Consider the following 283,636-nt stretch of genomic DNA (forward strand, 5'->3'; position numbering starts at 1 on the left):
AGGATGGAGCAATGCAAGTGGAGAGAGAGATGGAGGGGGAAGCTGTAGTATCAAGTATATAAAGTTACACACTTTATTTCCTCCACACCCATGATGGGAGGAAGTTAGAAGGAACATCCTTGTTTCAGAAAGAGTTCCTCTGAGAACAGATAATCAGAGAAAGCTGTCATTTATCAAGTCACTCTGGCTGTCACTGTACTGCTATTAACTCTGACTCAGTTCCAGCATTTCTGCATCAAATGATATTAACATCAGCCCTGTGGAAATTATCATTTCTCTGTTATATCAAAAAATTATCAAATACATGTTATTCCTTTTTTCTAAATAGTTTCTGCTGTTTGGTTTAGAAGCAAGCAGAAGATAAAGGAAGCAGGAGAAAGACAGTTCTGAGAGCACTGAACTGCAAACACAAATGTTTGGTTTATGTAGGGTCGGCACGTATGAAGAAAAAGTGACATTTATGAAAAAGTACTGATGGTCAACTTGAAGATGCCCATTGCAGAGGGGTTGGACTAGATGATCTTTAAAGGTTCCTTCCAACCCAAGCCATGCAAGTATTCTGTGATCAGTCAGATGGTTCTGAGATAGCCCTGAGGTGGCTTATTTTGCAATGCCCATTTTACTTTTAAGGCAAAATGAAGGAATGGTGTCCAATTACCCCTTTCTACAAACTGTACACTAAGGAGTAGGGAAATATTCTCAATAGCAACATAATCTCCAACATTTTGGGGCTCAGTAAAGTGAAATGCATTTTTCACTATGTAACAGTATGATTCCCATTTCTTCTCAGCATGCCTGTGTGAGCTGAAGCATAAAACAGATTCCGCCTAGATTCCTAATCTGGAATGTATATTAAAACTATTTAGATGTCATCAGTAACTAATATAAATTATAAGTCAATGATTGGCATAGAGAGCTTTAAAATCTTAATTCATAAAACAGATTATTGCAGCAATTAGCCTACAAACAAATTTTGTAGTGAAGAATCAGCCAGGTATTCTTCCAACTACTGATAAGGTTAAGGTCCAAAGAACATGATGAAGGGCTTCCTGGTGAGGCAAAGTTCAGCTTGTTGAATGACAGCTGTGCAAGCTGTTTTTTTACGCTAGCTCTGTAGAGGAAAGTACTAGACAAGTGCAATGCCAAAATTTGGAAAGTATGTATCAGCCAATCTCCCACCTTTGTAGATTGCTGCTCCAAACATCTCACCAAGGTTACTGTTCTTCTTCGCTTATTTCCTGTTCTTATTGATGAGCCCTAGTGCCTCTACTTCAACGCTGTCTATGAGCTACAAGAACCAGAGGTTTTCAAATTCCAAGGTGCATCAGGAAGCTGCAATTGTGCAGCGATGCCTAGGACTTCTGCCAGTGCAGAAGAAATCTTTTTGAACGGCTGCTGAAGGAGAAATACAGCCCTTTGTCGCATAGAAATGCACTAAGCTCTCTCCTGGCTGCCCACTGCTTTACATTGCGTGTTGCATCATTAGTCTTCTCAAAACACTCAGAAAGCAGCAAGAGTGAATTCCACAGTATCCAAAGGAATTTTACAGACAAACAATTGACCTGTTATTAGTGTAGATGGCATTGAACTTCATATCTCACCAGACACCTGGTTGTCTGTAGGTCTTAGCAGGAGAGCAGCTGCAGTCTCCTTCTTTGGAGCTGGCACACCATGCCCTCTCCGGGAGCCCAAAGTGCTCCTTTGCCCCTGAAAGAAATCATTTCACTTCTGTCAGATAGCTAGGATGAGAAAATAATTAGGAATATTGTGGGTATTCCACCACATATTTGGTTTGTGTGAGATATTTCCGTATTGAGGGAAAAAACACGGCTTAATATAGAATTTGTAAAGGAAGGTTATATAACCTTCCCACGGATATAACAGTTCATTTTATCTATTTTCAGGCTCAAGAGAAATACTTTTGTTCCTTATCATTCATGTTTCTCTATAAATTTGTCAGTGGGAATGTGACAGTGTCACTCACTCAAAGGCAGCACTATCCCAAGGAATATTTTGCAAATGTTACATCACAGGAAAAATAAGTACCTGACAAATCCCATCTTTAGAGAGGTCACTTGCTGTGTAGAAGCAGAGACAGCTTCCAATGCAATCAGCTGTCTAAGGATTTTTCCAGAAATAAGTCTCACAAAACCCTGACAATGTTTGGTGCTGTACAGCTGAGACCTAAGGTGCGGTCTGTGTCTAAAAATATTAAAGAACTTTGAGATAAAAGTTGTGTTCAATACTTAATGCTTCATAGTTCTGGACAATCTTGAGCTTTATGGTATATTTTCCTATTTAATTTTGAATGCATTTAATTTATTTAAATAAAAATGATTCTACTTAGTAAATGTGTGTATACACATACTGATATATATGCATATATATGAGTACATATATATAGGGGGTGTTGGTACTGACTACTTACTTGCTGAGAATCCTTCCTCAGCATGTTATGATTTTAGCAAAGCCTGTGAAAGAAAGACAAAAAGATAGACAGAGTGACAAAAACTCATGTCAAAGAATTTTCTTTCGTAGGATGAAAGGACGGGGAGTAGATTATTATGAAGACTGGAAACAGAATTTAAAATAAAATAGAAAGAAAGAGATGGGAAAATAAGATTTTTGAGCTAAATATACTGTCTCCTTTTCCTTAAAGGCTACCAGAAAAGTTCACGAGATGGATGTTTTATATTTCAGACAGTAATACTTTTTACAGTTTCTCCAAAACACATTTCTACCCCGAAGTGTACCTTTTCTCCCTCTATTAACCTAATATGAAACAAAATTGATTCTGACTGCATGACTAGAAGATGACTGTAGTGAATAACTCCAGTGACAGTAAAACAGCAACTTTAAGTGCCTCAACATATTAGTGAACTCAACACTTTCATTTTCTCACAGATACGAATTGGTCTCTTTGCTATTACTTGTGTTAAAAGAGCTTAATGGTCATTTTTCAAGACAAAAAATGGGTCCTAAGCACTGTTAGTCCATAACACAAACATCAAAACAATAAAAGAGATTTCTGAAACAGCCAAGTGTCTGCTCAAGGAACTAGGAGATGAAGACCATAATCCAGGATGCAGATGGTTCTTAATTCTGATAAAGCTGTAATTTCCATGTTCCTTTCTCCTCTGGTGATCTTAGAGCATTTTTGAGGGGGGAGTGCCATCCCCTTCTCCACCTTTTACACATCTGGCTACAGTTCAAGACAGTTTTGTAGAAAGCCCATCTGCCTGTTTCTAAGTAAAAACATATTTCCATGTCCCTTCATGATAATTTAGGGGTGGTGAGCAACACTCCCTATATCCTATCCCTGCCTACATTTCCAGTTATAACACAAGTATCCAGAAAGAGACAGCTATCAGCATAGTTAAACTGCATGCAGCAGTAGACTGGAACTAGCTCTACTAGAAAGATATTTGAGGAAAATTCCTTATTCCTGCCCTGAATTGCTCCTTTGTCCAGAATTAATTTATAAACTAATTTCCCAGATTATTTTCCAATTTTATTAATTTCCAGTTAATAAAATTGGAAAATAATCTGGGGAGAGACTTCATCAACACTTTGGTTAAAAACCTTTATCTTCACTGATGGCATATTCAAACTTTCAGTAGTGTTTGGCTTACACTTTTGATAAGAACTTTAATGGAAAGACCTTTCACATAATATGTTTGAATAACAAAGAGAGAAATGAAGCATTTACAATGCAAACAATAATACATATTTTTCACTGTACTTACTGTATATTTAACATTTTCTGTCATTGTTTGTAAAACTCACAGTACCAGGGCTGTTTCAACAGTTAAACTTTACTCAATGACTTTGTCAACTTCGTTGTCTTTCAGCATTAGTCAAATATTCTCAATTAATTTTAGAGTAATGGGAATTTTGGAAAGCAAAGATTGTGGTGAATATTTGATGAAGTAATGGTATGTCAACAGTCTAAGCATGGCTTGATTATGGAAATGAAATTTAGGCAGGGAATTAAACTATTAAAGCAGAAAATATCTAATTAAATGGAAACCATGCATTAACTTCACTTATTCTTTACACAAGAATTATTTTTCAAGTTCTATTTAAGTAGTATTATACAGCAACATATAATTAAAAATCTAATACAACCTTCAAATTACAAAAGGCATCCCACTTTTAACAGGAAATAGCAGCCCACTTTTAACAGGAAAAAACAACTTATGTGAGTGATTTGTATTAACTGAAACAAATATTTTCACTTTCAAAATGTATTTGATGTTTTATGTTCAGCATACAGAGCACAGAACAGATTTCAAGGAAAAAGTAAAAGCAATAAGAAAATGCATTCACAAGTGTATGAAGTATTTACATATCTTCTAGGTAGTAGAGGAAATGCCTTCAGCTCCTGAATGTTTCATAAACATTAGCATGCATATTCTGTGAAGTTTATACCCAAAAGCTCATCATCTGCATCATCATTGAGTCATTTACTGAATGTCACTCTCCCAGTTAACACACTTCAATAATTCAGTCCCAAATCAGGAACAATTGGACGAGATTTGCATTTACAAAAGATCATGAATAGAGGAAAGTCAGTCTGCAGATAGCACAGGCACTGATGGCAATGCTTGCCAGCCCTTAATGCCAGGGACAGGCATGACAGGTTGGTCACCTTATTTTCCAGGAGAAGATCATAGAATCACCAAACTTTAGAATCACAGAAGCCTAGAATGGTTTGGGTTGGAAGGGACCTTAAAGATGATCTCATTCCAACACCCCTGCCTAGGGTGGGGATTCCCTTCACCAGAGCAGGTTGCTCAAAGCCCCATCCAGCCTGCCCAGCCAGGGATGGGGCATCCACAGCTTCTCTGGGCAACCTGGGCCAGAGCCTCACCACCCTCTGATGGATTCCTCATTATATACATTGCACCCTCATATATTTAGGATCCTTTATCCTGATGCCCAGCTTTGTCCTGAAATGAGACAAACAATTCAAATATTCTATCAGCAGTCCTTGTGTCATTGTAATGTCTCAGAGGCCAAATGACAGTATAGGATGGTGGTGAGGCTGATTAAACAAAGAACAGAGACAGGTTCCCTGTCTCATCCTCATAACTGAATGTATGATCACTGAAAGAACACAGGGATAGTTTATTTCTTTAGGAATAATTTTTCCAAGGAGAACGAACTTTTATTCTCAATTGATTTCAGGTGTAAAAAGATCCATGAAAAAAATGAAAATTAATTGTTTCTTCATTTTTAGATGAAGAATTGTGATGTTTTCAATTTAAAACCCTTTTTTAAAACTCTATTTTTGTTTTTATATGTAATTTTATTCCCAAGTAGAAAAATTGATTCCTTAAATATCAAAGCAAAAATTCTGTTAGAATTACATCTTTTTAGTCTACTTACAATCTAACAACCACACAGGCCATTTAGACTAGCTAAAGATGGGAGACATAGGTAGTCAGCAATTGCAGCTTCATAGCAGTTTAAATTTTCCCAAGCTATTTCCAAGCATGCACATAAGTGATTGAAAAGATCTTAAGAGTGAGACCTCTGACCACATCATGAAGATGTCCCACCCAAACCTGACATGTCTGAGGGACACCTCAGAAGAATTTGCTTGAAAATTTAATGTTTGCTGCAAAAAACTTTTATATTTTTAAGTTCAATTAATTTCTCACGGGTTGTTTGGTAATTTTATGCATCATCCTAAATAGCCTGACAATACTATATTCTTGTTAAAACTACCTGGAATTCATCCCACAGCGCACACAGAAACAAAAACTGATGGCAAATTCTTCTCAGAGCACCTGTAAAATCAGGAACATGAATAACTAAACATCAGAATAGCACAATTATTTTAAAAATTGTTCTAGCTGGCTAGTATAATTACCCATGTCACCGCAAACCAATTTTTCCAGTGGAGTTTGCATCTCCAGATCAGCACTAAAGTGCTGAGTATAGCTCACACATTTGGGGCATCAGGGAATTTAAAGACTGAGAAAAGCTGTTGAGGAGAGAAAGTAATGGTGTTTAATACTACATGAGATCAAAAGAAAACCATCAGTATGAAATGGGCTGTGTAGAATATCTCCCAGTATGGCAATTGCATTAATGAGCATGCAGTTTCATGAAGCCAAGTTGTTACAGACACTGGACTGTGATACTAATTACACCCTGTGAAATATAAACAACTCAGAAATGTAGAAAAGCTGCTCTAAGTCCTGCAGCCAACTAACACGTAGATGCAGATTCACTAGGAAGATAATGGTGTGGATTTCCTTGCTCCCCAGGTTCTGACACAGTAGGGTTAACATGCATGGATCAACAAGAAAAGGGGTCAGTGAAGTACCTTTGCTAATGTGGGGAAGAGTTCTTCAGCTCTGGAGCAGAAAGCCAGGTCAATCATGCACAATTCAGGACATCTTATGATGGTAAAAAGACCTGAACACAGGAAATTCAGACCTAGGATTCAGCAAGATACAGGTAGGAACTGCATTTAACTCTCTCCAAGCTGTAAGAGACCTTGTGACTCTAACACCTCTGTACATGGCCCGGCCAACATCTGCAAAACAAACAAAATCTATCCAAAAACAACTCCTCTGAGCATAACACACTTCCAGCAGCACATGAGTGGAAGCTCTTACAGCTGCATGGTCCCAGCATAGCCAGACTCAGAGCTCTTCTTAGAGCACTGAGGAAAGATTGTTACTCCCTTAGACCCTTCTTTAGTGATGCTTTGAAGTCCCAATAGACCTTTGCTCTTGCCCCTTAGAGACTCGCATGTGGTTTCTGACGCCTATAGGATAGAGTAATTGTTTTAAACTAAAAGAGGGTCAATTTAGATTAGATATAAGGAAGAGGTCTTTTAGAATGAGGCCAGCACACATTATCCAGAGAATGCTGGATATCCCATCCCTGAAAACATTTAAGGTCAAGTTGGACTGGGTCCTGAGTAACCTGTTCTAGTTGAAGGTGCCTCTGCTCCTGGCAGGGAAGTTGAACTCCATGGTCTTTAAAGGTCCCATCCAACCCAAGTTATTGTATGATTCTACAGTTCTACATTCCTGCAGATCTGTTTTCAGCTGTTTGAGCTCAACAAGTACACAACAACATCACCAGCAGAACTAAAATATATTCAGGACAAGGAGTCAAGACAGAGGAGATCAGGCAGAAAGAAAGACAAGGATTTCTCTAGAATTACTCTGTCACAGCTCGTTCTGACCTAAGGCCACAATTTTCTCCCTTTCTTGTCATTATATTGGCTTTGCTGGTTATTTTTGTAGAGCAAATTTCTTCCTTGCCCGTTGAAATAATTGACAAAGTATATGTAGTCTATAGGTAGACTCCATCTCCATTCACTTCCCCTTTTTGGAAAGGAACACATCACCTGCTTTATCTTTGCATTGCAACAAAAATGCTGTAGGAAAATGCAAAGGGAAGGGAAGAATCTTCTCTGGATAAATGTCCATATTGCATCCTTAATATGACATATTAGATGCCATGTATATAATTGATGGTTCTAAAAGCTACCCCTACATTTCAGTATTGTCTTGCTGTTGCCAAGGAGTTTTTTTGTAAATACTTGCTTTTGGAAAAATGTAGTGACAAAACACTTTCCAGGTTTCCGTGACTGCTGCAGTGTTTAATTTATTTTTATTAACTCCATGTTTACATCTGCTTTTAGTCTTTGTGTCCCCTCCTTTGAGAATCCACCTAGCCTATGCAGATCTCCAAAAAACTGATTGGGAATTTCATGTTACAGTCTTTGTCTAAATAAAATAAAAAAAAAAAAAAGGGGGGGGAGCACTTGATTTTGTCATTCTTCCCCCTGAAAGATTTGTGAAGTACAGGATATAACTATAGCAGATGTGAATAAGAAACAGAGCTCCCAAGTCATCTATGTTGCACAGTTATTTCACTGGAATAAGAGGAGCTTTTCCTTTCATTGCCTCATCGTAGTTTGTTCCAGCTCTTGGCTAGTTCATAGCCCATATGAACCACGGAATAAAAGACACACAGTTTTAACCTCCATTCAGCAATACACAGAGTGCCCTTACTGCTAACAAAATTAAAACACGATTCAATTCCTTTAAACAACTTTCTCAAAGTTATTTTCTCACTTCATGTCTTCCCTTTCATATTTGACATTTGACATCCTTTTAGTTGTAGATCTAATTTCAGCTACATGGCTAAAACACTGGGTGTGTCTTTTTAATCATCCTTAGTCATGAACCAGCTGGAAAGATTCCTGCCATGGGTGAACCACACAAAACTACACCTGCAAAAATTAATATTTATTGCAGATTTCCTCATGAACTGGTCAAGTGTGTGAATACAAATCCATGTTAGCAGATGTTGTCCCTGACAGCCACGTAGTTTGAAAGCTGCTTGAGATTTCCTAAGAGCATTTTCTTCAAGGGAAAATATAAAAAAGTAGAAGCAAAGAGAAGTCTGTTGTCTTCCTCTTCAGTCTGTTTTCAAAGGCAATGATACTCAACTATTCCTGCACTGAAGCATAGCAATGAGGAGACTTCTCCCATCTGGCCTTAGCTGATTCAGACATATGTTTGTCTTCTGGCTTTTCACCTCAGTTCATTTCATGAGGAGAAGAAGTTGTGCATGTTACTAACTTTCAGGCTGATTTTTGTGTGAATTTTGGATAAGGATCTGCCTAGGCTTTAAAATTGGCTGGAAAAGTCCATTCTCCTGTGAAGAGAAGCAGCCTTTGCCCCTTCTATGCATTTTTACAATGACTTTTGGGGACATACAATTCAGAAGGAATCAATTCACTGATTTTTTACAAAATTTAACACATTCCAAAATTTTTTGCTGTTTTAAATAAAAGCTCATTTGAAAGGCAAAATATGCATAGTTGCAGCGATTTCTGGTTTTCCTCTTTACTACTTCTGGGTTTCCTCCTTTACTGCTGTGTCTCCTCCATTTCCTATGTCCCTCTGTTTAAGTACGAAGTTAAATAGTTTCCAGATGCAATTTTACTGCTCTCTTACCCACATAATGAAAACTAAAAGACACTGTAGAATCCCTGTTGAGGCACCACTATCAATAAGTTTGGCAAATAACTGCCATAAAGCTTTTTTATTGCTCTGCTGATTTAAAAAGTAAGTCATGGAGAACCGAATGACGTGCAATAATGGTTTAATAGTAACAGATTCACTTTGGAGGTGTCATGATATGTCTTGAGAACTTTTGTTTAAAATATTCATAAAACACATAGGATACAGTTTGGCAAGTGAAACCATTCATAGGCTATAAAGTCTGTGGCTTAATCCAATTATATTTGTGTGATAAACAAGGCTGCTGATTAAAATCACACCATGTTTATTCCCAAAGCCAAATACTTATACAAATTTACTTCGATTTTCTTTAACCTTTCAATAAAGTCAGTTTGCACCTTTTTGGTTTGTAAAAACAGGATTAAAAAAAAAACCTTCCCAGTTTTGCATTTCATGTTGAAGCTAATTTGCTGCTTCTGTCAGAGATTATTTACACCTAGAACTCAGAGTAAAATGACAGACTCTGGAAGGCTAAATGAAGGAGTTTATCTTTCTAATTCTAAATTTTAAATGCAAGAAAAGTTTAAGATTCAAAGTCACCTATGTGAATCTGTCTAACAAATTGTTAGTCTCTCAGTTTTTTTCCATGAGGATTTTATTCATCCCTTTAGACAAAATGGAAAATAATTTGGTTTTTACGGTCCAGACATACTATATTTTTACTGGATATCACATATTCTTGAAGCTTACCTTGTACCAGGTAATGCTTTTGGAAACAGAGTATGATAATACCAAATAATACCAAAATGGAGGGAAAATGTTAATTTCTGTATGCAAAATTTTTCATGTAAACCCCATATTTCTGCATGTATTCTTAGAATGGTAACAAGTACACCTGATCAGTGTAAATGAGGTCAGAACTCAGGTCAGGGAGTAAACTAGTTCCCTTCAAAACCATGCAGTATATCAGGATTTACATAGATGAAGAAGACTATATTGGGCAAGTAATTTTCAAAGTCGGGGAGAGTAAGAATGACCTAAACATGAGACTTTAAAAGGGAAAAAAAAAAATCAGTAGAAATTAGCAAACTAAAACCATTTGGTAACAACTTCAGCCCTCCTAAAATCCCCATCTGTGTGCACAAGGAAGGGCAGAGGAAGCCAGTTACCTGCCCACAGCTCCTCCTCAGGAAGGCTGCTCTCTAGACCTGCACTCCAGACTTCTTGCCTTGCAAAGTTTTGCCCCAGCCAGGACATGGCAGCCCCTTGGCCTCCAGCTTCACTCATACAAGAGCATATAACCCGAAAAGTCCAGATTTCTGCCTTTCCCTTTTATTGGTTCTTCAATTTACTTTCATCCACACTCAGCCCACTCTCAGGTCACTGCAGCTGTTGAGCTATTCCTTATTCTCCAGATGAACACCAGCTCTTGCTGTATGACACCAGCTGGATTCTACCTTAACAAGACCATGTGACAGCATCCACTTATTTTGTGGCGCAAGTTCAGTCAGCACCAGCTTGACACAAGGTGAAACTTGTAGCAAAAGCCTGTAGCTGCTGTCAGAGGAGAAGTATTTCTGTTATGTCAATGATGCTTTTGCTACTTGCTTTCAGGAAGGATCAAAAAACCCCTTCTCTTCAGTCTGAAACCCTTCACTTCAGCAGCTTTTGCCTTCCCTTTTGCTATTGCACTCTAAAATGCTCGTTTTTTTAAAGAAAGGACTCCTTTTCCCTGGAAACACATTCCTAGCCTCCCCAAACACTCCTGATTTTCTCATTTGCAGTCATTTGAATGAAATTAGCCACTGCTACAGGAATCTTTCAACATCTGGCATTTAAGAAAAATAGCATAGCAGGAGACAGAAAACACTTTTTAAATTTCTTTTAGAATAGAAAACTCTGGTCTTTGAAAGAAGTGCTTACCATGTTGAAGATCAGATGAGGTCTCAGCTTCCAGTACAAGCCTATATCTTTTTCACTGGGATTACAGAGACCTGTCTTAAAATCTAAATGCTGCCATGGAAACTGTCTATGTTCTTTTACTCTCTTTTACTCAGTGGGAAAAGTATTCTGCAAAAATTTCTGTTCCAAACATATTTTTATTCCATCTCAACCCACTGAGGCTGTAAAATGGAATGGGCACAGCTCCTTCAGGAGGTCATGAGGAGTTGCAGTAGCAGGATGCAACCTGCTTAGGCCACCTCCCATACTGAGATGTGGAGATACATGCATTTGATGACATCATTTTGCATATAGATGTCTACATGAATAAGTCACTAACAAATAATGTAATGAGAGAAGCAGGATCGCAAAATTACATGGTTTGTAATAAATTACAAAATTTTTATGTAGGGCCATACCAGGTGGAGATTTCCCAATTAGACCATTAAACATGTATGTCCTGATAGTGCCAAGTCAGACCACAGCAGAACATAGGTAAATTAATCAGAGAAGAACACCTTCTCATTTCTCATCCATCAAGACCCATGAAATTAGAAGAAATAACATAGTGCAATAGATAAAGAAGCTATTAAAAGTCCACAAGAGAGAAACTCACATTGCTGAATGGACAGTTTGGCATAAGTATTCTTTTCCATCTCTAATTCCTGGGAGCCTGTGGAAAAAGTTATTGACTAGATAGAGATGAAGTATGAGTAATTTCATTATGTCACAATTTTATGCTTAGCATCTGGAGATTATTCTGTCTCCAAAGTAAGAAACTCATATATGACAACAATGAACAATGAATCTGATTCTCATCTTCATTAAATTATGTCTTCATTGCTATAATTTCAGATTATTTTTTCTCCTAATATTCAGTCATACTAATATCAGCTGATTCAGGACGTGAATAGCTAATTAGATTTGCATGATTTCATGCATCTTAAAGAGGGAACTGAAATTTTCCTGAATTTCTCTTAAAAAAAAATGCTAAAAGAGTCGAGATGTACTGCTCTGTAAATAAAACTTGTTTTCATATTCTAATCAAGTGGAATAGACAGTTTTGTGCCTCCTGAGTAACTGTATGATTTAGGCTACTGACTGGTTTCATTAAAGGTCAAGAGACAACTTTCTTTTGTGGCACTGAAATATTAGAGAAGTTAAATTGTGAATCACACCATCTTTGGTGTGATAGCCTCCATCACCAGACATGTGGAGCAGCTAGAGGTGTTATCTTGTACAGATACTTGTCCAGCTGTCCCACCACCCCATTGTATAAAATCTCTTGGCTGCCTCACTGATCAGGGTCTATTAAAAATACTAAGTGACAGCAATTTGAATCAGAATTAAGCATTTGGAGTGACAAGGCAAAGTTGGTTTGGACCTCAAGGTATATTGTGAATGTTGAATATCACTGCCAGGACAGACAAACAGGTGCTTTAATCTACTAACTCAAGACATGTCAGTGAACAGGTCAGGTCATACACAGAGTTTCATTCTGTTTCTGTCTCCTTCTCTGAAGTTTCACAAGTACTTGTTTCCTTCCCCAGCCAACTCACCTCAAAGCTCATAGGCAAAGCAAGTACAGAGCAGGAGCTCTGTACTTCAAACAGAAGTTTGCACTAATTTGCCTTGAAGGGTTGTTTAAATTTATTTGAAATCTTTTTGGAAAATACCTTTTTGGAAACATTTCTCATAGAATCATAGATCTGTTAAATTTGGGAAAGACCTGCAAGATCATCAAATCCAGCTTCTGTTTTCTGAAACACTGTCTTTCCTTGAGATGGGATAAGGATTTGCCATTAGTTCTCTTCACCACAGACCTTAAGATATGTATCATTGCTAATTGTGTGGACATAAGACTTTCTGCAATTTTATCAGCATCCTATTTTATCTGCTTTGTTCTCACACAGACAAGAATCTAATTTTAAGAACAGGTGTTCCAATTACAATATAATTTATGTGATGATACTTCAATATTATTTTGGATTATAGCAATTAAATTACAATTCTAGTCCTTCCAGCTGTCACAGTGGTAATACCACTGACATCAACAGAAGCCAGATGAGATCCAAAGGGAATGGCAAAGCCATTGTTTGCTTGGGCATCACTTCTACCAAGAGAAGTTTTCATACTCATGCTTCATTCATTTCCTGTAAACAGTCAAACACAAAGTACATAGGCAAAATGGAAAAGCTCCTGATTCCATTTACTGGTATGGTTTGAAGGTGAATAGACTGCATTTAAACTGGTGTAAGATACATCCAGGGCCCATTTCTTCATTGCCTGGACTGTTCCCTCTCCACAAGCCTAGCACCCTCTACACTACACAGTTCCTTTATTTGAGACGCAGTGACAAGGGACACGTTGTGTCAGCTCAGCCATCCTGCTGCCCAGGAGCATAGGCTGAGCTCTGCTGCCTCAGCCTTCCCATTTCTGATTTAAAGTGCATTCCCTAGGTCTGCAACCTGACAGTCATAAATAATAAGTCAAAAATAAATAAGCCAATATCGGTCAACACATATTTCAGTTTCTAATCACATATATCTTTCCCTCAGCCATCTTCTTCCCCACATTTCCCCTACTGATTTTTCCTGAATGGAGACTACACACAGCTGTAATGCTAATGTCACTTCAGACTGACCTCAGCCCATTCCCCAAAGATCTTGCTTGCTCCTTCCCTGTCAAGGTTGACGTTACACAAAAATGGTAGGCCTGAATTAGACTGAAGGTTCATTTCTCTGACCCTCTTACAGGCACATGGCCTCCAACAAATTCTGAGATTTTTTTGAGAAACACTGGGATGGCATTCAGGTTCCTAAATATGAGTGCCTGCTGCTACTTCAGATCCCTATGTGTGTTCTTGGCAACCAGTTGTTTCTTCAGGAGGTCACCACTCTTCCACAGATCCTGTGGCATATCTTTCAACTCCAGGCAGATGTGTCATGTATTGTAAGGCACCTATTTCTCACAATAAATCCCAAAAGTCATGTCTCTATGTTAATACTCTTTGATAAATTTCTGGTCTGTATATTAGTCTACTCTTTTTAATTACACAGTTTTAGCTCTAATCTCATCCCAAGGTGATTCACAAGTTTTAAGAAAAATTTCATGCATTTGTTGGTTATGAATTTGCTATTGCAGTTAACCTGAGCTGAAGCACAGGTCTCTTGCAGCCATAGGACAGATGCACACAGATATAATTAATGCTTGCTTGCCTTAAACCCATACCTAAGGACACTAAAATACCATCACCATCCTCAACAAAGCATACTGTCACATTGCAGTGTATAATAAGGCAAGCTAAAATTTAAATAATAGCCATAACTGCAAAAAAACAATGGTGACTTGAGATATGGCCTCAACAATGGGATGCACAAAAAACATGTGCAAGTACTAAAATCTGCAAGAGGAGAACTAAGGATGTACAGTGGGCAGGAAGGGTATCTGATAGAACTGGAATTCCTGTACAATAAGAAAAACCCCTACAAGACCTGATCCCAAAACCAAATATCAAGATGAGAATATCTCCCTTTTCGTTTTGGGCATGGGGCAGAAAAACCTAAAACGTCAAGGATGGATGAGAAAAAACAGGAAACACAGGCCATTTCAGTTCTGGCTTCCCACATCAGAGAGCTTTGATGACCATCAGAAACTGTAGCCACCAATCTGGAGTGAAACAGCATCAGTTCTGCATGTATGCTCACAGCTACAGCTCAGGATAAGCTTATAAAAGACAATTTTGTTCTAGATGTGGTGATAATGAAATTCTTTTCAAAGTCATCAATGATTTTACAGCCCTCCATCAATTCCCACTCTTATCTATGTGTTTAAAGAGCTCCTGCCTATTTATCTGTTCGAAATATGGAAGAAAATTTTTAACTTTAAACATCTGTAAACTTTTCCTAAGCATTTTTCAGTTCTGCTACAGCCTTTTAAGGTGGAGGAAATAGAATTGCTAAAATTTCAATTCACCATGGCCCAAGCAGAGACATAACAACATCCATAGCTACCCATTCTGTTCTTTCCTCCCTAATTCCTAACAGCTGACTCCCCATTTTGGCTGCTTACAGTGTTTCTTGTGGCTGTGGCAGGGCAGGCCTTTCTGTGTGCCATTGTGAGGTGCTGGTTAATTGCTGCTGTTTCATAGGGTTTGTATGTCATATTGCATGGGCTCCTCCAATGTACAGATGAGGTTAAGATCATATTTATTTTTTTTAGTGTAGGATTAACACCTCCAGTTGCGAGTAACTTAAAACAGGATTTTTGCCTAATTAAATCACTAGCTCAGTTATTCTCTCTGAACCTTGACTATAATGGAAGGAGAAAGAAGAGAGATATCCAGAAAGGAGCATTTTGAAAGTGTTCATATAACACTACAGAGAAAAAGGGGCTTGGGCTTTTTTAATATCATTCTGGCTGTACATTGGAATACCAACAGTACCATAGCCTCTTACAACGAAAAAGTAATTCATGTAAGTGAGACCAAGAGGTGTATTTATGTTCCTTTTCACTACTGGTCTTAATACACAATTCCTTTTGGGGTTTGGTTGGTTTCTTTGAGTCTCAGTCCTACACAAACTTCCCAGGACTCAGCACTCTGTTATAGCTTATTTTATTCTTCCCACTGCTCTGCTGGCTGCAGGAGTTCAAGACTGTTAAGTTCCAAATTATTGTTCATTATGGAAAATGAGCGAAGAAATAAAAAAAAAAAAGAACTGGTCACAACAGAGATTGTAGAATACTGTATGCATAATCCATCAATTCCATAAATAGCATATTCTTGCCCTTGATAGCCACCATGATATCAAGTTACTCTGGATTTCCTTCTGCTCCTGTGTCTTTGCAGTATGACAGATTTAGATATCAGATATTCAGATATCTGGAATTGGGATATTTTTTCCTATCTTTATGCTTCTGCAGGACTAAGAAGTCTTGGTATCTTGTGCTTAATTTTAGATATTCTGAAGGTTTATTTGGCAACAGCAATATAAAGGTATACATAGATATGTCAAGATTGTAATCAAACATTAGGAATATTCATGAGTGTAGAGATTTTATGGATAAACTGATATAAATATATATAATGATGGGATACTGTGGAAATTGAGTTCAAACAGCCTGTTTCTCCTAGAGCATAAATTGCTCCTATTCAAGCTGAATAAAAAAAGAAGATATCTATCCCTAATGAAAAAATTCATCCATTTTCAGGATTTTATTAGCATAATTTAGGTTTCAATTCTATGAGACTTCAGGAAGATTTAGATAAAATATCACACAGTAAGTTCCCTGAAATTTAAATATTTCTATAGTATTTGTTTTGCTTCTCTTTACCAGAGATAAAAATCAGTTTATCTGCAATGTTTGAGTGGAGTAGTTTGTCACCTTGCTCCCTGAGCCCGACAGTCACTGATATTCTCATTTTCATTTTCCCCATAGCTGACAATAATTTACCACATTTGTCACCCTCATTGATTTTACTAGTTGTGGATCCAATATTTCCACCTTGATACAAGCAGAACTCCTCCAGGTCACCCAAGCAATGGCTGATAAACAGAGTCCTATATAACTTGAGGCATAAACAGGTTTTTTTCTATAAATAGTCATATATAAACATACCAAACATTATATATATATATATATATATACAAGTCCCAGTATTTTACTGAAAATAGGCATTTTTCTCTTATGTATCTATTTCACTACCAATCAGCCTCCTAGCTACAACAAACAAATTCCCTTTGTCTTCTAGCATTTGTTTTCAGGGGCACAGAACAACTCTGTGCTGCTGAGAGTACGCTGATGTGTTGGCAATGCGCATATTTAGCTCAGTTCAGGACAGTCATTGTTGCCCAGCTGGGTGTCCTGTGCCTTGAGCAGCCCTGAGAACACAGCAAGAACTTCAGCCATTATCTCAGAGTTTGATTATTTTATTGACTTTTTTTTTGGTGCCTACAAGAAGGCTTTTTGATGTGGGGATCAGGGGAATGCGTGGATTGCTGCCAAGGGTGGGCCATGAGCCGGTTTTTATTCTGTCAGAACGGGCAAGCCCTGGTGAAAGCTGCCCAGAGAGTCTCCATCCTTGGAGATACTCAGAACCTGTCAAGACACAGCTCTATACGACCCCACTTTGAGCAGAGGGTTTGGACTAGACAATCTGAAGAAGTAATGCATCAACAATTCTGTGATTCTATTAAATGCTCTACAACAGCCATCCCCAAAAGAGCTACTGCACCATGGAGCGCACTCTGGAGTAGGGGTTTACACCTATCCTTACTCACATGAAGGGAAAACATCTGATGGAGCTGGTACAACATCTGATGGAGCTAGGAAGACATCTGATGGAAGAAGTACCACAACACTACACCAGGCACTGTTGAAGACTGCTCAATGTCATTACTCAGACTACAGTAATTTTTTGCAGGGAAATGAGATTTTTCAAACAATTCAGGATTTGACTCTGACTGAAAGCAACAGGAAGAAAGTTCTTTCCTCCTCTTTGGTAATTAATTCTCACCATATGATAGAGTGAGTGGAAACACTTCAGATCAGGTTGTAAACACCTAACATGTCTTAGTCTCACCTCTGTGCTTTCCCTGTGTCTTTATCCTTACATCTGTGCAACAGTTCTAAGATACAAGGAGCTCTGAATAATGTAGTCTTTGCCAGATGACAGAAGAACAGTGGGTTTTTCTGCCTTCAAGTGCTGCAGTCCCCTTCTGCAGCCTCACACAATATTCATCTCATGTCTGAACAGCACCTCACCCAATCCAAAATTGTCAGGTTAAAACCCCTGATTTTTGAACAATCAACATCTACCCAATGTCTCTTCACAACCTCTTCTCCAAACTGGACTTTTTCATGTTAACACAGGAGCAGAAGACTTAGAACTATCTACCAGCATGGGCTGCTCTTACCCTAGAGATGGTGTCCTATGATAGCAACATAAATGTGCCACAACACTGATGGGACTGCTGCCCTTCAGTCACGTCTTTATAGATATGCAGCAGCCACTGATCCAACTTCCACAGCTTTGGCTTTGTCTTGGGCACTCTGTCTATACACAGGAAGGTAATTTCATTAATCACGATGAAATGTTTTCAGTAAGCTGGGAGAATTTGGAGAACCCTGTGCTCTGTTTTGCTTCTGCATTTGGGTTTGGTTGGTGCAGGTAAAGCGAGACAAACTCCTTCATTATTTCATTATTTCATCATTCCTTCATTTCCTTCATCATTCCTTCATTATTTTCCCTTCATGCTACTAGGAACTGAGATAGTGAGTGAAGGAAAACTTGTCTCTCTTGTTCACAGATGAACAACACATTCATGTCCTGTGTTTAAGTATTTTCAAGCTCTTCATAAAAATAAGTGATAAAACAAAACATCTTGCTTGCTTGCCTTAAGATTAAACACAGGCACAGCCAGAATTTCACAAAAAATTATTCATACCATCAGTTTTTAACTGAGATTAATTGACCTTTCAGTACTGTGAACTAATAAGTCTTTCAAGGAACAGTACAGTATTAATTAGAAAGGGGAGCTCTCAATGGTTGCTAAGAAACAAGTATGTATTTGTAATCACTTTTTTACCCTTGGCAGCAATGGCTTCTCATAGACTCAAGAATGTTTCTCTCAGAACAAATCCTTGTCGTTTTCAATTAGCAGGCTAAGAATTTAAAATCTAGCTGCTGATTAGTATAACAAGACAGGAGGAGGTATGTCTGCTGAAGCAAAGATAGAGAATTAAAATTATATCTATGTTAAAGGCCTAAACATGACATGCAGGTCCGGGCATGCTGAATTAGCAGGTCCACAGCATGGTTTTCATCTAGGTCAACTAACAATCTCACAGGGAAAAGCAAGGCATGGATATGGGGGTACCATGACCAGACAGCTCTTCCAGCATGTAGCTCAGATTCAATCACCCTCCCTTAAGACATCCAAGACAGCTTTGTCCTGCTGACTGGCTTCAGGGCTAGCAATGGTCACCAGCCTGCTTTAGCTGCAGCTACAGTATATAGTCATAGAAATCTGAAAAAGTCAAAGAATAGATAAAAATCAAAAACCAAATAGACTACTGAAAGATGGGACACTTTAACACCGTTGCAATTTTCCCTCAAAAATGGCTCTTTAATTTTTTTCAAATGACGTCTCAGATATGAATGTCTTTGTGATGCGTAATTGCACTTCTTTATTTTAAATATTCCCTAGTCCATTGCAATGTGCCTTGGAAAACAACCCCTTAAAATCCTGCACAGCATTCTGTTTATGTGGATTGTTGCCTTTACTGCCATGTAGCCACTTCCCATGGGTGAAGTTAGGAATGTGCTGAAGCATTTACAGAACTTAATGGATTACATAGGAATATGGGAAATCAACTGTATCCAGAGCACTTCCAAAACATGACGACTAATAAAACCCTAGAGATCTCTTTTTTATTTTCATTGGAAAGGATTACTAGTAACAAAAGAGCCAGATTTTTAAACAAAAACATGACATTCATAGTAACGTTCCTTTTAAAACAGTGTCTGCATGTAAAGAATGACCTTCAGCTTTTATGAAAGATATTTTTTCAGGGCCCTTCACAGATTGGTTTTTGATACAGAACCAAAAAATCCAAAGCTTGAAGCTAAACTGAAAATAAGCAAGCTATAAATCACACAGGAAGGTGGTGAGAGGGAAGTACCTGGATCATTTGGGAAGCTGGTCTTCAAGAATCACAGGAGTTTGAGAACAATCTTAAAGACAGTGATTCAGGACCTCACCCTGGTTAACTTACTGATAAAAATACCAAAGAGATTCCTTAATCAGAGGCTGGGAAAGTTTGTATTTTTTAATTACTGGAATTTCTAAAGGGGATGGAGAAAGTTTTGTTATTGTCTACTGATTGCATCTGGGTTTGCCATATTTACATAATGGATTTATTTTTGTCTCAATGCACAGATTATTTTCAGGAATGGAAGTGAGGTGTTGCCTTCCTCTGAGGCAACAGAAGAAGTAGCATAATTAGTTATGCTGAGATGGATCACAGCTAGGAACAAGGGATTGTGTCTCAGCAGATCTCATCCCAAGGTTAAACACTCTATCAGATCTGTCAGGATTGAAATTTTACTTGAATGAGTCTGGCAGTTTGCTTTTCTAGGATTTCTTCTAAAGCACAGGATCTAGCTCATCTTGAAGACTCTATTTGTTTTACATAAATACCATTGAGGGAGGATTAATGGTCTTCGTCTTTCTTGCCATTTTCTTCTTCAATTTACAGTAACAGATGCTCTATGTGCTCTGTGGGATGTCCATCTATGATACAGCTCCCAAAGATCATGAAGATCTGAATTTGCTAGTCCAGAAACAATTTCCCATCCCATACTTTCTTTTTCTTAAGTACTTGGGACCAAGACATTGACTCTTCAATATAACAGCAAAATTATGCTTCAAAGGGTAAAATGGAAAGCAAACTATTTCAGATTAGAATTAAGATTTTTTTTTTCCTAATATAAGAACTCTTAACTTATTGGAATAGCTTTCCCTGAGCTGCTATAGATACCCTTTTATAGTCACCTTTTTGCATATATTCTTTTAAAATTTCAAAAGGAGGGAACTTAGGGTGGCTGGATTGGCAAGCAAAACTGGCAACAGCCACATATTCTCACTTTATAACATCTTGCATTTTTATCTTGTGAAATTACAGACATAACAAACCCAGCCTAGGGGGAGGTGTAAAAGAAACACCTTTTTTTTTTTTGCATTCTCTTATGTCTTTTGATATATTCTTATAAAACCAGGTAATGTCAAGGCATAACGATAGCTTTTCTGGGCTAGTCGGATTTTCAAAGATCGAAAAATATCCTTGCTATCTACATGGAGATTTATCATGGCTTGGAAGAGCAGTCTGGCACCTGGTTTGCAGAGCAGCATCTTCCTGCAGCAGCAGTCACTTCCCAACTCCAGTACAACCCCAATGTCATACACTTTGTACTTCTGCATTAAAGTCTAGATATTTTTTCTGTTACCCTATGCAACTTGTTTCTTTGAAGATAAATATTAGCAATTATTTCTATAACAAAATGTCTGAAGAAGTATTTTTTGTGGTTAATTATTGGCCGAGACAAATATTAACCACCATCTATTATTATCTCAGACTATGACTCCTCTTTCAATATTAAGAACTTGGAAACAGGTCTGTATTCCTTAACTAGTCCTCCTTTATTATCCTACCAGCATACAGACATTATATTAATCTGAGCAGTGGCAACGACTATTATTTACAACCTCAATTGATTAATCTTTGCTTGTGAAAGAGAAGCTTAAAGGAAACATCTTACTAATTTTGGAGAAAAACTGACTAGATAATGCATTTTGTCCTTTGAAAGGGAAACTTCTATTAAACACAGTAATTCCTCATCTACCTCATTATTTTACACTCTTTGTGAAGAACATCTTGACCAGATAAAGAAAATATGAGCCTCTTAAAGTCAGTATGCTTATTGATGGGATACCTAACTTACCTGTGTAGTTAAGACCAGACATTTATTTTTTAGCTTCTAATATAATCCAGAAAAGCATCCTCAAAACTCTTCAAAAAAAAAAAAAAAAAGAGCAGATGGCAACTTTGTCCTTTATGTAAGCCTTTCATTTTCCATTTAAGCTCTGAACCTTCTCCAAGCATTTCTTCTGGCTCCTTCCCATTCCCATCTCAGTGAAAATCCTCAAAAAAAAAATCTTTTAACTACTGGTATACTAGACATTTTTTATTTTAACTAAGTTCTCTTTCGTGGTTGCCATTTCTCCTCACTACTCTCCTCAGCCACTTTCTTGAGTCACAGGGTAGCTGCCATTCAAGGATGCAGAGAGGCCAGGGATATACAGGGAGTACAGCATCTGCTCAGATGCAGCAAATCACCCCTAAGCATGCACATCAGAGGGACACCTGAGAGCAGCAGTGAGAAGCCAGCAGCAAGGTTATACTCAATTTGAATTGAATGGTGATAATTGCTAGTCTCTCAATACCCAAAGCAGAAGTTGATCAAATAAATACAGCCTCGGTCTGGACAGTGAGGCATGTCCCATTCACAGTCTGTGGGATGCTGCTGGCACACTGGGCAGTCCCTGGAGCAGACCCTGCAGCTGCTCCTGCCTGTCCAGAGCAGGAGTTGTGAGTCTATCCTTTGGGCCTGTTGTGAGTACATGCTTGTCCAAGTTGTGAGTACATCCTTTTCCCCTCTGCTGAGCATTCATGAGTCTCACAATCTCATGCAGGAAAGCAAACAGTGTGTGGGCAACTCTTTCATGCCACAGGTTCTGCTGCACTCCAGAACAGTTGTCTGGCACCTGGATGCTTCTGGTCATCTTTTTTTTCGTCTATTTTGCCAAAGACCTAACATCCCAAATCAGACCCTACTACACACTGAGAGCCAGGTGGGTCTGTGTTGTTCAGAGGAACTTTCTGGCCCTAATCATGGGGACCATAACCTTCTCTCAGAAAGTCCCTAGACACATGCAAGATACACTCAATTATGCACATGAGGTTTTTTCTCCAGAATGCCCCTGTTCTGATGACACTCAGTGAACAGTTATTGGCAAGAAAAGCCTGTAGTGAGAGGTCTGCCATGCCATGACAGCCACATTTACACCACTGCTTTATGGGAGCAGCCATCATCATCCTGTAGAGTATAAAAGACCAAGACAGTTGTGATGTCCTTATGACATCACAAGTAAGGTGGTCCATGAAATTCTGTCTTGGCTTTCTTACCCTCTCTTCCAGAGAGTGTGTTCAAAAGCAGTTCTTGAAACACTTGTTTTTTGCAAGAATTAAAGGATAGCCTTTCCCAAAGACATAGTATATAGCTTTTATATGGATGTCAGAGTGGCTCAGGTCACCCTAAAAAAGGTTACAGCAAACCATGCTCTGATGTTGGTATTCAACCTACTACATACCACAGATGTCATATTAAAAATTTAGAAACTCTGCTAGATTAATATTGCAGTTATCTTAAAGCAGAAGCATATTGGAACTAATACTAAAACGCAGAGACATTTTTTAAAAGCATCCTATTTCTTATTGCATTTTATTACACCCTTTTCAGCTCTGTGGAATTTACTGTCAATACTAATGCAGAGTATTGTCTTGTTTCCAAAGCTCTGTCATGGTTCAGGAATAGCACTCCCCAATTCAGCGCCCCTGCCAAGACTCTCACCAACCAGATGTCACTTGCTCACTCCCTTCTCCTTTCCCACTCCAGGGATGGGATTGAGATTTGGTGGCACAAGGGTGAAAATTACAGTTGAGATAAGAACAATTTGCTGGAAACAGCAACAAGATAAGAAAAGGAACAGTAACTGCTGCAATACTAATAACAAAATATATAAGACAAAGAAACTATTTACATGGATATAAAACAATCTCCTTCACCCCCCAGCCTCCCATGATTTCTCCAGAGAAGACACCTTTACTCACAACCCTGGCAAGTGATGAGATGGTATCAAATAACAGCAGGGTATGGCCATGTCCCCTTCCCAGTTACTGTAAAAATCTAACTCTGTTCTGGCCAAAACCAGGACACTCTCACTAAATATGCTGACAAAATTGTTATTAACCAGCACAACAGGAGATAAAACAGGTACAACAAGCAATACTTTGAAAAACGGCTGTCATCGTCTCTCTTCTAACCAATCTTTCCTATGCCCTTACCAACCCAGCAGCAAATTCAGCAGAGAGAGCAAAGTAGATAGGGATAGGCAGGTATTAAGATCTGTGCAAACCATCTACAAAACTGCTGTAAAATACTGTGACTACAGCTATTATTTTGTTGTTTTGCAGTAACAAAAAAGTGGAAAAGTCATTTCCTAGCAATCAATGAACATAACTTTGCCAGAACAATCAATCACTGTCCCAGAATCCATTATTTAGAAGGGGAAGTGTTTACAAGAAAAATCCTGTAAGTGGTTTGGAAGCTAAACTGAGAGAAGAAGTTGCCAAGGGCCATCTTCTCAATGGATATGTATCATCCACTTAAGCAGCCTGTGGCTCAGCATCACCTTATACCTTATAGCTGAGATTAGGGATGCATAGGCTGAAAACCTCTCCCTGCCACAGGCACAATGGTCCATCACAGGCATTTAACCTAACAAGCCATAACTTCTCCATAAAATGTGGATATCACTTGGGGTAATTCACCAAGTTTCTAACATTTTCACATTACCTCACATATAAATCTGCTTTGCTGTCAAAGTGAATTGTACTTCAAAGGCCAGAATTAGATTTCTTGTTATTGAAACACAAACCTTCCTATCCAAGTAGGTTTCTTATTCTCACAGGGCAGCATTTTGATCCCCAAAAAAGCACAGTGAATGGACTTCTAAAAAAATAAAAGTAGATTTGAAATAAGGACCCACGGGTGATGGGAGATTCCACAATGCCGTATTTAGAAGTCAAGTATTGAACTCAGAAGTCAGGTGTTCAGTTTTAGAGTTAGCCAGGTTAGGCACCCTGAACACTGCGTCGGAAGGAAAGGCTCTGACTTCCTCCCCCAGCAGCACTGGGATGCCCTCATGCCTGAGAGAAAACATCACAGAAACACAAACCATCAGTTGGACACACATCTTCAAAACTGAGCCTAGGCATCTCTGCAAAATAGGGATTTAGAGCCTCAAAGTATGTTTACCTTCTTATCAGTGCCTTAGTGGTACAATATCTTGCCAGGAAACAAGAGTTTAAAGTAGGATTCAGAGTGCCAAATTGCTGCATTAACATATTCAACCGTCTTCAGCAGAGAAGGGCAGCAGAGTGGAGTCTCTTGTAATAGTGTGCACAATACAGCTTTATAAATATTCAGTGAAATACTAAAGTGGCTTTCCTGGATCATCTATCGCTGGCATATCACAGGCAGCCACAAAGTATCATCTTTCACATAGAGTCATAGAACTTGCATGAATTAAACAAAGTCTGTCCTGGACAGAGTATTTATTCTCCTTACTACAAGAAAGTTGTAAAACCTTAAACCTTGTTCTAACTAAACCAAATACCAAATTCATGGAAAATTAGGTTATACCCATTTGTTCTTGTGCCAAGATTGGCCTTTAACTGAAACATCTAAATTCACTGAGATATGCTTTTATTCCTGCAGTACTTGTTGAGAGAAATATATCTTCTCTTAGTCCTGGTTATGCTCAAGTGATTAAGTTAAAATCTGTTGTGTGAGGAGACATGAATGCCTCCTTCCTTTCTGTGGAACTTAGAGTTGCTCTCTTTGTAAGACTTTTGGCTCCAAACTCTTTCTTCTTGATGGTAACTATTTTAACTGCATCCCTCATGCAAGCTGCTCAGGACCTTATGCACTTTCTACCTGAAATCCCTCTGTTCACATGCCCCAAATTCACATTTACCTTTTTCACAATTTATTTTTATTCATGCCACAGCCATTCTGTTACAGGGAGATTTATAATTTTTTTTTCCTTTCCACTATTTCTTCCAGCTCCTAGGTTCCCATTTTTGGTTTGTAATGATTTCATTACCTCAGGAGCCCAGGTCTCCTATTCTTACCCTGCTCACCATACACCTTTTCTTGTGTGACAGTCCAGATTCCACGTACTTCCAACAGCTCTATGACAGATTCACTACTGAATTTTAGCAAGATTTGAGGCATTGCATTTTCACTGACTTCATGCTCCAGCTGTACCTGTGTAGAAGGGTACAAAATCATGACACATTTGATGATGATAGAGGGGGCACATACTGCTTATTATTAGTGTTAAGCTTCTTTTTTTCCTTTCTTTGTTTTCTGTAGTTCCTATAGCAATTTGTTAGTTTTATGATAGTTCAGTTTCTGTCTCTTTGCCTGTCTGTGGGATTATTGAGCCCACTTCAGCCATTCACAGTTGTGGGGCAAACTGGGGTCACTCACAGAACAGCTACACCAAGGGCAAAAAACATACAAGAAAAAATAGAGAAGTCAATAAAAGGAAAATACAACTAAAACCTTGGTTATTGGTGCATCATGACACAGAAAATGGAAAAGTATTAATGAGATATTTTCTTAATTTCTTTTTGCACATGCCTGTCTCACGCAAGAATTTCAAATAAGGCCTATCACTGCCTGAGCTGAATGGAAAGAGAATGGCTAAGCACTCAAAGGCTCTTCATAATTTAGGACTAAGAGCAAAGGCCTCACCTTGATACACATAGAAAAATTCCTATACTCCAAAATATGCTGGCTATGTCCATGCTTCTTTCTGCAAGACAGTCACAGACCCAGATGATCCCTCACTTTCTCATGGGTTAGAGCCACACCAAAACCCATGCTAGTGACTAAACCACTGCCTGCCAGTCTTTTATCTGCATTTTTAACTGACCCAATCTAAGGAGTCAGCTCTGTTCCGTATTCCTGCAAATTCAGAGGCAAATTACTCCAGAGCTGACTCTGCCTCATTAAAATGCCTATGATTTTAATGGAGATAAGCTCTCTACATCTCAGTTCTCTAGCTGTAAAATGGTAAGTGTTGGCAGGAATGGATTAGAAGTGGAAGACTGGCAAGGAGGCCTATAAATCACTTGAGTGACTCTTGATAAGGCTGTGTGAACAGCAGGCCAGTCATGGGCCAGGTTTAGTGGTGCCTGTGTCTCCACTTGAGTACTCCTGACCATGCGTTGCCTTGGGGGTCCCCTGCTTCACATGGCATTGGAAATAAATTTACTCCATGTTCTAGACACAAGTTTGTGGTTGTTCCAGGTGTCTGCCTGTATTGACTCACACAGCACCTCCTACTCTAGTGTTTGAGATGTAAAGATAGAAAACCCTTAAAACATAAGATGTCCCTTTTTCTAGAGGATGGGGTGGGGGGGTGGGGAAGGCGAATTTTTTTTGCACTTCAAATTCTGTTTCTAAACAAGTCATGAACATACCCGAGTTAAAGATTCCCTTCTGGTACACCTATGAGCATAAGAATAATTTAGGTATAAGCCAGTGAATAAATCTGTATCACATTTGTTTATTTTTGCTCTTTGTCCTACTTCTTTCAATTCCTATTTATGAGGATCTTATTTTTCACCTGAGACTTGAAAAAGCCATTTCCACCATGAAATGCAGATAGGAGGTGACACTCATACTTGTGTTAGCTCTAGTTTTCATTTGCAGGTACTGACCATCTGTCCAAACAGGCTGGAGTTAGAATAGAGAATGAAAACTTGCAAATTAAAGTCATCCCGATGTCAAAATATAATCAAATTTTGAAGAGTCAGGAATATTGTAAAGCACTAACAATTTTTTTAGAGATATTGTACTCAGCAGACTAATATTTTATGAAGCAGTGTGGTGCCTGGATGAACACATCTCTGATATTCACTCCCTCCCCCACTGGTTTCCACACTTTGCAAGCAATAAGCCTTGTCAGATGGAACTTTGAGTAACTGAAGCTTTTTCTCATAGCATGTAATTCCACAATGCCCAAAGGTTTTCTATTAAAAAAAAAAAAAAAGTAATAAAACTGAGAAAAATAGTTTTTCAAACTTAGGAAAAAAATACATTGTAGTACATGAGGAAAAGAAGTCAAAGACTTTATACCACTTTTTTCCCCCACTGTCTGTACCCTACAGGTGGGTGGTCTCCTCCTACACTTGGTTGCAGTCAGTTAAGCGCATCTGGTAGCAAACTCTAATCAGTCCCCACTGGTACTAAGAAATTCTCCAATCACGCTTGTATCCTGGTTTCTTACTCTCCATTTTTGGCTGGGTTTTGGTTGTGTCTACATCAGCTGCCCCCTGTCACCTCTTCCCCGCTCATTTCACATCCTCTGAAATGTGTTCAGCCTCAGCAGCTCCCTCAAGCATGACACAATCACCCCTCCAAAAGTTCTCCTTTTGGCCCAGACACCTAAGGGAAGATGTACATTTTTGGGAGGAAAGGAGTAAGGTTAATCTGTTGTGGACACATGGCTATGTTTTACCTTCCCTGGACAGTGAGAAACTGTGCCTGTGCTGTTTCATCTGCAGCCACACTGGTGCTACAAATAAATATCACAGAATGTCACAGAACACTCTGAGTTGGAAGGGACCCACAGGGATCTTCGAGTCCAACTCTTAAGTGAATGGCCCATATGGGGATTGGACCCACAACCTTGGTGATATTAGCACCAAGCTCTAACCAGCTGAGCTATAAAATTTCACTAACCAGCCCAGAAACTGGCTGATGGAATGGTTTGCATGGGAATTTCTGCAGAGAGCATGTTTTCTCAAAGTCCAGAACATTTCTTTGGTGTGCTGAAATTCTGAGCTGCTCATCTGCCTAATTCCCTGAGAAAAGAAGGGGAGCTCGTCAGCCCTGATACATCCCCAAAGCTGCCCCTTGATACTACCCCAGCCCTTGCCAAAGGTTTGTTCCCAGCCTGCCTCCAAGCTGCCCACAAAACTATCTGCTGTAGTGGCTGGCAGCCACAGGACCCCACTAAACAGCAGAAGGGAAGAAATTCCTCCAGAGGACAATTTGCAGAAGGAACATGCCTTGCATGCACAAATTGCCTGTTGGAGGATATTTTCTCTCTCTGCTGACTGTGTGAGGAGCCTGGGGAGATCACCTCTCTGACTCAAATACTGCATTTAGGTGCTTGAAGTTCAGTAGCAATTCACAGGATTGCTAAGCACATATAACTTTCTAGGTTTACAACAGATAAGAGATGTAACTACATTTTGAAGCCTGTGATAAAATGGTGAATGTAGAGGGAGGCCCTAATCAGTCATCAAGTACGTTCATCACCAAAACTGGATTTTCATTTAATTGGCAAATTTTATTACATTTTACAGTTTGATTTTTGCAACCCATATAAGCCCTTCTACTGACAAAGGAACTAAAGCAGACAGTGGTTTTTTGTCTGCTACAGACCAGCAGGACAATTTCTGGAGTTGTGTATAGAATCACAAGAAATTATTTGCATATGTCTGTTCAAGAAGCCAGATTGTCCCAAACACCTTAGGGAAAGCCTTTGCAGAGACTGAAGGGACAGACAGCTACCAAATGTTCCCAATCCAGTGCTTGATTAGTGCAGTCATACAGCACTGAACACAGAGCTGAGCATTAAAATCTCCTCAGGAACAGACAGAAATGGAGTCCCCCTATACCCAAATGAAAATTCTCACCTATCAGTCACATCAAACACCTTTCTCCTTTCTCAGCTCTGGAAAGGCTTCAGCTGCCTGTGAAAACCTGCTGCTGCTTTGCTTTGTCAAGTCACTGCCCGGTGCAGCAGTGCCCAAAGCACTGTGTCCCAGAGCGGTGGCACTCTGGAGCAAAAGAGCCAGGTCAGCTCTTCAAACTTATTCCCACTTGACAGGAGTGGAAGGCAGAAAGAAAAGGCTCTGACAGCTCCCAGTCAAGTACAAACCATAAAAGAATTTCCCTGCATACTCAGTTCTTCATAGGTTAGCTAATGAAGATGGTGAGCACTATGTTGTCAGTAAAAGCAATAATTTTCAGCAATCCAAAGCAGAAAAAATGCACGTGTTTCTGCTCAGTCACAGAAATCTTTAACATGATGATGGCTTGTTTTCACCTTTTTTTTTCACACCTCAATGCTATAATTCCTCAAGGACCTTCTGACAATCGAGGTGTGTTTTGCAATGACTAGAGTCATTGCATAATTGTGAACAAAAAGACACATATTTCTTTTATCTCATTATCTTAATCTGAGTAGACCAAGTGAGTCACAGAGACAAGAATACATGCTAACATCTGAGAAAAAAAAAGATAATTTTAGATATGATAAAAAAGAAATGGATGACTCTAACTGTTATATAATATGGACCTTTATATCCTCCTGTGTCCCAGATACAGGTACAGACCTGAAATACCACAAATTCCCCAACAACAGACCAGGTTAAAGAACCTGCCCCCTCTGTCCCAGACATGCAGCCCCACAAAAAAAAAAGGAAAAAGATATCAGGGAAGCTTAGTATACATGCTGGCTCTCAGTGAAATTAACAACTGGCAGGAGGGAGCAAACAGCAAACTCACTGAATACTTCATTACCCATTTCAATTCTTTTGTTCCCTAAGGGAGTTAGTAGAGCAAAAGCACTCTTACACTCTCTAATCCAGTCCTCAAACTTATAATCACTTTGAGCTAGGAAAGGCAATTTGCAGGGAGTTCATGGTAACTGACTTGCATTTCCCAGTGATTTTATGCACTTGGCCACTGTACTTCTGCTGAAGGCAGGAAACCTATGTGGGTTGATGTGGCACAAGGATCTGCCTCCATTAGCAACCTGTCTCCAAGGATGGTATCAGTCACCAGGAACCACACACTTGAGAAGGCCTCATTAGACAGTTGAAATCAAATAAGTAGCGCTACACAGAAAGAAAAAAGGGCCAGATTCTTCTCCTTGCATAAGTGGAGGAGTGAAAGGTAGCTTCCCTAAGACCTGAATCTCAGCCCCAAGCAAAGGGCTTTGGTTCCCTTCAGTCTATCCTCTGTGGTTCCCTTGAGTCTATCCTCTGTGCCAGCCCATGGCTTCTCTTGCCCTGGAAAGCTGCTCTCAGCATTTTGACACCTCAACTAACAGGCACAACCTGCCTGCAGAATAACTCCGATGCTCTGCTACTATATTCAGTGAAGCTACTCAAGATGGAAATAATCCAACTCAAGAGAAAAATCATCTGTTCTCCAGTCATCAGGCACCCAGGGGATAGGAGCGTGCAGAGGATGGTCCTGTCCCTCCCCTTCTCATCCCTGAGGGAACCACTGGAGAGATTAAAACCACAGATGTATCCTGTCCCAGAGGAAAACAAGTGTTCACCACTCTTCTCCAAGCAGTCCTTCTTCAGTCTGGGGGATATTCAGCCGGCAGGAGATGGTATTCATGATTCTCTACAACAAATAAACAGGAATCCTCAGATGCATCTGCTTCCAACAGTGTGTCTGCTCCTACAAGAGGGAATCCAATTCTCAAAAGGCTGTGCCAGAAGTAGGGATGCTGCCTGGGTGGAAATGGGCCTCATGGGCAGAAGGCAAGCAGGGACCAAAGATACATGGGAGTGGATTCATGGGCTTCTCCCAAGAAGATCTTGTGAGAAAAGGAAAAATAATAATAATGATAAGGAAGAGAAACAACAAAAACCAACAGAAAGGAATGTGGTAAATGTGAGAAAGATGCTGTACAAACATTCAAGCTGTGGGTGGGGTGTCATGAGTCCAGAGAAAAATACACAAGAGGTTTAGTGGCAGGGTGGAGCCTCAGTGTCTCCGAGGACATCTGCAAGCCAAGCTTGGCAGCTGGGAATGCTCGCTAGGACTGAGAGAGAAACAGCAATGCTATGTCTCTCCTGATCATGAAGTAAGGGGGGAAAGGACCCAAACTACAGCATTTTGAAGATCAAAATGAAGGTGTGTGGGCTGAGTGTACAGCAGAGAAGTAAATCTCTGTGATACAGCAAATGTTTGAGGACAGGATTATTCCATTTAAAACAGAGCTCTACTCCCTGACTTTGGGTTTCATCAAGATAAGCCCTCACATGATGTATAGATGCTCCTCTTTCTTGGTTTTATTGCCAACTTTTTTGCCTTACTTTAAATAAAAAGGGAATGTAACCATTGGGATTTTATGGACCCTCCAGGGGATGCCCTTGTCAGAACAGAATTTACTGCAAGCATCCTTAGCTTCCACAAGACAGAAATACTTATTAGATCAGTATGGATGAGAGAATTTTCAAATCTAACAACAGGGTGTAACAATTTTGTGCATAAAAAAGGCAAATTAGGTTTTTGCTCTGGAGAGAAACATTCATAAATCAATCAGTGGATTGTATAATGCAGGAGGTAATGTGAAGCAAGAGGCTCAAGAAAGAAGAGAAATCATGACAATCATTTCAGAAAATTGAAATAGAAGTAGCAATTTTGATTATTAAGTTTAAAATCCAATAACTCATTTAGCATAAAAAGTGGGAGTGTTGTAGGGAGGGGAGAATTTTTAAGACTCAGAGAGGCCACTGGTTTTCAGCAGAAGCAACAGCTGTTTTGAATACCCAGAAGAAAGCAAGTGGGAGAATAGAAAGTTCAGCTTCACTCCTGGAAATCTGCTTGTTTGATGTTAATATGAAATATAAAGAAATGTCATAGAGGCTGGTTTTCTGCAAAATTCTATTATTCCATATAATTTAAAAACAAACAAAATGGTCTTTAAGATGTTTGTTTGGAGTTGACATTTAAAAGTAGGATTTATTATTTATATGGCTCTTCAGACAGTTTGTCCTTTAGCTATGCTTGAGGGATATGGCTTCAAAACATAAGCCATGGTTAAATAAGATTGCTGTGGAAAAGAAAGAGATAAGACAGGAGATCACTCAGGCATGTCTCTCCAAGACCATTTCTTGATCATGGTACAAGATTGAAAACAATGTGACTTTAAAATATCAACAAGCAGGAGCTCCATGCCTTTTGGTACTAACCATCTTTTACATCCATACCATTGCCTTTACCTGGCACTGAGGATATTTATCAATTTTCAAGACAGGTCCTGTAAAACTAGCCACTTGTAATGTCATATGAAAAAATCAAGCCATAATTTAATATTTACTGTAAGCCAGGAAAATCCTGTGAATTTCTTCCAAGGTAGATTTCATCTTTCTATTCAAATTTTGTAAAACAATTGCCATGTTTCCTCAGAAAAACAAGCATAATGGATTTTCCCCAATTTGCTTTTAGATGGCCAAGTTGCTGGATTTAATTTCCAGTCAGTCTCTCCTAAGATGTTACATTGAAGGCAGGTTATATCAAAAACAGTGGAAATGCTGTTTGAACAAGCATAAGAGAAATAAAGATTAAGGGATTCTTCTTCCAAGGAGACAAATTGATAGACTCCATGAATATCAGTGTTAGTTTTTCAAACCGTTCTTAAAATTAGCGAATTGGTTCAGGCCAATTAAACAATGTGCATAGCTGGCATATGTGATTGTAAGCAATATTGTACCCACCCTGCCAGATCATGGTACCATAAAGGAAAGGAGTTGGAAATTTATGTCACTTAGGTCTTAAAAAGAAAAGTCTCCCTATCTCCTCATAGTACAAATCATTATTCTGGCTAATTAGCCACCAAGTTTTTCCCAATCTGCTGCAATGCCATTGCTCCAGACCATATTTTCCATTCTTGAAGTCACCCCATTGCTGATAGGAATTGAGCACAGCATAAGAAAAAAAATATTAATTCCACAACATTTGTCTTTTGCCAACTTGTTCATAAAATATTAATCTTCATTTGGAGCAGTGAGATCAATGTTGAAATGACCATGTGCTCTAAGAATGAATTCATTACAAGACTTCATAATCTGCTCTAGTATATTCCCAAAAGAAAAAAAATGCCTGAAACATACTATTCTTTCTGTTTTTCCAAGGATTTAGAACAAATTCTTTACAAGTATCAAACCATTCAGCACTGTCATACCAGTCTTGTCCTACAAAGTGTTCGTGGCTGGTCTAATTCCACCATGAAGGTCACACATTACTTTGTTCTGAGATCCACAGGGATCACTTCAAATGATGGAATAAAAGAACATACATTCGTAATGAATGCTGTTACAGGGGTGAGTACTTCCTCTGAACACTGATGTTGGGGTCCTGAGTCCTCATTTCAGAGCAGCCACCCAATACCCATGGTTTACACTTCAAGACTGAGCACCTGGCTTTAGCCTGGACCCATGGTTCCCTCCTGTTTCCCATGTTGTTCTGACTGCCTAGACTTTGATCACTCATCTTTCTCACAGCTACCAATTTAAAATAGCATTGATTTTTCTGACATCAAGCCCTGGCTTGTATTCTTACAATGCCTGACCGCCATCCTCATCCTGGAGTCCAGCCTGGTAGTAGTCACAGCTGTACGGGATTTCCCATGTCTGTGGTGTGTCCCTAGTGGCTGCAGCTACAGAACATCCTAAACTTCCCTGACCGTTAAAGATTTTGTTTACTTAAAGCTTGAAAAGGTACAGTGCAAGCAAACGCTCAGGTATTTAATATTAAGAGCAAGATCGCAGGCATGAGTATTCTGACAGTTTTTATGACTCACGACAGCATTATTCTTTTGCTCAGTGATTCTGCTCTTTCTACCACTAGTACCTTTCCTTTTGATTGGCTTGAAAGAATATTCAGTCTGAGGAAAAGCAGATGCCAATGGCTCCCTGAGTGTTCCCCAGTGTGTCCCTGTGGGCCAACATTATCAACATTTTAACCAACCCATGAAAGCGGCCCTCAGTCCTCCTCCTTTTCATTATTTATTAATAGACAAGTCTTTCCTTCAAACTAGTCTTTCCTCTATTATTAAAGTGGTTTTTCATTGTGAGCATATCTGGAAGTAAAGAAGTTGAGACTCCCCTGACTTGGTTGTGTCTGCGAAGTAGAAGTGTGTACCTGAGATCGTCATATACTCCTACTCTGTATTCTGATAAACAAGTTCTTCCAAACCTGGATATCTACCTAAGGATTAAAACTCTGGAACTTAAACTGTACGCATGTCTACTCTATAGCATCTAACATTAAGAGAGATGAAGATTTCCTGAAGCTTGTCCGAAAAAATTAACAAAGTAATGTCAGGTTCCTCACAAGCAGTAAGCCTCACTTTTGACAATACATAAACTCACACACTGTTGTGAGTTAATGATCACTGCCTAAAGGCCTTCATGTTCTTTGTTGCCAGAAGCATCTGGGGATGTTAATATGGTTCACATAGATTGTGCACTTAACTAATGGCAATATATGTTATGGCTGATTGAGACCACAGGTATAAGGGATTGTCCTATAAACTCCATGGCAAAGGTCAGAGGGCAACATCAGGACGCAGTCTGAACTGAGTCTACCATTAGCCTGTGCAGACAGGCTTATGGAACAAGACTTCTTGTCCAAGATGGAAAGAACAGCAACTGCCAGCTGTGGTTAATTGTTTTAGAGACCTAGCTGACACCTGAAGATTTGCCAACAGAATTTAGCCTTCTGTGAACAACTCTTCCATGACTGCGGGGAATCTGCCTTCTTCCTGTGCTAAAGTGAGTGAAAGTACTTCTTTTGGACCATATTCACAATGCAATCAAAGATGCTGGAAAAACTGAGGAATTATAGGAAACAAAACAATGCAAAACACCTTCGAGGTATGGGGTTTGCCATCCTAATATCTGTGAAAGCTGTTAGCTGTGCAAAATTAGTGTAAAAGGCAACAGACGTAGGTTTTGAACAAAGTATGAGTGCATATCAACCAGAAAGGGGAAAGAAAGATGAGATGGGGGAAAATATCTTTCACAAAGTCTGTTTACATGCTTAAATCTCCTGTTGAAAGCCATTCTAAAGTCTCTTACATCACTTTCTTCCTCTGGACTGAAGAGAATATGCATTCACTACAGATGCTCTACTTCACCATTTAAAAGTATTTCTTATCTTTAACTTTAGAAGGTTGATTCTATTAATCAGAACAGAGGAGAGTGTGACAGCTAGAAGGGGAACTGGTGGAAAGCTGAGAATATTTATTGCAGCCTTTTGGGGCTCAGGGTATCTGAGTCTTATTTAATATTTTGACACATTGAACACTAAGTAATTTTTTTATCATCACCACTCAGCTCTGATACATAAATACAGGCATCTATTAATTATACTGGCAGATAATATATATGAAAATGCCTACTTAGCTTCCACTTATGAGAAAATGCATTACACTCATCAGGGCTGCCCCAAGGGCATGAGTGACTTGTCCTTGTGAAGACATGCTTGGCCCCCCAATTACAATCCTGAGCAGAAAGCACCTACCTTTCTCATGAGACAGCTACTTCTGACAGGCATCAAAAAGTACCTTTCCTTAGCCTCAGGGTATAGGGGTCAGAACAAGCCAATAATTAAAACATTGTAATGAGAGAGGATTTTTCGCTGCTTATGAAGATATTTCCTGCATAGTAAATACAGCTGTTACTTGATATGCAGCAGCCAGAGCTCAAATTGTGTCTTAAGATGGAATTTAAAATGTCAGAACAGTAGGAAACACCCTCCTTTTCAGGCCCAGGGACCCAGTACATCAGGAGCAAACAGGGACATACCTGAATCACAACTTGATGCCTAGCTACAAAATACTGTCCTGGAACTGAGCAGGGCAGGGATCCATAGAATTCCCTAAGATGTACTGAGGAACCAAAACCAACTTCATGTGTAGGAAGTTGTCTTTGCTTATTTTTTTTCCTGGCCATCTGCTAGCTACAGGTTTCCCAAAGTGAGAAATCTGACCCCAAGTAAGACTCATCTCACAGTCCGAAACTGAAGTCCCTGACTTCAATTTAGAGTCCCTGACAGTTAAGAGTTAGACTGCTGCAACGAGCTGACCCACAGCAGCTCAATGCTTCCTATATCCTGGCTACTGCCACGGACTCTACTCTGCCCAAATCTGGACTGCAGGGAGCTATCAGGCACTGACATGGAAGGTGAGAAATAGTAACCCCTCACCTAACGGGGGGCTGAAGCAAGTCAGATCCCCCAGTGGTTTAAATCAGCATGTGTTGACTGGCTTCACACGAGGTTAGCTACATCCTGGTTGTACCCTTTTCTTTCTATGGAGACTCCTCTAAGACTTCCCAGAGGCAGTTCCAGCTTTAAGTAGATAATGATTTCATTTTGGAAAAAACCTTCCAAGTCCCACCCCTCCCCCAAAAAAAATAAACAAAAAAACCAGCAGTGAAATGAAACTCATTCATGCCTAGCTGTTCTTGTAGTTATTAATCTCGTAGTCCCATTATTAATTTTAATGCAATTTCTCAATAATCAAAATTGGAATTCAGGTTCTGGATCTCAGAGTAACATTTTCTGGTAGCCATCTGTTACCCACTTTTTTTCCCTGAGCAACTTCTTCTCAGAGTATTGTATTCACAATTTGTTCATATTCTGTTCTTAACGTGATTTGCAAATGGATATAATATGAAATGTGTAAGCATAAAGTGTGTTTTTCAAGTGTTCACAAAATAATTTTGGGAGTGAATTCTTTCTGCAAGAGTCTACAATACTCTGGGTATCAGAAGACAAAAAAAAAAAATCAACAGGTAAGTCCAGTTCATCTATTCTGCTGCGTACTAAGTTTGTTTTTTATGGGAAATAGAACTTTTGAATTGGTGGTACAACTTTGAATAGACTTTCCAAAGTCAAATACTACCTGGCTTTACAGTCTTAATATCAGAAGAGATGATAAGCAGGAATGATATTAATAATAAATATTCTCAAAATTGAGATGCAGAACCTGAGTGCAGAATGAGATATAGCTTGCCTCAATACACATATCTGTAGAAATCTAATCAAGGCTGATCTTATATTCAGAGCCCAAGTGCCTCAGGTGGACTGGAGGCAGGAAAATGGCAACAAGCTGTTACTTCTTGTAATCCTGGGCAAGGATAAGAGAATTAATAATTAAAGTCCCCTTGCTCAACAAGGAACCAAAGAAAATGTCAAAAAATCTATGCAGAAGACCTCTTTGAGAAGAAAACAAATTCCAACTGTTTCTAAAGTCACCATTCTTTTATGTTCAACATGAAATATTTAGATGCTGGAGAATTGAAAACTGAATTCTGATGGAGCTCATTGTTGACTCACTTGCCCTAAGAACTTCATCTTCATATTTTCCCCAAGCACCTGCCTACAACCAGGACAACGCTTGCTGTAGACATCGTCTCTTTCTACCCATCTTTTATAGAGCCAGGAAACAGGAGCTGTGTCTGTGCCTCCCTGACTCTGCATCACAGGATAGAGAAAACCATGCGAATCCCTACATGGGACTTTTGGAAGTTCACTGATGTTTTAAGAAAAGAGAAATAAAGAGAGAGAGAAATGATGTTTTTACAATCCTGAAGATTCCCGGAAGTTAGAACAGTATGTTTTACTCTGTACACCTCCGATTATGCTCCCCCATTTTGATCATCATCAGAGAATAACAACTGAATATACGAGATTTTATAACCCATAGTGATTTAATGACTTTTCTTCAGATTTTGCCTTCTCCAGAAATGATTATTGCTCTGTTTTGCTATGAACTCAGTTTGGCACCCAAGCAATCACTCACATTTCCTTGGTTCAGGCAGAATGGCCACAAGTAAAGCAGCAAATCCCTGTCCAACAACAGCCAGTGGGGCACTCAGCCAAATTTACCACCTCTCCTTTCTGCATCCTTCATGCTCTAATACATTATGTTGTATATATTTGTCACATGTCACAAACAATTTCTGCATGGGTGTGTGTCTCTACATACACACTTTTCCCCACCTGATCCTTTTCATCCTGTACAACAGTTGCCATCCATTCCAGGGGCCTGACAAGTACATTCTTGGTGTTGGTGACTAATTAGCGTATCTGTCATTATGACCAAGTCCAGCTCAGTTTGGAGGAATTAGAGGCTTCTGTCAACTGCTACCAGCCTTCAGTATTTGATGGGGCCAGCAGTATTTATTAGTCCCCAGGTTTCCTATAATAGCTGACAGCTTCTTTCACTAGCTGTCACTCAAAAATTTGCTGAACCTGCCCCAGGCCTGCCCCATTACCTGTATTTTCAAAGACCAACTTCTCATAGAAAATGCAAGCAAAGCCATCTCACTGTGCAGAAGGTATCAGCTTTCAGCAGCCATTTGTTATGCACACAGTCAAATGCCTTTCCATGGTCTCCCACATCACCTTTCAGTGACATGAGCTTCTCATAGCCCGCCCAAACCTGCTCAGGCTGAATTCCTCCAAAATCCACTGCGCTTAGACATTCTGGGACTCTGTTGTGTGAGTGACAAGTGCCATCATTTCACTGCTGCTTTGCTCTCCTCACAGCTTCCTGCCTCTAGGCTTACACTGAGCTTTCTGTAGTGGTCACACTACCAGCTGGATCTCACATTTGAAAATGCAAGAAGGGGCACTCTCAAGGTCTATTTGGGATTTTCTTTCTATTGAATTTGACATCTTTGACCAATAATAATAAATATCTCCAAGTGGATTGTAAGTAAAGAAATTATACACACCAACAACAATTTTGTTAAAATGTGGAACTTTGCCAGACTCAGGAAGATCTGCAGCACTTGGCAGTAGACTGAAATATATAAGTGCAACCAGGGAAATATTGTGAGTTTACTATCCTCAAAAAGTTTACTGTCCCAGAAAATTGTTATTGTACAGAACACATGCCAAGTTAATATTGTAATGGATTTTATGGCTTGGAACAGCAGTTAGCTAGTGCTTGTAGCCAGAGGGCTATATCCTCAGATGGTGTAAAATAAGTGAATGTGGAAGCAATCACAGATTTATCAGGAACAGACTTTTATATGTGGTACAGCTGGCCTGAGAATAAACCTGTGGTTGCAAACCTTCTCTTACAGAAATTGATTCTGTGATTTTGTGTGATTGCGAACATAAGAAATGTATAACTTCTAATAAATTCAGAGGAAGAGAGATGTGCAAAGTCTTGAAGACAGATGGATTAAATCTAATAAAGCAGTCTAAGAATTTCTGTCTAATAATAGAAAACAATTATTCCTTGCTGATGCACATGGGACTATTGTGCCTATGGTTATGATCACCTGAACCCACAGAAAAACCTTGTTGTTCCTACCTGCTTCTTGCAGAGGTGCTGCAGGATGTGAGAACATAGCTGAAGTGGAGAGAGAAGAGCAGACACCAAGCTGTTGCAGAATGTCTTCACCTTGTATTGCTCAGGTCCTGTTTTTTGCAGTACTGTAGCCTGTCTTCCTCTGCTTGCAGGTCTGTAAACTTTCACCAAAGCTGCTTCATTATTTTTAACCTTTCTCCTGCTGTTGCTTTCATGCTGTTATTCATATGGTGTTGTACCTGCAAACCTTGACATTATTCTTATCTCTGATTTCTCATGGGAAGAAACTGTTAGAGAGTAAGAATGACTCCTTCCTTCCCCTTGCTCTTCCCCACCCTTTCTTTTATAGATTGACGTTTACATTAAAGGAAAAGCATAAATTAGTCAACATAGCTAACACGGCTAACAGAGACTTGACCCTCCATTTGGACTTATATACCGAAGCTCACTGTGAAACACTTGGGCTCACTCAGAGCAAACTGTTTTAAGCAGGAATATCCAGAAGGAAATTTGAATAGGTCACAATGAAAGGCATATGGTCACTATGGAAAAACATGGAGGAAAATCAGCATCATTAGCATCACCTGGAGAGGATCACCAGAAGACACTTTCATTGGGGATTCTGCTGCACCTCTTTTTGGCCATCCATGAGTGAAAGATTCTGTTTTGCCTGTTCTCTTTCTTTCTCTCCTTTGTAGTTTTCCCAACAGTAACTTTAGAGTGGGTGTGTGCCATCAGCTACAGACTCCATTAATAAAACTTTAAATATTTAAGTCTGTCTCAGCATCCTTTGTGTGATCCTTTGTATCTATCTCAACATCATATGACCAACCTTATCTTGCCTAGGGCTGAAAAAACTTCCTTTTGTGCCAGGCTTGACACTGACTTAGAATGTAACTTTTTGCAAGTTATTCCATCCTAGCTGCTGTCTCCCACAGCAGTGATGCGCCTGTAGCAACTAAGCCAGGAGTTCTGTCCCATCTCATCAATGGAAAAACTCATGGTGCAACCCAGCCACAGCCTGAGTAGACTTCAGTCTCCCTCTACAAACTTGTCTATCTTGGTATGTATAAACTCTCCCCTGGACTCCTCTATAGCTTTATCTAATACAGAGGCAATCTGAAAATTGCCTTCTCAGTTAAAGCTTAAAATAGCTGTGTGTAGAAGTCCATGCTTTATTTCTCCCATATCTCACTTCCTCAGCTGTAAAGAACCTGTGGTGTGGACTCCACATTCCACAACACAAAAATCTTTTTCAGAGGCTTGTGTGCAATTATGGCACAAATTGCACCAATGAAGTCACTGATGGCATGTCTGGGCACTACAGCTTTGTCTGTATTTGTAAGTTAAAGAGTTGCATGGAAGGCTCAGCAGTGGAAATTAATTGTCTGCACTGTTAATTTGCACTATTAAATTATTCCAGTGCAGTTTGGGCCGTGTCAGATGGCTTTGGCCCTCTCCAAAAGACTCTCTGGCTTGAGAGCTAGAGTGGGTCAGGGACAGTCACAGGTAGTTCATATGAATCCTCTATTTTGGAGGGTCAGAGAGTATAATAATGCATTTTGGGGCAGTTTGTAATAGCTGGTCCTACTGCTCCTGGGTGAAAAAACCCTGGAGAACTAAGTGACAGTATGTAGTCCAATTAATCATGCTTATGCAACACTTTAATCCCCAAAGATGCCATTCCCCATTCCGAAGGGTAAAACCACTTTCAGAAAGATCATTAATGCATAAAAAACTCTGTCCAGTATTATTACTTTGAAATGTCAAAGCCTTCCTGCTTACAGTTTCAAAATCAATATTTAGTCTCTTTAGCAGGTGCGGTTTTAGCTCTCATTGTTGTTAAGCACCTGTCGCCCTTCAACACTGGACTCTGAAAGAGCTCAACACTTCTGAAAAAGAGGACATTTTAGTCAGCTCCTGGATAATGGAGCTGAAGCAGAAGAGACCAACTCCCTTCAATTTTCTAAGCATGGTAATGAAGGAAGCTCTTCTTCTAAGCAATGACCTAATTTGAAGGCAAACTTAGCTCCGGTGCATTCAGAGCAGATGTTCATTCACGAAGGTTGCTTAGATTTTTGCATGGAAATACAAAAATGGAACATTGCATTCTCATTATTGAAGGAAGAATGAAGTCACGAAAAGAAGCAAAAATGTTACAAAATCAATTCTTCCTGCCAGGTTTGGAATAATCTGAAATATCTAGAGGTGATATGCTTGTGTGATTTTCAGTTTCATGCAAGGCTGATTAAATGAGTTCTTCAAATAGAAAGATAGTATCATAAAATGGTTTAGGTTGGAAAAGATCTCTAAGATCATCAAGTCCTACCTTTAATCCAGCACAGTCAGATCCAGCACTAAACCATGTCTATAAGCACCTACCTGCACATCCTTTAAAAACCTTCAGGGGTGGTAACTCCACCACTTTCCTTGGAGAGCCTATTCCAGTGCTTGACAGTCCTTGCTGGGAAGAAATTTTTCTGAGTGTCCAATCTAAATCTCCTCTGGCACAATTTGAAACCATTTTTCTTGTCTATTTTTTGTTACTTGGGATAAGAGACCTCCCCCCACCTCAATACCCCTTCCTTTCAAGTATTTGTAGAGAGCAAGAGCAAATCATCACAGACCCAAGAGAAATTTTCCTATATAAGCTTGAAAACTTCAAAATTAATATAACCGCAAAGAAATTAAAGGAATCAAACAGAAAGTTTAGCCTTCAGAGAAACCAGGACTTTCATGATGCCAGAAAAGGTTCACACAACAAATACCGAATGGAAAATCAGTGCAGAAAATATCCAAAGACTGTTCAGCAGTGTGCATTCTGGGGCAGCTGAAAACATGCAAAACCACAAGTAATCACGTGGGTGAGCCATGTGCTATGGACTTGCATGTGAATTGAGCTTCCTATTTGTTCTATATTTACTTGCTCAGACTCTGTATAGCACCATAACCATTTATAGTTTCCAACAACAATTACCTTTAGTTGTGTTTAGAATAAAGGAGAATATGGATGTCATATTCAGCAGCTAAGCACCAGGATTCATGCAATCTCTGAAAGGACCAGCAAAGGAAATACACAGATATATACCTATATAATAGAAGAAACACAATTTTTCTACTGTCTCTGCTTTAATGTCCTCCCTCTTGTATTCCTATTCACACATAGTAGTACCTTTCTCTTCAAGCAGCCTCATTGATTTTAAGTTGCTGTGAGGGAGAGTCAAACTCTATTCAGCATATGTAAGAGACCCTCATGGGCACTGTGAAAGAACAGGGTTTGCACAAGATATATGAAGGAGGAAGATGTTTAATGCAAAACACTTGGTCAGTTCTCATCTGAAACCTGAAGAGCATTTTAATAAATATTTAGCAATAGCCTTTGTCCTTCTCTTGTGTCTATTAAAATGAGAACCCAGGCTCAACAAATATGTGCCAAGGAATATTGGAAGATAAAGAACACTGGTTTTTTGGGTTTAAGGTTTTTTGGGGGGTAAGGGAGTTTTTTGGGGGTCACTGTAGGGGTTTGTAGGGGTTTTCACAGTTAATCTCAGTAATGATTTTTAACAGAATATATAAAATTATTCTTAACGTGGACTAAATATTTAATTCTGCACAAGTTTATATTACAGTTGCCATTTTAAAAATCTCAGGATTAGATACAATTTTACTACATTTCTTGCCTTCCCACTTTAGAACAAAATTTGATACTAAACTGAATTTCATCTGTGATAATATCAGAATCATAATTTCTATCAGGGACATTAAACAGTAGTAGATTTGTAAGTAAGCCATATTTTGCTAGTTAATGTTCAACCTAAATCCTAATGACATCCTAAAATTTATATTAATTCTCTGGTTTATATTGGGCATCCTTGGTTTATGGGCTTGATCTTCTCCATTTTGCAGTACCCTGTAAGACTGACTCCATTTAGCTAAATGTTATTATACTGTGTTATGAGGCCCTGTGTGAATCCATGACTTTTTGAAACATCTTGCAATGACAATTGGCTTCCTTTATTGTTCCCCGATATATTAGAGTTATGAAGCTCCATAGTGGCACATTTAACCATTGGGTTTCCTTCCATTTTACTTCACAGAGTTGAGCATTATCAGAGAAGGATTGAGGGCAAAGAATTGAATGAAAAGTCATCCATCAGTACAAGGTCTTTTTTCTTTTAATTTAATTTGATGAAACATGCACTGCTGTCAATTCTTCAGCCTTTCTGTGAGCAGGACTCTCCTGATCAACAGATGTGAATATTGAATGATGGCAAGATTATACCAGCCAAATGAAAAATGCACTTAGTCCCTGAACAGTGTATTTATTCTACAATGGAAAAGTTATTCTTTCTCTGCAGCTAACAGCCATTCACCAGGCCCAGTTTCCCTTTAATTATACATTTCTACAGTTTTCCAGGACCTTGGAGCTTTTTGTTTGTTTGTTTGTTTTCTCTTTTAAAAGATCTTTACTATTCCTCCCAGTGCTCATAACTCGATAGCATTCATCTGAGCCAGAGCAAAAGTTTGCTAAGCATCTGTTTGAATCATGGCTGGGCAGGGCACATCACTGAACGTCATGAGAGCAGCAGGAGCAAGTTACTCCACCCTTTGTAACAAGTCAGACCCTCTGCTTGAACTTTCCTGAACTTGCACTCTGAGATCTGCTTGTAGAGGTCCTGAGCCTTAGTTGAAGTCATCTTTACTTACTCTCATGAATTTACATAAAAATTCTGCAAAAAGGAAATCCCTAAGGGTTCAAAAGTTATTTTAGCAAAAGCATGTCTGTTAGATGGTTTAGCCCCAGAAAAAATTTCACCTAGGGAAGTTTCATGTAGTAGAGCTGGGTAAGGTAAGTGCCATTATTTTTCAGGCTATAAAATTTCACTCTAAAAACTTCAGTTATACTGAAAAGGCACAGAATTAATTGCCTTCTCTAATACAATACCTGAATTTAATGAAATTGAGAAGTTAGGACATTTTTGTGTTCAGCCCAGTTTTCATTTTCTAGATTGTCACTTCCACAGCTGTGGAATAGCCTTAAAGAGATATAGAGACAAAGACAGAGGAACTAGAGGCAGCTTCTCCACACTAACCATCCAAAAGACTGAATTGGTAGAGATGGGGAAAGCATGAAGAGAAAGGGAAGGGCTCCTGCTGTTTTAGGACTAGTTGAGCAAACAGGGACTCTTGGCTACTACAGCTGGCTATGAGGAGTGATTGCTGAGCCAGGTGATAATTTCTAGGGAAGAGCACTGGCTTCATTCAGTGACCCTCTGAAACAGCTAACATCTGGCAGACACTTGTACCCTGACAGCAGGGGGGGCTTCCCTCCCTCTCTTCATTGCTCTCACAGTCAGTCAGTGTTGGCTGAAGTGTGCTCTGGAGCATGTCTCCACCCCTGGGGTGCTGTGCTCAATGCAGCAGGATGAGTTGAAGGAATTCAGGAACTGGCTCATTTGTGTATGGGAGGGAAAGTTTCACCACCACCCCTGGGTTTGGGAAACAACGAGGACTTCTGGAGTGGTGATGATGGTTTCACTCTGTCCCATGGGATGCAAGAACAATGGCTTCAATACTTCTTTTGTATGAGCCTACTCCTACCTCAGAGAGAAAACAGTGTGGTAGGAATTTTCTTATTTCCCTTTCCTGTGTCAGTGCTCAAATGAAAGGTCAAGGAGCCCTACTTAAAAAAAAAAAAAATCATGCTTATATTTTATTCTTATTGTGCCACGAGAGAGGACATAGTCTGTCTGTAAGGGAGTCTGACTTATTCTGTCCCCAAACCTCTGTTTGCACAAGGAACCAATGCTGCTCAGTCCCACTGATCTTCATTGCTTCCACCATGGTCTCAGTAGATCTCAAGATTTCAGATAATAGCTTCAGTCTTACAATAAGTAGTGCTCACGTGAAGCCAAGCAACACCACATTAATATTTATGTTGACAGATATATTCCATCCATAAAGTCTTTTTTTTTTTTCTGAGAAAATGTATTATACCCACTTGGGAGTGGTGCACAGCCTCATGGGAATCTTTTCCAGGTATGGGACAGATTTTTGATTATACAAGGGAAGACCCTATCAGTTGCAAAACACTGGTGCTATTCTCAGCACTGGGAATACTGTCCTTTGCATCACAGGGTTATGCTCCAGTACCCACCCCTAAGCAGAAGCTGAAACACTCTTATTTTCATTACTTCAAATGTACCTCAGTTTTCTTGTAAATCAGACCACAATGAAAAGAGATATGTCAACAGCCAGTTTGGCAACCATTAAGAACACTCAGGAGGAACAAAATTTGTTGTTGAAGCTTTAATAGACCCCACAAATCTGCAACAGCCTGAACTAAACCTTTTTCCTGTATTTCATTTTATTCTCTTCAGCTATCAAACTCAGATCCTTCAATAATTACTGTTACATCATCCAAGCAAGCCTCCTGTGAGCCCTGCTCTACTAAGTTTACCTGGTTATATCTGCTCTTGGAATGAATACCTTGTATTTAACAAAAATGTTGTTCATGTTGGGCTAAACCAGGCTTCCTGGGAGGACAGTGAAAAACATATCAGGTGCTGGTTAATCTGCCATCACTGAAACACTGATTTTATGTTTTGGCACTTGAATTATCTTGCTTTCCATTTCTGATGCTTATATTCTTTTCCTCCTGAGGAGCTCTTTTGGTGCCTGTTGTCTCTTTCCACGGAGGCACTTGACCACTGTGACAAAGCCACCCTTCAGCCTTTCTTTTCAAACAGATTGAACTGAGTGCAATCCATTCACCCTGGAGTATTTTCCTCAGCTTTCATGTAATTTCACAAATTCACAGGCTAGCTGAGGTGGGAAGGCATCTCTGGAGACCATCTGCTCAAAACAGGGTCACCCAGAGAAGGCTGCTCAGGACTCTGTCTAAACAGGTTTGGAATAAATATCAAATAAAAATATAAATAAATAACTATTCAAGTTGCATGGATCTATGTTCAGCATTCCACTCAGAGGTGGAATGGTAAAACAGAGTTGGCTGAAAGGGATCTGCACTGATCTGCTCTATTCCCTCACACTCAATGCAAATGCAGCACACAAGTGGGATCATATTGCTCCAATCAGGTTTGGAAATTTTCTAAAAACATCCCCATAAGTTCACTGGGGTGCTGCTGCAAAGCTTCAGTGCCCTTATGGTGAAGACTTCTTGTGTCCAGGTGTAATTTACTTGGCCTCATGTCTCCCTGGTGCTTGCTGTCTATGCATTGGGCACTGCTGTGTTCAAATACCCATCACACCTGGAATTTTTAAGTTAATTATAGTCCTATACATTCTTGCTTTTTAAAGAAAATAAAAATATTTTAAAAGTAGTATGATTTATGTGTTCATCCAAGCTAGCCGTAATCACCTAGGAGACAAATAAAGTTTCCACACTTGGATGCTCTAAACTAAAAACCACAGACCTCACACCAAAATATTAGACAAGAGCTTCATAAATAACAGGAAAATGTGACTTTTTAAAAAATTATGTTCTAATCAGCTTTTAACCAAGACCAAATCTTTTCAACACAATATGCAGGCCATGTGGAATAAAACTTCAGATCAACAATTCATTTTGGTACAGAACTGGAATTCTGTATAGGAATAGTCTAAGAACAACTAGAATATAGAATTTGAGATCAAAATTAATTAAGTGCTTTGGTTTCACCCTATTTTGCTGTTCTTGACTCCAGTATGTGTTTGGGGCATTGCAGTGAGAGCCTGTCCTGACAGGGTTGTTACCTACAGCTGCAGAGTGGTGGTGAAGAACCTGTAGGCCCGTGCTACATATTTTCTTCTTTTAGATCCTCCCCTCCACCTGAACATCTCTACCCAGGTCCCATCCATGTGCTCAGGTAATGTCCTGTGGCTACAGCCCCACAGAATGTCCTTCCCAAAAGCAATTCAGGTGCAGCAGCTGAGCCAGCACACACCCAGAGGCAGGGAGCTGACAAGTCCTCAAAATTTCCACATATGGAAGGCCATGAGGCAGAAGAAGATCTGAGGGTGTATAAGATGTCCATAAGATTTATAGGTGTACCTTCATATAATTTGCTACATTTAAGGTCCCTATAATGGATTTCAGAGGGATATTTACGAAAGTATTTTCCCTACCATCATCATTTAGGGAGCAAAGCATTAAACACTTTCCTACAGCATACAAATCACTGTGCATGGGGAATTTCAGTATCTGGCATCTGTTGGGAGCATGTAACATACATTGAGTAAGGAACCTGATCCCTGGATAGCTCATTTACTTAGTAAGTGCAGGCAAAGTCTTTACTCATTTCCTCCTGCTATGGCACTGGGATGGCAGCCTCACTACTCAGCAACCCAAACAAAGCGTTTAACCCTTAGCCCCAAGGCCAGCATGTAGGCATTGAATTTGCTGCTCAGCTGGCCCTGTAATAGTCCAGCCTCATTGTGGAGTGTACTGTGCCTGTGTTGTGCCAGGTTATCTCTGAGCACTGTGCCTGTGTACAGAGAACAGACTCATTAATAAGGTCATATTATTCAGAAGTCATACCCATGCATCATGTTATTCACTGTGTGTTTTGGCAACAGAAAAATAGCCTGTCTGAAGATGCATTCATTCTTGAAACAGAGAAGAATAATGTATAATTCTGGTACTCCTCATTCCAGACATGCAGAAGTAACCACTGAAGCTTGATTATTTAAACAGAAATGTATGGAATTGAAGAAACACAGTATCATAGAATGGTTCACTTGGAAGAAGTCTTAAAAATCATGCAGTCCCAACCCCCCTGCCATGGGCAGGGACACCTTCCACTAAAACAGGGCCCTCAAAGCCCTGTTCAAGCCCAGCCTTGAACATTTCCAGGGATGGGGCATCCACAGCTTCTCTGGGCAACCAGTTCCAGTGCCTCATCACTCTCACAGTAAATAATTTCTTTCTAGTGTCCCATCTAAACCTATCCTCTTTCAGTTTATATGTGTGTGTGCATGTATATATATGCACACCATATGTAAACAGTCCTGCTTTGGAAGCAATCCCATTCATCTGAATTGCTGCACTTACTCATTAGCCACTCCAGCCCACAGCTGAACAATATGCCCTGGAAATGTAATTATTCAGTCCTTACAGGTTGTGTGCACCCCTTTTAAAAGGAATAGGTTTTAGAATTATCTGGGCAAAATGTTCCCCAGAACAGACTTGGATCCAGCAACACACTTATATCCACATTCAGCTTCAAAATTGCACACTGTAGTACAGCCACTTATTAACTGTACCTCTGCAGAGCTACCAGCAAGCCACCAATGTATTTCTCTCTGGATAATTTAGCTATGTAAGACACATCCATACTCTATTAAACAAATCAAGTATATTGAGAAATCTCATATGGATAAACAGGTGCCAGAGCCTGAACTGCAGCAACTTTACTGCAGAACGACTTGGAGGCGTTCTCTGTTAGGCAGTCACTTCTATCTCGTGAGCATGTTGGAAATATAAAACAAAATGAACTAATTTGTTTCAGGGAAGTAAAGTAACTCTGTTTCTCAGCAGTAAGCCACGGAGCCACACTTACTCATTTTCTTGCAGACATACGTACATGCTATTAAACTGCAAATCTTTGGGAGTTAGAAGAACATAAAACTATCTCCACGAAATAAAAGGAATAAAATATATGTTGAAAAGGAAATTTCTAAGATGTGCCATCAGTAATCAACAATAAATAAAACAGCATTTTGGAATTAACATGAAATAATAATAATATAAACTAGAACAACACCACTATAAATAAAACAAAGGCAAAATTTTGACCAAGAAAATAATCACCAGGTTCTAGGTAAGAAGGAAATTATTATGTTTCTGTAGAAATTATTGCTGTAGATGGAAAAGCTTCATATTACTGAAGACCTAGCTTTAGGAGAAAAAAGTGTTGTCTGGCTTTTCTCATTCCAAGACTGACACTCCCGTGGCAAACACTCTGATGAGATTTCCTGTGGAGGTGGGTGGAGAGGGAGTAAGGTAAACAATCAAAGGATGAAGTGTTATCCCACAGCACGCAGCTGGACATTGCAAGCTAAGGAAAGCTGACAAGGATTGGATCATAAAAATTCTATCCCAGAGATCTGCAGGAAGCCACAAGGGACAACAGAAAGCCTTAGAAGGAGCCTTTTTTTTACATAATGCTTTGCATGGAGGAGGAAGAATTAAGTAATGGAGCCAAGTATAATTAATTGGGATCATGGTAAAAGTTCTAGTAGAAGGTTGAGAAAGCAGTTGCTCATGGAGAGGGAGGAACAAGGGCCATGGTTAAGAGGTTACCTCAAAGTTACCCGTGCCCTTAGAGGGAGGCATTCATGCCTTGAGTTTCTTGAGCAACAATGGCCTGAAGTAGAGACCATGAATTTATAAATAAAAAGCTGCCATTACCCAAATGACTGCCTCTCCTGGAGTTGTGCTTTTCAGTTCTCTGGTCAGCAACACACAGATGGGCACTGAGCAGGCAGGGGCACAGAAGCAGCACCCCCATGATGGTGGCAGTGACAACCAGTTGCAACATCAAACTTCAGAGGCTGCTCTGTCTGGAAAGGTCATAATCTAGAATAAGGTTTGCAAGAGAGCCTGAGGTAGACTACCATGGTGTGGGGGACTAGGCTGGAGGAAGAGACAGACTCCCGTCTTTTGGCAAGCCCATGCATTGTGTCAAGATGTCAGATATCAGCCTGGAGAAGAGAAGGCTCCAGGAAAACCCTCTAGTAGCCTTCCAGAACCTAAAGAGGTCTACAAATAAGTTAGAGATGCACTTTTTGCAAGGACATGAAGTGAGAGGACAAAGGATAATGGTTTCACACAGAAAGAGGGTAGCTTTATATTGGATTAGGAATAAATTCTTGACTGTGAAGATGCTAAGGCTCTGGAGCAGGTTGCCTAGAGAAGTTGTGGATGCCCCGTCTCTGGAAGTGCTCAAGGCCAGTCTGGATGGGGCTGGGAGCAACATGGTCTAGTGGAAGGTGTCTCTGCCCATGGACAGGGATTGGAACTAAATGATCTATAAGGTCCCTTCCAAAACAACCCATTATATGATTCTGTATTTTGGGTTCAAAGACGCATGGGGTGAAGAACAGGGTTTTGACAGAAGAGAACAGTTTTTGGCAAGCTGGAAAAGAGGATAGGATTAAGAATGTCCTTAAGGACACCATCAGGGTCCGCAATGATGTTGAGAGGCAGCCAAGCCCTCACTGAGATGAGGCATAGATGCCTGGGGAATCATGCACTGTTGATAACATCAATATTCCTAGAGTCCCATACAGGAACTGTCTTTTGTGATTTACATGGGAAAAGTGTGCTCAATATTTGGCAGACATTGAGCCCTCGAGGAATTATTGCTCTGGTCTCCACATGTCCTCTGGCTGCCCCCAGTATGACACACAGCAAATCTGACAGAGCAACGGAGACAAATGTTGATGATTGTGAGGATAAATACCCTGTGCCATGTGTGGACACTGCAAGATTTCCCAGACAATGCAACCCAGCCCAGACCCAGCTAATTTAAGAATTTATTCATCATTCATTGCTCTGCCTGAAATAATTTTGTGAGCTAAAAAAGACATCATTTCAAAACACAGCAATTACATTTGTTTGGGACAGGTTTTTTACGTTTTCATTTCTTCCTTATTTTTAGCTAAATGTGCATCTAGTTTTGTCTGAGCATTGTCCAAATCTCTTGTAATGAAACTCGCTTAGTGCAGGTCACAAGCCAGATTTCAGCAATGTCTGTAATCAGAATTCAAGCTAAGTGCATGCTGAAGGGCAGCCAGTATAAAAACGGTCTTAATATTTTCATTTTAAATTGAATTAAGAGTGCACAGGCCTTACTTTATCAGAACAGCTACTATTTTCTCCTGAGAAAACCTATGTACATTATTTTTGTAAGGTTAGAGATATTTTTTGCTCAGGTCCAGGAAGGTAAGTGAAAACAGTTGGACTGAAACAAAAGAAAACATCTACAGGATCTTGGAAAACTCTGGTGTTTATGCCTCTGGGCTCCCATCTTCTAACACATACATGTGCCTTGTCAATCATAGTGGATTCAATGCCAAATTTTACAGGGCAAGGTCAGTTTTACACAAGAAATTTTTAGGTTTAAATATCTAAAATTTTCAAAAAGGTCAGGACAAGCAATAAGCAATCCTAAATGATCTGCTAAACTGATACTCTGCCTGCTGCTCTTAAAATCCAGCTGGTTTATTCTAATTGTCCTGAGAATACCAAAAAGCACTCAGGAGCCATCTATTCTGCTCAGGCCAGCAGCAGTGAAATCCCAGCTCCCTTTGAATATCATTTTTCATCTTGTTTATAAAGTCTGCCAAGTTCCTGAAGAATTAAGGTCTTACTCAGCCTTGCCCTGATTGTAAACAGATAGGGAAGAACATGGGCAGCAAGAAGTCCACATCTGTTTGCATCAAAAGTTTTCATGTGGGCACAGAATATCAAGAGGCTCCTTCACTCATCCATCCAATCACTTGGGTCTGAAAGATTAATTCTGTCCATGCTGCAAGGGCAGAGGAGAATTTTTTAGCAGTGACCATCTCTACTGACTTGCTTCCACTAGTGTGACACTGGAATAAATTTCTTTAGTGAATTAATTCAATGAATCTAAGTAACTAGCAGGGATGCTAAAAATGCTTTGGGATATACATTTCATACACACACACATATATAGACACATATATAGATATATGTAAATGTATATGTGTCCATATATGTGTGTATATATATATATATATAAATCAGAATGTCATTTGGATCTTGAATTTTTGAGGGAAAAATTTTAAGCAACCATCAACTGCCTGAAGCCACAGAAGAGTGAGTTACAGTAATGATCAATTGTTCTCCATTATTAGCTAAAACTCATCTTAAACTGTATCTTGCCAGACACCACGGCAGATCATTAAGGGACTTATCTGTAAAATCTCCCTTCACACACAGCAGCCTGACAGAAACAGAATAATAACTGTGTTCGTTCTTCCAACTCCTTCTGTCATTTTAGACTGTATTTATCAAAAGGGAACAGTGTTTCTGCCAAAGGTAATATTAACATAACTTAACATGAATTCCTGCAATTAAATCTCCCTGAGAAACAGGTTTTTCTTCAGTGGTTTAAATCCAAAACACACGCATCTGAAAGCAAATCTGACTGCAAAGAAAGGTGTCCAAACCACTTGGTTTCCGTTCTCTGAAGAGAAACAGCATTAAACAATTATGAAATTGGTCCAGTCCAAGAGAATGGAAAAAGAAAAAAAATCTTATATACTTACTCAGTGATACACTGAAGGGAGAGAGGGAGGGGTTTCTACCTGGAGAGGGCAAGGGCAGGTTCCTTATGGATCTGCAGGTGAGGCTAAGGCTCACCAACAGAGGGCCAACCTACACCAGCTTCCTAGAACACATATTTTTTATTTGGGAAGAAGACAATTGAGATCCCATCTCCCAGCCAAGACAGTTGTTTTCTCTTGTATTAAAATCAAATGATAAAATAAAGCCCCATCCAAAACCACAAAACTCTCCTGGTTTTGTGTTACAACTGGACGAAGCCTCCACTCAGCTTTACATGGTTTCCACACAAAAATATAAATTATACACAGGTTTGGCAATAGGAAGAATCATTCCCCATTCAGGGTTAAAGTGAAATGAAATAAAATTAAATGAATGAAAGCTGCATGTTTATGGGCTTCTTCTTAAAGCTTTTTCACAGCTGTATCTGTTTTAGAAATAGAACTAGTCAAATTAGTTGTACACTAATATCCATTACAAAAGTGGTTCTACCGTATTTTCCACCAATTCATCTCTTTTTTTTCTTTTTTTTTTTTTCCTTTTTTTAAGTGAAGATTGACTCTTTGTTTGGAAGTTTTTTGTCAATATCTTGTTTGAGTACTTGTACAGTAAAATCCCAGATTCTTTCCAAATGGCCAGTGTGATTATTCATTGTTTTTTGCATGTCAGTAACTACAAAATCATAGAGTATTGTCTCCACTCATTTGGCAGAGTGGCAATAGAAGTACTAGAAGCTAAAGGAGACTAGGCTATGAACACTTCTGGGGGGTTACTTTCTGGATTAATTATTCATGCAAAAATCCACAAAACTGTCAGGATTTTTAAATGTTTTCCACTACACTAAGCAGTTCTTCCAGTATTCACAAATACAAATGATTTTTTAAAGCCAATCTTGGTACACTTATTTGGAAGACACTAAGATATTTTATCTACTATCAAATTAATCCTACACACAATTGTGTTTATTCCCTAAGCCTTAAAAAATATTGCATAGTATCCTCTGACAGTTACAGTATTATAAAAGCTATTTTAAAGTTTTTATTATATTCCTTCAAACTGTAATTGCAAATAGAGAAAATGAGGGAACAGGGGGATAGCGCTTTTTAGCCAAAAATAGCAGGAATGGGGGAATAGTAAGAGATTCAGCAAGCTGACCTGGAAATCAAGAAACTACACTGCATTCAAGTTGAATAATGTAACTACACAGAGGTTTGAGGTGAGGATCTCAGCATTGCATTAGCCTTGAGCTCACCCATTTCTCTCTCTGAGTGACAAGCAAGGTGAAGAAAACGGCTCCTACACAAAGGGCACTAGCTAAAGGCCACATGGATGCCTCCAGATCTCACAATGCTGCCAGAGCAAGGATCTGCTTGGTTCAGATGAGATACCAGACCTTGAGATCCCTTGATTGCAGGCCATCTGATACATGTACCAGTGTCAAGAAGAGAAACCAGCATTTACTGAGAATATGTAGAGACCCGAGTGGGAGGGCACCATCTCAGAGCTGGCATAACCCAGCCCTACAGCCAGCATTTTTCTTTCTTTTCAAGGAAGAGGTGTTAGTTAGTCTCCAGGTGCAAAGATCAAAGGAGTTGCCCAAAAGAAGCCACAGAGGAAGGACACTCCAACTGACCCAAAATGCCTCACTCACTCACAAGCAATGAGACAGGGAAGGGATTAAACCTGAAAAAAAAGGAAAAGGCAGAAGAAATAGGTCCTTTAATAGGTCCTTTCTGTTTACTGTAATAACAATGTTTGCTGAGCCATGATTTGATTTGCTCTCCATGCAGCCACAGCTATTTAGGAGCCCAGGCTGCTGCACTGCAAATTCCACAGTTGCAGAGTACTGGAGTGTTCATAGGCCTCTATGCACAGGGCTGATTAAATGCTTAAGAAATTAATAATGACTGAGAGAACTACCATAATCTTCCAGGGCAGCAACAGCTGTGGAAATGACATTTATCTTACATGCTGCCCACACAACTATTTGATGGGAAAGTTAAAACATTCCCATATGTATTTTTTCCCCAAAAAAGGCTTCTCTGAGGTCCTACACAAGAGTTTGATAACCTCAAAGGTCAGCACAACAGGTCTGTAAATAAAGAAACTTCTCTCTGGGTCATATTCTATACATAGTGTTGTCTCTGGAGTCTGCTACAAGATAAAAACTCTGCCAGAGAGAGATCAGTGCTCAGGAACACCCAGGAAAGGTGGCTCCTGGCAGGAACAGCTCCCTTCAGTAAAGCATTGTGAATGCCCCCGTGGTGAGATGAAGGATCACCAAGCCAGCAGAGCAGCAATGGCCATAAATGAGGCAAGAACCAAGGCAGAGAAAAGGGTTTGGTGAGACACCACCAGCTCAAGCCAGAGGTGGGTGAAAAAGGACACACACCAGTGGGTAGCACTCACACAGGTGTTGTGGAGTGCACATAGAGGGCACAGCAGAGCAGTTGCTCATAATGGGCTATGACTAACTATTTTCATTCACCAGCACATTTGGAACCATATTTCTCAAACAGTAACTTCATGAATGGTAACGAGACCCCAGCGTATTTACCACACCACTTATCTGTTATTAGAGCACACCACTAATGTGTCTGTGGGAAGCTGAACATTAGCTGAGGGGCTGGAATAAAAGGGCATTCAAATGCCAAGAAAAATTAATTATATAAAAGCACAAAACAGTGATGAATCAATCAAACACCAGCACACTAATAGAGAAAGGATAGGCAGGTCAGCTGCAGCAGGCGTCCACCCTTTCCACCCTTCAAACATTGTCTGGATCTAGGGATCAGAATTAAACTCCTGTTCCCTAGGGTCCTCTCTGTCTGAGTCCTCCCACTCACACAATGCAATGGCATGGCCAGACATGCTGTGCTGCCGTGGCTTAAGAGATTACAGTCCCAGCATGTCCCTGGCCTCTTGCTCCCACCTTTGCCTCCCACTACATTTGATGCCAGTTATTATCCTTCTATAACCCATAGCAAAAACTGTGCTCGTATCCAGGTTTGTATCTAAGACATTTTAGTGCGTTTTGCTTGTTCAGATCTTTCAAGAGGACATTTTGGCAGCCTGAATCTTGGAAAAACTACATCAGCAGAACTTAGGGGGAGGTGAGGAGGACTGGTCATCAGGGTGGTGGGCTGGGCACTTCTACACCAGCTGAGCTATGGCCAAATCAGCCTGATGGGCTGCAGAAGAAAACATGGAAACTCTACTTACAGCACTGGCCAAGGGAGGTGACATTGCACTTTTTTTGAAGATTTGGGCCAAATTCTGCCCAACCAGGGACGTAGATAATTTTGCTGTTACTGTATTGACTAACTCAGAATGTCAACACTCTTCTTCTTCCATTCCTCCCAACAAAAGGAAGGCATGGAATTTGGGGGATTTTTAGCAGACCTACAGTGAAATATCTTGCACAGAAATGCAGGAGAAGAGGCAGTTTTAAGATGTGGTATACACAGGTGGCACTTGTGACATGGAGACTGTGCAGTACAGAAGAGGATCTCCTCTATAGCCACAAATGTCCTTCACTGATCAAATCACCCAGAGAAGATCCCACATAGGAAGCACATGTCACAGTCAGGACAGTGTGACAGTGCTGTCAAAGCTGCTGCTACGCAAGGCTTGACAGCCCTTGAGCTACAGCTAATGCTTTGAGACACTCTCTTGTATTCCACTCCACTCCAGCACTTGAAAAATAAATCCAGAAGCAGAACTAGCTATGAGCAGAGGGCTTACAACATCAGAAATTATTTTTTGGGATCTACCATGCAGATCTGGGGGAGAGGAAACTGTGTCAGTGCTAGCCTGCTGGGAGGACTAATACCACCCAGAAATCAGGACAAATGTGCTGGCAGAACCCAAGCAGAGCCTGAACCTGCTGCAATGCACCACATGGCCAGGACTGCTGCAGGGACCTCAGCACTGCACACAGATTTCTGTGGGAACTTGCATACCATACAACCCACAGGGGGCCTTAGAAGGCTCCATTTTGCTTTGTAAAAGTATCAAACATGTTTTCACTGCATGTTAAAGAGGACTTGATAGTTGATTTGAAGAATGGTATCTTCAGTGACTAAAATGTTACTACTCTTTATCCAATCACACACATACTCACAAATGCTGGCACTACTGACAACTGGTGATTTGATTCAAAACTCAAAATGTCAAAATGAAAATATCCCCCAGATCATCAGCAACTTTGGTTTTACTTGATGAACTTTATGGGAAGTATCTTTTCTTTCATGTTAAAGCTAGGAGGAACCATATGACTGAGAGATCTGGGGCCATGAGGACTGCTCAAAAGGCCCAGACCCCCTCTTTAGATATTATGTGAAACATTCCATTATCAATCCTGAAAACAAGGCTGGTAAATGTATCTTCTCTGTGCCAAAGGAAATTAATTTCAAATGAACAGCTTAAAAATGTAGTCAAGCACCCTCACTTTTCTTGCCAGAGTTTCTACCCCTTGCAGCAGTTACAGCTCCAGTATATGACTCTGCTCAGGAGGTAAAATATTTCCTGCGGAGCAGAGATAGAATAAATGACTAACGTTAGGAAGAAGGAGGAAAAAGATTGGTAGGTCTGCAGTTTGTGCAATGGTCCTGTTCCTCAAGTCACAACTGTGATTTGAGAGGTTTCTGCCTTGCACCTTTCCTTCTCTGGTCTTCAGTCATACCAAGGGTCAGAAAAGCTGTTTCTGTGCCCTTGCAGCAATGTGAGAATTGCAAGAGAAAAAGCAACCTCTTAAAGCATTACTGACAAGCTATTTCAGCTATGAATTCTGGATTTTTTTTAAAAAGTACTAAACTGGTTACCATGTAACATCCCTATTTCAAAGTAAATGAAGGAAAGGGAAATACATTCATCAATATCCATGAATTATTATTTTGCTTGATGAGCAGGCAATATGTAGATGTTTGCTCAAAACAGCCCCAGGAGGTTCTGTATCCTTTTCTAAGAACGAAATCAGTTATTGCAGTTAAAGACAACAGCTTAAGACCCTCAAAAAAGACAGAAAGTATACCCCACAGGCAGAAAGGAATCCAAATTTGCCATATTAATGAGTTATTGTGAATTTTTTGCTCAGCTCTGCAAGGCAGATTAGCATTCGACTGAGCAGTCACGTTCCATACGTCTGAAACCGTGTGACGTCGGTCCTTGTCAGTGCAGTGCAGCAACCACTGACTGCAGGTTGCACAAATACTCTCCACAGTTGCAAGGAACAGATGTTGCACCATTCACTCTGGCTATGAAAGATTGAAATAATTGGCCTTTGTGCTAATATACTTTTATGACTTCTACTGCCCCATGATCTCAACACTCTCTCATATCCCTACTGTCTCCTATGAAATGGGAACAGTAACCCATTAACACAACCAAACAGGCTATATTGGTCAAAAATGCATCAGGAGAGGACAGGCAAACATAAGAAACTTTTCCTTGGCCAGTTCAATTGCTAATGTCTGTTCGTTCTTGCAGCATTCAATTTTCCTCCAGAGAGCATGACTGAATTAGGCTTTTAAAGTAAAACAGTAAAAAGTAATTAGACTGTTCTACAGGGTTCAGCTTAACTAGATTTTTTTTTTATTTTGGTTTCTTTATTTTCATCTTGTGAAAAACATACTGTAAATCACTGCCTATCAGAGCCACTTTTCTAAAACCATTGAATTCCTTTAAAGAGCTTGCTTTGTTTAAAACTTAACTAAAATAATCTCACACAACTGTGAGTTACAAGACTGATACAGATCACCACTTCTTTTTTTAATTTTTTTTTTATTTTGGAACATGTATTTGAAAGGTAACAAAATTGATTATGAAAAAATAACCCTTATTCAACCAGTCCTACTCCCTAAAAATTTCTAGATCACTTTTGGTTTTGCATTGTGAGCCTCCTCCTATCTGAACAGGACCATCAAGAAAGCTTGGTCTGCTTCTGTAGGTCCCTCAGAGTAAGCAAGGATGGTTTTCTGCTAGCACATTGCAAATTTCTAGCCACAATCCCCACACTTGTTTGTTTAGGTTGCATGGATCTACAGTGGGGTGAGTCCCAGGAAGCCTGCTGCTTTAAGCGTGCAAAGACAAATCAATTTCCCATGCTTAGCAGCAGTACTACTAACATGGCATGGCAGTTCAGCTATCAGTCATATCATTTTGTTAGCCACAAAACCTTAAAATATTTCTTGTGTGAAATCACCACAGTACCAGAAATTTCAGCCTGAGTATCAGAAGTGTATTAAATGCATAAAGCCATTTTTTGACTCTTACACACTCCAGCATTTCCAAGTACTTATATGCCAGCCTATAGCTATAAACACAACTCTGACCATAACCAAAACGAGACTTCTCCTTTTCCTCAGGTTGCACACATCTGCCACTTGTCTCCCTGAGTAACAGGACAACAGTTTGGAGGCAGTCCTGTAGAGCATGGAGCACTCGGTCCTGTCCAAAACCTTTCCAGATACTTATGAAATTGGAGGCTTGAGCTACAGGCTCAACCTTAAGTGAGGCCAGCAGAGAAGGTGCTGTTCACAAAATCACAGAATATTTGAGATAGGAAGGGATGTCTTGGAGATTGTTCAGTCCAAGCCCCTGCACAAAGCAAGGGTCATCAGGAGCAGGTTGCTAGGGGCCAAGTGCAGCTGCATTTTTAATATCTCCATGGTTCTCATGCTAGTGCCACAATGCTTTTCCCCTGCAGTTCAGTCAGTTTTCAGTCCACCTCCCTATTTATCTGCCCTATATTTCATCAGTTTGCCAATAAGGATGCCACAAAAGAGTGTCAAAAGCCATATGGTCTCTCCTCATCCACTGAACTCATCATTTCTTTCTGCAATGCTCTTGGTTTGGCCTGGCAAAGCTCCTCTTTCTTTAGTCTGTGCCGATTGCTCCCAATCACCTTCTTGAACTTAATGTGTTTGGAAATGATTTTCAGGAGTATTGCCTTCTCAAGGTGAGGCTGAGCAACCTGCAGTTCTCAAATCCATCTTCTTGCTCATCTGAAGTGACACTCATCTGGGTGACAGGAGTGACGCTGGGTGAAAGAAATGCAAAAACTTAACTGAGAGAGCATGACCACCCAAGGCAACCATCCAGTTTTGCTCATCACCAAGGTTTGCTGCTGACCTTTCTTATTACTGTAAAAATAAGAGCTGTCCCAGATAAGCAAGGTGAAATATATTTCTGCTTTTTCTTTTTTTTTTTTCCCTGTCCTGGATACTGTTGGGCACTGGTGTCTACCTGGGACACTTACAACTCATTTATCTGCTCATTGTCCCTCCGGGAGACATCAAGGTACCTAAAGTTCCCAATGAAGATCAGGACCTGTGAATGTGGGACTTCTTCCAGCTGTCTGAGGAAGATCTCAACTAGTTTTACTTCATCAGGTGGTCTGTAGCAGAAATCTGCAACAACAACACCAGCTTCCAATCCTGACCCACAAGATCTCAGTTTATGGCTTATCCCTCACATCAAGGCAGAGCTTGACATGTTTCCAATGCTCTCTCATACAGGGCAACACCCTCTCCTCACCTCCTTCTTTTGGAGCCTCTAGCCAACCTTTAGAGCACTCCAGTCGTGTGAAATATCTCACCATGATCCTAAAGAGGTTGTGATCCCACTATTGCACAGAGACCTCTAATTCCTTCTGTTTGTTGTACTGCACTGTTGGAGTGCCAGCACTTCAGGGAGGTGTCCTGTCATAATGATTTCCCAGAAGAGACATGAGAACTTTCCTATTTTTTGACCAGGTTGTTGAGGACTGCTAAATATCAGAATACAATGATCAGAGAACAGAAATTAGTGAACAAATCCCACACATCTCAGTGAGTTTCATACCTTATAGCTCCTTTGAAACAGAAAAAGTGCAAGATTTTATATGTATTTATACAATGCCACCTAGTGTTGCATTCGCCAACACTTTTTAAACCAGAAATCTCCCAGTATTTTTTAAAAATCAGTGTTTGCTAGCACATTGTCACCAAAATACTTTTCAAATACTGAAAACCAGCAGTCAGATTACATGGCCAGACCTCATTTTTTATCTCCTTTTTTCCTGTGTTGTTCTTAACAGTGCATGCAGGAATGTGACTTAATTCTTACTATTCCTAATTTGCATCTATTTTATAAGCCTTGATGTCACACGCCACCAAAAAAAAAAGAAAGAAAAAATAATTTTGTTTATAACAAATACTCCTGTATCTAGACCAGCTTTGTAGCCACTGGAGAAAACCAGGCACTTTAAGGGACTATGTCATTTAACCCTAAAACCAATATATAAGATAGGCCAGATGAATTACAGCCCCAAAGTCTGTCTTTCTCTCTGCTATCTCTACTATTCTGCAGTAGAGAAGCAGGCAGTGTCTACCTCCCACTAGTAAAGTAAACAAAATTCTGGAGAAGGGGAAACGTGGAAGCCAGTGAATTCTGGCATCAGGGTGAAGGCTTCTGCCTCACCTAAGGGCTTGGCACTGCAAAATAAATTCACTACCATCAAAGATGAAGGGGGAACAGATGTGACTACAAGTAAAAGGCCTGGTCCTGCACACAATATTCCAGGTGAGATAATCCCCTCCCTTGCCCAGCTGGCCGTGCTGTGCCAGATGCCCCCTAGGACAAGTTTGGCTCTCCTGGCTGCCAGGGTAGTGCTGACTCTTGTTCACCTTGCCCAGGACCCCCAGGTCCCTTTTTTGGCACTGCTTGCAACCTCTCATTTCCCTGCACACACACCAAGGGTTGTCCCATCCCAAGTGTAGGATCCAGCTCTTTCCCTGTGTGAGTGACAGGGGTTTGGGTTCTATGGCCATGGGGCACTGTCTGCAGAGTAGCATCTGCTTGGAAGATGCTTGCTAAGCAGAGAGAAGTCATTTTCATCATGATAGCTGATCTCATAAGGAGGGCTTTAAATTCAGGAAAATGAAGGGTAGAGTAGCTAGCAGTCTTGTGAAGGAGAGATGGACAGAATCACCGAGCAAAGGGCATGAGGAGTGACATCATGGAAGGGACCACAAAGTCAGCAAAATGAGGCTTAAGCAGGATCTCCAGCATGTGGGCAAGGAAATGCCTGCAGGGCTCAATTATGGAGAAATCTTCCAAACCATCTCCAGAAACTCAGGGTTCTGGGGAAGCTCTTCTGAAGCGCCTGTACAGTCCTGCTGTAGTATAGGGCACACACAAAACCACAAGAAATACTGCCTGAACATCAGGAGACACTTCGTTCATGTGAGGGAGCACCAGCACAGGTTGCCTAGAGTGCTTGCGGCCTCGATCCTCTGGGATATTCCAAAGCCATCTGGACAACTGGCTCAAGGTAGCCCTGTGTGAGCAGAGGGGCTGGATGAGAGAACCTCCAGACATCCCTTCCAACCCTAACCATTCTGTGATTCTCTAAAGAGAGCCAGAGTCCCTTGATCAGATTTCCACACTGCACAATTCCAAGGTTCTGTACAGGAAAGAAGAATATTGACCCCAAAACCATTATATTTTTAAAGAGGGGATAAAAGGTCTTGATGCCAACCAGCTCGCTGTTTGGGCCTATGTACTTAATATTTTGGAACAGACTTGGAAGGAAAGGATAATTAAAGTCAAGAGCTAAAACTGTCTTATCTAAGGTACATAGCATTCAGGGAATTGGACTTCTCTCAGGAGATAATGGGCTTCTTACATAAGTATAAAGTAGAGCATCTATGCTGTCTCTTTTCAAGCAAATAGTGGATATAGTGCTTCATGTTCTAAAATAGGGTCTCCTGAAAGAGGAATCACCAGGCTAACAAAAGGTTGTTATTGCTGTTTCTTGATATTCAATTGGGGCACCAAGCCAGTTTAATGCTTTTATTTCACTGTTGCCCTGTATCCCATTAAATTCAGGATTGCCATTACTATAAAAGACCACAGGCTTCATTCTTTCTCTGCAAGGCCTCGGGACTTGCCAGGCTTTGTTCAAACGTGTCTTGGCTTGCCTAAAGTTTTGCTTTAACTTGCTCAGCTCTAACAGCAGTTTTTCTAGAGACCACGGCCATTATTGCCTCGTTTGTTTTCTTTGTTATAATAATGCGGTAAAACCGTGGTTTTTTTATATAGACAATACTTATTCTGCACTAAATGAAACATGACCCCGGGATAATGATACATTGTATGGGGAAAGCAAGGCTGATATGATAGCAGAGGCCTTGAGAGTGGGGACATAGGATGCAGTGCAAGCAGGCAGAGGGTGATAGAGACATTCATTAGCACTGGAGACTCCCCCAGGGCTATAAACAACCCACCAAAACGTGCTTTTAAAGGAGTGCACACCTGTAGCTGAGCAAAACGGCTTCAGGGGCAACAAGAAGGCCAAAGAAGTTGTCTTTGCACTGGAGTCTCACTGACAGCTGGAATTCTCACCAGCTGTCCTGGGCGTTGATCTAGTAAAGCTGTTAAGCCTGTGCTTAACTTGAAAGAGCACTAATGGAACTCAAAGCTTGAAGCAAACAGGACTTAGGCTGAAGTTAAAGTAGCTGTCTGGACTGAATGGCTTGTTTATATTAGAGTATTACATCTCTGTGAAGCTGAGCAAAGTTTTCCAGTTTCCTCATGATGAAGTAATATTACAAATACAAGAAGAAATCCATTCTCAAAATGTATGTATATTTGTGAGCACAAATTTATAAATACTTTGTTATCTACACAGAGAATGATCTGTCTTCAATGTTATACTGTTTGCTATATACCTACTCAAAATTTTATGGTCTTAGTCTAAATGTTTATGATTTTAAAAAATCACATGGTTTAAACATTAGTGACAAGGGCAAGCTAGTATCTTAGAGAAACTCGGTCTCTAAAACCAGGGATTTTTTTTCCCTGAGGATTAATTGATTTCTACAGTTTGGGGTTTTCTTCTTTGGAGAAGGGGCTGTTCTCTCCCCCACCCTTATCAGTACAGCTGTGAAACTTCACTAATCTAAATCATGCTCTTGCACCAGGCACTGCTCCACTGAAATGCTGCTAAAGTCAATATTTATGGGTGTGAATTGCATAGAAATGAGGTGAGAATCTGACTGATTTGAGTAGTTCTGATCTACTGAAAACTGGAGGGAAATCCAGGGCTGCAGTTTTCTAAGCCTTCATGTCAAGATAGCCATCATCAAGTTGTTTCCTGTGCTCAGACAGAGAGTATTCAACTCAAAAATTTATGATTTTTACCTGCTGAGAGTTGGGTCCAGAAGCACCAATGTCCTGTGATGACAAAAGAGACCATAGATCCATTAGACTGGGCCACTGTTGGTTGTCTTAGCTATTAATTCATAGAATCATAGAACAGGTTGGATGAGAAGGGACCTTTTAAAGTCATCTAGTCCAGTTCTCTCTGCTGTGAGCAGGCACATCTTCAAAAACACTAGGTTGCTCAAAACTCAATCTAACCTGACCTTGAACACCTGCAGGAACAGGGTGTCCCCAACTTCTCTGGTCAACATGTTCCAGTGTTTCATGCCTCTCATTAAAAAAAAAAAAGTTAGTTCTTAGAAGTGTTCTAAATCATCTCTCCTTCAGTTTAAAGCCATTACCCTTTCTCCTACCACAACAGGCCCTGCTAGAAAGTTACTCCTCATCTATCTTATAGGTCCTCTTCAAGTACTGAAAGTCCACAAGTTCAGCTGTTATAGGATTGGAATGGTGGTGGGTGGGGAGGGAATTGGGCAGCCTTTGGGGCTTTTTCCCCTGTGGGTGTTAAATATGCAGTACTTACCTTTGAGCTCTTTCTGGGAATCCTCTACCAATAGGAGAAGACATCTTCCTCTTCTGCATCTCTGGGCGATGTAATTTCAGTGCACCAATCAGCAGTGGGCTGGCAATGATCAGAAAACCTGAGAACTCATCTCTCACAGGCCAAGGATGAATTCTGTAGCTGATCAAGCAGAGAAAAGTAGATTAATTCTGTCTAGGCCATATTAAGAACAGGTCATCCCTCATTAACTATGTTTGGCTTTGACCACACTGTTACTTGCACTACCATTCTTCTCCCAGTCTCAAAAATATCTATTTCAACCTGTATAAAGTAAAGGAGACTAAAGCATGGAAAAGACTAACCAGAAACAGAGCAGAGCATTTATTGCCACTGGCAAAATCTCGTGGTCATCCAATTACCAGGTCTGGGCAGGGAGTGGGGCCAGACAACCTCCCACAGTCCCTCCAGAAAGTACATCAGTCGGTGATGCCCTGACAGGAGAACCTTCTTCTGTTGTATAACTGCAGATTGAAAGATCATCTTGATCCAAAATCCACATATTTACAGTTAAAGTGTTCTTTTTTTTCCATTCAAAACAGTCCCAGACAGGACATGATGGACACGGAGTGAAAGAGGAAACAACAGACAGACATTGAACAGCTTTGCCCAACGTAGAATAGACTGAAAGCAGAAATGGAAATAAAACACCGTGTACAAGTCCAAATAAAGAAGGAAATGGGAGTTTTGAATCACTAAATCAAGGAAGATCGAGGAACATGACTGCTGAGGAGGGAAGGTTTCCAGAAATAGCATGCTGCATGCAACAATTATTCCCTAATGCTGCCTTCCAGATATGCGTACAAAATCCCCTCAAAATCCCCATCTCCCCTGAGACAAGGACTGTGCCCTCATGACTAATGGTGGCTTAAGACCTCAGCACATGTTGCAGAACTCACAGACAGCCCTGGCTGAGGGGAAAACCCACCTGACTGCTCACCAGGCCGAAAGCAGAGAAAGGGGCCCACATGTTACTAATTTGAACGAATTTGTTTGCTGTCTTGCTGTCTGCTTAAGCCAGGATACTCTGGCGAGTTGATCTGGGGACCACAGCACCTCAGTAAACAGAGGAGGAGCTATGCCTGCTCCCTGTGGCTCCTCTTCCAGCAGCTGCATTTCCATACTAGCCAGGAGCCCCAGCAGCCTGCTCAAAGGTGCTCATGCCCACCACAGCACCAGCCAGCAGCACAGGGCAGGCTGGAGTCTAAGCCAACATGCACTATGAGTGTTTCAAATCTACTGTGGCAGGCCTGCATTGCTGCCTTCCCACATCTCCATGGAGAGGTGTGAAGATGTTCCCGTGGGAAGGCGTTTAGTGTTGCTGCTTGCCCAGGTGCCTGTAATAAATATCCCATTTAAACTGATTTTTTTTTAAAGGTAATTACCCAAAAACTTTTCCATTTCCAAACTTTGCCACTTCTGTGACAAAAGAGAAAAAAGGTGCAAAATCATGTCTTTTAAGAAAAAATGTTTTCAGTAAAAATAATGAAAGGAGAGCTGGAGCTCTTCCTAAGAAGAAGAGGAGACAGGAACTGTCAGGAAGCCTTGTGCAGCTTCACATGGTCCTGTGACTCAGAGGGCTGCTGTCCCAGTGATCTGAGAGGATGTTCTCAGCTGTCATCCATGACCCTCTCACCTGCTACAGTGCAAGAACATTATTCCATAAACCTTTACAGAGAGAAATGTGTCAAACACTTCCAAACAAAATCAGTGCATCAAACAGCAATGCCCACGAAGGAAAACATGGCTACATCAGTTCTGCAAGTGGAAGGTGTTCTGCTTTCTGACAGCATTTCTCAGATGCTGCAGGGTATAACTTAGCTTTCCCCTGGTTCACTCAAATCCTGAGGAGGAGGGCAAGGATGCCTGGAACAGGCTAAAATAGACAAGTCAGCTCAGCTGCTCTTCCAGCCCACATTCTCCTGGCCTGGGCTGTAACCTGGCACTCAGGGTCTTCTCAGAATAGATGCTACTGACAGCAACTGGCACAGAGTATCCCAGCTAACATTCCTATGGGAACCAAGAAATAATATCTTTCCAATTTTTTCCAGGCTATATTGACTTTTTATTCAGTGATTTTAAAAAATGTTGCTCTGCAGGGTTTGGTTTGTCACAGGGTTAGAGCTGCTGAACATCTCTTTGTACCATCTCTGTCAGCAACAGGCTTGCTCACATCTGGCTTGTCTGGTCTTGCTCTCCAAAGACAGAGAGCAAAATGCTCTATTTCTATTTTATTTCTGACAGTTATTTCTTTCTTTTTTCCTTCCTCCTTTACTACAATCACATGAACATGATCCAGCAGTGCCCAGGTGGCCAAGAAGGCCAGTGGCATCCTGGCCTGTATCAGCAGTGGTGTGGCCAGCAGGAGCAGGGCAGGGATTGTCCCCTGTACTTGACACAAGTGAGGCCACAGCTCAAATCCTGTGCTCACTTCTGGGCCCCTCACTGCAAGAAGGACATTGAGGAGCTGGAGTGTGTCCAGAGAAGGGCAATGGAGCTGGAGCACAAGTCTGATGAGGAGTGGCTGGGGATGTTTTTCCTGGACAAAAAGAGGCTCAGGGAGACCTTCTTTCTTCAGCTACCTGAAAGAAGGATGTAGCCAGGCAGGGTTGGTTTCTTCTCCCAAGTGACAAAATTATGGGATAAGAAGAAAAGGCCTCAAGCTAAGGGAAGCTATTGGATATCAGAAAAAATATGTCCGCTGAAAGTGTGGTCATGCATTGTAAAGGCTGACCAGAAAAGTGGTGGAGTTACCACCCCTGGAAGTGTTCAAAATTATGAGAATATGGCACTTGTGGATATGGTTTGGTGGTGAACTTGATGGTGCTGGATTGATGGTTGGATTTGATGATCTTAGAAGTCTTTTTGAACCTAAACAATTCAAGGATTCAGTGATATCCTAAAGAATCTTGCAAGCATTTCCAGCTGTGCATAATGGTTCATGGTATTTCATTGATTGGTTCTTGACTTGAGATCTTCTTGGGGAGCCTGATCTTTATGCTGGGAGGAATCAGCACTGCTTGCTCCATCAGCATGATAAAAGGTTGCCCTTGGATTTGTAGGAATCCATAAATAAACCTTCCAGAGGTTTGGGGTGGGACATCTTGTATCTTGCATGTTGTTTTTTTCCTTAATAAAAGTTCAGCTCTGTGAATACCTTTTGTTCATCAGCTGCCTAACTTTGAAGGAGCTGTAGGCAGCACAAATTGCAAAAGACTCTTTCCATTGACTTCTCCCACCTCAGCTCCAGGTATGTTCTTGGAGGATGCAGACAGTTCTTCAGGATGGGTGCAACAACTGATGTTCCTGGAAAAAGCTGCAGAAGATCCTCTGCCCTCTGGGTCATTATCACTGCTGGGTCCCCATCAGGCTCTGTGCACTGCTCAGCAAGCTGAGGCACTTTGGGCCAGCTGCATCCCTGCAGGGATGGACCAGACCCCAGCTGTGTCCCTCAGAGGACCCAGCTTATTCAGAATGCAGGAGAGGCAGCTCTGGCAGCTAGGGCTCAGCATGGGGGTGAGAGCCCATGGTTACACCCTGTGTGGAGCAGTCCCCGTGTCAGGGCTTGGGTTTGCCTTAGCACTCTGTTATGGTGAAGTAAGAGAAGCTCATCTTGTAAAAAAACCTCACAAATGAAGTGCAGCATAGCAGACACAGGCCTCAGAAACATTTCTTGGGAACTTTTGTTCTCATATGAACTCCAGCTCAGGGGTGCATCCTGCAAAAACAAGAAACTCCTCTCCCTCCTCCAGGGATGACACTACACTTTTGGATCAGTGCATCCCTGCCATGGGCAACCCAGGGCTTATCAACCCAGGTCATGGTGATTCACTTCCATCTGGGGGTTCAGGGAGCCAAAATGTGGCACTCACTGCACTGAGAAATGCCCCAAGATCAAATCCACCAGCACCCACCTGCACCTCAGTAGCTTCTGGTGGGAAACCATCTGGTGAGAGCCTCTGTCCTGTCCCTGACAGCACTCACTGAAAAACTGCATCCAGGCGTCACATGAAATTGAGCACAGGCATCCAATGAGAGCTCTGTTTTCTGGAGTGCTATCAATAGCTGCAGATCATGAGTTTTTTATGGTCCTCACAGAGTGAGAGTGAAGATTTCTGAAGTGACTTGTAGGCTCCAGGTGCAGCTCATGCAGTTGATAGACTCCAGCTCCCACTTGAGTGAAGATTTCTGCAGCTGCATCCAGAGCAAACCCTATGTTTCTATGTTCATCTAGAGACAACCCAAAAATCAGAAGGTAAAAGTTTGGCCCCAGGAAATTCAAATACTTCAGTAGCACCAGATTTCATGCAAAAAATCTGTTTACAGAGAAGGGACAAGTAACCAACCAGGTATTGATGGAAGAAATTAGTTTGACCACCATATATTTGTTAGATATAATTAAGCTCAATAGTTTTCTTTTCTATGGTTCATTTGTAATAAAAGTACCATTACCAGGAAAAGATTGGCATTAACCCTCAGCAACAGAGATTTTATAAAGCAGTTATATGAGAGAAATACATACACACTTCATCTCTATTAAAACGTTTCCTTTGAATTCTCCTTTTGATTAAAAAAGAAAATCAAATGTCTATTCTCACTGTAGCATCAAATTAAACTACATGAAACAAAACTAAGCAAAGTGCCAAACGTTTTGTACCCTGTGCTGTGTTCATCTGCACGTGTGTGCTCCTGTGGGTCTATTTTTATATCAGCCTAAGCCATCTCATGGCATCAGGGCACTTAGGGATGTGAGGGATTCCTGGGTGTTGAGGTTTGGAAACATGTTTATTGATAGGGAGGTATTTCTCGCCTTGGCATCTGAGCACAGTGAGGACTCCTCATCTTCCATGGGGGAAGCTCAAGAAGGAACCAGGGCTGGATCTGAGTGTTCATGACAGTCACGTAGGCAAGGGCTGTGTGGCTGGAGAGTACAAGCAACTGTGTCTGTAAGAAGCAACAGTACTTTCTTCAGCTCTTTAAAACCTCTAAAAGGAGATGAGAGCAGAGGACAAACCCCATGGCATGGTACAGGCATGTTGCAGATTTGATGGGCAAACTTCTCCCATAGGCTCCAGATGAGAGACAAGTGATTTCCTCTAAAAAGGGGCAATTTCTCAGGCACAGGAATGGCAGGAGAGTAGGAACCTGCCTACCAGTCTGCTGAGGTCCCCTGGTCTGCTCAAGAGGTGCCATATTCATGTGCAGATGTCCCCATCTCTCCTACAGGAGCTGAGCTGCTTTGTTCCACACTCGCTGCCTACCCCATAAAACCAATCCACTTTTTCATTCACAGCGTCACAGCTTATTAGACAGACTAAAATTAAACCTGAGGAGCAGCATTTCATCTGCTTCATGTGCCCCTGCACAAGGAGGAACTTAGAAATCCCAAATGCCTACAAACGACATGCAGTTGGACTCCTTTCTCCTCTCCTCTCCTCTCCTCTCCTCTCCTCTCCTCTCCTCTCCTCTCCTCTCCTCTCCTCTCCTCTCCTCTCCTCTCCTCTCCTCTCCCTCCTCTCCTCTCCTCTCCTCTCCTCAATTTTTATGGCCTCATGGTTTTGTTGGCACAAAGTGTATTGTCTTCCCTGTGGAGTTTGGCACAGATTCACATAGCTTTTCAGAAATTTTGTATATCTCATGAAGGGCTGCTTTTCCTCACATGGTAGTTACTTGTTTTCCTCCTTCATCTCTTGACTTCAAAGGCAAAAAAAGGTATTTTGTTTAAAGAAGCAGTAAAAGGATGTTGATGAGAGCAGAGTGCATCCTCTCAGCAAGGTTTTCCCCCTGGAACACGAAAATGCTCTTTCTGTGCTCTAGGATATCTCCCCTAGGAAGGTTTCTCTGGCCAAGGAGGGAGGATGGAGATGCCCCTCCTGATCCCAGGCACCCGCCACAGCAGCCCCTGGGGATGGCGCTGCCTGGGACGTGCTGGCTGCTCTGCCCTGGAGCCTGGCTGCAGCGGGGACTACAGACAGCATGGGCCTGTTGGCAACACACGTGAAAGTCTGTGCACTTCCTAGTGAATTCACAGTGATTTCCAGGGAAGGACAAAGTGGGGAGCAAGAGGAAACAGGCACATCCATCTCTGGTTTCCTCTCCTGCTTTGTCCGTGCAGTAAATTTTGGAGGTTTAAGCTGTAAAATGCACATCACCCTGTCTGACCCCAGCTCTTGGCAAAGCAGCACCACTCCCTCTCACAATGACTGCCCACAGGAGAAATGTGTTTATGTGCATTACTGGCTCAGGCAATTAATTTGCAGCCACGATAATGAATCTGAGACCTTTTTGCCTGATTTCTCCCTCGCTGCCAGGCTGTCTGGGCCGTCCCTAGTAAGTCATTTCCCTGCATATCTCCTCAGGCCAATAGGAAACTCCATGAGTCACTTTCCTCTCTTTTAACAGCAGTAAGCAACAACTGGGAATCAGAAACTTCCTGTGAAAACAAAGGCACAGAGCCTTGCCTTGACAAGTCTAAATCACAACTAAATCTTTGTTAATCCTCCAGCTAAGGCTGCATGCCTCTCCTCCCACTGCTCTGCTCTGTGCAGCGGCAGCCCCTTGGCAGTGTTGGAGGTGTGGGAAGCCCAGTCCCTCCTCAAAGAATCACGTAATGATTAAGGTTGGAAAAGACCACCAGGATCACTGAGTCCAACAGTTAACCCAGCACTGCCAGGTCCACCACTAAACCATGTCCCTAAGCAGCACACCAACATGCTTTCTGAACACTTCCAGGGACAGTGATTCATTCCACCACTTTCTTCCACAGCCTGTTCCAATGCTTGGTCACCCTTTCTGCAAAGAAATTTTTCCTCATATCCAATCCTAACCTCCCCTTATACAGCTTGAGGCCTTTTCTTCTTGTTCTAATTGCTTTTTACCTGTGAGAAGAGACTGACTCCCCCTGGCTACAGCCTCCTTTCAGGCAATTATGGAATGTGAGAAGGTCCCCCTGAGCCTCCCTTCCTCCAGGAAAACACTCCCACCTTTCTCAGCCACTCCTCTTCAGTTCTGTGCTCCAGACCCTTCCCCAGCTCCACTGCCCTTCTCTGGACATACTCCAGCCCCTCAATGTCCTTCTTGCAGTGAGGGGCCCAGAACTGAACACAGGATTTGAGCTGTGGCCTCAGCAGCACCCTGTACAGGGGACAATCACTGCCCTGCTCCTGCTGGCCACACCATTGCTGATCCAGGCCAGGATGCCATTGGCCTTCTGGGCCACCTGGGCACATGCTGGCTCATGTTCAGCTGCTGTTGACCAGCACCCCAGGGCCTTTTCCAATGGGCAGCTTTCCAGCCATGCATCAATGCCACATCAATACCTCTAGACTGAAGGGTGCCAGGGGATGTTGCTATGACAAAAAAAGGTGAGCTCTCAGAGCTAATTTGTTTGTAAGCTCAACAAATTGACATTTGTTGGCCAGGACCAACCAGTACTTAGCCAGAAGGTCTTGGGACATATCCAGGAGTTTACATGGGCCAGACCTCATTCCCTCTGGTCAGTGGTTGCCCTAGGGGACTGGCCTTGGCAAAGGGACCCTTGCACCCCTGTGGTCCTGTGGGAGGCAGAAGGCTTCCCAGCATTATCACAGCTCACAAAATCCATGCAGAAGTGGCAGCTCAGAATGTCCTTGGAGGTTTTCACAACTGAAAGGAGCACACTACTGTCAAATTAAACTGAACCTCAGGTGGATTTTGAGAATCATGATTTGAAGCTGAACCTCCAAAAATGGAGACTGATACTCCTAAGTCACTTAGGAATCTAGTCTGTGCTCTCAGCTACTGCAGGAGGGAGCCTACAGGAGGGAAGGAAGATCTTGCTCATACATGACAGCATAAAGTGCTTTTATTGTCAAGTCTTGGGCAACATTGCCCAACACAGCAAGCAAAAGGTCGATCTTCCCTTATCAAACAGAAAACTCTTAAGAATGAGAGCTCAAAGAAAGATTTGTTCCAAGGTTCTGAGCTAACGTCTGAAAACATGGCCTCAGCCCCCCCAGATTCCCAGGAAAAACACTTTGCATTGCTACACACACTGTTTTATTTGGACTCAGTCTCATCTTTGTGAGAATATTCTCCTCCCACTCCAACTTATTATACGAAAATAATTTAAAACTACCTCATGGAATCAAAAATTAATCCCATGCTGAGTGGTATTATGATTGCTGGAGCAAGCAATAATTCCTGCCCAGCATCCTTGTCTGTGTACAGATCAAAGCCAGCATTAAAGCAAAACATATCCTCAGCTAAGAAGGGCAGCCCCACTACTGCTGTTCCCAGCTGAGCAAAAAGGCTGAGCTCTCCCTGTTGGATCATCTTTGGAGTTTACAAGCCCTGGAGCTTGGATGCAGATAATCTTCAACAGCTGTAGGTTACCGTGGGGTTGAATGGGGACCATGCAGCTGAAGGGGGACACACAGGTGAGCAGAAACTCCAGCTGAGGTGAGCAAGACTTCAGCATTCAGCTTCCCACAGGAGCACTGTGAAAGCTTCTATCCAGGCTCCCTCTTTCCCAGAGACACATGAAGCCCGAAGTCATGCTCACAAACAGCTGACTGTCAGAGACGGCACGGAGCTGAGTTCCCAGGCAGGCCAGCATGTGAAAGGCACCATCAAAGGGGAGGTTTCCATCAGAGCAGCTTTGTTCTGCGTGTTGCACATGGTGGGGAGCCGCTGGGCACAGCTCTGATGGCAGCAGCCAGTCTGGCTCAGTCCCCTTTGCTGGGACTGCTCCAATCTGCCCCGTCCCTGGCTGACTCCAGCAGGGACTTGAGAAACAGGCTCCAAGGCATGAGGAAGCCTGTAGTGGTGAGTGGCCTTGGGCAAACATCCCCAGTTTGTTCTTGTGGCCACTGGTTTCCTGCCTGGCTTCCAGCAGGCTGTGCCTGGGCGGATGAAGCTGGTTCCGTACAGAAAAACCCATATGACAGGAGATGTCTTTTGATCCTTGTAAGCCTGCAAGCATGAAGTAGAGGTATCAGGGCACATACCAGCTTTTTCATTTCCTGACATCCCCTGCATGAGCAACACCATTTTGTTTTTGGATCCACAGCAGTTTGTGCTCCACTGACAGTTGTGGGACAGAGCACCTGACTGACACCTGTTAATTTCAGGACACCTGTTGATTTCCAGGACACCTCCTTGATGTCCCTGTGACCTTGCAGAGGATCAAGCTGTACTGTTATGGAAACCAACTGGTACGTGAGCTGGGAAATCAAGGCCATGTGGCTTCCAAGATGACTTTTGTCCAAGTGACTGTTCCTCGTTGCACACTACCCAGAGCTCCTCTAGGTGAACAAAATGCACAGATAATACTGTCTCAAACCCATGTGGCAGTGATGGTAATGGGTTAAGGACTGCACCACAGGAGTCAATGTCTTTTTTAAGCCTTTGGGTATAGTTAGAGCTGACCTTTTGGTCACTTTTTCAACTAATGTAAATGGTGAAGGGAAAGGAGTTTCCCAGTTACGTGTCATGGTGAGGGGGAAAATTCCTTTTATTTTTCATTTGTTTTACAGCCAATAGACGAAGAACAAACCAACATTTCTGGGTTCTTTAGAACTAGGTTTTTAATGTTTGTATCAATGCAGTGCAATCAGCAGCACTTTAAGGTGGGACTCTAACATCAGATCTGTTCATCCCAGCCAAATTTGCCCTTTCTTGCAAGTTTTTACTGTCTGTTATGGGAAAGCAGGCTTTCACTCTAAAATACTAGGAAAATACAGAAAAAAAGCCTTGCCTTTGTTCTTGACCCTGTGTGATCAGGTCTTCTGTAAGCTTCAAGCAGGTCTGGGAACAGTCTCATCAGCTCCTGCTCCAACAGCCAGCCGCATCTTTTATCTCTCCATTGTGGCAGCTGAAGGGAAAAAAACATTCATTGGATTCCACCAGCATGAGATTAATAATTTGCCTGGATTTCCAACCAGAATCCTGTACCCCGCGTAAAATTTTGGCATTAATGTTTAAAATTCTTCTGACTGTTCTCCATTTTAATTAGTGAGTGGAAATCTCCCTGGCCTGTGCCAGGGAAAAAAAATAGTCCTTGAGATTAAAGTGGGCCCTAGTTCCCATTTCTGCTTGCCATATTCAAAGTAGCATGTTGGTAAAGCAAGTGTCCTGTTTGATGGAGATGGAAGGACATAATCCATCCACTGCAAAAGGTTAGTGCTGTGTCCTGAGTGAAGGGATCCCGTTTCAGTGTGCCTAAAGGCAAGGAAGAGCACTGGGTGATTTTGCCAGTATATCCACAATGGCAATTTTAGGCTTCTTATGGGGGAAAAATTAATGCCTTAAATCTTAATGTATGAACAGGATAAATAAAACATCCAGGATCTGCTACTAAATAGTAAGAAAACCCATGTAACTGTGTAGCTCAAAGAAAAGTGTCATATTTTTCTGTTGCATTCTTAAAGGTATGAGAGAAAATGTATTGGTTTTGTCAAAGGAGGTGACTTGTGAGGCAGCCTTCCCCTGCAAATTGAGAGAAAAATCAGTCTGGAAATGGAAAGCTCTGGACCAATATTTAGGCACAAAGCTACAGCCACCAAAATGACTTCACTGACCCGAACTGCGTTTTGCTACATCCCCCTAGTCCTGTGCTTTTGCACCACAGCAAGGACTCATAACACTAGTGTAGAATCACATAAGTTGATAAAGACCTCTAAAACATTGAGTCCAGGCACAGAAAGCCTGGGGCCTGCCTCCTCCCTCATGTTAAATGTAGCTGTGTTAAAAAAAAATCCTCAAAATAGTAAAACCTCAGTATAATCCTCACTGATTTTCTTGCTACCTTTTTGTGCCTTGTCAGTGCACGCACACTCAAGGACCACTTGTCCAGAAACATTTTCCTCTGACAGAGTTGGAAACTGAAGCTGCACAGAAGCTGTTCTGAATCTGAGCATAAGACTGGTTCAGATCACAGCAGACTCTTCTACCTGGGATGTCATCAGGAATCTGTAAAAAAACTTTCCCATGTCCTCAAACATAGGCAAAGGCACAGTGGCTTGGAAAAAAGGAAGGGAAACTCACAAAGGGGAATGACCCAACACTGGGATAAGCAGAGGTGAGGGAGGGATGAAGAACTAAGCCATAGGCCATGCTTGTTTCTGGGAGCCAGGGGTGAAGAAGAAGCAGCAGCCTCCTGAGATGCCTGCAGGGAGCCAAGCACTGTTGCCCTGAGCAGACTCCCTAAGGACACCCAAACCTCTACTGCAAAATAAACTTTTGCAGGAAGTTTGGCATCATCAAAGAGCCACCATCCTGTGATGATGAACATCAGGAGGCAGAAAGGGCTGGCCTTTCAGTCACATGTGGCCCAACCATCCAGCCATTTGGCAGGCAGAGCACAGGCTGTGCAGCTCTTCCCTGCCCACACATCAGGACAGGTGGTTTGCTCTGTTTGAAAAAGAAACAGTAACATCAACTCACCTCATCTCATTACCCACCGAAGTGCAGAGTTGAAGTTGCCAGCTGCACAGCTCTGGTGCTACCTCTTCACTGGCATTGCATTAAGACTTTATTTTGCAACAAATTTAAATGCATGGTCACATTCCCGGCATTCCTTCACTACCAGGAATCACTTCCAGGGCTCATGCCTGCAAACTGAAGGACAGTCCACTGGATTAGATATAGAAAGAAGCTTTTTACAATGCGGGTGGTGAGGCACTGGCACAGGTTGCCCAGAGAGATGGTGGATGCCCCATGCCTGGAAACATGCAAGGCCAGGTTGGATGGGCTCTGAGCAACCTGGTCTAGTGGAAGGTGTCCCTGCCCATGGCAGGGAGCTTTGGAACTAGATAGCCTTTCCTTCCAACCCAAACCATTGTATGATCCTATGACTTCATTTCACTTACAACTCCAAAGAGCTTATTAACAACATGACCAAAAAAGTCACTTTTTAAAGCAGCAACTGTTTATTATCAGGAAGAACATTAGGACTTTATTTTTTTTCTCTTACATATATTCAATCTGAATAAAAATAATTTAAAAATTTTTAATTTCTCTTTATATTACATGAAAATAACTTGAAACAACTGTGAATTTTGGAAGCAAGAAACATAGACAAAACTGTTATTTAGCTGCTGAGATGTAGTTCCTGGATTTTTTTCCCAAAAAAACCCCTCAAATAGAGAAACAATCACAATAGTCATTCCAGTGGAGAAAATTAATCCATCTATAAAATATCTTTAAGTTTGAGAATGGTATATTGTTACACTAGAAAGTACTCATAATATATTGTGTGAATTCTAATATACCACCTAAAATATATAACTTCTCAGACTTTACAAGGTCAAATACTTTAGACCATATTCCAGTGGAAAAACACTACAAATCTCTTACAATCCTTTTAAAGTTCTTGTTCAACTTTTTGTTAACTTTTATTTCCTTTTGAGGAATTCTAATATAATTCCAAGCAACAAAATACTGGATACAAACTAGCTTGCAGAACTTTAGTCACACTAAATTGGACAACCACTGTTTAAAAGGATGAAGCACCTTTAGTAACAGTGACGAAACATCACTGTTAGTGTAGCTGATGAAGAAGCAGATCTCGTGCACAAATTTGTAAAATTATCATGACAATAAATTTGATAAAAATGACTGTATATTTGATAGTAAGAAATTCAGCTAATTGGAATTAAAATATGTTATGGCTGGGGTAAGATTACAGTGTTACAAGACAAAGAGTCTACTAATTAGTCCGGTCCATATTATCTGATAAAGACTTCCAATAAAACACTGATTTCTTCTTCTTTTTTTTTTTTTTTTTTGTTTTTAAAATACATGCAAACCTATTGCAATTTCCCTGGCTCATCTCACTTCTTTTCAGCTTTTTCAGTTGAATGTGAATATAGTTCATCCTCTCATTAACTTCCAGGGTAATGAACACCATTCAGCACCACCTGAATGGGTTATAATTAAAAAAGCTCAAAAAAGCAAAGGAAAAAAAAAGCAATTAGCATGTCAAGGTTTCACTTTGGAACACAAATCTGCAGAAATATGTACACTAAAAATGAGATGGACTTTGTGTAGGTAGTTATTTGCATTGAGTACCATATAAAATTTAAAGTAACTGTGCCAGTTGTGAGTCCAATAGCCTGGTGGAAAACCACTCTTCACCAATAACAAGGAAAGAAGACTATTAATCTGATTGTCAAAACTGTTCTCTGCAACAGCCTAACCTCAGGGGTCAGTTCTCTTCCAAAGAAATGCTTGAAATGCAGGCTGGTGCTGCAGCCCAACAAACAACCCAATGCCATCTAAGGTGACAATGTCAAACTCTTTCAAAAATAAACATTTTGCTTCAGTATATTTTATCTGAGGAGGGGGGAGGTGGGTGTGCATTTTACTGTGTTTTTTTTTGTTCTTGGCTTTTTTATTTTTGTAACTGTCTGCTGTTTCCAGCACCATCTCAGAGGCTGGAATGTTTCATTCCTTCCTCTGCCAGCTGTGTCCTTTTCCACTTGGCAGATGCTGACCACCACACCCGCTGCTCCTCGGCACACAGCAGCCACCGGAACGGCCTTCTTGTTTTCCTTGCCTGTTATCTGTGTCATCAGAGGAATTTACAGTCCTGGAATGTGATTTCTGAATCAATATGCGTTTTCTTTTCCTAAGGAATGCCTTATTTTGCAACCATAGCTGTGAAAAAATACCCTAATTTTAACTAATGAGGGGGTGGTGGCTCTTTGGAGACAAATCAGTGATGCAATTTGAAAAACAAGGGAGGCATTTTTACCAGACTGCAATCTTTTTAAGATCAGGTAAAATTTTGGACCTAAACTATGCCAATTGTCTTCATTTCTAAATTAAGAATTACTTTTATAGTTTTACCAAGAGATATTCTACTGGTATGAACTATGGAATTTTTGAAATTATAAAACATATTTATATTTTACTTCTCTTCTCTAAATATATTACTCATTTGTTTAAATCATTCAGGATTCTACCATACTGTCAACCAACTATAGAAATCCAGAAATGTTTTCTGCTTATGGAAGGGGCTTAATCACTAAGCCACACCTCCCTGCAAAGCTTCAGTATTTCTGATTGGTAAAAAGCTTTTCTCATTGAAGTAATACTGAAGTGGAGTCCTAGTCCTCCTCCATATATACGACTGTCAAGATGATTAACTTTTCAGGACAAATTGCTGATCACATTCAATGACAAGCCACACTGTCGTGTTCAAGACAGCTCCAGTGGCAGCTCTGGTGGCACAACTGTGTATCTTGGGTCAAGTTTAGGTGTGAAATCCTTGAAGTTCTTAGATGCTTCAGTACCAAACACATCTAAAACTTTCCTATTCATGAGAGCAAACCTGAAAAAGAAAAGACAAGAAAGTATGAATGCATGACTCACTTACTTATGAAAAAATAAAATTATTTCATGTCATGAAAGTTTACCAAAATCTCAGACATATAGGCTTCAACCTGCACTGTTCAGATATTGAAAGTGTTTCACCTCAGGCAATAATGATTTTTTTTAAAATTGTATTTGAAAAATGCGGCTAATAGTGTTTGTGTTAGTGTACTTCAAAAATGCAACTTATGAAAAAGGGGAAGGGTCCCCTTCTACTTTCAATTCCGCACAACAAAAAAGTCAAACCAAAATATACTACTGTTCTCACTCCAGAGCAAACTGTGGCCCTGCCTGCCTATGTCTGGATGCCAATTTTCTGGGTGTTACAACCTATTTCCATTTTGTTGTTCTTCACACCTATAGAATGAAAAGTGTATGAAATATCAAAAGAAATTGCCTTTATGGAGATAGTGTCAAAATTACTATTAGAGTGATTTGCTTCAGATAAAATAAATGAGCAGAATAGAATTTGTATTCCTTCCTCTCCTTCAATTAAGGCAAGCTTAGGGTTAGTACAAAATGAAAAAATGCAGCCAAAATTGGAGACATCTGTACTGACATCATTCCCTGTATCATATTTGTATGGCCTCAGAGGTTGCCTGAGGACTGCCTCCAGGCATCCCAAGGAAAGCTTCCCACTAAATCTTGCAACGTATTCAATCACCCCGTGTGTACTGTGCCACAGGGAATGTAGGTTCAATATGCTCCAAGGACTAGCCTCTGATTTCACTTCTATTTTTACAGCCTGGAGAGCTTGTTGTCACAAGAAACATTACCTTTTATAACCCCATTAATAAACTGATCAAGATTTAGATGCCTTGTTCCTGCCACACACTGCACCAGTATAACACTGTACACTTCACTAAACTGTATTTTTGCGAGTTACAGCAAGACCTATTTTTAAAAAAAAAGTTTTTTAGATTCCTGCAGCACATAGGAAAAACATCCAGTATGATATTAGTGTATATTTATGATTATGATCAGTGAAAACTTTTCATTAGCTTTCCAAGAAAAAAAACCCTTTCCCGACAGAAACAGTTATAAAAAAAGAACTGAAACTTTCAAGTATTCTTAGGAGATATTCTGACATTTCCAGTAATGCTTTTAAACCCATAGTAACACCATGTTATCAATCACTGTACATACTGATTTCTTCAACAGTCATTTACTGGATTCTTGATGTTCCAATGGAATTTGAAAGCATCCCACCCTCCAAGTGAACTAAAAAGGCTTCAAGTAAAACACTCATCTGCTAAATAGTCTTCACTAGAGCAGTCGGCTCCTGTCATTACACTAAACCCAGCAATGTCACTTCAGCAGCAAAGAACTTCAAGGGGACTGGAAACCATTTGAAAAGCAAAGTAAATCCACAGGAAATTAGCCCTCATGTACTTGTAGCGCTCTGCTGCTGGCAGTGAATGACACAGAAAGCTGAGTGTGATCAATGACAGGTTTAGACAAGCCAGAACACACCCCTGAGTACATACCTGCCCCTTGTTAGTCGTAAAAGAAATTTCCAGTATGAAGGTCTCAGGTTCTGAACTTCCATGACAGCCTGCAAGGAGAGGATTCTGTCAGAGCCAGCTGACAGTGTCAGGCAAAAGCTTCATCTGCTACATTAGGTTGCCAAAATCAGCAAAAGGATTGTTATGGAACTCATTTTTACTGCTCTCTACTGAATTCAATGCTTGTATGACCACCACCAGCACAGACAAATATTCCCAGAATACAGTATTTTACCATTGGTGACAATTAACTTACATTTCATTGCAGAGAAGGCGACAACAATCATTACTCCTATGTACATGACTCTGGACTGGTGGATGCCAAATTTACCTCCTACTTAATCCCCTATCCATTCTCTGTGACAGTGTTCACAGGGGTTTTCAGGTGAGGGAAGAGACGAGAATGTTGATTCCATGTTCAGAAGGCTTGATTTATTATTTTATGATATATATTACATTAAAACTATACTAAAAAGAATAGAAGGAAAGGTTTCATCTCAGAAGGCTAGCTAAGCTAAGAATAGAATGGAAAAGAATGAAAACAAAGGTCTGTGGCTCAGACAGAGAGAGAGCCAGCTCTGCCGTGACTGGTCACTAATTCCAAACATCCACATGAGACCAATCACGGATCCACCTGTTGCATTCCACAGCAGCAGATAACCATTGTTTACATTTTGTTTCTGAGGCCTCTCAGCTTCTCAGAAGGAAAAATCCCAAGAAAAGGATTTTCATAAAAAGATGTCTGCGACACATTCTGCATTTTGTGATCCACCATTTCTTGTAGTCATATTTATATTTCATGCTACATTATCTTAAATAATGTAATACATTCAAAATCCATGTCTTTTCTCTATTCCATTACTTTTCTGGGTCACTTAGAAATATAGAGAATAACAAACATCTCAGAGTACATCCTTTTTCTAATTTCTCCTTCCTTCTTCCTGCTAAACCTAGCAATTTGTTTCTAGTCTTCCAGCTAAACCTAGCAATTTGTTTCTAGTCTTAAGATTAGTTTTCCAATTAGTTATTAAGTAACCAAAAAACCCTTCTTTTCTCATATGAACTTTTTGTCTGTTAGTCTCACACAATTGTCCCTGTCAGGAGTATTTTGGAGACCTTCAGGCACATCCCAAGCACCAAAATATCAATTCACTTTGATACTAGACTTAGAGCTATTCCCAAGTACATGGGAAGAATGAGGAGGAGGAGTGTCTCTTAAACATCCTGCTAAGCACAAGACTTAGAAGACACAGAAGATTGCTTTAGGGTCATTTTATATTCTCTTTATTGGGGGGCACAAAAAATATAAATAGTTATGGAGGCCCAGAGAATATGCAGTTTATGCAGGGATGTTTCAGCAGAAGGTCTAGAAATGGTGAGATGTAGTAGAATAGTAGAGTTATTTGGGTAGCACTGAAAAGTTGATTTTCTCGCTGATGCAGACAATAAAAGGACTGAGGTTAAAGGCATGTTGCTAACTTGAGAAGTACAAAAAATGGTACTACTGCTTGTGTCAAATGGAACACTTCACGGTTTTTACTATTTTTTGCATATTTTTTTAATTAGGCAATATTAATTTAAATCAATGGAAACTTTCAGTTGATTTAAAAAAACATAACATTTGTATTATACTGTTTGCCTACTTGAAAAACTGTCCTTTCACATGCTAATGGAAGTTCATGCATTAATGTTCATCTTCTGGGTGAGTGCATTTTAAGGTTCTTTCCAAAGAATTCAATGATTTGTACAATGTATTCAAGCTGTAAGCACAGGAGAAACTGAGTCCTAGAAATGACCTCCCCACAGTGACACTCAAAACCAGGATGCAGGAGCACCAGGATGCAGGAGCACCAGGATGCAGGAGCACTATGCTGTGAATCACTACATCTCACCATCTTTTCTATAGAACTGTCTCCCTGTGCTCCTCTGTTCATTCAACATTTGATGTCAAGAACTTCATGCTGTGTCAGAGAACATACTTACTGCCTGAAAGCATATCGATGTAGAAATGGCATAGATGATGCTGTCTGCATGAGGAAAATAGGGAACCTTCCCTGCTTCAATGCCTTTGAAGTATATAGTCTATAAAAATAAACAAAAAATGTTGAATGCAACAAAATTACTTTTTTATTTTACCTTTTAAAAAAACCATGCCGACTTTATATTTTTTTATATGCCCACAAACGTGATGTTGATTAAAACAGATTACAGATGCTGCACAAGATCAATCTAATAAGAGGCTATTACTGCACAGAACAGGACTAGCAACAGCTTGGGTGTTACAGAACCTAAAGATAAAAAGGGGAAAGTTTGCTCTGTTAAATTCTTCATTTTAAAAAAGCAAAAGAACAATGCAATAACTATTCCAACAAAGTGAATATTCACTCTTCTTAAACAGCTTGAAATCACATACTTTACTTTCTGAGAAAACATGTACAGTTTATTTTCCTGAGCACAGCCTGACCTTGCAAAGCAGCACACGCCTCTTTGGTCAGTTACCCTTGGCTTGCGTAAGATGATAAAAGTAGAAAAAAAAAAAAAAACACACAGCGCTTTTCTAATTTCACTGTAGCCAAGATGTCGCAAAGTCCAGAGAAAACCATCAGCAATACAAGATAATACTGGTTTTTTACAACTGGAATTCTAAAAGTCATTATGGATAACTCAGATTTGCCTTTATATAACCAACTGCCTTCAGAGCTTGGTCTGGGATAACCAGGAGGAGGAACAGAGAGTATCTTCCCTTTTTATGTTTCATTTTATGTGTAACAAAAAAAAAGTTTCTTCTTTTTATGTTCTTTAAAATTAATTTTGCTCTGGTAATGGAGGTGGATAATTATCACTAGAGAACAAGGCCTTCAAGTTCTGCAGGAGAAATATGTGATTCAGGTATGATGCACAGTGAAAGAACCTTATCAACTCATTCTAGCGGTGGTGTTGGGGAATTAACCATGACTAAGTCTCAATTTTCTGGAAAAATCACAGTAAGAAATCAAATGCTGGTTAGAAAAGTATAATCAACATACCCAAACTCTGTAACTATTTTTTGCCTGGGCTCCTAATTTTAACAAGTTCAGGGAAATAATTCAAGCCCGAAGAATAGTAATTAGAACAAAGTTCATTCCAAAGCTGGGAATTCAATCAGCTGTAGTACAGTGACAAACAACTTCAGCTATAGAGCAAAACCTAAGCTATTTTGAATTATCTTAGACCGTTGAATGCCAAAGTAAGGGAACAAAGACAGGAAGTTAAGCTGCAGCTTTTGGCAATAAATCTGCAATTAAAGACTAGGTCTGATTTATATTTCTGGCAGAATAGATATTCTTGGAACTTTCTGATTTAAAAAATCTGCAAAAACTACAAAGCAAAGGGTTGTCAGGAGATTAAAAAATCATGGAGAATATACATGAAGACCAGTGGATAAAGGACATTTAAAATTAGTCAAAGAAAAGAAAGTAAGAAAGACATGAGACCACATGGCAGCACTGCCTCTTGGCACACGTGTAGTGAAACACCATCACCATACAACTTTGCATTTTACTGGAATTGCCTGATAAAACCCCTGATGTTCCTTTTCTTTTCTTCTGCCTTGAAAAAATAGATGAAATGAAGACCTCCTTTAGGAAGGTAATAACTTACCTCTACTAATTTAGACACCAGATACATAGAGATAGTTGTACTTTTGTAAAACATCATAGAAATTCCTGCTAGACACCCTGTAACAATCAGAAAAGCATTGTTAAGGTTGTGGTTTGTGTTGTTAAGGTCACTGTTGTGTGTCAGCCCAACAAACACTGCACAGGACTATTTATTTCTGCTGCTATGGACAGCACAGTTCAGTGATGTTCTTTTGCTGCCCATATAAACATGGTTTGTAGCACTAAAAAGAGAAAGTCTCAGAAAGCTGAAACAAATCTGTACTTCAGTGCTCAGGAGCACACTGTCAAATTTCTCTGGTTTTTGTGGGATGAGAGATCTCTGTGGTTCCAACATGTGACACATGTACGTGAGGGAAGGGCCTCACCACCACACAAATTTCATGGTAAAAGCATCTTTCTTTGGACCCAGTGGAGCTCAATGTGTATTCTGTGGAATATGGAAGAGTGAGTGCTTTCATCTCACATGTCTACAGCAGCAAATTAAAGGACAAGTTCATATTTATGCACACCGTAATATACTGTCCTTGGAGCTGACCATAAACTCCACATTTGAATTTGCCTTACAATTTTAATTGCAACTCTTTCCTTGACACTACTTGAAACATCACTGTCACTTTGACACAACCTTGATGCACACAGGAATAGGAACAAAGTCCTATTTTCATGACAGAAGTCTGAAAATGGAATGGGAGGACAGCCAAGAGGAATACTTGCAGAGTCCCAACACATACAACACAAACTTTCCATGGACTCACCAGCTACAAGTGCATGAAGCTCATCATCAAGGTTTCGGACCCAGCGCAGGAAGCAACTTGTACCCTGCAAGTGAACAGAATGCAGGCTTAGCTCTACTTATTTCTTATAACACACAGACTGCGGGTATTCCTTATAAGCTAGTCATACAGCACACAGTATGAATTAAGAATGTAGTGTGATAATACCCATAATCACAGAATCATAAAATGGTTTGGGTTGGAAGGGACCTCAAAGATCATCTCATTCCATCTCCCCTGCCATGGGCTGGGACACCTTCCACTACACCAGGTTGCTCAGAGCCCCATCCAGCCTGGCCTTGAACATTTCCAGGGATAATGTATTCTTCTTCTTCTTGGTAAGGTTGTTACAATAAAAGACAGTCTAATTGATAAGTGAGCAGGCAAACTTTCCCATTTTTTGAGTCTTGTGAGGGAAATGGAAAATCACATTGTAATTTCTTAAGAGCTGTAGAAACTTTCCTTATTGAGACACATTATGTCTGATTAGGTGATCTTTACTACATCAAGAAACACTAAATTCCATCAACAAAAATACAAGAAACCAACAAAACTAAAGAACAAGCTTTTTAAAAACACTGGAGATACTAAAATCTAGAGAGTTGGACATAGTACCCATAACATTTCAGCGTCTAAAATTTTCAATTTACTGCTGCCATTTCTTTCAAAATCAGAGAGCAGATTAGTTTGAATTTCAATCTAATACCAAAGCTAATCTTGAATTAAGGTCATCCTCGTTTGCTGTACCTGCTAGACTCTTTTCCATTATAAAGGTTTTTTCAACTACATACCAAACCTCCAGAGATTTTTTCATGCATCCAATAAATTCCAGAACTAGGAAAACACATTAATCTAAAAAAGTAGAACTGCATATCCCTTGGATCCATAATGCACCAAGCATTTGATTTTTTTTTTGCCATGGTCCAATTTTTTTAAGTGACTAGAACTTTTGCTACCCTTCTTGCCTATTTAGACTGAAAGAAAAATAAAATGCAACCCAAATTTGTTTAAGTTATGAAATGCAAACAATAACATATAGTAGAGCATAGAATTGGAGGATCATTTAGCCTGGAAAGGGCATTTAAGATCAATTCCAACTGTTAACCTAGTGTCCACCAAGTCCACCACTAAACCATATCCGCAAGTGTCAAATCCACACGCCTTTTGAACACTTCCAGAGATGTCAATTTCACCACCGCCCTGGACATCCTGTTGCAGTGCCTGACAGCCCTTTAAGTGACGGAAGATTTCCTACTATCCAATCTAAACCTCCCCATGACAACTTGAGGCCAATTCTTCTTGTCCTGTCCCTTGCTACTTGGGAGAAGAGACTGACCCACACCGGGCTGCAGCTTCCTTCCAGGCAGTTGTAGAGAGTGATAAGGTCCCCCCTGAGCCTCCTTTTCTCCACACTGACCCCCAGCTCCCTCAGCTGTTCCTCATCAGTTTTGTGCTCCAGACCCTTCCCCAGCTCCATTGCCCTTCTCTGGACACGCTCCAGCCCCTCAATGTCTTTGTGGTAGTGAGGGGCCCAGAACTGAGCACAGGACTCAAGGTGTGGTCTCACCAGTGCTGAGTACATACTTAAAAAATAGTAAATAAAGGTCAGAATATGTCACCCTCATTTTATGAGTATCCACTGGGCTGAATTGCACCTCTCAATTGAAGCTTTTAAACACATCAAAATCATTTTAGCTTTTTGAATTTAAATGCTTTTCTTCTCTAAAGGCTTTTTTCTTAAAGTTTAAGAAAAAATTTAATTTTCAAGTAAACTCTGAACAGCTCATTTGCACTTTGCTATCAAAAAATTTAGACTCTGTAACCTACAAATTATTGTCTCAATTTAATTACCAATCAAGTGAAGTGCTGTTTTACTTACGTTTAAGACCTCCTTTTTTATTTTTCAGTAAATAACACTTACCCCAGAATAATACAGCATGATCTTGAATTTGCAAAGCAAATAAAGTGGCAGTTGAAAAATGCCATGTGATTAAGAATACAAAAGTGCAAAAGACACTTCAGCACTGCACTGTGCTGAAGTGCTATTATGCATTAGGGCAGGTGCTTTGCCACATTCTCTTCTGGCATAAATAAACATAATTTGATTAATTCCAACAGTGCTGTATGAATGCATATCAGTTCACAATCTGTCATCTTATAATGGGGTAGAAAGGATACATTTCCAAGCAGTAAGTCCAGTGTCTCCTCAGCTACATGCTGTATGTTCTGCAGTCTCCTGATATTCAGTGTCAAGTAAGAATTCCAGATATGTGAACCAACAAAATCTGCACATGGCTTCTCTCTGGCAACACAGACACTACTGTAGTCACTACTAGTGCCTGCATGAAAATGCTTTTGTGTAGCAGCAAATCCCTCTGAAATCTGAATTCCCCTTCTCTGAAGTACTCTCTATCTCCTGATCTTGAAAACGAGCTGCAAAATCCATTAGGTTTATTTAGAAATTACAGAAAAAACACACAGAATGGAAGAACAGCTTTCTATTTACAATTTGATTACTGCAATAGTATAAAATTTGTCAGTAACATGCTGTAGGAAACAGCACCAACACCATTAATCAGCTTGACTTTTTAGCTCTTTGTGATATTCTTGAAAGTGAAATAAAAACCAGAGCATTTGTCATTTCTGTATGCTATAAACTTACTTTGTATATACTGACAAAAGATCCCAGAAAAGCTCCAAGCTGGAAATTTTCCTTGTTGTAGAAGAGGGAAAGTAGCCGTGATGGCTGTGTAAGCAGATGCCGGAAGGTGGAAGGAATCCGAAGGCAACACTGGATCAGGTAACCAATGCTAAACATTCTAATGAAGCCCTAGAGAAAAGAAATACAGATCATGTGGTAAGAAACCACAAATTCTGGAAAAGGAAAAGCCAAAGCTTATACAGAAGGTTTTATTTTTGATATCAAATAGTTTAAAACCCGCTCTGAAGGTAATATGTAAAACACATAAATGTATCATACCCCCACCTTCTAACTCAAGTTTTCTTTTTCCCAGTTACCCTGTAAAATAGCAAATGTAGTAAAATCACAGACAATTGACTCTTCTTTAATTTCTATGAATTTCTGAAAGGTCTCAAGAAAAAGCCTTCTATTCTACTCCAAAATTCTGTCCTTTGAAATAATCCTGATGACTTCATTTCTAGGTTACTGACCAGGTTTTAACCACAAATGGGTTTATAGAGGTTTATAGAGGAAAGCAATGCAGTGGAAAAAAATGAACACTTCTGTACTCAACTGTCTCAAGAAAACAGTAAGGAGGAAAAAGTCCACCAAAAATAAATTTCAGAAAGTGTGAGAATTAGAAGTTAACCCTGGTGGCTTGGCACATGATCACGGATTTTTCCTCAGCCAAACATGAGGCTGTGGGATGCCTGTAGTAAGGAAAGGGAGAAACTGGAAGGGACTTCATGTGCAGAGCTACTGAGAAGGGATAAAATGGGTTCCAAAGAATTTACTTACTATTTCACCTTGGCTAGGGATCTGTTTTTTTTTTAACATGACACAAAACCACACTCAATTTTTTTTCCAAATTATTCTCCCCAGTTTCTTCTAACTTGCTCCAATGCTTCCTACCATTATTCTTACCCTCAGGTGAACCTTTTAAAATAATTCTGAATAAATTTTACCCATTTTTTGTCTGGAAGATTCTTTATGTGAAAACTATTTCTGCACTCACCTGCAAATAAGGCAGGCACCTTATTCAAATACAGGGATACAATTCCAGTGACAAGGAAATCTGGCAGAGGGTTTGACTGAGCAACCTTTCAGACTCAGAAACTCAAACCATTTTTGCCTCCTAAAGAACTTCATAATGCATCATAAAGATAATAAAATTTTATTGTGGTTAAACATCCAGTAATAAACTCTTCCTGAAGCAATTACTCTTCCTGCTACACAAGAAGTGGTTTATGAGAATCAAGTGGAAGAAAATAAGTAATCCAACAATACAACAGCATTTTTTTGATTGAAAAAATTCCATTTCTTCATGTCGTTATAAAAAAAAAAAAAGAAAATGTCCTAAACCCAGCAGTGATGAACAAAGCCCAAAACAAGAAACAACAGAATGGTGTGTTTGATGTTTTTACTGAGCAAAGGTGACTTCAATGGGGTGAAGAAACATTTAAATTACAATTGGTTAAACACTCAAACACATCCCTGATTTTATTCCTATTAGTAGCCAAATTAGAAGCGCTGAACCACAGGGCTGACGTTTAGTGTGGATGTGCATGAAATACCAATTATTGTGCAAAATCTCTCGATTTAGCTCATCACTTCAACCAGGTGAAATCATATCACACCTACAGGTGTTTTTTCACAGTCACAAGAAGCATTATATCTTATATTGTAATAAAGTATTGTAACCTTTATTTTCCAAGATAAAAAGACATCCAATAAGAATGGATGCAGTACACAGCAGAGCACATGCAAGGCACTGTAATAAACACAAGTGAGCAAAGAAAACCCTGCTAAGAGCCATTTCTCCACAGAGATTTTGAGTTGGAGCTCAGATCAGCCAGAAGTAGTAGCACAGTATAATAACATATCTCCAGAATTTGTTGAATAAATCTTTCTTTCTGCTTTTGAGAAAAAATTTCTTAATACATTCAAGATACTTGCTATAACTCAAATTCAGAAAAGCACATGTGCATATAAAAAGAGTTCAGAAACATACCATAAACTCAGTCAACCTGATGCAATATATTAAGAATTAGTTAAGAGGGTTAAAATCAATAAATTAAGATATTTAATATTTATTCTGGGTATATAGTAGCCCACATTCCTTCAAGAGACAGAATTTTAAGACTACAATAATGGAAAATAATCTCAGAGAAGTCATGGATACCCCATTCCTGGAACTGCTCAAGGTCAGGTTGGATGGGGCTTTGAGTAACCTGGTGTAGCGGAAGGTGTCCCTGCCCATGGTAGGGGGGCTGGAACGAGATAGTCTTTAAGGTCCCTTCCAACTCAAGCCATTGTATGATCCTATGACCTTCTTTGAGGTCACCCTAACCACCAGTAAATTTGGAGAGTTATCTGGTCCTGTCTGCAGCACCAGCAGAAGAAACAGACAACTGGACTTCTACTGCTGGCTAATGGCTCCTCACTGTAAACAAGGGGAATCCTAAAGAGGAAAAATATTGTTCCACTGCTTCCAGCACAGCTCTTTTCAGACATTTACAAGAACAAAGCACTTCAAGTATTTAAAGTTTGAAGGGAAGTCAACGAACTCTGGTGGTATGGCACTACAGAATGTTACATCAGGTAAAAGCCACGATGCTGTCAATGAGCTAATGTGCATTTAAATGTGAAGCGGAAGAAGAGCATGCAAATGGCAGTTAAAGCACAGATGTATTAATGAGAAGAAAACTTGTTCAAGGGTAAGGGAAAACAGCACTGGGGGGAAGTTTTGGCAATAAGCAGTTCATCACATCGTTATCAGATTTGAAAGCTCCGTTACAGAAAAGGAATTGTAAAAACATGCTCAAATCATGTCAGCTGACAGTTGTTACTGATCAACTCCAGGAACAGTCATAGAACTGAACTTTGGGAATTTTGGATCTTTAAAAATATAAATACATAATTTATTTTTTTTTCACTCATGTTTTAATTTAAATAAAAAAGTCACAGAACAGTCAGGAAATTAGAGGATCTGACTGCCCAGGAATATCTTCCTCACTAGGTTATTGTAGTCAAGAGTAATTTACACCAAAATACTACAGAGGACAGGTCTGAAGTATAATGAAATATATTTCAAATGCACAACTGTTTTCTCTAAAGACAGAACAGCCTTATAAAAATTTCTTTTTAAAATTTACTTTTTGTCAGGTCAAATCTTTACTCAGCTTTATTATCAGTGAGGTTTTTTCCTTCCCTCATTCTATTTAAGGATATATAAAACAAAACAAAATTATGCTGAATCAATAAGTGAAAAGGATGTGTATTCCTGAATATCCAGCTTCCTCCCCATCCTCGGGTTCCTTTAACATTTTAAAAAGTTATTTTTGAAAGTAAAATACATTAAAAGTATCTGAAGATACTCAAATACATTTTTGCTGCTCCATATATAAAACCAGGTCAACTGTTAAGGGATTGGGATCTTCTGGAGCCTTACCAGCTCCCAAAACAGGCACAGCAGGTGGTACCACCTGTGCCAACCCAATGCCAGCTAATAAAAATTTCTCCACAGTAATTATCTGAAAAAAATGCACTGATCACATTAATAATGGAGGATGAATTATACCACTAGAGATAAACAGCTCTTCCTGGGCGTAGCAACTGTGACCAATCTCTCATTACCCCGAGCCCTTAAAATAAACGACTGGAGGAGTGCACCCAGTGCCCAGCAGCGACGTTCCAGAGCCGTGCAGCTGCACGGGGACCAGGGCTGCCTGCCACAGCAGCACATTCCAGGTGCTTTATTTAGGGGGAGTCACAAGTGGGCTCAGCCGTGAAGTGCATCACATAGTTAAACAAGTTCCTTGCTTGCTAGGCTGTTTTTTCCCACACATTTTATGTTACTCATTCACTACAGCTAATCTGAAAGACCATAGAACTTTAACCCCACCACCACCCCATCCTAAATTGAGAAAATCTGTTTTCTGGCTTGTCACATTTTCAATAGAAAAGAATGAGTAACAGGCTCATTTCTCACTTCCTAAGCATATGCTTTTCCTGACTTTTACCCCTTCTTTGCCAGAGTTTGTCAATCCAACTTTTTCTGCACTTACTTTAATACAGTATGAGATGCAATTATCTCCATAGTGTTTACAGCATCTATGCCTTGGGCCATGTTTGCACCTGCAAAAAGCATAATGAAACACGTATTAACTCGTAGCTGTTTTCAGCAACAGGAGACTTCATAAATTTTTCTTGCCTAAAAATACATAACGTGCTATTTGCCCAGCACTCATTCTCCCCATTACCCACTGAAGGGCACTGTGAACTTTTATGATGCCATAAAAGGACAATAAAAACTAACAATACTTTAGTTGTACACCAAGAAAAAAGTGTCTGCACACTTATTCGGATCCAACCTCTTGCCATGCTACACATAAAATACTAAATTAAAGAACAAATTTTCTGCTCTGGTCAACAAGGAGAAGTAATGTGACCTCTCCTGGTTTGTCTCTGCTCCATGGTTCTGGAAGGATATCTGAGCAAGCATCTGTTGCTTGTGCCCTTTCATCTTTCACACCACTGTAAGGGTCACTGAAAGGCAATACAGATCATACTAATGCACACCCTGTGAGACTTCTCTCAATTACAAGCCTCTCAGTTTTGGGCTATTTCTTCTGCAGTGTAGATTTTTATGTAGCTCTTCATTTGGACTGAGAATTTGACCTTGAGTGTTTAAAACAGACTGGCTTGGGCTGGTGGGATGTGTGGATTGTACAGTTTCTAGACCTGCATTAGGTAGAATTAAAATAAGTAATTCATACTGGGTCTGAACATTATATTTTGCTATATCCAAGTATTTAAGATTTAATGTAAAATGAATTACACAATTTATATACTATGTCAAATATCTTGGAAGTTTTGAATCGTGTACTATAAAGTCTAATGGCCATAAATCATCTGTGAGGTCAGTTTATGTAGCAAAATTGTAATGAGAATGTGCTCAGGTTACAGGCATTTAGACTCAATTATATTGAAAAGAACCATATGGAAGAGAAACCAGTGGGAGCATAAAAACTCCATATTGAAAGTTTGCTGAATGCCTGAGTTGGGAGTTTCAAAACCTTAAAAAAAATTGTTCTTCTCCATCTTCAATCCTTGTATTTAACCAACAACAGAAGAGCAATGAACTATCTCTAGCAAACTGAGTCACGGGTATTTAAGACAAAACAGGCATAAGCAATTCAGGTAAAAGCATTTGATTATAGCTGGAGGTGTCTTTTCCTTGTAGGTCTTTTGCTGTCTAATAGAGTAATGCCTGAAAAACCACTGATTACTTTCCTCATCTTTTTCAACTAAAACCCACAGCAAATCATAGGAAGTCACCATGTGATGGGGATCAATTCATGTTTGTTCATCATCTGAGCAAGTAAAACAAGCCACTACTTTGAGTACACAATGCACTTGGAAGACGCCCTCCTACATGAGAGCAGGTAGGGATTTGGTCATAAAACTGCTCTAGAAGAGGTCAGCAGAAGTGAAGATTCATAGGTGTCACGTGGCTATATACCCCCAACCCATTTTTTATTCCATCTTCCCTGTAAATTAATGACTCCTCGTGATATCCAGTGTGCCTGAAGCAGAGGAATCAGTCATAGCAGAAGTCATATGTTCAGTCTGAACATATCAGACTGAAAAGCTCACTGCTCTCCCTTCTTTAAGCTCATAAAAGAGAGTGAATTGCATCCTGTAGAGAGGGGGACACCACCTTGCCTAACTTCAGATGTCTAGATCTGACCTCGTGTAAAAGAGTTTTAGACTCACTCTTTGCTTTGCAATTTCCCATCTCCAGACAGAAGAGGCAGCCCAGGTGCCATCAATTCTCTTTTTAGGTAGTTCTCCTTTATGCAATACAGGGGTGCAGGTCCCCTAAAAGACTATGTTACAGTCACTTATGGTGACATAAGTAAGATCTGCTGCTGTGCAATTTTTCTCCTTCATAGCACCACTAGTTCCAACAGAACTATGCCATGAACTGATTTTGCTGAAAACTGCAGAAAAAGCAACACCATCCTGCACTCATCATGGGCTGAATTTGCTCTCCCTTGTTAGACAACTGCATGTTGCAAGGTCATACAGGTCTTCAAGTTTTGCTTTCACCAGAGTTCATCATTTGCCACTATTAACTACCTAGTAAAAATGAAATAGAAAAACACCGAAATGCAAAGCAGAAGCATTACAAAACATTGTCAAATACAACATAACAGACATTAAAGTGCTCTATATAACAATGATTCAATTTTTTTTTGTTTGTTTTTCTTTTTGTTTTTTTTACTCACACTTTGTCCATGAGCTTTTTTGTTAGTGCCAGTATGTTCATTGGCTGTGATACTTTTTCACTATGCTTGATTTTTCTATCTGTTTTTGAAAATGCTGCTTCAGGTGAAAAAGAATGGGTGGGGATTTCTTCTTTCCCTACAATGAACCTGAAAGAAAAAAGCAAAACAGAACAAAGCAATTACAAAACTCAAAGAAATACATGTAGTCCTGTATAAGCCTCTAAGTCTTAGACCAGATTGAAGTTACTCCCAGGTCTGTAAAAACCCATCTTATACAGCTGCCAAACCTCATACTTCTTTAGAGAAGATCAATCCATTGACATATATTTAAATATATACTTCAGCTAGAGGATACAATTGATGCTGGGAATTTTTTAAAATTAAAACCAAAAACATTAATAGGGAAGTCCACCTCTCAGACAAAGGAAGAGCACTAAGTAGGAATATAAAAAAGCACTTGAAATATTTCAGTTCTCTCCAGCAAAATGGGGTTACATACAGGTTGATAATTACGACAATATTTTTATAAAATATCAATTTTGCAGAATCTCCAAAATGTTTTTGCTCCCACTGAAAGCACCAACTTTGTTTTGCTTGGCCTCATCTTCAGCCTTCTTTCTTCACCCAGAAGTTGATATTGTCAATATATTGGCTCATCTTAGATGTAGAATTACTGTGTATCAATGGCAAGGGAGGATACAATGGCAAAATGTTTCCTAAAACCATGCACTACAATCCAAGTTACACTGTACCTCGGTAGTCTTGGTAGTCTAACCAAGGGTAAAGAAGATATAAAAATTTTGTCATTATGTAATGCAGCAAATAAGATCCAGGTAAAAACACAGCAGCCATTTGCTTCCAGGAAAATAGGTGTTATCATGAATCCCAGTTTTAGAAAAACAGAAGATAAGTGCTCCTTCCAAAACATGCAATCATATGTCTGAGTTCCCTTTAATAACAGTCCCAAATATGAAGGGACTTCTCTCTTGCTAGCACACAGAGATGAAACTGCCTCAAGCTACACCAGAGGAGGTTTACACTGGATATTAGAAAAATTTCTTCACTGAAACGATTGTCCAGCATTGGAACAGGCTGCCAAGGAAGTGGTGGAGCCACTGTCCCTGGAAGTATTTAAAAGACATGCAGATGTAGCATTTGGAGACATAGTTTAGTGGTGAACCTGGCAGTGTTGGGTTAAAGGTTGGATTGGATGATCTTAGAAGTCTTTTCTAACCCAAATGATTCAATGATTATGCCTTCTTCAAAATATGTTGTATACCCAAAAGTTGGACAAATTTTAGAGCAGCATGATTTTTCTTAGGAATAATCTTTTCTTACAGTGCAGCTGCCACTGTGCATGATTCCTCAAAATCTTGTCTTACATAGTGACAGAAACTTTACTTACTTTAGTGCAGAGTATGTAAATCCTTTCAAGCCATCTTTGCACCTGAAAGACAAAACCAAAAGATTTCTCTATAATGGGCTGCTGGGAGTATAAAGTATTACAGATTACATATGGCATAGAAGGGCTGTGGAGGAACACCAGCTTTTCATTAACAAAAAACAGCACATTTGCAACAACTCTGTGGTTATCCTTGATTCCCAGTTGTCACCACAGCCTTGGGACATCTCTGAAACAAAGGACACAGCATCAAATGCCAGTGCTTCTCTTTTTTATCCAAACCAAGAGTGAAGAAATTTTTAAAGGATGGTAACAGAACCACTAGGGCAACAATGCAAGATGACAAAGAACTGTTGCTTTATGGAAAAGTAGTCATGATGAGTTTAACAAAACAGAAGTTTTACTGCAAGGAGAGAAAGGAGGGTTGGATCTCAACAAAACACCCACCCTTCTTGTGAAAAGCTGCAGGGAATAGTTTCTCTGAGATAAACCGTTGTACTTCGCAAAGTGCTGATCTCTGCAGCTTCTTACTTTAAGAAGACTCTTAATCTGAAAGTCCCAGTTTTTTAATTATACAGTCAGTGGTTGCTCTGATTCTGAGCTTGATAGTATGTATATATATAATATATATCTGTTCTTACCAACTATAGGGTTCCTTTTTTGAAGAATGACCACAGCAAGGAGCCCATATTTGGCTGTGGAAAATTTGGGTTATTGACTTTTTTTTCTGTCCAGGATACAATGAAAGGAGCTGACGCTTGCAGCTGCTACTGATTCCTCCTGAAAAAACATGTTGATAGCATAGGAGAAAGGAGATATTTGTGTTTTCTCTCCTTTTCTTTTTGTAGAATTGTATGGAGAATACATGATGGTAGAAATGCATTCCTGACATAGTCCACAAAGCACAAACTAGTAACTTATCAACACCACCATTTCAAGAGCATACCTTCTCTAAGGGAAGGCAGGACAGCAGTCACAAAAGCTTTATAAACAGAAGCAGCTGATGGCAACCTTTTGCCGTCCACCTGCAGAGACCACATTGTCCGTGGAAGTGCCCACACACCGTTCAAGAGCAGGTGACACCATCTCCCAAAAGGTTCCATGCATGGGTAAACATGTACTACCAAAGGCTGGATACATGCAAACAGCAGGAAAAACCTCAAATCAAAGATGTTCACAAATTAAGAAAGTCTTGCTTTGTCCCGGCAGGGGAGTGCCTGGTGCAGAGCTGGTAAGACATCACAGCACTAAACACTCCTGGGAAATTCCTTCCAAGGTTATGACCTTCAATACATATGTTTCCAAGGACTTGGTTTTGTCAGCATGTGCACAGTTACACACAGCACCAAAAAAAATCATTGCAAAGAGTTTGTCTTTTAAAATGACTGCAGTTAAAATATTGGTCACATATTTATGATGTATAGGGGTTCAAGGTAAATACGTAAAAATAAAATTGCTCATTGTATCTTTAACTAACATAGAACTTTGAAACCAAAAACATGTAGTAACTTTAATTGTGGTTCTTTAAACATACATACAATGCAGAAGCTGAAACACTATCACAGCACTTTTACAGAACGATGGACTCAAAGATGGGTTGAAAACTAAATTATGGACTGAAAAAATCAGATTAGCCGAGAGATCACAGTGAATAGCTGGCAGAAGTCCAGAGTCCAAATGCAGAGGTTTAACATATACCCCACTTCATCCACAGTACCACAGTCCAGTTTCCTAAGTTTGATTTTAAACCTGCAGCTGACTGTAAGTTAAATGCCCTTTGAGTGAAGGGTGTCCAACACATTATGCCTGCAAGCTGCCAGCTCATGAATAAGGCTTTAGTTTCTACTTTTCCAGTAAATTAAAACCATACACAGACTGCAATCTAAACATGCACATAAGTGTTTCTAGAATAATATCAGAACAGAAAAGTAATCACAGTATGGTCATAATTATGTTTTCTCCTTAATTATTCCAATGTAACTGCACTTCCAGTTGCAAGTGTTCAATGATTCCTTTACTGCACCACCAGATGTCCCTGCCCAGCTGTGCTTGAAGCACTCTCATGGATGCTATCCTAGAACTCATTTCCTTTAAACTGACCTCAAAGAAAATGACAAATCCTTTCTTCATTAATATTGAAAATCAGAAGACATCTGAATCACCGAAAGAGAAAACAGCATTCCAGTCCCCTAATTTTTTCCTCCAAGAAACAAAAAATATTTCTAATGCCTATTCTAATTACACAAAAAAGTCAATTCTATTCAGAAAGTATTTGGTGTATTGGAATTTATTAGCTATGCTTACTTTTCTTATATTTTTAGTTGTTCTGTGTATTTGGAGCTGCAGCTATGAATTTCCCTGAAAAATACATCAAAGTTAAATATGTAGTTCAGTAAGGAAGTGACACTAAAGACACAATTAGAATTTTTTCTTCCTTAACTTCCTATTTAATTTTAAAAAAGTAAAAAGTGCAATTAAGCTTTTAAATAAAATATAATCAGTGTTGCTTGCAGTCTAAACTAACCATTCTGCAAAACTAATGGGTGTGTGGGAAAATTGTTTATTAAGAGTTTTATAAACAGGAGTCCTAGAGAAACAATACTTGCAGTCAAGAGTAATTTGTACTGTAACTGCCCTTCTCTGGCATGGCCATTTTGCTCTTACGAATGAAGAGGCAACCAACAACAAAGCTGTAATTCTAATTTCTTGTTTTACATCATGGATAATGAATTCACTATATTTAAGTTTTCGGAATGCTGGTCTAGAGATTGAAATGACCGGTTTTATTCACTCACTAGGTGCACAACACTGGCAGCAACCAAAAAAGCCCTACACACTGACTTCAAGCACACATTTTTTTTGTGGGGGGAGTGTTGGGGGGAGATTGTGACAACCCCCTTGCAGAGACATCACAAATTCAGTGACTGGCCTCCACAGTGACTGTTGGGGTACAATACTGGCTGCACATGGCACGTTTCACAAACACCTGGCTGCTAATAACTGAACTAAGAGTAATGATTTGCTTCATGCAGCCACTAATTGGTAATAATAATGCCACCACTAATTGGTTATAATAACTTTTACTCAATGCTTCATTGCTCAAGGGGTGAAAAAGCCTGCACTCTGCTGCTGACCCCCACGAACTACTCAAGCTTCAAATGAGCCTAGCACAATACATTACATGTGCCCAGCCCTGCAGACACCCCTGAGAGAGGAAATATCTAAATAGTGAATTGTAAGGGGTTTTTTTAGGGTACTATTCAACTTGCAGAGTTGTATGGCATCAGAGGGACTCGGTGTAGCTCATGTACCCTTCTGCAAGGGCATGTAGAGAGGACAAGGAGGACAGGCTTTAAACTGAGGGGGCAGGTTTAGATTAGATATTAGGAAGAAACTCTTCATTCTGAGGGTGATGAGGCACAGGTTGCCCAGAAAAACTGTGGATTCCCCATCCCTGGCAGCGTTCAAGGGCAGCTTGGACAGGTCTTCGAACAACCTCATCTAGTGGAAGGTGTCCTGGCCCATGACAATCATCAAGGTTCCTTCCAAACCAAAACATTCTGCTGCTCTATGTTTCCCATCACCCTGAATGTCCCAGGGACCAAATCCTATTCTGCAGGAGGGTAACACTGTTTCCTGCCCAGCAAGCAGTAATTTAAATGGTGCATAATTTGGCTACATTCTCCCATCAGATGGGGACCATCCCTGGTACAAAGCCAAGAGTGGCAGTGACTTTGCCAGCTGTCCCTGCTGGCACCATGTACCTGATCACACAGCAGAAATGCTCCACTCCATTCCAGCTTTTGTTTGGCCAGAGCTTGTGCTTGGTTGGAGCCAAAGGAGCAGAAGAATCAAGGAGCCAAAGCAATAAATCTGGATTCTCAAAATTCCCCTGCTGGGACTATTCTGGCACATGAGCAAATAGGGTTGATTTTAATCGTGCATATTTATAAGACAAATTTAACTTACGGCCACACACATTTATTTTTTCATAAAGAAAACAGCAAAAGTGGAATAGAGCCAAGGCTTGATACAAACTATACTTCCAACAAGACATGAACTAACTGTAATAATGTTTGTATATGTAAAGAGGTGCTCTACATGAGTTAACTGTACTCTCCCTCCATCCTGCGGGAAAAATTTCCCACACTGAACTGCAAGCCTGGATGCCAGCAATTATATTTTGGGGGTTTTTATTAGTATGTCTGTTTTGGGGTTTTTTATTAGCATGTCTTGTCATAGCTCTTCTCAAGATTTCCTCTATGACCAATAAATATACACTGCACAAGAAACCTTCTGAGGAAACGTCACTTTTCACCCGTGGAACTGGTAAGCAGAAAGCAGCTCACAGTAGTAACAACATGCCATGTTTAACAACATCCCCACAGTGCTTATGGTATCCTTCAGGGTAAGAGTAAATTAGAAACTCCTACATGCAGAGCTCTCATTATGGCCACGTGGGAAGGAAGCACTTCAAGCACAGGACATGTGTTAGCATTTTACTGCAGTACCTCTGCCTGTGAAGACTGGTCGGGGGGACCATGTTTCCACGTTAAGGTGTCTTCTTTATGGAGAAGGGAAGATCATACTGATGAAATGTGACTGTGTCTGAACATGCCAGCTACACCTCTTGCTATTAAATCACTTGCTTTTAGGAATTAAAGGCTATCTATGGTATTGATGCTGATCTCTAGAGGATAATCCATTTTCTGTTTTAAGTTGCTTAGAGAGGTTACTATATCTCCGTCCTGTTTTTCAGCCGGACTCCAAGATCTTAAATGTTTCATTCCTCATCCTCTCCCCAGTGTTAAAAGTCAACAGCAACAGGTGCCATTTTTCTGAGATGCCTTCTGTATCTATTTCTCTTCTTCCTTTTCTATCGTCTCTTTTGCCCTTTCTTCCTACATGTTGAGCTGCTCTTCCACATTTTCCCCCAATTGTCCTTTAAATGTTATTTTTGAAAGCTCATTTCTCTTTCTTAAGAAAAATTGCACTGAGGAAATCCAGACATAAATTTATGAGAAAAAAATTATTCATACCCAGATTCGTCTGTGAATTTCCACTTTTATAGATTAAACATATATTTTCTTTCTATTTTTACACATAAGTCTTACCTATTCAAGCCAGAACTGTGAAAAAAAATATAAGGCGCAATTATAAGCCACAAATCTAATCTCCTACCCCGTGGAAAACAAGCAGCTTTTGGAAAACATGTCAGAAATCCCATGAAAAACAACTAAAATCAGAGGGGTTGTAGTTTATAAAAATTATACTTCAAACTTTTAAATGTGCAAATGTAACCAGGATCAAAATTCAGTCAGAAGTCTCATAACTTGTGCTTCCAAATCAGATAGCTAACTTCTGCATGTTTAACTAAAACACTAAAAAATGTATCCATGGCATTTCTTTTAGTTGTGCCTGAAGTATAAAATGATCTTTTGAAAAGGCTATGGTTTTCCAAAAATTCATGCAGTGAATATAAAATCATATTTTATAAAAAAGTAAATTAACAAAGAAACAGTAAATAGGGACAACATTCAAGGAGAAGGATGAGATAAGCACCATGGAGGACGTACATTATTTTTTCTTGATCCAAGTTCAATGCATAATTTCCAATAATTGTAAAGAAAAGGTGCATGGAAATGACAAATCATGTAGTCAACAGTGACCTATGGTTCCATTAGACTCTCATGTAAATCCAGGGAATTACATTTTAAAACAAAAATATTGCAATTCTGTGAAGAATGTGACACTGCAATTAAAAAGAAAGCTGTTTATATTATGATACTGGATTCAGAGTTGTAAATCAAAGCTGCTATCAATCAACTTCACATTTGATTGTTAATCAAGTTTTCTGTGTTATTGTCAAATTGAAATCAGATTTCTAGTGATGCTAATTATCCTACTACTTACAACACTCTCATTTCTTCCGAGGTTAGCACTTTCTGAAATGTGCAAGTAACTGCAATTTCAGTAGGTCAAATTTCTCTTAAAGGACCTTGCAAATGACAAAAAATTTTTGTTATTTTAGCTGGATGTAGATGTTCCATATCTTTTTGTACCAACAATGCTGCACTGTGAGCTCAGGAGCAACAACTAAATCATTCAGATGGCCACGTTTCCATCTCAAAATCCTTCATCAAAGCCCCTGCCCCACACAGCTAAGAGAAGAAGTCAACACAGAACCACAGAACTGTATGGGGTGAAGGTACCTTTAAAGATCCTCTAGTCCAACACCCCTGCCAAGGGTAAGGACACCCTCCACTGGATCAAGTTCCTCAGAGCCCCATTCAGGCTGGCTTTGAATGTTCTCAGCAATGGGACATCTACCACCCCCCTAGGAAACTTCTGCCAGTGTCTCACACCTTTATAATAAAACATTTCTTTCTTATATCCAGTCTAAATCTACCCTTTTAGTTTAAAACCATCTTGCCCTGTCACTACAGGTTCAATTAAAAAGTCTGCCCCCACCTTTCTTATAAATCCCCTTTAGATACTGGAAGGTACTCAAAGGTCTCCCAGGAGCCCTCTCTTCTCCAGGCTGAACAACCCCAACTCAGCTTGTCACAGGAAAGGTGTCCCAGCCCTCTGATCATCTTTGTGGCCTCCTCTGAACCTGCTCCAACAGGTACATGTCTTTCCTGTGCTGAGGACTTCAGAGCTGAATATAGCTCTCTAAGCAATTAAAAAAGCTGAGGAAGGTGAGGATTTATCTGCTTAGTTCAACTGATTAGTTGAATTTTGTGAAGTGATGCAATTTTTCCACTATTCAATTTTGACCTTTTTCTTACAAGTGTTTTTAACAAAATACAGCCACCTTCTGTTAAAGCAAAACCCAAACACTCTCTCCAAATCAGGCACAGAACAAAAATAGGAAATGGAAAAAACCCTGGAGACATGAAGATGGGAAGTCAAATTGTCTCTAGAGGCACGAGGACACAGAGAAATGTACCTCAACGCGTGTTCAAAGCCACGTCCACCTCTGCAGCCAGGGCTGCACTGATGCCATCTCATTGTTGTTAGAACAATGAGTCAGTCACTAAAGGGACACGCTGTTACAGGATTACAAAACAAATAATCCTTAAACCCACAACGTTTTTTGCTCATTATTAAATAATAGTGGCACCTGCAGTGATTCTATCTTAGAAGGATACTTGTGCTAAATTTATCTACTGCCAAATTTTCCTCTGGCTTTTTCTTATGGCTCTTTGCAAATGGAAAAAAAGAAAAAGAGAGAAAAGAAAAAATAAGAGGCTAAATTTGCTGGAACTGTTTTTTGTAAACATACTTAATGCTCTTTGCAAATGATTCAAAATTTCAGCAAGCTAAACCTCTCTCACTGATTGATTAATTCACGCATTCAAGAGAAATGGATACAACACCTGATTTTCCCAAATGATCTCATAATTGGATTTGAGGGAAAGGTTTGGCTGTTTGCTTTGTTTCAGTTTGGGGAAAATGTGATTAAAAGAAGAAAATCCATTCATATTTTTACATTTATTAATCCTATCTCTGACATTTAATAACATAACATGATAAATTTATAATGAAATGAAAAGCTATAAAAATATTTTAAAGAAATTAGCAGTCATTCTGAATGTGCTCAGGCCATTGCTAAGCTGGAATAAAGAGTGAAGATCAGTTATTTTCAGTACATTAACTTGAATTGAGATCTTCACTCTATTATTCAGAAATATTTTTAATTCCATATAATGCAGAATGCTGCCAAAATCATCGAGATTATTACAAGTATTTAGCCATAAGCATTAAGACAACATCAGCTGGTTGTTACACACAAAGTAAATGACTATGTTGCAAAGTTTGTTGAAATTCAACTTTTATTTCTTTGTGATGATGACTGCCCCTTGCAGATTTACCCGCTGACCCACAGTTTACACCCGCATCTCCAAGATGAATGCTGTGGTATTTGCCTCTGATGCTTGTAAGTACCATTGGAAGTCTTGAAATGAAATTAAAATGTAAAATCTGTTCTGGAAGAACCACATAGTGAATAAAGTGTTTGTGCACAGCCTCAAGAAAACTCTATTTTGAAAACCAAATTCCAGGGCAACCACAGAAACCCACTCCTAAGTAACTCCCTTGCTAGCTTACACTTCAGCAAGAGACCACATTTTACTCTAACATAACAGTTTTATTTTAAATTACTACAGTGCTGGTCAATTAGATCATATTTTTAGTGCTGCACATCCAGGTGTAGTATTTGGAATAGAAAGTTGCATCACCAAAAAAAACCCAAAAAACCAACTCGAGAGACTGGTCACGAGTGAGCTGACACAAAGCTCAAATCTACAGGTCACAGTCAGAGGGAGGATGTGTCACTTCTGTAATGGACAATGCTTGTTCTTTCTTCTTCTAATAATCACATAAATGTGGCTTCTGAACACCTGTAATTGCTTCCAATTTTGATTTTTTGAAAAAATATTTTTTAAGAAAAAATTAACTCCATACCAAGAATGTATATAATCATCCAGATAAAAGATAAGATTTCCTTGAAAATACGAAGAAAAATAAAATTAATTATTTTACACTGAATACTTGCCGCAGTTAACTAATTTAAGCAAGAACATGGTATTTATGAAAATAATCTACCAAAAATATCTGCTGGGAAGTTAAATGCTGTTGGTATCAGTAGAATCTCCCACAATTATTTCACTTAATCTGCATTTTCCTGGCATTTCTAGAGAAGGCCAGGTACAGACTGATTGTGAGCCACCAAAGCGACCTCAATAGTGAGAAAGCTACACAACTGTGGGATGTTTAGTTATATTGAGAAAAGACAGTGCTAAACACTAACTATGGTACTGTCTGGGAAAGGAGGAATTAGACAAAACTGCAATTCAACTGGCTTCCTAAGGAGGAAGGCTGTACATAAACAGACCCTGTAGGCACCTGGAAGACAATCATGAGGACATGACTAACAATGAATACATGCTTATAAAAAAAAAATCCTTGTAACACGGGGTCTCATTTTATGACTAGGAATGCAAAGCGATATGTGTCATATGCTACTGACTTAATTCAGGCTTTGGACTTAAAGCTTGTGACATTTTCTTACAATAACAACCACAGAAACAATCTAATGGAAGATAGCAAGAATGAATACAAAAGTGATTAGACAAGAGTGGTGAGAGAACAGTTGTCAATCGCTTGCTGAAAAACTGGAAGGACAGACCAAATGGTATTCCACAAGGACCAATTCTGGATGTCTGCTACTCAGCAATTTCAGTAGTGAGACAGGTGACAGAGAAAAAAGCGCATGCCTATTATATCTGCAGACAGTACTGAGCAGAAAAGGGCTATAAGGGCTGCTAAAACAGGCTGAGAGAGTTGGGGTTGTTCAGCCTGGAGAAGGCTTTGGGGAGATCTTATATCACCTTCTAATATCTAAAGGGGTTACAAGAGAACCAGAGTGGGACTTCTTAGAAAAACATTTAGTCTTAGGACATGAGGTAGTAAATTTAAACTGAGAGCAGGTTTAGATTAAATATTAGGAAAAAAATTTCCTGTGCGCATGGTGAGACACTGTTACAGGTTGCCCAGAGAAGCTGTTGATGCCTCAGCCTGGAAGTGTTCAAAGTCAGGTTGGATGGGGCTCTGAGCAACCTGGTTTAGTGGTAAGTGTCCCTGCCTATGGGGACACTGCCTATGGCAGTGAGGCCTGAACTAGATTATCTTTAAGACTATTTTCAACCCAAACCATTCTGTGATTCTATGATTTTATGAAGTGGAAGACATTGGCTCGGAAATAAAAAAAACCAGGATGCTATTCATCATCTGCATGCGCATTATATGTATGGAGACACAATCAACTACACAAATACAGGATAAGAATTGTGAACCATTAAAAAGCAAAAGCTGATTTGGGATGTAAAAGAAAGGCTACAACTTGCAAAACACTGAATTGTCTTGCTCTATTTTATTTATCAAGCTTTATCAGCTGAAATAAATTATCTTGTGCATCACAAAAGAGAATAGGGTAAAGGGAGACAAGGGGGAGAAAAATGATAAATCTTTGCTACTACAGTTTGCTACAAAGTAAAGTAAATAATCTGTTTCGCTCATGTTGGTGGATGAGAGAAGAAGGAATAGACCAAAATTGTATCAAGATATATTCAATTAGACTCTGCAAAACTCTTATCCAAAAAAATGGCTAAGAATAGATAGCTTAAGGATGCCATGGACTCTCCATTACCGAAGACTTTAAAGAAAAATAGAAGTCAGATATTTGACATGAATGTGGAGAAAATAAGACAATCTCTCATGAATTCAAGTATTTTTATTCTACATTAAAAGACTGAAAAATAGAGCCAACACTTAACATAAACGTCCTCACATACCCAAATTTTAAATCAATGACATAACCTTGTTAAGGAGGGAAGGGAAAGTGGAGATTCTCTAAAGTTGTTCTGAAGGTTTCTTTGTCCTTGATAACAAAGTATCACTGCAGTGAATGAAAAACCTGAAGGGATCAGCCCATGATCAACCCTTGGTTCCTTCAGCTGAAAAAACCCTCAAAAACAGTAAACAAGAGCTAGAAAATCTGATTTTAACTTTGAACTCACCTGTTTCATATGGGAATTTTCATTCACTTTTGATGCTCAAGTCACAAATGTAACCATTTGTCCTCCTAGAATAAAACTAATCTTGCCCTTATTTTACATTTAGCCAGCAAGCTCAATGCACTTTGTTGTTGTTGAAAATATAAAGCCATATAAAAGTATGAAAATATAAAGCCATATAAAAATGGTTTTGCAAACAAACCTTCACGTGGCTGCTGTCCCAGCAGGCCTGCGAATGGAAGGTGTTGCATTATGTTTGCTATCCAAAAGTAAAGGTCAATTTTGGAGCCTTACTTCATGAGGAAAAGCTTTGCTAGTCAGTTATCAGCCCAAAGAAGAGGCACAGCCAGGTAAATAAATCTGTATGGACAAAATCCACATCTGGAGAAGTGACACAACTGGCTTGGCTGTGGAACACAACTGTGAGACAGCTGCAGGAAGGTCAGAAAGCACATCTGCCACTACTTCTGTGTTTGATACAAATGTGCAGCCAACTGGAATTAACTGTTCTACTGGTCTGCGCCAGGCACTTTTTTCAAAGTCAGTATTTTGTAAGAAACAATGTTAAGTGTGACTGGTAGACCAAGGACTCAGTATGAAACTGTGGGCTGTGCCCGTACTCATCCAGTTAAGCTGGCCATCCTTCTCTCCTTTTCCTGTGAGTTTTCTTGTACAGAGTGCTTCAGGAGAGATCTTATGTTTCCGTCTTGCTTCTATGTTCTCTTCATAAAGGTTTAGTAAGAATAAATAAACAGGGATTGCCAATGACACGTCTCCTTAATTCCAAGAGAAGCACCAAACTAAATATGGTAAAGTAAAGAAAGAGTGTAATACGCAAAGGAAATTTTTGGCCCGCTTGACCTGCTAATACTCCACATTTTAACAGGAAAGGAAGAAAATCAGCAGACAAAAGATTTGCACCATGTTCCTTCAGCTCTGACAGCTTTCCAGTGAAAAAGTTTAGAGTAATAGCCAGGACATTTGGACTGTTTTCTTCAGGGGATTACATTCCTCCATCTATCTCTTCCCAAGCCAGAATGTGTCTTTTTTCTAACTGCACCTGATGCTGACTCATGGACTGCTCTGGACACTGCATACCCATGAAAGCAGATTAGACAAGGCTGCTTAATTTTTAATTTGCAGTCATTAGGTGGAGAGGAGGAATCCAAGTTCTAGTGGCATATTCTTGGTGGTTCTTTACTACTTTAATATATTCATCAACCTTATGTGAACAGTGTTCCTAACTTCATATGGCAGATGTTAATTCTTGGACCTATATAATTTTAATTGTTTATAATAAAGTTATAAAAACTAGCCAGCTGTGGAAAAGATCATTATGGTTTCAGAATTTTACTTGCAATCCAGCAAGAAAGTACAGCAAAAGTTTTACTTTCATATTTACTGGCAACCACAGTTCAACAAAACAATATTGAAGTCGAGTTATTAGCAAGCGTGTAAACCAGGCAGTACATAGCAGTTGCATGGTCTTCCATTCTACCCATTACTTGCTAAAGTCTAATTAAATTCATTATTTTTCACTGGCTACTAGAAATACAACATTTTTTAAAAACAGAATTATTTTATATGTTTCACCCAAAACACACTGATAGTTGAAGGTAAAAAATACAAGCACCAGTTAAATTGGAAGAAATTGAAGATTTATGAAATCGGGTAGTTGCATGAATGTGCAGATTCATGGTTCAAATTTTACTATATGCACAGAAAACGAGTTTTGAAATAACTGAAAATGAACTACTCTTCAACAGGATCTAGGAAACCCCCAGCACTTGTGAAAAGAGATGATTAGCACTGTATTCAACCAAGAGCTGACGTTTTAAAAAAAAATGTGAAGAAGCCATGTTTTGAATTGATGTGTTTCAGTCTACGATGCTGAGAATAAGGAAAGGATTCATAGCAAGGATTAGGATGCTACAAATCATATGGAACATATGAATAGGAGTCTGTTTCCATGTATCAATAGGGGTTTAATTTCTGAATGAGAAGCTTAAGTAAGGGCACATTCTTTTGTAAAATATCCCACGGGTTTCCTAGAATACACAGATGTAGTGACATCCTCACTTCTAACTTTCCTCAATAGGTTCTTATAAATCCTTGATGAATGTTTAATTCCTAAAAAAGTAACATATTGGAAATTGTTTTTTGAGAAGGATAATAAAAATAGAAATAAAGTCCATGACAGAGATAAAACTAAATTCCCTCAACCTAAGAAGATATATTTATTAAGGAGAATTGCTTATAACTTCTCCAAGTTTGCTACTCTGACTGCTATCTGAAACCATGATTTCCCAGTGGGGAAAAAAAAACTCAAACCAAACCAAAACAGCTGGAACACATCCTAGAGATAAAAAATAAATCACTTGCAAGTGAATTCCACACTCAGAAGCCCCAGTCAGTACTCTATACAAACAACAAAACAAACAAAGCCCAGAAGGAGCATTAACATCCCTGGTAACTGGTGTCTACTAATTGCAGAGCATCAGGACAGCTTCAGTGGAAAAGCAGAGCCTGAATAGGATTGTCTGATAAATCTACTACCCTCAAACACTCCACATAGTATTCTTGACCCTGTAGGTCACAACCTTTTGCTCCCAAGTCACTCATGCCAAAGGGAATAAAGAGGCTTATCCCATTCTGTTGAGTCCCTGTACTTATTTGTTACAGTTTAAAGTCATCTAGCATTATGTACATAGCAGTTTGGTGAATCACACGTGCTCTTTTCAAACAAAAATTCAGCAGACAAAATGGATGTAATTTAAAAACCAATAAGGTAGCCCAAAACTTTACAAGTTTAATTATTTTTATATTTAGCTTGTAAGAATACTATAGTAGTAAACAATTTGTAGCAGACAAATTAGATGTAATAGCCTCCAATTATGTCTAAACCAAACAAATGTGAATTAATTCACAATAAAAGAAGGTTAGAAATTAATCTAAAGCCTAAATTCACAAAGATGGGAAAAACACATACTGACCACAATTGGGTAAGAAAAACAGGGTACCATCAGAGAGCAGCATAGTCATAAGTAAGTCTTCAGAGAGTTTTCATTCTCAAATTTCAGATTGCTAACAGTTTGCTGTCAAATATAATATTTCTTTTATGGTGTAATTTGGCTGGAGTCTGCCAAATGCACTGTATAAAAATGATTACTTCACCTTATGAATCACTTTTCATCAGCATACTTTTAAATACAGCTGTGAACTTTTGTTCTAGAGAAAAACAACAATTTTACACTGTTGATTTATCTGTGATGGAACAGAGGGTAGAGCCTGGGGATTTAGGATGTTTTTAGGTTTTTTATATTCACTTATTTGTTCTGTATTTTAAGTATAACTACTTTTATAAATACATAAAGATATGTGCATTGTTAGCTTGCAAAACAACATTATATGGCATTCAGAGATGAATGTGTTTCATAACATGCTTGCGAAAAATTGACTGGGGGAATGCAGCCAAGAGAGTTTTGGGGGTCACACTGCAGTCTGGAATATCACTTTGGACTCCATTAGGAAGAACATTTTAGCCATATTGCTAATCCTACTAGTAATGGTAAGGTCTAAATGCCCTAGAGCCATATCCTCTTTAAGAGCCACATCTTGCAAAACATGCAGATGTATCTAAAACTGGCAGTTTGAAAGGACAAAGTAATCAATGCCTGTCTTACTCATGTCAAATCCCAGTAAGAGTACTTCATTAATTCTTTTCTTGTTTTTGGATTCATGACCCATCCCTATGGGCCAGAAGAAAACACATGCATGAAAGTTTAATATATATACAAGGAGCAAAGGAAAGTTGATTACAAGCAATCTGCACCAGGAATAGCATTAGTGTTTTCAACGGTGTTTCAGAAAAAGCTTCCACAGAGGTTTTTTTGGTGTTTGTTTATAATGTGCACAGAATCATATTAAATTAATCTCTGGAAGGTTATCCTCCAAAATGTTGTGTATTCCTATTATCAGCGCACATATTCCATACTTCTTGATAGAGGCAAGCCACACTGATGTCCAGACAACTAATGAACCCTGTAGCTACAATCTTGACAAAGCAGCATGTGCCTTGACGCTTCAGAATATTTAAGTGGTCAAGTCACAGAGGCTCCACAGAGCCCTTGGTGACATACATTTTAGCTCTCACTTGATAAACGGATACAGTTTGATCTAGTCTCGGTTCCAGACCCTCTTATGCCTTGCAAATGGGTAACAGAACACCCTTCCTCACATGGAAGGCTCATGAAGATGCAAGAGGCTGTGTAGTGGTGGTGTCAAATAAAAAGACAGAGTAATGCTGCACCTCTTCATTAAACCTACTGGTTTGCCAGGAGAAACTTCCACAGAGGAGGGGCATAGGTACAAATCTGCTGGTGTTTTGTATATTGAAGCCAGAGAGAGAGGCCATGGAGAAAAGACATCTTTTATCTTAGATTTATCTTGCCCTCCTGGAGGATTCAGACTCTCCTACCAGACATGCATATTACCCAGTCTGTTTTTTGAGGTTTGTATATGGTTTTTTCCTTGTTGTTCCATCAATACAGAACTTGCATGGTTACAAACAGTAACAACTTTAAAAGTTATATGGAAATTGTGTCCCAAATTAATTTAAACTAAAAATTAACAATCATAGAATTAATTATTTGTATCCGAAGGTACCTTATATCTTATCTAGCTCATACTCCTCTATTATAGGCAGGGACACCTTCTACTAAATCAGGTTGCTCACAGCCCCATTCAACCTGGCCTTGAACATTTCCAGGGGTGGGGCATCCACAGCTTCTCTGGGAAACCTGTGCCAGTGCCTCACCACTCTCATAATAAATAATTTCTTCCTTATATCTAACTAAACCAATTCTCTTTCAGTGTAAAGCCATTCCCCCTTGTCCTATCATTACACGCCCTTTTAAGAAGTCCCTGGGAGGTGCTATAAGCTCTCCCTTGGAGCCTTCTCTTCTCCAAGCTGAACAACCCCACCTCTCTCAGCCTGTCTTCACATGAGAGGTGCTCCAGCTCTCTGCTCATCTCTATGACTCCTCTCTGGATTCTCTCCAACAGGTTCACATCTTTCCTGTGCTGGGACCCCAGAGCTGGACACAGCACTGCAGGTGGGGCCTCACCAGAGCACAGCTGAGGGGCAGAATCCCCTGCCTTGCCCTGCTGCCCACACTGCTTTGGATGGTTGGCTTTCTGGGCTGTAAGGGCACATTGCCAGGACATGTTGAGCTTCTTGGCAAACAATATTCATCAACTTTTTGTTCTGATACATCAAAGCCATGTCTTACACAACTCAGATTTTGAGTATCTGCACACAGTAAGCATTTTTATTGCTACTTTATCTAACTTGCCAGCACATCAAACCATAACTTGATGAACTTCTCTGCCTTCCAGAGTTTTTTTTTCCCAAAAATGTAGTTTTCCTTGTTTTGCTATTAAAGGTTTAAAAAAAAAATCTATACTAAGAAGAGTGCACATAAACAGTTACCCTTTTAGGGACAAGAAAAATAGCAGACTTTTAAATACCCTTTATTATTGATTAGACAGGGGGTTTTTTTTGATCATCCCCATTCAACTTCCAACAGGACAGTGGCAAAGTTGTTTAAAACCTGTTAGGCTAAATCAGTTTTGTTTTTTTCATGAACAGTTAAAGCAACAATTTCTTCCAGGAGCAAACGAATTCACAGAGCCTGATTTCCAGGAAATGTGCAGAGCAAGCATGTTCCATGAGTGCAACACCCTCACTCACTTCTCTGCAGTCTACAAAGGACCAGGTTCATCCAGGAGCACGTGATCACCAGCACAGTTGTCTTGTCTGCACAACTGCTTATTGTCATGAAAAAAGCAGGATTTTCTGCTTGTATCTTTGAGACCTTTATGATTTTACAAATACGAGCAAAACTGCCTCTAGGGTTCAAAGCTTCCTTAGGAAAGAGACTGGCAGAAATACACGGGAGTGCTGTGGGTAACATCCTCCTTCAAAAACCAGGTGAAACACAGGATTTCATTACTAATACATGAGGTCTTACAGTTATCTCCCCTGACAGAAATGATGTCTGTTAAAAGGCTAACCTGAAAAAGATACACTCAAGAAAAACAAACTTTCCCCGACTCATCTTTTTCACATCTCATCATCTGTTTTTGTGGGAAGTTTCTATTAACATATGCTCACAATATGAATTTCAAAAGTCACATATTAAATTCAATCCATTATATTTTGAAATGGAGATTCTCATATATCACTTTTTTACCTTTTTTTGCCATCAGATTGCCTCATTCTGCCAGCATAAAGCAGCTCAAATTTAAATCCACAACGAATTTTGAAAATCACATCATTTGTTGCTTAAAATCTCCTTAAACGAGCAGTTTTAAAATTTACCCGAGTCATTTTTCTAAACAGATATACCACAGCTACAGTTCTTTTGCAAAACATTCAAGGAAACACCACACAATTATATGAACCACAAGAAAGTGCCATAGTTTGTTTGCCACAGATTGCCCTAATCAATGCTTTAATGAATTATGATTATTTGAGCTGTAAGTGCTTTATGAAGAAAACCCACACTCCATAATACATTCATGCAAAAATCTAACTGTGGATGTTTATATAAATTAAATATAATGTACATTATAAATTACTCCTCAGATCCCAGTGTTAGTTGAAAAACTGAAATATTGCACCAGCTTGCACATCAATGTCTATAAGAATAAATTCATACATGTATGTCAAAAGAATTATTCACTTTACTGGCAAAACCTGACTTATTTCTCCAAGATGGGTCTCAATAAAATTTCAGAAAATGTAACAATGGAAAATTTGCTGTTGGATGTTGGTTCTTTGGTATCATTTGGATAAAGGATTTTTCTCAAGGTTAGCCGAGAAAGAGCCTGTCAGTGACTGCAGCCATCACAACATAAAAGCAAACATTATTTGCAGATAAGAGCAGAATGAAACAGTAAAGATACAATCTGGGACATTCACATTTTCTTCATTCCTAAATGAGGTTCCCAATATCAGAGAAACCTACCTTTTTTTCCCTGTTGATATTTTTTAAAATTGTGCTTTTTAAACTGGAGAACATCTGGTGGGCCACCCTACCATTCAACAGGGCATGCCAGAAAGGCATGGTATTTAATTGAATTTTATCAAATTCTTTTATAAAACAAAGTCACCAATGATAACATATATAATATATACACACTTTTTTTTTTTTTGGTTGTGTCCTCTAGAAGAGGTACCTGTATCCAGGGATACAATTCGTTAGATGCTGTGCCCATACTGTGGCAACACAGAGACATGGCTGGAAGGCGACTGCGCTGCAGGGTCACGCCCATTACCTAGAGTAAGCAAACTTAACTCTCAGCAAGGAACCACACTTCTGGTAAACCAATCTTCTTATTCCTTATTCCAAAACCTCACCAGACTTATTTGCTGTGAAGCCTTTCACTAAGGAAGATACGAAAAGAAAGGGAAATTAAAAGGTGGATTTTCCTTTCCTAAGTGTTTTGCTGGCCTCAGCAGGCAGCTCAATGCTCAGTTGAATCTATTTAGATTTAAGAGACATAAAACATGGCTTCAGATCTGGGTGGTCTGTGCAATGTCCAAGAATATATGATTTGGCTCACCTTCAAAATAATATTTTGCTGCTTTCTTTTCCTCAAACAATAAATTATATCCACTTTTGCAATAAAATCACGGGGTCGTGTCTAACAATACTGTTCCTCCACATCTACTGCTGGGTGTGTACCACTGACATCCACCTGCCTCTTCCATTTCAAATAGCAGATCACTTCAATAAAACTATTATTACAACTGGATGAGCAGATATAAAGTCAGAGGCACTGGTTTTATACAGTTTCATAAACAGATCAAAACTCTTTTTTTCCATCATGCCCTAAGGGGGAAAAAAGGCAGCTTTCTCTCTGTAAAATTAGCTATGTGCAAGGTGTAGCCAGAACTCTGCTGAAGCCAGGAAAAACCTGACAAGGAAGAAAAGAGCCATGAAACTGAGTTGTGCCATATATTGTTGAAGAAGTCAACATATTAAGCTACTACCTTCTGTAAGACATTTTCTGTTATAAAATCATATTTTTAATAATATGAACATCTGTGTAGTGCTTCAGTCATCTTCACAGCACCTCAGGCTTATTTAACACTACATGAGTTCCTAAGTGTAATCCAAAATTAACATTCCATCCAATCCAATCTTGTAAAGTCATACCACACCTCTAATTACATGCTTTATAAATACACTGGTTTTAATTTTTATTTTATATTTCATAGTTCCCACTTATAACTAATTTTTACACAGGAAACAATTTTGAAGTTCTAGTAAGCTTTAAGAGAATATTTTATCCTTCTGTATTACTGGTATTTCAAAAGTAAATCTGCTAAATAGAGTATTTAATTTTCTGAGACCAAAACCCACATTATGTCACCCTTAACTGTGTGGTAAGTATACATATTAAACCATTAAAATCCCATGCTGCCTGACAACCACCAGTCAAACATTTTATTTAAAAAAAACACTGTCATAGACATTCAGTTTAAAAAACAGTGTTTGGTTTAAGGATGGGGAATTTACCTAAAATCCGGTATTTTCTACAAGCATGTCAACAACACTTAAATTTACTGGCACTGGCATCCACTAACAGGGTAATTTCACCCAATGCTTTTCAAACAGCTTTGAAACCCAAAGAACTTAAATTGAAATGCACCAGAACACTGCCTGCTCTGAGATCCCAACCACACACATGCAGCAATAGCACTGCTGGGTATTGACCACACATGCCATGGCCAGAGACCACTGCAGGACATGTGCTGCTCCTGAGAGACTCCAGTTGAGCCTAACAGAGGGCTCTGTGGATGCCATGACCTCCACCCAGATCATCACCAACACTCACTTCTTCAATACTGAGGAATTTCCCAGCCCTGAAAGGGGTAGGGTAGCCCTGCAGGAAGGCTTTTGCATGGCTTCCTCTCTATTTCCTCAACCTACAGCAGTCAGGCTTTAAATAAGTTAATCATGTTTTCTCCTGATTGCTTCCAAGATGGAAAGGGAAATTCCTTCTCTTCCATTCCCCAAAGAAGGATTCAGAACCTTCACACCATGGACTACTCAAGAACCAGCTCTGTCACATCTGAACAGATGCTACATCAAACTGTAGATCCTACATGTACATCCTAGGTTCATGACCAACCATACACCCAAACCATTATCAGACTGGTTTACACATCACACGGCCTCATACAAAGGCTGCTCCTGTTTCTTGTGGCTACAGCAGATCCGTGGGGGGTGATTTGCACCTTCACAAGACACGCTTCACCCTGTAAGTGCCATACTCTGCCATTTAGAAGGTACCACTTGATCATCTTCCTCTAAGGAACGGGGCAAAGGCTTTTTTATTAGCAGAACTGAAACACACAATGATCTTCACAAAACGGTAGTTCAATGTACGTTGTCCCCCTGCCACTAACTACACAAGCTATCATTTTTCCATCTTACAAGACTCTGAAGAGATAGGTGAACAAGGAGTTCTGTCCTTGGCTCTGGGGAAGGAAGGCAGGTCAATACAGAAGGCCTGTGGTGCAGACCTGGCTCTAACAGGCACCCCAGCCACACAGTCCCACCTTGCAAGTACAGAGCAAGGGCTCACAATCAGTGGCCTCCCAGAAGACCATGAGGGATTTTTCTGTAAGTACCTTCTAGCACTGAGACTCTAACTCAATGAAGGAATGAGACCTCCTGTGGGGCAGGAAGATGGGGGTGTGGGGAGATCATTCACCCATGATTTGCACTCTGCTGCCAGGTCTCCAGCTGGGTTAAGCATTGTGTGACAGACCTGAAATCCTGATCAAGTCCTTGATTTATGTTTTGGCATGCTTCACCAGGGCTTCTCAGCAGGACTAGATGAATCATTGATCTGTTCCAGTACAATGATTTCTATGTATGCTCATAACTTTGGAGGAATCTGGGTAACATTTGAACATGCTTTTAGCTTGCTCAGTGCTCAGTTTTAAATACTGAATTGTATTCAAGTTGCACACTTATATTGTTGCTGCCTATGTCTGCACATTAAAAAAACTAATTTTAGAAAAAAATACTAATTTTTTAGAAAAAAATATAATCATCTCTTAGATCTTTAGGTCTGAATTTAAACATTTTGTCAGATAAATGGTTCATAAATTAACTGTATCAGACTATGTTACTCATATAAAATCCTTGACCCCAGAAAAGCTTGATTTAATTACTGGATAAAATAAAGATAGCAAGAGAGACAGCTAGTCCTTGAGCATTCTTCCTGAATTCTGTCTCAACCATGCTCATGCAGGTCAGACACAGACAGACAGTCATACACAAATGAAAGTAACTAAAACTGCCAGTGTTCAGAGAGCTCAAATAACTCTCTACCCTTGCACAGCCAGGAGCCCACTGACATCATCCTTTAAAACAAATGCAAAAAAAGGAAAAAATTATAACGATCTAAAGAAATTTCCTGTTATTCTGCTCTAGAGAAAACCCCCATCCCATGTCCTTCACATATGGTGGAGACCATCAGCATTTTCCAGGCTCAGGACTCGGGACATATTTTCTTAATGAACATTACAGACAGATTTCCAAAGCTGTAACTTGTGAGGCCTCTGGAGCACCAGGAGCTCCAGACTCCTTGGGGGTCCCTGACCTCCTCTTCACAGGTGGGTGCCACAAGGCTGAGGACCAGACCAGAGCAGCTCTGCTTCCCACCTGCCACCTCACTGACTCTGGAAACACTGAGTTTGCAGCCCCACCTCCCCTTTGGTTTTCTCAAATTAGGCTCAATTTGATCCTTACAGCTCCATTTCATGTCTAATGTTCCACCTTGAGCAACCTGGCAGTTAGTATAAAGGAGAGACAATTTCCTAGTTACAGAAATACTATAAACAATGCAAACAATTCTTTCCTCTATATATCCAAGAATGCCTGATGTTTCATGGGGTGTTACTTAGGAAATATTCCTTACACAATTATGCATAGAAAGCAATGAATATTTTGTTTTACTGAGTCTTGCTCAAGCTGAGGAGCACCAATGTATTCACCATCACCTACCAACTTACTCAATTGTGAAAATTAAGCAACTTCTTCCTCTTTGTTAAATATCCCCATCAGAAACCACCCAAGATTATATTAGATTAAATATCCAACTCCCAAGTGTTACTTTTAAAACACCAGGCAAAATCATTCAGGCAATATTCCACTTTAATAATTTTTTAAATCAATAAATCTAAAAAAGTGCTTATCTATTATTCCAACAAATAACAGCAAAGAATACTTTAACGAAAAAGAAAATTAAAATAATTATTTCTCTTCCCCCAACTTTTTTTTTAGTTGCCAGCATACTCAATATCAAAAAAGTTCTTAAAAAACAGGAAATGTCATTGTAGAACTACAACATCTGGTATTTAAAAAGAAAAAGGAATTTACTTTTAATTCTTTAAAAACCCTAAATGAACCTTAAGTGGCAATGTCTTCTGAAGCACTTTCATGCAATGGCACTAAACTACAGATGTAGTTTATTAAACTTTCTTTTTCTTTCACCTGCCTTTATCTTTTAAGCCACAATTCTCACACAGCATGAAATAAATGACACCAAAATTGCAACTTGAAAAGGACATTTGAGTACACATTTTAAAGTAATGGTACTTCAAAACTCTTAGGTACAGAGGAGATTTCTGGAAAACTTTTGTCAATATAAAAATGCAGATGAGGTTATCTACCTTCTACCTACCTAGATATCTAAAACAAGATACCTGCACCAAATTAGACCTGACATAAGATGAAAAGAGCAAAGCACAGGACAAGAGATGTTAAGCAGAACAGGGAAGGTGTTGGGTTCTTGAGATGAATGACAAGTATGCCAGGTAATCATTTCCAGCTAAGTGAAAGAAGAAAAAAAAAAGGCTGTTACTGAGCAGATGGCTAACTGAAAGAGAAATTCTCCAAAAGCTCACTCTACCCAGTGGCAGAGTAAGAACTATGTGTAAATAGCACCCTGAGGTTTACCAGCAGACTGGTGGCACACAGTATGCTAAGGAGCACTTGTGGAAGTGAGAAATTACCTACATTGCACACACCATAAAGCCCTTCAGACTTGAATTATTTTATCTCTGCATTATCAAACACCTTCTGAAATGCTAAAGGGTGTGTGGGTTTTTTCTTCATTCCCTGCTTTTGCAAATAAAATTAAATGACAGAAAAATCACAAGGCTAGCAGATCATCTCATTTGGGGAAAGGAAACCTCCCGGACTGATCTAATGGGCATAGGTTAGGATATCCTATACAAAATTAAGGGCTAAACATTTTCAGTTTCCTGAAAAGAAAAACTCCTCTAAAGAGATGACTTCTTTATGTGTAATCTATAGAACAGAGAGGAAAAGACTGGAATAAACAAGACCTCGAACTTAAGTATTTGCAAATCTCATCTTGGTGCTCTGACAATTTAAAACACCCAATCTTCCCCTAACATGAAATCTAAAGTTATTTCAATAATAGAGGGCTTCTGAATATATATACACATATACACAATACATAGTATTTATATACAAACTAGTTTTGCTCAAAGTCCAAAAAATAGTTTCAGCTGAAGATGTACTTTACAAGGAAGAATACAGAGGTACCAACTAGAGGGCAAATAACAGAAATGCACATTTTAAATTTAATTTAGCAGAAGACAGTCAACCAAACAGTTCCTAGATCATAAAACATACCATCACAGCTTTGGTTGTTTTCCAAAGTATTGTTTATTTTATATTAAATTAATATAATAACATAAATTAAAGTCTTAAAAGTCATTTGCAGGTCAAATGCCAGAGGACTTCTTTAAAATTAGAACTGACATGGAAATGAAAGTGCAGGCATTTCCACCTTTGAGTACATTATTTAATGAGGCTAAGAATATTCAAAATTGACTTTATATTCATTTTCTCTCTCCTGGGAAATGCTGCATTTTTCTTTAATGCCTGTCATTGAAACCTAGATAACTGCTTGTCAACGAATCCATGTGAGCACAAATGTGCATATCAGTCACAGTGTTATCTATAATCCTGAGTACCAGGTGGCATGTTCAACATTCTATTAATTGCTGCTATGCTACTTGATTGCAAGAGCACTTTAAAGAGGGATATGCACAAAACTATTATGCATAAAATTAGTCTTTTATATTTTTAAAATTAATAGTAGCTGTCTGTGAATTGAATGTGTCTGAAATAAGGACACACTGAGAGGCTGAGAGTGCAACAAAGAACCACCAGACTGCTTTGATAAATCACAAGAATAACTCCTGGGTAAATCACTCTATGCTTCCCAAAGACAACTGACAGATTAACAGTGAACCTACTGTAAATTATCACATCTTTAGCTTATCAAACATAAAATGCAAGCAAACATTCCTTTTACTGCCAAAAAGAAAAACATGGATATCAGTTAAGAAACTCAAATAATTTATTACTGCACTTTCCCTTTATATTCATCACTTCTTAAAATACACTCAAGCACTTTATAACACTTGATAAACCATTTGGATAGCAGTCTAGAGCAGTCAATGGTTTTACATTTTAATCAATATGATTTACATTGTATTTTAATGTGACCCTTTAGACTAGAACTGCTTGGGTGGATAGTGCTGATATAACTCGAACTGACACTGCTCTGTCATCTACTCACAGCACACTCAGTACAGTGAAAACAGTCACACTCTTATCAAAAGCCACAAATAAGGCTCAAAACCTCTTAAATGATTTGAAAGCTTTGCTTTCAGCACAAGGCTTACCCTTTGTTTGTCCCTGTGAGAAGAGGTGCATCAGCAAGAAATTATCAGTAACCTGTCAGTCTTTATTACAGAGTGACAACAGAGGATAAGTTAAATTCCAATTTCATTAAGTCACTTTTGGAAGGTGACACATGCTGAAAACCTAATAGTGGTACCTTTTAGCTGCGTCTAACATTTAACTTTTCTAAAGGACAGGGACAAATCAAATCACTTTCTTATTTTATCAACTGATCTTTATAAAATCAGAAGAATGAAACTTGAAGCAGAATTCCAGAATGAGGCTTTTCTACTTATTTATACATTCTGGTTTCAAGCATTTTATGACTTCAGTTTTTCCTCAAGTGCTATAGGCAGTGATCTCTTTAGTTAATTCTTCATAAAGCAACAGAGAGAGAAAACTAAACCAGGAAATTAATAATTGGAAAAACCTGAAGTTCCTTGGAATTTCCATCACACAATTGATGAGATTTTGAGATTTCAAAAGCCTTCTACAGCAGCTGCTAAATAAAGACCTGAGTTACAATCATGTATTTTTTCTTTCTTTCTTCAGGAGATCTTGCTCCTGGAAGAAATGCATACAAGCATGTATAGAGACCCAGCCTATGACAGCTACCACAGGTTTACATTGCATGAAGTCACAAAGGTGCTCCAGCACATCAAAGGTGTCCTCAACACATCATCTTCCTCTCTACAGCTGATCTTTGTTGCTTCAGTGACATACTTATTTTGCCAGCAGTCCTTCTCAGAAATTCTACCACGAAATACAATCTACTGTTCTTTGGCACCTAGGTGATACAAAACATAGTATTTCCAATAGATTCTCTTTTAGGAGTGATGGCTCATCCCTTATGCAGGAACAGTTCCTGCAGGGAACAGAAATCACTATTTTTTAAAAATCCAATAAAAGTATCAAAATTTTCATGTTAGTTCAATACCAGCCATTTAGCCTCCATGTATGAATGCTGGCCCACTTGAGTTCTCCTGCGCTTAGAATCAACATGCACTCTCAGAGCCAGGGTCATAATCACACTTGAACTTAGACCACAGGTCATATAGAATAATGACATAAAATTACAGAAGAAATTTCAAATAGTCGCTTCTCCATCAAAACAAGGACTGCAGCTCCATCTTTCATGTCAACCCTGGTCATCAAATCATCCCTCACTATTTGGTGAGTATTAATATTAGAAAGTTTCTCAAATATAATTATTTCTAACCCACATCTAGACCCTGCAATTTTAGACTATTGTATTTTTTTGCTTTTTACCCAAAAGAGAGTCCTTCATTCTTGTCCTCATTACAAAAGTACTACACACATGAGAGACTATTATCAGCTTAACATCTTTCTAGAGTAAACAAAACATTTCAAGTAATTTCAAGTTTCTCACACAATATGGTCTATAAATGTCTGATCATTTCCATTCTGCACTGGCTCTGCACAATGTGTCCATGTATAGATGAATTTTGTTACTGCAGCTGACATTACTGACACTAAGGAGAGATCAGTGGTAACTTCACATGATTTGCATGCTGTACTCTTATTTATGTCATTATAGAATCAGAGAATGTTTTGGCCTGGAAGGGACTTTAAAGATTGTCTAGTTCCAACCTCACTGCCATGGGAGGGGACATCTTCAATTAGACTAGGTTGCTCAAAGTCCCACCCAGTCTGGCCTGGAACACTTCCAAGGATGGAAGTGCACTCAGTCTCACTGTCTATACCATTGATGAAGACCACTAACAGAGCTATGTTCCAAGACAGAGCTGTGAGGGACACCACTCACCACCAGCCTCCACCTGGACACAGAGCCATTGATGACAGCTCTCTGGCTGTGTCCATCCAGCCACATACACCCAATTACAATTGCTGTTTTCCACATCTCGGTACTTTGACTCATGTCCAGGTTGCCATCTAATTCCTACACACTGCTATGAAGAGCTGAGACCTGCAAAGAGGTTCCAAATTCTCCATCTGTATAGTTGATTCTTTTTTCTAAAGTGCAGAACCTTCCATCAATTTGCACTGTATATTTTGGAAGTATTTTCCAATTTGCCAAATTGCTCTGAATGACATATTCATTAAATCTGTGGAAAAAGCCAGACATCTTGGAAGACAGGTTTGATCTCATTGTTCAACAATTTTAATAATGATCAGGATGATTACTTAGAGCTTGATATTAAATCTGTGGATGGAACCAATTATCCCTTCCACTCTGATGGTAAATTCAGTACTTGGGTTTTTCAGCCAGTTTTAAGCAGGAGGGGTTTTTTTTACAGTCTACTTTCTGGCCTTTCCTATAAGAATGTCACATGAGAGTCTGTCTAAAGATTTACTGAAGATACATGATATCCTCTATTACTTCTGAATCAACGAAGCCTCTAATCTTCACAGAGGGAAGCCAGATTGACTTGACACAACTCATTCTTCATCAATAACTGTGCACACTGTTATTCACCTCCTTGTTCCTACTGGGTGTCTTCAAAGAGTTTATTTGAGGAATCATGCCTGAATTTTTGACATTTGCATTATCCTGGGCTAAACACTACTATAATGTCTCATTGAAAGAAATTAAATATGTTTTCATTCAAATTTATAGACAAAAAACCTCTGGCATGTCAGAAAATTACTATTTAAAACACCTAAGGTATCCCACCTACTTTACAAAACAGACTTAAATCTAAAATGCACTAATCTTATTCCTTTCAACAAATACTCAAATATGACTGTTCTAACTTAAATTTTTTTCAGTGTTTTCCTCACTTACTATCTCCTTATATTATCTTATTAATATAAGATTAACTTACTTCTTAATTATCTTATTTACCCCATGAGTGAAATCCAAGTTTTTTTACAAGTTAATTAAAATGAACTATAGCTTCACTTGATGATGAGAACCATGGTTTGGTATTAATGTAAGAGTAGAATCAGAATCTGAATTAAATTTTATTATTATATTAATCAGATCTGGTTTGTTCATGGTAAGATTTATTTAGGAAAAAAATTTAAGACAAGAAACCCTTCCTCAGTATGGTTTCTAGTCAATGTATCGAACATATGAAAGAAAATAAGAAATGTCTCATTCTTTAGAGTATTTCAAATGGCCCATAAAGTCTCAGTTTCACAGAAGAAACTGGTTTTTCTTGCAGCAGTTTCTTTTTCTGTGAAATTGAGACTTTATGAACTGAAGCATGTCTGTGAAAATCATCTATGACATAATTTATACTCTTCCAACCAAATAAGCAGATGGTAGAATGAAGAACTATGTAAATCAATGTTTATAAAGTAGCAGACATTTGACAGGCTTCAAATTATGTCCAGGGTACACCGATAGATGCCATTATCCATTACTGTGCTTTCTCTGACATTTTATCTAAGGGCCAAAAGCCAAAAGAAAGACCACAAGCATCTGACCACAAAGTAGCCCTTATTTTCCAATTCTAGTCAGCAATTAGCTCACAGGAACAGAATTTCAAGTATTTCCAATGCCTGTAGTTAAAAATATGCCTTTTTCTAAAATGAAATACAAATGTCATATGCTAAAAGCCGTATTTGGGGCTGCAGTCTTTGGACTACAAATTTATATTCAATTTGGACAGTAGTTACATATGAAATATTTGATCACATGCAACCCTTACACAAACAGAAAGACTACTTATTTTAAAAATACATACCAAAACATGTAGACTCTAATGTAATGTAATTGCCTTCTGCTTTTCATGAAACGGAGATTTTCTGCCCTGTCTGCTATCAAATCAGAAACATGTGATGAGTGTGAGTTACCAGTTCAGGACTTCTATTTCATGACCACATTGGTGTCTGCAAACACTCAGTCTCGCCACAAAGGATTGTAGCAATCAAATAGACACAGGTAACATTCAAAAGACAAGCAGGGATTTCTGAACTCAAAATCCATCTTCTAAAAATTATAGTTCATTTCTTGGTATGACTCTTCCTTCATAGGTAGGTGGATTTTGTTAATACATAGATGGTTCTTAAATTTTTCCTAACTGCTGCTAAAAGGGCTCTCTCTTTCTTTAATGTCAGAAGCCAATTTTCTTTTCTAATTTAAACAAGGAACTACGCAGACCCGCAGCTCAGCAAAACTAGGTAACTATTTTTATGACAGCAGCAGCAGCAAAACCACGAAGAACTGACAGGCAAAAAATGGGTAAAAGACATTAAGCTGAGCTGGGATAGCAAAGAAAACAAGAGGAGTAAAGAGTACAGACTGTGTTGATGATAACTTCCTTCTCCAAGTGATAGAAGAGCCAACAAGGACAGGAGCTATGCTGCACTGCTCCCACCAAGACAGGGCTGGTGGGGCATGTGAAGCTCAAGGGCAGCCTGGGCTGCTGTGACCACGAAGTAGTGGGGCTCAAGATCCTTATGGCTGCAAGGAGGATACACAGCAAGCTCAATACTCTTCAGGAGAGCAGACTTTGGCCTCTTCAGGGAGCTGTTAGATAAGCATGGGATAAGGCCATGGATGCCTCAAGAAATCTGGTTGATACTCAAGGATCATAACCTTCAAGTTCAGGAGTGATGCATGCCAAAGAGGAAGTTCAGCAAAAATGCCTGGAGGCCTGCATGGATGAACAAGGTGCTCCTAGGCAAACTCAAACAAACAAACAAAAAAAAAAGCCTATAGAGGATAGCAGCAAGGACAGGTAGCCTGAAAGAAATACAGAGAAATTGCCTGAGCAGCCAGGGCTGAGGTTAGGAAAGAAAAACCCTGAGAGAATTAAATCTGGCCAGAGACACCAGGAGCAACAAGAAAAGGTTCTGCAGGTACTGGTGATAAAAAAGAAAACAAGGCGAAATGCAGGCCCTCTCTAGAAGGAAATGAGAGACACGGTTCCACGGGATTTGGAGAAAAATGAGGTACTCGGCAACCTTTTTGCCTTAGTCTTCATCATCAAGTGCTCCAGCAACACCACCTGAGTTGCACAAAGAAAGGCCAGGGACTGGGAGATGGAAGAGCCATCTGGTACAGGAAAAGATCAAGCTCGAGACCATCTTTGGAACCTGAAGGTGCACAAATCCATAGAACCTGAGGAGATGCATCCAGATCCCAAGGAAACTGACAGATGAAGTAGCTAAGCCATTTTCCAACCTCTCTGAGCACTTCTGGCAGGCCAGTGAAGTTCCCAGTGACTGGAAAAGGGGAAAAACACGGCTTCACTAATCATGCCTGACAAATATGGGGGCCTTTCACAATGGAGTTACAGTGGTGGTAGATAAAGTAAGAGTGAGTGACGTCACCTGCCTGGACTTGTGCAAAGCATTCAGCACTATCCTGCATAATATCCTTGTCTCTTGCCTCTTTCTATGGTTCTGTATAGTTGCTTATATACTACTTTCTACCTAATTCTCTGGCAGCAATTCTGTACCATGCCCCACTTTTCAAAGTAAAATTATGTCCTGTAACAAGAATGCAGGAGAGATAGTCTTGTGATTTAAGAACTGGACTAGAACTCTGTGGCCTGAAGGCACACAAATTTTGTCTCCAACCTTCAGCAGGGTACTTAAATCTTCTCCTTTAGTACTCCGTATGTAAAATGTAAAGGGCCTCAAATGTATGTGAAAGGGTAAGTCAATTAGCTGCCAAATCTTTACTACACAGTACAGACATAAGAAAAGGCATACAGAAAAATAATTTTAAATAAGGAAGAAAAAAACCCTAGTTGCTTGTAGTGCTGGCAAAAAACATAAATAAAATACATAAATAAAATTTAACAGTTTTGAAATCCTGCAAAAATACCAGACAATCCCTACATCCTGTGAATGGATCTTTTTAGCAGTGGGATTAAAGCGACCAGAAATCTTGTCTGCACTGTACTTCCACTCACAGAGCTTGGTACTTTAATGCCAGGATCAAAGACAGAAATCGAATCTGTGAACCTCAATTGCTTTTTCATCATCTGACTTGTAATATCAGCCTTGTTCTGGACAGTGCCTGGGAGCTACAGGGGTGATGTGAGATAGTGCCAGTGATCACATCCCCACAGAAGGCATTTCAGGGTAGCTGGGATGCCGAGGTCCCCAGCAGCCACAAGCAGTTTATTCTCAAAGCCTGAGAACCAGAAACTATTTCCTTTCTTTTATTTTGCATTTAAGGATGACAGGAAGATGATAAACAGCCAGAGCCCAGACACATCAATATGCTAGCAGTACAAAAGCCCTTTGTGATTGACTGACAAAACCTAAAGAAGAGGAGACCCTCTTTTTCTTCCACTGGGGATGGCTCTGGACGGAGACGCCTGAAATTTTAGCCCTCAAAAGCTTCTCCTGTTACCACCAGATCACCTTGCAGGTAAACACTTTCCTGGTTCATTGAGTCACTGTTACGTATTTGAAAAAGAATCTCCACTGCAAAGTGATAATGGTGGAAAAATACTCCCTATTGTACAGCCGTAATTCTTGTGCTGCTTGTCTGCAGGCAATGCATTTCCTCTCTTGAGGAGGCTGTGCAACTGGATCCAGCTACATGTAAAGCAATCTGTTAAAACGAGGACAAGATTTACTGTTGGAAAGAAAAAGTTTAAATACATTCCAGGAACCTATGTACCAAATGGCTAAAAGCGACTAAACATGGTAAATTAAATTTAATCTTTTCACATTACATTCAAAAGTTTGTATTTTTCTATACAAGAGTAAACTTACTGGTTTAGCAAATGCAATGGACTATTTGGAATGACTGGTATTGCATTTTAACTCCTAAAGAAATAAATTATTTTTGTAGGCTAATTAGGTAAATTTTTAATAGTGTATGCACAGTATTAAAATCCCTATTTCACTTACTTTCTAGCAAATTGGCATGTGTACCTTGCAATGTGGCAATAGAAACCATGATGCTTTTATCAAAATTTTTTCCTTTCTTCCTCTATAGCTGTAAAATCATTGGTACTACTTAATCCACAGGAAGCAATTAAGCAAGACTTCTGAATTTATGGTAAAAGGGGTTTTGTTTCTTTTAAAAGCAGTGAAGCCCAACAAAAGAGAAGTCACATGCTTTAAAGATTCTTTAGAAAATCTTTTTGACTTTTGACATGTGTTACCATTGAACAGATGTACAAGCATATCTCAATATGAAAAACTACAACCACAAAAAAGATAGGAAAGACAGGAACTAAACAGAACATAATTTTCCTCCCTCACTGGCAGCTGAAAAAGCCTACTCTGCAGCCTTTTTTGCAGACTGCAGGAATCAGAAGCAGCATGATTTAACATAGGGAAAATGAAAACTAACCCAAGTTCAGCCCACACATTTGATACTTCTCATTTGGACCTGACCTAACCACAGCTCATGCCTTCAAGAACAGAGCTAGTTTGAAGACAAGGGTATAATACAACCATCAAATACTTGCCTACTCATTTCAATCCACTGTTAGCTTTTAAACTTGAAAGACAAAGTGAAAAATAGTATGTACTGGGACTGGCAAACTCCCTATAACAAGAAAGGTGGTTCAAGGGATTGGAGGCAGTATCTGTCTGTTGTAAAAAGCTGAAAGGACAATGATCACCTTTATTCTGGGCTATCATTTGATACAGATAACATTTAGGTACTGCTTAGGCATACAAAAACAGAGTTGTAGAAAGCATGCTGCAGAAGTATGCAATGTTTCTGTGTTAGATCAAGAGGCAGAAACAAAAAAAAGGAAAAAAATGACCTGATGACTTGCAAATTAGTTACTTTTATGACCCACTATGCTTTTAAACAAGTACTTTATCTGAAGAGCTTTGGTAAAGCCAAAGACAAAGAGCTGCACTACACCCCTAATAATGCAACCACCCAAGTTTTCCTACTCCTTTAATTACAGCTGGATCATGGCTGGTCAAAGCTCTGTCCTGCTTGGATTCTTACTCCTTCTCTGTGGATACTGTTCCATCTCTCCTCCTCACATTTCTCTTTTCTTCTCTGGTCAAGCAGTGCATCTGATAACAGGAGTAGGTCAAGAGGAAACAGCCAGTTTTGAAATTCAGTATAATCCATCAGTCACCCTCAAGAGGATCCAAAGAAAAAAGTATTTTGAAAGGCACTCAAGAGAAGCGTTTATTTTCCCACTGCACAGAGACCCATACGGAGCCTCCTCCCAGTCCCTTCCCTCCCCTTGGCTCCCATCACCACTGCTCCCAGTTGATCACAACTCTGGGAAAGCAATGCTAATCATCTGTCTCTGCTGATAGTGACACTGTCACTGTGACTCTATCTCACCTTTCCTACACTCTCACCTGCTTTTCAGGAGACTCCGGAGCTGCCGGCTCGGACGGGGCAGGCAGAGATGCCTCAGCACCAGGTAACAGCTGCTTTGATCTTACTACCAGATGGAGTGTTTGAAATACTGTAAATATATTTATGCTTATCCCTCTGAACACCTAAATCTTGCAGTATGGACTCAGGTTTGGTTTAGTTTCCTGTGGTGCATATGGACACGCACTCTGCACTTCTTCTGGGGGTAGGCACAGACACAGTGACATCGCTTGGCTTGGCATAACAGCCACACCACAGCGGAATAAAATAACCAGCACAAGGATTAAAGGCTGATGTGGTGTGCATTTCCTTGGGAGAAACTGTAAACACAATGGGCATCATGCAATCAACGACCATTATCAAAATGTCAGAAGTTTTCTCTTAGGGTATTTTCAGGAAATTAGTTCAATAACTCCTGGTATCTTAAGACTAAGTCTGTTCAAGCAACATTTCAGTATCACAAACATATATTTGGAAGGCAAACATAAATATTAAATGCTGCATTCTAATCACTAAACTAAATATAGTGTTAACACATTCTTTCTCAAGAAAAGGCACTAGGAAAAACTTCATAAAATTAATATTACATGACAAGTCTCTAGTTTAAAGCAGTACTTTAAATACTGTTACCAAATTGGAATGTACATTTTGAAAGTCAGAAATAAATAACAGCAAATTTAAACCTTTCCAGTTCCAAAGATGCATCTCTAGGACACAAAAAAGGTATAAATACTTTCACTTTTTCCTCTTGACAAGATCTAAAGAGATCACAGAGTTTACTGATGTTTTGAACTTTATATTACTGTAAAAATTACAATAATTCTAATAAGTTTAGAACTTAAAAGGATATTTTTAAGTGTTTGACATATTTTTTCCAAGGAGGAGAGCAGTTTGTTCTATGCTGTGCTTTTCCTGTAATTTCCATCCAAAAATTTGGCAATAACCCATAAAAATCAATACTTAAATAAATACTTCTAATAAACATGTCATTTTCATGGTTTTTTGCATTTATTAGCAGAACAAAAGGTGAATTTTTTTCATCTCAAAGTCAAGAAATGGAAAAATGATATGGGCTATGTATGCAGAATAGGCTAGAAAAAACTTAAAATCATAGTATCTCAGCATTTCATTAATTCCAAATACTTACCATCCCTCAGAATAATTTTAACAGGATCTCTAGGTAACTTTAAAGAAAAATGTTAGCTAAGATGTACTCCACCTGGAGCTATGCAAGTAATTTTAGTGCACAATCCCCTGTATAATCAGTTAGAGAGAGGAAGCTCCTCAACATGAGTTGAACCTACCCAAGATGAGAACTACCTTTGATTTGCCCATTTTTCCCTCCTATTTCCTACCTTAAATCAGATAGGTGCCTAAAGCTGAAGATGACTCCTGGAAAGAGGCCCTACAGACATGTTAAGGATCTAATTGCTGTAAGGTTCTCTTTAATGCTATATTGGGGATCAAAATGGATTTCTTCTAATTGTATGAATACCACTCTTGTCTTGTTCCTCCAGTACCTCCCAAACGAATAGATGAAAAATAATGATTCTCAGTTGAAAATACAAGAACACAAAAATTGCAAAAGTGGGATTTGCTCATGGATGTTGTATAGCAGCCACTGCAAACAATGAAGGTGCAAGAGTGTCAGGAGAGGCTCAAAAACCAACTAGAGATGCCCCCCCTTAATCCTGCTGGACACTGAAATTTTCCACCCTAACTATATTTTTTTTTGTAAAATCTCTAGGTCCAGATATTCTTCTTACTTGTATGAAAATTTAAAAATCTCAAATTCTTGCAGTAATAAAAATATGCTTAAGATGCATCTTTATCATTTCTGAACTACACGTGTCTGTCCAGCATTAGCCTGAAGAGATCAATCTCCCTGTCCTGTGAATGCAGCAGTTTGGATCAGAGCTCCACAAAATTCAGCAATCCACAAAATTCCCCTGCAAACCAAATCCAAAAGTACTATATGGTATATCAAGATTTAAGAGACAAAAAAAAGAAACAGAAAAGAAAAACTAAAATGCAGTGGAAGTCTGCTAAAAGACTACGAGAGAACAAAAAATATGTTTCATGAAAAGAAAAATAGTAAAAATCCTTCTTCACTTTTTATTCTATTGGTAGATAAACAGAATATGGATTATCTCACCTTTTACCCATATTTATATTTGAACCCGGTCTGTGCAAGTCCAGCAACAGGTCTCTGGGGGGCATTTTTAGTTGGTCTGTGAGCCTCTCCAGAAGTGCCTGTGTTAACCCAGAAGGTTATCTTCTCATCCCCAACCCCCTCCTGCAATCCATGTTCTACTTTTGCTCACACTAAATAAAGCAAACTGGTATTTATAGCATTTCTTAGGAGGCTGAATGTTTTCATCTACTCACCAGGTCATCCAAAATACCTCAGAAATCAAGTTTCATGACATTTACCAAAACAATGCTTTGAATCACTAACTTTGAGATGTTTATATAAGGATAGTAAAAAACACATAAACATGGAAAAAAATCCTCATCTCGTTTTTTCTTCTGATTTATTACATAATAATTCAACGGCAGAGGGCTTTTAATGCACTCCTGTAACTCTACAGCAAATGGAAAAGGCTCCAACATAATCTTTACAAGAAAGGGGAAGATGATTTCATATTAAATCCATGTAACAGCCACTCCGACTGTTAAGCTTACTGATTCTACTGCAGCAGGAAAGTAGAATTATAAGGCACAAATATCTTTCAAGCAGTTGCTTCAGCACAGAAAGCAGTTTAGGTGATTAAACAAGAGACTAATACGGCACTGGTACCACACATTTTTAAAAGAAAATAAAGGCACTTTGAAATATCATGTCGAAAATACTGAATAAATTACAGGATATGTGTTTCACAGAGAAAGAAGAGCAAATAGCTGTAATTTGGGAGGCTAGAATTTCCTTAATGAGATAGCATAAAGGGCTCTGCAAACAAAAGGACCTTTCTCAAAGGTTTTCAGTGTCTTTACACAAGTTTCAGTATTCTAGTAGCAGTATATGACACTGCATCTGCATTTCTTAGGTTTTTTTTTTCCACTAACCATTTTTAATCAGCACATAATATATAAATGGCATTAAGAGATCAAGAGCTTTCTCTTGTGAGCTATGCAAATTCTGAGTTATGAAAAACATGTTGTCCTGCTTTGTGAAATCACAGCAGTAACTTCAGATTGTCTGAAATTACTGTTTCAGAACATAACACTTTAGCATTTATCTCTAGAGAAGGCAGCCTTCATCCTCAACTCATGATCAATCAATCATCAGAAACATTCAGCCTTCCTTAATAGCTGGTTTTAGCTCATAGGTGGGGCTTTGCTTTCTAAAGTTCAGAGCAGATGAATTAACATGTGCATATTATAAGATGGTGGTATATGGTCTAAGGATTAACTACTATAGCAACCAGTACTGTAGTCTGCCAACACATATTCACCCAAATTGCTGGATTTTCTAAGTTTATGTGGATAGGATTTCTATGTAGGTGTTCATTTATTGTACAGAGATTGCAAGTTTTATATTAAGTGGATTTCTTCAAGCATGAAAATGCACAGCCATGCATCACCCTTTCAAAAAAATCTCTTGTGCATTATTCAAAATGAAACTGCTACTAAAAAAACAATTGCACTGTGTTTTACAAATATTTATTTTACACATTGTAGGATCCCTCCTGCTTCTTCATTTCATTCTATCCAATTACTCTAGAAGAGTATTCTGGACAGTACCATGAATTATTCAAACTGAAATAAGCTGGCACGAAACCATGGTATAATCAAAACCTTTCTACCCACAAACTTAATTCCACGCAAACTGCAATTTAAAAAAATATTAGAAGAATTAAAGAAAAGTGTACTTTTATTATAAGACATTTTAAGAATGGTCTCTGGAGACTGATCAAGTGACCTCTCTGCCATCTCTCCTTGAAGGGAACTAGAGTTGGCTAGACTGTGCATATCCAGAGGTATTTTCACCCAGACCCCTCTATACCTGGTTTCTTTAGGAAAGTAGCACACTGTGAAGAAATCCTACTCACAACACATCAGATGACACCACTAAGTACTGGGCTTTTTAAGTAATTGGTGAACATTCAGACCCAGTGGACTTCAGTATCACCTAAAAATTAATTCCTACAGATAATATCCTATGGATATAAGAACATTCCTTTCCCCAGACACACTTCTGCATCTAAGATTCTTAGGTAAATATGGGGGGAAGGGGGATAATCCTGTTTCAACTGTGGTTGCCTATATGTGTGAATTAAATATACATGTATCAGATTCTGCTACGCTGTGTATACTACAGCTATCTACAAATGAGTAATGCATCTTAATTTCATCACTTCCAGTGGAGTGGAGCAGAAGAATTTTGAGAAAAAAACAGAGGTCCAAATTAGAAGAAAAGTACCGCAAGATGAGGATGGAAGAGAAGAAATAAAAAAGTACTGCACTAAAATATGCTTCCTCTGAGTGTAAATATAACTCTGTTACTTGTAAACCTATCATCTGCATTTCAGCTGCTTTTTTCCTAGTATATTCTTCTATTTTTTCCTGTCTCCTTACATGACCTTTTTTCTTCCCTCTTTGGTCAGTCTCTCCTACCTTCTTCCTACTATCTTCCTTTTTATGTTGCTCTTCTGAATTTACCTTTCACTCTGACTCTCCTCTCACTTTATCTATTCTGGAGTAATTATTCCTGGTTTTTCCTTCTACCATTTCAGTTCTGTAACCTCACTTCTTTACTCCTGAGATTTAGCACCTTCTTTTTCTTGTCCTGTAGCAGATGCAATAATGTTTGAACAGTCCAACAGAATTTGGGGAAAACTCCAGTAATAAATATCAAAGCTGCTTGGTGATGTTTTCAACTAGTATGAAACACCTGCCTCATTAACAGACCATCATCACAGGATTTGTTTAGAAAACAATATAAGATAGAGATTATAGCGAGATACTGAAGACAATCAATATACTAGAAAAGGAAATACTCAAATAAATCAAGAACAACGTCTATACTTCCACAGACCAAGACTCATGCATCTCTTACAGCAGTATTTCCTGCTAAAGTAGGGAGTAGGTAGGAAGACATCCACCTCAAGGGAGAGATATGATCATGCGGCAATTAAGTGCAATTTTTTTCTCTTGTAATGGATGACTATCAACCAGAACACTGGCCTTCCAGAAGCAAGGCTAAGCAAATTCAACTTTACAGGCTGCAGTTAACCTGGCAACCTGAAAGCTACCCTGGAAGCTGTGTGATGTATAGAACATACCTCAATTCTTCCCCGTAGAAAACAGTTTTGAACTTTCCAACTCAAATAACTTTTAATTGCCTAGATTCGGCAAAGATCACCTAAAGTCATGCTGGTATGCAGTTACTTTAAAATTAGCAAAATCCATGTGAATGCTGTGGAGCATCTGTGCTCTCCATGCTTTCCCAATCAGCACCATTGGTTCAATCCAATGCAGCTACAGTGCATCACAGTACAAGCTGTGCTAGGAAAATGATTCAGCTCAAAACTACCCAGAGCAGAAAGAGCAGCCAAATTTAGTTAGATCTGGAGCTGTTAGGAATGCAGCTCCAACCAGGGCTACCTATTAGGGACAGTAATAATCTTTAAGATTAGAGAACCCGATAACTTCAGATAAGGCAGTTTATAAGAACTCAGAAAATAAAAGACTACTTTGCTTTTATTCTGAGCAACATTTGACTCCCAAGCATCAGTCAGACTTTCATAGCATAGAGGTAGACTTACATTAAATCTCTTTTTAGTAAAGTTTTAAGCTCCAAATTACACCATATAGAAATTAGGATTTTATTTTTAATGATGAAAGACATTTCATATGATCTTGGTGACCATGACTGCTACTGCTCTCAGTACCTTTGTTGACATTTTAGTTGGATGGAGCGGACAAAAAGCCACTCTGGAACAAGTTAAGTAAAATGCAAAGGAGAATTTTCTGGTTTTCAGGTCAGTAAATGCTTGCTAGGAGTAAAGAGTGTTTTATAGTCAACAGGAATATATTCTACAAGCCAAACAGATCTGACTTTGAATAAGGTGTTTATTCCAAAAGTATGAACATGATTTTGTCAGTTTGATCCACTTATGATTAAGAAAAAGGGTGAAGCAATTTTGAGCTATTAAATAGGAAATGTAATTTAATGACTCTCCCAATTACTTTCTGCTTTAGACGACAACAGAAACAGGAAGTCCTTCTCTAGGACTCCACACAGGATTTTTCCAAGGTCTGACCAAAATCTTACTGAAGGGCATCAACAGCTAATTCACTTATCAATTCAGACAGCAACCAGTTCACAATCACAGCCAGTTCCAACAAATGGGCAACTCCGAGGCCTGATTAAGTGACCTCTCTGCTGTCTCTCCTTGAAGGGAACTAGAGTTGGCTAGACTGTGCATATCCAGAGGTATTTTCACCCAGACCCCTTTATACCTGGTTTCTTTAGGAAAGTATGTGAAGAAGTCTTCACACAAAAGAAGACTCACAAAACTGATTATACTGAGAAAGAAAGAAAAAAACCACCTCAAAAACTAGTTTGTGCTAATTATTTTTGACAAATTTGTCTTAGTACATTCACTGGTGTTTACAAATAGATTTTTCTCCCCAATAATTAAACTAAACTTGAGCCTCTATCTTAATTCCCCTGTTAAAACACAAAGACGAAAGGAATTAAATGTTGTTGATGATTGCTCAACAGGATATTCCATCAGCCTTGGCATGGAGTCACTGTTTTAGAAGAGAAAGTGGTTTGGAGACCATTCAATTGCCAGTGTTTCTGTGTCAGGTCAAGGAAAAATTCACCAAATACATCTGGGCTCTGTGTCAGTTCCCACCTCTAGAGAGGCCACAGGCAAGCTGGAGAGGGACTTTTTACAAGGGCATGCAGTGACAGGACGAGGTATTGGCCTCAAACTGAAAGAGGGTAGCTTAGATTTGATATTAAGAAGAAATTCTTTACTGTGACATAGCATGTGGTGGTGAGTCACCGGAATGGTTTCCCTGACAAGCTGTGGATGTCTTGTCTCTGAAAGCATTCAAGGCCAGGCTGGATGGGGCTTTGAGCACTGGTGCAGTGGAACATGTCCCTGCTCATAGCACGGGGGTTGGAACTAGATGACCTTGAAGCTCCTTTTCAGACCAAACTATTCTAGGATTCTGTGATTTAGTTTGCAGGCTCTCTCTAAAACACCACTTCATTACCAAGACATAGGTAGGAGACAATTAGCTTCCTCCAAGATCATACAACTTTATAGTTTTGACCAGAATTTTAGTGCTCTGAGTTCGTCTGACCAGCATGCATGCAGACAGGTGTCCAACCTCAACATTACAAGTCAAATTCTCTGAGGTTGTTATGGCTTAACTCAGAGACGTAGAAGAAAATAAAGCAAGAAGACCGCTAATGCAAGGTTCTTAATAGGTTATAGATGAAAGGAGGAATGCTTCTTTGAATCCCCTAAATTAACAGCCCTCTTCTATCCACAGACTGTTCTTGGCCAATATCCGTAAGTAATGGAATTATGAAAAACAAGCTGCAGCTTCCAGAGTTTTGCAATTACCAGGGGATCATACAGCTTGAAGAACCATAGATGGCTGTACGCCGCAGAAAATTCTAAGCCAAAGGGTTGTAGTCAAAGGTTACATTAAAAAGCAACTTTCCAATTTGAGATATAATGAAGAAAATTGGAGAGGTCTGGTATTTAAAGGGAAATAAGATAAATTACATACATCTATATTGCAAACTGAGAGATAAGCCATTAAAATTAGTCTCATCCACCTCCCACCACTGTAAGTTTTAAAACATGGATATAATTCATAACTTGTGAAAACACATGACACAAGTTTATTCTAAAATTGAAAGAAAGTAGTTTACACCCGCACACAAGTCAAATATTTGGCATTATTTAAGACCGCAAAATTTGATTTTCCTGTTCTCCTCTATTTTTGCCAGAGGAGAAAATGCGATCTTCCTGCCCTGAGCTCTTAAAAAGAGCCATGAAAAGCAGATTTCAGTTGTTTTCACACTATGTTACATCTCCAGGGTCTTACTTACGAGATGAAACTCCTTAAGTAATCAGTGTATTTTCCAGAAGACTCAACATTTCCCTTTTTAGCCCAATTATGATCGCAGCACTGGGTGGTGCCACTGAAGCACTCCAGTCAATTCATCTTGAGTGAAGAATATACAGAGGAGTACCAAAAAGCAGTAAGCTCTAAGAAACACTGTTCAAAACAATTTTTACAACATAAATAGATACACTGGCAACATACCTGAAGAAGAACATGAACAGAGCAGCTGTGATGCAGAACAAAAGGACCTACAAGAAGGAGAAAGAGTGTTATTACATAACACACTACTACTGCTTGCATGTTCTGGATCATGAGGATTCTATAACTTTTACTATGAAAGCTACACTTTATTTATATACTGGAGGGGACAGAATGAAAGCTTGTCTAAGTCCACCAAAAAGGACTGCCTAGTTTCTAGTGGACTTTGTAGAAACTTAAAAAATTGAAGCCCAAACCAGGGTAGTGGGACAACAGACACAGCAAATGGCACCACTTAAAAAGCATTTGTAATAAAAGTCCAAGTAATAAAATATTTATAAAACAACAGAATTTAAACAATAAAATATTAGAACTGAAATTTAAACATCATATTTTACCAGTCCTTGCTTTTGTGATTTATTGAAATATCATATTGCTAGTTCCAGTTTAAAAGGCACACTGTTTAAAACATCTGTATTGACAGCTGCTTGTCCTGAACTGCTTTCCAGCAAGTTTGAGAATAGATAATTCTATTCCAAATTAACAGTACCCTTTCTAGTAGTTTAGCTTAGTGCTAAACTCACTTGGAACAATCCTACCTTGCTCTGTATCATCAATGTGCTCATATAAGAGCTGTTGAGCAAACTTAGCAGCTCTCCAGCACTGAGGGTGGAATCTCCTACTTCCTCCTGCCGTCCTTTCTGCTGGGGCTTAGAGCTGTTACCTCCTCCTTACCACCTGCACAGGGACTCACAAGTGCTGAAGAACACCTGCCTTAATCCAATCCATCTTTGCCAGGTACACCTCACAAGTGAGAAAATTTTGTTTTGTTCTAGATATACTGTCCCATATTCATACCCTCATTTAGGAGGCAAAATCCTTACAGAAATATTGAAAGACTTTCAGAAAATACTTGCACCTATTTTCAAGGGTTGAAGGAGTTTTCATCATGAGAGGATAAAGACATCTTATGTGAGAAGAAATGGAAGAGGTGGCAGAGGTGTAAATTAGAAGGTTATGAGCACATAGAACAGGAGGCTGCTGCGTGTTAAAACAGATCAGAAAGTGTGAGAAAAATTTGCATAGGAAATCTTTACAGTGACTTTCAGAGAAAAAAAACCTTACAAATGACACCATTTCCCTTTTTTAAGTCCTCTGTGTGTGACTTAAAACTAGGTTACACGAGACATTATAACATCTGCTGTGTAAACTACCCATTTTTTCATTTTCCTTCATCAGTACTATCATACTTTATTAATCTGCATCAAAAATGTGAACATCTAAAATCATTTCACACAAAATCATTGGGGCAAAAGTATATTTCATGAGGGTAATTGAATATTTCATTTCAAACTAGCAGCAAAAATAGACAAGCAGACTTGTTTTTAAACTCAAATTCTACTCAAAAAGATCTGCCCTGTTCCTATAAAGCTCAAAATGTATTTGGATCAGGAAACCAACCATCAGTTCTCTGGAGGTTATTCTGGAGACACAGGGAGAAGGCGGCTTGACAGCCTGAGCAACAGTATTGGGAAATAAGTGAGATATGGCAAAGAACCAGTTTTCTGGATGATGTGGGGGTATGACAAAACAAAAAAAAGAAAAAAAAAAAAAAACCAAAAAAACAAACAATCCCCCCACCCAAAAACACTAAAAAACCAACACAACAAAAAAGTATGCCTTTGCATACTAAAAAGACTTCAATAAACAGTCTTTTTCTTGCCCTTTTTTATTTTATTCCTTTTTTACCTTTTTTTTTTTTCCCAGTAAGTTTGATAATAATCAAACAGGTACTCTATATAGTATATCTAACAATCTATATGTATAATCAAGATTCCCTCCGAGTTGTTTCTACTCCAGGCTAAAGCAGCACAGCTTTCTCAGCTTGGGAAACCCAGCACTGGACACAACTCTACAGATGTGTCTCAGCAGCACTGAGCAGGGGGGAAAGATCACGTTGTTCAGCCTGCTGGCAGTGGCCTCCTATGCTAGAAGGGGTCTTTGCTGGCTCATGTCCAGCTTGGTGCCCACCAGGACCTCCAATTCTTTTTTGAAAAGCTGCTTTCCAAAGCCTCCAGGATATACTGGTACCATTCCTCACCAAAGCCACAACTCATCCCTTTGTTGAAACTCCTGAGCATCACTATTAAAGAAAAGCATAGACAAAAAAAGGCAGTCCAGAAGATCATGATGGGAAGAAAAGGCCTGTAGGGTACAACTGTTGGAAAACTGCTGAAACTATAAAACTAGTAGTTAGTGATGAACATGGTAACTATCTTCGTATAATTATCATATACTGCTAAATCTGTCTCATCAAGCACAGAAGGAAGAAGGCAGAGTTAAATCTACAGCAAATAAAGCATTGGTTAGCTAATAGAAAGAGCTCTCCAGGGTAGTGATACACCAGAACAACTTGTCTGTGAGATTGTGGAATCTCCTTTATCAGAGATGCTTAAGATCAGTAGAGGCAAACATATCCAAGAAATGCCTTGGGCATGTTTCACAGGGTGTCTCCAATATTTACTCAACTGAAGGACAGCAAAACATGTGGCTAAACCAGACCCACGCTCTTCTACATAAAATTCACAGCCCCACATGGAAAGTCCAGAGACTGCCTTATCACAGCAGAAATAAGGCAGAAGAAAAATTGTCACTGTGCTCCAAATCTAAGCTACTTTCAAAATAAGCCTTTTTTTAACTTTTTCTCCATTCTAGAATTTTTGTAATATCTTCAGTACAATATGCAGTACCTATGTTAGTTTTTAAAATAACAATATATTTTTTAAAAAGGAAAAATACTAAGGCCTAGAGAAATAGAATTCTAAATATTAAGTGAATAAGACTTCTATTCCAGTGAGCAGGAAGTCTCACTTGGGATTTTTCTTGCAGAGTCCATTACTTTTTGATTTACAACAGAAGACCAACACAATGTACTTGGCAAAATACAGACCTTGAATCTTTCCAGCTGAAGAAACAGATACAAGCAGAAAACCTGCATGTTGCTAATGAGAATGATATGCCCTAAAGATCCTAAGATCTATGAAGAGATGCCTGTAGGTTACAAGGAAAAATCCTTATGCTCCAGGATAGGTTAGCATATTTGGTATGTGAGTGCTTTAATTTAATTGATTACATTATACTTCACTGTACTATGCTAAACCTTAATAAAAAATAATAAATAAAAGGAAATTTGTGGACAAAACTGAAAAGGTACTTTTTTCCAGATCTCTGTTGGCTGACAAAGCCAGTATTTCTTTTTTTTACCAAGAAAGTTCAGCCATCATACAGTCAGCAACAGGAAGTGATATCTGGCAGTACCCAGCACTGAGCACAAAACAAAAAGCTCTGGGTGAAAGTGGTTACCACTTGCCCTGATCACAGCAGTAGACCCAGTAACACCAGCAGAAGTAACTCACAAATGACCTTCCCTTCCCTCACAGCCAGATAAAAATCTTGGCCCAAAGAAAGGAAAAAATAACACTGCTAAAACTATCAAAACTACTTGAGTCTTGTGTATTCAGGCTTTTCCCGCACCTTACTCAATCCTGAGGTTATGTGCATTTTCTTTAATCATTTCCATTATAGTCAGATTTCCTGGGGTACAAAAGGTCTCTGATTGGAGGCTGCTCTGCTACAGCCAGAATAAAGAGTAGGACTGAAGTCTGTGATAAAGGAACACAGACCTAGTAATTAAAAAGAAAAGCACTGAAGGTACTCATAATCTATTTAATGAAGACAGAAGGAGGTAAATGGGCAGATCAGTCATATTAGCAGGTAGAAGCATCCAGAGTGTTGGAGCTACAGTTCTGGTGCTACTACCAGCTCACAGAAGACCTAAGGCAGCTTCAAAAACTGGCACGTAACACTTGACTTCCAGCAAAATGAGTTATTCCATTCTCAGAGTTGCCACTGCTTATTAAAGAGGTCACACAGTTCCTGTACAGAAATGTCATTAATGAAGTTTTTAAAACAAAGATATTTTACAATGAAAATGGTTTATTTGGTTTTGTATGAAAGCATAAGGACTTAGGGAAAATGGTGGTTGTCCTTCACCAAGCTCAAACATAAGGACTTAGGGAAAATGGTGGTTGTCCTTCACCAAGCTCAAACTTCTAGTAATCCCAAAAGACATAAGCCAATTGGAAATCCTGAAATTGAGCCACATCACCCTGGTAATTTCAAAGGATGCAATGTTTTACCTTCTTTCAGTAGCTGATCCTGTCAAATGGAAATCTTTGTAAGACCTTATCTCAGTCTCTAATTGAAATGCAGCATAGCTGGGGAGAACTGCACGAGCTATCAAAAGTAACGGCGAAAACTCTTGTCATACCCATGGTCATCTGCATAACAATTATCTTCCTAGCTGAAATTAAATAACTTTTGAAGCAAAATTGCTGCTGCTTTAAAATTGATAGGCTTTATGAAAAAGAGAAAACAATTTGTCAGATACTTATTGGGCACAGGGCCAGTTCAGCTACACCTACAACACTCAGCTGTCAGAGGCTCCTGATTTTTTTTCTGCCAGCAAGTCTGAAGCAATCTTTGGGCTGATAAGATCAAAAGAAACACGAGTATGTGTTATTAAACAAGAGATTATATAGGTTCTTGTTAAAGCACTGTTGTTGGATCAAGATTAAAAGATTACAATTGGCAAATGCAGACAGTAACTGAGCCAAGACCAGGAGCACCTGCCAGTCCCAGAAGAACAGTAATGAATTAAAAAAAAAGCTAAACCTCTGATTTTCTAGTTCACAAATTCTGTGTGTGTGTTTATATTTATATATATATATATATACACACATGCATACCTATAACTGAGCATTTCAGCCTTCTTCATTTGTTTTCTCAAAAAAACACTTGTCAAGTTTCTTCCCCCATTTTTCATATTCTACTAGCCATAGCAAACTGAGCTACAACATACATTGACAGAGTCACCGAATATCCTTTCTGGAAGCTTCTGGAAAGTCCACTGCCTTCAAGAATGCACAAGGCTTGAGAGACTGAAGCACCAAAAAAGTAGTTGCCAAATGACACCCTAGTTTTATCACCAACAAAAACAAAAGTTCTGTGTTATACCACTGGAGTGTACTGAGTTCAATTTAAAAATCTACACTTCAAATCCACATTTAAAAATCCAGGACTGGGTCACTATGATCCTTCTACAACCTGACGTGTTCCTCATGATGGCTATACATGTTGCTGTGCAGGTTTGCCCATTGCTGGGCCATGCACACAGCTTGAGTTGAAACTACAAAGTACTTTCAGGCAAATGAACTTATGTAGTCATCACTCCTCCTCCAGCACCTTTTTTTTGATGATTATTCCATGTGTCTTCTGCTGCCACAGAGATGCACAGAAGAATAAATCTTAGATGTGACTCACCTAAAAGCAACTATTTTCTGCTCTCAAGGACTGAATAGGGGCAGGGCCATACAGCTTAAGTCACACCCAGATCAAATCATAGCCTGATACTAACAACATAGTCAATTCAACCAGCACAATTTGAAACTCCCTCCATTATAATTTTGACAAATAAATGTTAATTAGTTGTGAATTGTTCAAATTATATTGAAAAGGCAGAATCAGTGATATACTTGAAATACAACACCACAAATGAAAACTACAAAAACACTAACATCTCTAAGTATTAAATCCATATGTAAGCTGAAATTTAAATCTAGTTACTTATCCTACAAGAGCTTTACAAATGTAGTAAATACTAAAAACCCAATAAATTTTCTTAGTAGTCTGTGCAGATGTCTTGTATTAGGCTTCTGAACATAACTGCTTAGCTCATGTTACAATCATCCAAGATTTCAACCTCCACCATGAGAATTTCTGCTTATTTGTCTCTTCTTCTTCCAGAGCTCACAATCACTGAAGAATTACAAGGTTTGATATTACCTTAGTATCCAAAAAAGAACTGCAAGTTATTAATCTTTAAAAGCTTACAGGTATTGGAATAATTCTGTTGCTGTGAAGCACGTGTATTAATAGTAAAAGAACAGCACTTTGCAAGGCAGCATCATGAAAGCCACTGTACCCAGTAATGATTCATACTAATGAAATTTCTGAAAAGTAGAATGTGTATGTGAATCAGTAGAATGTGATGAATTTCTGATATGCATTAAAAGCTAGTAAAGGGACAGGGTGAAAGAGGTAGAAATAAATTACCTATTTTGGTAATTCGGACATAAAAAACAGGGTTTTCCCACTACTGCAACCATTTAACTATTAGCTATGTATTTGATAACTAAAGTCAGTTAGGTGGACAAATTTTAAAATTACTAAAAATTTGGTATGCTCAGATTCATTGTAAGTTGACAAAAGACGAATAGTTATCTTTTGGGCTCAAGAGCTTCCTGCCCCGCATGTCCACGCCCATAGCTGCCCCCTCTGTTCTGCTGGCTGAGACTGTGGGCTGTGCAAAGAAGAGGGTGAGAAAACCAATAGAGCAGCCAGAAGAAATAAACATTAAAGAATGTGCTCAGAAACTGTGCATTTCTTTTCTTAAAAATGCAGTACAACTAGCAAACACAAATGCTATTTCTATATATACGTATACAGCAGTATTCTGATTTTTACTAACTGAGGAAAAATATTTAAAATTTATGATAATTATTTATGTTTGTGCATAAATCCTGATACCTTGTATAAGATGTCATTTAACATTTCTGTATCTCTCCTCAATTTTGGCAGAGTTTTCATTAGCATTCTGAACTGCATGCATTGCTTTGCAAGTAAGAGCCCCCTTGAGAATGTGAGGAGGGGGAATAGCTAAATTGATAAGCTAAAATGCCTCTCACATTTCCCCAGATAGGAGCCTCCACAATGTACAGCTGACACTGGCTGTCATCATGAGACACAGTCAGCTCCTCAGGGGAACAAGGGCTCTTGAAAAGTAACATTTATGTGAACATGTAAGGAAAGAGAATCGGACCTGACTGGAAGGGGGTGAAAGCACCGATTGTGTTATCTGTTGAATGGAGGAGCTCATGCTGCTCATGGAATTACTTTCCAGTGAATTTTCCTGAGAAAGTACAGATACTTTTGAGGCATGCGAAAGGAAGGACTTGAGTTCTCGTCACAGATGTCTACTCCATCCCACTGCTGGAGGTTCCTTCTCCCTCAGTATCGACATCACTGCAGTAAGCCACAAAAGGGGTTCATGCTGCTGGTGATGGCTGTGTTTCAGAGACAACTCGTTTTGAAGAGCCCCTCTGGTGGTCCTTTCAACCACCTCCGACATGGAGACCAAGTGGAAAGAGGAGATGCTAAGCAGAAGCTCATGAAGCACTATTATAAACTGCTCTAGCTTGATTCACAGTGCCTTTCCCTATCTTTTTATTAAGCTATAATATTCTTAGACCTAAGATACAGAAGCTGAAAACTAATACAGAAAGCAGTGGAAAAACAATGGTGTTTTACTGAAGTACTTAATTTTTAAAGATTACACAGCAAAGGCCCACATACCAATAGAAAACACCCATTCTTCCTCCATTACAGAACTTTATTACACCTTGATTAAGATCAACAGTATAGATTATATTATGCTTCTCTTTCTCCCAACAGTTTAAATTTTGTCTTGTTTGTTTTACCACCCATCAATTTAGTGTTAGAAGATCTGTCAGCCACTTCTCCACACAACACCTACAGGTTCAGGAAAAAGTCTTGGCACCAGCAGAGAATGCTACTGAGAAGGCAGATTAATTTTTATTCCTTCTGCTATTGTTACTACCACCACAACACAGAAAAAAATAAGATCAAAACAACATAAGCAAATTGAAACAAGGTTAACATAAGATTATGCCCTTTGGTCATTGTTTAAATATTCTCTTAGATATTTAAAAGTTGGTGTGAACGTTTATTCATGCCTAGAGGTATTACTCTGTTTCTGATCCAAAACCAGAATACAACGTTTTATAACTGGTACATAACAAAACAACTAAAATGGTCACAATTTTATTTATATTACACCCCTGCCATATTCTGCTCTACACCCACACCTCTCTCACCCTTTCCTGTCCTTTGGGAAGGGAGGATGGCTGCCGGCACACAGCTTCTCCTGATAGGAGCTGGAGAAGGAGGACTACCACAAAGACTGTCCCAGACCCACAAAATACACATTTCACGGCATCCACCATGATGGATAAAATTCCCAATGGCAAACTGCATCCACACAGTGGTATCAGACCAGTAGGAAAAGGGGATAGGAAAGAAAAGCAAAAGTGACAGATAATGTGGGTTACCTGGTATACCAGATCTCTCAGTCTGTTCTTGGAGAACTTCAAAAGTACTGTGGTACTTGGTAATAATGTGATTTTTATTTTTTTGTAACTTTTATAAAATATAAATGGGGACTCATTCAAATAGTGTCACAACTGGGCACAAAACACCTCAAAGAAAGAAGTCACCTTGATAAAGGGAGTTAAAAAACCCTTGAAAAGCATGTAATTAGCAAAGAGCTGGTTATCAAGAACTAAACCAATTAATCTGCAAAGATTATTTTCTTTTAGTATTACTGTGAAAATTAATGAAAATCCAGTTCTAGAAAACAGGTGTGCAATCCACTCAGGTAAGTGCAGACAGCACCCATGTCCAAGACTATGGTGTTGTGCCCTGAAAATTACTGGGAATCCAAAAAGGTCACAATAGGGAGATTAGCTGCATTTGTAACTGATCACACAGCTAAATTTATTGGACTCTTGACACTCCTGCAGTGTCTCCACACCCATTGTTTCAAATTACTGGGCACATTTTAGGAAGCTACTCAAAAATTTCAAGTTGTTCATTATTTTAGGCAAATAATGTCAAATACTACATGACTGGGAACACATATTGTCTCCTGTTTGCCAAGGGACTATGGATTTACTTGAGCCCTCCTTCATCTAAACTCTCCCTACTCAGCAAGCACTCCTGAGTGTAAGTAACAAGCTCAAATGAGAAAACCTTTCAGCAGCTAAACCTGAGAGAGAAGTCTGATCTTTCTTGCAACACCTTCTCTCACTCATATATTTTCCAGTCTTTACCTCAAGCACTGTATCACCGCTTTTTCAAATACAGAATACATTAACTAATGGCTAAAAACAGTGTTAAAGAGACTATACCACAAACAAGATGTTTAAACCAAAGTTTGAACTGCTGCTAACTGTGGCTTTTTTTACCTGTTTCACACTTGATTTTGCTGCAGAAACACAACTAACCAGGTCTATGCAAAGCACACAGTACAATACAGCATGTGTGAGTTCAACTCTTTTCTAATATGCATGGTCCAAATTTCAGTGCAGCACAAAACAACTATCCCATGAGAAAAACTTATATCTGAAAAATGTCTTACTCCACTAATAACTTCAAAAAATTTTTTAATGAATCTTTGTTTATGGAAAAATAAGGTAACTTATTTAAATTATTTTTAAAAATGTAAAGGCTTATTATATGTATGACTTTTACCTACAGGAGAAAACAGAATATTATTTAAACAATTTTATTAATGAAGCATCTGCTTTTAATGCAGTTGATTACTCCTCCAAAAGACATCATCAATTATATTTTTTCCTGTAAAATTAGTGCTTTAGATTTGAATCTTCAGAAACATCATATTTTCAAAGTGTTATGAGATTATTTTCACTCCCCAAATATTACATTCAAATATTTCTTAGCCCCAGATTAGTCCTAGATGTCACCAGAGTCTAGCTCTCCTTGGCTTGACCGGGGAGCCACAACACAAGTACATTTGAAAGACCTGTCTTATTTGCTTGACAGCAAAGGATGAAGAACAAGTGCAAGAACTCTAGAAAGATTTCTTGTGATAAAAGAAAAAGTGAAGGAAAGCACATCATGAGTTCACTCAGTTCACTGAACTGTGTGAAAGATTCAACAGGAATATCTTCAAATACAAGAGCAAAGAGCTCAAGTGATTCCCTCCTGCTCTCCAGAACACACCTGTTGCCCTTTCGAACTGTCTCATTAACTATTGCTCTGAAGCACACGGGCGAGCTTCAGCTAGTGAAGATTACAGGGCTCCACACATCACTCTTTCAGGAAACAATTTAATTCTCTGTCTTCTGGTCCTGTAGATGCACCACAAATGGTGCAGAAGACCAGATGATTTGGTAAAGATCCCAAAATTAAAGGCTTTTTGATAATAGAACAGGCACTCTGAAAGCAATACAGCAAAAGGTGAAACGTACCCATAGGTGGTCATGAAATATTTGCTCCATTAAACTGATTCAAGTTTTCCAAGTCATCACTGAGAAACACAGTATTCCAAAGTGTGAGTAAATGAACTCCCAGCTGATGAAATAAAATGGCATTCAAAACAGAATTATACAAAAAAAAAATACTATTTCAACTTTGAAGACAATGGATGGTTATAATGTAAATCAAACAACCCAAACACCCTTGGGTTCAGGGATGACCAGTTGAAAACATCTTTTCATCTCTCAGCCACCCCCAGACAAGTTCTTTCAGAAAAACAGGACTAGGAACAAATTGTGGGGCCAGTTCCCTATTGCACCAAAAAATGCTATCTTAGTTGTACTCACATGCATAACTGAACTATGAGAACATCCAAATGCAATGCAACAACACTAGAATCTTCTCTTTCCAACAACAACTTTGGCATTTTTATGTCTTTAATGCTGAAAAGACAAGCTAAACAAAGTACCACAACCATGGTTAACACAAGGGGTTAACAAATTCAAACCCAGAAAAATGTAAACTCAAAGTAAAATTTCCTTCCTGCAAATTGCAGCAATGGAATTGAAATTAAACTGTATTTAGTTTAAATCCTATTATCACTGGAAATTCTTTTTTAAAAGTCAGCAGCTTTGGCATAATTATGTTTCTGGCCTGTTTCCTCAACAGTCTCAAAAGACTTTCCTGTAAAACAGCTTAAGTGCACATCCTACTCTGTAAAATGACAGAGTGCATAATATCAGGGTATCCATCACATCTAGATGTGCCTTTTTTCCCAATAGAGCACATAAGAACAAATCAATCAACCAAGAGAAGACTTCAGCATATCTTAGTGAAAGTATCCTGAAACAAAGGCTTCTTTCTGCTAACTTAATGACAGAGACAACTGAGGTAAAAGAAGATGACATATAAGGTTATCTCATCAAATTTCATTATTCCATATTTAAGGGAATGTTATATCACAGTTTCCAGAGATTTCAGAGATTTTAGTAGTTTCTCTGAATCCAAGGCAGAAACAAAAGGATTTAATTTTTATTTTGTTTCCTTAATAGCAGCCTCAACAGCCCAGTAGTATCCAGCACCACAGCCCCCTGCACTCACCTCTGCATGGAAAAAGGGCTCTCTGGGGAAGGCCAAGAGCTCCTTATATTCCACCAGCCAACAACAGCTGTTGATTCAGAGTATAAGCAGAAGCCTATAATCTTACAATTTAGAATAGGCTTATTAAAAAGCTGAAAAAAAGGGAGTTTTGTTGTTGCTGCTGCTGTTTTTTTAATAACTTGCCTGCCTTGTTACCTCTTCTGGCACTGTTACTAGTAATATTAAATTACTTTTTAGCATCAGCTGGTAGAGAGAGAAATTTTTTGAGCTTTCAAATCACTCACATGTACACATCACTTCCTACTTTGTAAAAGGTATTTTTAGCCTAGAGCTATCTCTTCTTTTTGGAACCTGTAAGAAAATATTTTGTGTTCCCTCCATGCACTCTCACTGTCATCAGGGACTAAAATTATTCCTTAGTGGGGCCAGTTTCCTTTTCATGCTACCCTGGTTCAGGTGGTGGTTAAATAGAAACAGCTTTACAAAAAACCTAAAAGTAAAGAAATACAATACATACAAAACATGAAAAAAGACAAACTCAAGAGACAGAAGATCCCCAACCATGGTCCATTTACAGGATTTTTTTAAAAAGCAAAATGCAAAAGAGGGGTGGGAACAGGAACATACTCAGAGATTCAAATCTGAATCTAAAGATAAACCAAACTTCATGCAACATCCTTGCAAGCTGCTCACAAATCCCTAACCTCTAAATTAAATGGTTGACCTCACATGAACCTTAACGTTCATGGACTGCAGGGAATCATTAAAGAAGTGAAAACTAGGGAGACAAAAGCAAAGTGGAGTTAAGCAGGCAGCACATGCCCCAGAATAGCCAAAATTCAGACAAATAGATCAGGTTACACAAACTCAAGCAAGTACATACCAGCGTAAAACAGGAACCAATAGTTTCAGCTATCAAATTACAGAAAAAAAACCCTTGTAGAAATGCAATACCAATATAGATAAAATGTTAATCTGGACAATATTTAATAGATTAATACTTTAGAGATTACTTATGTTATAGATATTTTGTTGAAAGTCAGAAAATAAATATAATAGTTCTGGTAAACAAAAATGAACTATTGTGCTCACATTAGTATTTTTAAAGAAACATCTTGCAAATAATAATTTTCAGGTATTCATTCATGCAATCAAAATGATACTATCACATAATAACAGAGGGTATTATTGTTTTTGACATTTTACATGACCTCCTTAGTATCAATTTCAGCCCCCACTGAGAACAAAAGAAATATTGAAAAAAAAAAACCCTCAATATATTTAAAATTGAAGTAGGTAAGACCTGGGTATATTATCTTTGTTGAAATGGTACTGTCCATAGAAACAATAAGGTATTCACACAGAGAACAAGCATTAAGTAAAAGCATCAGCCTTTCCAGGTTTAAAACTTTCTGGATTAAAAAATAACTTCCTTCCCAGCTGGGTTGGACTCTTCTCCCCCAGAACAAGCAATAGAACAAGAGGAGAAAGCCTGAAGCTGTAGCCAAGGGAGGTTTGTTTTAGTTATTACAAAAAAAAGATATTCACGTAAAGGGTTGCCAAGCATTGGAAGAGGCTGCTCAGGGAAATGGCGGAGTCATCATCCCTGGAAGGATTTAAAAGATGAGTCAAAGTGGCACTTGGGGACATAAGTTTAGTGGTGGACCTGGCACTGCCAGGTAATAGTTAATCTTAGAGGTCTTTACCAACCTTAATTATTCTGTGATTCTACTCCACTTTTCTGATGACTCTGCATCCAATTACTGCAGTGACCAGGGCCTGAATAACATCTAGTCTTTACCATTAAAAATATATTTGAGATGTCAGCCAAGGGGAATATAACACGCTTATTTCAGTTCATGAGTTTGTGTCTTCAAGGTATTTTCTCCCATCATTCTTGGTGTGCACCCATATGCTCTATCAGATTTCTGGGGTTTTTTTTTTCTGACTATCAGAGCATCACTTTGAGCAAAGTACTATTTTCAGGACAAACACTAATTTTCCATTTCAGCTGTAGTAATAGCAAAGCTTTCAAGTGGGAGACTGTTTCAAGTGGGAGTCTGGAGCACCAGGTGAGTTCAGAACACACCCAAGGCTGTCCTCTTGCACACTTACTGCATTTGCTGCACTCACTGATGCTGTTCTGGTCTTGTGTAATTCAGTTGCTTCTGCTACAAGGATCACAGAGCTTGGACAAAAGTCTGTTGATCATGAGACCAGTTCATGAAGACTCAGTAAAATATATCAACTATTCTGAGTCACATAGTAATCTGTTTTGTTCTCCCATTATGTAAGTATTCTTCCTCTACCTACTCACACAGAAGTAGATTTGCTGCATTTTTTTTAGCTAGGACTATGCCCTCCTCACTTTTCTACCCTACCTCCTTATCACTTGCCATAATTCAAATGCTTTTGCAGAATTATGCTACTCATCCACTGGAAAAAGTGAAACTGATAATCTGCATCTTTCCTCATTCCTTGAGAAATAACCAAGCCAAGCAGTGTACAACCAGAAGTTAGCTATCAGATGAGATGAATCACTCAGTAATGGGATAACAACAGTATAGCTCTTATAATATACAAACCACTAACATAACACTACAATAAAAAAGGTTGACAGGTAGGCAGAAAAGGAGAAAAATTTCCAATTTTTGTGGAAATTATAAGAGGGTCATTTTGGTAGGTGGTTTGGTCTTTGTATAAATCAGCTACTCCCTTGCCAGTGAGTGACATGAAAAATGTGTTTCCTGAAGCAAAGGGGAAAAAGGAAATAACAGTGGAGACATTGATGGAGACAATATGGAAAAGTTCAGCATGTTGAGTTATTCTAAGTTTAGAAAAAATGCCAGGAACCCAGGAAAGAAAAAATATTACACGAGGGAGGGAATTTTACTTCAATTATTAAAAATGTGTTGGAAAGAAAGTTCTAATCTAACTTTATGAGAAACTATTGCAGCCAGTAAAGCTGATTTAAACCCTTTAAATTGCAGCCAGGATGATGATCGGGGAATTAAAAAGCACTCATAAGAAGTAAAGGAAATGTCTTATTGGCTTATCTGCAATTAAGTAAAACACAGGTTACCTGAGGAAGAATAATTCACTAGTACAACTCACAAAAAAAATGAAACAAAATGGAAGGAAAAATTTTATCACTGCCCAATCATCAATGGAACTGGTCAATTTTGGGCTAGTCACCAGTCTATTCACTGATACTTAGAAATAATTAAACCTGTCAGGACAAGGAAGAGTAATAAATTAGTACACCATTAAGAGTCCTTTTCAACCCTAATTACAAGCTGCCTTTTGTCAAAAAAAAAAAAAAAAAAAACCAAACACACAAAGCACCAAAACTATCAACAAAAAATATATTAGGGGGTTTCTGTTGCTGCCTTTGTGTTCAAGAGCCTTACTTCAAACGGCAAAACCAAGAAACTAAACGGAGCCTTGCACGGGGTCCTAAGCTTGGTACTCCTGTACAAATATCACAACATCAAAGCAATTCTCAGATTGCATCCAGAACTTCTGGCAGTGTTTCATACTATTCCTAGAACACCTACTTCACTACTGAGGCAATGAAATGCTTCTTCAAACACTGACCAATACTGTGCTCATTACACACATAAAAATATTGTTTGGGAGGAAAATCACAGACCCTTATTACCATTCAGCTTCGTAAAAGAAAATTTAAATTCTCAACACATACACATCACATTAAAATTGAATGAGGCCTTAATACTAGCAGATTTAATGTAAGAAGCCTTTATAAATCTGACCTGAGGTCTCTATGCTTTTGAGGAGAAAGCAGAAAATTAAACAACAGAAAAATTCAACAACTCAAAAATAAAAAAGAAATATTTGAGAATTAAATTCTGTTAACTTCTGGTTCTCTTGAAAATGTGTTTTCCATTGGAAAGCTTTGATATTTAAATTAGGAGCTTTCTCAGGTCTTACCTATAATAAGTACTGAATCTTTAGCAAAGAGTTTTTGCTTCCAATTAAAGAACAAATGTTCACCCCTGAAAGGTTTTGATTAATTATAAGACAGCCTTACACAATTGGATAAACATGCTTGTATATTCTGAAAGGGTATAACTCTGCTAAATATATAGACATTAAAGAAAAAATGGTTAAATTAAAAAAATCTTTTAAAGTATTTTCTCTCCTCCAAGTACAGCACCATTTTTATCTGCTTGCTAGGTCACCTGAGCAGAAACTACTTTAGAATCATGTAACACATGACAAATCAGGCCTTATCTTCAAAGGTGGTGGTGGGAAAACCCAAAGGAATTTCAAACTCCTGAGATACCAACAAAGAATTTAATTATTAAGTGATTTACTACAGTATTTTGACACTATTATCTGTCTACAATACAGGAATGGGTCAAAGAAAAATTGAAACAACTCTGGTTCATTACTATATCCTCAAATGTTTAATGTGTATATTTTCAAATGTTTAATATAATGCCAGATAAGAACAGAAACACTATTCTTTCTTTTTTAGAGATCTTGCATAAAATTCTTTAAGATACCCTGAGGGAATTAATGGAGACAAATCTGAACTCTCATCTATACTAGGAAAATGACTGAATGAGGTATTTCAGCAATAAAAGCAGCTTTGTCTAAGTTTAGCTCTCCTAAAATCCCTTCTTAGGGAACCTTTCACATTCAGAGCTGTGGGACTGAAGACATCTTAATAGCAGGCAGCACAGAAATTATGTTGTAACTCACAGACAACCTTTCCCACAGTCTTCTGATCAGATGGTGACACCAGTCCAAAGAGTCCCCCTTCAACAGGCTGGCCCATTCTCCCAGTGCCGCTCCAGCAACACTGATATCCTCTAACCACATTTTTCTGCCACAGCTCTCACTCTGGGGATGAAGCTGAAAATCTGCTCTAGAAAGGCTCTTTCTACTTACTATTAGAAAAGACTTTGTCCTGATAGCACCTTCAAAAAACCAACTGTTAAATACCGGAGAAAACAAAAATGGGGAAGGGTGAAGATGCAAAGAGATAACTTCCAAATCAACAAACTATTCTGTCTGCTTCAGATATAACTACAGCATTTGAAATGCTAAACAGGTGTCACTTTTCACTCCAGAATTAGTAATGTAACCTCAAATTGTAATTTTCTTGGCATAGAAATGCATTGAGATAATGGGCCAAGGCAGCAACCTTTTCATAGCCAGCTATTTATCACCACGTCCATTGTTGAGCAGCACTTTAATAGCTTTAAAATCATGCACTGATATTTTAATATACATCAAATATTTATTGGTCAACAGAATCAAATATCTTTATTTCTGTCCTTTGTACACAAAGTTCCACTATCTAGAACAGTATTTCCCATATTACTGATACATTAAAATAATAAAATTTGGCCTCTCGATGCCAAATGCTGTTTGTAGAAACTACATACACTGGAACTGAAATAATTTATATTGGGAGTGCAAAAGAATATTCATTTAAGCCAGTTTCACAAGTACAGTTCACTGGTGGAAGAACATGCTTTGGAAAATAGGACATCTCACACAGGAATTATTTCTTGATACCCACCGCCTCTACCAGACCACACTGATCACCAGCTGTTATTTTTAAATGGCTCTCTGTTATTCAAGATGAAACAAGAGAATGAACTTAAGGATCTTGGGTAGCTACCAAGAACATAGAAAGAGATATTAATCAATCTTTCCTTTAAACATCACCACCAGCATTCAAATCAAGTGAAGGGCACTTTCTTTAAGTCTGATAAACAGCTCCAGAGTCAGATCTGATTACATAAAAGTTCTGAGTTCCAGCAACTTAAAAGCTTTTTAAAAAAAAAAAAAAAAAAACCAAACAAACAAAAACCCAAAGAACTACCTCACATTTTATCAAACATATGTGAACACTTCCAAATGTCAGGAATTCCAAGCACTTTCCTTATGACTGGAAAATTGTACCCATTCATGGTCTCTTCACACAGTCATCCCAAAGTGAAACTGAGTTCAAGGACATGCAGATGACACAGAGAAATTTATTTGTCTACATTTTTGTCCTAAATTTACATGAAGTCCGATGAGCTGTACTGAACGCCACAGAGAGGAGTACATTGTGTACAAAATAATCTTACTGAAAAGAAATATTTCCACATCTGCCTCTGTTCAGTTCCATCCTGCACAGACCACAAAATGACAGCTCAGAGCAAATTCAGAGAAGTAAACTATACATAAGTGCTCAACTCTTCTTACAAACAAGTAACAGAGATTTAAAATCCAACATGAAAGGGAGTCAAAGCACCTTCCAGAAAGGAGCTCTGTAAAGAATACAATGCATCTCTCCCTTTGCTATAAACACTTCAGCAATGAACAAAAGGAGGCAGCAAGGCTGTTACTGTTAACCCAATAAAAGATTTTCTTCTAATTAGGAGTGAAACTTAGCTTACAAACTTTAGTAAAATTCAAGAGGTAGACAAAGAGTATGATTTATCCTATATCCCAACAATATTATTAGTCCTAAATTTTTAGCATGAAGCATCCAGGGCAGCCTGAGAACCACCTTATATCACTGGATGGTTGAAAAGAACAGACCCATCTCCACCAGAACCTAAAACTGCAGGAGACCACATGGGTTATTAAAACCATCTTTCACTGCAGGTAACTGATTAATTAGTTTATGATAGGAATTAAGTACATCTACTGCATGACCTATTGCAAAATAAGGAGTGGCATTTTGGCTATATAATGAAGAGAGCAAAGGCTTACTTTTCACATGTACTTGTCGGACTCCCAGTCAGTCACCTATCCCAAGCCTCTCAAGGAGATGTTAATACTCAATTTTTTTCCCAGCCTCTTCCCAAGTTTATTCAGGTAGTTAACTGTCCAAGGCAAGTGTCCCTTACAGAGTTCATGTAGTTCCTGATAGACATTGCTGGTGCAACTGTAATTCAGGTCTCTGGTCCATCTCTCATTACTTTGTCACATGATGGATTTTGTGAAAGACCTCATTCCCCCTTCATGAAAGGAGGAAAACTGGCATTGCATAGTGCAGATGGGAAGCACCATCCTCATTACCCCAGAAAATGTTAGCCTGAGAAGCTCAAATTTTAAAAAATTGGTATATATATAACACAATATAATAAATATAAGCCAAGGTTGGTAACCATTCCAGAGATTCTAAATATAAGGCTAAAACGGTGATGATTCCAATGACTCTTTCAATGCTCTGACTTAAGATAAAAAAGTAAAATTAAAAAAAAAGAACCCTTCAAGTACATGCTTAAATTATTATTTCCTGCCTAGCAAAAAGCTTAAGTCACTTGTTTGGTTAAATACTGTTAAAATCAAGGGGACCTATACACACTCTTAAATTCACTTCCCACTGAGTAAAGCACTAGAGCATGTGCTAAACATGCCCTTGGGAATTAGTGTCTCATGCTGCACACTCTTGCAAAGATTTCAGCATGTTTTTTTTTGTTACCATGAATATTTCCATTGATAAATATGTCCATAGCTGTTAACAGGGAAAAGACCTGGAGCATTACTACGGAGGAAATTTATCAAACAAATTACAACTGCAATATTGCATATTTTTGTAAATTACAATCTTAGAGGTGAATGAGAAATTTCTCTACATGAAGAGATAAGAGTAAGGGAGTCAAAGCTGTTAAGGTGAAAAATATACTACAGAAATAAAGCAAGTTATTGCCACAGCTGACTAACAGAAAAATAAAATTTCTTTGCTTAACTTCCACATCTTTTCCATAGTCAGAGCTCTTCAATAGGGCACATAAATCCAAAACATAGTATTTGCATTTTTAATCCCACATAATTAATGAGCACTTTTCCCTCTTACTTCAATCCGAACCCCCATATAGGAAAATAGAAGCCAATTGATGCCATATGTCCCTCTGAATTGTTATTCCAGATGTATTCCTTGTATTCCTTGGAGAATAAACAGAATTAAAGTTCCTGTTTCCTTGAAAAATAACACATTCCTAAAAACTCAAATTAAGCAATTTTGAGTATAAAGTAGTTTATTAATATGATTCATTTTTTGGTAATGTTCATTTCCTTCAGCATTTTTTCCTGTAACCTAAGTACAAAATAAAGGAATAATTTACCTATAACATATTGAATTGTCAAGAAGCACAAATGCATTTACCTTTATCTTTTAGCTTAAGATTTCTCTGGCCAGAAGGGTTAACTAACACTTAAGCATTTGAGAACTAATGTTTAAGTTTTCATTTCTATTAGCAGAGAATAACTTCATCCATAGTCTGAAGCAGTGGGATTTGATCAGAATGCTTGCTTTTAAAATACTGCAATGCTTCATTGTCTTTTTCGTTAGCCTTGTAACAAAGAAAGAAATAAAAATGCACCGGTTTTGTGGGAATATTTGCTTAAGTGAAGGTTAACTGTGCTTTAAGTACTGCAAACAGAAAATCAGAAGTGGGGAAGGGAGTTGCAGCAATAGTTTTCCCACACTGCCCTGCCAACAACCTCAACCTTGTTGAGCCATTTTCTCTAAGGGCTAGAAGTAATTAAGTTTCATTGCTAAATCAGTCTTGAGGCTGTCTTGAGCAGAAAAATCACTTATGCTTAATTGCATGCAGTGATGTGGTGAGCAGTCCATTAGGCAGACTGCAGATACCAGTTTAGTTTTTGCAGCTCTGCAGGATACTTATAAATGAAAGGTCATTATTTTATCCAAGCAGTCACTTGTATAATACATATTTCCTACAGAAAACAGTGGTACTTCAAAAAAGGTTCATATTTGAGTTTTTGCTACATAGTTCTACTAAATATTATTTTGAGGGTTGTTGGGTTTAAAAGCTTCAGTTTCTGAAACTTAAGAACAATAAAAATAAATATTCACTCTACCATAGCAAACATATATTTAATAATTATAATTTTATCAATTATAATACAAATATTTAAAAAACGGTAGATTTAAAAAACAAAACTGCCCATAATTTTTAATATAGGAAGATAAATATGTAACATAAATAATATGTGTAGTCATACACATCTGAACACATGCATATGGCCAGAGGAATGTTTTCCATGACCAAGAAACTCTACAGACTCTTTGCTAATCAGAACCATATATTTTTCACCTGATTCCATCAACAAAGAATTAGTTTCCATAAAATTGTAGCTGCCAGGAACAGATTGGTTTCATGGTTCAGAGTGAGAGAATTGTTCCAGCAGTTCATGCACCCTACCATTCCTGCTGCTGGCAGACCAGATTTTCACCCATCACAATCACCTTGCACTGAGATATCAGTCAAGAAAGACAATATAATCCTTCCTAAGTGATTAAATATTGCAAAAATATTACAACACGTTATTACAATGAAACAGTGCAGACTATTACTACAGAACTTTAGCAATGTTAATTTCCATTAACATCCACTATTCCTGATTCTTGAGTACACACTCCTGAGCAGTGAGCAACAGCATTTGATCTTGCCCATAACAGTAACTTCCTTAACAATCATGAAGGTATCTAAATATCTCAGGCTAGACTGTTCTCCTGTTCTCAAGCTGTTATTTAGGAACAGGGATGGTCTCACAGAGCAAATGCATAGAAGTTTTTTAAAAGAAGGAAGAACACCTAAGATTTTTAAGTTTAAAATAATTTCAGATCACTAGAGTATAGTACCAGCATTACAGTGTCCAAAAAAGCCAGCTGTGCTCACCCAGTAAGGATCACAACCTGTCATGTGATGGAAATGCTCCAGAGTCTCTTCCCCCTGCCACCAAATAATGTCACATCAGAAAAACTACACCCTGGTTTTGGTATCAGTTCCCAATCCTAGCAGTCAACCTCCCTATCAACAGTATTTTCCCACATCTTCACATTTTGGAAAGAACAATAAAACCCTTAGCCTTTATAAGCAGGAACTGTTTACCCTAGATATTGTAATTTGATTTTTCTACAGTTTTAAGAAAAATGTATATAAATTTTAACTTTTATATAATATTAATCAAGTATATGCCCAATAAAAGTAGGATTATTCTAGTTTTACACCTACAGAAAAATGTTTGAAAATTTAGGTCTTTAAACACAGAGTAGCACACAGAATCACAACACTATTGTTTAGGTGGGATGGAATGGAAAAAGCTTTCTCACTGATTACAGGCACATTCATCTTTTTTTCAGAAACCCAAAAAAAGACATTTCTAACTGCATTTTGATTAATGCAATCTGTTAACATACACGACAATTAAAAATTACCAAATATGACTATTAGTTCTTGTTTCAACAATACTTTAGTAAGTCTAACACATGGACAAGAAGCATAAAATAACCTCAATTCAATAAGAACACTTTACAAAAGGAATGTTGCATTTAATTAGCTGAAAATCATTGAATGTAAGTAACATTTACACTAAAATTAAGGCACTGATCCTTCAAAGTGACTGTTCATCCTGGAGAAACAAAGGTCGCATGGAGACCTCATAGCAGCCATCCTGCATCTGAAGGGGGCCTATAGCGAAGCCAAGAGGGGCTTCTTCACCAGGCACTGTAGTGATAGGATAAGGGGGAGTGGCTTCAAACTGAGAGAACATTTGGATAAGATGTTAGAAAGTAATTCTTTACTGTGAGGGTGGAGAGGGACCAGCACAGGCTGCCCAGAGAAGCTGTGGATGCCCCATCTCTGGAACTGTTCAAGGCCAGGCTCGATGTGGCTTTGAGCAACCTGGTCAGTGGAAGGTGTCCCTGCCCATGATGGGGGGGAGATGGAATTAGATGTTCCTCAAGGTCCGTTCCAACCCAAACCATTCTATATTCTGTGACTATACATACAGTAGTAATTTAGTTGATATGCATATATTTACACTGCAAAGTGTTATTGAAAATGGTGCACATTCAGACACTGGCTAATCCTTCCAACAACTTGCACAAAAACTAAGGATTAGTTACATGTATGCTTTAGTAACACTCAGTATTGAGTGTTACTAAAGGAATGTGAACAAATTCTTAGTTTTATCAGGTTAAGTATCTTCTTACAGTTGCCTATTTATTCAACTCCATGAATGAATTAACATACAACAGTATGGACACCACCAAAGTGAGAAAGAAGCATTATTCAAGCACCAAGCTCCAGCAGCACCTACTCTGCCTTTCCTCATGTACAGGAGTAAAAATCTCCCTTCACATGCTCTTTTCTCTTGTAGAACAATGGAGTTGCAGGGGGCAATTTTGGGGACAGGTTTTAAGTATAAAGCAAAATGACAGCTTCATTCCAAGGCCATGACATAGAAGACCAAAAAAAAAACTAGACTGGGAGCTAAATACATTTCCTTACATTTGGCTCTGTTGCCCTAATTTTTATTGTCTACTTTTATCATGCACTAGCTGCTTTGCAGATGCAAAAAAGTAAGAAATCTGAAATACACAGGCTAAGTACTAAAGAAGGAAAAAAAAAAATAGAAGTCTTTAAAATAGGTAATTCCCTCCTTACTTTACTCCCTGCCAATACTTTCTTGGTGAAACATACCTGGCAAATACCTCTGGGCATAATTTAATTTACTTTTCAGCCTTGTGTTTCACTTCATTAAGGGAATTTAGGACTCTTCTAAGACAAATACATACCATGAGTTTGAACTAAAGAAAATTACAATAATAATAAAGCCCAGCATGATATGCTAAATGCTTGAAGTACTAAATTCTATTGTTCCACTCCATGAAAAATAAGGCAGACTATATTTTCCATACACTTAAAAGAAAACTACAAAGCATGAGTTACCTAGATAATATTTCACTTCTGTTTTGAAATTCAAGTTCTCTGAGTTTCCAAACTTGTGTGTTACCCTTTCTTCAGCGGTACCTCTCCATATTCTGAAATATAACCACTGAAACCACTCTCTTATTTACAGATATTTCTACCTTAAATTTACACCAGCCATGATTCCTACAGTGCATTAATTTTTCACATTCCCTAACAAACTAACTCCATCATGACACTTGAAAATTATTTAGAACAGATCAAGACTCTGTCTAGGCTTGAGATGATTTTTAGTAAGTAACAGACTATCTCTAGGCAAATGGCATTTTAAAAGAGCAGAAAAGTTCTTCATATTCAACTATGGTTTTAAAACAAATTTTCCTTCCTCTTCATGACTAAAAAATTAATTAAAACCCATAGACCACTTAAAATGGATAACCCAGGGCAAGCTAGACAAATAAAACCTTCATACAACACGTGGCAGAAACAGCACTGGAACACTGTACACTGGGACACCTCAAAGGCAATCTGTTGGTTTCTCTCCCCAGGGTTCAACTGCATTCCCAACCTCTCTCTCTCTCTCTCCAATCAAGCTTTAGTTTTCACTGCATTTAATCAGAAGAATTATTTACTTTTGACTTACTTCCAGATAACATAGATAAGGTATGCCAGTCTTTGGCAATTAAATTACCTTTGAACTGTTACCCATTGTGACCTGCCAGAAGAATTTTCCAGATCCCAGTACTATTTTAAAATACTTCTGACACATATGCCCCAAACCAAAACCTTAAACCAAAGGACTATAAAACAGTTCTATTCTTGTGGATACATTTTATCCATTGCTTCTTATTTACAAGAAGTTACAAAAGACAAGCTCTATACTCCTTCCGAAATAGATTTCACTAATGAGAAAGCTATAAGTATGTATGCCAATAATTTGAGCTGTTAATTGATGGTACAGAACACTCTTATAGGATAAGTTTTTAATTTTGAATTTTTTTTAACACATTTCTTTTGAAAAAGCTAAAAATTAGAGATTATTTTCTCAGGACAGAGAGAAGGGGCCTCATTTTAGATGAACAGGCACTCAGACCTGCCTGTAACCAAACCCTTTCTTTTAGTCTTGCTAATACCTTTCAAATATAAGGGGGTAATTTTATATGAGAAATTAATACTGAAACCTACTGGCACTTTGGATCTTACACAACATTCAGAAATATGATTTGGTTAAATTAAATTTACACCGTTTTGCAACATATTCAATTTATAAAACACACATGTTTTCTGTGTGCCAGCAACCCTTAACCAGCTCAGGAAAAACCCAGAGGATAAGATTCAAGAGACTAACAATCCTTTGTGGTGGAGATTATCATTTAATGCAAACTTAGTTCCATGTCATCTTCACATTACACAACTAATATGATGAGAGGTGTCATAATACCTCTTTTGAATCCCTCCATTGGCAAAATTAAGAAGTTCCTCCTCATGAAAAAAGTAATCACAGTTTCTGTTAATAATACAAAAGGTTCATGTCTCTATGGCTATAAGTCCACAGGCGAGTTTCCAGGAGTCTACACTGCACTCTGCTATGGCACGGTGGACTGTGAAGAAAGAGAGCAAGGAAAACCAGAGCTGGCAGTAATGTCACTTCAACTATGTACCCTCCTGTCCAAAGTTCTTTCAGTACACCTGTGGAACAAAAAGCAGTGCTGCACAAAGGAGTGTTTCATATTGCTGTTCTCACTGTTATGGATTCACTTGTACAAATATTAAAGAAATCACATTTTAAAGATCCTTACCGATCCCCTTGTTCAACGTTTAGCTAAGTGTGGTATTGCAAACACATCACTGGTATTAACTATGAACACAAATCCACAGAAATTACGTTTTACAGATATCTGGGCTAAATTCATAAAACTTTGCAATTCGCATTACTGAATTTACAGAAAACACACAGAATGGTGAAATCTCTGAAAAATTGCTTTAAACAAAAGCAAAAACTTGTCTTCTTCCAACAAAGTCCACTTTCAAGCATGGGTATCTACTGCCATCGCAATGCAAACAGTTGCACATATTACACTGCAAGGCAGTAAGCCATTTTAGGCTAGAAAAGCTTACATTTTTATGCTAACAGCCACAGAGGTCATGCATGGCTGGTATCAGTTGTGGCTCTCTGGGAATCATAACTCTACCATTAGATCTGTTGGCTACATCAGCCTACCTATTTCATGCATTTTTTCCATTTAAGGGTTCCACCCTCTCAGTTTATCCCCCTGCTCCTTCTCTGTGTGGATCCATTTCCCTCATCTACAGGGCCTGAGACCATCAATGTCCTGCGAGCTCATTGTCCTAACCAGATCTCTCCTTCCTGTTCAGCATCTCCACAGGATATCCACATCCTACGTGACACACTGGTTCTGGTGTATCATTGGCACAACGTGAATAAAATTGGTCATGTCCAGTAAAATTCTGGAAGTTCTCTCTGTGTATAGCCACCAAACTGATCTTCGCTTGTGCCAAATGTATTCCATCCTGCTGCCATGCACTCAGCAACTCCTCACAGCCCACTGCTGCCAACCCTTACTCCTCCTTACAGCTCTCCCTTGGGGACTCAGCACACAGCAGTAGAGGCTTCAGGAATGCAGAGCTGGAAAGCACAAAAAGTCACCTCTGAAGCAGCAGCCTCCTTGTATTCCTCTTGTCACTCATTTTAGCAGGCAGGCTGTTGCTGCTTTTGTTTCCTCAACCCCATCACTGCTGCCCTATCAGCTAGCGCCACAGAGACAGCAGGTCTGTCTGGCAGAGACTGGACACTGAGAGTGACTGATGGCAGCAGACCTGAGCCTCTTGCATGAAGACCAGAAGCAGAAGAAACAGCTGGAGAGGCTCTCTAGGTGGTGCCAGGTCTGGGCTCCCCAAATGCACGGCTCTCAGCCTTGCGTCATTAATGAAATGCATATTAAGATTCCCGAAGAGAAGCACAGCCATGGGATTTGATGTGATCACATCTGCGCCCACAATTTTTGGATCATTTAGGCATCAGCTAGAAGTGGTAACAGAAATGAATAGGGCTCTGCCTCATGCACCACCCCCACAATAAAATAACTGATAGGAATAACTAATTAACACAGACAACAACATATTGAATCCTGAGAATTAATTACTTCTGGGTTTGATTCCGTCCCACAGATGCTACTACGCTTAAACTCACCCAGGAGCAAAAGAACTGCTGAGAAGATTCTTCATGAACCTCTATGATTAATATTCCACAGTTAAATAATCTTTGGCACTATGCACCCAATTTTGATAATTAGTTTTGGCAGCATAATTATACAAACTCTTAACAGTGATTTCATATACCACATGCAAAAGTAGGAAGACCAAACCTATACATCCTCATTTTTTAATTTCTTCAAGGAAAATAAATGAAAAACATAAAAATTCTATATTCACAAAGACCTGATAAGGCCAAATGAATGAAGAAATATTGAAAGGAGAAATAAAAGGGACTGCCAGTGGGCATTCAATATTATAACTTATAAATCCACCTGGTGATGACAACTGGATCATAATGTACAGCTTTTCACGCATCCTGTGTCGCCTGTAGAAAAAATGTTTGCACAATAATCTGTTCAGTGGTACAGAAAGAATAAGGCCTTTTTTAAATTAATTTAAAACAAACAGGTATGACTTTTGCCTTCTAGCAGTGAACAGTTTTACCCTCTCTCAAATTTTAAATGGTGTTACATTTTTAAGTGCTGATGTGAAAGTTGAACAGCACTTTTGCACATTTGGATCGCTGCCTCCGTATTTTGAAATTTCCAGTTAAAAAGTTTCTCTGTTTTGATTTTCATTGCCAAATTCACACTTCTCAAACAGAATACAGTCAACTTTAGTTCATATTCCACTTTTTTTCTGGCCCCCTTTCTACTTATGTGTGCAAACATCCAGCAACTTCTTGGAAGAGCAAAAAAAATTTTAGTATGACTTGATAATTATATGCTTCTTCTGGAAAAATTAGCTCCATTTGAATAATGTAATTTCTCATTTTCAGACTAAGTAAATTATAATTACAATGGAATTCAATGAGAGAAAACATTTCTGCTGCATAAAGTCCAATAAAAATACAAGAGAGAAAAAAGGTATTTTCTTGTTTCTCCCACTGCCTTCTTACACAAAAAGCCAATTCTGGATCATTATTACATGTTTTATCTCTAAGTTATCTAGCTTAGTCTTAATTGCATTTCCACTGAGGCCCCAGGAATACCTTAGAAAAAGTATCACAGGACACCATACACCAACATGAAGCTGACTTTCTCACACTTCCTCTCTTGCTAACCATGGTTACATCTTCTCACCACTTATGTTACTGCTTCTCCTCTGCTTCTCTCTAGCCTTTGAGGTGGTTTAATAGATAAAAAATCAGAAGGAATATCTGAAGAAAAGATTTAAATTTTTTCTACCTTATCAGTGAGCTAAACTGGCTCAATAGAAGATGTATCAGATTCAGAAATTACTAATATTATTAACAAGAGACATCATTACATCTGTAGTTGTCCCAGTATTTTGGATTGCAAACAGTACAATTAGCTACTCTTTAAGAAAACCAATAATTTTCTTTTTCCATAATTCACATCACTGACTGGGTAACTACATAAACCTTTTGGGCAACCTGGTCATTAAAACATAGAAAATTAAGTATGCCTCACTACCTAATCAGGGAATTTGGAAAGGATGCACATATTAGGTAACTAACACTTCTGGAAATGGCATTACATTCGTCTGTAGAAAATAGCAGTACACAAAATTCAGAGAGGACCCATATATTCAGAAAAGCTAAAACTCCAGACAATGGCAGGACATGATATCTGAGGTACATCTTCAGACACTAATGCAGAGATACATTATTTTGTCACAAAAAAGAGATTAAGGCAACTTCATCAGCATAAGGAACATTTTACAGCACAGCTGGGACTCTGGGGTCAGTGTAAGTCAAGATTCCAGACTGAACACTGTGTCTCTGATAAGAACTTTTCGCAAACTTATTAGGAATTTGGTCAAAATAATATTACCATGAAAAAACACTGATGTTTCTAACACTGAAAAACCCCACACACTGTAGCATCCAGCTGTGGCAATGCCCAGATCATCCTTCACTTCCAGTGTCATGCATGACTGTAGTATTTTATTTTTTAAATTAAATTCAACCTAAGTATAAATGGCACCAACTCATATTGGAGATATTCAATCATCAACGTTCAAAACCATGTTTACCAGATATAAAACCGTACAAAGAAGGAAAAAAAATGTTCACCACAAACAGAAGTGTGTATGAGCAACATAATATTCAAATACATTTATCCTCTCTGGAATAATTGATATGCTAATACTTTGTGTATTACATGAAGTTACTATTTCTGAAAAGGTACAAAGGATGAAATAACCCCTCCACAGCTATCCAGGAATAAGTATTGATCTCCCGTGAATTTCTCTAGATTTGACCATCTTTAATAGAGAAAATTCAGTGAAAAACTGGAACCCAGCACTTGGCAAAGCAGCTGAAAGGCTCTCTTGAACCACTCTATCATATGGCTAAATAATGACTGAAGCAAAGAGAAGCATAAGCATTCTTTGAAAAATACTTCATTTCCAACTGGGCAGTATTTACATTTCTGTTCTCCTTTAAAACAATACTGGAATGTAGGTCTGCAAGTTATATGTAGTCCAGCTCTCTTCACTTACCTGAAGACAGTATGACTTCCAGGAATTTATAAAACACTATATTAATAAAGCATTATATCACACATAAATAAGAAACTAAAAAATATATATATTTAGCCTTACTTCTCCATGTCTTAAAGGTGTGATAGCTCCTCTTGCTACTGCCATCCGGAACAATGTTTCTGTGGCCTGCATCAACAAATACACAGACAAATTAGTCATTAAAAAACAGCTTATGACAGTTAGTTTCAACTTGTTATAATATTTTTTATATTTTCTGCTACCTATTTCTGCTAGCACCTATTTTAAAATTGAATTGCTCCAGTAATTCCTTTAGAACTACCTGCACAGTTTAGGCAAGGTGAGACATATTGAGGATTTTGGTCTCAGCCTAAGTAACAGTACATGATCCCTCAGGCAACATCACAGCTGTTCCAGAAGACTCTTTGAGCAGGTCAGAGATGCTCAGCCCCAGATAATTGTCCTCCAGAAGCTGTAAAGTAAAAGTGGGGTACTGTGGAAAAAATAACCATATAGTATTTCATGACTCATGAAACTTGATTTCAAAATTGCTGTTTAATAATATACATCTAAACTGACCAATGAGTATGAAAAAACAGTATGATGCAGTGCTATTCCTAAAAGCCCCTCTTAACTCTCAGTAATGGTGGGATTATAAAGCACGGCATTGTCATGTGCAAATGGCAGGGAATACAAATTTGGGGAAATCTCCTATCTTTAATTAGGTTGAATACCTTTCTGTGTTAGAAAATGTGCCCCCATCCTTTCCTTAATCCAGTGAGACAATTGGCACATATCTCTGATCAGATATAGGTTACTGGTTTAATGCAGACTATAATAGGTCCTGTACCACCTATCTTTCTACAAGCTGGTTGGAAAAAGGCATGAAAAAAGTCAGCAAGTTACATAAATTCATGGATTGGCACAACAGCATACACATGAACAGATTTGTTTTAAAAATTTGTTTCCATAGCAAACAGTGAAGATGGTTTCAATTTCAACTGCAAAAAACCACGGTTTTAATATCTGGTTCTAATTTAAAAAATACCCTGACATTGAAGGATCTGTGTTAAGGAGTAGTTAGCAGGCTGTTCAGGAAAAAAACAACAACAACAACAACCACATTTAGAAAGTTTATAAATAAAAGCAGTTTGCAGTAGTTGATCATCTTTCCAAACAGTGATTTGGAAAAAAAGCATCACAGTGTTTCCATGCTCACACGACTTGCTGGATTCTTGCTAACACTACCTTAAGACAGCTGTATCTCAATAAATATGGTATCAAAGACCTCTCTTGAGATTAATTCGTCAGTCTTCCAAGAGACAGATTAAGTGAGGTTTACTCCTTCCTACACAATTTTCCGCAGAAAATAACTTAATAAAAGATATTTTAATTACCTTACGTACTCCCCACACACCTGTAAATGAATGTGTACACTCCAGAACATTGGGCTGCAAAATCTATTACTTCATTTACACCCACAAGGATGCAGGGCAGTGCTCCACTGTGATTCTGCTTCTCAAACCTTTCTTCTCTGAGAGATGAAGTGAACTGCACACAGCCTTTTGTATTTCACGAAATTGGCTTCTTTCACCAATATTTTTAGGGATGTTTCAACCAAATTGAGCATTCTGTCAATACAGCTAAGCTGCTTTTGTTTCTTTTGAAAACCACTGGTGTGTGTGACTTTCTTTTCACATCTACTAGTAAGAGATCTCTCTTAGTACACTTGTACTCACCTTGTTAATGCCAGCTGTCAAACCCATTCAGAAACAAGGAAAAACCACAGCAATAGCAAATGCAACATCACAGATGCCTTCCAGTAGGCCACCCTCCACTAAGAAGATTAGCCCTACAAACACAGCTTCCCAGACCAACTGCATGGTGGGGATGAGGCCACCTGTAGCCTTTGACTGGCAATGACAAGGCTGCAGAAAGAGCTGTTGGGGGTTTCAGTGTGCAACATCCAAGAAGAGGCTTAAAGAAGTTCATCTTTCAAAACAGTAATCAGCCCAAGCCTACTGCTGGTATAAGCTTTAAGGTGAAAAAGGTGGACACTGGCAGTAAATAGTTCAGGTCTGCATTCTTTTGACAAAGCAAACTAGCTTGGAACATGTGGAGATTCAGTAAGGCAATGTCCTACAAGGCAGAAGAGCATGATGCAACCATTAAGAATATTTTAACATCTTCACAGTGCTATTACATCACAAAGACTAATGATAAAAGTAATCAGCTAGCAAAATTTTGCCAGTCTTAAAATGTAAGTTTATCTGTAACAGTTCTGTTTTTTTAAAGCTTCCACACTGTCTTCAATTTCTATCTTTTTCCCTTCTGCCTTTCCTTTCTGCAAATGCAGAAACAAACAGAATCATACTGGACCATGTCCAAGGAAGTGTAGCAGCCCTGGGAAAAGGTCTGGAACACAGGTCTTATGAGAAGCAGCTGAAGGAGCTGGGGGTGTTTAGTCTGGGGAAAAGAAGCTCAGAAGGGACCTTATCCCTCTCTGCAACTGCCTGAAAGGAGGCTGTAACCAGGTGAGGGTCAGTCTCTTCTCCCAGGTAACAAGTGACAGGACAAGAGGAAATGGCCTCAAGTTACACTGGGGAGAGGTTTAGATGGGATATTAGGAAAAGTTTCTTCCTGGAAAGGGCTGTAAAGCACTTGAACACAGGCTGCCATGGGAAGTGTTTGAGTCACCATCCCTGGACGTATTTAAAAGCATTTGGGAACATGGTTTAGTGGTGGACTTGGCAGTGCTGGGTTAATGGATGGACTCTATGACCTTAAAGGCTTTTTTCAACCTTAACAACTCCATGATTCTCTCTGATCCTCCTCAAGTTCCCTTGAACCAGCTTGTCTAGGCCCATTTTCAGCATCTCAAAGATTGGAGGTCTCACGACCTCTCTGATCAACATGTTTCAGCATTTCAAAACAACATTTTAAGTGACAAGCCCACAAAAAAAATGCAATTTACAGATGACCTGTAAATTCCTTCTGCTCTCCAAAGAAACACAGCCCAATTCCTCAAATTCTCTCTAAGTGGTGGAAATGCTTAGTGCCAGCCAAGTGGAAGGCCATCCTGCAGTTTCTAGCTGTGACAAGCCAAGACACAAGGAAATCCAAAAACATAGAACATCCTGCTGGCATTTGAGCTGCACATGTTGGATATGAAATAATAAGCATAAGGGTGGAGAAAGTCAAAATATACATGGACTGTATTTTTTTTTAATGTTAGAGACAAACTTCATCATACTTAATACTCCATATAAAGGATAGAGGAAAAAAAGAAGTTGTATGAAGAACCACAACGGCAATATAAAAACAACAATATTTTTGCACACCTCAAATATTTTCTAAAATTATATTTATGATAATATCTTGCTGAGAGTAAAAGGATCCCTATAGGACACCAAATCTACTTTGACTAAAAATCCTGTTTATTGAACACATCTTGCCTGACATATCCTTGGTATGCAATTTCAAATCTACCAAAGTTACCAGTATAATAATAGTCAATATTCATGCTGCAAAATATTTGCCTACAACTTTTTTCAACACTGACTAAATCTATTAAAGACATTTGAGTTCAAAGGATTTACTTTTAAGTAATGTGTTAAAAGATACCAAGTACATTGAAACAGCAAGTTTATTTCATTGTATTAAATCTGCTAAAAATATACAGACCTATTGCTCTGTCACAAATCAAACTAGGCATAACTTTCCATTTAAGAAATACTAATACTATTGTCAAAGAAACTGCTGACTAGGAATTTAACTAATTTTTAACTGTTTTTCACTGACTATTACAATATAATCGGATATTTTAGAAAGCCGTAAAAACTTGAGATTTATTTGCATTCAATTCACTGTGAATAAGCCTTCTACTCAGCCTTGGGAGTTAGAGGTTCCTAAGAAAGCAAACTGTCAACACATGGTTTTAGTGATCTCAGTGTGAAATAAATGTGTTGCCAGGATGATTGTTACTGAATCCTAAAATTGTTGCTTGTTACAAAGAACGTGTAGTGTGTTACATTATACTGAGGTGAAATGGCAGCCTGAGGTAGGCTACCACTCTGCAACGCCGTGCAAGCTCTAATGTCATCTCCAGACAAAGATGACCAACTGTTCCCACTCCAACAAAGCAGTTGCTTCTGATCAAATTCTTTGCAAGTGGGTAAAAAAAAACATCACTTGTATGAACCAGAACTAAAGTGGAAGATAATTGTGCATTATTGATGGAAATGGTAGCAAAAACAGAAATACTGCATTAGATTCCAGATGTCTTGAATTTTCTAGGTATGCACAAAAATAAAATGGTCTCACATAATACTTCATCAGAATAATTACTATTTTACCAAAGTTAAAACGGGAAATACAAGCAATGAAGAGACTGATCACACAAGTTAATGAATTTAGAAATGCACGCTTTTTAATCACCTGACAAATTTTGGCATTTCTTCTACATGTGCATTAAAAAACCCAAAACAAAACAGAAAAAAACCCTATTTGAATTTAAATTATGCAAATTATTTATAAGAATAAAAAAGGATGAAATACCACAAAAGACATTTTTTCTCTCCTAGAAGGTTTGCTGATCTTGGATACAACAGCTAGCTGACAGCTCTGGCCTGTAAAATTTGTGCTTCTTTGTGAAAAGCAAATTACATGAAAAAAGGGTTTTGACAGTCTATCCAAAATCATTAATAACAATCTTTCAACTTGATTATATATGAACTATCATTATAGCCCTTATTAGCTAACTATCACACAACTTTTGAAAACAAGGAGTGCTAGATAAAAAAGATCTGGTGAGATTCAGAAGCAATAATGACTAGGAAAACACAGAAGTTTTTGAATTTTTTTTTCCTCAATTCTGTCCACAAAAAGTCAAATGTAAAGCAACTGTCTGCATTTAAACCTTACTCAAGATGACAGATTTAACTGAGGAGCTTAATTACTGTTACAACTTTTGATGAAATTACCACAGTACCAAACTAAAATTCATTGCATTCTACATACTTTAGAGATCTAAAATATTTTATAAATATGTTAAAATACAATACTGAAGCTGAACTGAAGCTTTTAAAAAGACAGATATGTAGATTCCTACTCTCTGAAAAACCATTAGAAGTTCAATTAATTCCATTGTACAGATGTGAATTCCATATACCTCCATCTTTTACTTTGTTGAATGACTGAATGTCTCTGCCCTCGTTACTGAACTATTGGAACCTTATTTGTACAATGCATAGATCAGCCTATATCTGGCATCCGCGAGACACAAGCTCTTTCCAGCCACCCATTCACAGATCAAATAATATCCTACCCTTACTTTCAATAAAAGTAACTTAACTGTGAACTCTCTAAAGACTAAACAATTTAAACCCCATGATAAAGCATGTTTTACAGAGTTTATGAAAGCCTTATATCCATTTTCCAAAACATCTCTATTTTTTTTCCCAAATTCAGCTTTCAGAATGTGTTGCACCAAACAACCACCTTTGCATCCCATAATACTTAATATCCCTCTCCTCTGGTTACTTACCCAACATTTGTGCAAACAAAGCACACATCTGGCCGTGTATCTTATAAGTACTATTGAAAATGTCCTTCTTTCTTAAATAATAAACATGTGTTGCTTCTCAAACTAGAGATTTGGAGAGGTGCAAAACACATCACTAATACAGCATAAAAAAATCAGTATTAAAACTAACAAGACTAACAGCATAGTAACTTTTTTTGTCTTGCTTGTTCCTGAAAGCATTTGCAGATTTGTCATGTAAACATAGGTTCAAATTCGCACACAGTTCAGTGTAACTTCTAGTCCATTTAAAAATTCTGTTTGCTCACTGACCTGAATGTGCACTTTCAGGGTTAATAAACTACCTTATGAACTAATTTATCTCTACCTTCTACCTAACTAACTAAACTATCCTGATCTTCCTCCCTGCTGCAGTCTGCTCAGGAACCTCAGCCTCTCCTTAAAGAGCTTTATAATTTAAAATTGCAGAACACACACTCAACAAATGAACAAAGCATGGAAATAATCACATGATATATGCTGCTAAGAGGATGAAATAAAAAACATTTGTATGTATTTATCTTAATCTGAAGCTAGTAGTTTGCAATTGTGGTATTTGTAACATTTGCCAAGATCATGATAATTGCTTTTCTTCTCCTGACTTCTACCTGTTTCTCTCTCTTTCCTTCCTCCCAGCCCCCTCACAAAAAATGCTTGGTATTTACATTGGGATTCCTGGTCCCAGCCTGTAACTGACTTTCACCTTTTTCTAGTTTTCTCTGCACAAAGGATTGAAGGGCTCAACATTGCAATTAACGAAGTATCAGGATGCCAGAAAAAAAAAAAAATCCAGCAGTATAATGCTCATGAACTGAATTACCCACAAACCAGGCCAGCAGCCAGCATGGGAAACTGGAGAAATAGGCCATTTAATCTCTCCTGCCTTGACAGAAATGCCAGAGAAAGGAGGTCCAAGCAGCCTGCTCCACCATCATCATAGAGCAGAGGTTTCTCTGCCTGAGAAATGATCCAGTGAAGCCAACTAAAACCTTCCTTTTTTCCAATCACACAGCAGAGGGACAGCAAACAGCTGCAAGCCAGGCTGCAGAAAGCACATGACAACTGTCAAACCTGGTTTTGATTAGTAATGCTGCCAGAGCAGAAAAGACAGTGGCCAATACACCAGTCTGGCCGGACCAGCAATATACAAGCACATTTGCTTGTACAGTCAGTGATCACTCCAGGATTTAGGGGCAGCACAATCTTCAGATTTTCAGCTCCAAAATGGTGAGAAGGAGCACTCATCATGCACCATCTCCTTCTATCCCCTTTGAAACTGATCCATGGAGAGCTTTACTGCTGCCTGGCCAAAGGTTGCTGAAGGAACAACATGCAGAAACAGCAGGTCTGACAAGGCTTGATGCAGTCACCAAGTTTTCAGGATAAAACGGCGACACTGCCCTGAGTCCAGAGCTGCAATGAACTCCAACACCATGCAGAACTATTGAATGGTTTGGGTTGGACGGGGCCTCTAAAGACCATCTAGTCCAACACCCTTGCCATGGGCAAGGATCCCCTCCACTGGACCAGGTTGCTCAAAGCCCCATTCAATCTGGTCTTAAACATTTCCATGGAATGGGGCAGCCACATCTTGGGACAAACTGTTCCAGTGCCCTCTCATCATCTTTGTAGACATGCTCCAACAGGTCCAAGTCCTTTTTATGTTGGGGACCCCACAGCTGGACACAGCACTCCAGGAAGGGTCTCATGAGAGCCGAGCAGAGGGACAGAATCCCCTCCCTCACCCTGCTGCCCACACTGCTTTGGATGCAGCCCAGGATGAGGCCAGCTTTCTCGGCTGTGAGTTCACATTCCCAGGTCATGTTGAGCTTCTCATTCACCAACAGCCCCAAGTTCTTCTCTCCAGGGCTGCTCTCAATCCATTCTCTGCTCAATCTGTATTTGTGCTTGGGCTTGCCCCAACCCAAGTACAGCATCTTACACTTGGCCTTGTTGATCATCCTACACTTATTACTACATCTTTGCCTGTCCATCCATCCATTTTAATTCTTTGCTGTGAGATAGTAGCACCACACCCTCCTCATCTTAAAAGCACCAGTGAAAGAAACACAACAGAAGACAGGGTGTGTGACATCGCAACAGGCACCAGGATGTTCCTGCAGAATTCATTCCCAAGCTATTTTAAGTAAGTGAAGCCAAATTCTTCTGCCACACAAGTTAAATAAGACTGAGGTGAACTTCCATGGTTCACCTGTAGTTCCTTAGTGTGTTATTGGGACAACAGAGAGCAAAATCAAAAGATCCTTGATCTCTATTCTTCACTCTAACCCCTGAAAAATGGCAGATGTTTAAATACCAGTAAGCTATTCCAGCCTTGGATCTTGTAACAGACATTTACTATGACCAGGAAATTAATGAGAGCTGCATATTTAGACAGCTTTATTTCATATTATCCAAGCATATGTTCTGGAATTCCAGACTAATTTAAACAGTCATTTACAATTCCTTTATCTGCCTTCATTGACCAGAATTTCTTGTCAGCATGAACTCTGAGTGGGTTCAATTCAGTCCTTCAGTACATTCCCTACAACTTTTACAAGATTTACATTTAATGTGTTTCACAACCAGCGCCCTTTTTCTTTAGGGGATTACCTCACCTTTTACATTTCCCACTGGTAGCAATTTTAAGTAGTAGTTCTCTGTATTTGCAAATGGAATAGAAATTTCTTTGTCTCAATTGGTTTGTTTCCATGTATTGTGATTTACTTACAGTATTGTGTGCGAAACCAATATGAATACAAGCCAAATAACATTTTTAAATTAGTGATTTATCACGATCAGGGTGTAAAGAGTACAATAGATTACATCGACTTCGCATGAGACACAACTCACTTCCCAAACTCATTGTTTAAACACATATATGTCACACAATCTTTCAGAACTAATTAGAAACAGAGCACACAGGTTAACACTACTTCATTTTTGGGGCAGCTTATAAAAACGTTTTAGCGATGGTAGACAAAAGCTAAATTGCTTTTGAGGAAGAATATGGCTGTTCTGGTGACGACCTAATAAAAGACTGTGATTTATCATATGGTCTTATCTATAAAACACTTAACTAAATCAGATATTGATTGTGATTGAAACCACTTAATATAAAAAATCAGCAAGAAAATTCAGAAAGCCATATACTACATAGGAAATGGTAATTTACTACGAATGTAACGTAGTGCTCTGAATCATTTTTTAATCAACTTTTTTTCATTTTAGGAGGGCTAATTGCTTAGAACAGTATTTTGAGAACTGGCGGAAACACTGGTCAAATGGCTTCTGTTCCCAAGAAAGCTGTTCTCATTTTGGCCATGAGTAACTAATAGAAGCCCTCACTTACGGGCTGCACAAACACTCAAGAGTTTGCAAGGGAAGCCATTTCAGACAAACTAAATGAGCAAGAATTCTTATTCCCAAGCACTTTTCCTCAAAATTGACAGGAAAAGAGTCCCTCCAGCATCTAAGAATCACCCCTCTCTGCCAAGCAGTGCAAAGCCCATAGGAAAGCATGCATGCATGCTGTTTTCTCTTTTTAAGAAAAGCAGGAAACTTTTATCACAAGACTAGTCTCAGGAGGAAGTCACTCTTCTCCTTCACATACACCATCAGAAGAGCCATGTCTACTTTCAGCCTTAAGGCTGTTGACAGAAGCCATGGTGCAGCTGTACTCCACAAGCCCTACTGCATTACGCACATGTACAACAGCAAAAAGTAGTAAAATCTGTCAAATCTGCTCAAACAAAAGGCATGAGAACTCACCACCTCTAATTTTGTAGCTAAAGAATTCTAAATGTATAAATCTGTAGGATTTACCCATAGGTCTAAAACACTTCCCTTCTGTTTCTCTGTCATGCCAGATGGATACTCCTCCTTCTTGCTCTTGACTGTTTTCCATGAAGGGAAAGTAGCTGCCCTGACCCCGCAATGGATGAACTACTGCATCCAGCCCAGCCGCATGACCAGAGCACAAACAGCAAATGTCAAAGCAGAAGAAAGCACCTCTAGCAAGCTGAACTAGTAAAATGCCCTTAAAAATCAAGGCATGAGCCAGACTCGGACTCAAGCCACCTGAAATGAAGTTGGCTACGACCTCCATATCCTGACACTCATTAGATCCAGAGAGACTTTCAGTCAGAACTACTCAAAGACCACTGCAGGCACCAAAATTACTGTAGTGAACTGACTTCAATACTATGGAATATTCTTGCCTGGTATATAATAATTTGGTAATTGCTGCCAACTAATTTTGTCAACCTAACAATAATGGTTTTGTATAGGGAAAAAAGTGTAGCCTACTCTAACTCAAGAAATAGGGGACTTGATTTCTATTTTCAGGTTGTCTCAGTGGATATATGACTTTCACCAAAATTCAGATGGTTGCTATAGACAGTAGTAAAAGAAGGAAATGAAGCTACATGGCAATCAGTGCCAGTTCTGTAAAACCCCTCTCCTCTTTCTCTAAAACTTGGGAGGCAAATCACAAGAAAACACAATGAGATTACTGGTAAAACAAGCAGAGTGCAGAAAGAAGGGCCAGATTCTAGCTTCTGTTTTACTTATCTGACATCAGGCAGGACAATTGAAACACAGAGGATTCTTCTGTAAACAAGTAGTGTGGTCTTCTTTCCCAAGGGTGGGAGACCCTCAATCAAGAGATCCTAAAAATCTGTTCCTGATGGTACTACCAATTCCTCATCCAAAAGAGGAGTAATGCTTTTCATTTACCTCCCAAAAGTCATAAAGAATATTGACTTAGTTATTTCCCTACACTGCCTTGAGAACATACAGAACAATTACAATTCCAGTGTGGTAAAAAATGTAACCAAAGAAATTTGGAAGTAGTCAAGGACAAATGCCTCTGCTTTCTAATACTGAATCACACCAAGTTACTGAATACTTTTTGAACACAATCCAAATAAATAATTCCATGATTCTACTTCTCATGCAAAAAATGGTTACTATATTTATCACTCAGAGTTCACTCATGAGAATAAATTTTAAGAGATTGTGACGTATTTACAGACTGCAGGTAAGGAGAGTAAGAGAAAAGTCACTGGAGGAACCTGTATCTTATGAAGTTTTGAACACACCAATTGTTAGAGTTATGAAACTGAGCAGCTGCTAATCTGCAAGACATCTATAATCCTTTATTGGGAATGAGCAATGTTCCCAAGGAAAAGACAGTGACTGCACAGTTAAAGGCCACTGATTCAGATCACAGGAGGCACTATTAGTACATCTACTGCTAGATTTACTAAATCAGAAATTGCAGCAGGGCCCTAAGCTAGTCCAAGTGATGTAAGGCTGTGTCACAACGTTGGGAAGGTAATGAGGAGATGGCCTAAAGTTCAGTTCAAATATAGCTCAAAGTCTTGCTTCCAGCCTCAGGGACAGACAAACAGAATCTCTTCACCAGACCAGTTTATTCACACTACATTTACCTATTCTCTTTATTTGAAACATGCAATGAACTCAACAAAACTATAGAGAGTTTAAGATTTACAGCACTTTAACCAAGTTCAAAACAACAAGAAAGAAGATCTTTGACAGGGAACAAAATGTACAGTTATTCCTGGCAAGGTTTAATGGTACCAAACACATGTAGTGGGTCTGTTCCATAAACTGCACTGGATTGCACAGACAGGTTTATTTAACCACTCTGTACATTAGCACAGCCAAATAATAGCTCATACTTCTTCAGCAAAAAGTACATAAATTACAACAAGTAGACCGTTACAGAACAAGGAATTGTCTAAGGAATATAGCAACACTGAAAACAATTTAGAAACCACAGCAGACAATCAAGTGAGCCTAAAATACACAGTGCTCCCCATCAAATGAGCAAATTAATCCTGATAAGTGCAAAAATGTCAAACAAGAACATAAATCAGAAGCTTTCAGTTGGACTCACTCTTCAGAAAGCTTTCAAAATATGGCTGAAAAAAAGATGCCTCTGTTTTGCAACCAGAGTAGCTAGCACCATGATAGGTTTAAGTACCATATGTCAGGTCAGGTCTTCACTACAGGTTTTTCCCTCTCATCTATCAGATGTTTAAGATCTCACCTCTTCACTGACAGAATATACAGGGAAAAAAAAAAAAACTGGTGCTAAAATGGAGGGGCTTCATTGGCCCTTAAAGAACTTGCATAATCAAAACACCAGAAAAACTGTCATTATGAACAGTCAACAGTAAGATGCTCCTCCAAGACAGCTCTGTTCCACACTTTATGCTCACACAAGTATCTATACAGAAACACTTTCTGATTGCAGCCAACTCCTTCACTCAGTAGAAGGAGAGAAGGATGAATTACCACTTCACAAAAGCCTACAAATAAAACAGCTTCAACTAAAGCAGTGAGGTGTGGATTTGTTTTTTCAAATACATGCCTTACCAAAGCAATTAGCCAACACTCATCTTTCTTAAGTCTGGATTTAAATGTCCAGTAGCTGTTCAAAAATAAGTTACCAAACAGAAGTGTCCAAAAAAGGCTAATGTGAAAGGTTTGTCATCAAGTTGGAAGAGGGCTGTCATCAAACTAGCCAGCAAATCATAAGGACTAGCACAGGCTACAAGTAAATCCTATTCCAAAAATTGACAGCCTTCATAACTAATAAAGACCCTCTGTGGAAGGAGTCCGAATAATTTAAAATAAAATATAAAAAGGCAAATCCTTTTTTAGGAGGGAAGTATGTGTGCATGTGTATGTAGAAATGGCTAAAGGGCCATTCTCAATCCTTTCCTATAAACCAAGGTCTCATTTCCAGAATATACTACAGATACAGTTGCAGAGCAACACATGGTCATTAACAGCCAGACCCCATTACAACTTCCAAAATGCAAGTGCCACAGAAACATGGAGAAGTGACTCGGGATTACGCGTCAGAAATTGCTGGAGTCTCTGTGGCTGGCACCCACAGAGCCAGAAAGGCAGAATGAATGGATCCCTCAGTGGTTTATACTAATTAGGCACATTTCTGAAACTGGTGCTGTGATTGCCTCGTCCACACTAATTGAGCACAATGCAAAGCAGTGCTCTGAAATGCCAAATGGCACATTTAACAACCTTATAAAGGAGCCAGGAGTACAGATTCCTTCTTTTTTCCCTTAATAAAAAAAAAAAAAGCACTGGCCTAACTTGTTGCTGCACAATACAGAGAGCTGGAAAGTGCCCAAAATTGCTCTGTAAGTGTTGTTTTATTAGCTTGAGACTGTTAATAAATATATTGTAAATGAACTTATACTTGCTTGGGTGAACATAAAGAAAGAATTGTATCGCTGTTCTTACAATGTTTGCAATTTACTCTAGTTCTTCACTTTTTTTTATCCTAGTTACACTGTTTCTATACTAGTTTACCTTAGCAACTGACATTTATTTGGGCCATAAATTACCCTAATGCAGTTTAGTGCTCTTTCATAAATTTTACTAACACAACACTTACAGAACATAGACTTGTATTAATTAAATCCATGCCTGCACAAATCAAACACTTCCTTTTAATGTTTTTACTTACTGCTAATTCTGGAAAACATACAAAAGGACAAAGGCTTTCTCTTCTCTTTCACCAGGTGTGAATACACATATACATAAATATACATATAAAATGTGGGAGTTTGAATGTGTATCTTATTACCAGTGTGTCACAGCTGATAACTGACAATCTCTGAGAAGAAAAATACTATCTTCCAAAAACTTGGCATACTGAGCTACAAATTTGATCCTTTCATTAAGAGAAACTTAATTAACTTAGCAATTTCCACTTTTGACTTTACTACTGCAAGACTCCCATTACTTGTCAGAAACAGCTTCAGCAATTTCAAACCCTAAATGTTAAAAGTCTTTTAAGATTAACACTTCAGTCCAGTAATAGAAGTTTAAGAAATTTGAAAAAAGGCTTGTTTCCTATAGGAACAAAAAAAGGTTTGAGGTTCATATTGATAAGACAGGAACTGTAAATACTAAGGTAATTTTGGTCTTGTAATGCTTTTCATGCCCAAGTTTAGTTTTAAAATGCAAAAAATAAAGCTTCTGTTATGCAATATCTGCATATGAATATTCAATAAATATTCTGAATAACTATAGCAGTAGAACACACTACAGTAAGACACGACAGATATATGACAATGCATGTAATATGCACTTAAGATGTTACCTAGCCACATTTGTCTTCTATTTGCCAATATTTGAAAATGCGATGTATTTTGTACAGAAAATACATCGTACTAAATCAAAAGCAGAACAACCTGAGGTGCTGCACACCCTATCCTGGGCTCCTGACACATGGAACTTGAGGTGAGCAGCAAAACAATCCCACCACTGACATACCCAAGACCTCACAGAACATCTACAACCACAAAGCACTCAGACAGACTGCCCTGTGTAAGGGAGCATCTGCTCTACTGGAAGCAGAGCATGAAGCCCCAGGTTTTGTGTTTAGCCTGCTCTGGTCACTCACTCACTACAAGAGTAAGGGCAGGTCTGTGTGCCCCCAGCTGCACACACACACACCCCCCAATCCCACCCCAGACAGCAGGAAGCATTGCTCCCAGGCACACATAAACTCTACACAGGCACTTAATCTGACATGACATATTTGTGAACAATTTCAGCTAACACAGCAGCACTTACGCCACAGTAAAACCTTAGAAATACGATAAACAATTTACAAGAGCAGTACAGTCACCACCAGTGTTTGTTTTCTCAGTGGTCTTTATTAAACCAAATCACCGGGATTAAAGCTACTACAGCAAAAACTGGAGTCAGACATGAGTGGGTTGACAACTCTTCTGTTTGTTCAAGCCTCCTTACTGAGAAGACTCGAGTTAAATATGACCAGAAATAAATTTGTCACAATACAATTTTAATTCTCAAATATCTGGAACCAATTAACTTTGGGAAAGTTTCAAAAGGGCCACCCAGTGATATACACAAAATCATTTGTGTCTGCTGTCTTGTTTGTGATAATTTTTTTTATTGCTACCTCAGTTTCAGATGTCAGAGTAATGACTTCCACATTCCGATAAAAATGTGAATTGAATCCATATGGAAAAGATGCTCAAGCCCATCAAAATCAAAAGCGCTCCCTTATTTCTACGTTTTTATACAAAGAATTTTATAAAGCCTAACATTTTGACTATTCTTAATTAAAACCAGGAAATTTTTAATATTCTCAAAGAATCAGATACGTCTTTCCGTGACGTAACTGTTACTTAAGGGAAAGGTTAACGTAATCTATTTTACTTAAAAGTTTCCAGCTAAAATTAGCATGTAACCCTTCAAAAGACATAGCAGCCCTAATTGCCAAATGATTCCATTTCCTGTTAAAATTATTTAGGAAATACACATTATTATGATTATTTAACGTTCCACACATTCAGATATTTACATCAAAGATTCCATATACAGCATATTTATCTTCCCACTGAAAAATAACCTGAGGAAATTGCCAAGACTCAAAAGAAGACTAAAAGAAGCTATCTCCTTCTTCAGTCACAAAGTCAACATCTTTTCCATCCTTCCAGCTTGAAAAAAGAAATACCTCACCACTCCTCTAGGAGTTTGTTTCTCCTAGCTAACAGAGAATGAACAGAGTTACAGGCAGAACCCATATACACAGCTCTCTAAAACCATCCAGTATCTCTTTGTATTTCTTTTTGAAAAATATCACTTCTGCCCACATTTTCTATGACAATTAAAGCATGCAAGTGCTTTTAAAGTAACGAGGAGGGAAGGGGAAGAGATCTGCATTATCTGACAAGGTCAAGTAAAACTATGGAATCAGTGTTACAGAAGTCTTCCTAATCACACAGCTAAAAGCTCCCCCCTGTCCATCCATTGGAATAGAGACTCCCACATTTGTCAGGGACACAAGCTCAGCTGAAAAGAGCTCCCTCCCCATCTTGTATACACTAAACAGAGCATTTAGTAAGATACATCCACCCAAGCACACACCATGTCTGAGTAACCAGGTGCTAACAACACACACTGTTTGTCCAGGGATTCCACCACAAACACTCTGAAGTGCCAAATGCCATGGGCCCTCCCTGCATTTTCTTTAGCACCTGTTTCACCTGGGTTTTTTTACATAAGGTAAGAAGAATTAAGAATTAGGCCCAGAAAATCCTGCTTATGTATGCTCAATTAATTATGCCATGGACAGCTAGGAGAATGAAAAATAAATACACAGTTAAGAGCCTAAACACCATGAGGCAGTGGGAAGGGGTGGGATGTGCTTCAGCAAGCTCTGCACAGGACTCCTGGCAGTCCAATAGGTCACCCCATAATGCCTTCCTGCTGTTGGAACTGAACTGGCCTGAGGTGCAAGACCTGCCGCTCCAGGTGTAGGTGTACAAAGCCTTTGAATTCCCACTCCACAGGCCAAAGAAGAAATATCTGCATTAGATCCCAGAGCACAGGCCCACAAAGAGATCCACAGCACAGCTAGCACAATTCCTGGTTTCGAAAAACCACCAGCAACAAGTGCCTGAAAAATACCGTCCCTGCCGTACAGTGAAGGAAATTCCAGGGCACAGCTGCCAAAACAACATATAGGATTGCCACATGTGATTGCCCTAATGAATTATTTTTCCCACAATTTCTCCTGCAGCCCACAAGAAAGCTTTTGGGATCCTAATTGCCCCGCGTCGCTTTGCATCTCCGTGCATCAGTTTGTTTTGAACTGCTAACAGTTTTCTTTGGCATCCCTTCATTCCTGTATTACAAGTAAATAATTCATCACCATTCCCCCTCTCCATACGAACACGATTTTACATTTCTTGTCTCCTACTCATTCTCCCCCAGGCTAAGTTTACTGAACTTAGCTCCTCCACTTACACATGTTCTTCAACACCTTTGCATCTTTATTTTTCCATGAGGTACTTTCTCTACTTCTATTACACTTTAAAGAGGACCAGAACTGCAGACAGCAGTAAACCTGTCAGCACACCCATGATTTACATAGTGGCATGATAATGACTTTTCAGTTTTATCCTCTACTCCTTTCCCAATCATCCAAAATATTAAATGGAAGGGAGTAGGGAAAATGGGGGTGTTTAATAGCTACAAAATGTGGGATTGACATTTTCCTCATATTTTTGACTTCCTGTCTGAGTGAAGAATCATATTCCATATGTGGAATATACATATATATATAAAAGAGGAGTTTTCTCCCCACATGCGCTGCATTACTGCCAATTCATCAGTGGCACAGTGTTACAAGGCTTTACAACCAGCTCTCATTTTTACAATCTTGGACAAACTATAAATAGCAAAAATTTGTCTTCTCAGTTTCCTCTTTCCCAGAGCACTTATGACAATGACAATAGGTGCTCTTCCCTATTACCTAGCGTTTGGCCCTGTTTGCATGATCCTCACTTTTGCAGTGCCAATCTGAAATTCTGTGGCTGAATTTAAAGAACAAAAAATGGAGAACATGGATGCCTGAAAATTATCAATATAAAGAAATTTAAAAAATACAAAATTCTGTGCTTCTAAGTTCATCATAAAGATATATACAATTTCTCTGTATATGTTTTCTACCTGCACAACAGGAATATTTTATCAGTTCTTTAACCAAGTAATCTTGGTATTCTCTTACCAAGGGCTTAATTACTCTCCTTTTTCTGACCAATCTATTTTTCCAGTTTTCTTCTGATGACACATCTTACAAGTCTTTAAACTTTCTAGATTGCGTTATGAAAAGAAAATCTATCCATACTAAAAATTCCTAAATTCTGTTATTTTAAATAAAAGCCCCATATTTTTGAGATAAGCAAACAAAGTGTACTTTCTCCTTATCTTAGCCTCCATTTTCTTCTTTAACCATTACATAATACATTGGAAAGTTCATAGGAATCTGGTTCTGCTTGTTTTTACTTTTCTATCACCTATGCCACTGTTTGCCAATCCAGCATCAAAAGGAGTCAACTACCAACTTTGCTCAGTGACAGCTTGCACAAAACAACAGCTCATCTTCACTCCTTGTAGCCTCACCACTCACTGCATTGTCTGTAATCTCAGAATATATTTACACCAGGTTGCATCTGGTTGTAAGCAATTAAGTTGCTATTTAAGACTTGAACATTGATCTCAAGGATGATCATGTGTCATGACCTCAACATTCACCAATCTAATTTCAATAGCCAGGCTAAAAATGCTTCATGAGAAAAGAAAATGGCACAGAAGCTGTCAGAGTTAATGTGTTTTAGTGAGATGAACTTCCTCTCATTATTTTATTAATCTAATACATATTGGGTGATTATTTAAAAATACTCCAGGAGCTCCCGATCATGATTTTTTGGGCCCTCAAAATTCAGTATTAACACTATTACTAAACCTGACAAGTATTTTTTTCCAAGTCACCTGTTCAAGTGACCTGTAAACTCCTGGTTAACCCATAAAAGTTTAATGACTGTTATAGGTAATGCAAATATACTCTGCAAACTTGCTTTCATTAACAAAAAAAGACCTCTAATTAAGGAGACGTCATGTTTTATCTGACTTTTCTTATTCGAGCAACATGTAAGCAATCAGTGAAGTAACAGATTAATTAATTCTCTGCATTTGAAATTACAAGTCCAAATTCAAAGTAATTATTTGAACACTGCTATAATATAAATAGTAAGCAACAGAGTACAAGACAAAAGTAACCACAGACCAGTGGAGAATTATTACATTTGCAAATACTTCAGTACAGTGCATTGAAGTCCATGCAGAAGATTTGGGAGGTTGAAAAAGTGAAAATAATCACATCTGTACTACAGCCAAAAAACAAACGTACTTGGTCTTATGACTTAATTTGGAAATGCCCATAGTGTGAGACCCAGATGTACAATGAGCTCAGCTGGTCAGAACACAGTTCTAATTTAGTAACATCAAGGCTGTGGGTTCAATCCCTGTATGGGCCATTCATTGAAGGGCTGGACTCTGATCCTTGCAGGTCTGCTCCAACTGAGAGTATTCTGTTGATTAATCTGTTGATTTTGCACACAAGATGACCCATGAACTGAAAAAATATGTTAAAAATACAAATATGAACATCAACTACAGGTTTTGTTTCTTAGGATATTGCAAAATACCAACTAATTTTCTTCATTTTAGTGCCTAACAATTTGTTTGATCTTATGCTTTCAATAAATCTCAAGTAATCCATCACCTACTTTTGCTGAAGGTCATAATGCTCATGGACAGACCACTATGCTGGCCTTCCCTCTTAACCCAGTGGTAAAATTCCTGTAGCTGAGTCTTCTACTATGGCTCACACCAGCTTTTTATTTTCAATTCACTGCAGAGGTTTAAGGTTTTCCATACCCCTGACCTGTGACTGCAGCTTCCTTCCACCCCCACTCACATGAGTGAATACTATTTTACACAAATCGATTTGACTTCAGTTTGAACTACTGCTCAAAGTACAGATTGCAGTAACTCCATTCAGTAAAGTTCCAAATATAATCCTTCCAGCTTGACACACATTCTGTAAGTCTCTACATGCACAATACACAGGCTACTTTGCAGAGAAGCCAGAATTCTGAGAGAAAAATTACATATTTGTGTTCATTAGTAAAGCTTTCCTAACAAATCAGTGAGAGGCCTTACTCAAAAATTTGTCAAAGTAAAAACGTCTTCAACTTCTGGTTCACTCAGATTCATAAATGCCATACAAGCAACAAATCAGGAAATCCAGTAGAAAACCTACACAGACTTTCTTTTGGGGAGAGGGGGGAGGGATCCAAGAGCTTCATTATTTATGACCATGGCAAAGACCAGCAAGGTTATTTATATCAGTGAATTCCCATTACATCTTGCTTTGCCTAAGGCCACTGACTTACTGTGATTTGCAAGCATTAGCAAACAACGCCCATATTCAAGTTTAGTGTATCCATCTCGACACAAAATGGTTGACACTGTGTGCTAGAGTCCTGGCTCAGGACTCAAGGGGCCAGTTTAAACAGCTTAACATGCTCAGGAACATGGTTCAACTCCCAGCAGTCTTAATTAGGCCAGGAATAAGTAAGGGACATGATGAACACCACGGTTTAAATGTAAAGTAAAACGGTTATTCAAAAAAATAATTTCTCGCACAGCAGAGAATTGCAGTGTGTTAAAAGAACTGTTGTGACCAAAACCAACCTTATATTTTTACATAGGACAATGACCATAATTTGTAAAGCTCCTCCTGGTTAATAAAAACCAAAAGAAAGAGAAAAATGGAGACAAAGACAGTACCTGCATGAATGCATGCATCCATGTGTGTGTGTCACAAAGCAGAGAAGGTTTTTATACTTCTTGAACAAAAAAATTCTTATACAAGCATCTGAAGAATTTAAAATTTTCAAATATTCAAAACAAATCCAATTGTTTATGAAGTACTTATAAGCAGCTAGTGTAAGCATGAGATTACACATACAAAAAGTGTGTATTTCCAATCCAACTGTACAATCCACTCTTTGAAAATTTTTGTAATATGACTGATCTTTAAAGATCTTTTGTGGATCACTATATTGGATAAAGCACATCAAATTATTAAAGTTAAATGTTTCAAAAATAATTTTTTCTCAGAAACTGTACCAGCACATTTGTGTAAGAGTGAAGCCAACAGTTACTTTATTCAAGGTTACTGACACAGATTACATAAACAAAAACAACTTTTCAAGATTAAGAAATTTACAATTGGAAAATAGTACAATCATTTACACTTCAAAATATTGAAATGTGACAATTATTAAGTTTGATTTTGGAGGAGTGTTAAAGCAAATCAGGACACTTTTAAGAAGTTATTTACTTTCTATGAATTTTAAATCTAACACATCTTACTGAAAACTATGTCTATGTTTTTTAACCCAAACTATGGTAGGTATACTTTACAAAATTCAGAAACATGTGAAACACTGGCATATGCGCCAGTTTATGTTCTGTCAACATAAGCCAGGTATTAAAGTTGAGAAACTTATGTTCTTAAATATATGGCATTGAGCCCCTCTTTCTGATTCCCACTTCAGATCATTCTTCTCCCTAGAAACACTGAACAAGGAATTCCCATTTCCAGACTTATTCCGATCGAGTCTGCAAAAATCTCCTGCAGTTCTCGAGATCTGAGGAGAGCAGCAACTATTGAGGCACCCCATTGCATCTGAGCAGAGAGAGAAGAGTTACTGAACCAGAAAGAAACTCCTTAAAGAATCACACAGCTCACATTACAAAAACATTGATAGTTCACATGGAAGTGACCACATGAGCTCAATCTCAAATGATGCAGTTCCTCAGAAATAACCACATTCAGCAGAATACTGTTGTAAGATACAGTAACTGATACACTATTGTAACTTCCATAGTCACTAATGGTCTGATTTACTGATCTGTTGTGTGGAAAGGATAGAAAAGAGAGAGGAACAGATTCAGAAAAGATTCTAATGTTACTCTCATCACTGGATTTTCCTTCAAAAATACTATGAAAGTCAGTTTGTCTTCCAAAGACAAAACAGTCTTAAAGACATGACACTAGCTGCCAAGTTCCGCACAGGAACAGGACTCAAACCAAGACAAAATCTGCCTTAGGAAAACCAGTCAGATTTAGATGTAGATAAAATAAATATTCTTTCTTTCCTCACATTTAACAGATGTAGATTGGTACTTTAGAATTACTTCCTTCTGGTATACCGAGAAATTCTACATTTTCTTTACAATGTTTCCTCGTTAGAGCTCAGTTTCAAGGAAGGATTTTTTTCCTTTCATTTTCCAACACCAATATAGTTTTCAAGCTGACCTATCTTCCATCCAGACTGACATTTACAAGCTGTGCTAGAAGCTGTCCTCCTCCGCTTTTCTAACCTTATTAGAGGCATAAGGAGCATATCACAGAGACAAGATTTCAAATGAACCACCTCCCCCTGAATGCCAAACCACTGACTGTTTAGACAATTAAAAAACTTAGTCTCAGCACTGTTTAAAAATCTACGTATCCTGTACCAGCATCACGTAAAGAACTTCAGCAGCCACGTGTTAACATTTGCCATACACCAGCACATCCATTCTATCTACTATAAACATAAGCAAAAACATTTACTCTTTCACAAAAAGACTTTTAAAACCATTTTATACATAGCATAAGAAATATTTTTCAATACAGAAAATATTTCAGCATGTTGAAGGGAAAAAGAGAACATTATTTTAGACTGTATGTGCAAAGGTATAGTTTTTGTTGTTCATCACAGAAACCATTAAAATGGAGAAACTAACTGCAATATTTTTGAAAACAACTCGTTTTTGTAAGGGAAAAAAGTTATAATTTTTGGTTAAAATTATTATAATTTTTAGATCAAACTGCTTTTGCTCCAAAACTTTCTGTTGAACTCTATTTAAGGAATGCAAATGCACAACTGACTTCTATTTTGACAGCTTAGCGTTTCAAAAGGAGCAGAATGATTTCTGAGCTGAAACTGCTGCTCTGTTTAATTATCATCCTATAAATGATGTCAGGAACAGTATCAGACTAGAACTGGCACTAATATACTATAAATGGATATAGGCAATTAAAACATGAAGGATTTAATTTCAACTGAAACATACAGAGCACAGAAAATAATAATTAAATGTAATATGCAGTTAATCAGAAAGAATGTCTGCTCATTCCACTGGCCAGCTCTATGGCAAGATTAACACTGTGTTTAAAAAAAAAAGCAAATCAAAAACCAGCAGAATAAACTTAAACTTTGCAAACTTTTGTCCTCTTAGAAACACCTTCATTCTGCGTATTTTGAAAACAGAATTGAAGATTTCTTCTTCTACAAAATGAATCTGTACTCCATGACTAGTTTTCTTAATACCTGAACCATCTGAGAAGCCATAAAGAAGCAGCTTGTCAACAATTACCATTAACACAATAAGTCAACGATTTTAAGTAGGACTGCCAAAACCCCCAATAAAAAAGATTCCACAATTCTATACATTACAATTTTTTTTTGTAATGTGGATGTTTACAGATTCATCCAATGCACTCAGTTAGCAGTTATGCTGATCCACTGACTTCTGTATCTTTGACTACACAAAACCACCTTTACCCCATTTCCTTTGTGCTCCAACAAGAGGGAGCCAAAGTTTAGAGTGCTCTTGGTAAATCTGGTATCTGACACAGGGTTCTTACAACTGCTCCCCAGAACTGTTCCCCATCAGCAGCTTGCAGAGAACCCAGCTCAAGAACTTTTCCTCTATTCTTCATGCCTGAGCTCACCACTCGACAAAGTAGAGACATTAGTAACCTTCTGCCTCAAGCACACTCTTGTCATGCCTCACTCCAATGGACTATGTTTATTTTCAAGCTTTAGCAGAGGACTCCAGAGTTTGGGGTAGCACAGGAGTGACAAACCTGCAGCAGCATTTCACCTACTTCACTGAATACTCAGAGCATGCCCTCCTGCAGCTGCACCTGGACCCTGAGCATTGTCCTGAAGCAGATGGAGATGCAAAGGGGAAACACCGCTGGAAATGGAAAAAATCCCTCCCTTCCAAAGAAGTTTCTGTATCTACACTTCACTACATACAGAATAAAAAAGCATTCCTTTTGCTTAAGGTCCCAACTTTTTCAGTCCCCAGATTGCATCTTCACCTCACTTCCCCCAGAGCAGGGCCATTTGCCCTTCTTCCCAAACCTCACAAACTTAGAAGCACGACAGGGCAGCAGAAACTGCCAGGTAACAGGGACTGAAGCTGGAAAAAGGAGAATAATCCCTGTGTTTTTCAAAGGCTTGAGGAAGATAAGAGGGCTGCCTGACAACGTGAAGATCTGAGAGAAGGGGAGAAGACTGCTAAGATTGTCATGAAATAGAAAAAACAGGAGATTCTTGCTCTCACAAGCTTTTACCAGAAGACCTCTGAAAACTCATCCCACCAGGAAAATCCATCTTGAAACTTGGATTTGCCCTGCTGGGAAGTCTTAAATTCTCTCTCGGCCCATTTTTCTCCCCCATCAAATCACTGCCCCCAGCAATTCTTATAATCAGAAATGCTACATGCACTACCGATGGGTGTCTGGAGCTCTTCAGAATCTGAAGCTACCCATTATTTTCAATTCCACTACTGACTAGCAAGGAGTTAACCATAAAAGTCAACTACTTTTCTTTAGCTAGTTTACTTCTTATAGGAAATTCTGCATAAGCTATCAGTTGTGGCTGAGAGGTAAGTCTCAAAACTGAATTGTAATATTGACACTTTTGCCAATTCTAGAAAGTCAAATGGATAGCTATTCCTTATAGAAGACCATGTTAAAGGAGCATAATGATAAATATTACATTGAGTTTCTAATGAGACACACAGGAAAGCTCGAAATGCAAAGCAGCTTTGCACAGAAAGCAAGAGACAAAGTATTAAATGTTTTCTCTGACTCGCGCCAAAAGTCCTGCTCTGAATTGATGGATGAGGTTTCCTGAGGCTAAGATGCCAAAGCCAATTAGCCCTGTCAATCCACAAGAATGCCAGCTGCCAGGATCTAACTTTATTACAGTATAACTTAAAAGTGAAGACATCAGCAATGTTTAAGTTCACATGACTCCTAATTTTAAAACCTGCCTTTTTTAGATTTAGGGTGGGGGCAGTGACAATGACCTTAAGTTTCAACCTATTGAAATCCTCACTGAGTGCCATGATTACCCATAATTTAATTATGTAAAGCATTCTGTTAATCAAATTAGACTATATTATGCACTATTCAAAAGAAAGTAAGACTTCAGCTTATTTCCCTACTCATATGAATTCTATGTAATGTTTATATTTAAAAGTAGCAATTTATTTCAATAGTGCCTGTTTCAGTTGCCAAGCTGCATATCCCACAGAACATGATATGTGTAAAGTATATAGCTTACCCATTTATGGCATCTAATTCTGAATTCCAAAAGAAAATTTTTGGAAAGTGTCTTGAGTATTTGTCGACTAGAATAAAGCATGTCCAAGTCTTTGATTATTTGAAAACATCTGCATTTAATTTCTAAGCAAGGAGTTTGTTGGTCTTACAATACACTTCCCTGCACACTCACCACAATAAACTCAATCATTCCATGAAAGGGTAAAATTTTTCTTCTGTTTAGGTGCCTATGAAATAAATCTGAACATTAATGTCAAGCAACAAAAAGCACCCATTTCTTGGGAATAATGTCCATATTCCTCCAAACTTCTCAGAAAACTCTGTATACTTCAAGTAGTCTATATTAACTTTATTGACATCTTAATTTAAAGTTTGGCTTTTTGCTTCTACTACATTTATACTGCCTTTACCACCCCCGTATACAACTGGCAGTTCTTCTTGAACTATTCTGTACCTCAAGGAAGCTGAGAGAATGAGACAAAAGCAGAGAAGTATAACAAAGTTAAAGAACAGTTGCAAGTCTTCTGAAAGAAAAATCAAGCTTTCTTTTCTAGATTCTTATCCAAAACTGGGCATAGTTTTAATCATCTCTTGCTGGATAGCTTTTGCTTCTGCAGACACATGCCTATACACAACTAGATATACAGCAAATAAGAACCATTACCAAATAAGTAAAAACTTAAAATTAATAAAAGTTTGTTCTCAACTCTCAATTTAACCTGTCAAAGGAAAAAGAGACTGAAATGAGTGACCAGTATATTCTAGTTATGCAGATCTTTGACTCTGTAAATCCTGTTTCATTAGGCTTTATTTTCTTCCTTTGAGGGGTTTCTGAAAGATAACTTCGTAATGTAAGTGCCATCAAGTGTCCAAGAAGGCTGTATTTTGTTACCATTCATAGAGGATTAAGGTTTGCCTACTGAAATGACATGAAATAAACAAATCCTATTTCTCACTCCAGCACACTGTCTTCAAGTGTAAACTAACATGATTGGCTTTCTTTGATGAGATTTGCCCTTTAAAATTGAAAGGATAAAAATCCATAGATCTTGGTTCTTGTTCCTGAGTTTCATAAGCCAGATTACTGTCACTGTCACCAAGTGCATCCATGATGCCTGACTGTCCATGCTGTGACACCAGCCATAGCCCAAGTGTCACTCTGAGAACACAGGGCTGACTCCACCTGACTTTAAACTATGAGGCAGCGCAAAGGTGAAGGCCATGTTTAAAGAACAAACATTGCATGAGCTCCATCTGAGCATGCCTTCCATGAAATGGGAAAGATGTGATCTCTTTGTTTTCCACTTTATTTTCCCACTAAGATCCAGGCAGTAATGAAGCAGAAGCCATGGAAGATCCTCTCCTCCTAAACCCAGATGACAAAATAGGAGAAAAAAGCCATCTCACGGCAGGAGACAGGACTTCCCAAGGAACATCACATGACCTAGCAGAAGAAGAAGCAACCAAGTCTTGACAAAATCTCATGCTACAACATGGACCAAAACAGTTGTAAAAATGCTGCTATTAGAAGCAGGGATCCAGAACTCTCTGTTCAGCTTCAAACTTGAAATGTGTTATATTAGAACTATAGCCCCAAGGAAAACACTACTGAGTTGATTTCAATGTCTAAATTGATACCTGCCAAGACTTGGTTTCTCGTTGGCACTAAAATTAAAGGCTTAACTTGTGACAGAACTACAAAAATTACCAACTACAGCAAATAGCAAGACATCACCTGAGAGAGTTTGTCCATGCAAAAGCAGAAATTCTGCCACAAGTGAGTACTTCACACTTCTTTCCAGCCAGGACTAAATTATGTCCTTTTTGTTCTTCCCTCACGCAGGCAGCAATGACTCAGTGCTGGATGCTTCCCTATGAGAATCAGGACTTGCTTGAAAACATTGTCCCAAAACGGGGCTTTGCCCTCCACAAGGCTTTACAATCCTGAGCTTCAGTTTAACACAGTTTCCAAGAAGGAAAACCTTTCCCTCTGAGCTTTCCAATTTTCACAGAATCACAGAATTGTTTAGGCTGAAAAAGAGCCTTAAGATTATCAGCTCTGACCACTAACCCAGCATTGCCAAGTCCCCCACTACAGCCTGTCCCCAGGTGCCATGTACACACCTTTTAAATTCCTCCAGGCTTGGTGACTCCACCACGTTCCTGCACAGCCTGTTCCAGTGCTTGACAACCCTTTTGGCGAAAAAATTTTCCTAGTATCCAATCTAAACCAAATATCAAAATACTTCTGCTATTCCAACAGTAACTTATAACACCACTTACTATTCTAACAAAACAAAAGTAGCTCAGTACTTAAGGCTTTTTTGTATGAAAGAAGGAACTAAACAATGGTTTTACCTTAACTAGCACACTATCAGCTTAAAAGGTGACAATACAAGGAATGAACAGGGAATCTGGACATCATCAGACAAATACATGTTTCCTGACAGCTGCTGCTGTAATCAAAGCCACTGTCACCCCAGAAGAGTGGTACAGAAAACAGTGACAAAGCAATCCTGGAAGACAAGTGTCTCAAGCATTTACCTGATGCACTTTCAGTTATGGAGATTACTTCTGAAATGTTAGAAAAAAATTTAAAAAACATTAACTTCTATCGGGGTAATATGCTAAAAGAATAGCTAAAATCTTACATCCTGACAGACCTTGTACAATGTTAGTACTAAGGATTACATGAAAGCACACAACAAAATTTTAGTTGTCTAAAATGACAAGGCAGGACTGGTCAAATTCATTTTACTACAACTAAGAGGTTCAAAACATTTAAAACGTGCATTTGGAAAATTTAAATCCACTTGTCCTTTGTCATTTTGGATTCCCTCCATGTTTTGACTAAGATGAAACTTACCAATGGAGAAGAAAAGGTGGCAGCTAGTCCTGTTTATGAAATGTCAGTTCAGGAAGTTCAAACAGAAAACATTTTCCTGTGCTATGATGAATAAACTGTGTAGCCAAATACAATGCTTTGCTGAAACAAATAAGATGTGTTAAATACCTGTTACTTCACAGAGTTACAAACAAAGAACTGACAATGTTCTTTTTTTCATTTTAAAGGATATTTTTGAATTGGTAAACAATGTTTTATAGCATGTATCAGCACTAGGTGATAATTTCTTTGAGTTGCAAGTTATATCAATGGCAAATGATTGCACAATACTGTAAAAACTCCACAAAACAAAAACACCCTTCAACCTACATTATTCACAGTATCCTCCCTCATTTAATTTTAACTGGCACAAGGTATTTCTTGAGACATCTGTAACAATTCAGATACATCTGCAATTTTGTACAGAAAGCATTTGATAAACTGGTAAGAAAAATCACTTCGGAATGCTCAGTGTTAGAGCATTTCTTGCATGCAAGTACCTTCCTTTACAATACTACCAGTTCGCCTTTAGCAAAAAGTTAAAACTACAGGATCAGTAAAATCACAGATTAAAAGTGGCTGTTGTTGTTTATTCTCTTGCCACAGCAAGGCTCACTCCTCTTTCTTTCATCCATCCATCCATCTATCACCCTCAAAAGGCATGAAACAATTACAAATTTATTGTATATGGAAAGTTACATTGGAGGGCTCTTGGCCTCAAACCTTTGAACCATGTCCTACATTGTGCCATATCTCTGTCAAGCTTGGGATCTACTTGGCTCTCTGTGTGTGCCAGATAGCTAAAGTTAGGCTAATAGCTTTGAGGTTTTCTAAAATATTACACAGCATGAAAATTTCGTGATATTTTGAACCACTATGACTTTCACCCTGTAAAAAAACCATACAAATATCTGGAATTAAAGTTTACTGAAGAGCAATGGATACTCATTTCTCCATTAGATCCTGAGGGATTTATTTTTGAGTCAGTGTTTCAGCATTTTTGCACGCTCCTAGACCAAATAGTTCAAGCTTTAAGAGAGCAACTTACATACAACCTTCACACTTGACTAGTTGGAATAAACAACGACACAGCCAAAATGAACCCAGATTTAGCCATTTTATGCAATTGAAAAACAAGTCAACTGTGAAACTGCTTGGACTACTTTAAAACAGAAAAAAACTCTGCTCAGCTGTGTTACTTTATCATATACAGAAGCAGAGCATCACCCACTGGAATGCTACTGATCAACTCGTTCCATACTTGTCTAAATAGTATCTCTTCCTCTGTGTATGAGGATCTGAGCACAGTATTTCATAAACAGCAGATGCACTGATGACCCAACATTAGCACAGGAATAAATGAGATTCAGGATCCTCAGATTTCTCTGTAAACTCTGTCTAGATGCAATTGCTGACAATTTCCCCCTTCCATTTCCAGGACACCAACAATATCATCTCTCTATGTCTCTCTTTCTGGTCTCTTCCTAAAATTTTCTTAATATTAGTTAATTAATTAATTAATCCAATCCTTTCATGGCAAACTCATCATTTTTTTTATCATCTCCTCTCTGCTTTAACTAGAACAAACTCTACATTTTCTCATCTTTTTCCACTTGTTTTACCTCTAACACTCCCATATACCAACTCCCATTATGTCAGTCCAGCTCCATGTCTCTTGCCTCAATAAATTTTTGGGTTTTACCTGTAGATTGTGCTTCTCCACTTCCTTTCTTCATATCTTTCTTATCTTACTTTTCAACTTTATAACTTTCTACTCAGTAATGTTTTTTCTATGGCTGGGACATGCCCCTACACTTCTTCCTCCCATCACTCTCAAGAAACAGCCCTCAACAGTACCACTCTGCCTTTTGCATCCTGCTGCTTCACCATTTAATCCATGACCCTCAAGAGCCTCTTATTAACATTTCCAATTCTGTAAGCAGCCCACCATAGACCAGAAGTCCTAGTAGAGAATGAATAAAGACTTTGATGTAGTGATGCACAGTTTGAACTTCAAACATAGCAGGCAGCTCAGCACATGCTAGGATAACTGCCTCCTCTTTGGTGTAGTATGTCAATGACAACAGCAATTTTTCTCAAGTTTTGTTTCTCAAAGAAGCTTGATATCAAGTCAGTCCTAGTTCAGATTAGTCTCTTCCTATCCTGCATTTTGAAGGCAGCCTTTGTTTGTTTTATTTTCAACAGTAGAAAAGCCAAACCCTAACCCAAAGACACAATTTCTTCAATGTAAAAGCAATAACTCAACTGTTGAGCTGTTCACAACAAAGTGTGCCTCAAGTGTCTGGAAACATAAGAGCTATAGGTCGTCTTCATGGACAGTCATTAATATCATCTACTGTTCCAGATAAAAATAACTGAAAGATTACATTTCACTTTCCACCTTTTGCTGGAATCTTGAGGTTCCTTTTGATCTTAAATTATCCATGAAGGATCATCTTATATGTTGACTATCAATGCATCTCTTATGATCCTAGAAATTTTGTGACTTTAATACATGCAATCCAAAATAGAACTTGGAAGTTCCATGGCTCTGTGTGTCCACAGCACTGATTACCACTACTCTGTTCTGCACTATTACAGAAACCTTAGGTCTCAAACTCACATGTTAAGGAAGGTTAGGACTTAGGCATACTAATTTAGTTCTAAAAACTTCAAATTACTTCAAGTGAGAAGCTAAGAAGTTGATTTTAGACTCTGAACATTGAAATTAAAGCTACAAATCCTTCAGTCCCATGCTTATTTCTAATTCCTACCTCAAAATAAAAATCCAAATCCTAAAGTACATTCTTATATAGCTTCAATTTAGCAGCAAGCTAGTCTGAAAAAAAAACTTTTATTCTATTTTTCCATAGAGTATATATAGCTGAAACATCTTATTTTTAATCTGTCATGTTAACATGTAAGCAGCAAGGAAATGCAGCTAGGGAGTTCAGGTTCACATAAATCTATAATCACTGACTTATTTAAAATGAACCAGGACACTTATTCACATGTTTCCATTCACAAGTTTCTAGTAGCTCCAGGTTAAAAAAACAATAAAAATGTCACATTGAGAACAAGAGTCCTAAGACCCCACTGCCTTTCATGTTCTACTGAATTTAACTCACTGAAATGAAAAACAGCAACCGTGCATAAAGATTTAACACACCTTTCCACTACATAAATTCATCTCTGAGAACAAATTGTCACATAGAGCCAACTGGATAACAGGACCTTAATTTTGTGATTTAAAAGCCCTAATCTGGCTATAAAAATTCAGGGCAGCAACAGTCATGATAATCACTTATAATAACCAACAGTAATTACAGTTACCTCCTGCCTACCTGGGCAAAGGCACACATGAAGAATCACAAAAAAACCTTTAACTATTATTGCTCAGGCTGCCAAAGCCAGTGTAGCAAAACATGAAACAAAACAAAGGAATACATTTAGTTTCCTCAACATCTTAACAAGTCCTGACACGAGTTTTACAGAATGCAAGAAATGCAGGCTAATTTCACAATCTATCTGCCATCACTAATGATTAAAATGTGACAGCTTTCAAAATGGGACATGCTGCAATCTAAAGCTAACAGACATAAATCTTTTAAATGCTTAGTGATTTTATAAGTGAATCTTATAAAAGCATATAAAGTTCTAAGGCAAAGATAATCAACACAAATAGGGAAACATTTACTGTGATTACAGGGCTTGCTAACAAGGCGTCACACAATCACGAGTTTACAGAGCAAACCCTGGCAGCTCTGGCTCCACCAAAGATTTGTGACTAAAATAACCTGCTGTGCTGAAGAGAATATCCATGCCAAACGGTATCCATAAAATGTAACTGCATAGCTTGACTTTTCCCTTACAGCTCTGTCCAACACCAGGTGACCTGTGTGGTACTTCATCCTTAGAGCCATAAAGACAATGACAGCTTCCTCAGAATCTTGATATTCAGAGGTGCTGCTATTTAAGCACACCTATTGCCCCCTTCTCTCGGAAAGTGTATTCCAAAGGAGTGATAGTATGTTCAACTAAATACCACTGTCCTTATAACCTCTGTTCCCTGAATGAGGAGTTTCTACACAGTGTCCTTCTGAACAAAGGAAAACTTCCAAGGTGAAGATTTCATTGCAGGAGTCAAACCTTGTTCCCATGCATTACTGGGACTCTGAACAGCTAAGTAACTGAATTTCAAAAGGAGAATTTGCCACCTTTTTAAATTAGGTTATAAAACTTCATAAAGAAAAGGAATCCTAAAGGACAGAGTATGAGTCATACAAATCAGGAAGCTATAAAAGCTACAATGGTACTTCAACAATAACAAAGAGAAAAGCAAAAATTAATTTCTTCTCTTCTGAAGTCTTTAAGTTCCCCTCATGAGTCTGTCTGCAAAGACAGTCTATGAATACAGAACAACCCAAAAAACAATTTCTGCCTAAAAAAAATTGTTAAACACCAGAGTATGAGAGAGAACTATATAATGGGTTTGGTAAATGCATAAAGGGACTTTCCAGGATATTTACCTGCTAACACATGTCATGATATCAGCTCCTTCCAAAAGTTCTGCCCCCACAAAATACTCAGAATTACAAGTCATCAACAATGATTGTACAAGGACAGAAGAGAACCTATTAATTTTATCACCCTAATCTGTACTATGATACATTGCCTTCGTCTCACCCATTTTAGTCATTAATCTTATCATCACCATCAGAGTTCAACTCATGCACAGCTCTACTGAGGCCCCAGCAAACTCTCTCAGTAGTCTGAACACAATTCTCATTTTCTTTTTTTGTAGTTTCTGTGACTATTTAGGCAACTCAAACTGTACAAAAACTTGACGTAATTCCTTTGGCAAAGTAATCCTTCCTAAAGGAGTATGATCAAGTAACAGAAGTATTTTCTATTTGGAAAAAGTTAATGCACAAAGCATCATTTACATAAATGTTATTTATTTGGAGAGTAAAACAAATACGACTCAAGATTTAAATTGATACAATCACGTGTTAAAAAGGTTTGCAAGCACAACTGACACAAGTTATGAAATTATTGCAAAACTGAAGTATATGGTGTTGGATTTCTCATCTGCAAAATAATGATCATTTAAGTACCAGATGCCATCCTATCATGGAAGAGAAATACAAAATTACCATCTTCTTGGGGCTACAATACACAAAACTTTGAGCATAGTACAATGAACCACATTTCAGCCTCTGCTTTACACGTATTTCTGGAAGACCTCTGATCACAATTTGCTCCTAAGGGAGTTTATTTAATTATGCATAATTCTTAAAGAAAAATCCTGCAACAATGTAAAAAATGCAATGAATCCCAGCATCTATCAACCTTAAACAAGACATTTCCCATGGATCTCACATGTTTTTATTCTTTATTGAAATAAAGGACTACTTACTTGATTAGCCATGTATATTGTGAGAAGACCTCTCCTATAAACAGAAAAGATAAAATAAGTGGATGAACAAATATTTTTTTCAGACTGAAGAAAAACAATTTAATCATTAAGAATATTTTATTAAAAAAGAGGATTTTAAAAACAGATTATTGATGGAGGATGAATCATTACCACCTTATAGAAAAATGAGTGCAAACACAAAAATAGCATCTTGATAGCACAGTATCCACAGCAGTTAGGAATTACAGGAACCAAGTTATATATAGCAACTGGCTACTCCACATGAGTCCTGAAGCTGTCAGAAGGAGCAAGGAACCCTGAATTACACACAGCACTTATCACAACTTAAGCCTACACATGAGCCAGTAACATAAGCATGCAAACAATGACCTAAGCCTAAGTTAAATTGTGAATTTGCAGCAAAATGCTTGTGTGTTAACTTCTGTTTTGTAATTGGTGCTATGCAACTCCAGGCACCTTAGCCCTTCTGCCTACAATATCAGGAAATGTTTTCTACTGAGACTGATGCACAAATCTTGGCTCAAGCCAGTTGAAAGTCACAGTGCCAACAGACCCCTGGAACAGTGACCACCATCTTCTCTTCTAACCTTTATCTACTTTTTCCACTCCTATTTTTTAATCTGTCTGTGTCAGCCTACAGCTCACACTGTTCTTTAGGAAAAGTGCAAACTTGAGCTCAAGCTCACATTTTTGTTGATTCTATTGCAGCACAAGATGAAAACTGAACTTGACTACACAGATGTGAGCTACTCCAGTAACCGACTGCATGGTAGGGTCCAGATGAAATTAAAATTATTTCCTATACATCAGTCACAAGCCACCATCACCCTTGAGAAAGTGGAAGACATTACCATTGGAGGTATGCTTTGCCTTGAATTATTCCTGCTCTTCTGCAAAGATTTCATTAGAAACTGTGGGCAAAGGCTGGAACACACAGTTTCAGTATTCCTACTGGACCGGTGTTCTTATCTTCTCGAGTTTCCCACCAGCCTTGCAGTATTTGGGATTTTTCTCATTGACCCCACTGGTCTTACACAAAAAACTTGAATATTTTTGTGAAGGCACTACACGTTCAACTATTAAAGTTTCTCAATATGGAATTTTGTTTATAACCTGACTCCTTATTTGTCTTCATTTCATTTGGGATTTTTTTTATGATATTGCTACTACAGAAGGTAATATATAGCTGAAGGTTTAACCTACACTTGCATGTTCCATTGTCATGACATTTTAAATTTCTAAGCATTCATAGAGTAATTAAGAGAGCCATGTGTCAACATAACATATCCTGCTATCAGTTCAGTTGAAGAAGTGAACAAAACAAAAGCACAGATAGCAGGAAATAAATCTGTATTGCACAGTTCCCAAGCTTGATTCATCCAAAAAGTTTATTCAGTATTTACTAACCCCCATGTTTACATGTCCGTAACTTTGTCAAACTACGCATCCAGATCAAGGTTTTTCACAGCAGCCATCTAAGCTACAGGGAAGCTACATTCCACTTAAAAGTTTTACTGCTTCCACATCACACTGAAGTTGCGGAAAGCAATAACACAGCATACTGACTTCCACAAGTTGCTCTCTACTCACAGAGAAGATGAAAATTTGGACTAAGTTCAAAACTTTAACTAGCAGAATCAGTTTGTTTCATGGTAGTTTTTTTTTAAAAAAAGCAGAATTACAAATCTGCTCTCTGTATACCTTCTCTACCCAGTACCACCCTGTGCCAGATACTAGAAACAAGATTCTAGCATGAAAGCCTAAGGAAAAAAAGCCTGAATATAAAGATTTGATGGGGATGAGGCATACAAGAAAAGAAAGAAGACAAAAGGTAGGGAATATGGTCAATGAGTATTTAAGCAAAATAGCCTCTTATAACTTGCAATAAAGCATCAAATACTGTATAACATTTCTGAACAGGAAGGAGTAAAAATTCACCTGATGTAATAGATAAATTCAACTCTCAGGCTGGTCTGCAAACATTCACCAAGTCTTTCAGTTCACTAGCTCAAGTGATAAAACAATATTGGTGCCCCAACCCTCCTGAGCAGCAAACTGCCAGATAATACACGGTTCTATGTACTGTAAATCTTATTTTAATTTGTTTTCAAGAAAATATACTGGATATTTCCCGTTTCCTATATTTTCTCTTTACCCCTGTAATAGCATTAAAAATTTATGATAAACATCCAAACACTCAGCCGTTTGGAAACACAGAGATAAACCTACCCATAAGAGCTAACCTGGTAACCCAATCCACTTTGAGTATTCTGGAAAATGTCAGAACATCGAAAACATCCTGTAGTAACACACCTGTAAGGAGACTCAACTAGCAACTGAGCAACAGATGCAGCTTTCAGAGTACACTCTGTGTTTACAGTTGTAGATTCTACAGTGGGCACGAAGCAGGATGATTATTGTTATGTGCACATAACTTACTTAGTGGATTCTCCCCTGCAATCTCTCTGTCATGCAGGCAGGGCTTTTTAGCCTCCCACTGAAATTTATTTAGTCTTTTTTAAAACACTAACAAACTAAGAACTAAATGAGTTTTAGTTTCTATTGTAATCCCTTTGGGGGTAAAATGCAACGCACCAACCACAAAGACAAAGAAAGGAAAAGGGGCTAGAGAAGAGGAAGGAAAGAACTCAGAAGCTGCAGTGCAGCTGCAGCAAGGCCAATGTGAGAAGTAGGTGGCTGGGAGGAGACGAAATGCGCAGACAATAAATTTGTGCAAGGAAGTAACTTCCGGAACTGAAAACACAGCAAGTTGTTACATAACGTCATCTCCAATTGCCTGCAACAAGCCTGGCTGTGAGGCCCAGGCCAACTCCAAGCAGAAAGAGTTTCCTTTCTCCAAATTAATTCTGTGACTGTTTTAAAAATAAATAGCCCCGTGTTTCCATGGAAAAGGGAAATAAAGGGGAGGGGGAAAGGGCATTCTTCCTGGCCCTGCGCAAATGTGATCCAACAAGCCTAACCCAAACCTGAACTCTGCTGTTAAAAAGCAGTTGGAAGTTCAGAAAATGTTGCACTATTTTGTAGCAATGACAGCTGATAGAAAACAGGACAGAAAGATGGAGGTAGGCCAAGTAAAAGGGTCACTGGTACAATCCAAGGACTGTACTAAAATTGCAGCTGGTAAATAGGGGGAGAATATAATTGGGAAATGGTATTAGGAGAGCAGGAAATTATTAAACAATAAAAATAATTAGTCAGCCATGTCTAACCACATGCTTTGGGGAGGTTTAAAGATCCTAATAAACAGCTTACATTTCACTGCTAAAGTCCATGAACCAGCGCTGAATGCTAATCTTGGCAACACCAACTCCAGCAGGTGGCTACAGCAGTGACAGTCTGGCAAGGTCACTACGGGAAAGCCTGACCAGACACACACAAATCCCTGCTGCCTGCTCTTCCTCCATGGTTTCTGTCTTAGGCCATTTTCTCCAAAGCCTGTTTCGTAAATACCTTCACTGTGGCTTCCCACTGATTCCCAGCCACCTCTTCAACTGACATTCTCTCCTATACCCAGCTCTGTTTCTAATGACATTTGTGTTCTTTAACTCAGGAAGGAAAAACATGAGCTAGGGGTAACCTTAAAGCCATGAGCAGTAGACCAAGGTCCATCCCACCAGTTTCTTGTACTAAATTAAAGAACCAAAAAAATGCTTTGCTGAAAAAGTGTTAACAATACCGGTCTCCTTCACCTGAAAACGGAGGCTTGTATGAAAGTAATCATGTTTTAGTTGCTCTTAAATTCAAGTCTCAAAGAGAAGTAGTGTTTAGTATACTTTTCACTTTGGTGAAAAGTACTTTGTTTTTCCTCCTTTTTCTTCCCAATTCACACTTTTAAATGAATTTTCTAACATGCTTGATAGAGAACTGAGTAGGCAAAATTTCAGAGTTTAGTTATCCAACACAGGTCACATTATCTACAGTTGAATAATTCCAATCTTGCAGATTCCACTTTTAATGGTTAAATTACAAAAGACCATAGGCTTCTAGAAGATAATTCTCTTGTTCATTTATACCTTCCTCAAAGAAAAGTTTAACTCAATAAAATTTGCTTTTTGGACAACTTGGGAACATTCAGACCAAATTATAACAGCAATAGCTCCTAAACTATGGTCTATAAACCTCAACAGAGAACCACATATTTTTGTTATTGCACTGCCCAGAGGAAAGAGTCTAAAATAACTGCTAAAAACCCCAAAAAGCTACAGGATAAAAACAACAAGGAAACCTAGCAGTGTACTGGGCTGTATTACCAGAAGTTTAGGTAATACAGTCCAGAACAGGGGCTGTAGGAGGTCAAGGGAAAGGATTAATCCTATTTACTTGGCACTCACTACACCACAGAGCCCCGTGCCTGGTTGTGGTCCCCAATACAAGCAGGCACTGATCAGCTGGCATGGAGGACCAGCAGTAGGGCTGGGCAGACTCCCACCTGACCCAAGGAAGACAGGAGAGCACTGGAACAGGGACTCAGAGGTTTGCAAGGCTGACCAGACAAATCCCAGGCAAGCTGGATTGAATTCAGCACCAGCCCTGCTCCAAGCAGGAAGCTGCACTAGCTGAATTCCCAAGTCTTACCTGAACAATTCTATTTTTCTACATAAAAAGGTGAAAAGCAACTTCAAAATATTGTCAATAATTATTTTCACAGATTATAAAATCAGAAGAGATTACAGTGATAAACAATCTGTTTTCCTAATGAATATAAAACACGAACTCTTCTTTGGTGAATTAGCCATATACTTAAAAAGATCAAATTTGTCTTTTAAGTATTTCCAATCACTGATACATTATTTTATGGGTACTCATCTTTACAGTTTGCACCCTAGGACAAGAATTAGTCTGGTCTCTGAAAACAGTTACATCTTTGCCTTCCCTGTAACACTACCCCCTCCAGCCAAGTCCCCCTCAATACCATTTCTTAAACAAAAACTGAACTCCTTCAGCTTTTCCACGGTGTTCCCTAAGTTTTTAATCATACTTATAGCTCTTTGCTAAAACGGTGCCAGTTTTTCAAAATTCATCTTTAGGACTTCAAATGAAAATATAGGAAATACAAACAGATTAAAGTTCTCCTATCTTTTGTTTAACCAAAAGTATTTTAAAGTCAAAGAAATCATTGGGTGCTGCTCTCAGACTTTGTATTTGCCTGTGAGCAAGGTATTTATATCTTCTTGTAAGTGCTGTAAACTCTGGAAAACTTGTTTGATTGAGGCCAAAGTCCAATTTCCCTTACACGTGAGCAAAAAATTCTATTTGTGCCAATAGAAGCAGCAACTGTCCAAATCTGCCTGCCAACATATTGTTTGTGGAACACTTTGCTGAAGAATGTTTTCTTGCTCAGCTTGATGGGCTATAAAATTCAAAAAATAACTCTATTTTCACAAGCAGCATAAGCTTTTGCTTCATATAATAGTAAATCATACAAAATACCAATCTTTAAATACAACCAAGATTGTTTTTTCCTACAAAACTCATTGCCAGTTCTCTCTCATTTATGGTTTTCCTTCAATGTATTTATGGTTTCCCTTAAATACAGAGATGTTCCTAAGCTAAAAAAAAAAACAAAACACAACAGCACCATCCGCACACACACAAAAAAAAACAACCAATCAACCTTGCCTGAAGGTGGGATGAATCCTTAGAAAGTACTTACACTCATGGAAATTTTACCATAAATTAATTATTGCAACAGAAGCCCTGAAAGAAAATTTCGAACAGAAAGCAAACACCTTCTCTTTCTCTAAAAAGCCACAGAAGAGAGGAAGGACCTGCCATTTTTAAGCTGTATCTTTCTCAATATTTATTCTTCCTTCTGAATATTTCTCTCTTTCATACATTTTGCCTTGCCCAGCCCATCTTTTGTGTCTAATAGCAGCACTCCAGTTCCTAGAATTTCCTCATGAAAAACTGGTTTTGGTGATAGGAAGTTTAAAGAATTGTTTTCCCTATTGCCTTTTTTCAGTTTAACCACAAACCTTTCTGAGCGGACATCCTGAAATCTAACATTCACTGCAATTAATTAAATTTATTTGAACTACTATAACTGCTCTTTTTTACCAGTATTGTTGTTCTTGTAATTGCTTTTTTTTTGTCTTGCTCAAAACTAAAGGGGAAATAAGTTAGCAAGTCAGAAATAACAGGAAATAACTACAGCAAGATGAATACCACTGTGTACAGAATGAACACAAATTGACTGAACAGGCACCTCCTTCAGTGAGAACAGCCCTAGGTGTGAGCTATAAGAGGAAGCCCCCAAATTCACCCCCAGAGCAAGGGACACACCAGGGCAGGTACACCCAGGCCCCATCCCTGCTACAGCCCCCACAACCCAACACACAGCAGCAGCAGCCAGCAGCACAGGGGGATAGAAGGAGCCTGAGGATGGATATAGCAATATGTTAAAAATCTTCATGTATGCAATTAAGAGAACAGGTTCTCTGATTAAACATCTAATTGATGGATGATGTTTCTCCACATATGCAATAAATTTAAACAGCTGGTGGGGCAAACACCCAGAAAATAAAAATATCCAACTCACTGCTAAGACAAGAGCAGTTTTAGCTTTGCTATAAAGCTTTCTAACTTCATCCCCAGTCCAAAAGTTTAAACTCCTGATATCTGCTTTTCCAAAACCTCTTCATGTTGACAAACCAAGAAGACTTGACCCAAAAAGCAGGTACTAGAATCAAACTCACCTTTCCTTGTTACCTATACAACAAAATCTGAACTATACATGACTTCTGTAACCATTTTTTTCCATAAATTCATTATATTAGTTCCTACAAAATCAAGTCTGAATTTTATATGAATGTCACTCTTCACTGAATCTGCTGCATATTCTGACACTTATCAATGTTTTTTAACTATTTTTTATTATTATTCTCTACAAGTCTAAGAAATCACAAATAAAACTACTTTTATAAGAATCTCTGGATTCAAAGGCAAATATGGGGTGGAATGTTAAACAAAGGTAAAGAGCATAAAACCTTTGCTGTACTCACTTGTTACAGCAAACCAGTAATTTTTAGTGATAAATATTTTCATCTATATGCATATATCATATAAAAATACATATATTATAATTACATATATATATATATTAGTAAATGGCAAAACTTGAGAACATTTGTCTTCTTTCAATTTAAAAGAAAAAAAGTAAGAAAAAGAAACATTCAAAAAGAGTTAACTCTGGCTTTAATTTCTGAACATAAACTAAGAAGCTAACATAATAGTTTGTAATGGCTCCCCAGACAGGACTCACGGTCTGCAAAAACAGGAAGAATTCCTCCCATCAGCTTCAATCCCTTCCCTCCCACTGTAAAACACCACTTTATAACCTGCAGAATTAAGTCAAATACACAAATCACAGGGTTCCCTGAAATGAAAGAAGTTAAAACGAAGAGGTAAGAGGCAGGGTTTTCTCTGCTTTACAGCAGCTTAACACCACAAGCGAACCCAGCATAGATGTGGAGTTCTGATTGCATCCCTGTAATAACACAAGCACTACAGATTATGTTTAGGGTATCGTTAATCTCTCACACCCACCAATTTCCTACTGACAGCTGGAGGTCAGCAGCAAAGTCCTGGTGCAAAAGTTCACTTAAAATCAGCAGGAACAGACAAGCTTTCAAAATAATGCTGAAAATTATGAAAACAGACCTAAGCAGTGAGTTTTCAAAAAAGAACATGGTAACTTTTCAACCTAGTAAAGACCAGCAGGTAAGTCTTTAGCACAAAAATAATGTTCAGAACCTCATCTCAAAAAAGTACAGTTTAAGGACTCATGACCTACTTTTTTTAAAAGGAATATTCCTTTAAAAGGAATATTTTGGGTTGTTTAAAGTAGGAAATGGACACTTTGCAACCTGGAGAAATTGAAATTGCTCAAAACTGTAAATCAGTAATTCTTGCTCGGAGCACATTACATGTTAAACAAAATGGTTTTATGCAAATACTCAGAATTTGTTGCTCTTAAAAGGAAATAAAATAAACTCAACATGTTCTATGATTTGAACACATGCCAAAGAAAGGGTATGAGAAAACTGGAATGGGAGAGAAGCCAAAACTAAAATATATCTACAGTAATACATTCCAGTTAAATTAGTACCGATAATTCTTACAGGGTTTCCAGAAAGTGCAACACAAGATAACATCTATAGTTCAATTTTTTTAAATTCCTTTATGCTGTATTTTATACAGATTTTCTTTCACTATTCCCTCCCTCTTCCTTTTCTCTGAGTTTCTCTATGGTATCTACAGGGCAAAAACAAACACTGACCTACAGAGGGGAAAAAACCTCTTAATTTAAGTGTGATTTAACCTCACAAGATTCCATGAAGAGATAAAAAGATTCCAAAAAGCTTATTAGTATTATAGAATGACTGACTGGGAGATAACAGAAGAAAAACAAATTAATCAAACCTCAAGAAAAGAAATGAAGGATTTTGGGATTTTTTAAATTATTCACATTCTTGGTACAGAAGGTCTATCTAGTGTTAAGTAAGGCCCCAAATAACAATTTCTTTGCACTGTTGATAGTAACACTGAACTGTTTTTAATCAGCTCAGTCAATCACAAAGAAAACACTCAGTTCTTTCTGGGCATGGGCTGTTTGGCCACTCTGTCTGGAAGGTATGAGCATAGGGCACAAAAGCAAATACTTTTGAACAAAACTGCTTTGGAGGCTCTCAGCAGCAGCAGGTCATTGTTTAATGTATTCTGTTGGCAATCACTACCACTCCAAAGTAAAATAGGACACTATGGACAGAACAGTTAATAAAAATTAGGAAGAGCAGGACAGGGCATGGAAAAAATTCAGAGTTGAAAATATGTCCAGTATTCATTGGCCTTGGACATATACTCAGTGTATTTTGAGAGTGAGAAGGCTAGAAGGAGGAAAAATTTGTCATATAAGGTCACTCCTTCAGTTGACAGCTTGGGGCTGTCCCAATACCAGCTGAAATTTATCCAGTATTTGACCTATTCTTCTCAACCTCTACCCTCTAGCCCTTCTCAAGTTAAGAGCCCTTCAACCACACCCTACCTGCATATCCCAAAACAAGCTCACAGCAGCTCAGCAAGAAGCAGCTCCAGAGGCTTCCCAAGAAGCCCCTTGGAATGGCTGGCTTTCCCTTTCCAATTCACATTCTGTGCACAGTTTGGGACAGTCCAGTCCACAACACAAGTTTTTTGATAAGCTACTCAAATCATCAGTTATTTCTTCTATTTCAAAAGCCTTAAGCAGCCTGATACTGTTTTTCAATTCTGTTACACTAATAGCTACTGTAGTGTTTGCATGTTTAGAACGAATTTTCTCTTTAGAGTCATAATGTTTTAATGTTACATTTCTGATAGGATTATACAGTTTACAAAGCACCTGAAACAATTTGTAAAAAAAAAAAAAAAACCTATTTGATTTGACAAATCAATCTAACCCCAACAAGTAACTATTGAAGCTTTTCACATGGTGTGACTAACTTGTAAATGCCCTTGTATTCAGCAACAGCAGACTAGCACTTCCAAGGGGAGTAGTGTATGGATTTAGACTTGTCAATATACAGTGACATTTGCTTTCTTCCCTCCCTTTAGACCCTCTAATGACAGCCTATTAAGTAATTTTAAAAACAGGCTTTAAATCCAGTTAGGAACTATTAATTTAATCACTCAGAAGACAGATGAAGAATGTGCCTATTAAGAATGTGCCTACATCCATAATTGGGGTCCCACAAGGGGTCCCAAGGAACAGCAACATCAGAAATCAATGTGAACCTTCTCTAGAAAGGCAAGCAAACCACACCAAGTTTGACTGAGTGTCATTTCAACACATCCCTATTGACTGAGAAGCCAGTGTCTGGCAGGACATCAATACTGGATGATGTACTGTGCCAGATACTACAGACAGATGTTAACGAGACATTTCACCTACCAAAGAGAGAAATAAACCATTGCCAAGTCCAGTTTGAACCTACTATTTTCTGGCATTAAGCTCAAACATCCAAATTGCCAACAGTTGATATTGGAACATTTTTGCTAGCTCCTCAGTCCGTTGCTCAGAAGGAATGAATAACAGACACCAAAGAGCTTAAAAGGAAAAACATATCACTGAAGCAGCAAGATGGAGCCCATATAAATTCCTTCACATAGACCAAATTATGCTGTACTACCTGACAGTACATATTGTTTCAGTCTTTCACCAAAGCTGGAGCAGTCTGGATTGCAATAACAGGTACTGGCCCAAATTCATGAAACCTGCCTAATACCAGGCTCACCCTTTAATACCATACTGCTTCTTAGACAGACTGTCTAAGTGGTCCTGCTTCTTAGACAGACTGTCTTTAGGAGAAGGTTTTAATGGCATACACTCACTTTATCAAAAAAGATTCAATCTGGAATAGAGGTCATTAGATTACAAGAAACACTACAACACATGGCATTTTATTTCCTTACCAAAGGAAATAAAAACATGTCATTTTCTGTCCTGGGATGTGGAGGGGAGAGGCCAGGAAGGGGAAGTAAGATGTTTGGCCTAAGAATAGTGCTGTAATCTTTGCCACAGAAAAGCTTTGTGTGATTACTATTAGCAAACCATTACCATTCTAAGTCTTTACCTTCACACTTTTCCTGCTGCAGGAGCTAACAACAACCTTAGTTCCTTTGGAACAATGAGGGTCCAGAAAAGTCAGTTCTTTTACAGAGGGTTTATAGGTGTGGCTTGCATAGAAACAAATACTTAAGCTGCTCTCATCTATAGTACCTAAAAACAATATCCTACAAGCAGATCTGAGGAACACCGCACAGAAAATTTCCCTCCAAGACTTCCAGCCACTGCACTGGAGGCATGCTAGGCATGGATATTATCTTGCCAGGTAAATGTCAGCACTCAAGCCAGCTCACCTAAGCAGCATCTGAAGTCTATTCTATACTAGCAGAGTATTTATTATTCCCCCTCTGGGAGCTACATGTTACACACAAGCATTCAGACACAGAAGATGTATTAAGTGTTTGCTTAAGCCAAGGAAGTCCAAATGAGTGTGTCCTGGATGCTAGTGCTGACCCGACAGGACAGAGTAATTAATCCACTCTTTGTGTCATTTGAATTTAAGTCAGACTCACAGAGTAGTCCAACGTGCAGCAGCAGTCTGAATTTTAACATTTTATCTGTCAGCATTTCAACAGGACTGTAAGTTTTACAAATTTTGGTTTGGGTTATTTATGGCTAGTGATGAAAAACAAAGAATACAAAATTATACTGCTATGCAGATGACTAAATCATTTTTACTTAAGTTTTCAGCCTACAAAGTGAACATATCAGAAACAGATTTGCCAAAAGTGGTTCTTGAAATCATTTTTAAAAATCAAACTTTAACTACAATCAAGTCTAAGTTACTCATGGAGCCATGCAGAAAGACAGGAAGGCATCTGCACAGCCACCTGGGATCTATCAGAGCTTGCTGCTTGACCTGAGCACCGCCCTTTGTTCACCCAGGCTGGCCCCATGTGCACTGATAGAGTAGGCCAGAGTTTAATGGGTGCTGCCCAAGATGTCTTTACATTCATGAAGCAGCCACATGGCTGGTGCTGAGCCTATGCTGGTAAATCCTTCTGAAACTCAAGAGATGTGGAGGCCACTGAGCAATTGCAACCAAATAGTCCGGCATGATCCATCTCAGCCCTGACTAACAAACCAGAGAGAAAATAAACTCAGTCTCTACAGACTCATCCAGATGCTGCAATGCATTCTGCAGTGTCTCCAGAATCACAGGTATATATTTCACATGGGATCTTCCACTATTCTTCCCTGTTTGCCTCTGTTATCCTTGAAAATGAATTGTCAACTATAAAGCTGTAGCTGCTCTGCTGCTCTTCAACTTGTGCAAGACTTCAGCTACCACACAAGAAAGCTGAACCAAATTTTTACAGCGTTCAAATGCTGCAGCCTAAATGTTAAACTTGGTTGCTGAATACTTAAGCAGAAACAGTAAAGTCCTGGATCGTTTATAACCTGGACTGACTGACTACACATGTATGGAACTGTAGTCACTGATTCCCAATAAATCTTCTTGCTCTGTTCACAAGTAAAGAATTTACCTTGCCAAACTTTTGCTATCTCAAGTGGATGAAATCTAGTTTAAGACAGTTACCTAGACAGTAATGAGACACAGAATGGTGAATCATGCAACTGGTGGGAAAGAAATGACCAGTATGAAATAGAAACACACATTTCAGATAGTTAGGAAAGTCCAAGTGATGAGTGCAAACACTTCTTTTATCCAGAAGTATGAGGATTATACCCATATCTTATGTGTACACACAGAATCACAAGGAGTAAAGGGCAAGAATGAAGGATAGACTTACTGTAGGAATAATTATGAACACCATACAGGAGAGAAGATCTTTCTCACACAGTAAACCAAGTGGTTTCCACAGTTCATATAAATGAAGCAAATTTTACTCTGCAGCTACTTTTACAAATGGAGCAGACAGTTTATACCATGCCAGTAACACAGCATTTTTCTATGACCCACAGAGAACAGCCTCCTCCTTCACACAGGACAGCCTCACAATATGGCTACAATTTAAATGACAGCCTTTCCTTCATCCACTAGATGGGTGACCTGGTTACAGAAGGACATCAAATAAGTTAAACAGGACTTGCACTTTGTGAACTCACATTAACTGTGCCTGGTGATCATGATGTTCCTTTAAATGCCTTTCAATATTACCCAGAATAATCTTCAGAATGTTTCCAGAAACTGAGGTTAGACCAACAGGTCTATAGCTTATTGGGTCTTCCCTCAGACCCTTCCTGTACATAGAGTAACACTGAGAGGTCCTGTTGCTACACCCAATAGTTCCTTCAGAACTCTGGCATGAATCCCATCAGGCCTCATGGACTTGTGAACATCCAGCTGATACAACTGGTTCCTTACAATTTCAGTGTCTGCAAATGGATTGTACTGATACATGTGGTACTCCAAATCAAAGAACTGAGCAGCCTATCAATGTTATCAAAGATGGAAGCAAAAAACAGTCTCTGCTCTTTCTACATCTCTATTAGTCAGGTGATCACCTTCAACAAGTATCAATGTGTTTTCTTTAGACTTTTCCTTGCTATTAATCTACTTTAAAAAGCCCTTCCCTGTGGTCAGATACAGCACTGACTAGTTTCAGTCAGATTTGAAAGGCCAAAAACTAATTCAAATCTTCTCCCTGCATATGCAAACCGCAGCTCTGTACTCCTTCTATGATACCTGACTGCACTTCCAGAGATCACACAGTTTCCTTTTCCTCTTGAGCTCCACGAGTTCACTGTTCAGCCAAACTGGTCTTCTGGCCCACTTTCTGGACTTACAACATGCCGCAATTGCCTGCTCCTGTGCTTAGAAAAGACAGTTCTTAAAAACTGACTATATTAATATTGATTTAACTGAACAGTTAAAAAAATGCCAGAAACTGTTTCTAGAATTAATACATGATTCAGTAATAGTAAGACAAACAGAAAACTCTCTGAATATATCAACAAAGTTATGACTGCCAGGGATATACCTTAGAGAGAGCACCAGTTGTTCTAGTTTAAAATACTAGCCTATCACAGGTTTTTCCATGAAAAATATCCCAAGAGCTGCCTATCCTGAGCTACCTGCCATTCACAATGTTGCCTCCATCACAGCACCTTTCAGACTGACTTCTGCACGCCCAGTCTTGAATGATCAGTTTCCCTTTCTTCTGATAACTTAAAGCAATCTGTTTTTGTGGAAGTGTCCCTGTCCATGGCAGGGGTGTTGGAACTAGACAAGCTTTTAGATCCATTCCAATCCAAAACATTTTATGAGATGGTTCTAGAACTATAGCACAGTAGCAGCTCTCCAAGCATGCAGCAAAACATGTTCAAATGTTCATGCACTGTTACTATAAAAACATAAATCCTCAAACACTGGCTTTCACCAAGGCAGTTGCTGAAGTACGATGAAATTTAACATATTTTGGTTTAGAAACAGAAACCTTTCCCAGTAACTTCTACAGCCTGGCTCCATATTCCACACCAATAATCACTCTAGAGGAGTACAATTCCAAAAAATTTGTTTCCCTGCTAGGTGTCCTTATCAGATTACACCACAAAATACTCATGTCAGTGATCCAAACTCCAGAGTTTTTTCACTACAATACAAAGAATATGGAAAAAATCACCCCTCAACATGGCTTGCTTTCTCAATTTCTCACTTGTATCAAGTACAACTAAAGCTTGCAAAAACACTTGCTGTGTTAAAAGAGTTTGTTCACTTGTTTTGATTACTCACCCCACCAAAATGGTGATTTATCTGTTTCACTAAAATATATCAAACTGAATAACCACAAAACATTTTTGAGAAAGGAGATCACCATCTCGAGTCTAAATATACTATACTACTATAAAGAAATATACATTAACAAATTTGTATTTGAATGTTACAAAGTTACAAAATTCATGTATTTCTTTACAGTGTATACTTTTTACGATTACAGTGCTGCCATATTCCTCCTTTATAATGTGTTTAGACTAATGGCAGTTATGGCAAGCAAATAATCTTAACAGCACTGAATGTTTTGTCAGAACAAACATAGAGTGTAAAAATTCTACATTGTTCTCACACAAATGTTTCTGTCACTTTCCCAAGAAATACATAGTAATACTTTCTTTCCAAGAACACTAAATATATGTGTGCATATACAGATCTCTTTTATAACACGCACTGTTGCACTGCTTTACTTTTTAAATGCATGTGCTTTAAATATTTTTCTAAGAGTCCAGCACACTGATTTTTTTTTATGAAAAATGCCCAAAGTTTTCAACTAAAAACATATTACAAATACTTGCCCAGAGCACGATTTTACAACCAAATTATAAAAGGCCTAAATCTCAAGTTTTATAATACCATCAGTAACAGAGTTGTAACTGTAGCGACGAGACAGGCGCCACTATAATGTTAACAGCCAGTATGTAAACACTAACACAGCCTAAGGAAGAAGCAGGGGCAACCCCACAAGTGTCCCTTCACAAATGCCACAGAAATTTTAGGACGTTGTAGTTAAACTTTCTCTAGCTTAATTAGTTACAAAAGGCAGAGGAAAAAAATCCAAAACAGCCAGGCAACAAGACAATTAATTTAATTAAAACTGGAATTGTGTCCCCTCTTAAAGCTTTATAGTTCTTGAAATTCATTAATACATGATTTCTTGAGCAAGAGTCCAATAAAATGAAGTTTGGCATTTAGCTACTAGCAAAACACAACTTAAAATGGTTCTGAAATATCAGCACATTTACAAAACACTTAGAGAACACAATTTTTTCCTAGAAAGTATTCACAGAGGACTTAAATACAGGCTCTCCACCAAGCTATGGTACTTCTTTAGAAGTCAGCAAGGTACAACTGATCTAATCAGATTTCCAGTAACAGGCTGGCTTCAGCCAAGTCTCAAATCACATTTCAACAGCTTGATTCACAACAATTTTAACAAGTATATTCAGTTACTTCCTTGCTTTCTAACAGTTTCAGTACTTCTAGAATGAGGTAGTGCCATGTCTTTCACTCCAAGCCGCATATCTTCTCCTTACTGTATGTTCAATTCTTGAGGATATCATTTAATAGGTGTTGAAAGAAATGACAGGAGACTGTAACTTGGAATTACAAACAGAAGCCAAAAGACATAAGCAAAATATGCTTTTTTAAAAATTATAAATAAAATTTCTTCTGATCACCACTTGGAAACATCTCCTGTAGGAGCCAACAAGGACTGTATGGTTAAACAGCTCCATACAAAAGTTAATAAAATGAATGTAATAATTTCCTAAGGAAACTCAATGAAATTAAAGGAACTGAATCATCTCTATTTTTGAGGAGACATTAACACAGCCTTTAACATCTAATACTACAAAACTGAATTCTGTGACAAAACAATTGCACACTTTTCTTTAATAGAAGATGTAAAACAGGTGAATCTGCAAAGAACATTATATTCTTTTAAGTACAATCATGCAACTGCACCTATTAGAAGCTTGCTTACATATTATTATATATCCATAGTTATTATAACAATATAAACATAAAGAATGACTAAAATATTGACAATTAATACAAATTAGAGCCAGTAAAAACAAAGGCAATACACAAAGCTTGAGAGCACTAGAAAAAGGGAAAAATTCTGACTTCCTCCTAGTGGAGTAAGGGACAAAAGGCATAGAATATGTGTTTGCAATGTGCAGATTCATAATCTCCATGTTTATGTATCCAAATCCAACTCTTATCTAAGAAATAGTTTTTTATCAAAACATTACTTAATCATAATAATGTGACCAGTTCCCTTTCAATAATCTTACAGGACATTTATGGATACACATACAAAAAAAGTTAAGAGGTGTTTTTATTCCTTGGCCCTTTCCACAGATCCTGATAAACTAGTTTTCATAGACAGGACAACTATATTTTATGGTCATCACATAGAATACACATGGACATATTAATGTGCCATTTATATCTTTATAGACCTGCAGGAGCATAATATAGTGCAGAGCATTTCCTGATTCTGTTTGAAGTTTCTATGCAATGGCCCCTCCCCTCCTCATTGCCAGTGTCCTGCAAATCTATAATTTCATATAACACAGATAAAATCTACAATCAAACTAATTCTGTCACACCTTAGAAACCATGTTCCTCCTCAGGATTATAATGTGCCTAGCCAAGCTATCTATCTCTTTTTCCCATTCTTCCATATGAATTACATACAACAAGGCTGGCACACATGAACAGCAACACTTGGAAGAAAATCTGATTTATAAGCCTGCTGTTCCCAAGTTCAGGACTGACAAGGACACTGCACAAGCAAATGCCAGTGAGGTACTTAAAATAGGGTATCCACTTGGGAAGAGATTAAGTGATTAAGTTCAATGTTGCTGCCAGCTGCTAGTAGCAATTTGAAGGGCTAGAGATAGGTTTATGAACTCAAGTCAGGACTTTTTCCCACTTCCCTGATTTTTCACTACAATTTGTTCTAAGCTGTTCAGCAGATAACTGAAAATGCCCCTGTGTCTCCATGTGAAACATCAGTTTCCTAAGGGACTGTGAGTCTATTAAAATTTGATTTTGCCTGTAACAGAAGCTAACAGGCAAACAGATGTGAAATCAGAAAGTCGTATTTCACTGTCAGCAGCAGCATTTTGCACATCATACGTAGTTGCCATCTGAGAACATACCAAACAACTTCGTATTTAAAAAAAAACCCTAACTTTCAAATACCTCTTGATATCCTTTAACAATCACTTTCGTTACAAACAATGACTCCACATTTTCATATATGTGTTATACTGCAATACCAAGATTTCCTTCATTCCTTTAACTGATCCAACATAATGTGAATTTTTAGACAAAATATCTTAGGTCACAAATCATGGATTCTGACAGAAAGAGGAATAACCCTACGGAAATTAAGTATTCTAGCATCATTCACTGCATACATGTTGTATCAATACTTTTGTCACTTCCACATACATCTGTTTCAACTTCCATTTCTTTCAAATTTCAGATGCTAAATAGAATCCTGTTCACGTCACAGCTTCCATACATTGCCAGAAACAAGTCTCGAAAAACCCATTTAATATAAAATTTGTTTGCCTACTCTTTCTGTTACTCTTAAAAAGCATAGCTTTGCAACTTTCTCATAGTTGTTTTGCTGTTATACAAAAACCTTGTACAGGTTTGGCCTCATAAGCAGTTTCAACTCTCCACTCACAAATACTCTGAAAGGTACAAGAAGGTCACAGACTGACAACCAGCCAGATTTCTTCCTCTTTAATGTTACCTAGAAATACTAGCAGTCAGGCACAGAAAAGCCTCACATAGTAACAAGTCTGTAGGAAAAGTTAAGCCCGTGTTACCACTGATAAAAGGGAGAAAATACATTTGCTCTCCCCCAAAATGATACTCTGATGCCAACAGAAGTGCTGGAGTCTAAGTAACTAGATAAAGTTCTAATAAAATGTATCCAATCTCTACAAAGTAATTACTGCAAGATGAAAATCAGTCAGCTAGAGAGGACATGAAAAAGATAATTAACTTCTTTGGTAATTTGATTATGATTATTTGGTAACTTAATTACGATTACTTTCTCTATAATTACATTAAACAAAGTGATTTAGAAGTGCTCCCATACTTCCAGAAACTCTTCCATGTCCTAAATATTCAAAAACAATGGCTCTAACGCATTCTTTTACAAGGACAGAACTTTGACATACATAAAACTTGGCATTAGATTTGCTTACTCCACAGCTGAAGTTCAGGAATGGGGCCTGACAGTGAGTCAACAACATAATGATACATATTTGCCATTATTTTTAAATGACTGCTTAAGGAAGTTTCAGACATCCACAGGAATCTAAAGCGCATTCACACCACGTGTACTACCTCCTTCACTATCTTTTTAAAAAGAGTAATCCTTTACCTTTCTTTTACCTTCTCTTCCTTAAATTAAACTTACTAACCAGCTGCCTCAAGCATCTCACTCCACAGTAAATTAAGAAAGTGTTGTAACTGACACTATTTATACAAGCTACCAACATAAATTGAATTTCCACCAATAAAACCTTACAAGCCAGGATTTCATCTGCCATCTTCCCTGGCACATTACAAATGGCAGCTTTGGGCTATCCTTGGATTACTTAGAGTTTTCTTCCCCCTCTTAATACTTTCATAATGAACTCACCTCTGACAGATGAACTTCTGCACCTTGCCTTAAGTGAAAGGCTTTGCTTTCTGTACCACTACATTTCATCCAATCTGAATTATTTCGACTCACCCACAATTTTCTCCACAATGTCCTGTAATTCCTCCATCTTAACCAATGTCAAGTTGTTAACTCAAGTCATCAGCATTCTCCTTCTTTGTGACTAATTACAAACATTGCTCAAATTATATTTTAAAAAACAAACAAGAACAAAACAAAAGTTTCATTAGGGAGCCCTAAGCAACCAAGCTTTATCAGGCAATTCTGAGCAATGCAATTGCACATTAAACAAAACAAACCACAAACATGAAACTGAATGTTTGTAAAGTGTTTTTTCACTGTAGCTTTCTAGATTTAAACTTAAGGTTGCAAAAAAACACTATTTCAGATGAATTGTAATATCCAGCACTCTGAAATAAGCCCACTGAACTGTCAAATGTCAATTATCAAACGACCAAAACAAGAAACATTATTATATTAAGCTGAAAATCCATAAACACAAGTCCTACCTGCTTTTCCTTTCAATGAGAATAGCCATGTAAGAAGCAGGTAAAGCTGCACCAAAGCCAGGAGACCAAAAGTAGAATTTTCCAAGTATCTTCCTGAAAAAGTAATTTAGACACATATTACATGCAAATGGAACATTCATGCACCACACTGTATTTTATCTGTATTACAAAATTACAAATTATTTATTAACTTTGTCTTCTTACAATTATCTGTGCTTACTAATAAACACTAATCGTTGTATTTTTACAATTTGAGAATTCTCAGAGGACTTGCCAAAGTGCTTCATAAATACCTGAAACACTTCATTAATGTATTCATTTCATTTAAGCGGCTACTTTTCTTCCAGGAAATCAGTGTCTTCCAACACATATTATTGAAAAGTTGCAGATACTAATTACAAAAAAATCTTCTAAAAGACCCTATAGACACTCATCTCTTTGCTACTTGTCCAAATAAAAGTAGGATGTTCAGGAAGATCTGCCTTGTGGAACAAGTGATGCAGTCAGGTGAGACAGAAATCAAATCAAATAATTATAATACATGCCACACTCCAAACAGACAATCCACTGATGCTAAAAACAGGAAAATGCACATTTACAGTAAGCCAAGGAATCGGTCTCTACATTACAAGTGGATGCAACAGTGAATTCCCAGTCCTATTAAGCTGGGTAAGCTCTCATTTTTGGCAGCTAGATCTGGATTTCTTTTAGAGTCCACACAATTTCAACTACCAAAATTCCTTCAACAATAAGAATTGAAAAAAAATAATTTGTTACACAAGTGGCAATATCTAAGAAAATCTTTCTATAAATTTGTGATTATTAAAGGAAGAAAGCCAAACTGCATGCCAGACACAATGTCACCCACCATCTTTGGTCTGCTGAGGAGACCTGCACCTTCAAACTTATTCAGGCCAATCATAGGCAAACGAGTCAGAGTTGTGACATTTGGTAGCATGATAAGAAACATACTTCAATTATACTAATGCTGCTCAGCTGACAAGCACAATCAGTAAGAAAACAAAGCACTACAATGGAGTCTGCCCTTCTAAAAACACAGCAAACAAAACAAACAAACAAAATGGCAAACACATGGTAGAAGAGGATACTTTCTTGGACAAAATTTCACATTGACAAGACAGAATAAAGAACCAAAATAATTAATCAACACCATCTGATTAGCTCACTTTCAGTCTTGCCGTCAAAGGCATGAGCAGCCTCATCTCATACTTCTGCAAAAATAACATTACCAGCGAGCAATGCCAGCTTATGTTCCTAAGTGAAAAGAGAGCCAGTGTATCAGCAGCAAGTGATGTAATGGCAATTACACACACTGCTCATTCCCACGGCTGCAAAAGGATAATTTCTCAGGATGACAATGCCAAATGCTGCAGGAGCTAAAGTTCATTATTAGGACTCTCTCAGAAAGTAATTACTGTATGAAGTTTCAGGGAAGTCATTTTAAGCATCTTAATAAGTATGAACACATCTTACCAGACACACCTGTTAAATAACAGAACAAATGCCTTTTCTGTGGGAAAGAAACAGTAATTTGTTCTTTTGGCATGGTTTAGAATCCTTTTACAAATGCCTGCATGTTTGGTTTGAGAAGATTTCGGAAACAACAGTAACACATTTTACATAATAAAGTCCAGTGGAAATAAAAATGTACAGTCACTAACTGAAACATTTAAACTTCTCCTAAAGTAAATGAAAATTAGGTTTTGTTATTACTTGCATGGTTATTTTCACATGTTCTATGGATAGAAATTGGAGTAAGAATGAGGAGTTCTCTATGAGATCATGCACCTAATTCCTCAATCTACAAGTTGTATATGGACGAACTTAATTACTCTAGTTGATAGACTAACAGAACCATGTCTTTGTGAGGTTTTACATGTAATTGAACCATAAACCTAAAAATCACACCTTTCATTTAACAGATGCAATGCCTGTCAACACAGGAACCCAGCACTTCCATCTAAAGCCCAGACAGATGTAGTCTGCTGGATCTCACCAGTGGAAGAGATTACAGCCCCAGCTGGACTGTCACACATCCTTCACAGAGATCATCACCCTCACTGCTCTGCCAACAGAGCAGCCTGTACACAGACCCTAATTCACCACACAAAAAAAATAGGAGCTAAAAGAAAGTCAGTCAAGTTAGCTTGGCAATCTCTTCCAAAACAAGAACATCTACCCACTGCCTAAGTCATGGCTGACATTGGATTTAGATATTTTTGACGTTTTACCCACCTGTGAAATTGTAAGAGTATTAAACAATGCCTGGAATAATTTTAATTCCACATTCTTGCCTAAAGTTTACATCCTTGAAAATTTTCATCCATTTCAATTTTGTAGTTTTTCCTAGCTGAAAGGAAGAAACTACCATGAATATGAGTTAACAGCTATAAACCCTTACTCCATTGCTTTGGTCTAGAACTCCAGGAGGGCAAGAGCAATCAACCGCATGAAGCTTGCTGGACAATGCTGCTTCTGAGTTACTGCTGCTGCTAGAATATACCTTTCAAGCAAAAACAGATATAAAAACTGTAGCATATGTCCTATAGTACAAATCTATCACATCCAATCTCTCATCACTATCTAGAACCAGATGGAGAGCATCTAGATCTTCACAGCCTCAAACAATCTCTTTCCATGGTTGCATATCAACTTCAGAAATACTCAGGCCAGTTATGCAGAAATAGAAGTACTGGTATTTCTTTGATGGTTTAAAATGTTTCTGGCCTAGATAATCACATACCATTACTCTTGCCCTCAGAGGCTACCAAAGGAATACCCTGTATCACACAGCAATAAGTTCAAAGAATAATACAACTTCAATCAAAATATTAGGAAAACAAACATTAAAAAGACACAAATTGGTTAAAAATAAAGGATTGAAATATCACATTTCCATCCTCCATCAATCTCCCAAGAGCAGGTGAGAGAAGCAAGCTTATATGACTCAAGCTGCAAGACAAGTATATTAAATACAAGATATTAAGTACATTTCAAGTGAATGACTTTTCAACATTATGATCTTAGGAGAAACTCTTAAAAAGGCATACAGAGCTCAGTTTGTAAAGGTGTCATGTACTCATTCAGCTTCCTGGTGCAGTCTCATTTTTTTCTCCAAACACCACTCAGTCAGCTCCTTGACCATATTCAAGTGCTGAAGTCACTTGTTCAAAGAACCTACCCATAACAATCCTCAAACACCTTCCTGATAAATAGCAGCTAGTTTAAAGCCTGTCCCTGAGTAAGGACAGAGCTGCTTTTTTACTTTGCACTTTATCAAATTCCATAAGTGATTTTAATCAACAGATCTTTCTGAAATAGATGAGACTCAGTTTTAGATTTCTGTACCCTAAATAATCTCACACAATCTCTCATACTAGTATTCAGCCCCTCTTCCAGATTCCTTAGGTATTCCAAAACAAAGGACATAACAGGAACTTCACTGCAACTTATTCTACTGTGGAAACCTATTATTTATGCCTTATTTTGTTTCACATATATTAACTACCTGCTAATCATTTACTAATTCCTGGAAGACAGAGGACCTTTCTTCTTGACGAGTCCTAAGCAAGCATTCTTGTCACAGGCACCTGGGAATACATGGAAAATGCACCACACAGATCATCACCAGGTAGGTACTCATTCTTCAAGGGATACAAGTTTGGACAGTATTTCTTCTCTGACATGGATAACAATCCATGTCAGAAAAAACATTTCTTCTCGCTATGGATAACAATCATGTTATCCATTGTTTTCTAAAATGTCAGTTAACAGCTCTTACATATCCTAATCACTTAATTGCTGAGGCTCTGAATTTCATTTTGGACAGAAAAGCTGCAAAATTCTCACTATATCTGGACATTCATGTACTTCAATAGGCACCATTACCATGGCTGCCTTAAATACTTGTTTTACCTCTATTAGTGATTTCAGTTCACCAGTTTCAATCAGCACTCCAGCCAACAACTTTTTAGTTGGAAGTCCTGCAATTGCAGGTGGTGGGCAGTGTGCAGAGACTCTGCCAGCAAGGATTCTCCTGCAGCTGTTTGCTCCTCAGGGGCAAGAGAAAAAGCATGTACACCTCCCAAGATGCTGGTTGGTTACCGTGCAGCTGTATAAATGGCAGGGTAAGCACTTACACATGTTTCTTGTCCCGTTTTTGGAATGTGACAATCATTGGAATTGTCCTTTACATGGTTCTGACCTAGGTCAACCCAAACAATGCTTCGAGGAGACTTGGAGGGCACGTGAGCTAGGCAGCATTTCCATTATAGAGTCTGCATCTGGCCATGCTGTTCTGGAGGTCAGAACAGTTTGAACTGCTATGCCTACATAGGTGAAAGTGATGCCATGCCAGAGCAAGACACTAATCTCTTACCTACTTCACTGACCAGCACAGGCATGGTCATGGATCTGTTAGATGGCTAATATCCTCTGTAAGAGGAACCGCTGAAAACCATACAACTTAAAACCATAGCAGCTTAATTTAGAGAATAACATTTAACTATAGCATTGGAATAAAGCACTGCAGATTTACAGGCAAATACATGGCAGAATAAGGAACAGCGCTCTCTAGTTCAGAGGAATAAAGATTAATCAATATTACTTTAACCTAGATTGCTACAAAACATCATATTCTTTAGAGCTCATTACTTATAGATGCACTTTGAACTTTGAGAATTATTTACTTGAAAACCATTCCACGGCTCCTCAGCCAACTCCTCTTCTTCTCTGCCTTCTCCTCCACCTTTGAAGGAAAGATGAGAGGCCTCTAAACAGATTTAGAAGTAGGGCATAAGGGGTTTATCTTTTAGCGGAGCTGGTGAGTATGCTGTGAGTTAACTTTCAAACATTCACAGCTCCTGTAGGCTTTACGTGTCTATGTGTAACATCTCTTACAATAAATTCATAATCATATTAATAAAAAGCAACTTTTAATTATTAACTATCCTGATAGTTACTTGAAATATATGCTGGAAACAGAATGCAGAGATGCCTTTTATGCTTATTTTTCAGAGAAAGTCTGTATCTTACAGAATCCCAGAAGCTGTGCTGGGATTTCCTTCACTTACGATCATAAGTACAAACTTGGATAACTGGATAAAGTTCAGTATAATTAAAAGTTACCACAGCCTCTGCATGAGGAAAATAGAAACCAATATCAAATTACATCAATTATTTCTACGAAAGACAGATTAGGCGATTTTAACTCCCCTCTAGAAATTATCTGAATTTCCTGTAACAATGTATTTTGAATCTGTAAAACAGAGAAAAAGAAGCAAAGTGGATACCTTTACTTGTTTACTCATTTAGAAGATTACAAAAATGAGAATAAAGTAATTTTTAAAAAACAAAGTTTCATATTCAAATGGTAAATTCAGAAATCAAGATGATTGCTGTAGCTTTTCTTATTTCAAAGCACTACAAACAAGTCAGTTAGAAAAAGAGAAAAATTATTATACAAATTGAAAAGTTGCACAAAAATAGCTTTATTACATTTCATTTTTAGGATAGTATACCAACCTTAGAATGCAAAAGCAAGCAATATACAAGGTCCCATTTGCTGTCAGAAAGGAAGTTGACTGCAAGATCTCAGGTAGCAGTTTGTACAAATAATAGTCAAGTTTTCGTTTCCTGAGAATAGCTGCAACCTGAGAGAGAAGACAAGAAAAAAAAAATGGAGGACAGACTTTAATTCAGTTAGGCACTTTTTCCACATGGTAAAGAAACAGAAAAACAGAAAATGAGGCATACCCACTTAAGTAGTAAAACAAACCCTATTAAACTTTATGGACAATACCACAAAGATTCGCTTTGAACTTGTTCCAGCCGTTACAATATTTATACCAGGAAATACATCAAGCAATATGAAATGGGAAGTATAGGAGGAATTTTATTACCTTCTTAACATTGGCCATAATTGTCAGAAACATTGTCTGCCAGATATCAAAACTTATAAGATGTTGATATATCTACAGAGTTCTATCTTTGAGACAATTGGACAATCACATAATTATGGTCAGAATTTCACTTAAGTAATCCAAATACACACTTTACACTGTGCCTGTGAAGTGGTGATGTATTTTTAAACGTTTTCTACTTCAATAAAATAACTGCAAGTCCTCAAGAAATATGACATTTCAGCTTCTCCCACATGATCAGCTGGGAGAACAGTACATTCCTGACATATTTCACAGAATTGGTATATTACCTAAAAAACTGCTTATAGCAGAAAACAGGCTCAATCTAAAGAATAAATATTCTTTTTGTTCAGTTTAATGTATGTCCCAGGTATTAATAAGAATAGCTTATTTAGTGACTCAAACACTAAAGGTCTTCAAACTTTTTTTTTGTCTACAGAAATTCTGCACTTAGCTAACAGGAAGATGTAACAAACCAGGCTTGTCTCAGAGGTACCCAGGGCTAAGACAAGAGGCAGTATGGGAAACTCTGGTTAGACCTAAAGAAAAAAAGTTTTCATCTGAGGGTGGCTGAATATTGGAGGAGATTACTGAAAATTATTGTGGATTGTCCACCTCTGAAGACCCTTGAAACTTAACTAGAAAAGTCCTCAAGCAACCTCAGGGCCTCCCAAGGTCCCTTCAGCCTATGTGCTCTTATGACTCCATGAAAGTATACTTTGAGTGCATCATGAGACAATTTTGCATTCTACTAGGATTATTATTTGCAAGATTGATCTCTAATGCAATACAACAATTATCTTTAGCTGCACTAATCTCCCCGGGAATCTCAAAAGTGGATGGAGTTTTTGGTCAATGCTTAGAGAAACAGAGCAAGCTTCATATTGCTAGTGCTAATGAGAAGAAAGAAAGACATCCTGTCAAACCCATGCTGCCAGCGCATCTCAAAGGCTTGGCTGTGAGACAGAGATATTCTCCCCAAACACTGTCCACTGAATAGCAAGTAGATGTTTTAGAATCAGAGATTGGCTGAAGATTCCACTAAAACTAACCATGGGAAAGTTCTGCCAAAATCTTACTTCCAAAATGAAGCTTGAACTAAGGATTAAGAGGAAAGGCATGAACAGACCTCTGAAAACAGATTTACACATTACTTAATCAAGTATCAAGACTGCTTTGAGCATAATGGATTAGGCAATAATGCAATCCAGATAATTTTTCTACTGAAGGAAAGTCTTAACGTAGTCTAAATGCCAGGTAACTAGATGCTACCCACTCAGCTATTTCTAGCATATTGTAGGAAGGACATGAACATTGGAACAAAATAACAATTTTTTTGTTTTAAGAACACAGTCCTTACACCAAAGCATGAAGCCTTACTCCCTCAGACCAAAGCGTAAGAAGTGCAACACAGAAAGATCGGTATCTTATAAATTAAAGTAAAAAAAAAGCTTATAAAAGCTTAAATTTTCTACCTGCTTTATAGACATCAACGAAGCTAAATACTGTGTAGGGCTGAAAGCAGGCAGGAGGAGACTATAGAGTTCTTCTACTCTTCTACTACCAGTGATGTGATTACATGGAAAAAATACCAGATATTTCAGGATACCATTTTGGTGTCCCTATCAGTGCCACACATTTCAGGAAAGTACTATTAAAGTGCAGAAAGGTTATGAAATCTGATGTCAGAATGCAGCGGTTCACGGCTCCCACTGGGATACACTTCACTCAAGTCAGCTGGGAGGACATTGCGATGAAAACCAAATTCTTACAATAAATGCACTGGTCAAGGCTTAGCAGTGGATGCCAACAGCAGAAAGAATGGAAGGAAAGGGCATTAGGACATCCAGTGGGTACTTCCTTGGCAAAATAATAATCTCCATAACAATGATAACAGATGCCTTGAAAAAAAAAAACTGGTCAGTATTAATAAAGAAACAGATAGGAAAAATATTTTCTAGCATTAACTGTAGAATTCACACATATGTATTTTGACTCTCCAACATAAAAAATGTAATTATAAAAATTCAGTCCACCAATTTCATGATACCTCAGTTTGTGGAATATCATTACTCAAGTCTTTTTTCTTTTTTAATTTAGTCTTTATATGCAAATGCTAAGCCCCATAGATCTAAAAAAAAAAAATCAGGATTTATTTATTGTGTCCTAACCACGGAAAGAATATACACAACTCCAACACCATCCCTAAACCACAGCTACATAGTCTACTGCAAGATTAGAGCTAGGCTATTGGTGTTCCAGCAGAAAAGGAACAAGAGACTCAAAGCCAAGCATGATTTGAGGCACCAGCCAAGCCTGATTATTTTCACAATGCGTCATGTAACGCCTACAAGTATTCATCATCCAACCACAGTAACCTCAGCTTCACCTCCAGCATCCTTAATCCTCACCTATATCCCTGAACTACGCATTCCACAAGAGGCATTGCACACAAAGGATAGTTTGACTTAATTAATGTACTAATTGGCTGACCAACATACAGTTGGACAGGTTACACAGCAGGCTAAAAACACCACAGGCTTTCTGCCAATTCCGCTGTCCTGTGTACAACATTTTTGTCTCTCCCTCCTCCATCCTCCCTCCTTAATCATGTCCTAAATTTGTGCAAAGTGTATGACTTCAAGGACTACCCCTCCATCAAAATTTGGTGGAATTAGACAACACCTGCTACACTGACTGATGGAAAATGGAAACAAGCACTACTGTCTCTCATTCCTTCACTAGATCCAGCTGAAATCAACCGCCATCATAACAAACTTTCATTAAAGAAAAAAAGAAAGAATTTTAAAAACCCTATAGAAATATGTAGACACAAATCCTTAGGAAAGCAGAGGTCAATAGCATTTATAAGCACAACTATCTGACATGTTGAGGCACCTTTAAAATGCAAATTTGGAGATTACCAATACAACCATGCACATGGTTTATATAATCCATATGCTGCAAGTCATTAAAACCCCAAGGAAAAATTTATGAAATAAGTCACATGATAAAAGCAAAGTAATCTCCAGTATTTAAAACAGTTATGAAAATACCTTAGATTACTCAAATGGTGGGCAGAGCTACAAATACATGTCAGATTTCTTTCAAAATCATATTCAACTATTTATATGTTCTTTTAGAAGCATTTGCAACTTTTTACAAATTTTACAACAACATTACTCATTTGTTTTATAAAAATTGTTTTTAAGTGCTTTGGAGTAACTGAATCTCAAAATACCCTCAGGTAACACTTGGGTTTTGAAAGACACTTATTCAAATAAGCAACTTCTTTCTCATGTGTCCTCTGAAACACTCAGATTTGTTTTTTCTTAGTTAGCTCATCCCTTCCTGATTTCACAGATTACAAAACCTGGCTCCCACATTGTTTAATTTCATAACCCAGTTCCTGCAATACTCTGAAGAAGAACAATGTGCCTCCTGCTCTCTGAGTTGCCCTGTCTCATGCGAGATGCTACATGAGGATCACCATCAGTGGGCTGAGTTGTTTTGATTTGGATTTTTTTAAATTTTCCATATCACCCAACCAACTAAAAACAGTACACACATATTGTTTAAAGACATCTACATTACCTTCAAGCCTGGAATCACTCCCATTCCATGACAACTTATCTTTACTATTTGTTTTCCTTCTACTGAAATGAGTTGGAGACTGTATTTCATTCTCCTTGAAATGTCTAACTCAGCATAATTTTCAAGGATTTTCCTCCTACCCTGAAATTCTTGCACTCTACTGTAAAGTTATACCAACTTAAGAGAACAGATTTATTCCTTGATAAACAGTCGCTGCTAGTTCTCAGTATTTGCAGTGTCTTTACCAAGATCTTTGCTCAGTCAGCCAAGGCTGAGGCTTTCCCTGATTTCCAACATTACCATGATACAGGTTCCTGGTTACCCCTTGCATCTTTGAGCATAATTTTTTCAGTTTACCTTAATTCATTATATGATTTTTTTTAAATTCTCAGCATATCTCAGCAAAAGGTTTCTTTCATTTATTTTCAATTTATGAAAGCATTTTCACAGCATGGCCCAAAAGCCACATGAACAGAGTGAAATGATCACAGCCTGGAATGAAGAAGTCACAGATTCTTACTTTAGTAACATCTAGGCTAATTTTAGTCATATTTAACCCAGCTTCCAGAAGAATCTAAAGGCAAGAAGACAGTGACCTACATGTCATTCATAACATGGAGAGAGACAGGACACTGCACAGTACTAAGATGAACAGATACCCAAAAGAAGACAATCACATACCACCATCACAGCAACTCTAGGTACTGGATTGGACAGAAGAAAGAAGACAGCCTAACCCAGAGATCCAAGCTGGCATCCAGAAGCATGTTCCACAGTAACACTATCATCCTCCCTAGTCTCCCCATCCTAATTTTAAATACACAATGGTTCACAGCACAAAATTCCAGAGTATTTTAGAATACAGTCTGGGCAGTACAGCCCTCTTGCACACCTCAGAAAGATGATATTGACAACTCTATCTATGCTGGCAGGTAAGAGAGGATTCCCTTTGGTGTTAGCTGGCTCCCCACCTTTGCTCAGGACCAGTTCAAACAGCTCTCCCAAGGGAAGCTGCGTGTAAAGCACCGTGAAGCATCAGCAGCACAGCCAATGTGCAGCATCCATCCTTGGGAACAACCTCTGGCCCAATCCCACAGCAATGTGCATACATCCAGGAAAGTGATGTGAGACTCACACTTCAGCTTGATCTTTGGCTGGTGATTCTGTCCCACCTATAACCATTTTCAGAATAATTCATTCGCACAGTAAGAGTTGTTCTTGCTGTTATTGCCTCCAGATTTACCTGTGGAGTGACCTGCCAGCTGCCACACGCTGCTTGCACTGCAGCTCCCTGGCCCATGCTGTACTTGTACCAATGTCCCTCCCACTGACATTGCAGAGGAAGGAAAAGCACTTTATATTTATACAACAGCTGATAGCATTTGTGTCTCTGACAATATGATATCCAATGCTATCCTATTCCTAGAGAGGTTACAGAGTAAAGAATGGAGATGAAGATACAGAATATAGTTATTGATGGGTCAAACAGGGCTCAGGAAAACAGCAGCACTGGAATCCTAAGTAGAAAAAAAAATCCCTTCTGACACAGAAAGAGAAAGAAGCAACTGGCATCTAAAAATCTGAAGATTATTCTAGGCACAGGAAGAAGCAGATATGGCACAAGTATGAAGAAATATTAGAAGTGAAACCAAAATGAGAATCAAAAGTAAGAAAATAAGCATGCAAAGAAATTAAGAAAGAAAAAAAAAATCAATAAAATAGGGCAAGTGCAGAGGATCATTAAAATCTGTACTGGAGCAGCAGACTCTGGTTACATCTGTTCTGAAGAGATGGCTGAAGCAGCCCTCAGTGCAGAGGACATGTGAAACAGACCCGCTGGCACCCACACTGCCCTAGGCCTGCTGCTCCTCTCCTCTATGCCAGCAGATCTGTGTGGGAGAGGTGTCTGGAGTCAGAGCCAGGAGTAAGCCAAGAGTCAGCTCAGGCCAGTGCTCAAGCTGTGCTCTGGCTGTGCCCTTTAGCAGCAAGAAGGAAGGGCAGCAGATACAGAGGAGGAAGGGGGTGGTGCTGGGAAGGAAGGGCAGGAGAAGTACGTGGGGAGAGGGAGACCTGTGCTTGAAAGGGAAAAGGGCAGGACAGAAGTCAGGTTGGAAAGTGAGGGAGGGAGCCTGTCTTAAATTAGGTGGAGAACAGACAATCAGACTAAGAGAAAGGAAAGGTAAATGGCATGACTGACTCTTGCCATCCTGTAGGCAAAAGGTTAGAAGAATGAGTTCTAGAATTGCTACTACAAAGTAGCAAACAAACAATTTTTACCTTATTCAGATTAGGTGAAAATGTTACCTGATCAGGTTATCTCTGATACCCTACAAAGACTTCATACAAATGACTGAGCACATTTATCTACTGTGCACTACCAGCAAACAAATGTCTAAAATGTACAGGAAATACAGGTCTTTGCTCTAAAGCATGTGATGAATAGCACTTTACACTTGTGAAATCAACAGAATCTTGGGAAATGGAAGCTGAGACAACTCAAAGCCAGTATTCCAGCCTTTTCCCAGCTTCATGCAATTTCCCTGTTAAATGATTTTCTTCTCCTCACTTCTATGAATTTCTAGAAATCTGACTTCTCCAGCTTTGAAAATACAAGATGACACTTTCCGATTTCGTTTAGCTTTGACTAATGTAAAAACAAAGTACAGATGGAAGAAAATACAGCAAATTCTGAGGAAGGACTTTTTCATTGAAGCTTCAAGATATCAAGGTAAATAGTTTTCAAAAAGTATAATTACAACATTTATGAAAGACTGTTTAGGGATTCTTCTGCAGGGATAGATGCTAAGCAACTTTTTTTTTTTTAGTGAGTCTCATAAGTCTTGCATATGGAGACATTCAGTTTGTGCAAACACAGGCAGCTTTAATTACAAAACAGGCATTCCTGTCAGCCACAGCCACTTCATGTGGACAGAGACAATTCAATTTAGATGTGAAGCCCATTTTCACTAAAGCAATCCATTTGTACCGGAGCAAAAATAAAGACAGTGCAAGTATGGTGTCTCAAGGCTATATTTTTTCCTAACTAAAAAAATACTCATGCACAATTACTAAAAAGAGAAGGAAAAAAACAAACAACAACTAAACAAAGAGTACAGCACTACTTAAAAGCAAAGACTCTATATAGTCACTTACTGACAGCCAATATTTCACTTACTAACACCACTTAATTCAGCTCCATCAGTCTCCCACAGACCAAAGAGAAACAAAGCCTTTGAGACATGTGGGGTGAAGCTGTTATGAGTTTGGACTCTGGATTGCAATTGTCCCTAACCATGTTCTCTCAGGGAACAATCTCTGGTTATTTATTCTCATCTATTCATTCCCATTCATTTCTACACAAGCTTTTGTGAAAGGATACTCTTTCATCTCCTTTCCTTAGTTATTAGCTTGTAGCAACAGGAGGAACAATCAGAAGCCATTTTACAGGCTTGACATAGAAATAGGAAGTGCATTTTGTGTTGCTGAGCTCTACAAGGGACCAGGACCAAGTACTACCAGAAACATTCTGAACATACACTGATATAACTATGAAGACAAAATAACTTAAGTCCATCCTCTTATATGAACCTGAACATTTCTGCTGTACAGCTGTGGTATTTCATTTATAGTTAAAAGGTTTTCAAGCACAGCTGTAACTCCAGCAAAGAATTACTTCTGTGATGACTCTCTTAATTCAAGACTGTTCTTTCTCTGCCAGGCTACTTGCAAAGCTTCTGCTTCCTCCTCTGCAGCCCACATTGCACCCTTTTCCTCTTTACCTTACACCTGGTTCTGGTGCTCATCAAATCCTGCTCAATAATCCAATTCAATTCATTACTGCATCTGAAAATGACCCTAGCTAAAAGCAGGGTAAGTAACCTCTTGTGGGTTAGCTCATGGAGAGATGAGGTCCAGAATCACACAAAGTACAGTGATGTGTCTGGGAGCAGAGACTGGCAAGTGCTTCCTCTCTCTTTAGACAGGGTCTGAGAGCAGCTCAGCTTTAGATTACTCTGGCAGGTCAAGTTAAACACTATCAACAAAAACCTAAGAGAAACTAAACTGAACTGCAAAGAAGACAAAGTGCAAAAAGTGAGGCAGAGGTTTGACAATACTGCAGGACATTGGTTGAGAAGGTTCCCACTTCACTTTGGGTTTGTGACAAGATGTAACTGTTTATGGGGTCACAATGCAAAACAGGTCAGGAAAACATTTTGCATTTTTAGGTTTGTTTTTCTTTTCAAAGAAATAAAAAGCGGGAACTTTCCCCCTAACCCATAACTGCACAAGTGAGTGAACCATAACAGAGCTATGAGCAGGAAATCTCTTGACCAGGTTTGGCTGTTGGGGATTTTCGATTTAATTACAGAACTGTTTAAGCCTCTTTATACTTAGCCAGATCCGACAGATCAGCACTACACCTCTCATGGCTCACTTCAGAACCATGCTCTGCTGGTACAAGTATTTATGCTCCTACAGAGCAAACTAGATAGGAAACAGATCCAAAGAAAATAGTACTGGTTAAAGCAAGAGGAGAAGAGAGAATGTTCTCTGTATTAGTTTCATGATACAGCTCACTGTATGCTCCCACCAACAGCTGCCACTCCTGTCTCTGGCAGTTCAGAGTGAAAATGTTCACTGGCAGACACGACAACTCCTTAGGGTCACACTGCTACCAGTTACTGTTTTATCGTATAAATGGATGTCATCGCAATTTTCACTCAAGAAACCCTTCAATGGGAGCTTAACCAGAATATGTCAGGATGCTGCCGACCCAGTCTTTATTACCGCCATCCCTTGTCTTTATTACATAGCTCAACAATTTTGTTGCACTACCACTGGCTGGTGCAGACTCAGTGACTTGTGCTTCTTTCTGTCCATCCATCTTGGGGGCAGCTCAGCGGCCAGCTCACTCCTCATTCCCTGGGTACCACTGCGGGAGAAGCAGGGAGGTGGGGACAGACGCACTCACCTGCAGCGATTCCAGCTTAGATTGGCTTCCAGGGTATGTTTACACAGGTGATGCAAACACATCCCAGCTCTTCTATCTACACCCTAATTTGCTGGAAATGTGCCAGCTGAGGTGATATAACCAAGTCTAATTGCACACTCTCACTAAGATACTTCACCTGTAGGATACTCTCTGAATACTCAGACTCCTTTAGCCCTCATAAATTTTTTTAGTCTTGCTTCATTATGCAATGGAATCTCCTTGATCTTAAAGCACTGATTACAAAGGTGTCACCAAGACACATGCATTACACTTGCTGCTGCCAAAAATACAATGCTAGCCTCCTAGGCAAACACTAAGGCTTTCCATTCAGGTATCACAGGTATTGGAAGATGACAAGAATACGATGTTCAGGCATGTGCCCATGCCCCTGTATCCACCAGCAGCAATCCTCTCACAGCATGTTATGCCCCCAGATGCCACCACCCCCTATGTCTTTTCTCTGCCCTACTTGGCCCAGATTCAACATATTCTCCCTGTCATGCCTTTCGCCCCACCACACAACCCTCCTCCTCACACCAAACGGCCCCACCACCATCCCCCTCCTCCTCAGCACCAGACTCCACACCAAACCATACTATTTGCCATTCTTTCCCTTCACTCCAGGGTCAGGCTGGACTCATCTCCTTGACTCATCTCCTATCCTTTGCCTCCGACCGTAACCCTCTCCCCCCACCCCAGACGACCTTCCCTTCCTCAGTATGCCTTATGTCCTTCCCCCCGACCCCAAGCCAGACTCCCCTTGCCATGGCACCACTTGTCCCTCCGCTCAGGCCAGGCTCCCACCACGCCCTTTATAGCCCCCTTCCACTCCAGGCCAGGCTCCCCACTGCGCTCTAGTATCCACCCAAAACCAAGGCCAGGCTTCCCCCTCTCCGATACCCCTCCTGCCCTTGTCGTCTAAGGCCAGGCTCCTCCTTAGGCCGGGCTGCCGCACATATACACGCACACACCCACCAGGTAGAGGGTGCCGTAGATGCGGAGGGACTCTGCCAGGGCGCTCTGGGTGACGTGCAGCACGGCCCAGGAGCACTTGGGGTGCCAGGTGTGCCCGATCTCGTAGCAGCTGTGGGGGATGGACTTGCTCAGCGCCGCCATCTTTGCAGCGCGCGCGCGGAGGGAAGGGGACGGGAGGGGGGCGCGGGGCGCGCGCGGCCGCCGCGTCACCGCCGGTGCCGGGGGAAGAGGTCGCGCGGGGCGCTGCGCGCGCCGGGGTTACTCGCGGGCACAGCCGCCCTTCCCACGCCCCCCCGCCCCGCGCGCGCCGCTCGCTGCGTGAGGCCCGCAGCCAATCCGCGGCCGCCGGGGAGCGGCCGGGGCCGGGATTGGCGCGAGCCGCGGGGCGGGGGGGGGGGAACCGGCGCTGAGGCATCTGTGTGTCCCGACTGTGTGTGTGTGTGTGTGTGTGTGTGTGTGTGTGTGTGTGTGTGTGTGTGTGTGTGTGTGTGCTGTCTGTCTGTCTGTCTGTCTGTCTGTCTGTCTGTCTGTCTGTCTGTCTGTCTGTGTCTGTGTCTGTGTCTCTGTGTGTGTGTGTCACCCGTGTGTGTCCCCATTGTCCTTTGGGTGTCCCGTCTGTGTGTCCCGGGCCCGTCCCGAATGTGTCCCCTGTGTCCCGCGTGTGTCCCCTTCGTGCGTCCCGTGTCCCGTCACACACCCGTGGCGGGTCGGGCACTTGTGTGCCTACAGGAAGCTATGTTTCTGTGTTTCTGTGCTTGATGGGGCCAGAATCGCAGGCGTACGGATTTTGGGATGTCTGCGGCGAGAGCCGCTCGCACGACTCGGCTGATTCTCGTCGTGGTGCTGAGAGGGGGTTTCAGTGCCGGGCGAGGAGTCTGAGCGGCTCAGAATTAAAGGTCATGTCGCATTTGTTCGCCGCCTGTGGCGGCAGCGACATTTTCCTTCAGCTCGCTCCACCCGTACAGCCGTGTTCCCACTGGTTTTCATGTCATCCCGCTTCTCCTGAGCCCCTGGATAATGTCAAACACTGTTTCCTGTCTTAATTGGTGTGGCCTCCTCACACGCTTAGGAGTCCGTCTCCTGTGGGTAGAGTGTTTGCAGGCTGGCTGGAGAGTTTTGTAAACTTGCTGGGAAGTAGATTGGCCTGTGCGTGAGTCCACGTGCAGAACTGTGGATTGAATGCAAAGTCTTCCTAAAAAGAAGCACTTTAATTATGAGCACAGTGATAGCAGAAGAGGGAAAAATGCACACATGCGCACACATACACAGCGTCCAGCGTGTCCCCTGTGTCCCGTCACTCCCGCAGTGGACGAGCGTAGGGAGTGGCTCCCAGTGCCGCAGCAGTGAGCGGGATGGCCAGCCAGGGAGATAATTAACAGAGGTTTAAAGGGACCACTGGAGCTCATCTCGTCCAAGCCCCCTCCTTAAGCAGCATCCCCTGAAGCACGTCACTCAGGATTGTTTACAGGCAGCTTTTGGCTATCTCGAAAGTGAGGGAGACTCCACAACCTCTCTGAGCAGCCTTTTCCAGTGCTTGGTCACCTACGCAGTAAAGTTCTTCCTCATGTTCAGGTGGAACTTCCTGCACATCAGTTTCTGCCCATTGCCTCATGCCCTCTTGCTTGGCACCACCAAGAAGAGCCTGGCTCCATCCTCTTGACACCCTTCCTTCAGACTGACAGACATTGGTGAGGTCTCCTCTCAGTTTTCTCCAGGTGAAAGAGCCCCAGGTCCCTCAGCCTTTCCTCATAGAAAAGATGTCTCAGTCCCTAATCACCTTTGGACATGGTGAAGTTTTTACAAAACCATGGTGGCAATGACTGATGACACAGTTACAGCTCAATTGCAAAACTAGCCTCTGGATCTAGCTTGAAATTTTGCTAATTTAGGGACCAAAGGGGCAGTGTGTATCAGGACCTGAGGATTTTATTTGTGTCTCTGTTAAATAACAGTTCACAAACCCTCTGTCCTGCTGAAGCAAGTACACTCTGTATGTCCTGTGCTGAGGTTGGGTCAAGAAGAGATTGTTTCTACACCTAGGTGGGACATACATCCTGAAGTCCATAGGTAGATCAGCAAAGTAACCTGCAGCAAAATGCAGACTTAGATCCAGAGCAGGAACATTCTGTCCTCTTACAGCCTGGCTCCAAACAGAGCTGTTGAAGAGTTCACCTCGCTGATCAGACTTGAGACCATCCTGTACCACTCACAAAAAGATAGAACCAATTTGTCACTGATTTTGCAAACTCTTTTACTGCTCTTCCAAAGGAGCTTGCTGTGGGTGCAAGAACATACTTGCATTTAAATTTTAGCAGCCCAGAGATGGGTAGGTTGGATGGTTCACAGAACTTGGGGCCCCTGAGGGACTGTTTGCAGGCTCTCAACAAATCTGCCATAGGAGATCTTTGGCCTAAATAGCTCAATTATGTTATTTCAGCCAACATATCTGACCAACCAACCCTTTTCAGGTAAAACTCTGTCTATGACAGTTTGTATTTAAAATCTAGTAGAAGGCCCTAGAGATTACTTTTTTTAAAATTCAGCTTTAGTGTTGGGGTACAGCTCCCTGCAGCTGTGGCTGTGTTGCAGCCTCGGGGAGGGAATATTGCTGTGTGCTGAGCCTCGCAGGGAAGCAGCCTTGGCAATATAACCTGCTGCAGTGCTGCCTGGACTTTGGCTTGGACCTAGTGCCTTGCTTGCAGTTTTTGTAGTACTCTGTAAAACATTGCTTGTGGCCAGAAAAGGCTATTATTGCCTAAGTTATGGATTCTGGCTCTCTTTGCTTGCATGTTTTGGCTTTCATAATATTCTGGGCTTAAGTCTTGCTTGCTGTCTTGTGTTTGTAGGCAGAGAGCTATGGCACATGCAATAGTAATTGCACAAGCTGATTATTTCACCTCTGACACACATTTGTGCAGACAGTCCTAATTTTGGGACCACTTGCCCAGCTCAAGTTAAGCAAAACTGGCAGAGAAAGATACAGCAAGATACTTGTTTATTTGTGCAGCGCCCCTGATTAGGCTGAAGAGTTGCCTGCTCAGAACTGCAGACTTTTGCATGTCTCCTGTTGGGTCAGCTGAGGAGGACTCTGATAATGCACTGATAAAGAAAGCAGCGCAGTCCTGACCTTGTTCCGGCCTCTTTTCCATGGGATTGCAATACTCCGAGAAGAAGCCCTGGGGGTGAAGCTACATGGAACACTGCTGATGGCCCAATTGGCATTGGATACCACCCCAGGCTACTCTGTCCTGGGAAACCTACCCTTGATTTGAATAGGGACAAAAAAGTCTCAGAAAATGATGGAATCTCATGAATTAAAACAAAGCATTGAAGACTTTTACTTTTGCCCCATAAGTACCTAGGGTTTTCAGGAATGCTCCTTTTTGCTATACTGGGAATAGCAGGGTGTGTCTGTAATGTTGCCTAAACAAACACTGGTGGTGAATCCTGTGGCATAAAGCCAAGTGATGTGGCACACATGGTTCAGAGCTTGCCGTGTAATATCCAGGTGCCTTGGAGAGAGCTACCCAGAGTAGTACTGAAAGCAAAGCCAGGGAGAGAGCTAATTGCTAAGCAACCTGAATGGTGGGGGAGTTGAGGCTGCTCAGCTTGGTCCCTGGTCCTTGTTGATGTAGCAGAGTCAAATACACCAATGTGCGTAGGCTGACAAAAATATGAGCCTCATTAGGACAGCAATGATGTCCCGGGCTCCACACCTTGTGTCACAGAAGGGAGCGATGTGGCAGCATCTCACTGCACTGAGACTGTTCCTGTTGCCCATCTAAACAAACTGCAGCTTTCAGCACAAGTCTCACCAGACTCACTCTTTAGGAAGGTACCTTAGCTGATGGACAGCACTGCAATCCTTTAGTTTCCCTTGCAGATGATAACTGATTATATTAGGGAGGCAGATGGCTTGGGTAGCGATTGCTGAATGAAGGAAAGTAGTCCCTTCCTTTCCAGGTTTTAGTGGGTCTCACAGTTTGGAACATTCTCTGCTGCTATCATCAGCATCTGCTAAGTCTGGTATCTACAAATAAATTACATATCTCATCCCATGAGAGCAACTGGAGTGTGAAGATTTTTCTTTTGCCTTCACAATGAGCAATTATCAGTTCGAAAGTGGCCTAGCCAGGAATCCAAGGCAGAGCATTTAACTAATTAGAACAAAATCAGGCAGAGAAAAATAAATTTATGAAAAAAGCCAACCAGGGGACTTGACATTTCAGGAGGCTCTGCCTTCCAAATGCATTGGGATCTGGTAAATCTTCTTTCTAAATATTTTTAAATATCAGAACAATCTGGAAACATTTTAACTTGGAAGAAATGTTATGCTTTGCCCTCTCCATTCCCTCTTGTTGCTTTCCAGCTTGTGTGCTTTCGGATTTTTTTGCTGTTTGTTTTCTCCCTTGGGACAAGGGATCCAACATTTCCCTGCTAGTCGTGCTGTTCTCAGTGCTTGCATTTCAGTTCTGGAAGTACTTCTCTTGTCTGATAAGAACTGCTCTTTCCACCAGTAGGGTTTTTTGGGGTTTTTTTCACTCACTAATTTTCCTGCTTTTCCCATTCTTCCACTCTCATTCTTATTATCCCTCAGCTTGTTCTCCTGCCATCTGTGCAATTGTCTCATGCCCCCATCATAAAGTTTATGAAATCCAGACTGAAAAGTATTCTGTTGCTAAAAAAGCTAGGGATTAAATTCATTCTTCTCCTCAGGTCAGTGGTGACAATGTGTACATGCAGGTATCTACTTCCCTCAGTAAACTGCATAGAAACATGGAGATATTGCTCCAATCTCCATTTCTTCTCAAAATCCAGGAGAAATGGTGGGTACAATATATTATATTATTATATTTCTTTAGAAACAAGCCACAATCTTGTAACACACATCACTAATACATGAAATGGCTGTATTGAATAGGAGTGAATGACCATTAATTGAGTGGATTTACTTTCCTCCAAGAAAAAAAGGGCCCTTTAAGAACTACTTTTCACCCTTGTGCCTGAAACTATTTATACTTTTAACTTGACCCATTTTGCATTATTTGAAGAGATTCTCTTCTGGCTTGCAACCATGAATGCTACTTGTTCATTTTTTAGCAGGGGATAAGCTCAAAATACCCTTATGTTTGCTGATATTTCAAGGTAAAGGAATTATCTGGAAGTTTTCCCATTTTCCAAGATGTAGTTATGTCCAAACTAAATATGGGATGGACTGTGGGATAATACCCTGTGAACACTTTAATACACACAATAATATCCCCATGTTTATACAAATACAGATTTTTTCCAGATCTAAATGTTGCAGTCTTTCTTACAGAGGTACCAAGGATTAAACTAAGAAAACAAAATCATAACATTCACCAGACTGATTTTTTGGGCCAAACCAAGAGATGACATACTGAGCCATATTCATGCTACTGGCATCAGTTGAATTGTACTTCCACTGTATTTAGCCTATGGTGTTGCTGTTCCTGGAGACAGTGATTTCTTCTTTCTAAATCAGGTGACAGAATTGGTCATTAAAGGCTAAATTAAGCCACTGCTTTCACTACAGAAGGAATGAGAGGCAGTGCATGTGGACACACCATTCCAAGAGCAGCCCAAAACAGCAACTGTGACCCTGCTTCTTCTTCACTGCTCTCCTGCTTTCCAGGAGAGTGCTTTCTATAGCTCTAAAAAAATGCAAAAATCAGTCTTGCATCATCCTGGTACCTCAGCATGCTCCTGTACTTGAAGCTCCCTTGTCCAGTCCCCGACCTTTGTTTGACTGGAACCGCTACAACACAGCTTTACACCACCCAAACAGACCTAAATCTTTTCTGGTGCTATCAAAAGGTATGGCTGCCTGTGCTCTACAGTCACAATGCTGTGTCTGGAGTTCATGTCCTTCCTCTGCCATCCTCTTATCTTGTTGTTCACCTAATTGAGCAGTCAGGAAGACCTGTCCCACATAGCTTCGACGTCCTTCATTTCTGCGTACCAGGTGGGGGCAGCAGCCTTCAAACATGCAGGTGATAATCACCTTACCAAGACCAAGAGTGGGAAGGGTGGGAGCAGCTGGGATTCCACGCTGCTGCACACAGCGAGCTCAGGGGCAGCATCAGATGGGTCTCCACTCCTAAAGAGTTCCAAGAGCTCTGCGCCTCTATTGTCTGTGACACCTGATAGCTGATTCACTCTCTGGCACTTTTTGGGGGCCTTTTGAATGATATCCGAGATCAATATGTTAAGGAGAGGTCTGGCCCTAAGTAGGGCAGATACCAGCCAGTCATTGTATTTGCCTGCAGGAGCAGCAGTGAGTGGTGGGCTGTTCTTCAGCAGTGTCAATGCCAAGGATCTTTCAGAAAATAGGAGAGAAAAAGGAGACAGGAGTGAATGATGACATCCTCAAACAAAACCTTTTGTTTGCCATTTCCAACTTTTCTGAGGTCATTATTAAGATTTTATTTATTCTTCCAACACAAGCATTTTTAAGTCATGACCTTAAGAAAATACTCAGAAAATGTCTTTTTTTTTCTTTTGGAGTTTCTAGTATGGTTAAAGCTTCTGTAATAAAACTCTCTGTCCATCAAGCTGGGCTGCTGAGGCCACAGACAGAAATGTAATTATGCTAAAGCAATTGAGCACCCAACAGTTCCTTCAAAAATTAATGATAGCTTCTAAGAACTCAGCACTTTTGAAAAGACTTTCAATTTAGGTCTGGTTTTCTTTTTTTCCAGAAGAATAATGAACAGTAAATTTCAGCTATGTAGTTGTCAAATGCTCATGCTGAAATAGCCTCAGGACTCTGATCACTCGTGTTGCCAGCTCTTGGATGTCACAGGAGTAGAATTCAACAGCCTAAGCAGCAGCTGCTGAACTACTTCATTTTGCAGGTTTATATTTTTAAATAGGCAGTGATTTTATGTTATCCTGGGTTAATGAACAACATTGTCCTTCAGCAGGACTGTGGATATCCAAAGTTGTGAGCAGAGTGAGGGGCTCAGAGGAGGCTCTTTGAAGCAAGATGCTCCCTTTGCCTTTATTTTCCAACTTTACTGCCAGTTGTCTTGAAAGTGCTTTAAATTGCAAATTAAAGAAACAGCACATCCATGATTACTATTAGATTTTGAAATACTGTGTTTAGGTGGGCAGATGTAGCTTTACACATCCAGATTTGGACCTCCTGTCAAAAATCAAAGCAGTGTAAAAAACAACTGTGGATTTGATGGGGCTGCAACATCAGACTCTTGGTTGGTTGGTTCCTCTCTGCTAGACCAAGGTTTGTCAGTGAATATGAACAAGAATCAACAGAATAAGTTGAAGCAAACTAGTTAAAACTCTCAACATTTTTTAAACATAGAAGCATTCAAAGGACAAAACCTTCTTTTCAACACCTCTGGCTCATTCCTAGAAGCCATTTCTAACTTTTCTGCTCAATTAGTTGAGAAAGTCACTAAAGCATAGCAACATCACAGGAAAAAAAGCACCAAAGAGCCTTGAGAAAACTCTGAATAATGCAGAAAGCAAGAACAAATGTTTCATATATGTGGTATTGTTAAAATTCTCAAGTGGCATAAATACAACAAACAATAGCAAAGAACAGGATATTTCTATTTGTTTCCCCACACTTGAGATGACCTAACCTATCTCAAGCATGGTTCCACTTTGGGACTTATGAGTTATTTGATCAGTCCAAACTTGTGAAAATAAACACTATTATTCTACTGTTTTACATTCTTTTGTTCTCTGTAAATAGACTGAGAACTAGCGAAGTAAATTATAATAAAATATAAATCAAAATAAAAACTGCCGATAAAGCAGAAACAACACAAGGGGAAAAAATGTAATAAGCACAGAAATAATGAAGTTAAATACTCATCACTGAGAAGAGCTCTGTGTGCACCAGATCATTTTGTCACTGCTTTATGGTTGAGCTCTGATCTCATTCACAGACATCTCCTGCAGAGACTTCCTGCATGCTAACCCTGGCATGGCCAGGAGAAAGACCTAACATCTTGGGGTCATTATTTTCAAAAACTCTGAGGAGTTAGATGTTCAGGTTTCATTGGATTTCAGTGCAGGTTGAACACCTAACTTTTTGTCTCTGAAAAAAAAATCCCACTGTAAAGTAATAGGTAATTTCTTTGGCCCTACCTATACTGTCTTCCAGACAGTATTTTCTAGTGTTTTTTCTCATTGTAAGCAAATGCTGTGGGGGCTATATAGTATCTATGGACCCAGCTAGAAAAGATGAACTTGACTGTAAATTCTTTGTTAAGAAGATGTTTGCTCTCTGGGCCCTAGGCCCAAAACTCCATCCATGCCTCTGTGTGGCAGTGACATCTTGAAGGCATGTCTTGCAGAACCTTTAATGTCCAGATTTGTTCACATCATGTGTTAATAATTACTATTGTCCATAACCTCAATGATCGGGCTTCATCACTCCCTGGGAGAAGTGATTTTGCAGCCTGATATATGTCATTGTTGGAAGGCTTCTCTTGATATTTTTATAGTGGTTTTTAGCACTCTGAAGATAGAGAACAGAAAGCTCACGGCATTGGCTAGAGCTCAGTATGCATGCGCATATGCCTGTGCATAGAGATGAGGTAACTGGTCAGACATGGTGTCATTTTACATTCCCCTCCCGCACCAGAAAAGCACCTTCCTTCTTTATCCTATTTATAGAAAATAGAAGAATTTACTTGGCTCTTTTTTTGGACAAGAAATGTAATGTTAATGTTTTATACAGATCTCTTTGTTTAAAAACCCAGGAGGGAATCAATACAGCCCTGGCTGGGAGAGCATGCTGCCCCTAAAAGGAAGGTAGTAAGGGTGGTTAATGACCTGCTGTCCACAAATGTCCAAATTCTGACACAATGCCAAAAAAAGGATTAACCCAAATGATATAGTTCAAGTAAGTTCCCTCATAGAAGAACTTGAGCAAATTTCACGTGGGAAATCATAATGTATGCAAGAAATTGTATCTCCTCCTGGCACTCCCACACCCGCTGAACTGTATCCATGTCTGCCTAGAGAGAAAAATGTAAAAATAGAACAGAAAAGCATATTTTCAGATGATGAAGTGAAATTGTAAGTTAGCTAAATAGCCCAGTTTAAAGGAGTATGCAGCTTTTACCAATGTATGAAGGAGTTATAATTACTGATGATCCAAAAAAAGAGATCTATGAGTTTACAGGCTCACCAGAAGCTCATTGTCACAAAACAAATGTCATTTAACATTCTGCATCTAAGTTTGGTTTAGCTGAAGAAAGTAAATCCATCTCTAACCAATACAACTTTCCAGAAGGAAAAAGTTCAAAAAGGGATTTTTGAAATCTTCTTTTCCCTTGTGTCTACTTAACAAATGATCTCTGGAAATGCTGGCTATTTACTTACGGAAATCATGTTCTTAGGACCCTGTTCATCCTTTCATCATTCAAAGGCTGGAGGGGCATGTTTTTACATTTCATGTGTGAGTCTTACAATAAAGATGTTAAAATGATCCTCTAGTCAGGCTGAAGAATATTTATCCTACAGTCATGCACTGTTGCCCAAGGGTTCTTGTATAACTTCTTCCTTAATCCTCATTCCCCTATTTAATTTGAGTTTATGTTAATTCCTCTTCCCTTTACAAAGCTGGCTGAAGCAGCTATGGAATTAGATACACATCCTGAGCCCCTTTGGTAGTCAAGGGAGAGTGAAGCATCTCCAGTGCAGCCACCTTGGATCTGAACTGGACTCTCAATTACCTTCTCTATCTGCCTTGCCCACATGATATTCAATGGAGACAAACCTAGCACCCTCAAAACTTATCAAAATTATATCCCTAGATCAGGTATGCAGGAAGGAGAGGCAGGCTTTGGGTCCAGACAGAGAGGGTCACTGGCCATGGCAGTGGTTCCCTTCCACTGCAGTCATCTTGGCATGGGGGCAGAGAGAGCCTTTGGGAGCCTTTCCTCCAGGATTAAAACATGGAGGGGTCACTCCACCCCAGCCTCAGGAACCAGCTGCACTGGAAGAGTGGCTTTTGTCTACATTTGGCACCCGATCCTTCTGCTTTGCCCCATATGATGAGAGCAAAGGGGTTTGTTTGTGTGTTGATGTTCTTTTCAACTAACTCCTTCATATATCTGAAGTGGTTTTATGTCAAAAATGGAATAATAACCTTGCCTCTCAATACAGCACCATGCCCATTGTGGCCTAAAACTTTCATATTTGGGAAATAATTTGCTCTAGTTTTACTTGGGGAATATTTAGGTTAGATGGCAGCTTTCTTGTGTTTTTTATGCACATTTTTAGGAGTTTTTATATTTGTCATAATTCCCCAAGGATGTGTATACAGTGTCAACAGTACTAAAAGATATGAACTTTTACTGTAAGGAACTGAAATATCATGGTAATATAGTTTTCATGGTAGTTTGGCCCATGGAAGTCTCTCCCAGGAATAAAAATGCCTGAGAAAAACGGAATTCACATAAACTCTCATTATTTTCTAAGTTAATGTATGAGTCTGTGGGGAAATAGATGAATTGTCAGCCTTCAAATAGAAATTACACTGGCCAAGAATGAAAGATCAGTACATACTCAAATTCCAGATCCAGTAATAATAAAAATAAAATTCAGCACTAGTTCCATTGATAACAAAACCTCAGTACAGTGCAAAAATACCACCATGATCAGCACAGCATAAAAGAATAAGGGTGCGGTTCCCTCGTGGCTGAAGCCAAACTAAGCTGATCTGTTTCCTTTTGTGGTCACACCACCCCTCCTTGTCATCACAGCACTATTTATTTTATTTTGTTAGTTTTCTAACAATTAGTATCTGGACCTACCCTGCCCTGCCAGGGAGTCAGAAGAAGAGAACATATGTACAAAGTGTAAGGTGGGTTGCACTCCACGTAAGCACCTGTATGCCTGCAAGGAACACAAGGCAAATGTGGAATGGCAGCAAAGCCTTCTGCACAAGACAGAATGGCATTATTTATGCTCAGACTAATTTGAAAGTCCATTGGCTTGTGTAACAGTAATCCATATGATTAATTTGCCAACTTGGATAGAAATTAGGAAACCTGTTTGCCAAAGACTTGCCAAACCAGTCCTTCTCACTTTCTGGTATGACATTTATATGTTTGTCTTCCTGTGAATGCAGCACTGCTTTAAGTGTATAGGAATGGGCAAAGAAAAAGAAAACCTATGAATGTCATATACAAATGGTTAATGGAAGAGCAGGTCTGTCTCTGTGAGAAAGGGGAATAATCTATCCTGGAAGAGAAAGTAGAATAAAGGGGATATCTTTTGCAATTATGCGCATGCTGGGTGTATAAATATATTAACAAAAACTCATCTCCTTAAATGAAATAATTACACAGCTCTCAAGCTGAATGCATTCTGAAATCATTTAAAGAGAAAAAAAAAGCACAAATAAAATTTTTTGAAAGTTAGAAAAAAATAAAAGAATTGCAGTGAAGACAGGAATGTGGAAATAATTAGCACTCAGTAACTGTGTTTTAAATGGCCCACAAAGCGAAGAATAGTGCCACTGTAAACTGGGCAGTCCAGCTAGAACTGGAAGACTTAAGTATGGTTGCTTATTTTAAAGTTCTCTGTGACTCCATAAGGACCTGGAGGCAGTGGTGTGTATAACTTGAAGCCACATTACCGGTGCGTGACGGGCTCCAGAGAGCGCTGCCAGCAGCCCGTATCCTCACCAGGACAGGTTTCCCTCCTGTGTCCAGCTCCCCCTTTGTGTATTCACAGGCACCACAAAAGCAACGTGCATGCAGCAAACTTCACCTCTTGGCAGATGTCGAGTTTCTTTCCTAGGAGAATGACCCCACTGCCTGCCTAACACAATACAAAGAAGGGTTTTTTCCCCAGCCGTGCCCTGCAAGTCAATACTCGCTGTTATGTAACTAAACACACCATATCAGCTCACATAGACTTTTTAATGGGAAGAAATAGTACCTTTTAAGATTTGTGGCCAGATTCATCACACGCCTGACAGCTCTGTGCTGCTCCAATGACACAAAACAGCTTTCAGCCTGCAATAACAGATTGATTAAACCAGCTCGTCATGGTATCACTGGAGCAGTGCAAACCAGCTGAAGCATAACAGTAAACCTACCATCTCAGCTTTGATTTTGAGGGATTTATATCTCAACCTGATATAATTTCCAAAGACAAAAAAATATAATGGATTAATTAATTATTGTCCATGCTCAAAAGCTTGATATTTACTTATTTGGTAATAAGTAAACTAATTGAAATATTTGAAATCTTTGTGGTTTTGGTTAATACATTTGAGGAGAAAGCACTATAGGACAATTTTTAAAAAATCTGTCCCCCTGTGTTCATAAGCATGTTTGTGTGATGTTGGTGACAGCTGTATGTGAAGACCAGAGCTGAGTGCAAGCTGGGTGAGTTAAGAGAAGTAAGTTATCTCAAAGTCTCACATAAAGCAGAAAGAGTGCTTCTTAAGTCAGGTCCACTGAAATTTTCTTCACAGAATGTGCAAAATGACACCAAAAGCCAAGTACAATGTTGCTTATGGACAGCAAACATAGAGGAAATAACCTCTGATGCTGCCATAGAATTAAAGCAAAACAGGATGCAGAAAGGTTTAGTGGGAAAGATGACTCTGCAAAAAGGAAACTAAGCCTTATTTATAAAGCAAGACTCATGACCTCTCAGGGAGGGAGAACTCAGCCTGTCATTTTCTACCACGGCTAAATCACGCCACATGAGCAATCAGTCTATTATTACCAAAGTTTTTAGGCTAATTTGCTATTGCAAAATAAAATTTCTTCAAACGCTACAAAAAGTACATTCCTCCTTCAGGATTGTACCCTGTACATGCCAAATCTGAAGCTACAAACCCAAGATGTTTTGGCCTTATCTGAGCATTAAAAAAAAGGGCATCTCCAAACAATTTCTAAGAAAATTGTTCATCAATTTCCAGAAAAAAATAATAATCATTTGGGCTGAGGTCAGTGTGGCCAAGGTCAACATTTTAATGCCAAAATGTGAATTTCTGAGCATTATAGAAGTAATGGTGCGCAGCATTTTAAACTGAAAGTCATTCTGAGAGACAAAAACACTAACTCCAAAGTTCATGCCGATTTTTGCCTCCACGGTGGCAAAAAGTCTAGTAATTTTCCTAAAGGGAAAATTAGTCCTTGAAACTGGTCATGCTATATCTCTGCAGCAGAGATTTCCTGAGAAGTTTGTCAAAATCAGGCAAGGGAAGAGAACAGGATTTTTTGGATGGGATTTGTATTTTAGCACAAAATTTTATAAATGTGGATACACTATGAAATGCTCATTCTGAAAATATTTTTGTCTCACTAGATCCTGAGAGTGACTTTGCCACACAGCTCCTTGCCTGCTCTGCTAATCTGGTTGGTGAGGTATATCAGTCTGAATTATATAAGGAAAGAGGCTTTTGGAAAACTGTTTAATTTTTTTTTATTGAAGTTATTCTTAAAGTTAAAAAGAGAAATACCTGTGTGAAAAAAAGAGAATAGTAACACATAGATGAAGTGACCTAAGTGGCCTTTACATAGGCACCTTTCCTCCTATGAGATTTATGGACAACTTTTTTTCCTGTTCCCCATGGAACAATGTGTGCAATATCTCTGTGCCACCTGGATTTCTAACCCCACCCATCATCTGAGAAATCCTCTTGTATTGTTGAATGTTTTGATGCTATCTAAACGCAAAGGATTTCTCAAAATTATGCATATTAAGTAGCACTGAAATTTCCTGTTTACAATGCTATAAAACCAAATTCTGAGGTCTCTGTGTAAACCAAATATTGACTTTTAAGGGTCATGGAGCAACTATTGACCCAAATTGGCATGCGAGGAATTACACATCTGAATCTAGATATGGGATCTGTGTCACAGCTTAGCTGCACCAAAGTACTTTAAAGAACTTACAGTCATAACTGAATGAAAGCAGAGTTTCCCAGCCTGTCAGGAGACTTGTGCTCTAGACACACTGCGGATATTGTCTGGGTCTCCCTTTGCACAGAGAGCTGGCTCACGCAGAGGCACCAAGGGTAGAAACTTAAACAGAGTATCCTGAGACTATCAGGAGCCAAATGCCATTGGGTCAGGCCCAGAAGGATTTTGCAGTGCGCTACGGCAGGTAAATATGCACACAATACACATATTATTTTAAAGTCTGAGACAAGTCCTGCCCCACTGAGATCAATGTTGATTGATTCAACACCATTGAATACTTGTGCACTGGTGTCACCTGTATTATATCTGCTCTCCACAGTTACCTGAAGCCACGTGCGGGGCAGTCTCTTCTCCCAGTGAGCAACAGAACAAGAGGAAATGGCCTCAAATTGCACCAGGGGAGGTTTAGATTAGATATCAGGAAAAATTGCTTTACTGAAGAGGTGATCAAGCACTGGAACAGGCTGCTCAAGGAAGTGATGAAATCACTATTCCTGGAAGTGTTCAAAAAACATGTAAATGTGGCATTAAGGACGTGGTTTAGTGGTGGTTTTAGCTTGGCAGTGCTGGGTTAATGCTTGCACTTAATGATCTTCTCCAACTTTAATGTTTCTGTAATGTTTCTATGAATACTTTATATATAAACCCCCAGATATTTGTATGTGTAAATATATTTGCATATCTATATATAGATACACATGTGCATAAATACATATTCAGCTGACTGCACTGGGGTTTCTTCTGAGATAGCCATGTTTTTCTGATAGAGCCAAGTTCACTGGAAGTATCATGATGATACCACTTCTTTCTGATTGTTACTGGACAATTGAAATGATGATGATAATGGATAAGTGCAAAAAGGGGGATATATGTATTTCCTGCTTTAGAAGATTCAGCCTCATGAAGTACAGAAATAAGGGAGAAAACTTATTTTGAGCTTGTGAATGGCAATTAGGAAACTATTTAAAAATTATTCCTAGATGCTTGCAAAGACATCATTGAATAAAGTAGGTGATTGATTTTGATTGATTTTGAGAAAGAAGGTCCTGACTAAAAAAATGCAACTGAAATTCAGATGGAAATTTTTCTTTTAATTCTTTAATAAAAATTTTCAAATTATAAAGTTTATTAAGTTTAATAAAAGCATAAATGTCAAAGAGTATTAAGGAAACATTGATTTGAATGAATATAAATACAAAAGGAATGACAAGTATGTGATAAAATATGCAAAACAAAAAAAATTAATGGACAGATGTTCAACAACAATATTGTTTTCTGTAAATTGAGACTAAAAGATCATTAATGGTAGAATTCTGTTACTTGATAGAAGTTGTGGAATTGTCAGTAAACAAAACAGATAACAGCTACGTCCAACAGTCATTTCTGTTGTATATTGAAAAAATACATATCTCATCTCATAGAGATAACTAATAGTATCACAGAGATAACTAATAGTAATTAAGTCATTCTTAAAATTTCAGTATCCCAAAACTGCTCTAGAAGCTACACATTTTAAAATTCTTATATGTTTATTTGACATGTATACAAGATCTTTAAAATAACTTTCTGGAAGGTAATGTCAGTATTCTCTGTCATCAGTTCCTAGGAGACTGGCTGGGAGACAGGGACCATTCTCATGCAGCACTAGACATCTCTTTGAGAGTTTTCACCTCCTTTTACAGTCAACTGAGAGAGAGAGGCATTTCTAGAATGAAATTCATCTGACTAAAATCTGACATATATGTTTGGTTAAAATAATCACATCCTAATGTGGTATCCACATTTTTTTTTCTTTTTTGGAAAACCAAACAGATGCCCAAGCTTTCTCCAATCTGCCTGCAAGGCATCGGTCCTGGCTCTCCTTGCAATGCAGTGCAAGAGATTGTGTCCTTGGAGAAGAAAGCAAGGTCATCTTGTAGGACTGAGCTTTTGACATGAGTATCACTCCAGTGGGAAAGCTGAGCTGAGAACTGAATGTTCTACTGCTAGAGTTCAGGCAAATATTGATGCATTGAAAATGTTCAGGGAAGAGTTATGAACCTTCCTTGATACCCTACAAATCAGTGGAAGACTCAGAGATCATGGTAAGCATTATTTATTTTCATAGTGTAAAAATTCACCCATGGCTTTAATAAATATGCAAAAAAATACATACAAATGTAGGGGGGAAGTACTAAAACCAAGATAATAATAAGTAGGATTTTGTATTAATGTCATTCCTATTATGTAAGCTGCCTTCGCCAAGTGTCTGTCTATCCTGACTTTAGCTGACTCTAAAGGGACCAAGGGTGTTTCAACTACTAATTCAGACACATCTATTTATACTGTAGAGGATGGTTTGGGCTGAAAGTGGTATTCAAACAGCAGGGTAAAATCTTGCTCCTTTAAAATCAAAAGTATGATTAAAGAATTGGGAAAAACGCCTTACAATAAGAAACTCAGAAGTTCAATCTCTTTTGGTTACTAAAAAAGGACAAAAGGTAACTTAATCACAGCCTGACATAACCTACAGGGTTAGTCTCAATAATGACATCTTAACCTGTCTGGTAAAGATAGAACAAAAGTCAGTAGCTGGAAGCTGAAGATAACTCAGACTAGAAACCAAATGTAATTATTGGCGGTGACAACAAATAATTGTAAGGGTGCCTGCTGATCCTTTAACTAAAGAACTCTCAAAATCAAATTTATAAAAAAATATGCTGCAAGTCAGGCAATCAATAATTGAGGAAGGAGTATAGCTTTTTCTGTGCCAGATTCAGGCCAGTGTCTCGCACTGCCCAGCAATCCAAGAATCTATAAATCCACTATCCAGGAGTTTTCCTATTTTGATCTGTTTAAAGAAAATGTTATCTACATTCTTATCATGGTGACATTGAATCACTGTTATATGCATAAGGTTCAAAGCAGGTTAATTACCATTTTTTCCAACTCCAGCCTCTCATATGATTTGCCACTGCTTCTCACAGCACTCTTGTTTTCAAAACTAAATCCCATTATCTAAAAGACTTTCCAAAGCAAACACAGCAGTGTAGCACTTTCTAATATTTATTTTGAATTCTCAAAGAAGAGGCAATAGTGGTAGGAGGTTTTTTTTGGGTGAGAAGTTTTTCTTCTACAAAGGTACTTGTGTCCACTGTAGTTTTACTTAGTCCAAGGACTAGGTTGATGGACCAAGGGCTTTGCTTTGTAATTTCTGAATATGCAGTAGGTAGTTTATTTCATGGGAATTAGGTAATGGCCTTATTCTAGCAGCAGCAAACTCTGCTTTAGCACCTAACTGCAGCAGGAGATGGCAGATGAAAAGGGGTTTCATATACTGAGACAAAGATGCATAGTTTTTAAGGTCACTATGATTCTCCCTCCAGCCTTCTTTCCTAGATAATTTGGAAAAAAAAATAAACTCCAACCAAAACCTCCCATGGAAGCCTGCCTCTTACTTTGATGTGTTTGACTGCATGGGGAGCACCCATCACCCATTCCCTGCGCTTGTATGCTAGGGAAAGTAAACTTGGCAGGGCTGGGAACAGCCTGGTGGACATGTGCAGCACACCGTGTGCGTTCACAGCATTATCACCCACCCAGATTAGCAGCTGAGCACTGCTGGGTGCAGACACCAATGCCTGCAGGTAAATATGGGCTTTGTATGATATGGTTGAGTTGCTGACTCCATTGCAGGCTCCTTGACTGACCTTGGGACTGGAGCACTGTCTGCCTCTGTGTTTGAAAAGTTAAGATAATATTACTTGTCTGCCTTACAAGGATTTTGTGAGGTTAGAGACGCTGTTTATTCAAGCTAGATGTAAAGTGTTACAGCAATGAGAGCTCTGTAAATACCTATGCCCACAAAACCTCAATTAAAGCACCATCTTGCTAGAGGAAAGCACATTAATGCCCATCAGTTCCTGCAATGTCCCAGGACAGCTGACACACAGCTTCCCCCCTGTCTGAGGTAAAGAAACCCCATTGGGGACAAAGCTTCAGAGGGGAAACCTGCAGTGAGTAAGCACAGAGCACTTCATAGCACTGGGTTTTGCTGTGATTTACAGTCCTGTGCTTGGTAAGGAGCAATAGCTGAGGGGTGGCTTATGCCATTAGTCCCAGTCTTGGCTGACCAATAGAGCTGGGGAATGATGGGGAGCAGCAAAGGCCCCGAGGTGCACTCAGAGACCTGGCTGCCTGTGACAGACACCCTCAGGAGCACATGCACATGCCACATGCTGCATGCACACAGGAGGAGGTTGCTTAACCAGGGCTTTACAAATATTTTCAAAGTGCTTTACAAAGAATTCATTAATAGATGACATATTTTTGCTAAAGGCACAACCAGCTCAACTAGATTTTATTACAGGTGTAAATAATATCAAGGGAATTTAAGTGTGAGTCTTGTTTCTCTACTCTTAATCCCTACTCCTGCTGACATATTAAAGGTCTGCTTAATCATCCAGCCCTTTCCTCCCATATTCACAAATGTTTCATCCACACTTACTTATTTTACAAGGATTTATACAAATGCCAGGAGGTACCCAGCAGTGCCCTACAGGTTTCATGGCCCCAGTGAAAAAACAAACAATGCTATAGCCCAGATGTGACCTAGTGGTGCAGTTTAACCCGTTGAGAAAACAAAACAGCAGCTTAGAAAGCCACCCCGGATATCTTTAACCCCACAGCGGAAGAGCTGAGCACTCAGGGTTGGAAAAAGGCCAGAAATGAGGGGAGGATTGCGGCACGATGAGCCCAAACACATCTGCTCGGGGCTCAGCCTCCCCTATCCCTACGGAGCCGAACTTGGGGAGGCCCTAGGACCAACACCCACGGTGGGAACTCAGGGGATAGTGACGATGTCTCCCAGGGCCACTGGCCACACGGGACAGGACGAGGGACCTGCTGTGGGGAAACGAGACACGGACAGGTATCCCCGGGGGTTTCTGAGGGGAATGCAGGCAGTGGGTCACCAAAGAGAAGGGGCTCCTGCGGCGAGCGGTGAGATGCAGCCTGTGGAAGTGCGCTCGTCGGGCTTGGGGGTGAGGGTCGGGGCTCCCCCGGGAGCGGAGGGGGAGCCCCGGGTGCCCGGCTGAGGCGCAGGTAGGACCAGCGCCCTGCCCTGCTCGGCTCTGCACGAAGGCGCTGAGGGCGCTGCGCGGGGCGGGCTCCCGCGGCGGGGGCGGTGGCGCCGTGAGGGCCGGGCCGTGAGGCGCGTCCCTCCCCTGGGCCGTTTCTCGGCGCGGCTGTTTAATAGCGGAGCCGCCCCCGGCCCGCCCCGTTGGAGCCGGCCCGTGCGGCACGGCGCGGCCGGGGCCGGGGCCGCTGCGGGCCATGGCGGGGGGCCATGGCGGGGGGGCGGCCGGCCGCGCCCGGCTGCTGGCCGTGCTGCTGGCCGTGCTGCTGGCCGGGCTGCTCGGCGGGGCGCGGGGCTTCGGTGACGAGGAGGAGCGGCGCTGCGACGCCATCCGCATCGCCATGTGCCAGAACCTGGGCTACAATGTCACCAAGATGCCCAACCTGGTGGGGCACGAGCTGCAGGCGGACGCGGAGCTGCAGCTCACCACCTTCACCCCGCTCATCCAGTACGGCTGCTCCAGTCAGCTCCAGGTGCGTCGGGGCTCCGGGGGGACCTGGGTGCGTGGGCGAGGTGGGGACGACACACGGCGGGGCCGTGCGGTCCCCGGGCCGGCTGCTGTCCCGCAGCACCTCATCCTCATCCCCACCCGCTCGGATCAGTACTAACCCACCCCGAAAGTCGCGCCGCCTCGCAGTGTCGCTCCTGGCTGGCTGGGAAGAGAGCGCGGTTCACGTTGGGCGGAGGTGCGGTGTCCCGGCGGTGTCCCGGCGGTGTCCCGGCGGTGTCCCGGCTGCCTGCGGCGAGGAGCGCCCGCCGCAGCGCGGTGCCCCCCGCCCGGCCGCTGGCGGAGGCTGCGGCGATTCCTGGAGCTTTCCCGGCCGCTGCCCTCCGTCCCGGCCGTGCCCCAGGTGCTGCGCCCGACTCCGTGTGGAACGAGCGGAGCTGGCCGCGGGGAGCTGGGGCAGCTCGGGACCCCGCCGGGAGCTCCACCGCCAAAGTTTCTTTCCCAGGCGAATGGCAGGATCCCTGTCCTCCCCACGGGCATGGATTTCCTCAAACAAAACCCAGCTTGTTTCTCGGGGCAGAGTTCCCGTGTCAGCACGCAATTCCTCTCACGGTGTCGCGTCGCCGAATTACTATTATTCAAAAGATGAGAAAACTACAATATTTCATTACTGTCGCAAATGTATACGTGAACTTATGGTAAAATAAAAAACATTTTTCTGGGAGGATCGTGAACCAAAGTATTTCAATCAATGCTTTTTTCCTTCTATTTGTTTCTTAGCTGAAATATCCAGGCTATGCTCAGAACAAATATATGTATTTGTTTAAACCCCTTTAATTTGGTTTTCTGCTTTCTTAAATTGTACCCTCAAGCTTTAAATCTGGCTGAATCCCACTCGTTACATTGGAACTGATGGGCTAGGTTTACATGGAGCTAATCTAGGGAGTAAAATTTTCAGACTTTGGCTTTGGACCACATTTGAACTGAAAAAAGACAACATTGTTGGGTTTTTTCTCTCTTTTGTTTTTATTTTTCTTGGTTTATTTGTTTTACGCTGCTTCCTGGCTTTTTTTAAGGCAAGGAACCAAATATTACCGCTAAAAAGGAAAAAAAAAAGAAAACTTTTTATATTGCAACCTGTTTCATTTTCCCTCAACACACTTGTGATTTCTGTTTCTCTCTTCCAGTTCTTCCTGTGTTCAGTTTATGTGCCAATGTGCACAGAGAAGATTAACATCCCCATAGGTCCCTGTGGAGGCATGTGCCTCTCTGTCAAAAGAAGATGTGAACCTGTTTTAAAAGAATTTGGGTTTTTCTGGCCAGACGCCCTAAACTGCAGCAAATTCCCGCCCCAGAATGATCACAACCACATGTGCATGGAGGGCCCAGGAGACGAAGAGGTTCCCCTTCACAGCAAGACCTCCTTGCAGCCCGGAGAAGAGTGCCACGGCATGGGATCTAACTCAGATCAGTACATTTGGGTGAAGAGAAGCTTGAGCTGTGTCCTGAAGTGTGGCTACGATGCTGGTCTGTACAGCAGGTCAGCTAAGGAGTTCACAGATATCTGGATGGCCATATGGGCCAGTCTTTGCTTCATCTCGACTGCCTTCACTGTCCTGACCTTCCTGATTGATTCATCCAGATTTTCCTACCCGGAGCGGCCAATCATATTTTTGAGCATGTGCTACAATATTTATAGCATTGCTTATATTGTGAGGCTAACTGTGGGCCGGGAAAGGATATCCTGTGATTTTGAAGAGGCAGCAGAACCTGTTCTTATCCAAGAAGGTCTTAAGAACACAGGATGTGCGATAATTTTCTTGCTGATGTACTTTTTTGGGATGGCTAGCTCCATCTGGTGGGTTATTCTGACACTGACTTGGTTTCTGGCTGCAGGACTCAAGTGGGGCCACGAAGCAATCGAAATGCACAGCTCCTACTTCCACATCGCAGCCTGGGCCATCCCGGCAGTGAAGACCATTGTCATTTTGATTATGAGACTTGTAGATGCAGACGAGCTCACCGGCCTCTGCTATGTTGGGAACCAGAACCTGGATGCGCTGACAGGCTTTGTTGTAGCTCCGCTTTTTACCTACCTGGTCATCGGGACTTTATTCATTGCAGCAGGACTTGTGGCCTTATTTAAAATCAGGTCTAATCTCCAGAAAGATGGAACTAAAACTGACAAACTGGAAAGACTGATGGTCAAAATTGGGGTCTTTTCAGTGTTGTATACCGTCCCAGCAACGTGTGTCATCGCCTGTTATTTCTACGAAATCTCCAACTGGGCCATTTTCCGCTATTCGGCAGATGATTCCAATATGGCAGTGGAGATGCTCAAAATTTTCATGTCCCTTCTGGTGGGTATTACATCAGGTATGTGGATCTGGTCAGCCAAAACTCTGCACACATGGCAGAAGTGCTCCAACAGACTGGTGAACTCAGGGAAAGTGAAACGAGAGAAGAGAGCGGATGGTTGGGTGAAAGCCGGGAAAGGGAACGAGACCGTGGTATGAGAAAAGGACAGCATCCCACTGCTCTGACTGCTCTCCTGTGAAGGACTGATCATGTGCAAGAGTTGCTGTGTAAATGTTGGGAATAGAGTAGGGGGATGGTTGCACAACCTGTCTCTGGGGATGGGAGAAAAAAAAAGCCTTAAAGAATAAACAGCAAAAGGATCATGCTGCAGATACAATAGCCATAAATCATGCTGCCCAAAATAGGAGAGCCCAGGGAGGCTTTAAAAGCTGTGAAATAGCCAAACATGTTATCTTCCTTTTTTAACTCTTGAAATCTTGAGAAATGGAGGTGCTGTAGCCCATAGCTGTGAGATGATGTTTCCCTTTCATCATCTTACAGCTGATGGAGGACAGGCAGTCCAGCGCCAAATTCTGGGCTTAATTAGGGTCCAGTTACCAAGTTACCAGAAGATGGAGCAGAGCCTCAGTCAGATGAGAGAGTCTTTGAGAGTTCAGTATTGAGAAGGAAGTGCTTGATGAGAATTCTGTCTTTATGCCCTGGGGAATTCTGGTGTTCCAATACACTGTACAATTCAGTCAGGAATCATGTCCTGAAACAAATAGTAAGTAAATGGACTTTCCAGGTCTTACCCGTGATGAGTAGGATTTAGTGAGGTATTTGTGAGGATGACTTTTTAGTCATCTAATGGCCTAATAATAATTTTGACTCATTCTTTTTGCCATTTATAACCTGATCTGAATGGAGAGTTGATTCTGCCTTGTGGGAATTTGAACCTCCCCATGTTTTTTCCCACCTCAGTTATTCTGTGGTTCTATCAATATTTATAAAATCTAAAAGATTTACTCAAGGCCATCTTCAGAAGTAGAGGAATCAGCTCAAAGTGGGAAACTGTGTTTGGTCTTCTGCATCTATTGTCATTATCCATCTCCTCCATTCCTGCCCCTTCAGGTGCTCTTGCTCTTTCTAGCAGACCACTTTATTCTGCTGCATTTATTAGCTTTAAAAAAAGTCTTAACTCTGTAGTGATCCTTCCTTCAGGAAAGAGAAAAATTAGTTGAAGGTACCTTCAGACAATGCTATGTTTCTCCAAGCAAACTTACTTGACTCTGGAGACTCTTGCATGAAGCAATTAAGTCTTAATTTATTTCATTCAGTGTGATGGTATCTCCTCTGTAGACGCCAGTCTGGGGAGAAGCAAAATGTTAAGTTCCTTGGCAACCTTGTGTTCACACAGATCAGTTGTATAATTATGTGTGTCAGTTGCAATCAAAAGAACATTCTCAGCCCATGACATTGCAGTACAGCTGACTGCCTCACAACGATGCTTCAATTGCTCACTGACAGCTATGGAGACAGTTTTTAATGTATATTTACACACAGAATGTGAGCAGGCATTCAGTCCTCAGGAGCAGCAAAGACCTTTCCAGTTTTTATAAAGGGACCCAAGAAATCCAACTTCTTGGTGAATAATGTTTGAAAGAAACCATTGCATTTCTTATTATTTTATATGAGGAGGCATCAGCCTGTGGGGAGCTGAATGTAGTGTCAGGGGCCTGTGAGAAAGGTGATGCAAATACAAATATCCTAGAAGCACTTAAGAGAACACTGTTATGATGCTCTATCCCTTTGAAACACATTTGATTTTATCTATGTGCCCCAAGCTTTTGCTTCCTTTGTTTGTGTGGAACCTGATCAGCTGCAAAGCATCTCCCTGGTGCCCCAGCTCCCATGATCTTCCAGGGCAGCTGAGAACAGATGCTGCTTTATTAAAGTACTTGCTTTCCACACAGGTGCCCATGTGCTTCCCAAACCACAGTTCACTCCAGCTCTGGGAGTGAGCTAATCCATCCCAGAAGCATGTATTGTTTCAATGTCAGTGTCGAAACATGTGCTAGAGAACTTTTTTTTTCTTTTACAAACAAAATCCAGACCCCAAACAAACCCTAATGGCAGTCTTTGCGGTTGAGCTCCCTCTCCAGCAGAACAAGTGACAACTTGACACATTCTGTTCAAGACACACAAGCACTGTCTTGGCCAACACCGCATTCCAGCTGGGCCTTTTCACCCTCTCCATAAAGTCTCTCGCTGTTAGTGTTGTGTTTGGATCTGGTTATTCCTTTGTGGATGAGGAGTTTTGCAAGTGTGAGATCTTCAGATGGCGGAGCTTCTCCATCATGCAGTCTTTCTGCTGGCACAGTGAGGAATGTAAAGTCAGCAGCTGGATGCTGGCTTCCAAGGAGCAAGGATGCAGCATGAGCCTTTTTTGTCACCTAGTATTTGGCCGTGCCAAGGTGTCATGTTCATTCAAGGTGTGCTTCAGTCTGAAAGGCTTTGGATACTCTCCTGGACAATAAGACCCATGTTTGAGTAGACTGATTCAATAAATGGCATTTTTAACCTTGCTATATACACAGAAGTGAATGTTAAATAGTGCCTTTTTATGAAATCCTTGCATCTCTGCCTGTAACCCTGTGAACTGTTGACAGAGGGATGCCCCTGGTGATGTGAGCTGGATGAGGATGGCACTGTGTAGCCCTAGAAGGGACCTGGAGGGATATTCCATTAAAGCATGTGAGGGGTTCAAATGCTGTGGGAAAGAGGTGGGCTGGGAGGAGGCACCAGCTGCTGTTCCTGAGGACACATCCTTCCCCAGCAGATGGGGGAATGCTGTAGTGCCCCAAAGTGAAATTAGTGGTTGCATCAATCAAACCATTCCATTGATGTATTCACCCCCATGCATTTACCCGAGTCCATGTCAGGGCTGTGCAAGTGGGAAGATGCAGCAGACAGCCTAAAAACCGGCGCTTGCCAAGAGGAGCGGGTATCAGCAGCTCCGAAGTTCTCTCATTTCAGCATTGTTAGGAGCTTAAAGCCATAAGGGGTGTGACTAATCCTGTCTCGGAAGTGCAGTTGCTGTGGTTATACAAGCACAGACGTTGCAGGCGTTTCCTTCCACTGAGCAGCCCCTGCTCCCATCTCCCCCCTCAGCCTGTGCTCTTGGCACTGCGGGGTTCAGAAGCGTCTGCCAGAGAGGTACAAGCTTAGCTCTTACATTAAACAGACAAGTTAGCTCCTTTCTCTGAATTTTAAGGAAACAGACACTGATTATTTTGGGGTGTACAGAAAATATATCTACTTCAATGTATGTACTGTAAATTTCTAATTTATCACTGTAAAAAACCAAAACAACTTTGCTATTTAATTTTTATATCAAAATAAAACTTTAACCTCTGTGGATAACGAGAGAATTCTGGGCAGCCTTCACATTTTTGGTGAGTTTGTTTCTTAAATAGGCTTCAGCATTGTTGGAAGTGCTTTTTTGTGCTGAAGGAAGAAGGACTGAAATGCTCATGCTGTGGTGAGAGGATGCTTTGAATGGGTTAATCCAGCATGGTTTGGATCTAATAACTGAGAACAAGACATTGTTGGGCAACAGTGAAAGTATGTTCATGTTTCTGCTCATGGGGTGGACAGAAACCCTTTCAAAGACAACAGACAGGTCCTGGGTGCTGGCTGGGCTGCAGCTGGAGCTTTGGTGTTGTGGGAGCATGTCCCCAAAGCCCAGCTGGAAGGCAAGGCAGAAACACAGCCTGCTGCTGCTCTAGCACTGCTGTGATATGGCTCCAGAGAAATGCAGCACCTCCTATAAGCCTCCTTTTCTTCCAGGAGTTATGGAATACATACCTCCAAAGCGTGAGTGCTCAGATCCAGAGTATATGGTGGAGGAGGGCAGTATCACCACTGGTCTGTTCAATGTATGGGAACTGTTAGTGCCTTTTGGAAGGGGAAAATCCTAATCTTAGTAAACTGCTTGAAATTAGTTCATTCCTATGGGTGGTTTCAGTGATTTCAACCCTTCAGAGGAGAGATTCAATTGAATGTCTACATGGCTTTCTAAATACTTAGGCTTATTAATGCTCTGCTTTTCTTTCCTGTTTGTCATTTCTGTCCACAGTTGTGATGTATGGGGATAGCAAGGAGTTGCCTTCTGTGTGCATCCCTCACCAGTTTCTTTTGACACTGACAGAACAGTATGCAATATTAATTACTTAAACCCACTTAATCGTCTCCATCATGAAACAATCTGTGTGTGAGATTATTTAATTAGCAGAATGTTATTCTAATAAGAACCTAAATCAGACTAGAGTGGATAATAGTGAGGGCGTGCTATAAAAAAGAGTAGCAACTATCACCTGTGTATCTGTAGCTAATCAAGTTTTGAAGAGCAGCATCTAAAACTGGTAATTATGAGTGATTTGCTCATGCCTTTGGCAGCTCATCATTGTAATGTTCTCAGGCTGGTGATTAATGTGATCTCTCAAACTTATCCTAATGAGTGTTTAATAAAGCTACTGTTAACTGTAACAAACATCAAAGAGCTTCTGGGGGAAGGAGCAGGATCTCCCTCTTGTTCATACCACCTGAACACCTCAGGTGTGGCATTCAAGATGACGTTCGTTGGCTGCTCAAGGTCTCTCACGGGTGCTTGCCTTCACACAGATCCCTCAGAGCATCACCTATGAAGTGACCGTGGATTGCTGCAATGGCTCTGAATGGTGAGCAAGCTCCCCAAGCCACGGAGATGACAAATCCACTCAGGTTTGCCTGTTGAGAGAAGTATGCATTTGTGTGCAATGCTCACAAAAAATTAACATTTATGAGGACTTTTTGTAGTTGCTTTGGTATTTAGGCTTGGGGTTTTTTACTTGGTTGGTTTTGTCTATTTTTTTTAATATGTCTTTAAAGAAACCAAATGTTAGGCAGTTTGTAGAGAAGGAGGCCAGAGTTGTGCTGCCAGCAATCAGGAGCAGCCTAAGCTCCAGTAATGTGAAAATATGATATCACCAAGTCCCTGGCTTCAGTGGTGATTTCCACCACACCTCCTCAATCCTCAGCCCCTCATTCCCATAATGGTGCCACATTTCAGTTTCTCCTTCACTTTGCCAGTACAACTACTTGTGGTACGATGCAGGCATCATCCTGAGGAGCTGCTTCCCAAGCCCTCTTGCACCATCTTCCCCTTCAGGCCAGAGCTGTGTCTGCCTGCAAGGTTGTAGGAACAGGAGAGAACAAAGTAACAACTGCCTGAGCCCTTCAGCTTCCCCAGCCTCAACTAAAACAGCAAAGCCTTCAGTGGGGCTGTTGGTGACTCCCTAATTCTTTAACTGGGATGACTGAGTCCAGATGTGAACTGCTCACCTATAGGTGAATGCCCCATTACACAGCCCCACAGCAGCTGTGTTGCTGATAAGGGCTCCATAGTACCCTTTTCAGCATGCTTGGACTAATTGGCTCATAATATGGGCCAGGAATTTGCAGCATCTTTCTCAACCTAGGATGGCTTAACTGGACTGCCAGACTCTGGTGTAGCTTGTGTAGAGAGCAAAGCAGCTCTGAGTACTTGCAAAGCCAGTGCTGGCTGCAACAGAAATGAGGTAGAGCACGGTCCTGGCTGGAGCAGTGTTGTGCCATCCTGCTGCACCTCACCAAGAGGAATGGGTGAGAGGATGGGTGCAGGTCAGCCAGCTCTCAGCTGGTACAATAAATCCCATATCACTATTTCCTGCAGCTGGGAAATGATTTCTGACCAGAGGTCCTGCACATCCTGGCAGACTCCAGCTGTTGTAACAGCTTTGTGTTGTTAGCAACCAGATGTTTTGTTTTATGCTCTGGGAACAGCCTACCAAACAGTCACCACGGGGCTGGAAGAGCACAAAGGTGGCTTAGAGGGGAGCAGCAGCAAATGAGGACTCTCACGCTAAGGTATCACCAAGAAACTGTTGTTTTCATTTCCCAGTTTTTTCGGGGAGCAGGGACACCCTGTGTGCCAGATGTTAGGTACAACACCAGAGAAAACAGGTTAAATGCCAAAGACAAATATTATTGCACCAGCAAGCTCACTGTAATTTGTAACTTTGATTTTGATGTTGTGTTTCCATCCAGAAGGGAAAGTGCTTATTAATTAGATACACTTGGAGGGCTCAGAAAATGGATACTTTACTTAAATATGTCCATTTTAAAACCAAAGGTTTAAAACATTAAACATAACCAAAACAAAACAAAACCCCCAAACAATTTCCCATGGCTTGTCAATACACTGGCAATAAAAATATCTTCATCTTATATTTCCATCAGCATTTAGCTAGTTTCCTGTCTGGTTCTTTCATTTCCTGAGCTTACTCCAAGGAAGGGAAAAACATCCATCCCTCAAAATAGATGCAAATCATTCAGCAGACTGCTTTGGCTTCTACAATATTAAATTTTAAAATATTACTATGCAGAGAAACAGCCTGACAGTAAATGTTTTAATGGATGAAGTGTTTTCTTCCTAAGCAGCTCAGAGGCACTCTCACTCAAGTACTTGGTAAGGGATGATAAGCAGAGTGACATGGAAAAGCAGAAATTTGGCTTTTCAGGGATTTTTCTTGCATTCGAAGTTCTTGTGCCTTGCAGCAAGGAATGGCTGACATCTAGTGGCAGCTGCACCCTGGCCCCAGCTGCTCAAAGCCTCTCCCAGCCCTGCCCTCCCCTCGTGTCAAAAAGCAGGGCAGGTACCTCAGCTACTGATGGTGAAGGCTTTGTCCAGCAGCACGTTCTACCAGCTCTGGTCTATGCATTATGGTTTGCACCAAGTGCATCAGCTAAGAAAGTCAAAAGCTCACCCTCTATTTAATAAATTGAAAGATGTTAGATTAGATATTAGGAAGAAATTTTTTATTGCTGTGGGTGGTGAGGCTCTGGAACAAAATGTCCAGAGGAGTTGTGGATGCCCCATCTCTGGCAGTGTACAAGGCCAGGCTGGATGGGTCTTGGACCAACCTGGTCTAGCGGAAGGTGTCCCTGGCCATGACAGAGGGTTGGAACAAGATGGTCTTCAAGATCCCTCCAACTCAAACCATTCAATGATTCTGTGATTCTATAAATCTCTCCTTGTTCAGCCCTGGGCTCAAGGCTGGCATGGTTACAGGAGGGTTGATAACAGTATTCATGGAGAAAAAAACAGACCTGGTAAAGCAGCGTGGCAAAAAGGCCAGTGGGACATCTGTCCCCTGCTGTGATGAGGAAAGCTGCTCTTGGCAGAAGCCAGCAGCACATAAAGTCCAAAAAGTTTATTCGAAATACTTAATACAATCTCTTCCTTGGCCTCACACTAGTTATGTTTATAAGAAAAAGACCTGTGGGGATCACAGCAGAAAAGAAAGCTTCCAACCTGGGCTGACAGCCTGCTTCTTTCTGCTGCCATTTGGCAGTGGTGGGAAGAGCTGTCAGCCCCAGGAAGAAAGCATAAGGCATTTGCAGAGTCACGCGCAGGAGACCCACAGCACAACTGTACATCTTGAAAGGAGGGCTGCAGGAGAGGCCTGGAGATGGGGAAGAGGCTTCTCAGAGCAGGAGAAAATACATATGTATATATATATATATATATATACAAAACACCAAAAAATCAGCTGAAGAGGCCCTAGCATATGAAAGTTATGACAAAAAGTAATACCATTCCACTCACAAAACAATCATGTTTCTACAGCTGTGGCCTGAGCAGAGCCAAAAGAAATGAGGAGCCATCCATACCTCCCCAGAGAATGCTTTTATAACCAAAGCAGGGAAAGGGGCAGACCTTATTGTGAGACCCCAGTAATTCATCCCGTCAGCGGCAGCAGAGCCGGCCATCGTTTTGTCATGGGATAAGCTGGGTTTCGCTTTTGCGAGATCTCGAAGTCCCTCCCTCTAGAGAGCAGCGTCTGCTTCTGCCACAGCCCTGCCACCTTCGGGATGCGCCGGGACACTGCACAGGGCCTCATCCCTTCTTCCCCGTCTGCTCAGAATATCGGGTGCTTTTTACTTATGCTGGCTGTGAAAAGTTAAGTTTGAGAGACACAGCCACCAGCTCTTAGTTTGGGTGGCCTTTCCAGCAGCTGCTCTCTGCAGCCCCGTGGCTCCCTCCTCAGCCTAGGCTCCCATCACGAGTTTGCAGTCGCTTTCCAAATCTGCTACTGAGCAGAGGGATTGGCCATGGTGAGCTAAGAGAGAGAGGAGCATTCAGCAGCTGCCGTGGATATTGGGAAATGAGTGATAAGAGAAAGTGGCCTTAAATTACACCTGCGGAGGTTTAGATTGTTTATTAGGAAAAATTTGTTGATTTCCTCATTGTCAAGCCCTAGAAGAAGCTTCCCAGGGTTGTCACCATCCCTGGTGTGACTGGAGTTTAAATGATGAGTAGAAGAACCTAACTAGCCTCCAGGGAACAGAAGAAAGACTAAGAAGTCTGAGAATCTGTTGGTCCAAAGAGGCACACAGAGTAGGGTAAGCAGGAGAAGAATCTCCATGTGAATAGATTCACTGCAAAAATGAAACCTGGCACTTTGCATCCCATTCCCTATTGCACCCATTGGCTCATCACCTCCCACCTAAGGAAGGAATGAGACTACCCCCCCTTTACAAGGGGAAGTAAAGAATTTGCCTTTTTAAAAAAATTACTGCAAAAATTCTTTCTCCATCTAGATTCTCTAGCTCCTTTTTGAATCTACACACAAATTTGGCTAAGAGTGTTTTTTATCTGAAGCAGACATGCACAGAGACAGCCCTTAGACATCTCCTTTCTCAAGGATTCAAAGGCAAGCTGGGCCTGAACCCTGTAGGGAAGAGGCAGGAGGAAGATATGATAGAGAAGAAAGAAGAGCAGCGTAGAAGGAGAGTCCCAAGGTGGCCCAGGGTGTGGGCAGATGTCTGTCCCAGCCGTGGCTGCTCAGCACTCCACAGGGCTGCCAGCAAAGGGACAGCACGGCATACTGCCAGTGTGTGGGGTGTTCAAACTAGTCTGGGAACCACTGCACAAAGCAGAGGGGCTGCACCCAGGTCTTGGCAGAGCTGCCAGCAGAGCAAAAAACCAAGAGCAAAAGACTTTCAATGGATGCAGCTGTTTGCCAAGTGAATGTGCAGAGCTCATCAGAGAATCATGAAACCATTTGGATTGGAAGAGATCTTTAAGATCATCAAGTCCAACTATAAGCCTAACACCATTATCCATTTTTATGGCTTAATATTCTAATATGTTATCATGTTAACAAGAACACTTAAAACTGGCATTTGAAAAGGGCAAAATTAGCATTGCATCTTAATCTGATACTGATGTAGATGTATTGCCAGTTTCAAGCCTCTATCTTGGGTTCCTCTTTGATACTTTAAACTGCCTAAAATCTTCTGAGAGTAAGGGGAAGTGGTTTTGGCTGTGACTAGAATATATAAATTAAATTCTCTGAGGACTACCTTGGTTCTGGGAACTCTGCCTGCAATCAGTAGGACCCTGTGAATCCAGATTTCTATAGTTATCACTTATGTTGGAAAGGAAGAGTCCCTTTCTATGTACACTTGGTAAGGAAAAAAGAGGGATGAGAAGAAAGAGAGAGAGAAAGAGAGAAAGAAAGAGAGAGAAAGAAAGAAAAAAAGAAAAGAAAAGAAAAGAAAAGAAAAGAAAAGAAAAGAAAAGAAAAGAAAAGAAAAGAAAAGAAAAGAAAAGAAAAGAAAAGAAAAGAAAAGAAAAGAAAAGAAAAGAAAAGAAAAGAAAAGAAAAGAAAAGAAAAGAAAAGAAAAGAAAAAAGAAAAGAAAAGAAAAGAAAAGAAAAGAAAAGAAAAGAAAAGAAAAGAAAAGAAAAGAAAAGAAAAGAAAAGAAAAGAAAAGAAAAGAAAAGAAAAGAAAAGAAAAGAAAAGAAAAGAAAAGAAAAAAGAAAACCTTGCCCTCAGGATCAACAATGGCAAAACCTTTGGAAGGGGCATTTGCATAGCACAAGTGTGTAGCAAAACCATGCAAATCCTATTTCTTCTTGAAATAGGAACACATGAGGACAGAAATATTCATTTCTGTCATTTCACACACACAAAAAAACAACTGGGTTGTTTTTTTTTAATTATTCTATATAATGTGAATATAGCTTTAACCAGATCAACTATCGCAACAGCTTTGCTGAACAACTTTAGTGCATCAGCAGGAAAAAGTGGATTTCCCTTCAATTTATCTTCAGAATCTTCTGATTTTGACTTTTGATTCAAAGTATTTCAATCTAAATTTTGTAGGAATTAATACAATTTGATTGATTACTCCCAAAGTATTGACTCTGAAATGAAGTGTTTGCTCAGTGATCAGTCTCCAAGCATTCTGAAATCATGGAGGGGGGGGTGTGTTTACTCACTTGATGGATGCCAGACTGGCGAGCAGGAGGAAGGCCTCAATAAATCATTGCTGACATTAACCTTGCAGAAACAAATTCCCAAGAGTATTCGTGCTAGTTCGGCTGCTGGTGCTTGTGCAAACACTGCTGGACAGAATTCACATTGCTATCTTTCAGTGACTAGTTTTGCAAACAAAAGTTCCTCATTAGCATTCCAGACAAAGTCAATGGAACAGGCAGGGGTGAAGGAAAATTCACTTTGTTTATTCAAATAACAGTTAGTGTGTCATTGGAAATATGCATGAAACATTCATAACAGATTTTGGAGTTGATAAAAAGAAATTTTAAAAAAGCATGCACTGGACTAAGCAATGAAACATCACTTTTATTTGTTTAAATAAGCAGAATGTTCCAGATATCCAGCATCTGGCATCTGTATTTTTTGTGTTTATGTTATTTTTAGTGTTAACTTTATATGCCATGAAATTTTCTTTGCATTTGGTTTTTTTTTTCTTTTTTTTTTGCACAGTGATTATGAGGTTAAGATAGTACAGGGAAGAACTTCTTGGTGTATCATGAAAAATAGCTGGAAATAGAAACCTCTCTTTCTGAGGACAGGCACAGTAAGTTGGTAAGTAGCAAGTGCAGGATGCATATATATTATTTATATTATATATATATATATATGTATCTATGTGTATTTTTGTTTTAATTTAAAGTTCTCTTAACAATAACCTTGTATAGAATTGCCATATCCTCTTCAAAGACACTAAACCTCTAACTAACTGCAAAAGCTGTAGTGGAACCTCATTCTGCAGGGACAGAGGGACAGGAACCTGCTTGCTTTTGTGCCAGTGAGAACTGTGGCTGAGCAGCACTGCCTGAGGTCTGCCAGCCCACAGGGATGTCACACCACCAGCACAACAAATTGCTGAGACCTGATACCCCACCAATGTCCCACCAGTGCCAGAGCTGGACTTTTAGGTGCTGTTTCTAAACAGAAGGTATTTTCCAACAGCGAGGCCTGAAAACTCCTGTTTAGGTCCTGAAGACCAGCAGAATGCTTCCCTTTTTTGGGAATTTGGATGCTCTAGAGATCTACCATGGAACTCAGCCATTCCTATTCTCCACTTCTTTTGTTGAGAAAAAATAGGACAGCTGTTCTTCTCCCACTAAATTAAGCAGGAGGCTCTGAGCTCCTTTGGGGGGCAGGACTTTTGCCCTGTTCACTGCTTAGGGAAGGCTGTGGGTTGGAGTGTCCCAGAATGTGATGTGAGGGGCTGCTCAGGCCCAGCTGGTGACAGGGAACTGTCCAGGACTGAGGGCATTCCTGCTGTGGTAGCAGCACTTTCTCCCCACATTCCTGCATGTTCCTGTCAGGCACAGCCCACACATAGGTCCATCACCCAGGGTTTCTGCCTGCTGGGCCACCTCCCATGGATGGAGAAGGGTATCCCAAAGCAGCAAAAGCCTTTCAACCTGGTTTGTCCAGCTGCTGCACCCTACATAGCTAAATAACACCAGCCTGCCCAGTCTGAGATGGATCTTTCCACCAGACATGTCTCAGAGCCAGGGAAAGCTTTATCTCTCTGTAAGCCCTGATATCACTCCCTTGGAGTAAGAGACAAAACCATCTCTGACCTTAGCAGGGCTCTCAGTGAACTGCTACACTCATTAATAATAAACCACCACGCTTTCCTGAATGCTCCTGTAACTTTTGCCACATGTTAAGACCCCCAGCAAGAACTTGGTTCTCAGGGGTCCTTTTTCCACAAAGATAGATTGAAATTCTGCCTTTGACAAATTAGCAGGAAAACATCCCTGGTGTTTTTTAAACAGGTGGTTCTTCCCACATCACCAGAATCAAAGTCCCTGGGAAATATGTTATTTTTACTTGACAGAAAGGTGAAAAAAAGCCTGACTGAAACGTGAGAAACCACCATGTGGGCTCGACAGACCTCACTGCCCACTAAGCTGCCATTGCTCATTCATCGAGGCACTTGCAGTGCAAGGGAAAGGAGTGATTCTTTTTCCCCCATCTGGGAACACCAGTCTGGAGAAGACAACCCTGTGAGTCTGTGTTCACCATTCCGTAGCAGAGCCAGGAGAGCCCCATGCCATCAACCACCACTGTCTCCAGTAGGTCCCTGGGCTGGGAATGAGAAAAAAGCCACAAAGATGATGCAAAAAACTGGAGCACCTCTCCTGTAAGGAAAGGCTGGGTGCGCTGGGACTGTTCAGCCTGGAGATGAGAAGGCTGTAGATGACTGTAGATAAATGCCTGGAGGGAAGGTGCAGAGAGGATGGATGGATCCAGGTTCTTTCCAGTGGTGCCTTGTTCCAGGACCAGAGTTCAGGACATAAACTGAAACACTGGAAGTGTCCCTTGAATATCAGGAAACACAAGGGTTATTTTCCTTTATTCTTGCTCTGAACAAAACCAGTGACCAAACACCAGAAGAGATTGCCCAAAGGAGCTGTGGACTCTTCATACTTGAGGAGAGTCAAAATCCAGTGGGACATGGTCTTGGGCAAGGGGGGGTCTGGGTATACATGGCCCTGCTTGGGCAGGGGCGTTGGATGAGATGACATCCAGAGATTTCTTTCAGCCTCAACCATTCTGTGAGTCTGTAACAGCTGCCAAAGACAAGTCTGCAGCTCTGACTGCAGGAGAAATCTTCCATATCCACCTTGAAAACTGAATTTCCCAGTGATGAACACAGGACTTCTCCTTATTTCCAGGTCAATCTTCCTTCCACCCTGCTGATAGAGAGCAGGCTCACCAAATCAGAGTGCAAGAGCTGCAAATTCTAGAGGAGCTTCTCATTCCTGAGCATTCCCTTTCCTTTGGTGGACACAGACTGCTTCAATCCCATGTGCAACCTCCACCACGCCTGCAAGAGGAAGTGTAGGAACACAAGTCTGCTGTCAGCAGTAGCCTGAATCATGTCTTAAAAATCTGTGGGGATCTGAAAACTGAAAACAGGATCAAAGCTTGTGTTCCAGTTAGCATCCATCATGATCCTTTTACCTTTACATTGATCCAAGAATGAGAAATAATTAACCTATTCTGCTTTCAGTTTAGCTGTGCATAAGAAGTGTTGTTCTACAGGCAGGAACACAGCAACCTTATCCTGTCCCCTCTACAGAGGGGACCAAGAGGTAGGTTTCTCCAAGTCCTAGGGTGCTCAGACTTTTATTAAATGCTGTAAATGTTCTGTTTGATGGATTGTGTAGGAAGATTTTCTGTTGAAACAACTGAAGAAGTTGCCCCTCAGGAGTGAAAGGACAGCCTTATCCCAAGGCACAGGCCTGAACACTTGGAAGGAGGAAAGAATTTGTCCAATAAAATAAGAATGATTGGAATTTCACCTAGTTTTCAGGGTATGCAAATTGAGTTGCAAGCAGAGAGGGACTGCTCAGAGACGCCACCCTCTCATCCCCTCTGTTTTCTGTATTCTTGGCATTCAGCTCCAGACACCCTTTGCTTAGAAGTAAAAATATTTAGGTGTAAGTTCTGATGTGGAAAGGACACTTCTAAGTCTTAAAAATTATCACAAAAACTATTGAGGGAAGATTTTATTCCTCCCAACACTGCTAAAAGAAAATGGTACTTGAAGAACAGGCATCTTTGACATCTCTTGATTCAGGGTAGTTTTAGGACTATTTTCTCCTGGTTTAACTTAAAGGGAGGAGCATTTTGTATATTTGTGATGCTAATCCCCCACCCAAGGGACACAGGAACTCACTTGGCTACTGGTCAGCCAAAGGCAAAATTGTGCTCTCTAAAACCTGCATCCACTCCCCTGACAGCTGGTGGCGGAACCCAGGACATCCCTCTGGCTGTCCTGAGCAGCCAAGACCCCTGCCAGGGGGCTCAGAGACCCTGGCATGGAGCCCAATACACCCATGGTTTTGATTATGACCCGTGGAGCAAGTTACCTACCTTAGATGAAGATCTGCAAGCCACAACAGTTTAAGTAGCATGATAGTGAATTTATCACGGGGTGAAAAATAGATTTTGGGGTTTTTAGAATGGGGGTTCAGGGGGTAAGATGGAGGGATCCAAAGTGTCCAGCCTTTTTCCTTCTTCTTCTTGGCCTCCATCTTCTGCTGTGATGTTGGCACTTTTAGATTGGTTTAGAGTAGAAGCTCACTGTCTCACACAGGTGATAGGTATTGGAAAGGAATTGTAAACATTGTATACGTAGTTTTTAGTATAAAAGATAACACCGCTCCGGGAGCAGGCAAAGTGCCCTGGACTGTCTTGCTGAGCGGACCTCGGCAGGACAGGAGGAAATATTTTATAGATAAGATACAATAAACAACCTTGAGACCGAGAATTGAAGAGTTCTGACTCCTTCTTCGAGCGCCGGGCTGGGAAAAGAGACTTTCAAACTTTTCTCGGGGTCACTCTGACCAGCGAGAGACCCCGAGACAGCTGGGACACCTGATGGGGGGGTGTCTTCCTTTACCAGTTCTGTTCCAGCAGCACAAATGCATCCCCTGCCTTGGCTCTGGGCAGATAAGAGACCTTTGATAAGGGGTCTGATGTGTCAGCTGCACATGGTGCACTTCAGTAAGCTGCTGTGCTCACAGCCATCTCTTTTTGCTCTCAGTGGTGTGAATTGTGCCTCAGCTTGTTTAGCCTCAGCCTTTTCTTCCTTTTCCTGGCATTTTCACAGTGCTCCTATGAAAGTTTGTTCCCACGCTGTTCTTACTCCCTTTTGCTCTCATACTGTTTAACCATGTTACGTTATGCAATTTCTGGGTCTTTTGGGAGAAGGTTCTGAGGCACCTCCTTAGCAGGGCCATGCTACACAGATGCACAAAAGGAGATGCTTTACAAGTTATTCAAGCCTGTGACAATCTGTGACATGAGGACCTCCATAGACCTTCCCAGCTGGGGCTTCCAAAGGTGTCTCTCCCTTCTCTTCTTTGCTACTGAGGGTCTTCCAGGCTTGCTCATCCCCTGCCAACATATGGCTGTCAACTTTTGCACTGGTTCAAAATTTGCTACCCGCAGCCCACTTCCTATGCCTACTCAAGCCTTGTAAATCTTTCACAACATTAACTCTGCTGTATATTGGCAAAGATTTGTGACCTCCACCTGTAGTCAATCATTCCCCACGGTCTAACTGGTCTCTTTCTCCCTGCAGCACCTTCATCACGCTGACATTGGCTGTAAATGTTTTACTCCACACTTGCAGAGCTCTGAGTATCCCTTGAGGCATGCACAGCTCACCCACAGTTCTGCTGTGGTTTAGACTTCCCAGATTTTATGGTATCTCATATAGATCTCCTTGCTCTTTGTTCCATCAGCATTCACTTCTCACTTTCAGTACAGCAGGCTGCTTGGCAAAGGTTCTGGACATAAATTTTGAATTTCCGTTTTCACTTTACATGGAAGTGCAAAGTGGGGAGCAGCTTGTGTGGAGGGAACAGTGTAGGTCATTGGCATGCAGTTTGGGGAGTGTGCCCCATGTAGAATCATACCATCTTAGAATCTTTCAATTTGGAGAAGATCTTTAAGATCATCAGGCCCAACCAGCACTGCCAGGTTATTAAACCATCTCTCTAGGCACCACATTTACACTTTTTAAATAACTCCAGGAATGGTGACTCCACCACTTCCCTGGGCACCCTTTTCCAGTGCTTGAAACTCTTGCAGTGAAGCTATTTTCTCTCATATCTAATCTAAAACCTTCATAGAACCTGAGATCAATTCTGCTTGTCCTATCACTTGTTACCTGGGTGAAGGGATTGACCCTCCCCTTCAACCTCCTTTCAGGTGGCTGGAGAGAGTGATAGGGTCCTCCCTCTCCCTCCTTTTCTCCAGGCTAAACACCCCCAGCTCCCTCATGAGTTTTGTGCTCCAGACCCTTCCCCAGCTCCATTTCTCTTCTCTGGACACACTCCAGCCCCTCAATGTCCTTCTTGCAGTGAGGGGCCCAGAACTGAACACAGGATTCAAGGTGAGGCCTCCCCAGGGCCCAGTACAAGGGGACAGTCACTGCCCTGCTCCTGCTGGCCACACCATTGCTGATCCAGGCCTGGTGTCATTGGCCTTCTTGGCCACCTGGGCACTGCTGGATCATGCTCAGCTGCCCTCAGCCAGCACCCCCAGGGCCTTTTCTGGTGGGCAGCTTTCCAGCCATTCTTTCCCAAGCCTGTAGGGCTGCCTGGGGAGTTGTTGTGACCCAAACAGATCTATGGTAAGAAACACAACCCAACCCAGAGAGAATGTCCTGTCTCTCTATCCATGGCTCATGTGCAGCTCTTCATCCAGCTATCAAACTAAAGAGGAGAGATTTAGATTAGATATTAGGAAGAAGTTCTTCTTCAGAGTGTAGTGAGACACTGGCACAGGCTGCCCAGAGAACCTCGGGGTGCCCTATCCCTGGCAGTGTTCAAGGCCAGGCTGGATGAGGCTGGAAGCAACATGGTCTAGTGGAAACTGTCCCTGCCCATGAAAAGGTGAGTGGAACTATATAATTGAGATCTCTCCCAACTCAAAGCATTCTATGATTCTATGATCACTGGGGATGACCTCAGCATTTGACCTAAAACTCAGGGGTTTGGAACTCGCTCTGGATTACTGCTAACTAGAAATTTAATGTTTCACTTCCCAGCACTGCTGTGTCTAAGTCCCTTAGTTTTTTTCTGCCCATCATGTGAACCGGTTCCAAGGTGTGCAGAAGGGTTTCTGTGTGACTGCCACACACCCACGGCAGGGGGGCTGGCTCAAAGACACTGCAGGAGTGTGAAACAGGAAGATGACACCGGCAAACAGGATCCCTCAAAAGGCTGGCAGGGAGTCTGAGCAGAGCAAAACTTCCTTAAATATGCGGAGTTCCTTTGAAAATGTGTTCTGGTGCTGTTATAGAAAGCTGCTGCCCTTTCTTTATACCCGGTGGAGCCTGAAGAGCTGTGCCATGGCGCCCGAGGGCCAGCCGGGGGGCAGCCGCCGGCTGCCCGGGATGCCCGTGTGTGTCGCCGCTAGGTGCCACGGCTAGTGACCCCGTGTGTCACCGCTAGGTGCCACGGCTAGTGACCGAGTGTGTCGCCGCTAGGTGTCATGGCTAGTGACCCCGTGTGTCACCGCTAGGTGTCACGGCTAGTGACCGAGTGTGTCGCCGCTAGGTGTCATGGCTGTCCCGCAGAAGCCACCCTGTCGGCACAGCCCGGGAAGCAGCCAGGGTGCCCCGCTCTCGGCAGCCGTGCGAAACCACACAGCGCTGACAAAACGCCTGCCCTGCCTGCAGGGAGGACCCCGAAGGTGGGAGAATTTAGGCTGCACCAGAGCCGTGGTCTGGCTCAGCGCAGCGCAACGAGGGGAGGGAATTGAAGGTGCAGGACTGACTTTTCAGATTGACTTGAAAAATTGTATTCACAAGGCAAACCGTCTCATAAACAGGGTCTGCATAGCCCAGATGTCCCAGTGTAGTCTGTGCACGTGGCCCCAGAAAATTAGTATTTCTTTCACATGATTAATGAGTGTTGTAGCGGGTGCTTCTGGTCACAAGTTTCATGCATGTCCTGCAGTGGTGTTATTAAGCCTTAAACTCATTCCCTTCCAAAAACAGCCTTCCCCACTTCATGTTTACACCCTGTGTGTTGGTTTGGGCTGGGATATTTTTTCAAGCTAGTATGGGGCTGTGGTTTGGATTTGTGCTGGAAACAGTGTTGATAATTCAGGGATGTTTTAGCTGCTGCTCAGCAGGACCCACACAGAGCCAAGGCCTTTTCTATTCCTCACCCAGCCCACCAGCAAGAGGACTGGGGGTGCACCAGGAGCTGGGAGGGAGCACAGCCAAGAGAGCTGAGCCTGACTGACCAAAGGGATAACCCAGACCAAGTGACATCATGTTAGGCCGATAAAGCTGGGGAAGAAGGAGAAAGTGTGACACATTTGGTGTTAAGACATTTTTCTTCCCAAGTCACATGTGATGAAGCCTTGCTGTCCCGGCAATAACTGAAGAGCTGCCTGCCCATGGGAAGTGGTAAATGAATTTTTGTTTTGCTTTTTCTTTGCCTATTAAACTATCTTCATCTCAACCCATGAGTTTTCTTACTTTTACTCTTCCAATTCTCTTCCCCATCCCACCAGGGGAGGATGGGCAAGCAACCATGTAGGGCTGAGCTGCTGGCTGGAGTTAAGGCACAGTATTCTGCTTCCCCACAAAAGGAAAAGTGACAAATGCTTTGCACACTGTAATTTCCACCCAGATCATAAATCCAGAATTTCAGAGATATGGTCCCTGAAAGGATTTCTATATGAGGTTTATATAATCAAGTGTTCAGCCAGGTTATGCTGGAGATTTTATACAGCTAGGCTGTGTCCATGAGGAAGGAGGCAGCTCATTTACTCCATCCCTGAAGCTTTCTCTTCCTTGCTACCAAGCAGCCTGTAGGTCTCCTGCTCTCTTTTAGCACCATCCACATGCCCACATTCAGCCAGCCCCTCTGTTTACTTTCCTAGTGCTGGAGCTAGGATTACCCTCACTGTGAGGCTGTGTGGATCAGCTGCTTCCCATTGTGATCTGCTTCATTAGTAAAGCTTTTTCTGGGGGTCTGTTTTCAAGATGACATGTGGGAAATGCACACCACCTCCAGTAATGTAAATTAATAGCAATTGAGCTGTGTGAGAGATTCCCTGTGAGCTGCTCTGCAAAAACAGTCCTGCAGCACATGTCAGGAGTCATTAACACATCAGCTGCACCACATCCAATGCTCTGAAAAAGATTTAGGAGGGACTAATCCCTCCAGTGGCAGAACTGTGTTGGCCTTTGGCAGAGTTACATCATGGGTGAATTTAGCCTCCATTGTCCAACATCAGACAGACTTGGCACCATAGGAATCACGATGACAATAGCAGATGGGCTTGACACGCCTGAGTATCACTGGTTCCCATCCTCCTGTCATTTCAGAGGGAGGTCCTGAGCCCACTCGATTATCTGACTGTGTTCAGAAAACTGAAGTCAACACAGGGAGCACACAGTGGGCTGCACCCTGGCATAAGCCTTCAGGCAGCCTAGCAGATTTTCTGTCTTCTAATTACATACATCATTTCTGATGACAACTTCATGATTTTTATTTTCACCAAGAGTCACTAAATGGGCTAACTGCTGTGATTCACTGTGATTTGGCATACAAGGACAGGGACTGGGGAACAAAAGAAGTGCAGGCTGTCATTTCATAATGCAAGCATAGGATGCATTCAACTTCAATAATTTGTGTTTGCATTTATGACATTTTGCCAAGAGTTTTGGTTGACTGCAAGAGGAGATTTGCTGCCTTTATCACAGAATGGAACACCAATTAAGGTGTTATTCACAGTCCTAGTGAGGGGTGACCATCGGCCAGTCATTAAATCTAACTGCACCTCTGAGCATCGTGCCTCCTTTCCATCACCATTTTATTTGACAGGCTGTCTTCCTTTTTCTGCTTGTAAAGAACCTGGTGAGGTCTCAGCTGGGGCCACCAAGTGTGTCACTGATCTGATAGCATTGCAAGCTTCTCTGACTTGGAAAGCACTGGTGGCTGTTTGCCTCATGTAGGAGCCAGGATCCCAGGGCACTATCTTTGTGTGAAAACAAGAGAGTTTGCAAATCTGTTTGGATGACTTCACATGGGAAATGCACAGAAGTCAGCGTTAAAGGGATAGGAGAAATGAACAGCACTTGCTGTACTCCACTCAGGGAACAAATTGTCAGAAGTCTGCAATTAAACTTGCAGCAGGAAGCTTTCTGGGGTAGGGCTGCTTTCTGTATCAAGTACTTGACAGTTAAAATTGAAGTCTGTTGAACTTTGCTACATAAATATACATGTGTTTCTTTTCACTTATGAGTCATACAGTCCATTTTACTTGTTTATGTGAGACAAAGCTTTAGGAAATTATTTAAAAAGCAGAAGTGTGGCCACTGATGATGCTAAACATACCTGTCTACAAGGAAACTCAACTAAACATTTGGGAAGAAATGTATTTTACATGCAGACTGTGTTTATTAATTTTATGACAATGTAGCTTAACCAAGAGAGGACTACATCTTTAGAAATTTATTATGCCATTGAAAGGCAGCTGGTCCTCGCATTAAGAAAACACAATGAAAAATACAACATACAAATGCTCAAGCTCTCCTCAGGGAGTTGTGCTCCAGTATGGGCAGCCAGTCCCTTAATGAGTTTTTATTATTGCTGATCTCAAGTCCCTGTGCTATTTGCAGTCTGCAAAATCCTATCCAATGCAAACTTTTTTTTAAAATTATTTTTTTAGGCAGCACACAGGGAAAGATCTCAAACAACTCAGTAATTACCCAGTTATGATCATGGTTATAATCTGAGGACTGGAAAAACCTGCTGGTATGAACTTTTTTGCACGTCTGCTACAAATCCCCAAAATCTCTCAAAAATTTTATAAACTTCTACTCAACTTCAGCATGGGATCACTAGTCAAAACTGATTGATAATTGGCCCAGAACAACAGATTGTATACAACCACTTATCTGGGACACAAAGAACATCTTATAAGCTTCAACTCTCTCCAAGTCAGACTTTTATTTAGCAGGGTTTTTTTGGTTTGGGGGTTTTTTTTAAGGGAGTTTACATTTAGGTCATTCCATCCAGTCTGAGGCAAGTGTCCCAGTCCCAAGGTTACTGATTATTCTGATGATCTTCCTCTCATTTGTCATTACAAACTTCAGATGTTAGTTTTATCCCTGATGGAAGATTATTAACTAAAAAGTCATTTTAGTTCATCAGAATTTAGAGGATGGGAATATAGTTGTGATGCTGACTCAAAATTTTTTACTACCAAGTTCAAATGTTGCTACAAAATATATTTTGTGGAAACGAATCCTGTGAAATGCAAGCTTCCATATCTCCATAGCTCCCAGTCACACTGAAAGCCAAGCAGAATACTGTTTCATGCTCTGGAGATGCCCAAGGATCTGCCAAGCCTTGCCAATGTTTCATCAACTAAGAGATTTCAGTTTCTGTAGATGGAAAAACCATACCATTGGAATTACACAAGTAACACTGTCACCTTTGAGAAAAAAATCTTCAAAAATAACCCTAAAGGACCAGATAAATGTTAATTATGATTGTAAACCCCAAAGTCATCTAGGAGTCTTAAAACACACATTTTCAGTTCATGGCACTCTTACATAACAGAGTTAATTCAGCAGAAGGGACTGGCATACCATTTCCCTCAATCCTATCTTACCCCTCAATTCTGCAGCAAACAACTCTGTAAAATGCAACGAACTCCCATCCACCTCCCACAAAAGCAAACATACCAGAATACCAAAATACCAGGCACTAACTGCCACTACCAACATCCACACAAAATCTCAAAAGCAGAAAAAATAAATGCTGCCTCAATTAATAATGCCCACAATGTATGAAAAAAAAATTGCCTTCAACATGTGGCCTATGAATATCTTTTGAAGATGAAACTGTGTCATGTTTGTCTAGAGCCTCTGGATATGAGGGTGTAAATTTCTGGAGAGTCTGCTTCACAGCCTGACATGATGTGGGTTGGCCTGATTTGCTGCGAGAATGAGAATTAGAATTAGAATTAATGTTTGAACATTTATTGCTTGTCAGAGATAGGTAGCTGGGCAGATCATGCTCATCTTGCATTGCTAGGACTGATGGGATGGGACAAGCCTTGCCAAAGGAATAAGACCTCAAGGATTCAGATGAATGTCTTTCTTGGGAGCTTCTCAAGTGAGAAGACCTATTTAATGAGATATCCAAAGTCTGAGCTGAAGGATAGAGTCAGATGAGAGCAAGGCAGGCAACAGCAGAGGTTTTGCACCACACCACAACACCTGTGGGTGGGTAATCTTTCTATTTTCTGAAGGACAGAGTTGCTCTGTGGCAGCCATGACCATAGAGAAGACTGGAGAGAAAACTTCTTTCCTGGCAGACAACTGGTGTCACAGAAATGTGAAATAGGAGCCTGGGACAGGGTTTGTATCTTCCTTCCACTATAACTCTTGTTTTTGTTCATTTAGCCATATTTTCTGCTTACCTGTGGGATTTTCCAGTGTTCCTGAGAAAGTTGTACTACAGCCACGAGGACCAAACAACCCGGACCAAGATGCACTGTCTCAGAGCAAGCCCCTCCAATGCCAACCTTTATAATATCATTGTGTGAGAGAAAAGCAAGCAGCATTTGGTATGGTAAACAGTTTTTCTCTCTTTCTGCCTTTAGAAGAAGGCAATGCTGTTGGAAGAAAGTTGTTAACACAGAAGAACATGGGAAAAAATTTAATCTCTGACAATTTCAGGAGAATTTCACTAAAGACTTATCTGGTTTATGCACTTATTCTGAAAAAAAAAGTTCAGCAAAAACATTTGCATTCACAGATGACATTCTTTGCTAAAACAGCCCTGGTTTAGGTATCAGCATCCCCACAACTGCAATTTCAGCTGTGTTGGGAAGGAGACTTATTTTTTATAAATACAAATGGATACACATAAATACATATTTTACCCATGTGTTTTTCAAATAAAGAAGAAAAGCTTCCCACATGCACAGTAGAAGACCCAGGGAATTCAAGGCTTTCCATGGAAGCTGCTTTTATTTATCCCCATCATACCTTTGAAGGTGTTGGTTTCATCCTGAGGTTGCTGAAACTGTGAACATTTTTATAAGCTGGAAAAACCTTTCTTCTACTGAATTTTAAATAAAGCTCATAATCCATATCATTTCTATGGAAAGGAGCTGGAGGTTCAAATTCTGACTGTTACTGAGGATCCTTGCTACACTTTGTGGGCAGATATGGGGCCAGCTGTAAGTGCAATGCACCCAGCAATTTCCCCGTCTGCTGCCCAGGTGCCATGTACATCACCCATGAGATAGACTGGACTGTTCCTGAGCTGTTCTACATGTAAATTTGGGATAGCCTTCAAGAGCACCTGGCAGCCTATGAAATGCTGCATTGATGCTGTCAACACCTTTGGAAGCAGAGGGAAACCTTGACTGGCACAACAACCTCAAGGCACTGTACAGCAGATGACACAAACCTCAGATGAGAAATTCTTCCTCATGGAAAGATGATTTCTGCTCTTGGAGAGTTCAGTATGGGGTATGTTACCAATGCTGCCTGCTCCTCCTGCTCCACTTAATGAAAAAAACTCACATTGTAGCACTCTGAGCTTTCACCATTCATCTACCACTTCCTTCAAACCGTAGAGTAAATTCATTTAATAGGAAGGTTCAGGGCTTTTGCTCTATTACATTTCAGGGGCAGCCAGCAGGAGAGAGATGCAGAAGCCACAAGCATAAGAAGCTTCACGGTGGAAGTCTCCCCCTTTTGTTTATCTCAGAAATACTTGAGTACAGGATGTACTCAAGTAGGAAAAAACACATATGAAGAATCAATAAAGAGACAAGCTTCTAGCAGGGCTAACCCCAAGCTAGTCAACAGAAGAGAGACTCATGGCTCTAGCAGTCAGGCTGTCTTGGTGTGTTGGATATTTTTGATTACATTTCATCTGTTCTGTGCCGTAGCACCTATACTATTCCCAGATTCTGTGTAGTGGCAGAAACAATATTAGGGGACCAATGGTGGACACATCAAAGGAGAATGATAAATGTAATCTTATTTAATATATTTCTCCATCAGGATTTGCTTGCCTCTCCAGGGCCTGTAATTCACCTGAGATGAAAAATCAGATATTCCTGCTGTTTCATGAACTCAAACTGTAATCTGATTTCAAAGTTTTTATCAAATTTTGACTAGTCTAGAATGACTGAATAATACAGTTTTTACTTGGTCCTTCTCCCCATCTGTAGGAAGAGCACTCATGATCCATAGAAGCATATATATATTTTTTTTTTTTTATTCTGGAAGACAAAAGGTTATCTGCAGCCCAAGTTACCCATCTGTATTTTATTAGAGCAAATAGACAGACCCGAGATTTCCAGCCAAAATCAACAACCTTGAAAAATACAGTTCTGTTCACCAGCTTAGTCATCTTGAATATTGCCCATTTGATTGGGTTTTGTGCAAAACAAAGAACTAGAAAGAATAGTGTGTGTTGCATTAGGATCTCCACCAAAGTGTAAGGGAAGCCAGAGAAGAAATGACTCACACATTGGGAAGAATTCCACCTGTTCCTATCCAAATTGTGTTTCCCTGTCAGGCTGGAAGCAGCTGATGCACTGGTTCGCATGGGAATATTTTAATCTTGAACAAAATACACATTTAAAGGCACTTCCTGAGTTTGTCCTATTTACTGTTTGTATTTGTGCTGCCCTCTAACCAGCACAGAGCCTGGTACTGCATGACCCCTTCTGCACCCCCAGACTTCGGCACTGCTCCCAGTTTTTAAGGAAATTAAAGGTAACTAATATAAAAAAGGCATTACTAACTCCAGGATTTGGAAAGCCATGGAAGAGGTCCCCTGTGAAAAGGGGTTTATTGAGAAGCAGAAACAATGGGAAATGGATTTGAAGTGATATGCTAAAGACTTTGGACTTCCAAACAAAACCATGCCATACAAAAATAGGCTCACAAGATGTCTACAGTAATGGCCTAAAATTCACTGCCTGGAGACACTTCATGAATGCTTCTTCCAGTAATTGAGAATTGGTTATTAAAAAACTGTTTGATTATGCATAGAAGAATACATAATTATGCACCACCAGTCCCCACTACAGACATCTCTTCCTATTCTGCGTGGCCACAAAAAGAAATGGAGATAGAGACTGACCACAAGCAGGCAGATTTTATAGGCACTGTTTCCAGCTGTTCCTCCAGATGACTCAGAATCACAATTCTGTGGCTGTGAATCAGCCTTGAACACAGGGAGCCAATAAAGTTGCTCCATTGCATTCCTTTGTTGGTGTCTGAGTGATGGTGAGGAACGGTGGCAGCAACATGTTTCTGCATCACCCCTGATGGCAAGTGAGGGAATTAGGCATGAAGCTGGAATTTGTGGACGTGTCTGCACAGACTCATGCAGGCAGATGTGAGCATGCCTTGCTATGCTATGAACTAACCAAGTATCAGTAAGATGGATGTGATTTTATTGTGCCAGATCTGTACCCATCTCTAAGGATTTCTGTGATTATCTTCTGAGGTCTAGTTTGAATATTACCAATTTGCCTGCACAATCAACATTTCAGACTTACTTAAAAATTACAAAAATAAAGACCATTTTACATTTTTGGATGATTCAGAATAGTGCTATATTCTATGATTACTCCATTTGCTGTTGATGAAAGGAAGGCATTTCACTGGTTCAGTTCTAACAACTGGAATATTGCAGAATGTTCCTACACAGTTGTTTTTCAAATAAAATGAATTGTCTTTAAAATTGGATCCAATGAGCCTTTAGCTTAAAGTCATGAATCTCTCTGTTCATGGCATAGATTTGAGCCAGATGTTTTACATTTTTCATGCCTGAGTCATGAGCTGAATGTCTGACTATTGACCCACATTTTGGAGTGAATACGTCAAGAAACCCTTTGCAGTAACTGTAGTTTCCTGTCAGATGGAAAAATGTTGGAAACTCTTTCTCATGAACTTCTGTCCCTCACTGGCTCCATTTCCTGTCCAAGACCTTTCTAAGTGGGTTGGCAAAGTGACAAGCTTTATCTAACATGCAATCGCTGATTAGGGAAAAAGGGAATGTCAGTGTCAGTTTAGACAAACGATAAGGAAACTTCTTTCCTAGCCCACTTTTTCAGGCACATGGTGAAAGAATCTAAATGCAATTTATGTATCATTCAGGCTAGTGTCCTCAGAGCAGTTATTAGCTAAGATTTCATCTGTACTTGGCAATATTTGGATCTCCAATGCACTTGAGCAGATAAGGTTTTGTAGTGGTAAATAAGAAAAAACCATTATTCTCTATAAACACATATATTCTCTGACTGGGCACAAACAACTCTCTTGTCCTCTCTTAAGCTGTACTTAGGAGCTGTTCAGACCATGTGTCTGTGCCCTCCCATTCACTGTATAGCAAGTTGCTTTTATAAATTCACATGGATGAATTTCATTACTGTACAGACTGTGAGCTCATGTAGTGACAAGGCCATTTAAACCCCTTGGCAGGTTTGGTCTAGCTCTGATCTAAGTTCCAGCTTGCAAAAGACACCAAACAATTTTGCAGGTACAAAGACAAGACATGACAGTCAGCATGGAAAGATCAGATGATATATTAGGAAAAAATCTTTACTGTGGTGGTGATGAGGCCCTGGCACAGGTTGCCCAGAGAGGTTGTGGATGCCCAATCCCTGGAATTGTTGAAGTCCAGGTTGGATGGGGCTCTGAGCAACCAGGTCCAGTGGAAACTGGCCCTGCCCATGGCAGGAGGTTTAGAACTAGATGGTCTTTAAGATACCTTCCAACACAGGCCATTCTATGATTTATGATATTCAGGGAGAACAAAGTCTTCAAGGAGTTGAGCTTGACCAAGCTTTTGCTGGCGTAGAGCCAAATATCAGAACTTTCAACTACTAATTTCTCTTGTCCCCAAAGAGATAATGGTGAGCAGGAAGGTGAAGTAGAAGGAATGGAAGAAAAGTTGAAAATCTCCAGTAGCTCTACACAGGAGTTCAGCACATACTGCAATCACAGCTTTTCTAAAACTTATCTCACAGCTTTTGTCAGCAAAGCAAAACTGGTCACAGAATCATGGAATACTTTGGGTTGGCAGAGATCTCTACAGGTTGTCTAGCCAAACTCCCTTGCCATGGGCAAGCACATCACCTTAGATCAGGTTACTCAGAGCCTTGACCAATCTGACCTTGAATGTGTCCAGGGATGGAGGATCCACTGCCAATCTAGGCACCACTCTCAATATAAAAATATTCTGTGTATCTAGATCAAATCAAGACACCCTCTTTCAGCTTAAAACCATTATTCCTTGTCCTCTTGCATCAGGGTCTGATAAATCATGTGTCCCCATCTTTCCTGTACATCCCCTGGAAGTACTGGAAGGCCATAATAAAGTCTCCCTGGAACCTTCTCCAGGCACTAATGACGTGTTTTTCGATGCAAGGGGGATAACTGCACGGAGAGGCTCTGTAGGAGCACCCCAGCGGTGGCTGTCGCTGCAGGGCTGGCAGCAGGGGACATCTAGTGGTGCTCAGCGGTAAATAGAGGAATAAACAGCAGCCCGTGCATCATTCTCCTGGCTCCGGAGTGAGTCTGCCTTGTTCAAGGGCTGCAGGAACGGCTGTGTGCTTTCAGGAAGCATTTGTACTCCTGCTCTTCGAAATTCCACAACATATATCTGCTTTGCACAGAAGTGAGGTATTCATATACACAGGTTACAGGGGACAGTTTTAATTTGTATACTTAGGTATATGTGGAGGAGGAAATCTACTAGAAACTTGTCTTTTAATGAAGTTGTGAACCAAGCTGATCAAAAAGATCTCTTGTAGTTTTTTCTTACAAAATTACAATGCTGAAGTATATAATAAAATCCTGAATTAAAACTAAATAGCTGCTAACAACACATAAAATTGTGCTACCCTTTGGGATGAGACACCGCTGCAAATATTCAGTGTCACACTCCCAGTAACATCACTATCACTTGTCTGTGTACCCCTTTATTAGCCTCTCCATGTCAGAGTACAAGGCTTTGAGTGTGTCCATACAGAGAAAGCTTCACATAATGCCTTTACCATATAGCTGGAGAGGGATGGCTTACTTTATTTGTTCACTTATTTATTCAAAAATTACTTTGAAAATGGAAGTGAGGAAAAGGCTGCATTGGGTTTTTTTAGCTGTGTAAAGCATACCTTTGGGATGGATTTTCAGCACAGTGCCCCTTTGGCCCTGATCTAGAAAAGCACAGGAGTCTGAGGCTGAAGTCAAACAGGTACTTAGGTGCTTTGCTGAACTAGGGCCAGAATGCTGAGTACTTCACACAGTCAATTCTCTGGCACAAAAATAACACCAAAAGGTCATTGGAAATTCCAACTGTGTACTGAGAATTTATTTCTATACTGCTGGAAAATAAATTTGAGTGCTGATCAGAAACCAATCAATAGGCTGAAATCAAATGCATACGGCAGAGTAGTCAGTGAAGTTAATGTTGTGAGCATGTTGTCAATTTTGCACAGAATATCCAGCCTGGTAAAGTAGAATTTTTTAAATTATCCTGTTCCAGAAACAAAAACAATTTGACACTTGATTGCCCAAATTGTCAAAACTCATAGAAAACCATTTTTCTTTAAGTCACTGCTTGTCCTTTTGTTTGTTATTTTTTGAAAAAATAAAGGGAAAAAAGCATCCAATTCCAGTTGCATGTTCCAGTGCTGTCTCTTGGATATTATAATATTGTAAGAAACTCTTTGGGCTGAAATACTGATTTACAATACTAAGAGAATTCCATACCAAGGAAAAGAAAGTGGCAAACATCAGGGAGACCCTAACCCAAAAATTTGTGTTATGTGAATGATGTTCTACCAGACCACTCTTAAAAGACTATCCCTCTCTTCTTTCATCTGATGTCCAGTGTCTCTTGCTCTCATATCATGAATCATTGCAGATAGTCTGGCTGTGTCTTCCTGACAACCTCCTCACAGATACAGAAAGGCTGCTATTAGGTACCCCCTAAAACTACTCTTCTCTGGACTGATCAAACCTGTTTTCATCTGCCTTCCCTCACACAACATGTGCTCCATGTCCCTGACAATTTTGGTGGCCCTCCCACTGACTTGCCCAAGTTCATCACTCTTTTTCTTTTACTGGGGGCTCAAAAACTGGTCACATCACAATATTCCATGTGTGGTCTAACAAGTGATTGATAGAAAGGAATAATAACCCCTTTCCCTCCAGCATCTTCTAGCTACACTCCTGTTAGTAGAGTGCAAAAACTTGTTTGTTTTCATTGCTGCCAGGGCACACCACTAACTTACATCTGGGTTCTTGTTCCCCAGTCAGTGATATCCAGCCTGTGATGAGTTCTTCCTTCCACGGGGTAGGACTTTACATCTTTGTTCAAT

General features: G+C 39.6%; 2 protein-coding genes across 2 annotated transcripts; one reads left to right on the top strand and one right to left on the bottom strand.

The window, feature by feature from the left end:
* Nucleotides 1–76,787: 76,787 nt before the first annotated feature.
* TMEM135 (transmembrane protein 135) lies at nt 76,788–232,729 on the bottom strand. Its single transcript, XM_030960739.1, has 15 exons — nt 232,503–232,729; nt 222,543–222,670; nt 216,999–217,091; nt 197,695–197,728; nt 165,051–165,116; nt 136,198–136,244; nt 95,258–95,299; nt 93,853–93,999; nt 91,627–91,696; nt 87,542–87,709; nt 84,862–84,925; nt 84,087–84,163; nt 82,431–82,529; nt 80,430–80,497; nt 76,788–78,901 (listed from the first exon to the last, which is right to left on the bottom strand). Exons 1-15 carry the CDS (start codon nt 232,641–232,643, stop codon nt 78,769–78,771), a joined length of 1,377 nt encoding a protein of 458 aa, XP_030816599.1. The 5' UTR covers nt 232,644–232,729; the 3' UTR covers nt 76,788–78,768.
* Nucleotides 232,730–251,788: 19,059 nt separating this feature from the next.
* FZD4 (frizzled class receptor 4) lies at nt 251,789–259,032 on the top strand. The gene is made up of 2 exons (XM_030953104.1): nt 251,789–252,040; nt 253,203–259,032. The coding sequence occupies exons 1-2, from the start codon at nt 251,909–251,911 to the stop codon at nt 254,529–254,531; spliced, it is 1,461 nt and encodes a 486-aa protein (XP_030808964.1). The 5' UTR covers nt 251,789–251,908; the 3' UTR covers nt 254,532–259,032.
* Nucleotides 259,033–283,636: the final 24,604 nt, after the last annotated feature.

Source organism: Camarhynchus parvulus, chromosome 1 (genome assembly GCF_901933205.1).
Source record: "Camarhynchus parvulus chromosome 1, STF_HiC, whole genome shotgun sequence".
NCBI lineage: Eukaryota > Metazoa > Chordata > Aves > Passeriformes > Thraupidae > Camarhynchus > Camarhynchus parvulus.

Bases quoted from the DNA above. Each gene is read 5' to 3' on its own strand.
- TMEM135 (XM_030960739.1), bottom strand. From the start codon at position 232,643: ATGGCGGCGCTGAGCAAGTCCATCCCCCACAGCTGCTACGAGATCGGG. The intron at 84,926-87,541 runs GTAAGTTTATAG...GTTCACTTGCAG, and splicing joins CTTTTGTCAGTATATACAAA to GGTACAAGTTGCTTCCTGCG. The intron at 82,530-84,086 runs GTAAGTTATTAC...TTATTTTTATAG, and splicing joins TGGTGTCTAAATTAGTAGAG to ACTATATACTTCAAAGGCAT.
- FZD4 (XM_030953104.1), top strand. From the start codon at position 251,909: ATGTGCCAGAACCTGGGCTACAATGTCACCAAGATGCCCAACCTGGTG. The intron at 252,041-253,202 runs GTGCGTCGGGGC...TCTCTCTTCCAG, and splicing joins GCTGCTCCAGTCAGCTCCAG to TTCTTCCTGTGTTCAGTTTA.